General features: G+C 36.1%; 3 protein-coding genes and 1 long non-coding RNA gene across 15 annotated transcripts; 2 read left to right on the top strand and 2 right to left on the bottom strand.

Annotated features, from left to right (window-relative positions):
• Positions 1 to 50637: 50637 nt before the first annotated feature.
• On the bottom strand, positions 50638 to 55847 carry LOC134535925 (uncharacterized). Its single transcript, XR_010075734.1, has 2 exons — positions 55738 to 55847; positions 50638 to 52188 (listed from the first exon to the last, which is right to left on the bottom strand). It is a non-coding gene; the product is annotated as an uncharacterized LOC134535925 (long non-coding RNA).
• A 3139-nt stretch (positions 55848 to 58986) lies between these two features.
• On the top strand, positions 58987 to 101045 carry LOC134535923 (mitochondrial coenzyme A transporter SLC25A42). 8 transcript variants are annotated; one of them, XM_063375308.1, is made up of 10 exons: positions 59014 to 59169; positions 63010 to 63294; positions 64102 to 64221; positions 75022 to 75129; positions 77988 to 78181; positions 80648 to 80780; positions 81134 to 81266; positions 84339 to 84516; positions 86021 to 86173; positions 97416 to 101045. In XM_063375308.1, the coding sequence occupies exons 3-10, from the start codon at positions 64120 to 64122 to the stop codon at positions 97417 to 97419; spliced, it is 1005 nt and encodes a 334-aa protein (XP_063231378.1). In that variant the 5' UTR covers positions 59014 to 59169; positions 63010 to 63294; positions 64102 to 64119; the 3' UTR covers positions 97420 to 101045. The 8 variants fall into 8 exon arrangements, with proteins under 8 accessions (XP_063231380.1, XP_063231381.1, XP_063231378.1 ...); XM_063375315.1 differs by lacking the exon at positions 97416 to 101045 and adding an exon at positions 87926 to 96319; XM_063375310.1 differs by lacking the exon at positions 63010 to 63294 and having other exon boundaries at positions 58987 to 59169.
• A 25427-nt stretch (positions 101046 to 126472) lies between these two features.
• Positions 126473 to 192428, top strand: LOC134535922 (signal transducer and activator of transcription 5B). 3 transcript variants are annotated; one of them, XM_063375305.1, is made up of 17 exons: positions 126473 to 126772; positions 135255 to 135372; positions 139590 to 139746; positions 142417 to 142573; positions 143303 to 143392; positions 144131 to 144308; positions 144555 to 144661; positions 146298 to 146476; positions 148186 to 148341; positions 149403 to 149517; positions 150900 to 151172; positions 152764 to 152999; positions 153602 to 153754; positions 156894 to 157018; positions 157336 to 157491; positions 164180 to 164375; positions 187018 to 192428. In XM_063375305.1, the coding sequence occupies exons 3-17, from the start codon at positions 139619 to 139621 to the stop codon at positions 187160 to 187162; spliced, it is 2394 nt and encodes a 797-aa protein (XP_063231375.1). In that variant the 5' UTR covers positions 126473 to 126772; positions 135255 to 135372; positions 139590 to 139618; the 3' UTR covers positions 187163 to 192428. The 3 variants fall into 3 exon arrangements, with proteins under 3 accessions (XP_063231375.1, XP_063231374.1, XP_063231376.1); XM_063375304.1 differs by lacking the exons at positions 126473 to 126772; positions 135255 to 135372 and adding an exon at positions 126785 to 127298; XM_063375306.1 differs by lacking the exons at positions 126473 to 126772; positions 135255 to 135372; positions 187018 to 192428 and adding exons at positions 126786 to 127298; positions 169199 to 169961.
• Positions 192429 to 199346: 6918 nt separating this feature from the next.
• LOC134535921 (uncharacterized) lies at positions 199347 to 281452 on the bottom strand. 3 transcript variants are annotated; one of them, XM_063375301.1, is made up of 12 exons: positions 281237 to 281452; positions 239221 to 239288; positions 235114 to 235149; positions 229682 to 229836; positions 218312 to 218535; positions 215140 to 215217; positions 214441 to 214548; positions 212186 to 212254; positions 207386 to 207494; positions 206193 to 206218; positions 205972 to 206053; positions 199347 to 205442 (listed from the first exon to the last, which is right to left on the bottom strand). In XM_063375301.1, the coding sequence occupies exons 2-12, from the start codon at positions 239278 to 239280 to the stop codon at positions 205052 to 205054; spliced, it is 1338 nt and encodes a 445-aa protein (XP_063231371.1). In that variant the 5' UTR covers positions 239281 to 239288; positions 281237 to 281452; the 3' UTR covers positions 199347 to 205051. The 3 variants fall into 3 exon arrangements, with proteins under 3 accessions (XP_063231371.1, XP_063231372.1, XP_063231373.1); XM_063375302.1 differs by lacking the exon at positions 212186 to 212254; XM_063375303.1 differs by lacking the exons at positions 229682 to 229836; positions 239221 to 239288; positions 281237 to 281452.
• Positions 281453 to 282010: the final 558 nt, after the last annotated feature.

Genomic DNA, 282010 nt, shown 5'->3' with positions numbered 1-282010 from the left:
AATTAATGGCCTGAAGATGACATCTCCCCCCTGAGCTGAATCCCGAAGGACAGACCTGGTCTTGAAGGCGGGCTGCACCTCGTGGGGGTTCCGCCGGTCGGACCAGAAGAAGAGGATGCGGTCGAACAGGGGCTCGATGTCGGCGATCTTGTCCTCCTTGCCCTCCGGGAATATCCTCAGCAGGCCGCCGTGCTCCCGCGTGCTCCAGCCCACGTTCAGGTAGTAGATGGCGGTGATGCAGCGGCCGTCCTTGTTGGGGTTGTCCACGTGCTTCACGTAGTGGGAGCCGTTGCCCGGGTAGCACGCCACCATCGCCTGCCAGCAAGAACAACCTGCTTTTACACAGCGCATGTTCCAGCATTCACACCCATTATGTAACTCTTAATACATAATATCCATTACATATTTGTGACAAAACAACAAAATCAAGAGCAGGGATGTAACTAGACTAGTTTCCACCCGGGGCAAGAACTCATTTTGGTGCCCCCCTTTTTTTTTTCAAACCAACAAAACCGAAACCTTTCCCACCACCATCTCGTGTCGCAACCACAAATTAATCCCACTATTCCAAATATTTTTGATTCTGCTTAGATGGCAAAAAAATTAATTAATTTGTAGTTATTTCATTTCTAATTCATCACAGGTTTGATGGTATGTGAAAAAAAAATACAGTTTTTACATATTTGACTATATACATGTGTGTATATTTCAATACAAATAATTCAGTTTATCTGCCCTCCAAACATTTTTGTTGTGTTCTAACACTGATATTCAAGTATATATATATATATAGTAATAATCACTGCCAGTTTAGAAACCTCCCAAATGCGACGCCTGGGGCACATGCCCCGTCTGCTCCCCTCTAGTTACGTCCCTGATCAAGAGTTGTAAAGTGTTACATGTACAGGAACAGCCTTTAACTGACATAAGTGATGAGTAAATGAAAAAAAATCCACATGGTGTGTGAAACCCAGACTTAAGGGGAAGAGAAACAAACAAAAATATGCGATTTTATTTCACAGCTCGAAGGTCATAAAAAATTTTGTATCAATATATTTGCAAAATTTGGTTTCATTAAATTTATGCCAAATTTAATGGAATGTTTGGATTTGATAGTAAGTAATAATAGTTATACATTTCAACACTGGTTACAATTATTACTCACTGTTTCAAAATAAGTTTTTTTTAAGGCCTTAATGACTTTAATTCATTTTCATATATTCAGTGATTGTGCTTCACACTAGCCATGTGTTAAAATAATACTGATAGTATACTTATCAATACTTCTATATAGTACAGATGCTAAAAATAATTTATATTATTTATCTTCGTACAATAATTAAAAAAAATAATCCTTGAAATTGCTATTAGAGAAGAGTCTTGATTAACCGAGCTTGGATTAATTGAGGTTCCCTATTTTCCGTACAGACCCAAGCACCATTACAGGCAAAGGCTGTTGAAAAATTTGCTTGAAGGCATAGAAAATGATATAACTGTTGTCCAAAAAAAATTAACCTCAAAGATTTCATGGTGTAATAACGTGAAAGAATATACACCAAAGAAAAGCTGGGAAAACATCACCCCGAAAAATTATATCACTGGGCAAAGTAGTAAGACCAAGGCGGTTTTCTTAGTCCATCGGTGTTATCTCAGATTTTGCTTATCCGACATTGCTGTGGTCCTCATTAGCTCTGTTAACAATTTTTTTTTTATGAAAGTGGCTATTTTTAACGACACAGATTCTAATTCGAACTTAACTAACCATTACATGACGTTATCAAGCACAATTTCCTCAATGTTTTGGGCGGAACAACATGGCGAAGGCGAGGTTAAAAAGTGGCCAACGCCGTCACAGCATGCCCTCTCCTGGCAACACAACTCCACGATAACAACATATTACTAAAACACATTCTATAGTATTCGTGCAATTGTACGAGTGTGCCAGTAACTTTCTGCAACGTCTACACCATCATCGGGCCACTTTCTAACTTCCCTGCCAACGCCTTTGTGTGGGTAGCAGAGAGAAGCGGCCCACGCCAGTTGACCCGAGCGCGCAAAGTTGGACTCAACAATGATCCGGTTCACCCGTCCGTTAATCAAGTGACCAGAAGTCAATCAGATGGCCCGGAAAATCCCACCCGTCTGTCAGTCAAAACCTTAGTAAGCTTTAACTTTCGACGGACGGACGGATGCATTAAACGATACCTATCTATTGCGCAATATTTACTATATTAAATTTTTGGACGTGAATACGTCTTTAAAATTGCGTCTATAGTGGGAGGCAATTCAAAAAACGAATGACAACAAAATCGGGGAATACAGTTTGGTGTTCAGCTACATATCTATCATCTCCATCCAAAACTTACTTACACCACTGGATAGCTCAAGAATCAAATAATTCATTACGCTGAGGACTGTGGCGTATCGTGTGCGGTGGAGGGGGAAGAGCCGCCATTTTGAGGTCATTTTGCTGCGTTACGAGATTTCCATTTAGTATAACTTTTGACTCGGAGAAGCTACGACGTTCGTTTAAGTTTCAATCATCAGCTCTCGTCAAAATCTATAGATTGCATATATAAATCATTAGTGTAAAATAGTTACAGTGAATATATATGGTGTTAAAAAATATATATAATCAAAAATATACGCATATACGCGTCAAAAAGCCGAATCCAAATAGAGATCGTATACGGTTGGAAAGGACTAACCAAAATCAATCGAATGATACCAATAAAACACCAACTGGCCATCACGTACAACACACGGCCGTGCCCATGACACAGCCACACCCCATTTCTTTTTAAGTTTGTTTATTTGTTTACCTGCTGCTATAAAATGTTTTTGACTTGCGTTTGAACGCATTTTTAAATATGATGTTTGATACAAAAATGTTCCGAGACATATAAATGTAATAAATTAGGTATGGTAAAATTGAAAAAAGAAATGTTAATAGATATCAGAGCGAAAAAAAATTTAAAAACTCATAAGTGCTTAACTTTAATTACCGCCAACCTATACAATGTAAATTTTCAGCACTATTTAAGCCTTCCAGTCAGTTGGCAGCGTCACACTGGAATAGTATCTGACGGTGAATCGCTCGGCCTGTTGGACGGACGGACACTGAGAGTCCACGCTGGACAACGTGACTTTCGAGTGGGCGTGCATCTCGGGGGAATACCCGCGCCCGTCAACAAGCCAAGTGAGAGAGAGACAGACAGGAGCACGACCTGGGAGAGGAGATGCTAACTTGAGTTCCAGGGAACGAGGCGGAAAAGCGCCGCTGATCCGACGATTCGCGCGAGTCATCGGCAAGCGCGCACACACACACGCCGCACGTGTTGCGAGCGGAGCGGCTGCGCAGATCCGCGCCCGGAGCCGCTCCAAGGTCGCCGCGCGGGACGGACAACCGCCGCTGCAGACGGACCCACCAACAAGTTACCTCGCCGCACGGCTTCCGACATTTTTTTTTCCGAAGCTAAAACAATGTTCTTAACATATCCTGTTACAAACTTTCTCGGGGAAAACGGAAAAGTCACTGATTACGATTGTACGGGTTTTTTTTCCCCTATATATGTTTTGTTAAACTTGCCACGGAAAGCTCTTTGGACACTCACTACCGATTAGCTACGGGCGTATTCAAGCACACAAAAAGTTTTCTCTGCCTGGCTCGCAGTCATTTTAAGCAACTACATGCACTAGCGCTCCTGTCGGTTGTTTTTTTAAAATAGCTTTTTGACGCTACATTCAAAAAAACTTTGAGAGCTGTTCTTTCACGCGGTACATAATTTGTTACGTTATACTTTTCCATTTCGCTGTACCGATTTTATGAAATGTTTCACCGACTTTATAATTATCCTGTATATCTACTATCACCAAAAGGTTTACAATCGCCAGGTAGGCAAAAATAAGTTTTATCTGCGAGTCTAGGATTTCAATTGTCTTTTATTATTATTATTTTGGCCGTATCTGAATTCCCCGGAAGTGACAATTAGAAGGGGCTGTCCGATTTGTAATCGAAGAATTCGGGTAACGAAAGCAAGCGAATCTGTGTAGGCCTACTTCTCGCGTACTTTCAGGTACACAAAAGTTTCATTGAATAATTTTTTTTTATTGAGACATAAGTAACTAAAATACTTGCAAAATAATTTCACTCGATATTTTACTAGGATAAAAATATTAAATGAACAATTAATATTTAAGTACTTTATAAGAAATTTTCAACAAATCAATGCACATACACCGATCTTAACTTTCGTAACAAAGGTAAAAACCTAGATTTCATAAATTCATGTTGTAATTGCGGTAAAAATATACTATTACCAGAACCATAATGTCAAATAACGTCAGTCTGTTTCCGTAATTCCATTTTGAACTGTATTTGTTTAGATATAAAAAAATGGCTAAAACTCATATTTTCAGAAAAAATTTTATGAATGAAACACCCGGTATAGATTCGTGAAAGTACTCATGCGACTTAAGATTATACCTTTATCTTAATTTCTTCGCCATATAATGTTATTGAAATCGCTCAAATATCGCATTTGCCCCATGCACGACGAGAAGACTGCGCGCCAGTTCAACATCTGGTCGACATGCGCAATGCAAGGCTGCGTGGGATTCCCTCTAAAGATATCCATATGTTGCATGTTATCTATTACGTATTATCATTACGTATAACCATGTGACAGGAGACTGTGCAACGATGTTGGAATTCCCACCGTATCATTCGTCCGTTACAGCGTATCCGTATCAAAAACAAATGTTACGTCCCGCGGATACTCCAGAATAACAATTTAACAGTAGCCATGAACGCAGGTCAACTTGCAGTAACCCACCTTCATTTGTTTACACCTCTCACTTTTAAAAGAAGAAAGAAGGAAAAGTCATCTCGATGGTGGATGTCAAAAGCATTTACAAGTAGGGAGTGTACGGTGGTTCGAGTTTGTTGGCTGATTTGACGTTACAGTGAGTGAGTGGACAGTACAAGAACTTTAAGAGAATGCACCCGACGGAATTCGAATATTTTTCATCTGTTCAATTGAAACGAAAAATGAAAACTGGTTCTTTCGTCGAGCCGTGACTTCCTTTGATGTGAAGGCGAAAGACCGACAGATGACGGATCGAGCCCGTTGCGTATCTTCGTGTTAAGTCTTGAAACGCAACGCTGCAACGAATCCCGTCCACTCGTGCAAATTTTGGTTACGCAACGGGGCTACGTTCGCAAAGCTGGACGCATGGATACCCACCTTTACTCTCAAGCGACATTAAAATCAAGCTTGGGGGGGGAGGGAGGGGGGTGTTACTTGCTTTTAAACCTGTAACTGATGTAATATGATAAAAAAAATGTTGCATTTGGCGTAAAGGTTACCAACATGGCCTTGGGCTAAGCTCTGAAACCTTATTATACGGGAAAATACGTCTGTGCTGCACCATACTTCACACATTGTGATTGGAACGAGCTCCCCCCCCCCCCCCCCCCTTTTTTTTTCTCCATAATTTCAAGCACCCTGTGACCTATTCAAATCTTACTGTAAGGGCACAAATGTAAAAATAACCACCAAAACGTTGTCTTTTTTTCTTTTTTTCAAGTGAAACTTGTTTCTAGTCGGTGGGGTTAAGTCGATATCAGAGCGTGACGAAAAACTAGAAGTTCAACCCTCTGGTGTTGGCGTATAATTGTTGCGGGTGGGGGGAGCTGACAACGAATTAAAGTGTAGAGAGACACGTCCACTCTGCACGGTACAAACATGCAAAGTGATGCGACATTAGATAACCTCGACGTGTTCTTGGCGCAGACCGCGAGTGCTGCACAGTCCGTCTGCCCCACCATTACTCTGTGCGTGCTACCGGCGGTCGTCGTTAACAAGTCGCAAGAGCGCCGCGCACTCTGCAAGGGCAGAGAAGCGCGGACATGCGAGCGGCTCAGCGCGCACGAGGCCGGGGGAGGGGATAGTAACCTGTAATCACGGCCAGCTGAGAGGAGAAAAAACAACGTAAAAAGTGATCACGGTCGGAGGCACACGAAGCCCGAGACTTGGCAGCCAACACAAGCTCTCACGAGCAATTCATTGGTTCGAGAAAAAAAAAATTCGTGTTCGCCAAGGTATAAAAAGTGCACGCCCAAAGCGAACAGTACCTACATCAAATGCACTGCACTATACAGACGAGGTGGTAACGCCAAAATATCGTCCTAACTAGTTTTATCTCTTTGAGGGTTTTTTTATTCCAGCTCTCGACACAATTTAAAACCATTGACATACGTTCTTAGCTATCACTCCCGCTAGTTATCTTTCCAAAACTTTAAATGCCTTGTCAATTAAAGCCTGCGTGCTGATCACGAACACGCATTTTGCGACACAAGACGCGGTAAACATCGAGGATCGTGGAGATTATCGCAGAAAGAAGCTCCGTGATTACACAACATTTTTCGTTTAACTCCGACCATTGAGGCCCGTTCTACAATGGCACGGAAACGGAGACGGAGCACGTAAACGGAGACGGATCTCACGGAACAGAGTTTCTACAATAGCACGCAGACGGAGACGGACACGTATGGATTAGCTCGGCACAACGCTGATCTCTTCCGTTTACGTCGCTCCGTGCGACCAATAGAAGCCGAGTACTTGGCTGACGTGGTAGCCATGTTTGTTTATGTTCTAAATACGTTAAAAAATTGTTTCAAGTACAATAATATCTAGTGTTCTGTTATTACTTTGTCGTTTATTTTTATTATATATGTAAATTCAACCCGTGCTTTAATCTCGAAGCATATTTTTTTTTATTTAATGAAGTTCTTTAGACATACGCCATTGCAGTTTTTTTTCCGTGCTGTCGTCGTTGTTTTGTCCATAATACTTGTTTAGTTTCATTGTTGGCTCCGTTCCAACGTCAGCTGATTCAGTCTTGTTTTCTGTGAATTTTTTTATCTTCGTATCTTATTTTTTTCTTTTTTTTTTCGGAATTTTTCCATGACAAACAGTGCAAAACTGCAATGGCGTATGTCCAAAAAACTTCATTAATCAAAATTCCCCATTGCATGAATGATTTAAAGAACGTATAATTTTTTAAAATTAATTTAATATATCGTAACTTTGAAACGAAATATCATTGGTTGTCATTTGTTATATTACGTTTCCGTGCAATGTGGAAGCAGCAGACACGCGATAGTGAAATGTACCAAGCGATCCGCCTCCGTTTCCGTGCCATTGTAGAACGGGACTAATGACGATCTGACGGTACATACTGTAACATTTGAGTATGAACACACATTTCGGACGGTATATATCACACCGGTGCTACGTGATATATATATCTCGTGTGTTTGCGTTGGTCAGGTTAGCGATGTAATTGAACCATAGTAAGTATTAAATAATGCGAATTTTTATTGGCACGGTAGTAATATTATATATATAAAAAATAATACACGATTACGAAGCTAATGCATGTAGGGGCGCATCAGTGGATGCGGGTGTCCCTTGTGAGAATTCGTAAGCAACGCTAAGATGGCCGGGTCCACTGTGATGCATCCTTACGCTGGTATTCTGATCGGATGCAGCTGTAGTTTTCGCCAAGGTTAAGGTCTGGCTGGCACTCTTGGGAGACAACTGCCCGGCCAGAGGCAGAGACCTTGACCCGGCCGGGAATCGAACCCACGTCGCCTTGGCGGGAGAAGAGTGGCCTGGTCACTCAATCACTTGTGTGTGCTTTATTTTCACGACGTAAACATCCTTGATGTGAACATTTCTTTTACAGCCGGCAGTGTCATTCGAAGCGAACACTTTACTAAGATCGGTAACGAAAAATGCAATGCTAAGGAGTGGGGCGCTAGTTGGCGGAGAGCATGAGTAAGTAAAGTAGAGAGTCAAACGACTTGTTAACTTCCACTGTGTACTATATTGTTTGGTTACATTGATCTAGGTCTCTCTCCTCCATCTGCCACCCTTGTAACAATCAGGAAAAATTGGCAATTTGGTAAATTGCGCAATCTTCCCGTGTCTAACACGATCGGTTTTTTTATTAAGCAACTGTGCCCTAGCAATAGAGTTTTCGCTGACTTGAATGTGCGAGCTAATTTTATAAAAGGAACTGTCAAGAAAGAGTAGCGGTATAATGGCGGCCACAGGATCTATTTACAATAAATATATATCAGCATCACGTAAGCCGTCTGTGCTCAATCCTGAAAAAATATAATTTATATTTTGTAATTTGTATTTCATTATAATTCTTACATTTAAATTTTTATTTTTTGTAAAAACAATTTTTAAGATAATTAATTTTTCGTTTCTTTATCATACGCCGCACCAGTGCAGAATAATGCGACACTAAAGAATAATTATTATTGTTGTTAAAAAAAATTTAAAACATTCGTGCATGTGGGGGTCTGGCCCACGGATAAGTTTCGAAAATGAAATCTGACCCTTGTAAAACAGTGAAATGGGCCATCACTGGTCGAGTGAATTACTGAGGTGTGAAGTTTCCCTTACAACTCGCGCGGGGGCCGAAGTGGAAGTGGTGGTGCCTGGCTGAGTCACGAAGCAGTGACGCGCCGGGTCAGCCTTCCAGCGGCTAACGACGCGAGTTACTGCTCTAATTACGAAGAAGGGAGCGATCAACACTTTTCACGAGGCAGGGCCTTGTGCCAACAGTAAACTGTTCGGGAGGGAGAGAATTCAAGGGGGCGAACCTCCCTCCCCCCCCCCCCCAACCCACCCTTTTCTAAGTAAAGATGTAGGGGAAATAGTATGTCTCTCGCTCCCTCCCTCCCTCGTTCCTCACATTTACATTAAAATAAAAAAGTTAAACCACCCATTCCATTAAAAAAAAATTGCACGAAACTGTTTTACGGTATAAAAACAGTTTTTTATCATGATTATATGGTAATTTGTTTACGTTATTGAATATTCATAACATATAATTCCAAGTCTCACCCAACTGTAAGAGTCATTCAACAAAGATATCAGAATTTATTTTCAACCCCCTCCCCCTCTTCTTTCAAAGAATAGTTTGCACGTCCGCGTCCCTGCGAAATAGGACATCACTGATTGGAGGTCGCCTCCAAAGACTTTGAGGCGATACGCGCCCGCGATTTTTTAATTCTCGCTCTCCGCAAGACACGTGGAGCGGTCAGCACGGCTGCCAATCGCTCTCCGAGACCGTGGCAGTGGTTTCGGCTCGGCTGTTCCTCGCCCTCGTGAGCGTGAGGTGCCGGTGGTTGGGGCAGAGCTGGGGAGCACGGTCGCCGAGGGACCAACAGCCCACAGCTCGGTCTCACGCTGGAGGGGAACAACGCCAAGCGACAGCTAAATATCGCGCTACTGTGATCAATAACGCAAAATAAATGTAAAAGTGGTTTGTCCTTGCGTGCCACTGTAACTCCGCAACAAACCCCGCAGCCCCATGGAGGATTATATATGGTAGGTAGTCCTCCATCCGCACATCCATGAAGAAGGTTTCAGATTGGAACAGCAGGGGTCGGGTTCCAAAATATGGATGCGAAAAGAGGGCATTGCACCAAGGGTCTTCTTTGGGGCAGTCGGCGAAGCCGCTGGGACTCGTGTGCCGGAGTAGCTGAGACTGACTAGAATGTTCCAGAATGTCTGAGAATGTTGTTGAATGATCCAGAATGTTTAAGAATCTTCCAGAAAGTTATTTTTTTTTTAAACTCACATTTGACAGTAGCTGGCTGGCTTTTTCCCGAGCGAAGCGAGGGTATCTCCGGCTAGTATACAAAATGTTTCTGCCATTACGACCACCATCAATGTTTACAGGTATTTTTAATCAACGTGTTTTTATTCAAATTTAATATTCATTCGGAAAGATCACTGTGCGAGAACACATTTGAAAGATTTCACAGATAAATTTACCATTAAAAAAACCTTCAGAATTACATTAATAATTATAGTATTACCAATGCACCATTATCTTTCGAGTGCAAAGTCCTGTCGCTCATTTGAGTAATGTCACGCCCGCGACGCGATAGAAATATAAATATATTATTTTTTTTTTTTATCAGAAAGTCTTGTCGCGTCCGCCAACTTTCGTCGCGCCGGCATCACAAGACATGTCGGACGCGATTGGTTAGAAATTAAAAATATTTCATTCTCGTCACGTGTCCGCCGCATAGCGCCCCGTCGCGCTGTTGTGATTCCAGGGGTGGCCATCCTCGTCGGACGACACCTATCGCGAGTGTCTCCGGACAAACAATCGGCGACGTGTGAACACAGCGAGCACACACACTGCAGTGCCCGCGGCGAGATGTCCCGTTCAGGGTCGCGTTCCCGGGATCTCTCGTGTTACACCCAGGGGCGTAACCAGGGGGGGGGGGGGGGTTAGTTTAGGGGTTCAAACCACCCCCCCCCCCCTTCGCACCAAATCTTTAATTAATTTCTTATTCATCACTCAAACAAATTTCATATTAAAATTAATAAAATTTTTACCATTACAATATTTAAATTTAAGTACCGAAAACTGCTAAAATAGCACCATTTTACACCTTAAAATTTTAATTTTCTCGGGGGAGGACCCCCGGACCCCCCCGCTTTAATACGGGAGGGGGGGGGGCCATGCTTCTTAACACCCATACACAAATCCTGGCTACGCCACTGGTTACACCTGATTAACACTGAACACAAAAAAACAAGGGTTTAAAGCCCGTATTACAAGACATTCGGGTAAGGTAGCTAATACGGACTACCTTGTTGGCATGCAACTTCAACTTAACTCGCAGACCGTATTCCAGAACATATCCAAACCCAATCCCTGTTAGGTGAAGAAAATAATCAACCGTTTTAATAAACTGTGCCCTGCACGAGGCTAGGAACTGATTTCAATGCATTCTAGCGGACGTTTGGCAACCATCGATAGATTTGCCACCAAATATCCTACAGATCGTGCGAATTAACTTGTGTAATTGTAATATTCTCATCTACTTTTAAAGTTGCGATTATTTCTTGTTGTACCCATCAAAATGTATTCCAGATTAGGTTCGCTGTCATAAAGTTTCATTTGTCACGCCAGAACGCTTGGTACGAACCCCGATGATCATAAAAAGGACTATATGCAAGTTAATGGCGCTAGATACAATTCAGACATCAACGAATAAGTTAGCTCTGCTCATGCGCGTAATTTTGGCAACAGAAGGCAACAAATAGGACACCAAAATCGGTTGCCTAAAATTAAAGGACTGGCTGTGTCCTATCGAGCATTAGGAATATAGTTAGGGTACATGTCTAGCATATTCAATACCTAAACCCTTATCTTTGTGACTTGGAATACCGACCTATAAGTGTTTTAATGTGCTACACCTGTACCCTAGCCGTATTCCTAATGCACGTTTTCCACAATTCCAAGCATATTTACGAATCGTAATAGAAGACATCTATAATTATTTTGTAATTTTTAATTTAATGCCGATTCTCAATTACATTGCGGCGAAAAGTTTTATTATCGCTCTCAGGGTCCTAGGTGCTCCACAAGCTCTCCACAGTGTGATACCCGAATCCATGTCCTTGCTAAACGCGTTTCCACGCCACACCAATTCATAACTTCACACAAAGCTAATTCGTAAAAACCGCGCGCATGCGCCTACACTGGTACGATGACGTCACAGACAAAAAAAATAATACTGGCGACAAACACGTACATACATGATCCATCTGTTGTGGGCTCGACCACTGTATGGACGCATTATTAGTCTCATAGTTATTAGCGATTCCAATTTGACTTTCCTGTCACACAAGAAAGTTCAACCGACTAACACTGTAACGAGCGAACATACGTTTTCACGTCGATGATGATGATGATGATGATGATGATGATGATGAAGTTACACACTACGGGCACATACTTAATGACACAGTGGCCCAAACCCAGAAGCCAAGACGTAAATGAGTGACTATGGTCCCGAAAGCCCACTGACGTCACCCGCTCCTTCAGAACACACGCTCGCGTTTTGTCACGCACGAGTCTTCCGGTAGCCTACAACTCACGTAGTTTCGGTTCCCTACCACGTTCGTGCAACTTCGGATTTCTCTCAAAAATTGAAATTAAAAAAATTCGAAGGGTTAGGTTAGGTTAGTCACAACATGCTCGTTTTCATTGGAAACTTCTGATTTAGCGGCTGAAGTGGCGTTAATACCAAAACGCAAAACTTCGGAAATCTTCGGAAATTCTTGCAGGGAACCGAAACTACGTGAGTTGTAGGCTTCCCCGAGTCTTCTCTCGCCGGGAAGTGAAGCGCAGCGGATGTGCGAGATCTGCGGCTGTCCGGGAGGAGCCGTTCGTTTCCGGCGGCGTACGTGACGCAGGGCAGAGACACCGCGCACGCGCATACGCGCCACAGAAGGACCATTGTCACGGTATACTTGTGCGCGATGTTAACATTCACCGTGTGCCGTGACGGTGCGGTCATAGTATGCGAATGTACCTTCATGTGACTGCAATGTAAAATAAAACATTGGCTGTATTAATTGGTATATGGAAGTGGGTGTCTGTTCGAAAGTTTTGTCTGCTAACAAAAAAAAACCGTTGCTGTGTGAAGATTTAGCTTCCTCGCTACGGGACCATCATGTAGCAAGTACTGCTAAACAAAGATGCTAGCACATCAGCGAGGAATCAGCGTTAAAACGTCGTTACAACAACAACAACAACAAAAAGCTATTCAGATGGGATTTTGACTTAAAATTATCAACATGGCAAATATATTGGACACAGCAACCCCCTAAACTTCTCACCTCCGTGAAATAAACATTTAAGAAGATAATTTAATGATGTTTTTAGTAATCCTACTGCCCCGTTTAAATTTATGAGCACGTAAGAGTGTTTTTAAAACTTGCCGTTAGACATAAAGCAGGCAACGCTGATATTTCTTCTCTCGCACCATACGCGTGTTCGTAATAATAATTAGTATGCATACATAGCAGTGTGTGTGAGCGTGCCGTCATTGTGTCACACGGACGGACCTGGCACTGGCCAGACCTCGTCTCCGGAGACGCCATGCATTCCGGGGGTCTCGGCCGTCCCCGTTCCTCATCCCCGACCAGGGGCGTAGCCAGGGGGGAGGGTGGTGGTTAGGGGTTCAACCCCCCCCCCCCCTTAGCACCAAATATTTAATTAATTTCTTATTCATCACTCAAACAAATTTCATATTAAAATTAATAAAATTTTTACCATTACAATATTTAAATTTAAGTACCGAAAACTATTTTACACCTTAAAATCCAAATTTTCCCGGGGGAGGACCCCCCGGACCCCCTGCTTTAATACGGGGAGGGGAGGGGGGACACATGCTTCTTAACACCCCCCATACACAAATCCTGGCTACGCTACTGTCCCCGACCAAGCACTCCCGTCTCACCCGGCTCTACAGACCTCGGCCAACGATTACTGGAGTGTCCCATTTTTTTGTTCGTTTAAAAAAACACACCAACACCTTTTACCAACCTTATTAGAGTTTGAATATAGCATAAATGGTAGAATAGTGGTCGGTAGTTTCCGTATGTGTATTATTAGTACCCAATTATTATTTTTTACACCCTATGGCTGGAATTTCGCAAAACGGTAAAATTGTAGTTGGTAGTTATCGTATGCTTATTGTTGGTGGACAAAAAATTTTACCATGCTTAATAATTTAATTTGGAGATTTGATTACTCATAAAAATATACTTACCATTTTTTTTCATTTATTACGGGTTGAATTTCGCAAGACTTTATGTAAGCTTTTGGACAGACGCCATTGCTAAGCTCGTGTATTTCTGTAGAAGAAAACTACAAAAAAAACCCAAAAGACAAAAACACAAATTAAGCAAAAATAAATTGCTGTTGTCAATAGGATACAAACACCACATAATATTCCATAACAGGAATATAGTCAACAAACAAAGAAAAACAAAGAAAAATGGACTAACAGAACTTTTAGAAATTTTAGTTAGTAGTTCTGTGGTTATTATTGGTACCCAATATCATTTACTACGCTTTATTAAATTTGGAGTTATAATTATTAATCTTAAAAGCATACATCTTTTTCTTCCCTTAAAAATTGAATTTCAGAAAAAAAATAATAAAAATTGTATGTTTTATCTTTATTATTGATACCCAAAACCATTCATTACACTTAATTAAATACGGAATTATAATAATTATTCTTTAATACATACTTACCCCTTTTTCACCCCTTAGGGGTTGAATTTCGCAAAATATAACAATTGTGGTGAATAGTTTTTGAATGTTTATTATTAGTACCCATTATCTTTTCTTCTTGATTAGTTTCAGAGATATAATTTATTACCGTTGAATCATATTTACTCCTTTTCACCCCCTTAGGGGTGGAATTCTAATTTAGACACAGTCTTGTTTCTAAGTTAACCAAAGAGCCTATTAAAATACTTCATCAAAATCCGTCCAGTAGTTTTCGATTGATGCTCGAACAAACAGATAAAATTTTTAAAAGCAATATTTTTGAGTTATTAATAATGTAAATAGCTATTTGAATAGTTGTTATATCATTTCATCCAATATACAGACTTTTTCCTCTAACAGTTTTATTATTTGTATAGATATCTTCCATATCAAAACTATTTTGGTAATTGTACGATTTCGAATCTTAAATACAATTAACTTATTACTTTAGTTTACTATTTTACATTAAAATACAGCTGAATATTTTATATACCTATAACAACAATTGCTCACGGGCACAGTGGTGCTCCAAGTTTTATACTTATTTTCAAAATCATATATAATTTCATAATTATACATCACAAACATATCCAATTCGTTTCTTTATTTTAATGTTGTGATGTCACAGTACTAGAGGAAGGGAGCCAAATATGTAATACCTTTATGATTTTGATTTATAAAAATGTAATTTTTTATATATTTCTTACAAGGTAATGGTTATTTGTTGGACACACATTTTTTTATGACACAATAATATTTAGAACCTTAAAGTCTTATCACATTTAAAATGGTGATTTTTTTAATTTATAGATATACTGTTAGGCCATTGGAAAAAGTGGTACCTAATATGTAATAGTGTTCATTTAGTTTATAAACTGTCATTTTGTGCCACAATTGACTTAAATTACATGTATTTTGAATTTAAGAAACTTTCAGGTAATAGGTACATGTATGTCAATGCAAATCAGTATTTGCAATATTCACACACAAACATGTCGTTTTCTGCACCAGAACAGTCACAGTGGCACCACTGTTCACACTCCAAACACTGAATCCACATTCCACCTTTTCGATCCTGTGAAAACTTGCTATCACAATAAAAGCACGTAGCATCTTCGTCATTAGATCTCATTATTCCAACCTCTTGCAAATCAGGGTCTGAAGCATCACTTATGCTGATTGTGTCTTCATCCGAAACACTGTCATATCTCCTTTTCTTCCGTTCTTGCTTCTTACGTGAAACCAATCCGCTGCATGAAGGCTGTGTATTTTGTATTTAAAGGTTAGCTTCTGGTGTAGACGCCTTCCTAATTTTTTTGGAAGAACATTTAGTGGCCTTTTGGTGATTGGTAGCTACAGTTTTCTGACGAACTTGTTTCAGTGATTCCTCCAAATTGGCTTTATATGGCGACGATGTCAAAAGTGCCGCTTTCCCTGGTGCTCGTCCTATTTGTGGGCCTTTCCTTCTAGCCATTTGAGGGATAGGAACAATTTTATCTGGCCCAACGACGTTGGTTTGTGATCCATCGTTGTGTATTGTTAGTGCAGGTCCAGTAACTGCAGTGGGATTTTCAATATCTTCTTGCTCAGCAGCAAGGAAATCCTTGTCTTCAAATACTCCACGATTCACCGGATAGAGTCCTGATGTTTTAAATCCATTAACAGCAATACAACCAGTCTGGACTTTTAAATAAGCTTTGCCAAACAATTCTGCTATATCATAATGTGTCACTAGTCTTCCAGTTGACCTCATATGCAGGCGCAATTCCTCACTGTAATAGGCTTTTAAAGGGCCCATGAAAGTGTTATCAAGTGGCTGCATGCGATGTGTTGAATGCGGTGGTAAACACAAAATGCTTAAACTTTTCTCACGTGCGAGGCCAATAACCTCGATATTTCGGGCAAGTGTGTAGTGGCCATCTAGTATTAATAATACAGGATCCTCTTTGAACGGTTTTACTTTTGAAATGAAATGACGAAACCACTGTGTGAAAATATTGGACTGTATCCAGCCACTAGGATGACATGTGATAATGATACCAGGCGGGGCACCTTTCTCTAGAAGAGCACTCATATTTTTCCTTGGAAATATAAGCAAGGGGGGAACAAATGTTCTTCCTGCACTCATGCATGGTGACTGCCGTGACAAGTGAACCTCTTTCTGCTTATGTGAGTGACCAGACTTGCTTGCTGCCCTTTGAAGCAAGAACAGACTGTATTTTTGTTTGAACAACAGAGAGACCAGTTTCGTCGACATTAAACATTTTCTTCCACTTCTCACTTCTGTTGTTGCTATCTCCATGTCATCTGCATTACACTTCTTTCGTTGTGGAGTACTGTGCTTATTTTTCCGGCCAGACATAATTCTGTAAATAAAATTAGTAATTGTCAGAACACTTAAATATACTGTATCAAATATGGAATACTATTCCATATTAGGAACACAAAAATATTCCATAATAGGTACATTACCAGATTTTTATATAAGTTGTGAAAGTTCCAACACTACATAAATGAATAGCTTGAACTATAACAAACTATCAAAGTTTAAACCTTCCACTAGCCAACTAGTAATTAAATACTAAGCGTAAAAGGGATTAGATATTTTTAATCTGTATACAGCGCCTACCTTGCACAACTTTTTAGAGGATAAAAATCGAAAAGTCGACCACCTCAGACAAACAACGCATCTATACTGAACTGCTGGCATATACAAAAGATATGGCTATGAATGAGCTCCCACTTGGCTACCTGGTACAGTTCTGCCACGTTTCATTTCCTGGAAATGTAAGTATTCCATATTAGGAACGTATTCCATATTTGGCTCCCTTCCTCTACTGGTTACGCAATAAGGAAACATTACCACATAATGTACCAGTTATAAAATTTAATAGCATTCATTGCAAGCGTTGTAGAGTGTTGGTTAAAGGTCACAATTAAAAAGAAACTCAAAACAGTTTTAGATAAGCACATGCGCGAATACTGTTTTGTTTTTCCTCTCACTTGCAGCGCGAAAGAATTGCTCTTTCCCCAATTAGTAGAGGGTGAACTTTAAACTTTATTTGGCAACAGGATGGAGCCCATCCAAATTGGAAAATCTTTGTACGAGTGTAGTTGAACGTCGAAGTCCCTGACTGTTGGATTGGTCGTAATGGTCGAGACGACAGAGCTCTTTATCGCTGGCCTCCACGTTCACCTGACATAACGCCATGCGATTTTTTTTTCCTTTGGGGCTTTATAAATAAAAGTTCCGCTGCTACCTCATGATTTGCCTGAGTCGATAAACAGAATTGAAAAGGCTATTGCTTCCATTACTGCCGGCTTGCTAACCAAAGTGTGGGAAGAATAAATTGGAATTTGGGTTGGTTGTGTGCCGCATTACTAAAAGTGCACACATTGAACATTTGCAACAACAAAAAAACTATGTTAGTTTACCTTCATTCTGATGTATGATTTGTTGTAAATAGTCTAGATTTAACTGTTATAACATAGCATTGAAACTGGGGCATTATTTTATGGACACCCTGCATTTTAAAAACTGGTAACCAGAGCGTGGGCCCAATACCGCTTCAGAAACCAGGCCTCGAGTATCGGCAATTAAGAGTTTCTGCCGCATGGTATCACGGCGCGTCAACAGCCACGCCGCTGCGGAATACGTGACCGGGACAAGGTAGACCACGTGGGTAAACACGCGTGCGTGGGCGCCCCCCCCCCCCCCCCCTCCCTCAGGGGCGTGGGAGCGACGCCACGCACCGCGCGAGAGGTCGCGGGGACCCAGACTGACGGCGAGCACGAACACACAAGTGGTGATTCATGGCCCTCGGCGTAACCAGACACCAGCATTCCACCACAGCCGAAAGGTCAAACAGCCACCCCCTAACACAAGACTCCACAAGACATCAAAAACGTACACACAGACACACAAGACAAGAGGTGATGGGCAACACCCCGCGGCCTGGGACTCTTTGCGAGCCCCTGGTTCGATGCCACAGACAGGCACAAACAGGCACAGACAGGCACAGACAGGCACAGACAGGCATGCGGACCTGGCAATGACGACAGTGTCAGTTCCGCGAAGCACTGGTCGCTGACTGTGCTGCCCTTTATTGGCAAATGATCTGAGCCAGCCATGTTCCTCGGCGTGCGATCACCGAGAACTAGACACCAACACGTCTGCATTATTCATCTCACAATAATTTATTTTACTTCACTGCAGGGGAGAGATAAACCCGAAAGAAGCTCACTTTTTTTCAAAAAATTGGTTGTCTGTAAAGTCGGTTTACGGACGATAGTTAAACGTGTCAACGTCATAACAAAACATTAATGAAATGATTGCATACTTTTATGAATAAAATTGAATCATTTTTATTGAATTATCACTATTCTGTATGGATACAAAGAAGGAGTGAAATGAAATCTACTATTTAATTGATAAATCTACTTTTATTTGCACTCATTAATTCAAATATGTTTATTACTTTAACGAACAGATTATTTTAACTATAACTTTTCTACATGTTTGCTATTTAACTTCTTCCAATCTGTGTTATTCTGTTAAGGATAGGACGATGATAGGAAAAGTAGGAAACGAATGGGAGTGTTTCAAGTTTAATGTGCCTCGAAAAAGTCAAATCGATGGTTGTTCCAATCGAGTGGAAGAGACATAGATGCGGCGCAAGCGTACAATGAGCGTAACGGGACACAGCGTAACGAGACAATGTGCACAACGGGACACTTTTTCGTGCGTGCACCCGGCTTTCATCGATTTATTAGACATTGTCACGTCAAAATGTAGCCTATGAAAATCTTCTATTGAATAATTTTTAAATTTTGACTTCGTTAAAGCCAACTATGTAATTTAATGGGCTGCCTAAAGTATAATGACTGGCAGCCATAAATGGTTACCCTTCTGAAGTCACTAGTGTTCAGTACTGAATAATTTCTGGTAGTGACTACAAAAGTAATAATTCTATCAATAGACACGATGTTATTGTCTTTGGAAATCATTTTCAATTTCAAACATTAAAAAATTGTTAATGCATAATAACTGCTGAAACCAATACATATTCTCTTTGTTTTACAGTAAAAATTCTCAACATTTTTGACGATAAAATCAGATCACATAAATTTATTGTAGAGAACTAACAAAAAAAACTACAATATCAACACAGAAATAGTTAAGCAATACAATGCGATCTGTGGTGATATTAACACCCGTTGTTTTTTTGTTTTTTTTCGCCTTTGCAATATAAATAAGATTCTTTGAAAACTAACCACGTCATTTCATGGATTTCCACCCGACTGGTAATATGGTTTCTTGTTAACTCATTTCGCAATGTTTCATTAAAACAAAAATATAAGTCTAAAACACTAAGGGCAATATTCCAAGACGTTCGAGTAAGGTAGCGAATAAGCACTGCCTTGTTGGGGCACATCCGTAACCTAACTTGCAGGCTGTATTCCAGAACGTGTACAAACCCAATACCAGTAAGGAATCAAATCGATGACAGTTTCAATAAACGGGACCCTGCACGAGGCTACAAACTGGTTTCAACGCATTCTAGCGGACCTTTCGCAACCATCGATACAATTGTTACGGCAAAAATAATATAGATAGCAGCACCATCGCTCCAAACTAGATCCTCCTTTTTAATTTTCTAAAGTACCTTTTATAAGTTGCGATTATTTCTTTTTATGACCATCAAAGTGTAAAAACTGCCATCCATAATAGTATCGCTACCATACAGTTTCATTTGGCACACCAACATGCTTGCTACGTCCCCCAGTTCTCACAAAAGTGACTATATAAGAGTTAGTGGCGCCAGACGCCGGTCCGCCATTTGGACGGAATCAACGAAAAAGCGAGTTCTGCGCATGCGCGGAATTCGGGCAAGAGATTAGATTACCAAAATCCGTTCCCTGAAAATAAAGGATTGGCCGTGTCCTATCGTGCACTAGGAATACTGTTAGGGTACAGGTGTAGCATATTCAAATCCTTATTAATTTGTGTCTTGGAATACCAGCATAACAGTGCTGATGAGTGTCGTACGTTTGCTATAGCCTAACAACAGCTGATTGCAATCTGCGGCATGCTGATGGTATTGTTACTCTTATCTAGAACAACTTGAAACAGTACGCAGTGCTCCTTAGAGCACTACATCATCCGGTAATACTTATTTTAGCACTGTGGACTCACGGCTGAGTTAAAAGATACTTAAATAAACACTTCGTGAAATAGAGAACATCACTGCAAATAAGTCTTAACAATTCCTGCCTCAGCACACTTACCAACGTCGCGAAACAGTCAAATGTAGGCATGTATCAAATGTTAAAACAGAATTCACATCTTTAAGGCTACGAATAAAGCCGCGAGCATATTGTTAAAAAAATCCAGTACTGATTTACGTTATGAGACGAGGACTTAGTTCTACTATGTCTCGATTGTGCAGTGTATTAAAAAGTACGTTATATATACAAAAAATGTATAATATGAAACTTTCACAAGACCCTTTATCATTTGGCGGTAACATCCCAACAGAAAAAAGGATAAAACATATAATATTTCAATGAAATAATTTCACGACAGCGACAAATTATGGGGTGGCTATAGAAATTTGTTCAATTAAACAAAAGCACTTTAGATCATAAGTCGTAAATTATATTACGTTATTTTTTCGTGATGAAACTGCAGCCGAAATTTGTCGAACGAATTCTGACTTATTCTATATTGTAAAAAGTAATACCAGGATGCGGGAAGAACTGTATTGTAATAAGTACTGTTACGAACGTGAGCAAGGCCGCGGCGCACGCAGGTTCGGAGCTGGCTGGCGGCCCAGCACGGCCACTGATGTCACGTTGCCGCCGCAACGTGAGACGTGCCGCGCGCGCCTGGTGGATTCCAAAAGGTCGCCGCTTCTCCTCCCTCCTGCCCTACGCTCCCCGCGCGGCGCTCTACTCGGCGCCGTTACCTGACACCTGACAGCTGCCGACGCCTTTCTCGATATTTCTGACGCCGGTACGGCGCCGAATGACGCGACTGGACCCAGCCGCGCTCGTGAATTCTAGAAGTGGCGTCTGGTCCTATATAAGCCCAGGACGTCGGCGAGAGAGTTGAGTTCAGAGTTCAGTTCCGGTGCGATTGTGCCGCGGGTGCGGCGGAGAGTTCCGGGGCGAGTGTCTGAGCGATAGTGTCGCGGGTGCGGCGGAGTTCCTGGGCGAGGAGTTACTCGGCGAGAGAGTTTCTCGGCGAGAGAGTTTCTCGGCGATAGTTGGGTGGCGATGGTGCCGCGGGTGCGACGAGAGTCCCGAGCGAGGTTCCGAGCGAAGCGTCGAGCGGATCCTCGGCGAAGGGAAGGGCGACGGCGGCGGCGGAGTACGGCGGCGGAGTACGGCGACGGAGTCCCGCGACGGAAGTACACAAGGGGTGTTGCGTCCAGAGTTGCGGCCCAGCGAGGTGTGCGGTGCGTAAGAACCGAGTGACTAGGGAATAAACATGTTTTAAGTGTAATTGATATTAGGCATTTTAGAAGATCATTTGTTAGTGATGTAAGTACTGACAATCCATAAAACTGTGTAGTAAAATCTTTAATTGGGCTATCCATTTTGGAACCCAGTAGTTTTCCCACGACGATGATTGTTTTAATAATCCGTAACAAAACTACTAAGATGTGGAAAGACACTTGATCTCATTTAAAGTTTGTGAAGTTACGACAAAAAAAAATAAATTTGACAACTTCGTGACCTGCTTGAATTCCAAAATTTAAGTGCGCGGAACACTTGGCTTGGGAACATTTCATATTCTCTGTGTAGTTATTTCAACACTGCATAATGCATACCGTAAAACTTCCTCACAAACCCTTCCCCTCTCATTTCCTTTAGTTTCGAACAATACCTCTCCATATTGAAAGTGTGCCACATTCATTAGTTCCATTATTTTTTCCTCGTAACAAAAGAGTACCGTTATATAAACTGTTAAAAAAAAAAAAAAAAAACCTAGTTAGTGATGAAACCGTTCTGCGATAGCGAATCTTTATCTCGAGATTAGCGATATGTTATCTGGTTGGTACCGCCGCATTTAGTCCCTGCGGTTCCTGTCGCCCTTCTTCGCGGAACATTATACCGCCGAGACTAACAGGCGTCGTACCGGCTGGACACACTCGCTATTGTTGCGTCGCGGTGTGGAAGTAGACACGTCGTGGCTACGGAAACAACTAGGGATGTAAACATTGATTTAAAAACATTTTTTTGATGTTTATTGCAAGACCCCATCGAGCAAAAATAATAATAATAAAATAAATAATTTTTATCGCAAAATAATCAACAAAAGCATTTCCTTCTTTATTAAATAAAGCTCTCAAATGATGAGGTAGTACGACGTCCGGAACTTCTGATTTGCCGACAACGTATCACGGTTTCGGGAATAACACGAAGTTTTAAGTAAGAGATAAATCTAATTCAATACTAAAATGAACCGGGCTTGTGTAAAAGCAATGTACGATTGAAGCTAGTCAGATTGAATTAACGTGAAGTTCACCTTATTATGTATAATAATGTGATGTATGAGTTAGTAGAATGCTAATGTTTGTTTCTGGCCCTTTAGCGGTGTACGCTCATTAATGAAAGCGCATAACTAAGTAAAAATATACGTAGGAACGAGATTTTATGACGAATTGCGATAAAGCTTAAATAACAACGAAATTGTATAAAGACAATATACAACGAGATAAAAGTAATTACACCATTTAACACAAAACAAGTTACCACACCATTAAACGCCAACATACAGGCCAATTCATGAATAAAACAGGATTTGAACAAAAAAATTAACGTTTAAACGCTTAGACTGTAACAATCAAATTTCAACGGATGTTATTGTACTGGTACGTAGTAAGTAACAAAATACAGTATGTCCATAAAATAATTTTCCAGTTATAAATTTTAATAGTATCTAAGCATTGTAGTGTGTTGGTTCAAGAGTAACTTTAACAGTTTTAGATAAACGCATGCGCGAGTTCTTTGTTTTCTCGTTTGCAGCGACAGAATGGCTCTTTCCCCAATTAACAGAGGGTGAACCTGTAAGCTTTATTTGGCAACAGGATGGAGCCCCTCCCCATTGGAATCTCTTTGTACGAGTGTAGTTGAACCTCGAAGTCCCTGACCGTTGGATTGGTCGTAATGGTAGATACGACAGAGCTCTTATTTCGCTGACCTCCACGTTCACATGACATAACGCAATGCGATTTTTTTTTCCTTTGGGGCTTTATAAAATATCGTGTTTACGTTCCGCCGTTACCTAATGATTGTCAGAGTTGGGGCACAATTGAAGAGGTTTCCATTATACAGAACGTGTTAACAAAAGTGTGGGGAGAATTGGACTTAATTTAGATGTGTGTCTTATAACTTAAGGTGCACATATTGCACATTTGTAAAAAAAAAAAAAAAAACTAGGTTAGTTTGCCTTCAATTTGATTTGTTGTAAATAGTCTAAATTAAGCTTTTATAATATATCATTGAGACTGGAACATTCTTTTATAGACATCCTGAATTTCAATAACGGCCAAGAATGAATAAAAAAGAGATAAAATAACAATTGTAAAAAAAATGTTACGCAATACTAGTCAGTTTGCAAAGAACGTAGTACGAACTAAAGCGAAACCAATACGTGTATTGTCTGGTCATAACCCCGCCAAAAAACTACCAGGGTTTGGTACCTTTTTGCGCTTCGCAGCCAGTGACAGCCAGAAATGCTATACGTCCACCGTGATGACTTCCTTGAACCAGGAAAACATACAATGAAAACTAAATAAATTGAAAACGATTACTGCGGAAAATGGTTCAAACTGAGGACACATAATATATTATTTTACAGAATGTGAAATTTTCAGACCTCGCTCAAGCAATGCAAATTATGTAAGGCCTTTTCAGGATTGACCTGAAGTGTATACTTAAACGTACTTGTCCCGGGAAGTGACCTCACAAAGGTCTTTGAACTAGAAGTTGAGTATGCGAGTATGCAAGTAAAAAAAAAAAATTCTATGTACTTCTCACGTATTTCAAGTTTTAAAAAAAAAATCGCTATTTTTTAAAAACGTTGTGCAAGTTATATTAGAAATTAATATTTAAGTAGTTTAAGACTTAAAAATTACCATCGCTTAGTATTTTAATAATTATATATATATATACACACACACACAAACATGTTTATAAGTAAGTTTGAACAAATACGTGCACATACATACCGATCTAACCACCAAACAACGGTCGAAAGAAAGCCAGAATTACGGTAAATTCGTGTGAAACAATATTTTATAAATTACTTCTTTCAGTGAAACACTGTTTTTTTCCTCTACAAAATGTGAACAACCTGCTCGGCCAGACACTGAAACAGCCCGGATTCCTCAGTACCGCACACCACAATCACAAGTGAATTACGCAAGGTCTCACGTAAACAACTGCGGACTTGAATTCGGACTCGGCCTACGTAACAAACTAGTCTGGCGTTCTGGGCTCAGGAATTTAGCATTATCAGATAATTCATACGTGTATTTGTTCAGCATAAACTACAAACAGAATTCCCTGGCTTATCTAGGTCTTATATAATTTTTCGCCGAAAGAAACCTGCAGTATTTCCGTACAAAGAAAATCAATATTAACTTTTGCATAAGTTGAAAATATCTATACATCTCATGGTCTTAAGGGCTTCCGCTTTAAAGTTCAGGCTGAACAACATTTTTATTGTAAATAATTTATAAAGTATTTAAAATAGAACACTGAGCGCCTGAAATATGTTTAGTTGAATAAAGTTATATAACCACCGCGAATTTTGTCGCTGTAGAAAAATTATTTCATTGAAATAATTTGGTGTACCACCTTAGTTTTCCACATATTTTTGTAGCGTGTTCTTACCCCCATTATTTCAATTTTAAAAAATTTGCTGCCGCTACAAAATTCGCGGTGGTTGTAAAATTTTCGTTTAATCAAACATAATTCAGACGCTGAATTTTCTATCTTAAATACTTTCTTTATTATTTACAATAAAAATATTGTTTTCCCTTAATTTCAAAGACGTATACCACCCTCGGGAAGCATCTTAGACCATAAGCCGTTTATAGGTTTACAACTTAATTGGTTGTGATGAACATGCATCCAGAGTTTGTCTGTCGAATTCATCCTGTATAGTGGAATGATGAGGGTCGTTACAACAACGCCGAAATACCATAACGCCGAATGTCAAAATTGATCACAACGCCGACAGCTAGAAAACTGCTGTGTACCACAACGCCGAAATAACAACTGAATGAATTTGTGTGTATTTATTAAATGTACCTTAACGCCGAAATACCACAATCAACCCTAACCTAGCGTAATATAACCTAACTTAACCTAGCCTAACCTAGTCCAACCTAACCTAACCTAGTCCAACCTAACCTAACCTAGTCCAACCTAACCTAACCTAGTCCAACCTAACCTAGTCCAACCTAACCTAGTCCAACCTAACCTAGTCCAACCTAACCTAGTCCAACCTAACCTAGTCTAACCTAACCTAGTCTAACCTAACCTAGTCTAACCTAACCTAACCTAGTCTAACCTAACCTTTGAGGCAGTCCTGCAATGACATTTTTCGGCGTTGTGGTAATTCGGCGTTGTGGTAATTCAGCGTTGTGGTACACAGCAGTTTTCTAGCTGTCGGCGTTGTGGTAATTTGGCATTTCGGCGTTGTGGTATTTCGGCGTTGTGGTGTGTCCCCGAATGATGATAGTTATCTCCGAGTATAGCGGGTTGTCTACACGATAATCTGCACTCGGGTCGCGCAAGCTGGAGGACCCCTGTTCGATGAGTGAGAGAGAGAGAGAAGAGTATCCAGCGACCGAGGCTGTACATGGCAGATACGTGCAGAGGAAATAAATAACGTGTGTATGGAACAGAAACAAGCATGGAATATATAATTTGTTGAGTATAGCTAAAGCAAATCCTTAACCAACAGGTCCGAATTTCGCCAACTACGCGGTCCTGACCTCTCCCAACATCACCCCCCCCCCTCCTTCTCTATCCCTATCTCCTTCTTTCCAGAACTTACTCCGGTGGTGTCAGACATAAGAGTGAAGACCACCATCCCAAAACGGCACCATTACAATCAACCCCCGATTTCAAGTAGCTAGCTCTCTGGATAAATAATCTTAGCTGCCTCTCTTTGCCAGTTTCACGCAGACATCATAAAATTTACAAATTCAAGATTTTTTTATTATCAATTTTAAATCAGCACATTGTGCAACTAAATACTAAAGTTTTTCAAAGACATGGGCTGTTTCTAATTTTTCTTATTTTTAATTTAAACTGTCGTTATAACTACCTTAAAAAACCATGCGTTACAATATATTGCATATTGTTAAACGAGTTTTAAGTAATATTTCTACAGTATTCGTTCAAAAACATTTTTTTTCCCAGTCCCTCAAAATTTTTTGTCGCACCTCAATTCCCCCGCTCCTCAAAACCTGGCGTTCCGGGCAAATTCCCGGTTGGCCCGTTTGTACATCGGGGCGACTTTACAATACAGTACCATTACAGTACCATTATTGTGGCTCTTGTCCCATAATTATGGCATGTTCCGCGTCTAGACAGGGCAGCGCAGCGGGCGGCGCAGAATTGTGAAATTCTCCACGAGCGTGCGCGCCTAATAATAGGAAGCAGCCCTTCCCGCGCTGACAGGTAGATAGGAGCGAGATGCGCAGAAAACTCTGTTTTTATCGGCGCAGATAACGCGCTCGACTAAGCCGCGGCGTCCCCCGACGGCGTGTTCCCGCGAGTATTTACGTAACGCCTGCGTTCCGTTATGAAGCCTTCGCCGTGCGAGCGCACAGCGGGCAGCGGACTCTTGCTCTGGTCGATGGCCGGCTCGGCCAATCACGTCAAAGAACCGCAAAGCCCCCCCCCCCCCTTTTTTTTTTGCGCGAACAGTAATCCTGCTATGCCCCTGATGCCGTAATCACATGAGCGCGACAAACGCGATGCAATGGACGCGACGCGACGACGAAACTTCCCGATTAGCAAGATTTTCTTCTTTTTTTTTTCCGTACCGTCGCGGGCGCGACGTAACTGAAATAAACATCAGAATTTTTGTTTTCCAATGACGGTTAAACTGGTGCCCTGTTATAGTATTAATCGTTTTTTTTTCTAAGGATTTGTTTAATCAATTTGTGAAATCTCTCAAATGTTTCCACGCAGTCTTTTTTCAGAATGAACGTTAAAATCAGAATTATACATCTCAAACACGACGGTTAAAAAAAAAAAAAAAAAGCTGTACCTATGTTTGGCGCATTGGTAACGGCAATAAACATTATATACACACACACACACACACACATATATATATATATATATATATATATATATATATATATATATATATATATAATGGTTTAATTTTTTTGTCAGGCAGTAAAAACAACACGTTCACAAATAACGTGATATTTTACTTTTGCGTAGCGCTATTATGATTCCAGCATAAGGCAACAAGAATTGGCGCGTTTTAAAAATTACGTACAGCTAGAGACTGAAAGAATACCCATTACTTTTTACAAACCAATTCAATAAAAATTCACACGTCAAACAGCACGACCCAAAGCAAAATATTGTTACGGAATAACGGTTGTATAGAACTTAAGAGCAAGAGCCAGATATTATTTTTGAAACTAATCATATGGCCTAACACATATGAACTAATTTTAAATTTCTTACAACAATTTTTTAACATTATATTATTAATTAGAATAACCAATAAATATAATATGTGGCATGTGGTGAAGAATGAAAAGAAAAAATAAATCTCTTAAAAACAGTGATAAGTATTTACAAAAAAATAATAACCATAAATCATAAAACAATATATAAATTACAAAATTATAATATTTTCAAAAAAATATTTATGTGACAATACTATGGCTTGCGAACAGTTTCAAACAATTTATTCTACATATCTGTACCTCGGACACATAAGACAATGAGTCCACTTTTGGGCAAAATACACTTTAAACCATAAACTTGACCACCGCTAGACATTCTATCTATTGGCATACAACACTATCATCTACAATAAAACAAAATACCAGATATTTTTGGTTAAAAATAGTTGAGTAAATACGAGAAGCATTATTTAAAATTATTTAAACTGCTCTCGTAAAAAATTTTGTTTTTGTGACACGTGTCTTACTTATGCCTCCGAAGTACAGATATGTGCAAACAAAGCGGCTAAAGCACGACAGTATACCCGTTTTTTCAGTTTTTTTTTTTAATCCTGCCCGCGAGCCGCCAGAGGATACAGAGGATAAAGGTGGGCGCACGCTTGACGGTGTGCGCACACTGGGCGTCAAAGTACGCACAGCAGTAATCGCACGGGTCGGATTAAACAATCCCCTGCATTGTTATAGCATGTCCATAAAAGAATATCACTGTTATAATATCAACTATCAGCCGATAAGTGTCCTAGATTGTTGGTTCAAGGTCACAATTGAAGAGTAACAAAAGCAGTTTTATATAAGCACATGAGCGTGTACTCCTTTGTTGTTTTCTCGCTTGCACCGCCACCTACGCAAAATGACGACTCCTGAGCGAAAATCTTTCTGTGTTCTGCAGTTTGCTGAGAGTAAATCTGTAATTTCAGTTCAACGTGCGTTTCGTTTAAAGTTTAACTATGATCCGCCGATGGTATAGGCAATTCGAAACGACCGAACGGGACGCCCAAAAGTGTATGTACAGGATGATGACAGTGTAGAGCATCTTACCTGCGTAGTTCTAAGATCTCGGTTCGGAAAGCAGTTGCTAATGACGACAGTGTGGAAGGTTTTACGAACATGTTTACACATACGTCGAAATGGTCGAGACGACAGAGATTTTTTTCGCTGGCTTCCACGTTCACTTGATAATAACGCCATGCGATTTTTTTTTCACTTTGGGGTTTTATAAAAGATCGTGTCTACGTTCCGCCGCTACCTTAATTATTTGCCAGAGTTTAGATACAGAGTTGAAGAGGCTATTGCTTCCATTTCTCCGGACTTGTTAACCAAGTGTGGGAAGAATTGGACTTTAGGTTGGATATGTGCCGTATAACCAAAGGTGCACACGTTGAACATTTGGAAGAAAAAAAACTAGGGTTAGTTTCCCTTAAATTTTATGTATGATTTGTTGTAAATAGTTTAAATTAAACTGTTATAACAATGGAACTGGGACATTATTTTATGTATGCCCTATATGAAATGAGACTGCACACACTTATTCGCAGCTTACGTATCGGACGTCAGCAATGCCGACGGAAACCAGCCAGAGAGCAAGCAGTCCGTATGGTCCGTGGATGCGGATGACTCCAACGGACGCAAGAGATACGGACATCCCTCCCGGACATCCCGATGCGCTGATTGCAGTGCGCGCACTACCTTAAATAAATCAGATTCGAGATACGTGCTTGACGAGCAGTGTGCGCCTACCTTACGGTGCAACAAACATCCTATTATACAGATTGTCCACAAAAGAATGTCCCAAATTCAATGGTATTATACAACGGTTTCATTTAGACCAGGACCCCCACATGGCCGGTGCTACCGTTGCTACGGCAATGGGGCCCTACTCGATTAGGTAACTGCTCCCTGATGATGGCGACTGCAATGTCGACCGTAACGTCGGTGAATTATTCGCCAAGGACACGGCTACAACCCACACAATGGCCGTGGAAGCTTGCGAACATTATTAAAAATTAATATAACTAAAACAATATACATAAAGGCCAATTTTGTTTTATCTTTGTTAGTAACAGACCCGAGGGGGGGGGGGGGAATCACGACTTCTAGCAACGGGGTCCCACAGAATGATGTGGGGGGCCTGATTTAGACTATTTACAACAAATAATAAATCAAAGTGAAGTTAAACTAACCTAGTTTTTCTTACGCACCTTTAGTTATATGGCACACATCATACCTAAAGTCCGATTCTTCCCACACTTTGGTTAACACGTCTGGAGTAATGGCAGCAATAGCCTCTTCAGTTCTGAGTCTCAACTCTGACAAATCATTAAGTAGCGGCGGAACGTAGACACGATCTTTTACAAAGCCCCAAAGGAAAAAAAAAAATCGCGTGGCGTTACGTCAGGTGAACGTGGAGGCCAACTAAAAAAAAAATAGCTCTGTCGTCTCGACCGTAACAACCAATCCAACGGTCAGGGACTTCGACGTTCAACCACTCTCGTACAAAACGAAACGCACTGTTGAACTGAAATTACCGATTTACTCTTAGCAAAGTGCAGAACACAAAACGCTTTACGCTCAGGAGTTGCCATTTGCGTAGGTGGCGCTGCAAGCGTGAAAACAACAAAGAAATACTCGCTCATGCGCTTTTCTAAATCCGTGACCTTGAACCAAAACTCTACAATGCTTACAGTTGATACTGTTAGAATTTACAACTGGAACATTTATTTATGGACATCCCGCATGGTGCCAAATGTTAACCACTGCACTGCCTCGTTCGGTAGTGGCTAAAGAGGAGCCGCTTTATTTTGGCACAAATCTGGCTGATTCTGGAACATCTTCGCAATCACGTTCCTTCACCAACAAGTTTTCACTACTGACATACTACAAACGAGCGCTGGAATTCTTTACTGTGCATAAATGAAGTCAGTGTTTTACAACCCTTAGCTACCATTTTCTGGGTCGCTATCGTGCGTGCTGTTTATTAATGCTCGGTCTCACATCTTCTCGTCATTATTATTATTATTTAAGGGCTGTTTCTGAAATTATAACACGATAACATTCATACATTTGTTCTGTCACTAATAATTTAATTAAATATTAACCAAAATTGAACATAATTCAACGCCATGTCGGTTTTTGACGTGGTTTTGTTAAGAAAACTTTGTTCTAATCGTTTATGGTTGTATTTTTAAGTACGAAGTTATTTTCCATTGAACTGAAAATCATGTGCTCAGTTAAGAGTTTTCATTATTAAAAAAAAAGCAACGCAGTAATACAAACGTGAAATACTTCAAAGTATGCTAGATTTTATTTGTATGTGAAAAATATTTCGTCACAATATCTACAACCGTATTCAAGAGATTACAGAAACCAAACCACAGTGTTTCTTTAACACAAGATGAAACTAAAAGGCATTCTTAAGGGACCCGCCTAGCCAAGGGTGTTTTTGTGTTAGTGAGGCGGAATGATAAGGTCGACGCTTGATGGTGTTTCTAGCGCGGTGTCGCCTTTAAGCTCAAGGCTGTGAACTGACGCGCAGTCATCTCGTCGTGCATAATAGAATAGTTAAATTTTGATATTTGAGTGGTAACCATCACATTACATGGAGTATAAATGAAGAAAAAGGTGTTAGGCCCTTGAACGCCGTCAAGAATCTGTGACGGGTTTTTCAAGCCTAAAAATTATTTTAAAACCACGCATTTTAGCCATTTTCACTCTTCTAAAAAATACAGTTGAAAAACGTAATACCGAAAGAGAACTTCTCATCCGCCGTAAGTGTATTCGTGAATGCTTTTCGTAAGCAGACCCCGCTCGGATATCTTGAGCAATTTTCAAATAGCGTGATTTTTTTTTCTTCTCGTAAAGCTTTGCACATAGTATGTGGGTCCAGGGTAGGCGGGACCCTTAAGGTCACGCTAATATTGGATCGCCTTTTTTATGTTCCGCGGATGAAAGCAGCTCGAATGGCAACAACTGTGTTTGTGGTCGTTACACCTCGTTGCGGCGAACGTCGCAAAAAAAAAAATTCAAGGCCAAACACACAGCGCGGAGCTATTCTTTGTTCAGAGAAGCCACAAGGAAAAAAATATGCGATTGGAAGAGGCATAAAGCTAGACATAAAGTGTCGATGATGTAACGGAACGGACGAGCTGAGGGGAAGAGTTCTCTTTGCGCGAATCGGATGCCGACGTGCGCAGGCATTGTTCATAAAGCCGCGTTCACCTTGAATACAAACTCCCTACTTGCCCGAGACCGCACACATCGGCCTGCGAGCTGTGTTCACGTTTGAAATATCGACCTCGCTCTTGCAACTTCTTCAACTTAAAGGCTATGCCCCACACGGCATGTTGGGTATTCATTTTTATGGCAATTATGCTCCGAGGACTACTTCTGTCAATGTTATCACGCGAGGCCGTAGCCATGTTTTGGTGACGGAGGAAAAAGAAACAATACTTAATAGCAAAGACTATGCATAATGTATAATGTCAATATTTTCTCTAAGTATTTTGTACTCTATGACTTTTTTTAAAAATCATTTCGTAATTATTTATGTTTCGATGTTTTTTTTTATCTCTGGGTATTGATCTTGTGAAAACAGTTTCGACCACCAAAAAAGAGTTTGTATCAAATTTCAAATTTGTTAAATGCTATCAGATACGCGGGTACGAATTTTGTAACGTCGATCACTATTGGTTGTTTAATTTTCACTTCAAAGCAGATCACTTGCGTTTTATTTTGGACAAAAGCACCGCCATTAGTTACGTCAACAGCAAATCATTGTAATTATAAAATTCGTTCAAAACCGTCATAAGTCGGGTTGGTTGGTTTGGGGGGGGGGGGGGAATTTACCATCTGTTTTGAGCAGAATACGCCTTAAAGTTCATTGCTAGACATCTTCGCCTCGCAGACCCTAGAGAACTGACGTCGCGGAGAAAAACTGAGCAATCATTTAGAGAAGGGGATCGGTTTGAATCCCGGGGCGGTCATTCCGACCTCCATACTCCTTCTCATCACTGCCACGGCCGAATACTTCCCCAAACCTCTACCAAGTTGTAATTTGGTGTGCGAACGTCAGTAACAACTCCGTTGCGCGCACATGCGTTGAAGTAAAATTTAAATAAACATGTGCATCAGACTAAAACGAGCGTATGTTACAATTGTGCCAACTTTACCGGAGAGTAAAAAAAAAATTGTGCTTTCAATCAACTTTCATTGTGTACGTGGCCAACAAGAAGGAACTTAGTTTTATTTCAAATGGATTACGTAATCCAACAGCCACACTAGACTTATATTTTTGTCTGCCTCAACGATTTGTATAACGCTTAAGGAAATTTTTGAGCGAATTAAGATGTTATGGATAGATGGAAAACGAATTGTTTAATACATTCGATAGGAAACGAACTTTCAAAACATAAGCTACAATAAAATCGGCAAATTTTGATTAAAAATAGTCTGGCTCTGGGGTGCATAAATGTCAGGAAATGATTCTGATTCCAAGGCTTTTAAGTCCTGTTAAAAATGAACTGTGGGAATATTAGTGCATTGTGTAAGCTCTCCCGCCTCCAAGGTTAGCTATACACCACAAATCAAGGTTCGGCTGCTGGCACGCACGCAGTCGAAGATAGGAATAAAACACACACCGGTGCATGGGCGTCGCAACCGGGGGGAGCGGGGGGGACGGTCCCCCCCAATAATAAAAGTCTTCAATTTCGTCCCCTCCAATAATATATTTAGTTTCGTAGTTATATTAAAAATATGATTTCTGTGATATAACCCATATGTTGCGCATGGTGCATTTAGTCAAATCGTGGTAATGTGAGCACTTTTTAATTCGATCTTCGTGTAACATCAAAATCAGGTCCGATACCGAGGAGAGATACTATAATAATAGTGAATATAATCACTTTATTACTTATGTTTGTGTACATGTGCGAAATATTCTTGATACTGCTGCGGCATTTAAGTGTAACATTCAGGTTTCTCCTGATGTTTAAATTAATGATTTTGTGTGGTTATAGCACCAGCAGATATGTTAACTGTGTTTTTACAAATTTGTTCTCTGAAAATATTTTTTATAAAAAATAAATTGTATATTGCACCCAACTATAATTAGAATATTTAGGAAAGAAAAATGCCTAAAAACCACCTTTTTGCACCTTAAAACCCCAAATTTTCCCGGGGGGTCCCCGCTTTTTTTTCCCCAGGGGATGGATATTCCTCAACAACTAAATCAATTGAAGTCCCCCCCAAAAAATATATCCTTGCGACGCCCATGCACCGGTGGCGTGGCGACGGGAAAAAAAGGCGCGCCCTTCCCTTCAGTTACGTTTTCCTCGCGGCCCGCCTCGTTGTGTAACAGCGCCGCCTGACATCACCGGCGCGAACCAACCTTCGTTTGTCACGTACGCCGCCTCGCGACTTACGTCCGGTGGCCTAGGATTCACGTATCCTCGGTCACGCGTCCGAGGTTGGAAATAAGGGAGATATTGTGTGCAATTTCTGACATGTTTAGGCTAGGTCTCTCACGCCATGTCGATTTTTTTTTTTTTTTTTTTTCGTTTTTTTGTCATATTACTTATATTTACAGGCTATTTCTGAACGTTAAACTAGATATCTCCTTTGCAGTTTTTGCTCTGCCACAAATATTTTCAACAGATATTCACTTAGTGTAATATCACAGATGTAGAAAGGCGCGCCAATTTTTCGTAAATATCTTCACTTGTTCGTCTTTTTACATCCACTCTGTTACATTAAGTGAATATATTTTGAAAATATTTGTGTCAGAACAACAAATACGAGAGAGGTATCGAGTTAAAATTCTAGAAATAGTCCTTAAATAAAAGTAACGACGAAAAAACTTAAAAAAAAAAAAAAAAAAAAAAAAACACATGGCTTGTGATACTGAGCCTTAATATATGAAGTTAAATTCAGACTGAATTTCACAACTTTTTTTGGTTGTATTGAATTTTAACGTTTATTCCATGCAGGTGTGTTTATAATGTTTGCACGATAATACCCCCTTCACGACGGTAATTTTTTCGATTATCACTAGTGAGTTCCTTTCAAGCTATTAAACTTATAGCATATTAGCACTTAAACAGCTAGGTTTTGATTTTCATATCCAATTGCTAACCAGTTTACTTCAGAATTTCACTACATACAAAAGAACCTTCATGGAAAAATTCAATTCTGAAGTAGTTTTTTTTTTTATCTCTCAATCTCTCTCTCTCTCTCTCTCTCTCTCCCCCCCCCCCGGCCCCACCCCTCCCCACCCCAAGGTATGTGTTATAACTACAATTAAATGTTGGCTAGGGTAAGCCAGCCACATCTAAAATAGTCAAACTCGGTACCCATCCCGGAAAGCACAATTCCGGGGTAGCAAGAGCACTAATTATTTGGCGTGTGACAGAGAAGTTACACCTTCCGGGCCGTCCTTGCGTCCATGGACGTAAATAACCTCCGCCCCCACCCCCCTTGCCCGGGAATTCAAAATCCCGTGACTGAGGGGGCCCGCTTCCAAAATCGTAACTGTGAAATGGGAATCCTACAGATTGCAGCCCCTGCCATGGTCGACAATGTTTTCACGTGTGTAAGACTCTTGTTGCTTACCCGAGATTTTTTTAAAAGACTGTTCTAAAGATTTCACACTTAAAAGCATGTTACTCCCTTAGGCCGGGTTTATAAACTACGCAAGTACACAACACGCAATTAACGCAAGAAGCTAACAAGTCGTTTACAAAGCACAAAAAAGTCGCAAGGAATTACTAACCCCACAACTTGAAACGTAACAGAATGAAAAAAGTCTCTTCCACGGCGTCTTGTGATTGTAAATATGTTTCACGAAAACGGGTTATATTAATAGTTTTATTTAAAAAGCGTCGTTTCCTTTCACCGTGTCATCGTTTTATCATGTGATACGTTATAAGATACAAATATAGTCATAGCCTCCTTACATGACATCCGCTTAAACGCAAGCCGAAAAACAATATGGTGAAAGTTTTCCTATTTTTTATTTTTGCGTTGCATTTATGCGTGTAAAGTACCTACAGTACAAACGGGTATTCGAAAACGTTATTATTTAACTTTTACGTCTTGCGTTTCTTGCGTAGTTTATATACCCAAACGAAGCACTAACTTTAGGTTAAAGTTGTAAATTTTTTTTTATGTAACATTTTAGCTGTCGGTATGCGGCATTTGGTAGGAGTAATTTCGTGAATGCGACAAAAGTCAAGGAACGGAAATATGTAACCACCACGGTGCTCCCATCTGTACTGGATGGCGCGAACCAAAGTTCACAAAGACAAAGGAGAATGTTACAGCTTCGACTATTTAATGAATTTTAACAATATGGATATTATTTTTATTGTCAACGAAAATCAGGTCTAAAGCCGAGGTTTAGTATGTTTTCAAGTCTTTTTTTCGTTTTTATCTCTAACGTTTCATTATACAGTTTAAAATTTCGGTCTACTAATAAAATGATTGGATAGTCGACGTAGCTGCTACGTTAACGAATTCTAGCTGCGGGCGCAGGAACTACGCGTTATTAGCGTCAAGAAATGTAGTTCAAAACCAAATTTGCGTATTATTGATCACGCTCGGCACTATTTTAAAGAATCTCGTGTCCATGTTTGGTATTATGAGCAACATGAGAACACGTGGATCTGCTCGTTACCTAAGTTATATGTTATACATCGCTGGCGAGCACTGTAAGAATCGCTTACTTCTTATATATTAGTAACTTTATTAAATATTCTTTGCCGGGTTCGAACCGTGGACTCAGGACTCGATGGTGTAAGTGGGTATTATTTTATTTAAATAATACATGTTTGATTTTCTTACGGTTCTTTTAACAACAAATATATATTATTAGTTTGTATGTAAAATTGTAATCGAGGAGTGATGGAGGCGAAGGTAATCCGAGATGGCTGCCACGACGCTACCAATCCAACCGGCAGACGGAGACGCGGCCTCTGAGAAGGGGAGAAGGGTGTGAGGGTGAGGGTGACCACGTGACGCCGGGCGCCGGATCACAGAGGCGCCTCCCCCCCGCCCCCGCGGCGAGGCGTCTTCGTGCGGCGGAGGATAAACTTGACCTACTTCATCCCGACGCCGCGCGCCAACATCCCACTCCAAGTCGCGTGTCTGGCTGGGACTGTGCGGGGTACCGGGGTACCTGGGTACCAGGGTGCCGGGACATTTACTTCTGCGGGGACCTGACCGGGGCTGTTGCGCGAACAAAGGATGCACTTGCAAAAAAAAAATGCAGTTAATACACTGACTGTTCTCTTACGAAAACCGATGGGTTTCAACTATGCGTGAATTTGTGATTAGAATAACAGGCTGGTTTTTAAGACATTTAAGGAACACGCTAGATAAAAATTAATAATATCCAGTTTGTTTACTAACATTTGGTAAAATTCCGGGGTGCTGGGCCATTTACTTTTTCAGGACCCTAGTACTATGCCGGAAAGGGGGGGGGGGATAGCTAGGGGGTATAGAATATACCCCCTCCCTTACTAAAGAAATTTCATTTATATTCGTATCTAATTTAAATTTCAATATAGTTTTCATGGCTTAATGTAATAAAAATCTTCAAAGATTTCATTGCCTCATTTAATGACCGATTTCACCGGAATTTGCTTGTTAGCATTCAAATTCCGGTGAAATCGGTCATTAAATGAGGCAATGAAATCTTTGACGATTTTTATTACATTAAGCCATGAAAACTATATTGAAATTTAAATTAGATACGAATATAAATTAAATTATTACTTTTCCCATTAATGTCCTTATTTTTCACAGAAAAAATATACAAAAAGGACCATAAAAAATAAAATGGCCAGCACGGGCCCCTGCTAGGCACAGGACATTGGGGGGTTGCCCGGCCCTTTTTTGAAAACACATTTTCAATTCCCTGAGTTTTCCCTGTTTTTCAGATTCTCCCTGTACCTCATACCAACTGACATTCCAGACAGTCTGGGCTCGAACCGCAGTCCGGCCATCCTGATTCCAGATTTTCATTGTTTCCCAAAATCACCCTTAAGCAGGGGAGATTTTTTTTTTAACGTGATACTAGAAGCAGATCACATTTATAGTTATGTCCATGGTAACATTTACATGGGGTTTTCAAAAAAGTACATTAGATATTCAAAATTATTTTCCCTCTGGCCCTAAGTTTCTCACATAAGGTGACTACACCGTAGGGCGCAATGGAACTCTTGCAATAAATTAATCAAAATTTGCTATTGCTTGATGTTAACCACAAAATTCTACATTGACAATACTTAATATGGTAAGAGCGTAACAACTACAACAACAATGATAAAACTTGACAGCAAAAATTGCATTTAGCACATGAACCGCAAACAAAAAAAATTACATAATTATTCAACTGAAAATATGAATGAATAAATGGCATAATTAGCATAGGCGTGCCTACAGGGGGGGCCAGGTGGGTCATGGCCCCCCTAATGTAATCACTCAGATCGGCATTTTCTATAATGCGTTCGTTAATATTTGTATATTCCTGGCACTGTGACACTCAAACTGTTTTTCAGTGTTGCAGCGTGCTAATTAACAATATTTTTAAACATTTTATCGTTCTGGAAATACAGCCGCCTTAGTTTATTTAAAACACAAGGTCATGGCCAACCAAAAAAAAAAATATTTTAAGAGGTTTGTTAAAGTTCTGTTGTCTGAATTGCTGTGTTTGCATTCACTAAAAATAAGTTAATTTCAAGGTAGATCTGGACCAATCTATTGGAAAATTCGAGGGGGGAAAATGTGTAAGTACCGTTTAAACATTGTCTATGGAAAAAAAAAAAATATTCTCAAGATTGTTAAAATTATACGGATATAAATATTAACTACTTAGTAGATAAACATATCTCGTTGATACTGCACAAAAATATAAACACGGCAATGAGTGAATGTATTTGGGCTATTTAACATTCTAAATTCAGCTTCTGATTTAAAAATTTAGCAGGACCCCCCCTAATGGAAATGTCTGGGCACGCCTATGATAATTAGTTAATAGTTTGTGTCTTTCCCACCATATGATATTTTAGTTTTTAACGAACTCCAAATTAAAATAATGGTAGCATAATTACATTTGCTTTACTGCAAATAAATTTTACAGTTTATAAATTATGCAACAATTGAAAGGATTTAAAAGTAACCCCATTCTCTCAAAAAGTCACTGCAATATAAAAGTAACTGGTGCAGAAAAATATGTAGGTAATCATTTAATATTTAGCTGATAAATCAACAGCCAAATGTTTCATTGTTGCTAGCTGCCACTTAAAAAATATGTAATTACTGAATCAATTCTATTAAACAATAAGTTTTAATGTCAGCCCATAATTCCAAATTCACCCAATGTTACGTTTTTGCAGCATGCATTACAAAAGACATGGTGCAACCACAAAAGTGCAATTGGTGCAATAAAAAAATTACCATAAAGTTTTTAGCCATACACAAACAAACAAGAATTTAATAAAATATATTATTTCTTCACAACATAAGGGTCACAACGTAAATGTTTGAATTCTGTTTTGAAAATCTTATTTAGAAGTGAAACAACTCCAAAAAAATTTCTTCTGCAAAGAATAGCTGAGTTTTAGGGCTTTTGCTCTAGATAATATTCTTAATTACAGAGGAAAAAAAATGTATACCCTGCTAATGTAAATTATGTAATTAAGGAAAAAACATTTTTTTTTTTCAATATCTGTACCAATTTCAATTTTTTATTTTATTTTATCTATGCATGCAAAAAAAATTTCATCCACATATAGAATTAACACTAAGTCAGGTGCCTAAGAGGCATTGAAATATTACAAGTGTTTTTTTACATGAAAACTATTATTTAATACATAAATTTGTTTACTTTAATATACTATTTGCACCATAAATGACTTTACCGGGATTTTCTTTCATCTCCATTAATGATAAAAACAAAAAGAATTTACCACTAGTACCAATTTGTTAGTATAAATTTTATAATAATATTATATTATATAATAATTGTTCATTTTTAATGTATTCTTATTACTTTTATGTTTATTTTTTAATTTGGTGTGGAATATAAAAAAAAATTCATTTCTATATACATTAACTAAATGATTTTAAACTATCAGATGGTTCTGAGTGATTTCGGGTTGTAGGAATTTTCATTTCCAGTTTTACACCAATTGGTCATTTTCAAGGATTCCGTCAGAGTTAAATCCCCATTATATGCTTTAATTCTATTAATGTTTATGGATGAGTATATATAATTGTGCATTTTATGATTTATTTACTTATTGTACTATTATTTTTCTGGTTTTTTATACCGCACTAAGCTAATGTGTAATCAATCCACATGAAGTATTGATAAGAGATTCAAAAAAATTGCTGTTAACAATTTGTTATATTTTAATAATTTTCACATTTATATTTTCTCTTATTTAATTTTTTTTTTTACAATTTTTATAAACTTGATAACTTTCCCCACTGACAGATTTTTTTTTTTCCAGAATCATATTGTAAATTGAATCACCCACTTACATTTGTAGTACTCAAAAACATTATATTCTGTATTATTTTCTTAAAATAAGCCAACACATTCAACATGTGCCCGTATTCTTTTTATTTAAATTAAATTTTTTTTAAGAACTGTTTTATTGCAAATTTACTTGCCAGTCTAGTTACCCACATCATTTTATTAGTTACCTCGTGTATAAAAATTGCCTTAACTAACATCAAAACTTCAAAACAAAATTTTCATATTTTTTTTAATTTGATAAATTCCTAAACTAAACAATTAGGATTTAACTTTATTATCTGGCGAAAGGTTAAGATTTTCCATTAGATTCAGGCCACTTCTTTTATAGCAACTCTTTGCTACTCTGCTTCCAAGAGAATGACAGATTAAGAATAAAGGACACGGTCTATTTCCAAAATGTTATCCCGTTTTTCACCATGATAAGCAAATGTTCAAAGTCCTGCCTTTTCATTTTTTCATGAATTATTTTCTTTACCTCTCCTATTGACACTACGATATTGCAAATGGTTAGAAAATGTTGCACCTGTAGCACTATTGTGGCTTCAGCATGATAATAATGATAGAATTTCACTAACCTTAGTCCTACCATTGATAGTAAATTCACCCATCTTCCCATTGTTCACCATTTTATTGGCTCGAATGATCACAGAGTCCACTTTACTTATTAACGTTCCAATGTTTCTACAAGAACTTTCCTTCCCATCGATCCACGTTATCTGGTCACCTCGGATTGTCTTTAAATCATTATTACTCTTCTTGCTCACCAACTGACCATCTTTAAAAACACCCATTTTGTACATGCCAGTGACTTCCTCAAGAACTGCTTTTCCTTTCTCAGGCCCAAGGAAATTATTTACAACACAGAGGCCATAAGCATTCATGTCTCTCACAACTGTCTTGCTTATCTCTTCAAGAATGGCATGTTCTTTGCTATTCCGATTAAGGACAGACTTCACATCACCCCCTACTAAACTAATTTCTGGGAAAGCTTTGATACCATTTGAATTTCTTGGTCCCATTGCGTAGGTAGACTCCTGGGATGGCATTTCCAAATAGGATGGAGATGCCGAATTGTCTCTAAAATCCAAGTTAGGACTTAAGACTTCAGTTCTAGCATTAAGAATTTCACTCTCTGAACTGCCTTCATAAGTAATAGGACTAGTATTCCATCCTGCAGTCAAAAGTCCTGGGTTATCTCGTTTACTGTTGACAGACGTCAGCGTGTTGGTGGTTTTTGTAGAAAACGCACTGACAGAACTTGGTGCACCCGATGACACTCTCACATCATTCTTTCCCGGTTTAATTTTTGAACAAAACAATTTATGATTCTTCCAGTCTTGATGCTGATGTTCTTTCGAACAATAATATACAGTCCTACAACGCGAACAGCGCAAGAGTCCTTCGTGCACACCGCACACGTCGCAACACAGAATTGAATTCATTTTCAGGATTCAGTCGCAAACAAACCTCGCCATGATTTTTCTCGTATTTATGTTTTCCATAGACAGTGTATAGCATAACATGAACAACGCCAACAAAACGAAACAGAGAAAAACCTAAGAGCATAAAGTTAAAGAAAAACGTCATTTTAATGGTCCCGATTCCATTGAGGTGATATTATTTTAAGGTATACATACTACGAGAATATTTAATGTGTAAATGTAGTAAAATAAAAATATATTGTAACTAAAACAAAAATAAGTAAAAGAAGATACTCAATATATTTAATTAATATGTAATAAATAATGAAATTTATTTGGAATTTTGGTTGTTAACTTATATAAAAGTTGTTTTCTCCACCAAATAAAAGGCCTTTGCCACATCGAAAGTACCACTCTATGACCAACAATCTCTTCTAGCTCTGATGTGAGCTAATTCACATTTTCAAAATTTTCCAATTAGCCAATGCCCAATACCATGATGCCACCCGTCGGTGCTCCCTCTGAGAGCAGAGGCCGTAATGTGCCCTCAATACCTGATTAGGACGAATGTAACGAACACGCCCGTGCGTGCCAGGAAAGAGTTAGGGCAGTGCACTGAATGGCGTGACGCTAATCACGGCCGGCTGTGTTGTGCGACGCGTGGCGATGCGTCATCGAAATATAGTGCACATGCAATTGTAATCATGGGAAAAACTAAAACTTTTTATGTCTTTAAAATCTCCAAATAAATAAAACATTTTGATTTAGGTGTTTTTGTGTCACAACGCTGGCCGTCACTATTTTCCCGCGCTCCGTAACTTTCCGCGGGAAATCGAGCCCTCCCTGGCCAGGTTGTCAGGGAGCGCAGGTAGTCACAGTCAGGCACTCATCAGGGCCGGCGGCCCTGTGCACGGGCAGCCAGCCGTTTCGCGCCAAAACCGCGATGTACCAGTTTAGTGTGAATTCATCCGCTCCGAATCGCTGCGTCACAGCAAGAAAGAAACTATGGTAAACATTCTCAGCCCATTCCGAACTATAATTCTTCAGTTTATTCACCCTGTTAATCTCAAGACGCCTTCACGTCGGACTTAAGTGGTGCAATAGTAATTCTAGTATTAGTGTTTGTCATCAGCCACGTGCTTTGTTCGCTTGTTGTGTGTGGAAACGTCCGCCACATGTAATTTTGTGACATCATGATTCTTTAGGGTAGCCTGTCTGTATTCAGCCATTTTTGTATTGTGTGTTCAATTGCTCCACCGTCTGGCACATTCTTAACCGCAGCCTCCCGACGCATCACGCGCCATCATATCTCCTACTGTTAGTCTCAGGATAACCTGCAACCCCCGGTGGGGTAATTCCGGGACGTTCCGCAAGCCGTGAATCAGTGCCGCCATTCGAGGGCTGCATATGCAGAGTTTAGAAGGTAGACGATGATACGGCCAGTTACGTGACGGCGCCATGTACCATGCGATGTACTGTACCAGGTGACGTGTGAATAAAATCAGTTAACATTCAAGTGTTTTCCCTTAATCATTACGGCATCCTGGGTGGCCTAAACAGCCCGGGGAATATTTTTTCGATGCGTCCCTGCCAGTAGCCACGAGGCAAAGAACCCCACCCTCGAGTCAAAATTCCAACCTTTCACAACTTAAATTCACCAATTCTAAAACAGGAAGCGGGAACAGCGTCAACACAAGGAATGGGACCTGACCGGGAAGGGTACACATATGTACCACCAGTGGCACGTGAAGCAGTTTTGCATTTTATTCACGATCACAACCTGGCAAGACACCCAGAGGCGGACCAAACACAACGAACTGGCAGTCAGCATTACCACTGGCCTGGCATTGCCCAGGATGTGCTGTAGTATGTGAGGACATGCAAGACATGCCAGGAGTGGAAGGTGTGGCGGAGCGACATAATGGAGAAGCAGCATGCCTGCCTACCCACTATCATGTTCCAATCCATTGCACTGGATATCACATGGCCGTATGCTCGCATATACCAGGGAAACAGGTTCCTTGTGGTTGTGACCTACCTCTTCACCTGCTGGGTAGAAGCATACTCCACCTGCAACATTAGGGCCAGCACCATTGGGACAATTTTTCAGATGGCATTCTTCTTGCATTGGTACTACACCAAGGTCCTGCTGATGGACAACTCCAGCCAATTTTGTGGGAGGCAGTGAAGGGAGATATGAAACTTGTGGAATGTCAACTACTGGACCATGCCAGAGACATCCCTATGGAGAGGTGAAACCAGGAGTTTAAAGTCCAGGTGTACATAAGGCTGGATAACAACCATACCAAGAGCGACAACCACCTTACAGATACTATATTCTAATCTGCCACAGAATCAATGTGGCCACAGGGATGACCCCGGCAGAAATTGTTCAAGACCACAATTTTCCCATGCAAGGTAAATAAATGAACAGCCCATGGGGTTGCTGATGAAGATCCAGAGAAGTGCCTAAAGTGGCAAGAGATTGAACTGGCAACAGCATGTGAACGACAGAGGGCCTACATCTTATAGATTTAACTGCAGACGACCCAACCACTGCCAAAACTGCAGCCTGGAGAACAAGTGCACATGCATACACAGCCCCTGTATAGCATGCAGAAGAATTAGTGTGCTGGGCTGAGCCCCAATTCTGAAGCTGCTGAGTCGAAGCACCTACTTGTTTCACCTGGGTTAATGGCAGTTGCATAAAGTGTAACGGGACAATATCTTAAGAACAACACTTCCAGGAAGTAAACATGGTCCTTAAAAATGCCACCCCATAAGAAATGGACAAAATGCCTACTGCAGGTGACACAATCACATGTTGAGGCAAGTGGGACATGTTCAATGCAACACTTAGCCCTGGAATGGCGATTCCAGGACCAACGTGAGGCCCTGCCACAACCTGAAGGCAATGCCACCAGGGGCGCACAATGCAGATCCATGCCATCACCTGGATGGTCAAGGCAGGTGCCGAAACGATGGCGGAGCCACCTCTGGTGACAGAGCCAGACGAGGTGGAAGAGCTGAGCTAGCCTCCACCACCGCAGATGAATGGGGACACGGTGCCTCCCTAGCCGATGCAGAATTCCGAGTCAGGGTGGAGGAGCCGGCCAAGACAAACCCGAGGGCAGCTCTGAGCCACACTTCTTAACAGACTATGCCACAGGTTTGGAGCTGGATGAGCTGGTGAATGACGACTTGGTGAATACGGAACGAGAAATGCGATCATAACCCCTACGAACACAGTGGGAGAAGGCGTCCCTGATCCTGCTGCCTTCAGTGAGTACGCAGATAGTCTAGGCCTGGGCTTATTCAGGGGGAGGGGTTCTCTCATCGTATCTCCTTTCCCAGGTCCTAGCCTTGTCCATGGCACACCACAGTCGTGGTTGTCACTTCACTCCGTGCGCAAGGGAATGGCTAATTGGCATCTGAGACTCCATTCCTGCTCGGACCACTGCTGAGACCAGACATGGACAGGAGGTGATCCACTGTCTATTATCTCATTGTTTCTTTCTGTACTCTATCTATTTCGGTAGTGTTATTATTTAAGTTTAAAATTTGTTCGAGAGAAATGTTTCCATACATATATATACATATATATATATCTTTTTTGGCACACCATAACGATTGGTGCATCCACCAATGTTAATGAATTGGGATACATATATGTTTATGCTGCAACACAAGGGCCTGTCATTTTGAAAAATTTGGTTCGGATGTAGCGATAATGGGTTCTCCTGCCTGTGGGCCTCATCGTGGTTATTTAATATATTAATGACAAGCCATATGCAGGAGTTAAACTGCACTTAGTCTCTCAGAACAAACTGTCAATTTCCAAGCTATTGTGCATGATGCGACAATCACTGGCCACATGAATAAACTAGTCAAACAGAACCACCTGCAGGTACAGTAATTAATTTATATAGCCTAGCACAGGGGCATAGCCGGGGGGAGGGGGGGTTAGGGGTTAAACCCCCCCCCCCCCCCATTAGCACCAAATCTTTAATTAATTTCTTATTCATCACTCAAACAAATCATATTAAAATTAATAAAATTGTTACCATTACAATATTTAATTTTAAGAACCAAAAACTGCTAAAATATCACTATTGTACACCTTAAAATCCAAATTTTCCTGGGGGAGGACCCCCGGACCCACTACTTTAATAGGGGGGGGGGGGGGGCACCATGCTTCTTAACACCCCCCATACACAAATCCTGGCTACGCCACTGGCCTAGTATATAGGGATCTTGTAAAGAGAGCACCCACGGATTATTGATAGTGTTTGAGAATGCAATGATACGCCCTGCAGGCAGGTAACCCGACAACATTCGCACATACCACATACTCGCAGTGCGCATTTCAGAATCAAGCCTCTGGTCAGTGTGGGCTAGAGTCATGCTTGCATGTGTTGACTGGAACTCGCTTGGGTAGCTCGCACAGCTTTACATTACTTTCTCAACGAAAATAATTAGTCCACTGTTGATACAACATGACATAACCATTATACCAGGCGGCATGGTTTTTTAAGAGCTTCACTCTCCACCGAGACTTGTAATTTTAAAAAGAGCAACAAAACCCAGTGCTTACACAGCCCATGAGCTACTGAATCCCCACATCTATACTGGCCTACACCATCGAATCCAATGATTCAGAACTGTTTCAGGGTAACTGTAACAAGAGAGTTGTGGAAGCTTTGCTACTGGTCTCACCGCACGACACAGCCTTCGGGGCACATGAGGATTTAGCAGACCACTTCAGAAGAAGTTGTGCCCTCTTTATGGCCTAGCCTTTCTCCCAGTAAAGGAAGGAAGTCAGCGGCTCGTGGTTTTAGGTGCTCTAAACTTTCCACAACAATCTCCCAGAAACCAAAATAAAATCCAGTAATAAACAAAAGTAATATTCTGGTTTACCCAGACACGTGCAGGGTTTGGTGCGGCTAACATGTTACTATGTACCCTCCGCAACAGCTCCGACCCAAGTTAAATAAAATACTCTGACTTTGAAGTCAGTTGACATTTCAGTCAGTAAGGATTTCTGCCCCTGCTCCCACTGGTGTTCCAGACCGAGATGCATGCATCCATGCTGTAAGGTCAGGGCTCAGAGACGTAAATAATTGTGAATACAGAAACTCTTATAAAAAAAACTATGAAATCAAACAAAAATGTTAAAATAATTAAATAAAAATGTTGACACTGGCTCTCCAAACCACTGAACTAACCAACCCAACTGTATTTACAGTGTAAATAGTTTTATTTCTTTTAATACAAGATTCGCAACAAGTTTGAAATAACCTTGCAAGTCGGATAAATTTATTATACCATTCACAACATATTTCCTCTAACTATAACCAAACTAATTAGCTAAGATTCTCTGCCATTCTACTATATTTCCCTTGGCATTCACATTGCATGGCACAATACAAAATACAAGAAATAACTTTCAATTATAAATATTTTCTGTTCAAGTTCTCCTGCTAGCTTCATCTTGAGAGAAATTTAAAATTTTTAAATTGTTGCTTTTGAAAAATTATGCATCAATAAACATAGGAGATTGACAAATTATTTGTCCCTGTGCCCTCAGTTTCTTTCCTTAGCCCTGCCTAACAGCACACATTTCCTGCAACTGCTCACACCTATTACTCAATGAATGTTTGCCTTCACCAGGGGTAAATTCATAACAGCTCTTAAACCCAAGGACCAGAAGGCACTCTCATTGATAATGGGCCTTCCACAGTGACCACATCACAGCCCTCTTAATCAAAGTTGTTTAATTTCATATATTTTTTTCTAACCCTAAATATAAGTGTGTGAACAGAAAAGCTAGTAAAGGTTCAAAATGCACATCACCAACTCCGTACACCTTTAACACATTCAAGTCTATTGCGTGTGACTGGTTTAATTCACACAATACTAGGCTTTTTTAATGTTTTTTTTTTTTTTTAAATACGTTGAATGATACTTAAAATACTTACTATGTGAAAAAAATTTAGAGTTTACACTGTTTAATACTGTTACGAACGTGAGAGACCAGACCGCGATGCCAGGTTCAGAGCTGGCTGGCAGCCCCGAACAGCCACTGGCGTTACAAGCCATCCATTGACCTAAGGCATACCACGCGTGCCTGGCCGGATAACAAGGGTTGTAGCTACCCCCCTACCTCCTCTGCTTCCCGCGCATCGTCCTACCTCGGCATCGTCGAAAGTTGAAAGTTAGACATAATGTATTATTTCTAAAGAATCACTAATAATTTTTTTTTTCAAAATAATACGTTAGAATAGATTAGTGGCCGGTTTCACCAATGTCCCCTAACTTTTAAGAGCTGCTTAAGGCATGTGTAAGGGCTGCCTAGCACATTGAATCGTTTCACCAACAGTTAAGGAACTCTTAAGTAATCTTAAGCATCCCTTAGTTTAAGTGGTGGAAATCGGGCCCCTAACTATTTAAGCGGCACTTACTGTCACAAAACAAGAAAAATAAAATGGATGCCGTGGAGGAATACGAAGAACTAACCGAAGGTGTACATTTTATTTTTGATATAAATGTTATTGCTGAAGTTGTGGAACATTTTTAAGGTGAACTTAATGTGAAATCCTTTATTATAAATACATTCGAGAATGTTCGCATACTCCACTTTTATTTAAGAACTCATTTAATAAGGAAGTAATTAAAGGTTTTTCTTTTGAAAAGTCTTAAAAGAACATTTATTACAAGGAATTTTGTATGTTCTAAAGGAAAAAAACTGATATATTTTTTTTTTAATTTTCATCTGCTATTAAAGCTTAGTTTAAACTTAGACAAAATTACAATAGCGATAAATTCTCCCATGCTGCGTCCTTTTCTTTGCTCGAAACAGCATCCGTCCTCTTATTTTCTATTATATTTTTATGCCTCTCAACTAGGCTCAACTCCTTCATTTTCTCATCAGAAGAAAAGTTTTGCGTTTTCATTCTCTTTATTTCAAACATTTTCACACTACTTTGCAACGACCATATAGCTACTACTTTCCGTGAAAATACACTAACATCGTAACATCCAATTACCGCGAAATTAATAAACATTGAGATATTTGTTTACTGTTTAGTTAAAATATTTGATTGGCTTATGTATGTCACGTGACAAAATGTTCGAAGAACCAACCTGAAAAGTATTAGTACTTATATCTGTACGAACCCTCGCTCTATGGCAAGCCAGTCCCTAACTAAGCAACCTCTACATAAGTGAATGTGACGATGGTGAAAACCAATTTCGTGAGAATTGACTTTAAGGAACGCCTAAACTTAAGCAGTCCTTTGCTGAGGGTGTGTTTAGGAGGCGTTGGTGAAAACGGCCCTAGAACTATTGTTAAGTCTGCTATACTTTTTACATTTATTGTTGCTCATACAACATAAGAAAGTTTCCAACGTATTTTACCATATCATTAATTTTGTTAACCTAATCATTTTTCCTACATTTTTAATTTAGTTAACCTAAATTGATCAAATGTTAACTTGGAATCACCACTTTCCAAGTGTAACTACCCTTACCTAGTCTCTACAGAACAATTAATATTAACTACTTGTTGAAATGCAATGTGCCTTTACAAAATGATAAAAAAAAAATTCAGGTAACTGGTGACTAACTGGTAACTGCTCTTAGTACCGTAATTTTTTGTTGGAATTTTTTTAATAGTGTTAGGGTATTTTTTCAATAAACTGTAAGCGATTTGAGAGTATTATATATATTTTTCGTTCTTTAACTCTGATTTCCACCCCTTTCTAGTAATGATTGGTCGTATTATAATTTATTTTCAACTAATTTTAACATAATATTAAAAAAAGTTTAAAATAAATTAGAATGGATTCTATAATATACATTGTACAGAAGTTATTTTTCTATTCCGACCCGTGTTTTTTTTTTGTCTCAGTAATGGTTCGTCTTATCAAAAATTGTTTCAGAAGACAGTTTTAAGATAATATTTGAAGATTTACAATAAATTTTAACAGTATTAATAGTGAAGAAGTTGTTAATTTATTTGTCCTTTAACCCCTGTTTTTTTTTCCCATCATTTGCAGTTATAATTCTTCGCATTAAAAATATAACATGAAAAATGATTTGGTATTGCTCTTACAAGATGTAACAACTTCATACAGATGCAATAATTGTTTTATTAAATGAGTTACAGCAAAGTTCCTATTTTTCAAAAAAAATCTTCCCTCTGGATGTCTTAATGTGATAACGGCTACAATAGACAGTTTTTTTCTTAGAAATGTACCTTAAACATTGCATTTGAAAAAATTTTTTGTCTCTCACTTAACCCTCGACAATGCACTTATTGGAATGACTCTGGGATAAAATATAAAAAACAAGTGGTTGGGTCAATGGAGGCAATGATTACTGTGAACTTTCAAGTCATTGCACTTTTTTGGGTAGAATAACATTGTTAAGCCTACCCTACAAAATACCAAATTTTCGCCACACTGTGGAGAAAGAAATTGTTATTCCATGTATGCTATACCAAACGTGCATTTGTCGATCAAAGAAAGCATATTGGTGTGAGATAAACATGTTTACTGCTCATTTAATCAAACACTTGAAATGTTATAAAATTTCAACTGTTTATTCTAAAATTATGTAACCTATTAATATATGATATTTTACCTTCTGCACGTCACTTGGAAAAAAATAACCAAATGTCATAGTATATTAAAAAAATTTAAGTGGAATTTTAGACTTAATGTGATTGAATTTGAAACTTGTTATATAAAATTATAAGGATATTAGGGAATTGAGAGTTGCTTTATTGTTGTTTATTTATGATATATTCATAACATTACACAAACAAGACAGCTCATCAACTAATTCACAGTAATAATAATAATACATAATTGTGCCAATTTCATTGTACGAGTTCAAAATGCTACAGATTCATATTTTTAAATATGTTAATTGATTAACAACTTATAATACTACTTTGAAAAATTGTAACTAATAAATATTTTACCAAGCAAGACAAAAAAACAAGCATTGTTTATAAACACGTGTGTCCATAATAAACATAAATCCTAAGTGAATGAAAACCACCTTGCATTTTCATTTAGGCTAACAGGTGTGTTGATTAAGTTCCTATTAAGTGTTCGTTAATCCATAAATAATTTATGACATACATTTTATAATATAATATAGGTTATACATATAGGTTAATATTTCTTGTTTAAGTTACTTGTGATCATATACTTTATTCATAAAATACAAAGACCACAGTATGTACAAAGCCTACCAAGTATGAAATAACCAAACCAATGGACTAGGCTATGTATTTAAAGATATTATAGCAATCAGATGAATCAACATTATTAACACATTTTTCTTAAAGCTATTTGTATTATTCAATAATCTGTAATTAAAACAAAAACATTTTGTCAATGAGGAGATTTGAACCATATCCATACCATTACCAGTAAGTTCGAAACCATTCACTCTAACAATTATATTTTTTTAAATTTGTTTTTATTGACAAATAGTTTCAGGCAGTTGACAAATGGTACAATTGTACAATTACATTGGTGCATTTGGGGGCAGAGGCTCAAATGCTCATACCCAAAAATTTTCACAGGTTACTCTCACAGACCATTAACATTATATTATTGTATTTACAGATCATAAGAAGAGGTAAGGACCAAACTTTGGTTGAAGAGTTTTGTTTTTTACCATAGTCCACCAAACTCTACAGCCGGGTAGATACACAACCCCCGTCGGGCAATTCACTGACTGTCCAATACAACTCTTGTACCGCTAGTACATATTTCTGCAGAAGAATAATCTTGTTTGTCCACAATGCATGATGTAATGCAGCAATGTCTCCATTGTTATTCAGTAATAGTTTAACAATAGTTTTTCTAACAGGGCTTTGGCTTTAAGTTTATGGTCAACCAGCCCTAATCCACCGTGCTCAGGTTTCTGTGTTATCTGGTCTCGACTGACATTACACTACAGTCTCTGATGACGTCATGACAGAGATGATGTATTATTAAGTATGTAATGCCACAGTTTTTTTATTATTTTAATAGATTTTGTGTGTCACAAACAGAATTAATTTTTCTTACGGTGATATATGCATTACCAACAATCATTAAACACACTGTCTTCCATATACATTGTACTCATCCTGCGATGAATATGTAAACCAACAGGTCTGTTTTGCACTTGAAAACCAAACCACTGGTCACAAACAAACACTAAACTCATTTAAAACACACATCAAATTGCTTCAGCACTTAATACAAAATTTATAGTTTAAAAACACGACGTTCACGAGAATCCGCCATTATCTACACTGTGATCAGAAAAAGCAATTGCGAGAAACATCTCTGCAGCGGTCTTGGCAAAGATGGTCTTATTCATGTTCTTAAGCACGGAATACAAGTTCAGGGTTTTACGAACTGCACAGGGGCGAACGCAGAGAGGGGGGATAATCCTCCTCTCCAAAATTCTAAGAAAAATCTAAATAAATCTAATATTCCTACCAACAAAAGTAAACATCAGGCAAAGCATACGCTCCTGCAACTGTATGTTCGACCTGTCAGCACCTGGGTGACTCATGCAGCCATTACCTTCCTGGGCATGGGTACACCCTGTGCGGTCCTGCATATCGTCTGCCAGTGTAAAGGAAGTCTCACACAACTGGACATGTGTGAGACTAAGGTGTCACTGGGTATGAGCTGACAAGCAAGTACTCAATGTTTGCGCCAAACTACCACCCTCAACCACATATGCCACAAACTTTAATCTTAATTTCACTAATCGCAAGTGCAATGTTTTAAAGAACCACAGATTCACAATGTTGTGGAACCGTTGCGGATCATGATTAAACGAAACAAAACTCACACTAATATTACTTATATTGAACTTATATTGACTATAGTGTCTTGTATTTTATCATTCTTAATATTCTTATAATTAATTCTGATACTTTGTTGCAGTTGATTTATTCAGAAAACCTGTTTGTTAGGTTATTATTTGTGTAAATACATTTTTTTCACTATTTTATTCATTATAAAGATGGTTTCTATGCCAACATTTTACATATGGATTTATTTGAAAGATATAAGTATGTTTATAGGACAATGTGTACTGTGTTGGAAGAAAGGACAAGAGACAATTGCATGACAGGCAGCGCTCATGTTTTAGACTTAAAGAATCTGTGATTTTCCAAGTTTTATTTTTTGCAGGAAAAGCCTCATTGCGAGGATTAGGAAATTTGTACACTGTTGTGGTTTTGTACTGTGTTTGGTTGTTGAGGTCACGTGACAGCTTATTCCCTGCATGGTTGCAGGCGGTCACATAGTCTCTTTGTCTTTGGTCGTTCATTTGAATGTTGTCCCGACAGGTTGCACCATCTGGCGGCTCATAAATAACATGTTGATGATAGCCTAGGGCAGATAATTTCACATCTGGGTGTCAGCACCATGGCGCTGCTAAGTGTTATCCTAGTTTTCTTTTGAAGTTTCAGATATTTGAGTTAGACAGACGTATAGGCCCAGGTGGTACGTTGGTCTGCTGGGACATAGTTTCCTGAGTTTCATCGTACCAAGCCAAAGAAGTCGCTAGGGACATTATTTTGTGGAAGCACAGGATTGCGAGTAGTGATCGCAGAAGTTAGTGGGTGTTTTACGTGAAGAACTCTCTTGTAAAGGACCTGTAAGATTATTTTTTCATCGTGATAAGAATACAAGTCCAATAATTTCAACTCTTTTATTTAAAAATTACCAAATACTGTTTTGAGTCGGCTAACAGTCATAGACAGAACTTTACACCAGACTACCTGCAACTTCTGATTCATTTAGAGTCAAGTATTTATGTGCTATTCAGGCCATAGATAACTGGTGAAATCTGAACTGGCACAAGTTTTGGAGTGATAGTAGCGGTCCTGCTACAAGAGGGCGTGGATTAATATGTGAATAAATATGTACACAAAAAGTATAATGAAATTTGTTGGATATGTATACGTAATAGTTTTACAAGAGAAGAGCAATATCATTTTTTTATATTGAAATTAAAATAATGATACTGTGCAGAGAAAGAATGTATGGTTGTGATTGTAGTAGCGAACAGGTAGGGGTTGTTTCTTGTTTCATAATAAAGAATAAATTAAATGGAGGAATGACAAATTTTTGGCGTAAATTTATTACCTACAAAAGATATACTAACAGTAAATGACTATTGTCATAAAACCAAGAAAATAAAAGTATTTTTTTTGTTTATGGATTTTAAATGTTTGTGTTTTGTATTTGTGTTTTTATGTGCTTTTTTTTGTGTATTAGGTAAAGGTGTGGTGTGTATATTTAATTTGCGATGTTAGGTGAAATCATAATATTTATTAGGAAATGTAAAAAAACTAGTTTTTTATAGGTTAGTTTTGCAATTGTTGAAGTGATAAATACAAAGCGAAAGTTTTGGTGAGGGTAGGTCAGCTAATAAAATTAATTAAATAAATTTACATCACTATAAAATGGTAGGAATATTGAAATCGCTAATGAGGTTGTGCTGAAGTAATAAAAATATGTAAGATCTTACGGTATAAGTGCGGGAATGGGCATTTAGGCAAGGAAGAATCACATGCTTGTTTTGTAAAAGATAATATTGTTATTGAGAAAATAACTTAGTGCATAAAATATATTTTTGGTTATCATGTTCTATACTAAAATAGTAGTGCTGAAGTATACTTTATGATACACGAGATGTTTAAATCAATAAACAATTAAAGTTTACAAATGTGGTTCTTTGTGAACTATAGAATACAATACCTGAAAGTTTTTTTTAGTAAAGAAATGCATTTTGTGCAAAACAAACATGTGAATGCTTACAGCCCAAACACCCCCCCCCCCCCCCCAAATACCCACCCTTTTTTCGGTACGAAGTACAGTCAACACTGTCATGGTATCGGAATCCAGACAACTCTAAGAACTTTATTTATAATATACATGCCCGCCAAACATCTTCAGCTTTCTCCTATCCCATATCCAATATTCTCTGAATTTCATCAGCAGACATCCTGTGGAAGGTTCACCTAATCACTCCAAGTCTAACACACACACACACACACACACACTACCTCCCTGACACAGTGATTCAATGCATAGTGAAGGCAAGTCAATACAGAGTGGAGTTAGCCTACTGTTACCATTTACAAAAAATTCTACCTAGGTTAAAACTGCCCACACCCTCTGCATATTATATAAGTTTTTATGAATTGTTAAGTATACTTTATGCCTCATGTCTCATGAACAATAATGATCCCTAAATGATATTTAATATGTATAATGAGAATGGACAATTTTGTTTCTTCGAATTTTTAAATAAGTATTTTTTTGAGAAATCCAAATTTTGATTATACATTTTTTTTTGGTAATTTTTAATATAGCCTACCCCTATTGTCATGTAACTGCTTACGAAAAAATCTTTAAACTGGAACAAATCGAGCTTTCTAACACCAATCGTTAAAAAGTGACATAATTATATTTATGTAAATCAGAAATGTGAGAAATGTTAGGTTACTTGACAAGATTTGTAAATTAATTTTTAAACACTAACTTAATTTTTTTTTTAAGAAAAATCTTTATCTACTAAAAGTATGTACGCTATAAACAAAAAACCATTGAATTCTGAGTACCCCGTAAAATTTTAACTAAAATTGTAGTCATGGAATGGGCCTTCTGAATTCCTCTTCCCATGCAGGTATACCACAGAATGAATTCCCAAATAAAATACTATTATTAGAACATTCACAATTGCTGTTTACAAGTACATAGTAAAACATTTCCTTAGCTTAATTAGGAGTACAGAGCCGAATGACATCTAGAAACAATCAACTGAAAACAAGTACCTGGATCTTAAAAAAATAAGACAGCCATTTTAGTTTATAACCAACTATTATATTAGAGATTAGCGTTTGTTAAAGCTTCACCTTTCAATGGTTTTAATCTTCGGCCACACAGAGCGCTATACTCGCCATGCTATGACGTTTGTAAAGCTTCCGTAGAACAGAAATTATATATATTCAAAATAGTTAAAAACGTATTATTATCCTGGAAAATGAGATAATGGAATAATTCTTCTGAAAATAAATAAAAAACAAAGTAGATAAATACATGCTAGAATTTTCGTAAATGTTTATTTAATTCATAATCTTACATGATTATGTATTCAAACTATTTTAACATATTTAATTTTGTAATTAATAGAGTAATTTTGGGAAAAATATTAATATGAAATAAAAAAAATCGAAATAGGTTGACGCCGACCACCAATGCTCCTCTGTCGCATAGACCGCTATGCCTCATCAACGTCTCGCAAAAGCGTGTGCACCGAACGCGCCCGTGCGCGCAGCAAAGGGTAGTGCGTGCGACGAGGCGAACGCCATGCAACGAGTGCTGCGCCGGCGGAAGGATCCGGCCGGGTGTGGCATATCCTTCCGCCGCACTACAACAAATTATTTTTATTGTATTTTTCCACAGGGTTTTATTAAACATTATTTTTCATTAATTAATAATTCAGTCCTGTCAAAATTATGTCTCACTGTGCGTTTTGTCCCGAACCTGGCCGGTTCAGTTTCCCGCGAAATTCACACGTTTCTGCGGGAGAGCTGGCGGGGGAGGGGGGTCACGCGCGGCGACACCGGGAGTGTCCTTCGAGAGCTCAAACAGGCCGGCAGCCTGCGCGCAACGCGGAACCAGCAACCTTTGCTTTCACCGACATGTAGTTTTCAATAGTGTAATATCTTTTAAAACTTTTACGTACAGTTCCGCGGTCGGCCTCAACCTACCATGAGGTATTTAACTTAATTAAATCAGTGCTCCAAGATGAGTGTTCTACGTCATACGTAAGTACTGTGGGAAGTTTACGTGAATTTACGTCGGCGCATCACGCCCAAACTTAGCCTACAGGCTACTTAGTTTTGGCCCGCACGGGGCAGCCAGCAGGCGACGCGTGCCGTCGAACATAATAACGATTCAGTCCCTGGGACACATCTAGATATCACGTAGAGTCGCCGGAGACACGGGCCTACGTGCCACTAGCCCAGTTTATTAAGTGTTAGGTAATAGTGAAGTGTATTGTTCGTCAAGATATCGTTCGTCATGTCAGAGTGTATTTTTGTAACTATCGCATCACGTGTACAAGTCCGCCCCTCACGCGCATTAAAATCGTGAGCCGCCACTGAGGAAGTGAGCTGCGCATGTGACTAGTCGCGTCGGGCAAACCGTTACGGCCAGAACGGGCAGCACCATGTATTGGGCTGTGCTGTATTAAATTCACCAACTATCTTTCAGAAGCTTTGTGTTATTCTTCAGGCGTCCCGAGTGGCCATGACAGCTCGGGGGGCCCTACTGCATTAACCCCAACCTCTAGCCACAAGGCCGAACCTTCCCTGAGATCACGAACCCGAGCAAAAATCCCGTCTAAATAGTCAGAGGTAGCGGGGACGGCGTCAAGATATCGAAACTTAGCCCGCAGATTATCCACATTTACATTCACATTTACTACTACACTACTATACTATTTTAACTCATGTAGTTCTTTTAAAAATCATTTATAATTTATATAGGTAGTTGTTATTTAATATGGTGTGGTATGTTGTCTTTTTTGTATCATGTTTGTATCGTGGTTATGATTTGTTAATATGTCGTATTTGTTTTTATCAATTTGTAATCTTTGTTATACTTTATATGTGCAATTATTAACGTTCTCTATACCCCAATAGTATTACATACTCGTATAGGGGTCAAGAGAGAGATGTAATTAAATAAATTAACACCAGGTTGTAGACTTATCAATTGAAAAAAAAATCTGTTAAATAGTGGCTTTGACAGATTAAAATTTTAACTGACCATTGCGGCGAAGTTACAAGTTATTGCTATGTATTCAAACCCTACAAAGCTTACAATTAAATTTTAAAAAAAACCAAACTTTAGCCGACATTTAAAACAAAATAGTTTGTCGACGTTAGGGCCGTTCCCGTGGTTCGGAGTCGCTGCCCAGCTGCTCCGGTAGAGAGGGTACGTGCCACGTGGCAAGGGAACTACCCTAACTCGGGTGAAATAAAAGAGTTTATGACGTTAAGTTGGGTTTACTGCACACGTCACACACTGTAAATGGGCTGTCATGGCTCCCATCTGTGACAGTCCATTAGGGCGAGGCCCGGCTCTACGCATTTTGAGCGCGACACGACACTACCAGTGACCTGACTGGCGGTGACACGACAGTGACGCGACTGACAGTGGCGTGAATGACGGTGACGTAACTACCGACGCGAACGACGGTGACATGACTGACGGTGACGTGACTGACAACGCGAATGACGGTGACGTGACTGACAACGCGAATGATGGTGACGTGACAACGGTGACACGACTGACAGTGTCCGTTCGACTCTCACTCACAACTTCGCGACCACACTCTCTCATCCCACTCAGGCGACTAACTCGACCCACGCTCCGCGATGTCTCAGCGGCCTCCCCCCTTGCCGCGCGCACATGAATCCCCCCTCTTCCCTTCATGTGCGAGTGCGTGGAGCCCACATGGTCACAGGCGGGGAGACGCGACACATCTACAGGTACACAACAAGACAAATAGATATTTACACACTCACATAATTACATAAACAAAACCTTTGTTGCACTTTTGCGAACGGGCGCCGGCGCACACGCAAGCCTGAAGCAGCAACGGGCAATAATGGCCTTAGCGAGCCGGAGGAGCACTTGGGACGACGTCAAGTTTTTTAAAACAATAAACATTTTTATGTATTAAACTCCAAAAGTACCTGAAAATTTTTTAATTAAAACATTTATTTCGAATGACAATGCTGCTTTCTTTAGGACTTGGCGTAATAAATGTCTTGATAGTTGCCAAACATCCCCTAGAATGCATTGACATAATTTTCTAGCTACATGCAGTACACAGTTTATTAAAACGGTTGCTTTTTCGTTTACTTAACAGGAACTGTGTAGGGTAACGTTCTGGAAAACGGCATGTGATTTAGGTTACGATTGTATTTCAACAAATTATTTAATATTTGTGACCTTACCCGTATAATTTCCAAGTCACCTATGGTATTTTACCGAATTATCAAAAAAATAAAAATATTGGTTGTTATGGCCGTACTGTAAATATCTGTCACGTAATTCAAACGGCCTTGCTTGAAATGTTTTGATAGTTTAAAGATCAAATAGACAATAACAGATAATGTAATTTTAGATTTTTAGTATAAGGTCGTAATATAGGGTGGTGTTTATTTGTGAATGTCAAGGAAGATAAAAGTGTGAGATTTATAGATTATATACTTTAGTATAAGTTCATAATTGTCATTAATTTACATAGGTAGTTATATTTATTATTTTCTTTTTAAAGTATGTTCTTAACTTACTAAATTTGTATGCTTTATTATGTAACACTTATAATTTAAATTAACATCAGAAATTTTGTTTAAGTTGACGCCGTCCCCGCTACCTCTGAGTATTTAGACGTGATTTTGTTCAGTTCGTGATCTCAGGGAAGGTTCGGCCTTGTGGCTAGAGGTAGGGGTCAACGCAGTAGGGCCCCCCGAGCTGTTGAGGCCGCTCGGGACGCCTGAATAATAACACAAAACTTCTTCAGATAGTTCGTGAATTTAATACAGCACAGCCCAATACATGGTGCTGCCCGTTCTGGCCGTAACGGTTTGCCCGACGCGACTAGTCACACGCGCAGCTCACTTCCTCAGTGGCGGCTCACGATTCTTATGCGCGTGAGGGGCAGACTCGTTTACGTGATGCGAAAGTTACAAAAGACACTCTGACATGGCACACGATATTTTGAAGCACAATACACTACACTAATACCTAGCTCTGGATTAAGTTTGGTGGCGCACTGCCGTACGACGGTGATACATAAGCCCTGACATGACGAATTACACTTAGGCGAACAACTATTCCACTAATACATTACACTTGATAAACTGGGCTAGCAGCACGTAGGCCCGTGTTTCCGGCGACTCTACGTGGTGTCTAGGTGTGACCCAGGGACTGAATCGTTATTAAGTCTGATAGCACGTGTCGCCTGCTGGCTGCCCCGTGCGGGCCAAAACTAAATAGCCTGTAGGCTAGGTTGGGCGTGAAGCGCCGACGTGAAACCACATAATCTCCCCACAGTACTTACGTATGACGTGGAACACTCATCTTGAGCACTGATTGAATTAAGTTAAGTACCTCATGGTAAATTTAGGCCGACCGCGGAACTGTACAAAAAGGTTGAAAAGAAATTACACTATGGAAAACTACATGTCGGCGAATGCAAAGTTTGAAGGTTCCGCGTTGCGCGCAGGCTGCCGGCCTGGTTGAGCTCTCGAAGGACACTAGCGGTGTCGCCGCGCGCGACCCCCCTCCCCCGCCAGCCCTCCCGCGGAAACGTGTGAATTTCGCGGGAAACTGAACCGGCCAGGTTCGGGACAAATCGCACATTGAAACATGATTTTGCAAAGACTTAATTATTAATTAATAAAAAATAATGTTTAATAAAATCCTGTGGAAAAACATAATTATAACAATTTGTTGTAGTGCGGCGGAAGGATATGCCACACCCGGCCGGATCCTTGCGCCGGTGTAGCACTCGTTGTATGGCGTTCGCCTCGTCGCACGAACTGCACTTTGCTGCGCGCACGGGCGCGTTCGGTGCACACGCTTTTGCGAGACGTTGATGAGGCATAGCGGTCTATGCGACAGAGGAGCATTGGCGGTCGGCGTCAAAGTTTTTTAAAATCTTTTTCAGTCATTCATCATTTGATGTTTTATGTTATTGGACGTTTTCCCTTTCATAGTCTCTTTTGAAAACATTAGACTAAAAACAACGTAATTAACGTTTTGGTAAATATTTACTTGGGCGGTATTTCCGAAAAAAATTGTAAAAATCCGAAAATACCTTTATTTTATGCTCTTCAACTTCCTCTTTTCATTAAAAGCGGCGGAGATAAGAAATTCCAAATACTTTAGGAGATATCGAATTTTTTAATTTTGCAATACAAGACCTGTGGAACCATTCGAGCGGCGCCATTTTTGTTATTTTGCCGTGTGTTCGTGAATACGTGAATCGCGAATGCGTAATTAATAAAATGGTTGATTAGGTCAGGTCAGTTACATTATTAATACTTTCAAACTAAGCCGACATTAAAAATTATTTTGTGAATTAATTTTAATGGCTGTTTAGTTTTAAAATATTTATAATGTAACTGACCTTACCTAACAAACCCGTAACAAAGGATGTACAGTAACAACTCACGTAAATTTTTTTGTTACTTATTATTTGCGCAACAATATCAAAATAACAAATCAGACTTTAAAATTAGAAACGTTAAAAACTCACCTAAGTTGGAGGCGGTAATTAAACACAGTTTTAAACAATAATTGAACTAAATAATCACGTATTAATTCATTTGAATTCTGGCCTATCACGAACAATCACGTAACATCATTTTCCAATAAAAATATAGATACTTGTACGTAAACAAGAAACAATGGTGCACGCACGCCACAGGAATGCGCTGGTTTTGTGCTGAAATTTAAAAATTCGATATCTCCTAAAGTATTTGGAATTTCTAATCTCCGCCGCTTTTAATGAAAAGAGGAATTTGAAGAGCATATAATAAAGGTATTTTCGGATTTTTAACATTTTTTTTCGCAAATACTGCTCAACTACATATGAAGAAATTTAAAAATTCGATATCTCCTAAAGTATTTGGAATTTCTAATCTCCGCCGATTTTAATGAAAAGAGGACGTTGAAGAGCATAAATTAAAGGTATTTTCGGATTTTTAACATTTTTTTTCGGAAATACCGCCCAAGTAAATATTTACCTATTTGAAGATGGCAGCTTTTCCATGGAAAAAATTCCAAATATGGTATTTAGGAGTACCGAAAAGTTTATTAGATTACTCTGCAAAGGGCCTTTTTTTGAATTCCCACTGTATTCTGCAGTACTCAGTAGTAGGGAGGGCAACGAAGCTCATTGAAATTACTGAGATGAAGTTAGCTCTAGAGGTGGGTTGCAGAGTATCAATCTGCTACTTTGTTACTGATACACACCTGTATCAAATACTGCAAACGAATAAACTATTCAAGTATCAAGTACGTTAGTATAAGTTTAGAATTCACCTGGAACAACACCACGGCCAATGTGTGCAGAACCCGATCGCAGATGACGGTTACTTGGGCGGAGCTTGTGAAAGGGGAGGGAGCGGCACGACGAATAAGGGATGAAGGGAAAGAATGTAGGGGAGGGGGAAGCCTGAGATGTACATCAAGTTCTGTCCCTGCCCGAACACGCCCGAATATTCACCTTCGGCTCGGGTTTATTTATATATATTTATATTTCTCTGTTTATTTTAATGTAGCTATACTAACCTAACTAAAGCCCGCTGCACATGGTACAATATTCCTTACAATATTGTAACCTAGGAGTCGTACTGGCTCTGCTACTAGTTTCTTCACTGGATTTCAAACTGGATACTAGTAGCTGTACGAGCTGGGCTACTGGTTTTGCGTAATAGACTGTGTCCTATTTTCGTTGCTTGGTGTGTTCCAATATTTAAGGAGTGGCCAATCAGAACTCACGAAAACAGCATGAGGGGTTCTTTACACTTTTAAGTGCGCATGTCGTGATAAACATGGACGGAAAGAAGTGGAATAGTGACCAACTCCTCGTTTTAATAAATGCATACATAGAAGAGCCTTGTTTGTATACAGTAAAAATGTGAATTATCATAATAAAAATATGTTGTGGAGAATATTCTATTAACAAAACTAGTAAGGCAGCTAGAATTGTGTGCAGCAGAAACTTGTAGTGCACCTAGTGTTTCAGCTTGTAGCCTACACAGTACAGAAACCAGTAAGCATTCTAGTAAGCAAACTAGTAGAAAATATTGTACCGTGTGCGGTGGGCTTAACCGTCCATAGTGTTCTAAAGTGTTTTAATGTAGCTAACCTAGCCGACCACTTTTAATATTTGAATTCATTTTTCCTGCGCATAAATTAAACAAATCCCGAGGTTGGCCGAAGGTGAATATTCGGGCGTGTTCGGGCAGGGACAGAGCTTGATGTACATCTTAGGCTTCTCATCAAAGTACGCTCAGTGCGCAGTGCGTGCTCCTTGCAAAGATTGAAGACTCCGATTACGAAGGCGTGGAAAGAGAAAACTGATACCTTTTGACGACTACGAAGAATGTACAATGAGAAAACTGATAGCCTACCTTTTTACGAAGAATGTGGAAAGAGAAAACTGATACCTTTTTACGCTGGTGATGACGGGACAGAGGATGTGTAACCTGTAACGAGAATGCTGATATCTTGTTGATTCCTGGGACCGCTTCTGCTCTAGCTGATACAGAAGTATCTTTCCTGCAGTTTGAAATTGCAAGGTAAAAAGTATTACAAACCATAAAATATCAAATTGAAAATAAAGTTGCCATTAAATCCAAATGGCAGTATTTTCTATATTTTCTATATTTTTTGAAAGTTTATAGGTATATAACATTATTTTGACAAAGGAAGAAACAAAACAATTTAAACAAACTTTTAGTTACTGGCATTAGTATGCAAGATAGAGGTACTAATACACATTAAAAATGCTTATTTTGTACATATTATATGATTGGTTTGTTTCCTGTTATTATTTACTGAGGTTGGCATGTATACAGAGACCTACTACCCTCCCACCACCCCAAAAGAGACTATAAAATAAAGAACTTTCACCAACGTGGAAATTATCTCTCTCTCACTCTCTTTACTTTGTGGTTTAGTGCTAGTGACAAGGATGTATACCTACTGGCATAGTTACGTTCATTGCATCCTGAAGAAGTCTGTAGGTATATGTTTGCATACAGATATCAAACAAGATATATAAATAACTAACTACATCATATATTTTTCTTATCTTCTAATTCATTAATCTTGCTGGCAAGTAATCTTTGATTCAAGAGTGTAGCTGATCAACGATCTCAAGTGTAAAAAAAATAAGAGCAGATGAAGCGCACAATAAAAAAAATTGGGATATTTAGTGATATTGACACACTTTTAATAGGATAGAAAGAATGGGAAATTAAAAAATTGTTTTATTTAATTTAAAAAAGCTCTGTGTTTGAGCAGCACATTTCTTACAAATGTTAAGGCAGTGTGTTTGGCCTGCACGCTGAGGGGTGAGCTGGTATGTTGGTGTTGCGTTGCAGATGTGAAGCGATGCGGCAATGTCCCGCGGCGCTGCTCGGGCTCTGCCGAGTGCAGTCGTGATGTCGGCTTCACCAGCGCCGAGCCCCAACATGCAGGGCGCCGGGAACAGCGAAGCTGAGGTCAGTGTAACTGTGGTTTTGTGCCATTCCTGTCACCGCTCACACGTGATTACTCCCATGGGAATGTATCTCCATCTTCTGCGAACTCCTGGTTGTGAAAGTTAGTACTGTCTCCTCTTCAGGGTTGGCTGATTTAAACCACAATGGTTTAAACTAGGTGGTTTTTAGAAGAAAAAAAAAACCAAAGTTTTTTAAATACTATATTTTAATATATATTTTGTTAATAGTATTTTTAATAGATAGGTATTAAAAAATACTAATGAAATATATACAGACTTATTACACATTTCAATAAATATGAGAACTTATTTAAATCAACTAATGTTAAGAGTCTTCTGTACCACCATGCGAACATACCTTATTATTGTTCTTGAAAAAAGTGTTTTTAAAAACACTGGGGAGAGATAGGAGACTGAGATTTTAAGGGAGTATAGAGGAAGAATGTCCACATGTCCGTATGAAATCAAAAAATAAAAAATGTTCATAAAATTTAACAGAAAAATTAATTAATTTGCCATAATTCACTTCATTACTGCGTTCAGTGCATTGCTCCGAGTAAGGATATATTTACACCAAAACATAGAGTATTTTTTTCTTAATAAAATGGTATATTAAAAACATACTGTGGCCGCTGAAAATCACGCGGGATTCTCTTGCGAAGAAACGCTGTTTTTCGCTTTTCTGGCCCTGCAGAGTGGCCCTCCCTGGCGGGGCTCGGTGCGTGGTCAAGTCGCGCGCAGCTGACCTGCTTCCTGGGCCGGGTGGAGGGGGAACATTCCTGCGGAGGGGTGGCAGCGAAGGCAGGGTCGGGATCTGGGGGTTGGGGGGAGGAAGCGACAGGTAGCGGGATGTGCGAAGGAAGAAGTGGACGGAGCCTATTTCCCTGACCAGCCGAGTTACAATGCTTCAAGTTGATAGTGTTTGGTTTGTGATACAGTAACCCGCACGTGGCGGGAAACGTCTGATATTCGCGTATTTTTTAAAAAAAATTATTTAATCCTCTCCAAGCATGGAAGGCAAACCCTACTGGAGAAGAGGTAAAAAGGCGCGTCTTCGCCTGTGTGCATCTCGGAAAAAAAAAAAGCTCTTTCCTTGGTGCATACAGAAGTGAAAGGTAAACCAAAAGTTTACTGAGATGTAAAACCAATAATTTTTTTAAGTTGGCCATCTGTTATGAGTCTATAAATGTCGAAGTCAGTGTCAAGGTAACAGTATCTTATAACAATTTTTTATGCCATAAATGTTTTCCTAAAGGCTGGGATACCTTTGTAACAGCACACGTACAGCAAACACAAACGGAATTTTAAACAAATAACATCTGTTACATTGGTAAAAACGTGCAAGCACAGAAAAACAGCACGTAAACGGCGCACAGAAAGTTGTAACTTAGGACTGCTAAATTTTCTCCATGTTGTGCACCGAATTTCGGTACGCCATCAATCAGCATACGATACACACATAATCACTAAGTCTAACGACCAACACAAGAGTAGCTAGCGATTTTTTATATTTGCGTTTCAAAGATAACATGTAAAACATAATTTTAATGTATTTATTTGCGAAGCAATCTTTGTAGTTCATTATTCTTAGTCTTTCTAAACTAAATGGCAAAATCAAGTGTTTGAACTTAAGAAATTAACTGCTTTATATAACAAAAGATTTAAAAATTCAAAACATTTGAAATAAAATTAACGAAGAAAAAATATGATAGTTTTCGAACCGCTGTGTTGTGTGCGAATGTAGCTTCTCAATTGTTTTAGACAAAAGTTCTTTATAATACTCACAATGTTTATAACACTGTAAAAAGGGACTTTGTCTTTTGGGTGGACGACCGGATCCTTATTCTTGCCATAACGCATTACCTTGGCAACTGCATCGTTAAATGTAATTTATCCATTCAATAAATTTTATCTATAATGTGCCACACACAACTAAATAATGCTTTTGTGACTCATTTAATATATTCACAGGAAAAGACTGAATCTTCAAGCAACATTGTGCAGAAATAAAGAATCTTGCGAAGAAGAATTTCAGGTTACATCAAAAAAGCCTGAGGAAGAAGAATTTATTAATAGGTCTACTGATTCCCAATCTTCAAACAGAGATGAAATTCATGTCGTAGATCAAGACAAGGACAAAAAAAAGAGTAATCTTTGAAAAAAATTGTAGTAATAGTAATAATAGTTATCAGAAAAATATTAAAACATTTAAGTTATGTGTTCTTAAAATCATAAGTATGTTAAAAAAACAACAGACAAAATCTACAGCCTGTGCTGGTGTTCCCACTACCGTTATTACAAATTTTTTTTAAATTTGTAAATCCTGAATAATGCTTACGTAAATTGTTGTCTAACTGATCCAGCTAAAAAGAAAATGTTACGTTAAGTATTTAAAATTAATACCTATAAAAATAATTTCTGTCTCGCTCACACTTCCCAGTCTCACTCAAACTAGAATTTTAAAGTTTGGGCTTTGAGGAAAGACTTGGGTACACTAGAATAATTTTAAGTAAGTAAGAAAACGTAAAAAAAAAACTGTTTTTCTTTACTAAAAAAAACAGTGTCCAAGAAATACCATGTTATAACCATTATTAAATGCGCCAACTTTTACAGTTAACTGCCAAACTAGCGTAGTACTAATTTTTTCAGTACAATCAGCTGAAATTGGGTGAAGTATTAGTTTTTAATACTTAGTTGGACGAAAAGTGATATTTTCTTTCAAGCTGGAGCCGTTGGCTTTAAATTTTAAGTGAAAATTTACGGAACATTACTCACATGATTTCATCCAGCTTTATTTACTGGACATACATAGTTCTCAAACAGATGCCACCAGATGATCCAACCTATTCGTCTGGGCCTGAGAATAACCAATGCGTGGCCGAATCTTCATTACAACTCAACTGCCTAATGACCAATTCTCCTATTGTTCACAAGCATAAGGTATGTTGCATAGTGAAACAATATAAAAGTGAATAACTTTTTAAAGTCTAGTGCTGATACAGTTGTTTCATTTTTTTTTTCAATTAGTGACGTTTAAAAACATTTCTTGATTCAGTAGAGTATTAATTACGTTCTAAAAAAACATCAACGCGTTATTTGAATGGTTCTTGCAATGGAAAAGATTTATTCAAAATGTTTTTTAGGGTACACATCATTGCTGGTTGCCCTGCGTGCCATAAAAATTCTCAATAAAGGACAAGTCGTTGACAGCCCACTGTGTTCGTTTGCGCTGTGATGTTTTTCTGACTATTCCCTCCACAGAATTCCCTCTGCGGTATTTGCATTTAACCTCTGATATAGGCCGATTTTGGCTTGTTTTCTTTGTGTTGGTTATATTAATCTGTTTTTTCTTCTTCCATTTTTGGGTTCCTTTTGACATACAGTTTAACCAGAAATTGCAAATGTAAAAAAAAAAAAAATTCCTAGACTTTCATGATACGTGCATGACTTAGAAAAACAATTGCTCAAAATATATAAATTTCTAACACAAGAAATAAAAAGTGTGTAATGAATGGTTTTTATATTTCAAAATATATTTTTTACAATTAACGATGTATATTTCTATATGCTTTGTAAATTTTTTGGAACAAAAATTAAAAGTTCTTTGCCCTACATAAAGGTTTACTTAGAACAAAAATTGAAACAATCTTAGATCAAAATATTGATTTATAAAAATGAAATTATAAATAATATTTTCTTGTATTTGCTGAACACACACAGAGAGAAGTATTTTTTGATTCAGTTAATCATAATTCAAAATACTGTCATATTAAAATAATAGCAATATCATGTGATTATTTTACATCACCGTTTACAAAACAGCTAAAATAATTTGAAAAGTAGTATTGTATAAATTTAAAGTAATACTAGATAAAAATTACCCATTTAATTACCTTAAATAAACTTAGATTTTTTTATACCTAACTCTCAAAGAATATGTTTGAATAAAACTAACACAGTATTATTTCCAAAGTAAATCCTTACTTATATTAATTATTAATATTATTAATAATATTATAAATGCGAAAGTATGCCTGTATGTCTGTCTGTCGCGCTTTCACGCCAAAACTACTGAACCGATTTAAATATACGATCCTAAATGCCATCAAGCAAAAGCCACATTAAGCGCCCTAAAATTGTTAGGTTTGGCAAAAAGAATTGATATTTCCAAGCAACTTTTACGAACATTTTCTTCACAAAAAGACATAAAATACATTTAACAAATTTAACTTGTTTCAAAATCATAACATTGTGTTAATTACTAGTTTTTAAGTTCACAAACCTTGAGACACATGCCTTAAGTACACCTACAATTAAAATCAATTAATAAATTAAAAAAAAAAAACAATTTTTTTGTTCTTAAACTACGGAAAAATAATGCTTACTTGTTTTGGATATAACTACTATAGGCATTCGTATTAAATAAATTGAAATTATTGGTTTCAAATTTTTAAAATTATATACTGTTATATCATTAAACTTGAACTCAGTCTCATAAATATAACTATTTGCTTATTAAACATTATGAGGCTACTGTCTTTAAAAATGTATAAATACCATAGTTATTCATGCAATAGATAAATTTTATAGCTTATAGTGACCTGTTAAAAACAGCACACATTTATACTGAATTTAAAATGTCATATATCAGTCTGATTGGTTTAATTACTTAGAAAAAAATGAAAATACATTTGTATTTTAATTTCGCTAAACTATTATCCAAACAAACTTAATAGTACAAACGATTATAAAGTTTTCAATTTATGTGAAATTATTTACAAATGTTTTAGTTTTTGTATTTTCTATTTGCAGTGGCCTTGCATTGGCACTGAAGATTATGAGAGATGTGGCAGTTCGAGTTATTGTGCCGCAGAAGAACATTATAGCAAGACTTCCAGCTCCAAAGAAGACCTAATGGAAACAAGTCACAGTTTTGAGCCTCCACGTGAACAGACACTTGAAGGAGATCGTATTGTAGACATACGTAGGTATATTCTAAGAAAGATGACAAAACTTGGACACACAATCCTGCTTTCGGATGCTCACTTAACAATTTACAGTTCATTAAAGAAATACATCATGGTCTTCAGTCAGTTTTGTTTTTTGAATGCAACATGTGCAACGGAAAATTTTCAATGCCTACCCATGATCCAATAATTGCATCAACACATATGGATATAAATTTCAGAGCTATTGCTGGAATAATGGGTGTGGGAGGAGGATTTTCGCATTTAGGAGAAACATGTGCTAGTATAGGTATTCCGTGTATGTCTTCGAAAACATATTCAAAAATACATAACAAAGTTTGTGATGGATGGGAGAAAGCTGCCATGGATAACATGAAGGATGCAGTGAAGGAAGAATCTGAACTAGCTGTAAAAAGAGGACATGTTGATGAAAATGGTATTCCTCTTTTTACTGTTGTTGCTGATGGCTGTTGGTCAAAACGATCCTACCGAACTCAATATAATGCTCTTTCCGGCGTGGCAGCAATAGTAGGATTCCATACAAGAAAAGTTTTGTTTATGTCCGTAAGAAACAAATTTTGTTTCGTTTGTGCTCGAGTTTCGAATCAAAACGAAATTCATGTGCATACTTGTTACAAAAATTGGACTGGAAGCTCTAGCAGAATGGAGGCTAATATTATTGTTGAAGGTTTTCAACACAGTTAAGCAGTTTACAATGTAAAATATAGCAAAATTATTGCTGATGGTGACAGTAGCTGTTATAAGAAAATTTTGGAAGCACGACCATACAAGGATACAACAGTTGAAAAGATTGAGTGCCGAAATCATCTTTTACTTAACTATTGTACTAAACTAAGAAATCTTTCAGAACAAAGCCGAATAGGGTCTCCAGCTCTAAGGAAACTGCTATCTCAAAAAATATTGAAATTGCGAAGGGCTGTAACAGAGGCTGTCAAACATAGAAAGAAATAAGAAGTACTCATTGCCACAAAAATAGCATCTCTTCATGATGATATTTTGAATGGACTCTGCCATGTATTCGGATAGCACAAAAACATGTTCGGACCTGCAGTATTTTTGTTCCGGTCCTAAGGATGAAGAAAGAAATCTTGTGCCGGAACTTACAAGTTGTGGGTTATACGATCTCATAATGAAAGCTGTTCGATATTTGGCCCAGAATTCACGAAGCTTAATACACGACGTTGGCAGCAATGTTGTTGAACAGTTCTACTCAATCATTGCAAAATTCGTCGGTGGCAAACGGATGAACTATGCTCTAAAGAGATCTTACCAAGCACGATGCTCTGACGCAGTTGTTTCACACAACACCAGGAAATCTCACTCTGTACTCCATAAGACATTGTGTAATGGCTTCAGTCCAAACATATTTGTGAAGAAAATAGAAATTTCTCGGTCAAAAAAAAAAGAAGAGACAAAGCAGCAGCAAAACGAAAGCGCGCCAAGCGAGCTCTTATTTCAAGAAAAAGCATACATCAAAAACATTCCAGTCTAGGAGATACTGACTATGGCCCAAACTGCGAAAAACCTGATATGACTATTGAAGAGTTTCTTTTACAAAAAAAAAATCTGTTTAAGTAATTAGAAAACTCAGATGAGGAGCGCAAAGAAATAGAGAGAGGGACACTTCTTCAGGCCGGCAGCGGCGAATGGCTGGAACGTAGGCGCAAAATGCTCACAGCTTCCAAATTTGGCAGAATATGTCGTCGGCGAGTAGCACAAGCTGCAAAAATTTGGTCAAAAGTATTATATACTCACCCGATATAATCAATATCCCAGCAATTGCATACGGCTGAAGTAATGAATCAGTTGCTATTAAGCAACTCGAAAAACAAGAGAATATTTTCATACAACCCTGTAGTCTCTTCATAGACAAGCATTTACCATATCGTGGAGCAACTCCAGATGGCTGCGTCGGGGAACATGGTCTGGTTGAAATAAAATGTCCTTTATCTGCGGCAGGCATTGAAATTGACAAAGCAGTGTTGGATGGTAAACTTCGTTATCTTGCATGTAACAGCGACAAAAGTAAAATTACTGGCCTGAATAAAAATCATGAATATTATTATCAAATCCTGGGGCAACTACTATAACCAACCGAGAATTTTGTCTACTGGTATCTGGACTTCTAAAGAACACCCCATCAAAGTTATACAAATTCAAAGAGACGACACTTTCTGGAAAGATAAAATGGAGAATAAACTAGTACAGTTTTATAATGACTGCATGGTACCTGAACTTGTTGACCCTCGCTACACCAGAAAAATGGAGATCAGAGATGTAAATTAAGTTAAACGAAGAAGTACCTAATAATCACCAGTGTAAAGATAAATTGTAAGTACTGTAACTTTTTATCATGTTATAACCAATATACGAGTGTACATAATATTAAAACAAATGGATGTTATTTTTATATAGGCTAAATGTTATTTTTACTATTATTCTTGAAAGTGAAGCATATGTAGTAGCAAAAATTGATTACTATATAGATGTATGAGAATCTATTGAACATGCAAGCATATAAAATTGTTTTCCGTAATTAAGTTTTACTTTGAGGTTGTATAAGTGGGTTGTTTAAGACCTAGCTCATAAAGTCGTACCCTATTTTCAAACTTTGTTAACACTTGTCATTAATCTTGCTATTTCATATAGGTCTATTAAGTAGAATTAACGTGTTAGAGATAGTAGGTTGGAAAGGTAATACATTACATGGAGAACAGTTGTCTGCGTAGTGTATTAGATTTTAATTTATCATAATAACATTGCCACATTTGATCCAACATAGTTTTTGTGGCTAATAAATTAGAGTTTTTTTTTTAACGTTGTAGTGGGAAAACACAATTTATATACCTATATTTATAACGTTTGGCATTATCTTAAAGAATTAATTTAAATTTCGTGTCCGAGTTGAGTATTATAAATTAATTTGCACATTACCGAGGTTAGATATTTACACACCTCTGGCGAGTACTGAAATATTCACTTTTATTTTTTTTAAATTTAAAATAGGTATTTTTACATTCATGTAGAGAGCATTTCACAAGTTAATTCTATCATATATTTCCCAAAGTTCTAAATATGTTGTTATAAGTGAATATGAGTATTATATATATTCTTAACTCATACATTAATTTCGTGTGTCTTTGATGGAATTTTATTCCATCATGATATATATATAGAAAATTAGAATGATCATATAGCCTATAAGTATATAATGTATTTGTTTACAGTTGTGTTTAAATATAATTTAACTATTTCTTTATTTTTTTAAAAAAAATAATGCAACACTTTTTGTTCAGCTTGTATAGTATTAATTTAAAAACGCAAATATATACAAAAATGTAAGATTTTCATATAATATTATTGAAGATATCCTTCGCTATTTTTCGTTTTGGTAAATAGAAATATTTAAACAAATTTAAATGTTTTTTTTTTATCTTTGTTTGTGTTAACTACGCCACCTACAAGAAAAAATCCGTAGCTAGTTGGACTCATGCCGACTTCGGGTGCGAGGGTGTAGGTTTCAGAATACTCTGACACCACGCAATCTACGTCTCAAGGGAGGGGGGCAATTAAGATTCAGATCTACAATAAAAACAGATATAAAATGGTTCAAAAATATGTGTAAGTCAATGACCTTGAATTCCGAAGGATTCGAAATCGAATTCCGGTCTCGTAATTCTAATTTAGGTTTTGTTGACGGCCCTAAAAATATGGTTATGGTATATGTTTGTAAAATTTAGCGAGTTTGAATTCTTTCTGAAAAACGTTGTTGAATAAGTCTTTATAAAAACAATAATACAGCTTATAGATAACATTGTATGAAAATAACCATAAATAATTACATTTATGAATATGTTATACTCCCCATTCTTTGCCTAGGAACATATTAAATTGCAGGCATTATACTGGGCTTGATGCCTTCAAAGACATTAACTTCCATATAAGAGTTACATTATCTGCAACCTAAAATTGTATTACACTGTCAGGAATCACAGTAAATTTAAGACTTTTCAACGAAGTATTATTGAGACAGGTAAGAGCCGGCTGCAAGCGAGTGTCGCCGAGGCCTGTGGACGAGCGCTCCCAGCGCAGCGCGCAAGATCATTCCTCCACGGCTAAGGAATGCACAGTGAAGGAAAGGAGGGGTGGAAACCCTGAGACTCTCCCCACCCCGGCAGCCGGCCGCACGTACGTCACGGTCGCGTCTGCCCGTCTGACTCCACCCCCGGCTGTAAACCACGCCTCCCGGAGGGCAGAAACACGTGGCCGGCCCGGCTCATCGCTGTGAGGGCTCCGCTCCATAAGAGTCTTAAGAAACATGTTAAAAGAGTTTTATCTTGTGTACTTTATTTATTTATTTAGTTTAATCATTTAATGTAATCTCTTCATAACTTTTTCTATTTTTATTAGGCCTATATGTTATGGTTTTTAAGTTGTGCTTGTGTTGTCCTGTCTAACATGTGCATCCATTTTGTTTTTAAGCCAGCCCCAAAAGTATTTATACTGTTGGCAGGCATGTAACAAATTTATAAATAAATATCTTAATTTCTTTAAATGATAGGTCTTTTTCCATTCTATTAACAACAGTAGTTTGGTCATTAATGTTTCTTGTGATTTACAGGAACAAAAACTATATACTAATCAAGATCTTATCATTTAAATTAATTGAATAAGTTGTAAATTATACCCAGCTAATTACTCCTCTAATATTAAAAATTTTAAATAGTTCATTCCTATTCTGTGGGAAATCCCCGACTGTGCGACTGTACCGTAAGTCCCCATTTTGTGGGAACACCCATTCCATGTAGAATCTTCCTCCTCCTGTGGGGAAATACCCCTTCTGTTTAAGTCCCTGTCAGATGTGCAGATTTTCTGTACTTAATTTCTTTGATGTAATAACTTTCTGGTTCAACATGAGTGGCAGAAAGCGGAATGTTGTGTGGCTTAAATCTGAACATGCTGAGAACCAAAATAACTAACATAATAAAAAAAAATCTGATTTAAACCTAAAAAATCAGGTTTGAACAAAATCACAGGTTGGTTGGTCATTTTTAAAAAAAAAATTTTTCTCAACTCTGCTTCAGGCTGATAACTGTATGTACATACCCTTAGCTAGACAACACCCTTATGATGGCAGTATCCTAAATTATTTTGCTTCTATAGTTTGTTTTGTATTTTTACTCATGATTTTTAAAGAATTTTTTAATTTAACCATTGATAATTGTTAATATAAAATTTTATGAGTTTTATTTATGAATGTTAATTTATTAGTTTTTAAAACTTAAAACCCAATTTGTATTTTAACTTGAGAATGAACTAGGAGCATGTAATTATGTGTTTTGAATCAACAGTTTGTATATTTACTGTCTTGCAAAACTCTTCATTTTATGACATTCATAAATAAATTTAAAAAAAAAATTGAATTTATAAAAATCATAAAAGGCTGAGTTATTAAGGGTTTTGTAAAAAAAATAATTTTTATATGGATTTATGAATTACATACTATAATAATTTTATGGCAAAAGGCTACACATACATGATGATTTCATGCTCATGATAGGATTGAAATATAAATATTAGTACTTAAGGTGCTTAAATGAATATGTTTTGAAACTATAGAACCAAATATAAATTGATTTAAAATCATGAGAAAACATACAGAATTATAAAAGCAAAGTAACTTACAATACTACATTTCATGTAGCTTGTAGACATGAGGGAAACCTACTTGTACCCGCGATGAGAGATAGTCTCTGTGGACACCTCTCTCGAGGTTTTGCTACCGCAGTTGGCTTGAACGGGACGTGTTGCAGCTGAGCAACACAGAGCGAGTGCTGACCAGCCTGGCCGCTGGCGCTGTCGCGGGGGCTGCTGCCAAAACCACCATCGCCCCTCTCGACCGGGCAAAGATCAATTTTCAGGTATTTTACATTTTATTGTTTTTTATCCACGGAAAGGTCTGGTGCAATAAATAATATCCATGAATTGATGTCCCAGGGGTTTAGGTGGGTTTTAACGAGTGTGTACGTCGTCTGTCCATGAGCACCACCGCGTGGAGCGGAGACTCTGCGTTACAGGACTGTGATGTGACCCATGTGCGTGCAAGACTGCAAGTTACCTCCCTTTCCCCTTTTGACCATCCGCAGGACCTGGTCCCCCTACTCACAGCTAGTGATCGCAATTATGTGGGCACGCCTTAGTCTCGACTGCTTTGAGCACGTGTTCGTTCGAAAAAATGCATAAGGTGATCTGGTAAGACTTCGTTTATTCACGAAGCGCATCTGTACGTTGGTCATTACGTTACCCATGAATCTAAACAGTTTGAAAAAGCATCTCAGCACATAATCGGAAGACTTTGCTGACCAGGTCACCTCGTGTCTGGGACTAAGTCAATTGCTCTTCATTTAAGTTTGAACCGTATAATCCGTAAAGGGATAAACCAAATAATTACGTTAAGCAGTCTGCGGCATGAGGTAGGTGCCAAAGAAAGTTAAAAAAGGTTTTAAACTATGAAAGTAAGCGGCGGATGCAAACTGATTTAGTGAATGCAAAGTTGGAAGGCTTGGGGGTGCAATGAGATGTCCTACCTCGGTGGCGATCTCAGGAGATTGGGAGGTGGTCAGGAATTCGTGGCCGCAGGAAGCGTTTAACCAATGAAATAGAATGACATTCCGATTACCAATGGGACCCTTCAATAAAAATATTAAAAGTAAAACATAAGCCCTTTTACAATAATAGTCTGCAGATTTTGTGTTAATTCAATTAAAAAATATATAAAATATAATTAGGACGGGGCTCCTTCTGCCTACCACTGTTCCATCCTTATTAATATAAAAAACTGGGATGTAAAAAGGAAAATCATACACATTACCCATTTATACCTCTTAGATGAATCTTGCAATTAAGTAAAATAATAATTTTTGGTATAGTATTTTTACCATTTAATTTACATATAACTTAAATAGTTTTGGTGATACAATTGTTTTTAAATAAATGAAAACTTACCCTGTTATCACCCAATTAAAAGACAAATTTTTATAAACTCAAAAATAAGCAATACAATACTTTATATGCAGGTTTTTTTTAGTATTTTATTTAGTATAGTATTTATTCAATTCTTATTGAATTGGATGTATTTCATTTTTTTTGTTTTAAAAATACCCCTACCCCTTTTACCAACCTTAGAGTTTGAATAAAGCAAAATGGTAGAACAGTCAATGGTAGTTTTCATGTGTATATTATTAGTACCCAATTATTTTTTATTGTTTTTGATTAAATTCAAAATTTAAATAATTTATCTTAAACCCATATTCACCCCTTTTTCACACCTAATGGCTGGAATTTTGCAAAATTGTTAATGGTATTTTATGTGTGTTTATTGTTAGTAGACAAAATATTTTATTATGCTTAGTAATAATTTAATTTGGAGGTATGATTATTAATCAAAATATACTTACTATTGTTTCATTTACTACAAATTGAATTTCGCAAAAATAATTTTTTTTTAGTTGTTTTCTTATGTTTATTATGTATATTATGTATTATTATGTATATTTATAGTTACGAGATAAAACAATAATCTCAAAAACATACATCTTTTTCACCCCTTAGGAGTTGATTTTCTTAAAAAAACATAAATTGTTGTAAGTTGTATGTTTATTAATGGTACGCAAAGTCATTCATTACATTTAACTAAATTCTGAGCTATAATTATTAATTTTTAAACATACTTACCCCTTTTTCACCCATTTGTGGTTAAATTTTGCAATATATATAAAAATTTAATGGGAAGTTTTGAATGGTCATTATGGTACACAAAATCATTCCTTATGCTTAATTCAATTTGGAGATATAATTATTAATTTATAATATATACCTACTCCTTTTTCACCCCTTATGGGTTGAAATTCGCAAAATATAAATATTGTGGTGGGTAGTTTTTAATGTTATTTATTGTTACCCATTATGTTTTCTTAAGCTTGATTAGTTTCAGAGATATAATTATGGTTAAACCATATTTACCCCTTTTCACCCCCTTAGGGGTGGAATTCTGTATTTGGACATAGCTTAGTTTCTAAGTTAGCTTAAGAGCTTTCTTTTAAAAAAAAACTTCATCAAAATCAGTCCAGTAGTTTTCGATTGATGCTCGAACAAACAGAGAATCTGAAAAACAGGCAAAAATTTTAAAAATTATATTTTTGAGTTCTCAATAATATAAATAGCCATTTGCAATAGTTTTTTTTTCATAATTTCATTTAGTGTACAGACTTTTTACTTCAAACAGGTTTATTATTAGTATAGATAAGGGAAAGTTGCTTCTCGTATAGCCTGCTAGGAGTGCTGACAGATAGACTAAAACTTTGCACTCGTCATCAAAATCCATCATGTAGTTTAGAAGAAGTAAGCGAACAGATAGTTAGATGCAGGTAGCAGCTTTGTTTTATACTAATTAAATATTTTACACCGTATATTTAAAAAATGATGGTGTTATATAAAAAGTTTTAAGAAAATTTTTATAAAAGGGTTGCATAAGTTATGAAATTTGTTCACCGGTAATGTTACCCATAAAAAACTATCATTTATAAATGGTGTTGCGAGCAGTGCGGGCCTCCCATGTGTGCAGTAACGGATCCAGAGGGGGGGCTAAGGGGCTCAAGCCCCCTCCAAAAGCATCTGGGTCCACTATTGTTTTAGTGTTTGCCTTGATAAAGCCTAGCCTCAGCTGGGTCAAGCCCATCCCAAACCAAAATCATGGATCCGCCACTGCATGTGTGTGCAGGTCTCCTCCATGCCGTACTCGGCGAGGCAGGCCCTCGGGTTCCTGGTGAGGACGTACCGCGCCGAGGGGCTGCTCAGCCTGTGGCGGGGCAACTCCGCCACCATGGCCCGCATCGTGCCGTACGCGGGCATCCAGTTCATGTCCCACGAGCAGTGGAAGAGGGCGCTCGGGGTCGACGTGGGCAAGGACGCCAAGTGAGTCTTTCCTCCCTCGTGTAACACGAAACCTCGTTCAGTGAAGGCACGTTCGGGGCCACGGTCATGCCGGATTAGTAGAGACATGTAAAATTCGCGATCTAAAATCCCTAAAGGATAGACTCCATGATCCTATATGCACTCGTGCAAATTACATCTGCTGATTGGTTACCGACTCGTAACACCTGTTGACTGGAATGATCGTGATTCGCTGATTCTTCTGTTAAAGATTTTTCATTGGCCCAGAGTCCTTCAGATAAACTGTGGCCCAATCACTGAAGCAAAATAATGTCAAAAGTATTTGGACTCTATCCTATCGCGAAATGAACCTGCGAATTTTACAGGTCTCTACGGATTAGCGATGTAGCTGAATTAATGGGAATACTGAAGACGAATTAATACAGTGTTATATCGCATAATCGTCGCACGCACGTAATCGTCGCACACACGTAATCGTTGCAACCATATTTTAGGCTGTCAAAATTGGGATAAAAAAACTTCTCGCGTAAACGTTGCTTGACGTTTTTGGTCCCGCTAGTAGATGCCAAGCGCTTTGTGTAGGTATCTTTTCCGTATAAAACGATGTATTTTAAAGTATAAATCTAATATTTATTCGTTCATTACCACTTACTTAATAAATTAACGGAAAAATACGAAGTTGTTTGACATGTAAATTTTCTTATAAAGACGTTTTTAAACGTTATTTACTTTATCTGATCGTCTGCGTCGCTGTGGTGTAGGTATAATTTAAATTTTAATTTCGGTCATTACCACTTATTTATTTAATTAATGGAAATACAAAGTTGTCAGACGTTTAAATTTTTTTTAAAGACGTTTTTAAACGGTATTTCCTTTATCTGATTGTCTGCGTTACCGCGGCGTACCGCTTATAAAAATGTAGCCAGCGCATCATTCATGTTTGGTTATGTTGCTTCCCGTGTAGAGCGCGCGCATGTAATCGAATATCGATATCTCGCCGATTGGATGCAACATGCGCTCTCTGTCAGGTGCCGAGTTAACTACATTTGATAGCCCGCATTCTTTTGTGGCAAGTGTGTACTACAACACGTTAGTTCACGTCAGATTCAAGTGGCTTGCGTTCGCGTTAGAGTTTTGGTTTTTCTATTTAAAGTTGAAGAAAGGTTTTTGTTTAAGGAATTATTAATATAGATTGTTTGGCGTGCTCGTGTATAGGCCTACTCCACCTTTTTTTAAATAAATGTACTTTCCATGAATGGGTTTTGTTTTTATGAATAACTTTACCTAACAAAAAATTTTTTTTCCCCGCATAATCGTCGCACCCCTACTTTTCAAACTTGATTTTAGAATAAAATGTGCAACGATTATACGAGAAAACACGGTATGCGGGGCAATTGTAAATTTTTAAAACAAGTTGTATGTAGTAAGCTGCTCTATACAAAGAAAAAATACAGATGAACGTTGGTCTTCTTCAAAAAATCATTTTGGAATTGTGCCTGTGAAATGTGAACTTGCAAGCTGCTCGAAAACAGAAAATTAATCTAGCCTTTTTTAACATATGAATTTCACTTATAAGATACAGGGAAAGGTGTTTATCCGGCACATTCGGAACCACAGCCATGCTGTATTCTGTATTAGTGATTTTGCAGGATTGTCAAACATCAATATAGTTTTAACGGGATAACCAAATGTAAAAATTTTACACTGTATTGAAATGAAAACCAACAGTAACAATAAACTGTGAGCAAACTAAAAATGCAGATGACTGAGTAATGTAACCTGGCAGCCAAAGTCAACCTCCAGAATCAACCTGAAAAAAATCTGAACCTGAGCAACTCGATTGGTGCCAGATTACAGAATCAGGGTGTCCACATTGTGGAAAGTCAGGGATGTTCGTATCAGTCAGGGAAAGTCAGGGTAAATGACATAATAGTCAGGGAAAGTCAGGGTAATTGAGGTAAAAGTTAGGGAAGTTGGGATCAGTCAGGGAAAGTCAGGGAATTAATATTAAATTCTGTAAAAGTCATGTAAATTCCCCAGTGGTAGTAATTTGAGGGGAAAATTTGATGCGCTCGTCTGCATTCACCCAAAATATGAAAGCATTCCCCCCCTCCCCCCTTCAAATAGTTGGTTCATAGTCATAAACACTATAAAATGGCATATGCAAAATTTTGTTTGAACTAGACCAACTATGGGAATGTTGGAGGTTGTATTTTTTTTTAATTTCTTTCAGATAAATAATTATTAAAAAAATTTGTCAGGAAATTTTTGTCATATATGTTATGAGAAGTCAGGGAAAAGTCGGCAAAATCTTATTACATTACTTGTGTGGACATCCGGAAAATGTACCAAACCATAGAATGCCAAGTAAAAAAACTTTTCACTGTGGTCGACAATGTGAGGCGTACAGGTTTTTTGGTTGCGCGAGCAGGCGTGGAGCGTGTCAGCTACAGCTCTGAGGAGAATCGTGATCTCGTGGGGTTGCAGAACCGACCCCCGGCTGAGGTTCCTCGCCGGCTCGCTGGCCGGCGTGACTTCGCAGTCCCTCACGTACCCCCTCGACCTCGTCCGAGCCCGCATGGCTATCACGCACAAAGAGCAGTACAGCACGTTGAAACAGGTAACACCTGCACCCAGTTTGCAATAGTTTTAGTTGTTCTGTCACCATCGCTGGCACCTCGGTGCATGTGGAGGAAGTATTGTGATTCCCCCACTCCCCATCCACCTTCCCCTCAAGTGGTTTTCTAAAATTAGCAAATGCTTAGATGGTTACTTACAATAGACTACATCAAATTTTTTTTTTCTCATTCATTCTGTTTGTAATATAAGAAGGTGGACTATCCACATCAAAAAAAAATTCTTAGTGTAGAGAATTATCACTACAGGTAACTTTTAGTATCACCTTCAGTCAACATTAGGAATGATTTCATGCCCTGCATCCACCATGTGTTATTATTTTTATTTTTTTTGCAGGTGTTTGTGAAGACGTGGGTGGAAGAAGGGCCCAGAGGTTTTTACAGAGGCTACATACCTACCGTGTTAGGCATAATCCCTTATGCTGGCTTCAGTTTCTTCACGTACGATACACTCAAGAAACTGCACAGAGGTGAGTGATTGGAGCTGCCACAAAACTGTGACATTTGCAAATAGCACAGCACTTCTGAAAATATGAAAGCAACAGAAACTATTAATGAAATCATAACAAATAGAGTACACAGTGCAACCTTTATAGGTTTTGTTGTGGATAGTTTTTCCAAACCTACAAGTTATTTTACTTGGTCTTTCAAATGTTTTCTGCAATCATCATCCGAAAGCACGGCACCTGAAATACTTTAAGTGGTGATTCTAATATAGGTTAAAGTAGAGAAAATTTCTTGTGAAAAGTGAGTGGATGCTGAAAAACCTGTAGGTTTCTTGCTTGAACCCTGATCTGTGGTTCAGTATTTTTGTTTTGGTTTTCAATTATTAGGTTGTCAATATTTTAATCTAGTGCAGCAGTTTCCAATTTTTTTTTTCGGCCAGGGAACCCTATTATTGACTTTCCTTTTGGCGGATCCCTAACTTCTTCAAAGAAAGTTATTTGACAATATTGTGCCTGCTTTATGTGACATTGTCCTGACTCATGGAACCCCTGTGACCCTGCCACGTAGCCCCAGGGTTCCGCGGAATACCTTTTTGGGAACCGCTGATCAAGTGTACATTGTCCAAGAGACAATAAATGCATTTACAAGGTTGTAAATACCAATTATTCAAAAAAAAAAGTCATGGAATTTGTGTTTAGTAATCCACATATTATTCATGAAAGAATTTTAGTAGTAATCTATAAAATGTAAAATACAAAAAAAAACTTTTTGAATCTAAAGAAACCAAATATTAGGTAATATAATTTCACCTATTAAATGTGAAAGCAGAGGAGCAGTAGCTATATTATATGATCCCTGTAAAAAAAAATGAAATGAAAATCCAGGTATAAAATTAATGAATTTTTTTTATAATAAATAAACTACAACTACATACCTAATTGTTCATAAACAATATTAGCGAAACATAATAAATCAGATGGATCTTATACACACATGTATACATACATAAATACACACACACACACGTGCACACGCACAAACGTAAGCCTTTCCATACCTGATCATGCTCTCTTTCTCTCTTTTTTCTCTTTCTCTATATATTTTTTGCATGACAAAAACTAGCTGTTTTAATATCACTCTAATATAATTTTTTTTTACAAGAAGCTACATATAGTTGGGGTGTACCCATGTAATTCATTCATTTCAAAGTTTTTCTGGTTAGTTAATGATCTAACATTTTAAATACTGTGAAAAAATTATTAACTGGCTCTACTGTTTTTGCAGATAAGGCTTCATCACAATTTGAATGAATATACTTTTGATTCTTGGACACCCGTAGTGTTAAGGTCTAGTCAGAACACTCACATCCCCTCTCGATGATCGAGATTCGATTCCCGGCTGTAATAAACCTTACATTTTTCAAGAAAGTAAGTGGCGGAGTTGCTTTGGGCCAATTGATTTTTCTACTCCCATTTTCCCCAATCATTAATTCTGTCTGTGCTCTATCAGTGCTCCAATTCTCATCTCATCACCCCTAATAATATCTAGTGACCCTAATGCCAACAAGACGTTTAGTCGTAAATCATTCATTAGTGTTTGATCAAATACCATTTTTTAGCATCTGAATCTCTAATTGAAAACTCAAAGAGTACTTTAAATACAACCCTCGAATTCCAATATAGATATAGAGGACTTAAAATGAAATAATGTACAAAAAGTAAAAAAAAAAAGTTATGTATAGCATTACAACATATTACCCTTTAAATATTTAATTCATTAACTTTTTCACTAAACTAATATTCCTGAATTTTTACATATAATTTTACAGTAAAGCCCTGTTAAGAAAATCCCACTTTAAAAAAATTCCTGCTTAATACTGTTACAATTTACCGCGGTTCGTAAAGGATAGCCCAATTAAAGGTTTTATTACACTACACAGTTTTATTGATGGCCACTACTTATATCACAAATAATCTTCTAAAATGGCAAATAATCAATTGCACTTAAAAATGTTGCTTCCCCAGTCACTAAGTATCCACACAACACACACCTCGCTGGGGCGCACCTCTGGCGCAACTCTCGCCGCAGCACCCCTCGTGGATCTCCACTGCGGGACTCCGCCGCTGCCGACGCACTTGCCTTTGCCGAGGATCCGCTCGATGCCTCGCTCGGGACTTTGCCGCACCCGCGACACTATCGCCCGGAACTGAACTCTCTGCCCTGGGACCTTCGTCCAGGCACTTCGCCGCTCTATCACCCGGAAACTCCGCCGCGGGAAAACTCCCAACTCCACTCACTCACTCACTCACTCACTCACTCACTCACTCACTCACTCACTCACTCACTCCCTGCCCTGGAACCTTCGTCCAAGGACTTCGCCACTCTGCCGCACCCGCGGCACTATCGCCCCAGAAACTCCACCGCGGGAAAGCTCCCGCCTGAACTCTGACTGCACTCCACTCCCCTGAGGCCGGCGTCCTCATCTTATATATAAGCCCAGGCGCTTTCCAGAAATCACGAGCGCGGCTGGGGCCAGTCGCTTTCCAGAAATCACGAGCGCGGCTGGGGCCAGTCGCGTCATTCCGCGCCGACCCGACGGCAGAAATCTCTCGAAACACGTGTCGGCGGCTCGCGTAACTCCGCAGCTGTCAAACTAACAGCGCCGCGCGGGGAGCTGAGGGCTGGAGGGAGGGGAAGCGGCGACCCAGGTGCGCGCGGAACGTCTCATGTTGCACGGCCACGTGATGTCAGCCAGCTGTGCACCTACACATGTCACGGTGTTGCAAAACATTCTTATTCATGATCTATAAGTTCATAACATCTTTTCCCCTTTTAGTAAATATATTCTTTAGAAAATTCTAAACAATTTTTTTACTGTATTTACTTTATTACATAGTAAAAAATGTAAAACCACAAATAAGCCTAAGAAAGTTTTGGAATGTACGTTTCCTTTAGTATTTTTCTTGAAATAGTGTGGTTCAAAAATGAAATCTTTCAAAAACTGGAGGTGCAATGGTGATAAGAGGGTTTGATGATTCGACCGGCCGAACCCTGTCATTCATCCGCTCCCAGGAGTTTGCACGTGGTTATTGCAGAGCACATGGGCAAGCCCTCCCCAAACCCGCTGGAGAGCATGTTGTTTGGCGCGACGGCGGGCGTGGTGGGCCAGTCGTCGTCCTACCCTCTGGACATAGTGAGGAGGCGCATGCAGACCTCCTCCCTCACGGGCAACCTGTACACCACCACCGCCGGCACCGTCAGGAAGATATACGTGTGAGCATTCGTCTCGCTCTGCAGTCTCCTTCCTTCCTTCTCTTTCTTTCCTTCCATCCTTCTTTGGTTCTTTATTTCCTCCCTTTTTTCTTTGCTTACTGCCTTTCTTTCATTCTTTCTTCCTTATTTTTTTCTTACCTTCCTTCCACTTTTTTCTTTCCTTACTTTCTCTCCTTTTTCCCTTTATATCCATCTTTCTTTATTTTATCCTTCATTCTCTTTCTTACCTTCTTTCTTTCCTTCCTTCTCTTTCTTTGCTTCTTTTTTATTTCTTTCCATCCTTCTTTTGTTCTTTATTTCCTCCTTTTTTCTTTCTTGTCATTTTTCTTTGCTTACTGCCTTTCTTTCATTCTTTTTTCCTTACCTTCCTTCCTTTCCTTTTTTCCCTTTCTTTCCATCTTTCTTTATTTTTTTCCTTCTTTCCTTTCTTTCCTATGAATCTATTTTTATGTGCTGTATTCTTGTGTGTGTGTACATTTGATATTATTGTGCATGAGTGATTGATGCAGCGTTCCCCATGTCACCTGCATCATTACGTTGCCAATCTGCTCTAATGACAAAATTGTTTAAGGTAGTAAGTCTGTACATTGCATGCATTTACACAAAAGTATATTTAAATGGATGTTTTCATTACTTGGAACTACAATACATATACAATTACCAAATTTTTTTATCTGTTCGTATATTTCTCGTCATGGTTCCGGCCTCACTCAACTACTACTAAATGGATTTATATGAAACTTTTATGTTAGTAAGCTCTTTAGACAATTTAAAAGCTAGGCAGTTTGTCATGATATTCCAACCCAAACGGAGTGAAAATGGGCAAGTGAAGTTCTACATTAAAAAATCATAATTCAAAACTAAATACAGTTAAAATTAAAAATTAAGATATTGAATACTATCTGTAATCAAACATAAATCTTCAACTCCTATTCACCATTTTTCAAAATTCTGCCCCTACAACTTTCATAGTAATATGGAAATATTAAGGTAGTTTCTTTGCCAAAAATAATATTTTCGAAGAAAATCAAGGAGGCAAGGAACTGAGTTCAATTAACATACATAAAGTTTTATGTATTGGGATTTTTTTCATTTTTCAAAATTCAAGTGAAAAGTGGGTGTGACTGGGGTTACTGGTGTATAATGAACAGGAAAACTGGGAATTTGAAGGGATTTTTCTGCCTGGGAAAAACTGTTCATGATTTTATTTGAATATCAAGAATTTTTTGTGTAAATAATATGAAATCAAAGGAGCATACATCAAAACATCAAAGCAGTATGTTAGATGAAAGAACAGTGTTCACAGAAGCCTATAAAATTATGGACTTGGAACTGCTTTGTGAGATGAGACTACTACTCTAATGTAGAACACAAATGTTCACCTCTAGTGGTGTTTGTTATTGGTGCTGACTTCTGAGTCTCTCTCTCTCTCGACTTTGTTCCAATCATTGACTCCAATTTTCCATGTTCTTTTGGTGTCCACGTGTGTCTTGTGTTTCTTCAGGGAGGAAGGAATCCTCAAAGGTCTGTTCAAAGGCCTGAGCATGAATTGGGTCAAAGGACCTGTTGCTGTGGGCATCAGTTTCACGACCTACGACCACACTCGGGACTTCCTGCGGAAGATATTGCCGCGTCTGCACGGGAGCGTCACTCCCTGGTGAGTGGTTCTGTTAGTATTCACACAGTTGACTGGTGTACTGTACCTTCCTATAGTGTGTCACCCTCTTAGGCTGCAGTGCAGATTAAATAATGCTCACTTTTGCCAGATTAATACTACCCAGCTTGTTAACAATAAAAATGTTATTTTGCATACCATCGTTTAATATAATAAGTTTTAATATTATTAAAAAAAAAAAATTGTTTGTTGATTTTTCTAAAACCTTGAAATATTACCTATTTACAGTATATTTACTGCTCAGAAGAAACAGATAATTCAATGCTAAACATCAATTATTATTTTACAAAAGAAACTATTTGTAGCAGTTGGTCACTATCGCATACCTGCTAACTTGGCAAGAACTCCATCAGCAAGATTTGAAGAAATAATAAATTTTTACGTAAATCATACACAATGTTCAATAATGGTTAGTAAAACATGAACCACAAATAAAGTAACCCTAAACACATCAATAGTTTAATGGATGCATACCTGTAAAAAAATCTACTTAATACTTAAAGCACTAATTAAAGTACATATTAAAAAAAAACCAAAGAAAAAAGAGCCTAATTGATTCAAATATAGGTGAACTTACCAACAGATACGATCCATTTCATTAGATTTTAATTAGTATTTTTTTTTTATAAATCACATGCATGTACACAAGTTCAAAATAATGTGGCCTATTTTGTTTAAATCTATGGTAATATTCTTACGTCTCTGCTTTTCCATAAATAAAATAATTTAGAAAATACTTTTTTGAGCACTAAAGATGTTCCTCTGTTTATCCTGAAAACACTGTTTCTAAATTCATACTGGTTTCTCAAAAATAGCAGTTTATAGGTTACAGATGCCATTTCTTTGAATATAGCAGCAGTTTTTGTGCGCCTGCAACTATACTATTTGCTGTCTGAAGTCTGGAACGTTTTCTGGAACAAATTTCCAGTGCGATCTGCTACACTAGACAAACTGTTATGTTCAATTGAAAAACTGGTGAAATAGCATTCCGCTTGAATCACATCCGTGATAAGAAAAAGTACACAACAGTACAGTGGCTTTGCAATGCTGCGCCCACCACGCTCATTTGTTTTCTGGTTGTGCTGATGTCTAAGTTGTAAATATTTGATGTTGCCAAGCATTTGGGGCACCCAGGTGCTGCATTTATGGTAGTCCATCATGGGGGATACTGACGACCAATGTATACAAAATACTTAATTTATCTACGAGCTCATGACGTGCTGTGCACAAACATACGCACATTAGTTTAAATATTGTTCCGGTTTCTTGGGCCCAGTCATTTCTGTACAAGATTTTGTGACAGCAAAATTTTTCGATGTTTTCAAAACCGTGTAATAAAATTCATTTGGAGGTAGATGGAGGATGCAGATGATATAACAATTAGATATTCATTTTTTAGTTGGTATAGTTGGGTTTTATAATTTTTATATTGACCCTTAGCTATAATTTTACCAACATTAATTCTGTTTATTTGTGTGAACTTGCTTCCAATGTTATCAAATTGTATCTCATACATGCATGTGTAATATTTATGGTCGTAAATAGAAAATACATATTTGATTAAAACTTTTATTTATTTTATTTTGATAAAAATTTAATTACAGCTGATTGATTATTTATATTACAGGTATAGTTACACAAGATTTTATGGTGAATAGTGATATAACCAAACACTTAAATTAACATCATTTCGACTTTCATGCATGACTGTATGTACACTTCATATTGTTACAGACACGACATCATACCATCCATCTCTTGCAAGATGTTGCACCAACACTTTGGAATAGCTTGCTGCGTGTTAAGGACGCTTTGAAAGCATTGTTGAAAAAAAATTTCCACACTAACCAAAGTACTTAAATGCAGTTGCCCTCAAAGTAACAAGTGTAACAATGCAATAATGTAGTCAGTTATTGTTTCATTTTGGCTCTCTTGCTGTGTGCTACAGGCCTAATTTTCATTTTGGCCATTGAGGTTGTGTGGAACGTAAATACTCTTACATGGTGGAATATAACTGAAACATATGAATTGAAAATGTGTCGATAAATGTTCTGATGCGCAAGTGCTAACTTTCTCACACACTTACACATGTACACACTTGTTAGACTGAAGATGTTTGGTTTGTTAATGTAACTAAGTGATGAAATTGCGAATGTAGTAAATCATTACAATATTATCCTGAGCCACATATGCTGTTTGAGAAAGGTAAACATGAGAGACCTATTGAGTTTCGTGATGAGCAGTAGTTAAGGCTGTTAGGCCCAAATTTATTTATAGCATATTATTTTGTTTTTATGTTGGCCTTATACATACAAGATTCTGTGCAAAACTGATTTGCGCTATAACTTATAGTTTTCTCATAACTGGCACTCAAAGTTAAAAAAGATGGCATTTCTTGTAGAGATTATTTCAGTAGCCGTTCAATGTAATTTATGAAATTTTGGTAATTTGCGAGTTCATTATGCATACTATTGAGTGATGTATTTAAAATTTTTTTTTAAAAAATAATTTATTCGTGTACTTGAGCCAGAAAATGAGAAAATTTAAGTTGTTTCTAGATCCAAAAATATTTGTTTAAAATATATAAAAATACCATTACGAAATACTAATCTCAATATACTTTCATCTAAAATAACAAAAAATGTGACTTTCACTATATGAAAGCTGTGAGTCTCTACGAAAGAAATGTAACCCCTGGAATTCCAAAATATATTGAATGCAACCCGCAACACTAGTGGTGCCGCGTTGTCTCGCTCGTCTTTTCCCTCTTCTCGGAAAGAGCACGCGGACTTGGCCCGGTGTTGCCAGGTACCTGTCCCATCTCTGAGTATCCTCTCTACCTGCTGCTAGACCGGCTGGCTTTCTTCCTTCCCCACGGCAGTGTTAAACGAGTTTACAGGTGTAGTGGTCAGTGGTTTATAGCTTGCGGTTTAATATGTCAAATGTATTAGTGTAGTTAAAATAATTTTGGGGGATAATTGATTTCATAAATAATTATTTCATACGAAAGTTATAAATAGTAATTAAAAGTTAAACAATAAAAAAGTTATTTAATAGTGTACATAGTACAGATTTTTTAAAAAAAGTATACCCCTGTTTTTGCTACAACCCCTTTTAGCAATATTTGATTTTATCAAAAAATGTTTCAGCCAAATTTTTGGATAATAATTATAATTTTTGCAAACAATTTTATTGGTTTTCATAGCGTATCTACTAATGAAGTTATGAATATTTTTTCCTATAACCCTAATTCTTTTTCACACCTTGCAGTTATGGTTGTATTAGAAATGTATATAGTAAAAAAAATATTTTTGGTATTACTGCTACGTGTTATCATATGTTAAAACAGATGCGTTATTTATTATATTATGGGAGTAACTGCGATTTTTTTTTCAAAAAATATTCCCCATTTCTAACCAGTTAGTCAAATTTTGCCTGTAACTAACTCGACCGAGATTTTCCATTACTATATTTTATATATGTTAGGAAGTAATTTGTGCAAAAATACGGTAGTTATTGTTTGTATATGAGTATATATATATGTGTATATATACATGTATACACATTTTTACTTGATGATGGTTATGTTATTTTTGGGATCATAAAACGATTAAAAAAATTTCCGAAAGCCGCTCCAGGAGAACGGCTGCAATAAGTAGGTAGCTTTTTTTTAAATGTAGGCTATACCCAAAACTGGCAATTATTACAAATGTGTAGGTGTGATAATGTAAAATGTTATAAATAACGATATGGGTTCTTAAAATGATTCTTGTTTAATCAGAATTCCAATGAAAAATAATATCTCCTGAAATTCGTAATGTGTTGAGAGATTTGGCAACAGCGCGCTCCATGTAAGTCGTGTACTGCAATCTAAGAGTGGGACGGAATTAAGTATGTGAGTATACTGAAGCCTTTGCCAGTTTCATTTACTGCATCAGCGTTTTCCATTTTCACACAATAATGTATTTTTCTAGGTTATTGAGTGAAAAAATGTGTTATTAGCTTATAGGTGTTCGGGGTGTGTCCAGATTACTGCGAAACAATAACATATGTAACTTAAATGTAGGCGTGTTTAAGGTGTAACGACCTAAAATAAATTCGCAACATTTTTTTGTCTCCTAATTCATTATAGACGTAGCCTATGCTTTCCATAGGAGTCACACACAATGTTGGTTATTTGTAAATGTTGTGAATCAGTTGCATACTTGTCGGGCATTAACAATTTCCAACCGAAATAACTTAGTATAATTTGAATTTAATTAATGAATTTCTACACAGCATGCCAAATTCATAAAAATCCTTAATTTTCTATTCATGTTTGCTCAATTTACAGCAGCTAAATTTAGAAATATTTTATCGTAGGACTTACTATTATATAAAAAATTACAGTTAGTGTGTCTTTTTTAATTATATAATCGAATAATAGGCTATTGTGTGAATTGTTCCTGTGTTTATGAAATTGTATCTAAAAGGATGAATGTACATAAATATGTGTACATGTGTATACATGTTAAGGCGCACTTAATTACATTTGCCAATTTAGCATTATCAACAATTCTATGATAATAATGTGTTTTAATAATTAGATACATTATATTAAAAAATGTGTTTTTAATATTACATAAAAAGGTATTTTTGCCTCAGCATATTTATATCATTTGTTTGTTTCCATGAGTTTTTTCATTGTAACCATGATTTTTTTTAAATTTAACTGGAAAATAGGCAAAAACCTCGAATGGGATATGCCTCTAAGACACTGCATTGTTTATTAATTCACTTTTTTATTACTTTTAGCATGCCATATGAATTCAGAAGCGAAAGGTAACCTGCGCTAAATTTTAATACAATGAAATAATGCAATAAAACTATTTTTATTTGTTATATTTTATTACTAGTTATGGATTGCAGAGAATAATTAAATCAATTTTGAAGATGTATAATTATTTAATTTAGGTACCAATCGTTTCTCAAGGTGCTAATGCATTTTTGCCATATATATTTATAATCTAAACGCTTCATACAATTTGAAAGTATTCATATAATTTCAGATGAACATTACATTCTGCATTGTTGAAGCGTCAAACAACTACAGCTTGATATTGATTGTTAATGCATGGTAACCTCTTTTATAAAAATCGTTGTACATGGTCGTCAGACTGCTAAATAATTTGCAAAACTTATTTATTATAGTATTGTATTAAAAAACTATTTAACTTTATCTGCTTCCTAATGTATAAAAGATATATTCGTGAAGATCTAAACTTGTATTCTCAATGCTGCAGACATACTGAATAAATCAATTTTATCTGTACAATATTAGTATGATTTTTTTTTTTAGATACAATGATACGGGAAAATTGCAAAAGGTTAATGTTAATACAAAACTTATTTCACGAAGCGATTAAAAGACTTGTTTAAAAACACATTTAAAACTATATATATATTTCCGTGCCATGTTTTACCCTAGAGTCAGTTACGAATACCTGGCATTTTTAATTTCTGACTTCGTTTATTCATAAAGAAAATGGCAGTTATTTACGTAACCATTAAATAACCATACATATGTAGTAGTAAACATTATCTGGGGGATACATTTACATTACATTTTTAGACAATAACCGTAGCTTAGGCTGGTATTTATAGTCGTCCCTTGAGCAATGTCTTGAGACCATCTTGGCAAAGACAGTCTTGTTTCTCAAGATGGTGATTTCCACCTCCGTGTTTCATAGTCCCTGAATAAGATGAGCTTCATGAAGACTGCATGCTCAAGCAAACGCTTGTTTCACATACTTCCTGCTTGACGAAGAAATATCTTAAGACAGCCGAAAACACACGAGCATACACGAATCTTGCCAACTGGACTCGTTTGTCAAAAATTCTGCTACTTATCTCACAGAGAACTGAAATCTTAGAATCCGATGTTTTGAGATAAGATACCGCATATATTAGATTGATAAAATATCAGATTTAAATACACAGTAAAATGAAATATTAAAATTAAGGTAGAAAAATTTTATGCTTAGAAAGTTAACATTAAGTTTGAACGAATCTGATATTGTAAGCTACGTGTACATAGTAAAAAATCTAGAATCTTTTAAAACCCTTTTTATTATTTGAATCTTTAGCAGTAATTGTCCTTAACATTAAAATTGCTTTCAAACAAATATTTAGGACAGTGTTCAGTGTTTTTGCAATAAAATGTAATGTATTTGACTATAATGAGTTAATTTTGTGTTTTTAACACTTATTTCCACCTCTTGCAGTGAAGACTGGACGTATAAAATAAATTATTTTCAACAAAAGTTTAATTTCTTAAACTCTTATTTCCACCTCTTGCAGTGAAGATTGGGCATATATTTTCTGTTCCAGCCCCACTTGGTTATTCTTGCAGTAATGTTTCGTCTTAACAGAAATTATTTCAGAAGAACTTTTTATATATTGTTTGAAGATTTACAATAACTTGACAGAAATTTAATAGTAAATACGTTATGAATTCTTTTGTCTTTTAATAGCTGTTTTCCACCTCTTGCAGTTAATATTAGAAATATAGATTATGAAAATTTATTTGGTATTACTCTTACGAAATCTAACATCACACAAATGCAATACTGGTTTTATTAAGGGAGTTATAGAAAAATCTGAATTTTCAAAAACCTTTCCTCCAATGTATCACCTCTGTAACAGCTAAAATAGACAGTTTTCCCCCCTTATTTAAAATAGGTAATTTATTATCTCCCACTCAACCCTCGACAATGGTTTTCATGCAAATGCACATGCCATTATAAACTTAAATCTAAAGTGGAAGAAAACCATCTCATTTTTTTATTTAGGCAAACAGGCATGTAGTTAGTCCGTATGGAGTGTTCGTTTATTTATCAGTAATATATAACATTCATTTCCTTACATATTATAATTAATTTTTCTAGTTCAAGTTACTTGGCATTGTATAATTTATTCTTGTTATAAGTACAACATTTGTCACAAAGCTAAACATACCATTTTACTGAGCTATTATTTAAATATATTATAATAATTGGATACAAAAAAGAATTTTTTTATCTGTTTCTTAAAACTGTGTATTATTCACTAATATTTATTTTAATTTGTTTTATAGTGTCGAGATTTGAACCATCTCAACCAGCTCAGCAAATAACTGCTCTATCAATCGAGCTACCGATGCTGTCATAAATTTTTGATAGAGATAATAATAATATCAGTATGTGCCATTATATTTTCTTATTGTTTTTAATTGATTTTAGTCGTCATGAATATAGATTACTTATTTCTGACAGTGATTTATACATCAACATCATTAAATGCATCGTCTTCCACATTCATAGTAGGTACTCGTTCTGCTATCAGTATGTAAATAAACAGGTCTGTTTAGAACTAGAATATGTAATCAACATTCACAAACAAACCCTAGAATTATTTAAAACACATATCAAATTAATACGGCACTTCATACAGTATTTATATAAGTTTAAAAATACGAGGTTTACAAGAAGCAGCCATTTTCTTCACTGCACTCTGAACAAGCAATTGCTTGAGATATGTCTGCAGTGGTCTTGGCCAAGACGGTCTTATTTGTGTTCATAAGCAATGTCTCAGTGACTATGAAACATGCTCCTGCGATGGTGTTCTCAAGCAACAACTATGAGACAGGAAAATGCTCTCTCAGAAACAAGAAATATGGGACAACCATAAGATTGTCTTCATCAAGACTGTCTTGTTTTTGATCACTTGAGACAATCTCAAGAAACATCTATAGCACATAAACATTTAAAAACGAATGCATACAAGAATTTCTTGACGAAGGAATTGCTCAAGATATAAATATGAATACCACCCTTACACTCAGTACGTAAGTGGTGGTGAACCACATTAAAAAATTAATAAAAGGATTGGATATCACACATAAAGATCAAGTCATTATAGATTATTTATGGCGTATGTGAAAGCACACTATAACCTCTAGGGCTTTTGATAAAATTACAGCGTATTTTAATAAGCCTCTGAGGCTACCTTGTTTAAGAAATTTATTTTTTTGAAATTCAAACGACAGTTTCTAAACAAATGGAAGATGTTGTCTTTTTCAGGATATTATTTTACCCTCTTTGCGCTCTAAATAACCTATCAGCTATTAAACCTACCTTTTACCCTAAAATTATATTATTCAGTATTCAGATATTCCTAGTAGTCAAATATAAGAACAAACATTCCTCTTTCGAGGCACCTCAAAGAATAAGCATGACTTGTTCTTACAAAAACTACTCATTACAAACTGCAAATGTAGTGAGACGTCATAAGTTTTGGTTTTGCTATTTTTCTTGGTTGTTTTAACAATGGATTTGGCCCGCAGCATTAGTAACATAAATGTGTAGATCGGACAAAACTTTAACTGTCAAAATATTTGAAAATAGTTTGTTTACTAAAAAGTAGGAAAATAGTAGGCCTACACATGTAGAATATCCATAAGTTAGTTTGGGTTCAATAATGCAATGTAGCCTAACAGGAGTAATTTTGTGACCTCAAAATATTTGTGCAGTTTCTCATTCTGTGTATTTTGAGGTGCTTACTTATAAATAAATTTTAAAATTGTGTGTTAAGGCTTAGCTGAACATATTTGAAATCCCTGCTTACTATCTGATCTTGTTTTAAATCATTCTGCTCAACGGCGAAACTTACGTACTGAGACATGTCCATACACTATTGCGGAGAAATGTTAAAATATTGCAAACTTTAAAATGTTTCTGACATATTAATTATTATTACTCTTGTTCACATAGAGCAAATATACAGATTACAGGAGCAAGCAATTTAAATATTATACTTTATATAAGACGATATGACGTTATTGCACTAAACTATACTACTCCGCTCTCATTGCCAACTTGACCGGATGTTTACTAAATAAGTTTACGTTATATGCATTTATGGGCAGGAGTTATTTAAAGGGTGAATTTCAAAAATGTTAATTAATGGTCTGCCATCACAAAAACATTACTTGCCTATAACTGTGTAGCTTAAAATTTATTTTAAACCAATATTTTTAGCATGTGCATATGATTTATCGGTAGGCCTGTAAGTATATTAATCAAATTATGTAACCACTTTCTGCTGTATAATTATTTACAGAAACCTCTAAAATATATTTATTTAAAAAATACTGCTGTGGGTCTTGATTGTAACTCAAACCACTTTCAAGAGCCATGTCACCAAAAATAAATTAAAAACTTATTTGATTGAAATACTAACTAAATGCGTGGCTAAAGTATTTTGTTAGATAACATTCATTCATTATCTTTAAAAATGAGATTTGAATCGTTGGCCAATAAAATATCTTACCGAAGGCCATTTATTAAATTAACGAATCTTGACGATTTGCTCCTAATTTGCGTTCTTTAATTATTCACTTTAGCAAATTATTGCGTTTAACTATACTAAAGAGTAAAACCATTTTCTTATTGCTTAGGTACATGTTTATCACTCTTCCACAAGCTGTTGCGCTTCACACTGAAAGCCACTGTCTGGCTTGTCTAGCAGCAAAAGGAAACGCAGGTAGCTGAAGTCTTCGAACAGAAGGCAGGGATGATTGACCGCACTTCCAAGAATGCCCCTCCTGCTAGGTTTACGTTTGGCAACATGGCATCCCGCCCCTTTCATGCTACGGGACTCCGGAGATTATCTTCCATGGGAATGCCCGAGCCTAATAGAAAGAGAGGTCCCACGCAGGACAGAGACGGAGATAAGACCAACCTTTTCTACCTGAACAATACCACTAGCGCAGACACTCGGAATTCTCCAACAGTGGAGCGGGTCGGGTGCCGTTAAGCCTGCAGGAATCTACACTACCCCTTGATCTTCTGAAAGTGATTTTTTTGCACCAGTGTGTAAATAACATTTAAATAAGTTCAAATATCAGTTGAGGGGTTACCAAGAACAGAGATCACTTCACATTAGAGATGCTTGGAATGGAAATAAAACATCTTTCATCTAATTTTACAGCAATGCTAAGGATATCATACCTCTGACATACCTTCAGAACCAGTAGCTATAAAAATACATACCGATTAAATTGAAGAAGGCAGTATAAATAATGGCACAGTGTGATTGTCTCACTTGAGATTGCTTCAGATTTCAGAAACATCAGGAGCTTGAAATCTGCTGATGAGACAACTGAATAAAGGGCCAAAAGCTGAATGAAGATGTATGCTTTAAACTTTATGGCTAAATATTTTGTCTAGAAATAACTGATAATCATTAAAAACTAAGAGTTTTCTGGGGAAAAAAGCTAAGCTGATTTTTTGAATTGAATTGTCTTTCTGGTTTTAACCTACAATCCATACTTATTAAAGTATATTCATAGCAGTGACACATTATTATTTATTTAATGCCATATCCATTGAAGCTGTCCTAGCTCAGATTACACAACTTTCACCTCTTTTTTTTATTCTTTGTTTTGTATTATATTGTGAAATTATTATTTACTTCAAAGAGCAGAATTTTATATGAAATTATCTTATTTATGTGTATTTCCAACTTGCAGATTTCTCGACTTTTCGTGAAAAGTTATAATCAGTGGTTATTTTGACAATGTTTTATATAGTTAGTATGGCATGTTAGTGATTGTACTTAATTTCTTTAGTCAAAATTTTTGTGGTCCTTGGGTTTTTGTTTGTAGGTATTTGCATTCCATATTTTCAATATCCATAGTTACTTACTTGCATAATCCAGTCATAGCACAGTGTTTGCACCTGTTTTCTTTCTTTGTAGAGTTATCATCCTGGTAAATAGCATTTTGTAAAAAAAAAAAAAATTGGCTCATGAACGTACTGCAATCTTAAAATTACCTTATAATAAAAATGGGATAAAAACTGATAAACTGGTGGCATTTGCAACACTTATGTGTAAATTGTGTCAGCTGGTGTTCCTTGCCTCGCTTGCTTGGTCATGCAGTGTTTCATCTTCATAAAAAGTTACTTGTTTAAAAATAGTTGGCTGCCTACACATTTACTACTTTGTATTATTATTAAACATGAGAGTACACTAAAAAAAAAATGTGTACAACTTTATTACATAATTTGTACACCTTGTTTTGTTTGTAGTTAAAAATATTATCAGGTAAGTATAGGTATTATGTGAGTGTAAGTAGTGTCTCAAATATTGAATGTATTTCTTAATCTTAAATTCTTCAAAAGTGACTGAAATTTTAATATTTTAGTTGACCTCTCTCAATGAAGATAAACTGTTTGTGCTGTGAAGCTGATCAAAGTGAGAAGCCATCATGACAAGCTGACATATGCAAATTACTATGGTGCTAAAAGAGTAATATTATTGACAGTTTTTTTTGTTTAGAAATGTTGTTGACTATTTTTGTAAGCTTAGTTTCTGCTTTTAGTAGTTTGTTATTGTGTAGAGACTATAGTTTTTGTATACATAATTAATTTTTTTTAGTTGTCTTGGGAATTGAATTATGAATTTGTTTAGCAAATGATGTTATTAATGTAAAGGCCAAAGAAACACATTTTTCTGTACATGTTTATTAACAAAATAATTTGTTGTTCAAAATATCAACAATTTATGTATATTTCAAACAATAGTTTAGTTTTAAAATCTAATCCAGATAGGGCTGATCGCAAGGACTACAAAGGCGAGCGAGTACTACCAATTTTAAATATTAGAAGCAGTCTTTCTCTACATACCTGAAAAAACACACATGTTTAACACTTTGATTTACACTCTTTCCTTCTTGCTGATTACTGTCAAAACATACTATTAATACACAACACTGGCATTGGCTGGCCTGACGTCACAGGCGCGTTAAAACAGTGGCAGATGGTACAGTTAGGGCTGGGACCCTGGCTTGATATAAGGGCCAAGGAGGTACGTCATAAACTTATAATTTTTCTGGCTTAAAAATTTTATCAGATGACACAGTTGTTGTTTCCTGTCTGCTATACTGCAGGTAAGGGATGCAGTAAGAGTAAAGTTATGCAATGGGTATGTATCTTAGTAAAGGAAGCATCCAAAGTGTATTGAGTACAATTTTTAGCCATCCCTTTCAAGGTAAACAGACCGTTTGAAGTTGTTCAGGTACCAGTCTGTTATCTAGCTAATGTGTCAATTGAGCTTTAAAACTCTTTAAACCTAAGGAAGTACGGGAAAGGAAAGTATTACACCTTTCGAGGCTCCTGCAAAGTTTTTGCTTAGATTTTCTTTACCTGATAATGCCATCTGGCCTTATTTTTGGTCGAGTTTGAGTACACATCTAATATCTGAAGGCACATTTACAATATAGCAAAGTCCAAAATTGTGTTCAACGAACTCTGAATGACTCTGATGTAATGGATGGTGTGGAGAGTGGTCTGAATCTCTCGAATGTATTGGTCAACTTGAACTTTTTGCCCCAATCACTCAATCAGTGTCCTTTGATAGCATAGAAGAAGAAGAAAACATGATATTTGTGGTTTCTGTTTCCCGTTTAAAAAATGTGCTCTGTAACAGATTCGAATGACAAAATATTGTTGAACGCCCACAACTTTTGCAAATAAAATGAATATTCTAAACTTAGCTGCAACTCATTTACAATGCATGAAAACCACAAACAAAAACAATAGGAAAATACTTGTTTTGGAGCTCTATATATACTGCTCTCTGGTGGCTACTTTAGAAATCAATAGATTCAAACATTGCAATTGTAGACAGGACAGTTATCCCTGCAACTATGTGACATCTTTCAAATTATGATAAGAACACGGATCCCCACATGTTCAGTTTGTAGATGGCCATCAATTCTAATAATTATTATTATGTAACTCATTTTAAAGCATGAAATCAATCTTATTCAAAACAGTGCAATAATTGAGCACAACAAAATAAAACCTGGTATATTTCATTACTGAAGAAACTCTAATCATATTACTGGTGTACTAAGTTTATTAATACTAAAACTAACTCAAGGTATAAAAATTAATTTCATTCTTTAAACAGTAATTGGTGAATGACAGAGGAAAAATATTTTTTTGTAGCAGTTAATGTGAACAAAACAATTAGTTTGTAATTTTTATATAGTACCTTAGATGATGTTTAGTTTAGTAACTTTGTGGTAAGTAATTCATCTGTAAATAATACTTGTGAAAGTTTTTGTAAATAACTCAAATTTGAAATATTAGTTAAATGGACTGGCCAAATTCCTGATGTGATATTACGTAAATCGTTAGTAAACTGTATAATTGACACTTCATGTTAACAATTGAAAATTTATGTTTTATTACCTACCTCTCTCTCAATGCTTTGGTGAAGAATTGATGTCAATTTTTTGGTGTTCAAATACAATTTAGGGTCTGCATACTTTAGAATAAGTTTTCACATGGGTATTACCTAAGTTTAATTTTTGAGTCCAAGATTGTGCCATTCATTGTTTCATTTTGGGTAGAAATTTAATTTATTTTTACTACTAATTTCTGTACAAAGGCTTATTAATTCTTACTTTTTTGTACCAAGGACTGTATTTTGTGGACAAAAGAGGCAATTTACAAAGTTACTACAAATGTAATAAGTTTGATATTCCTCCATTTTGTATCAAACCTGCTACAGAATAACTAGTTTGTCATTATTCCGCTGCAGAGGTTTTATCATTGTAAAGACTCTTCATAGTTCACTTCATATTAAAAGGAAATTTTACAGTTTGTTTGTACCATTTACGTTTCATTTTTCTCTGACTCATGAAACCGCACAATTATTTTCTTATTAATTCTATCTAAGAAAACACTTTTTTCCTTTTTGATATTCCTTTAGAGTTTAGACCAATTTAATCTGTTAATCTTGAAACCCACAATGCAAATTTAAAAAAAAAAAAATATGTTTTTCTTAGTTACCAGGATTTAATATATGTAATGTCAAAAAAAAAAATATTATGTTATTTCAACTACAATAAAAATGAGTTTTTGTATTTTATTATTCACAACTAACTTTTAAATGAGTAGGGAAAAAAACAACAAAATATTTCAATTAAAAATTTTCTTGGCAGAAAAAAATTTAATGTGAAACGGAAATGAATATTCTTGTGTTAAGTGCTGATATTTTCTTGCCTGGTTGTTCAGTAGTTATTTTTTAATTTTTATTTTTTAAATGTAGAATGAAATTTGTGTCAACACTGTGTACAATTTCATTCTTTTCCAATTGTTCGAAGTTCATTGCAAATGCAAAAGAATAATAAATTTAGATTGAACTGAAGTTCATGTTTTTTAGAACAAGGATACAACTAAAGCAATAAAATTTAAAAAGCATTGATTGAAAAAACAGACTGAAAATTCGTATTTTAATGTGATTTTTAGTGTGCCTGAGACTGCAGTTTCATTACTTAGAAATGTATATAGTGTATTTATGAAATGTGTAAATTTGTATCATATTTTGTATGCAATATCATTGAACTTTAAAAACTGGAAAAATCCTGACAATAACGTCATCACTCCCGAAGTGTTTGTAGTAGTAGTAGTTAGCCATTTATGAAGAAAAGAAAAATTGTAAATTAAATATGACCTGAGATTGAGTACAGGATTTGTACTGCTAAGTAAAATATTATGTCTATGTATATATATTTTTAAATATATGCATTGTTTTTTGAGAGATGATTTTCAAGTTCTTAGTGATGAATGATGATCTTGCATGTAACCTAGGATTAATCTCACCGGGGCTTGGCAATATGATGTGATTGGCAAGCATTGACTGACTACTTACTGCTAGAATACTCTAAGGGAAGTCAGTAATCTGTAAAGTTGGGTGACCTTTTGGTACATTAATTTTTTTATAGATATATTAAATTCTCTTAATAAATGTAATTGAAATAAGATTTCTGAGTAAGTTGATTATTCCAGTGCCTAATGAAACTTTATTTAGTTTGTAGGGTTGTTCTTCAATAGTGCAATCAATATAGAAATATTCAGATCATTAATCTTTGATTTCAGTATGAAATTCTTTGAATAAAAGTTAATTCAATGAAAATATTTGAGTTAAATGAATATTTGAGTGCCTATGAAATGTTCATTTGGTTGTATGAGATTTGTGTTCTAGTTTTGAGATTCTTTCCCTTGTAAAAAAAACTGAACATTAAAATATATTAATTTTCAAGTGTAAATAATGCAATCACTCTGTCCTACAGGATCATCTCGAATATAATATGCCATACAGTGTAAAATAAAGCAACCTCAAATTCTAAAACTTACTCGAATAACAAACCAACTTCAAATGCAAGGCAGATCTGACAAAAAGTAGTTCTTGAGTATAAGTCTCAATAAGATGACTTCAAAAGTAAAAGACACTCAGCTGTGAAGCTACTCAAATTGTAAGATAAAAAATTAAAGGATATTTAAAATACAAGGTCACTCATAACTAGGGCCTGGAAAATTTCGGTGTTTTCAGTATGCAAAAAGCGGTACTTTCAAATTAGAAAAGCGGTGGTTTAAAGTCGGTATTTTCGTTATGCAATAGAAATTTTACCGGTATTTTAAATGTTGACTAAATTGTGCAGTTATTGAATATAATAGTTTACATATTTAATAAACAATCCATGTATACTAGGAATAGGCTAATATGCATAATAACAGCCAATTAAATCCAAAACAGACACGTTGCTATAGATGTTTTTTTTTTTTTTCTGCCAATGCCACATGCTTAGCCGACTTTAGGTGTTTGTCAATGAAATCTTTTCTATCCCATGAAACTTTACAGTTGCAAAATTTGCACATCACTGTGCTATTGTCAGTACAATAAAACCCATGTTTCTGATACTGATATGCTCGTATTTAATGGAGTGGAGGAACAAGAGGTTGCCACTTGAACAAACCCCAGCGCACAAATGAGAAGAAACTTAGTGTGAACTATACCCCAGATTAATTTTGAGCATCAAAACCATACACGAACACGGCTTATGTAAAAATAAGGTAATTATGCTGAAACACAAGACTTGGGTTAAAGGATAGTTTAACCTTGTGTGGATCAGGTAGAAAACATTCGGCTATAAACGAAAGAAATAAGAACAATGCTATCCTGAAATGCTGTGACATGTTTTTGGAGTAGATAATCACAGCGACAGACCGACAGGATGCGCTCCTGCCCTTGCCGTCAGCGATGTTTATTTTGACAGCTCAAGCAATTATCTTTTCCACGTCCCTTCGCAGCGTAAAAAAAAAAAAAAGAGAAAAAAAAACACGCTGACAGTTTCTCACGCAGAAGGTTGAAATAAGGGAGGGAATGTGTTGAAATGTTAGTTGGAAAAGGAGGGGGGGGGAATTGTTTTTACATGGTTTGTGGCTCTGGGAGGGATGAGCCTTGAAGAATTAGCAGGGGATGGGAGAGGTAAGCGTCACGTCGCGTCGCGTCACGTCACGTATGACGTCAAGCCGCCGGGCGGGTAAGATAACATGACAGCTGAGACGGCTTTTCGTGCGATAGTGGACACGCCGAGCTCGGCTAGACACTGCCGTGTGGACAGTCTAGAGGGGTGGTATCTATTTTTAGACGTCTTTTGTATGCCTGGCTGCTTACAGTACAGCTCTCGCCTAGATAAGCGTGAACACATAGAGCCCAACAAAGTGTAACAGACTTGTTTTTCACCCGATTTTACTCAAATTTTCGACTTTCTCTGCTCAAATTTTTCATGTTTTCTCAAAAAACGGTCATATAAACGGAATGGACGCATCAGAAGGGGCTCGCATCGGCGGGATTCTACTGTAATGGTACTTTTCGGGGATATATTCGCAGTGTAATATAGAAATGTTGTGGTTTTCGCGAATGTACTTACTTTTCGCGTTTTCATGCGAAATTCGCACGAATTTTCGTAAAATTCGCGATCGCAAAAAATTCCAGGCCCTACTCATAACTCAAAATTAACTGAAATGGTTAGTTTTCATTTTAGTATTGTAAAATGTCATAATTTTTAGATTTTTTAGTTTATACAGTTGTCTTGCAAAACAAAGCTATTTAATTTGCAATTGTATGTACATGTTTAATAAATTGTTTTATTAGTTTACCATTTAGGCAAGTAGCAAACATTGTGTATAAAGTTTAAACTATATTAGCCTACCTAATTTTTTTAAAAACTATAAATGAATAAGAGCGTTATTATAGTTCTAGAAACAACTTTCTTTGCCACGAGAAGTTTAACACAGGATTTTTGTTGAATTTTCTCGAAAGCGCTGTATTTATTTTTGTCAGAGAATATCAATATTGCCAATAATGTACATCTGCGAGGAAATCTGTCACTTTCACCAAGTACAAACTTTGTGGACTGGGACTGATTGAGGTTAGAATCCCCTGGCCATGAATCAGGGTGGCCACAAAATATGATTTAGAAATTCAAGGACATTTACAAACTTTGTTTTCAAGGTTCGGTAAATGAAAGAAAAGTGATGAAAAAAATTTCAAAGCATAAACATTATTTACTAGGAGAGTATTATATGCATGATATCAACATAGCTGATGCACAGTTCTTCACATCATCCTCCACACATAGTGTTTGAGATTATGGTCAATTTTTCCTGAAGATGGTAAACTACACTCAATATCGAGTGGGTTGGATGGGTGGGGGGATGTGGGGCAACGAGGTGCGAGGGGGAAGCCTAGAAGTAGAAGGGAGAACTCGAGGAAAGTTGTTACGGAGAGAATAAGAATGGAAAGGAGGGAAAACTCTATGGTAGTGAGAACAATAGGGGAATGGAATGGCTTCGATGGGGAGTGTGGCTCAGTTCAGGTGCAGAGTGGGAAGAAAGAAGGGTGAATGCTTGCCACTTGTGCCCAATTGCAGCAGTCTTTAAAGCAACAAGAAAGGTAAAAATAACTGGTCAGGAAGTTAACGATTATGTGCTGTTTTATTAGAATTCACAAAAATAATCTAGTAAATATGGGCCTAAATTTTGACATTAACACGATAGATAAAAATATTTACAGCCACTCAATATTTTGAAATAAACATTAAAATAGTTGTGAACACAGCAATATGCACACACAATAATATCTCAATTATTTTTTTATTACAGAGGCAGGGCTAGGACTCAAACCAAGACTTAGCATAACGTTTATTCGCTCTACGTATCAAAATATTTTTGAAACAATAAAATTCAAGGATTCAAGGACATATGGCCAACATGTCAAGTGAACTCTCACTTCTCTAAACCTCGTTTTGTTATATCTCTTCACTCCTTTTTTTCCTCTAGGAACATGCTATGCCTACGCATAATGGCTGAAGCATAGGCTGTGCACATTTAACAACTCGCGTTCACAGGTACTAAGCAAAAATTGTACGAAAGATGTATGTAGGCCATGTCCAAATTTTCCTGAAGAAGGTACGTACTTTTCCCCAAAAGTGACATCAACTGGACTGTCTAACCTGGAAGTGAAGTATGACGGTATGCGAGTAAACATCTTTGTAGTTTTACAATGTTGCAGGTAGAGAAGTTTTTTCATTTAAAAAAGTAAGTTAGACTCGTGAAATCATTTTCACATAATTTATTTGGGATGATATTAAATGAAAAAAAAATTATATTTTAATAGGTTTATATGGAATCAACAAATACATGCTCAGGTACTGATAGAAACTTAAAAAAAAACACAGGGAGAAACTTGGGTGATTGGCATGTGTAATAAATTATACTTTTTTCAGCTAATAATTTTTGCTTGAATTAAATTCATTTATTGAAGAAAAAAAACTAAAACCTACTTAGTTTGCTAAAAGCATTTGTAGAAACCATAAAATATTCATGTCTGAACTGCTCTTGTACACAACAAAGGCAGTATGCGGGGTTGGTAGTACATAAATGTGCACTTGAATTTGAATATGATTCTCGTGTTGAACCGATATACATTGATATGTTTTGGCAGACACATGCGTATTAAATATCATGAGCAACATAAGAATTTCATAAAATTTTCTTTATAAAACTAGTCAAAATATTGTCTGGAAAACTTAGACGGAAAAATAAATTGTGACTTTACATTTGTCTTAAAAAAAATTATAATGTCATGATAGAGTAAAGCCAGTTTTACTGGTTCTTGGTATGTTCATAATTTACAAAAGTTGTTTTTTGTTAGCATTAACAAATTGTATTGTACAGTCAAAATAAAAAAAATGGTAAAAGTGACAATTGCGTTCATCTGTGAATGTTGTAACATCAATAAGGTTTGTGATTTAAATAGAAGCTTGGATATGGAGATATGGAAGATATACTGTATTGGAAAAATCAAAGAAAAATTGAGCCATTAATGGAATTTTAAGTATTAACAGGTTTTCTACAGGTCTTAAAAGTCATGGAAAAGTAACAAGGTCGGGTCACGAAAAAAAAGTTCTGAAACAAACAGTAATGGCGCTAGCAATGGCGGTCGTAGACTTTTCTGGGCCCTGGGCTTTTTACTTATGTGGAGACCCTCCCCTGCCGTTTTACCTTTACGATTTACTTAGGAGTCGAGGTTTGAATTGTCAAAGAAGATTCACTTCAAATCACATGTACTGAGTTATATGTGATCTTTTTTTTAATATATATATAATATAAACACATATATATAAAATATAAAAATATAAACATATATATATATATATAAACTAGTGGCTCGCCCTGGCTTTCCACTTGATGTGATCTACTAATATGGTGTCATTTAGATTCACTAAGTACTTATAAGTATAAAGTTTTCGCAAGTGCCCGGTGTTTTCAAATTTTATATACACACTAACAAGTTCTGCCCATAACTAAATAATTTCTTTGTAAATAATGTTGACAGTTTTTCCCTCATAATACAACACAAACCAGATTTTATTTAGAAGTCACACGTAACCAAGTTGTGAAATATTGATCCATATGCTAAAGATACGAAAAAATAAGGTACTTATTGAATACTATTGCCCTAAAAATTACGGGTTTGATGGATTGCATATGATATGGTGTAAAGGTCAATTTGAATCTGAATTAAATGTTTAAGGTAAATAACATTTAATTGGATAAGGATTAATTCTCTTTTGGTCAAAATATATTCACCAATAACTCATTATTTTTGTACCAATTTTGAAGGATAAAAATGGTTACTGTGAGTCATCCTTAGAAGATAGACATATGCTATCACTGACTTTTCTAGACCTACAATTCTGTAGTGCATTAATATGATGTATCAGTCATGTATAAGTCAGCGTAAGCCATGTAAGTACCCTAAAAGGGTAATTTTATGACTTAATTACAAAACATTGAGATTTCTCTGCTATCTTTAAATTTAATATGAATATATCATACACATAAACCTTCTGGAAGAAATTATTCAAATAATGGTAAAAACTGCATCAAAAACCATTGTGTAGTTAAGAAATAGTTAACAAACAAAGAGATAATAAGTAAGTGAACAAAGAGATGCAGATATCAATTTGTTTTATATGTTCGTCTGTGATGTAAAAAAGTTGGAAGAAATTGTTTCTAAAAGATCCAGTAAAAGTCCTGAAATTGATTCATCAGGTTTTTGTAGACACCCTGATTACTTTATTTCGTTTAAATTCTGTAATGGATTTCTGAATGAAGCGTGTAGTGTTGAAAGTACTTTGTACTAAATATTTTTTTTTAAATGAACACCTTCTTGCAGGGGCTAACAGAAAATTCTATGAATTCAACAAGATTGTTAATGTGTACTGTTTTTCTGTAACAACTTGTATCAAGAGGAATTTCAAGGTAGCTACAAATTGATGTGTTGGCCAGTTAATCAACTAAACCATTATGATAATTGTAATCTGTTTATAATTTGTTTGTATATTTTATTTGTATATGACAAGAGCCAAATACTATTGTGAATAAACAAATTAATGTTAATGCTGTAACCATTCCCTTCTGTTCTCTTTACATCCGAAATCCACATCAACAATATGCCATAGCTGCTACTAGCAAATTGTTCAAACCACTCTTTCTACTAGTGGGTGCTACTGACTTTTTTCTTCTTTTTGGCGAGCCCCCGAATTCTGCTACTACAACGTGAGCCACCTTCACAGTTCTGTGGGCCCTCCGCATAAGTTCAGTGTGTCTCAGGGTAAGTCCTATACGATCTAGGTTGCGGGTGGGTTATAAGGAGTTTGCGTGCATAGCGGCTGTTAGCAAGGCAGCCTGGTGCCATGGCTACAATTGAGACCATGGCCACGCCCCAATATACGAAGAGTCAAGTTGAAGAGCATGAAAAAACCAGTACAGTAGAGTAACGTACTGGGAAAAGCCATGCGACAGCACACAGTGATAAAACTGCCATAACCTGCAATAAATTATATATCAGGGCAGGGTTAAAGTATGAAGTTTTTAGTTTCTTGAGAGAAGCATGTGGGTAGATGAATGAGTAGTGATCCGTGGTCCCATTGGCCGGTAGCCGCAGCCAATGGGGTGATAAGAGTGGTTGCTGTACCAGAGGCGCAAGCACCCTTGCTGCAGCGACGCGAACAAAGTTAATTTATCCAATGGCCAGGCTGCTGCAAATATTCCCGTGCGTCGGTGCAACAATATTCACAGTAGAGGAAGGGGCAGGCAACCGAGCCAGTAGACCGGCCTGTACTGCATATGCACATGTCCAGGCAGCCTGGCATTGCTCCTTCTCCCTTCTTCACAGTTCCTTTGGGGTTACATGGGGTCACAACTGCCTCGTCCAAAATCTTGCATGACTGTTTAAAGCATGCTGTTTGTAGCTACCACTTCCTACTGAAGTGGCCATGACCAATGTCCTCCGCTGCCTTCCATTCAGACTTCCAACGCTGTCAGTTCAGTGCGCACACAGCAACTCCACAGTCTGCAAGCTCTAGCCCGCAGTTTGCTACGCTTCACATCTTTGTACACATTTGAGATCCCACGCGAGCCTTTTCACCGGCTAAATGTTTCCTGCTGCGTGCCGATCTTCATCTAGGCTGCCTTTTCACGCCCAAGGTGTATCCGCACCGCCGGTCGGTCATCACACTTCTGTTCAGTATGTTCACAGCTACGCCAGCAAGCTGGGATCCCATTTCCGCCACCCGTGGGATGCGCTTGGTCTCAGTTGGTCGCTGCTGTGCAGACGCCTCAGTGCTCACATCGCCCAGCAAGACTGCCAGCTTTCGGTATCCTCAGTACGCGGGAACGTCCCGGCTGATAGCCCGCAGGAGCGATGCCCACACCAGGGAGACCAAGTCATAGAGATGCTACTGACAACATTTTACATACATATGCACACATGCACACAAAATACACACACACGCGATACCACTCATTGACTCAGTCATCACGAATCCTCCGCAACTATACAATCTAAACTTGAAATATTGCACGTATATTTTGCTACATAGGAATTTGCTAAGAACGAAATTAAGGAAAATCAGCAAGGTCGTTGAACCATTCCACTAGTATACATAGTCATATCATAAGTGCACAACTAGTTCTTATTCCTAATTTTCAATCACAGACCCACCTTAACATAGATGGTTTTATTCTCTATTTTTCTTTAAGAATCATGGGAAGAACCAGTCAGCTCACTGTGAAAGTGTTGTTGGTGAAAATAATGTTTTCTTGGGGAAGGCAGTTTAACAGTACTAATGGAGTAGGAAATATGGAATTATTAGAATCCTATCAACAAACTATAAGTTACTAAGAATAAATTTGCACTCAGATCCCAATTGTTTTGATTTCTGAGATTGATTATTCCGATGTGCTTCTGTATACTTTTCCCTATTTAACAAATAAAAATTTATTCATTGTAAATTCCTCGTCAAAATGGTTGCACCTTTTGCGGTGAGCATGGGAATTACCTCAAGATATTGATCTTTCTCTGTTCAAACAACTATTTTATTTTAGGTAATGGTCAACTGCTTTCGCCAACAACCAATTACAATTTGTTTATTCGTTTCAGTATCCATCTGAAGAATTTTTTCTAGCGGTACAAATTTTTTACACCCATGCCTTACCATGGACTCAAACCCAGAACCCCTCACACTGTAAGCCAAGAACATCCGACTAGACTGGTTAAACAAGTAGAAAAATAAAATTGTAGCACCTTTTTATGCCAAGGAGAGTAATAATTGCTATCTTCAATATCCTTATTCCATGGTTTCCTAAAATATGTATGAGGGATTGGAAGTGATAATATTAGTGCTAGAGAATGATTTAAAACAGCAAAAATTGAACAAACCCATAAACACTGCTTGACAGAAGGGTATGGCAAAGTGAAAGTTGTCTATACAGATGCCGAAAGTGGAAATGTGAATACAACGGCCTGTGCTTGTGTTCTTGCACATGCTTTAGACTTTAATTTCTGCATGGCTGTACCCACCTGAGAAAACCTATGATGATGAGTCATTTGATAAAGCCACGAGCAGATTAGGATGGGAGGCCCTAGGCCCAAATTGGAGTTTGGGTGGTCCTAGGCCCAAATTGGAGTTTGGGTCCGATTTATGGAATGTATACATTAAGCTCACTGGACAAAAAATTAGTCAACCCTGGAGAAATCATTACAAGCATAATTTAATACTGTGTAACTCCGCCTCTGGACTTGATAACCATTTGGATTTGGTTAGGAAGTGAGTCCACAAGGTTGTACTGGTACGTCGCATCCAGGCTGATTGCAGGGATGGTGATGTCGGCATATTACCTGCTGTTCCAAAATTTCCCACAGATTTTCAATGGGGTTCAAGTCGGTTGACTTTGCAGGCCAATCAAGATGTAATAGGGTGGGAGACTGTTCATAAAACCATTCACACGTGTTCAGCCCGATGAACTCTTGTCATCTTGAAAAATTAAGGTATCAGTTGCATTCTTATCATGCTGTTGTGGAATTGAAAGGCAACACCTGATCATCCAGAATGTTTAAATAACATGCTGGTTCATGTTAGTGAGAAGGCCAAATCCTTGACATGAAAAAATACCTCCGAAACATTACAGACCCACCTCTGGCTTGAACCTGACCTTGCACATATTCAAGATGAAATGCTTCATTTGGCCTTTGGTGCACTCAATGACGTGCATCATTGGAATAAAGACAAAAATTTGATTCGTCAGACCACATTACATTTCTCCAGTCGGCTACTGTCCAAGTTTAATGATTTCTAGCCCATTAAGATGCACATCTTTATGTGCCTGAATCAGCAATGGCCTCTTGCGAGGTGACAGACTCCAAATGTTCATTGCATGCAGTTCCCGTAACAATGTTCTCTCACTTACAGGTTGGTATGGACCTTCATTCAGAGACTGCAGTGAGCAGTACTGTTTGGTTTGGAAGCTATTTTGATTTACAAGCCGTGAAATGCGTCTCTGGTTCCTCTCAGTCAGGACCTTTTTCCAACCACAATTCTGACGTGTTTAGTGGCCACGTGTAGTACACCATTTCTAGTAGACAGGTTGAACAGTCCGCTGTGAAACACCAACAAATACAGCAACTTCACGCACCGTATGATCATGGGCACACGATTGCCATTTTTGCCACACTCACATCCTTGTTGACATACACTGTCTCACTGATCGCTTCTCTACTCACGCAGTTGAACACAGGACTCATTCGATGTGCCATCTGTAGAGGCCTAATGATCCATCTGTGCTTGCACACTAGGGTGACTAATTTTTTTGTCCTGTGAGCTTATGATACATAACGTCTCGCAGACAATGGTGTTTTAGATATGGCTGAAGGGTAGCACAGTGAGGTGAAGCGGCAACGAAATGCTTTGATGGAAAAAACAGGAATACCAAACGTACCAAGAAAACTTCCTAGCCGACGGTAAACTACGCACCTTTCACTACTGCGAAAAAAAAGTTATTTTATTATGCCGAGAGTATCCTAGTTGGGCTAGACCCTTTTCAGGAGCCCGCTTATGGAGATTAAGTTCAGAATACGTATGCATTGAGAAGCGAAACCATCTTGTTTATCGCCAACACCAGCTGCACGTACCAACAATACAGCCGGGCAGGCTAGAAATATGGTGGGTTGCAATTTACCAATCATTACCCAAAGAATAAACAACCAATAAACATCGAGGCACATCAATAGCTATACCTACCACACATTTTCCCTGCTAATATATTTTTAATACTGTTGCTCTTATTCAGCTTCTGGAATAAGAAACTCTCCAAATTATACACATAGCACATTACACTGATTAAAATGTAAAACTTAGTTGACCCTAGCGGCAGTCTTACTAATAAGAGTCGTTGTTTGCGATTGGCGGCGGCCAATCAAGTAAGTACATTTGTTTAACAGCGACTCGAAACAGCACTGCTAGCCGTGAATCTACAGTGGTACAATTAGAAAATGTTTGTAGGGCTGGCAGACAGGCAGACATGCATTTTTAATTAAATAAAAACACTTCCCTGGCGTCAGCCAGTCCCGAACAAAGTTTGACTCGCGACGTAGCCTCATGACAGAGTTAAGTTTAAAATGGACGAGATAGGCCCAGCACCATAAGATGACCCACGGATGCGTGGATTATTAAAAGAAAGGTTTACCAGCATTACGATTCAGTGCTACAAAGTTGAAGACTCCCGACGGAAAGGTACAGCCGCTGGGCCGTGAGCAGATGACTGCTGGAAGGGGGTGGTACAAGGGAGGGAACGTCACTTTACAAAAAAAAAAAAAAACTAAATAAAAATTATGTAGAACTTACATGATAGACTTATTATATGAATTCCTAAGGTGGAATGTGAATGGCTGAAGGCTTGGAATTGCTACTGTTAATTAATACTTTAAGTAATGATGCCGTCCCCACTACCTCCATTGAGTTTTACCTGATTTTTTATATGGTTCGTGATCTCAGGGTAGGTTCGGCCTTGTGGCTACTAGAGGTAGGGGTTAACGCAGTAGGGCCCCCCGAGCTGTTATGGCCACTCGGGACGCCTGAAGAAGAACACAAAATTACTGATTGATGCCTGATGAATTTATCACGACACAGCCCTATACATAGTGCTGCCCGTCCTGGCCGTAACTGTTGTCCCGAATTGAATAGTCACACGTGCAGCCACTTTCTCAGTGGCGGCTCACGATTTTACTACGCGTGAAGGACATACTCTTGCACATGATGCGACGGTTACAGAATAAACCCTAACATGGCATATTATACCCTGACGAATAAAACACTTCACTATTACACATTACGTATTACACTGGGCTAATGACACGTAGGCCCGTAACTCCGGCGACTCTACCTGACTCTTAGACTTGTCCCAGATATTGACTCGTTAGTAAGTTTGGTGGCACGTGTCGCCTACTGGCTGCCCCGTGCGGGCTGAAACTATTTAGCTGGTCGGCTAGGTTGTTGCGTGAAGCACTGACGTAACTCCTTGTAGATTCCCCACAGTACTTACATATAATGCTGAACACTCGTCTTAGAGCACTGAATAATTTAAGTGAAATACCACATGGTAAATTGAGGCCGACCACGGAACTGTACGAAAAAGATTGAGAAATATTACGACTATTGAAACTACATGTCGGTGAAAACAAAAGTTGCTGGTTCCGTGTCGCGCGGAAGCTGCCGGCCTCTCCGAGCTCCAGAAGGATACTACCAGGGTCTCCACAAGGAAAAAATATTTCGTACCAACTTACGCGAGAAAAAAGTACTAGATTAAAAAAAAAGTACTAAATTATAATTTGTTATCGTTTTACCCATTTAGGGAGTTAATATTACATTGCAACGATCTAACAATTAATGAATTGAAAATAAACAGTAACTAAAATAACACATGCAAAAATAAAATAAATAAAATAAAATTTTAAACTCACCATTTTATCACCAGCATGCATTTGGAGTTGCTGTTTCATAGAAACTATGATGTCCTATGTATTAATGTTGCACTTGATATACTACATGTAATTAAATTTAATGTTTAGAATTTGCAAAAAAATAGTTTTGTTTTTGAAATAATTATGCATTAAACTTGCATTTACTAAATATTACATTTACATATTTTCCGAGTTCCCACTCACAAAATAAACCACAGGAAATATTCATTCATTTTTTCTAGCAGAGCTTGCTAACTTGATCAGTTCTTCTGAAACAGTAAAATCTGCAGCTGATGTGTTCTTCAATTTTACTTTTACCAAAAGAAGTGCATTTACCAGTGGTGTTTGTAGTTTGTTTCTAAATTTATTTTTGTTTAATGTTAGGTAATGCTGAAAATATTCTTTCAGTTGCTGCGGATGAATGAGGCAGGCATAGCATGGCTTTAACGAACACTGTTAAAGAAGGGAACATTTGGTCTCCTACAGAATTTTTCATTCCAAAAACTGCATTCCAAAAATCATAAAAATCGTCATATTTCTTCAGTGCTTCTACAGTCTTTAATAAATGCCATTCCCTATCCAGGTTTTCGTTTCGTAATTTTTTTCTTCAATAACATTCGGAAAATGTTTGGCAAGTTGCATTATACTGTGATTGTCGTCTGATTTGCACTTTTCTGGACTCAGCATTGCTAAACTTTTTAGAACAGAGTCGTTAAAATTTATTCGTTTTAAAACTTGGGAGCAAAATTCAATATAGAAGGCCAAACATTTAACTTTCAATTGTGTTACATGACTTGGTGGAACTATGTTCTTGTCTAATCCCATCAAAAGGACTTCCACTCTCGCTCCTAGATAAACTTTGCTTATGTCTAAAAACTGGCCATTGTCAGCTGGATTTATTTTTCCAATTGGATTATTTAAAACATATTGAGGTTTCATGTAATATTTCATTATCATTTTCATTTTTTCTCCCACTGATGAAATCAGAACATGAAGACGATATTCAGTACCTTGATAATCTAAATTTAAACTAATTACTGTCGGCAGAATAAAAGCCAGGAACAAAAAATATGCCTTAATTAATGGGTTTTGTAGCGCTTTCAAAATGGATTTCGCTATTTCAATTCCATCTTGGGCATTTTTACTGAAATACAAAACCAATGCATCCCACTGTTCTACGACTCGCTGCACAACATCATGCATCGATAGCCAACGTGTTTTTCCCAATCTCAGCTAATTGTGTGGTTTCAACTCCAACAGTTCCTGAATTTGCTTGAATTCTGCTAACCTTTGGTTTTTTTTGAATGAAGTTGTAAATATCAGCACATAATTCTTCTAAATTATTTGGCAGTTTCTTACATGCTTCGGTTGCACACAAATTAAAACTGTGGCACATACATCTGGCTACAAATAAATGTTCGTTTAATGATTTAAGGCGTGCTTGAATACCAGAATGATGCCCCATCATAACAGAGGCATTATCAGCAGCAAACCCTAGTAGTTAGCCAGAGGCATCTTTAGCTTGTTTAATAATGCTATGAGTACCTACATCAAACAAAGCTGAACTCGATGCATCAGTAACATCAATGATGTTAAGAAACGAATCTTCGACTCTTTTGGTAGAATTGTCATAGTAACGAACCACCACTGCTAAAGATTTATTTTCAGTTATGTCAGTTGACTCATCAATATTTAAAGAAAAATAATTATTTTGAAGCTTTTTTGAAATTTCATCCAGTGAATCTACAGCCAAAGCATTTTTTTATTAAATATTTACATTTAGAATGACCACACTGTATTTTGTTCACGAGTCTACTGTCAGGGGCAATTGTTTTTATCAGAGCTGGAAGTGTGTCCATAATACTCAAAGGTAAATTATGTCCTGCAACATAAGGACATAATCTCAATTCTGCTTCTTTGACTTCTTTTTCAGTTTGGTATGTGGAGCTAGATTTAAACAATGAGACTATATCTGGTGTCTTTCTTTTTTCATCAACATTCTCCTTGTGTTTTGGAGTGTTTGCATGACATATCATTAAACTTTTGCTACATTTATATTGATTTCACAAAATTTGCAATAAGCAGTGTGTTCTTTACTTTTACATGAACTAATCCAGGGTTTAAGAATGGTATCTGACAACCACACTTCTTTGAATTTTTGCTTGAACACTTTCTTTATCTTTTTAGAAGAACTATGTAACTCAGAATCAGAATCATAACATACATCAATGTCAATGTCTACTGTATCAACATTCAGGGGCGTAGCCAGGGGGGGGTTTTAGGGGTTCAAACCCCCCCCTTAGCACCAAATATTTAATTAATTTCTTATTAATCACTCAAACAAATTTCATATTAAATTTAATAAAAATTTTACCATTACAATATTTAAATTTAAGTACCGAAAACTGCTAAAATAGCACTATTTTACACCTTAAAATCCAAATTTTCCCGGGGAAGGACCCCCGGACCCCCCGCTTTAATACGGGCCGGGGGGGGGGGGGGGGTGTTGCATGCTTCTTAACACCCCCCATACACAAATCCTGGCTACGCCACTGTCAACATTACCTTTAGAAGTGGTTTCTTGTGAGTGGGAAGAACCGGCTTTAGGATCTTCACTTTCGAGACGTTTTTGTGCCTCACTACACTTTTCTCTCTGAGATTCAGAGGCTGATTTATTTTTAGAACATTTTTCTAACCACTTATCCATTTTTAATTTAGTGACACTAACATTGTTTAGTTCAAAATGAGAACACGATTTCATTTAAAAATTCAATCTCGCAAATTTGTACCAGACAATTATTCACTTAAAAAATAAAAATAAAAATAAACAAAAGCGAGCGCAGAACCACAAAGTATTCATACTCAGCCCTGCACTGCAGACCGATCGACTTAAGTTCCTGACCTGACTCGTCGTCGTCAACTGAAAAATTAGAAGTCTGGGAATCCCTTCCACTCCTGTGTGAAGAAGGGGAAGCAGCAGTACATAGACAGGGGATTCACACAATGCTTATCACCATTAGCTTTCCAAAATTGTTAATATAATCTCTATGACATAAGAACTAAATAGTATTTGGTCAACAAGTAAACAGCTTAAATATCACACCACTCACACATGCTTTCCATATATTAAAAAAAAACTTAGTAATAAAACAAATTGGTGTTATTGTAATATTATTATATTGAAGGAAAAAGTACTAGATCTGAGAGTAAATGTACTAGACCACTAAAAAAACTTATAAAAGTACTAGATCTAGTACGAAAGTACTAACTGTGGAAACCCTGGATACTACACGGCTCTCGCTCTCACCGCGGGCGACCCCCCCGAGAGCCCACCCGCGGAAACGTGTGATTTTCGCGGGAAACTGAACCGGCCAGGTTCGGGACAAGGCGCACAGTGAAACATAACTTTTGAGAGGACTGAAATAATAAAGGATGAAAATAATGTCTAATAAAAACCTGTGGAAAATATACATAATTACATTTGTTGTAGTTCGGCGGAGGGATATGCCACACCCGGCTGGAACCTTCCGCCGACGTTGTACTTGTTGCCTGGCGTTCGCCTCGTTGCATGATCTACACTTTGGTGCGCGCACGAGCGAGTTCGGTGCACACACCCTTGCGAGACGTTGATGAGGTATAGCGGTCTATGCGACATAGAGGAGCATTGCCGGTCGGCGTCAGTAATTTGAAAATATGAGTCCAAAACAGAGCCTGTGTTACTAGCCGCAACGACTCCCTTTAAATACAACATTAAAAAAAAACACTCAGTTGCTTTATTAACTAAATTATGCCCAAGGCTGCCAAAAGAATTACAGGCAAACAAATACGGCACAAATAAGTTATTTTCGTTGTTGCACAGTTATGCCTTTGACATGCTGGGTTGTAAAGGGTGCTTTCCATTACTGGGGACTGATATGGACAGGGTGGACCGGGTTACTACAGTCGGTACGATGTCAAATTTGACATTATAACTTAAAGATTAACTACATGACATACAAGTGACTGGCAGTATTCCAAGACGTTTCAGTAAGGTAGCAAATATGCACTGCCTAGTTGGGCAACGCAACTGCCATACCCTAACTCTTGGGTCGTATTCCAAAATGTGTCCTAACTGAACCCCAGTAATGTATCACATCGGCAACCGTTTTAATAACCGAGGACTTGTGCGTGGCTATAAACAGTTGTACTTCGTGGAATCCATCGTAATTTTAGCTTATTTTTTTTTTTTTTAAACTATGGAATTTGACGTGTCCCAGCAACAGCGTCGGGTGATGGAGTAGCGTGAGGGGGGCGACAGGCCCACTGGTAGTCTGTCAGCTGCTCCTTGACTCACAGATCTTGGCACTAACCTGCCATTTTGCTCGGCCAGTGGCAGAGGGGGAGGGTTAGTTGGTGCCTTAGAGCGAAATACCCGAAGGGCCGCTCCAAGGGGGGGGGAAAGGAGTCTAGAGCGTAATCCCGAAGGCCGCTCCAGCAAAGGATTCCAGAGCGTAATCCCGAAGGCCGCTCCAGCAAAGGATTCCAGAGCGTAATCCCGAAGGCCGCTCCGAAGGAAGAGGAGAGAGAGAGAGAGAGAGAGAGAGAGATAGTCATAGAGAGAGAGAAGGGAAAAGAGAGGAGAGCAGGAAGTAAACACTAGAGCTGTAGCAAACCGTATGTATTCGGTACTGAGTAACGGGTGCGGCATCTAGTAACGAGTAACGAAACGTTACACACGAATGCATTTCGTTACTCGCATCTTTCGTATGTTTCACGCATGCGCGCGCGTATTCGTTACAAAGAACGATGTTTGTTTATTAATAAAAGTATAATTTGGAAATTCGTCGTCCAAGTTTTTTACTGTTTATTAAAGGTATTGTGTGTGTAGACAAAGTTTTAGATTCGAATAACACGCCTGAATCAACATTACTTTATTAATTAAAGTTTTAAAAATATAAAAAGTTTTAGTTTTTTCTGACATAAAATTATTTGGGCACTATGTTTTGATAGTGCAACGCCACACCCAGCCGGGCGCATCACACAACACCACAAGCCGGGATTACTTACAGGCGTTTTGCGCCCTGCCCTAACTCACTCTACACGACACGCACGGGTGCGCTCGTTGCACACGTCCTAGTCGGGTGTTGTGGACACACAACGGCCTGTGCGACCAGAGGGAGCACCGATGGGCGGCGTCATACTAGCACTGGGATTTACACTTGACTCGTGTGGGTATGGCTAGCAGTTGCATTCTGCCAGTTGTTGCTACTGGCGGGGTGGTGACCAAGCTTTGCTGCCATAGAAGGTATGAATGAACATGGAAAAATAATTGAAAAAATCTTGCTTGCAAATATGCATTACTGGTTTTCATCCCTTGAGAAAATTAATGTAAAAGAAAATGTCCACAAATTTTTGAAAACTTTGTACTTTTCATTAAAAAATACTGTTTATCAAATCATATTTATTATTATTAAGTTGATGTCTTCTGCCTTCTGCCGAGGTTATGTTGAGGGTGTGGAGTTGCTTTTGGGTGCCAACTAGCAATAATAACTACGTGCTAGTGCGTAGCCGAGACCCTTGACTCGTGGCCGGCAGGCAGTAAGGGTCGTTCCGTCAGAGTTACCCCCGGCTGTTTTAGCCACCAGGGATGCTATGCTACGGGCATTGTAACAAATACGCAGAGACTCAATTTAAAGTGATTTATTGTCAGGCACGCTATACATGCGCTGCATCGTGCATGACCCGCTTACTGGGAGCCGCGCTCTACAGGACACGTTTCTGATGGGCTAAAAACTGACGCAATTCCGGTAGAGAAGGCAAGGGCGGAGGTCGAGAGGCTCCGCGGGCGACTCGCGACTAGTCTCCTTGGAGGGTGGTGATTAACTGGCGATGGCTGTGACGTCCGACGACTCCCCAGCCTCGCTGCCGCGAAAACGTGTTGTGTGCAAAAGTAATCCCGGGCCATGCACGCTGCCTGATCGCGCTAAAGTCCAGAATTACAAATAATATTTAAACATAGCCATTACTAAATTAATATTGTTTTTAAGAGTGCTGAAAGTTAATTTCAAAGTCCAGATAATCAGGTCACCTAACAGTACCCCCGTGGTCGACTTTCGCGCAGGCCACAGTCGATTAGGCGGGGCAGCTTGTGTTTGAGGCGTTGCACCTCCCTGCACCCAGGTGCATTCATGTCGCACACGCTCGGGGAGAGGCGGCGATGCGCCATAGCAATCTGTGCGGATTCGAGGAGCACTAATGGTTTGCGTCAAAGTTTAAATTTTGAATGTTTTATACACAGTTCTTAATTTTTTTATAGTGAGAAATTGGAAAGAGTGGAATGAATAGATATTGTGAAGCCACTCCCGCTGTCTGATTAAGTTTTGAATAATTATTAAACTGAAAATGATCTAACAGGATAAGGGGGGTTTGACCTCGTAGCTGCAGGCAGGAGTGTGTCGTGATTTTAAACCACCTGGGCTGTTCAGGACACCCAGGATGCCTTGAAATAAAAGGGAAACTGATTGAAAATACACTGCACTTTATTAAGACTGATACACTTGCTTGTCCAAGGCCTGGCCGAGTCTATTGTCAGACCGTCGCTTCACGATTGGTTCAACACATCGACGTTGCGCACGAACAGGATAGGCTGCAAACTCGTGTATTATGTTCTATCCTATGACCGTTACTAACCACACAAAGTCTGTGGCAAATTATCGTAGAGCTGATAGATTGGAACTGTTTATATGGTAAATGAAGCTAAACATACGATGACAGCCGTATATTATCAAACGTTCCTAAAGGTGATTGCAATCTAACCCACTGCAATGCGAATGTTCCGAATTGTGCGTAGGCCTGGCTAGATATAAAAACATACGAAAGTTACAACAGCTTATAACAGGTTAAGAGGGGTGAATGGGGTCGGGCGCAGAGCTCATTGAAAAGATTTTGTAAACTTACTACTATTGCGATGAATTGGTCATGGCGCGAAAACTGTAGGCACTGCGTTCGCAGAGCGACCGACCCCTGTGAGCTCCCGACGGAAACTGGTGCTAGAGCGCCGCGCGACCTCGCGCCAAGACACGTGTAGCGCGGGAAAACAGCTCCGACCAGTTTTTGACTTTAATGTTAAATTTGATAATTCATGATTATTTAACAATTGCACATAATTTTCATATTATTTCAGTATCTTTTATTTGTTATGATTTTGGTTTTCTAAAAAGAGAATTACTTCTTTAATTATACATTAGCGCATTGCCACACCCGACCGGGCGCTTGTTGTTTGTCGCGTCGCACTTTCACACACACGGCGGACATCACGCTCGGTCGTGTTCGTTGCACTTACGAGTAAGTGTTGTTGGGACGTAACGGCCTGTGCGATCCAGATGGAGCACCGGCAGTTGGCGTCAATTGTTTAGCGAGGCAAGGACTTTTACAAGGAAATAATGAAAAAGTGCTTAGGGGATTTTCGTGTTGTGGGAGATGATTGGTAGAGTACTTGCCACTGCAGGCAGCAGCCCTGTTGCAAAATGGAAATAAACAGATTTGTCAAAATCCCCCTTCCTCCCCGCTCTTACAGAGGGAATGTGGCACTCATCCCCACACACTAGGACTGCATCTCAATACCATAACTGTTTTTAAAATTTGTAATCAACCATTATGTATGGTTATCTTTACCCATAAGTGTATGAGGAAGTAGACTCATTAATCTTTTCATTTTCTAAAAATATAGCAGAAGCATGATAGTTAAAAATGTGACGCCACTCCCGCTGACTGTCTAAGTTTTTAAATTGATTATTAATGTTGAAAGTGATCTCAGGGGTTTTAACGAGGGTTTGGCCTCGTGGCTGCAGGCAGGAGCGCGTCTCTGTTCGAAACCTACCCGGGCTGTTCAGGCCACCCAGGACGCCTTATAAATAACTGGTAAACGATTTGACACGACACTGCATTTATTCAGAACCGATACACTTGTTGGTCCAGGTACTGACCGCTTCTGTTGTCTGACCGCTGCGATACGCGTATTTCTCTACGTAAACGGTACGCGCGACCAGGATAGGTTGCCAAGTGGTGTACACGGACTTCTACAGTGGTCGATTATAAATGTGAATGGCGCGGCGGATAGCCACAGATCTCCTGTGCTGCAAGAACTTCTACAGGCAGTTACGTTAACATGGAAAATAGCACATACAAACGGACGTTCCAAAGTTATTTGCAATCTAACCTGTGGCAAAATATTAAGGTCCCGAAAAGTACGTAACCCGGTACACTGGAATCATACACTTTACAGTCACTTATTAATCAGAAATTACTCGGTTAGATTGCACGTTACAAGTTACACATTTACAGACGATGAAAGTTAAGAGACGTAAATTAACGAGTAAGAACTCGACACACGTTGCTAAGCAGAGTCTTCGACGATAACAATTAATTGGCTTTGAAGCCGAAAAGCTGCGTACCTCAATTACGCTGTCCTTAAACTGGACATGGAATTACGTAAAATATGTAAAACTCCCTGTTGGGAAAAAATTAATTAGTTACGAGTCGCACGAAATATCGTGCGACTGGGTGGGGTCGGCGCAGAGCTGGTAAAAGGATTTTAAAACTTACACTATTGCTGATATGTGGATGTAGCGCGAAAGTTGGTGGCTCTGCGTTCGCGGAGCATCCGACCCCTGCGAGCTCCCGACGATAACTGAGTTCGAGACCGCCCTGCGGCCTCGCGCCTAAACGCGTGGAGCGCGGGAAAAAAGATCCGGCCAGTTTTTGGGCTTAAATGACATGTTACACAATATATGATTATAAAATAATTAGACACGATTTCCCTTAAATTAATTATGTTTTAAATTGTTATTAAATTGGTTGTTTTTGATTTGAACAGAATAATTACGTATTTAATTCGGCGCATTGCCACACCTGGCCGGGCGCTGTTGTCGCTTTGGTGTTCGTCGCGGCGCACTTTTACACACTCGGCGGAAATCACGCTCAGGCCTGTTCGATGCACTTAAGAGGTGTTGTTGTGACATAACGGCCTGTGCGAACATAGGGAGCACCGGCGGTCGGCGTCAAATGATTGCAAACCAAAATTAATAAATTTCCCCCTCCCCCCAAAAGGTTAAAAACATCTTGACGCCAACCGCCGGTGCTCCCTCTGGTACGCAAAGGTCGTTATGCCACAGCAACACTTGCTTCTAAGTGCATCGAACACGCCCGAGCGTGATGACCGCGGAGTGTGTGATAGTGCGCCGCGACGAACACCAAAGCGACGTCAGCGCCCGGCCGGGTGTGGCAATGCGCCTAATTAATTATATAATTATTTTGTCAAATTAAAACAACTAAATTAATAACAATTTAAAAGAGGATTCATGTAAGGGAAATTATGTCTAATTGTTTTATAAGCATATATTGTGTAACTTGTCTTTAAGTCCAAAACTGGCCGGGTCGGTTTTCCCGCGTTTCACGTGGTTAGGCGCGAGGCCGCAGGGCGGTCTCGAACTCAGTTACCGTCGGGAGCTCGCAGGGGTCGGACGCTCCGCGAACGTCGGGCCATCAACTTTAGCCTCTCTTCAACATTTCAGCAATAGTGTAAGTTTTTGTAAATCTTTTAATCAGCTCGGCGCCGACCCCAACCCAGTCGCACGATATTTCGTGTGACTCTTAACTTATTAAATTCTTCCCATCAGGGAACTTTATTTTCATACGTAATTCCATGTCCAGTTTAAGGACCGTGTAGTAGTGGTACACAATTTTCTGCTCATTAGCTAATTAATCGTCATCGTCGAAGATCCTCCGTAATAAGTGTTGAGAATAATACTGACTAACTTTCGTCTCTTAACTTTCTCCATTTTGATAGTGCAAAGTGTAACGTGTATTTTAAGTGACTAGCTTTTCAATTCAAGAGACTTAGCGTGTACGTCGCCCCCTGGCGTTATTACGTAAATTCAAAGTCATTAATATCCCGTCGCAGGCTAGACTGCATACCACCCTGAACACGGGTTTTTCTCTATATGTTAACGTGTCTGCAAAGGTCGTTGCAACATCAATTCCGTGACTTTCTGTTGAATCTCCCATAGGGATGAGTGTCCACCGGTTCAGCCCGTTGATATTAGTTTGCAACTTATCCTGGTCCCGCGCACCGTTCGCATTCCTAGATACGCGTGTCACAGCGGTCCGACAACGGACGCGGCCAGTACCGGGACCAATTAATGTATCAATGCTGAATAAAGTGCAGTGTTTCGTAATCCGTTTACTAGTCATTTACAAGGCGTCCTGAGTGGCCTGGATAGCCCAGGGAAGTTCCGAATCACGGCGCACTCCTGCCTGCAGCCACGAGGCCGAACCCCGTTAGAACCCCTGAGATCCCTTTTGAACACTAACATTTAAATAAAACTTAACCAGGCAGCGGGAGTGGCGTCAATCTTTTTGCTAAATATCTTAACTTTCTCAACTAAACAGTTCTCTTTGTGCACAGAAGATGAGCTGAGTTCATAGTATAACCATATTAAAATAAATCTTACTATATACATTTGAGAATACAAAATATAACAAAAATATTTTGAAAACCAACTACTCACTATTAAAACTTATGCATATAAGGATTTTAACTTTATCTGAGATACACCGAATTTAATATACATATTACCCATCACTTTACAAATTTGATAAAAAGCATAAAAAAGAATTTTTGTATGACCTACAAACATTATACCTGTAGACTTTTCTTTAACTTCGGTCTTTCTATCAATGGCCATTGATTTACGATCTTTGCAAAAAGTCAGTCTCTTTAAAAGGAATGGGAGGTGAAATGAATGAAAGTTCGCAGCTGTATCATAATTATTTTAAAGCTTGCATGCAATTAGCTGTAAATTGTGAGCACAAAAACAAATTTGTTAAATTCTTCTGCAACAGATAAATGCTGTGGGGCGTATCTGGGCTCGAAGCAGGTAGCCATCAAATAGGTATAGGCAGAGGCGCACCAGGGGGGGGGGGGTTTAGGGGTTAATACCCGCCCCCCCTAGCCCCAAATATTTAATTAATTTCTTATTCATCACTCAAACAAATTTCATATTAAAATTAATAACATTTTTACCATTACAATATTTAAATTTAAGTACCGAAAACTGCTAAAATAGCACTTTTTTACACCTTAAAATCCAAATTTTCCTGAGGGAGGACCCCCGAACCCCCCGCTTAAATACGAGGGGGGGGGGAGGAGGCCATGCTTCTTTACACCTCGCATACACAAATCCTGGTTAGTTCGCCACTGGGTAAAGGATGTTGGCAATGGTATCACTTAGGTACTTTATTATAGCTGCTTGGCGGTTACCTCCTCGTAGTGGGCGTACTGGCAGAAACCATGGCCACGAACCGAGCATTTGTATGCTCGGACCACATGTCGTACCAGGAACTTACAGTCTCAAATTTAATACCTACCGATGTCTAAACGCCCATGCTCTCGTAGGGAAGCGACGATAGGTACAGTTTCTTGCTGAACCCCCGCGAGATGTTAACACTCTCGTTACACGTTAACTTATCTTGTTGCATCATATTTTGATGCTAGGCGAAACAATTTCACATATTTCCAAACTCTATGAAAATGTCAGTTACTTAAACTATCGCACGTCAGGCATGGGAAATCCCGCGAGGGTTACTATCGGTTTGCCTATCAGCTGTTTCGTGGCGGCCTATATCATTTGTCAGTGCGGAATTCACATGTGTCCACCTCGACCGCTCGGCTGTAACTCCTCTTCCCTCGCTGCCGGCCTCTTTTAAATGAGCCTTCATACATCACTGACCACAGCAATCAATTTCAATTCCCATATTTTACTAAGCAAAAGGTTCAAAATTAACTATAATAATTATTATTTTCAAAAATACATGCAGTTTCTAAAAGTTCATAATACTGTAATATAAATTACACTACTTTCCTATAAAGAAGCTACTGGATCATTCCATAAACCATCTTGTTAATAATACGAAATTAAACAAAACCAAGAAAAAGTGCAACTACTTGACATAGAAAAAATTTAAATAAAAAATCTGTACACATATTATGAATATAAAATCACGTGAAACCCAAGGAAATTAAATACAACAAAAGATCATAAAGAATTTTTTTAAAAAATGTATCAAACAGTGAACTAGTGAACACAATGTCACAAAGAGCTTGACGTCGTACCTCTGTGCCTCGGGGTTAAAGCAAGCCCGGATCACAGCCCTGTCCACAGCGCGCTGCGGCTTTGGGAATGACGTCACTTCCACTCCGTGCGCGCGAGAGCAATGCGCCAGCGTCCTGTTCTCCAGTCCCGTGCGAGTCACCTTCGAGGCTAGACGCGGCCGCGAGACGCTCCATAAACTCGCCACTATTATCGCTTTTGTTTTCTGTACTATAGTTTGTTATAATCTCTTTTATCATTTTATTTACCGTGTGCGTGAGTGTTGATTTGTATCAGGCGTGTCCGCGGGCCAAAACACGTGGACTAACACAACTAGCCTGCACCGCACATTTCTCCAGCGCGCGAGACGTCCCTCGGCAGCTACACGGGCCGGACGGTCCACCCCTGCCTCCCCGAAGGAGGCTGCTCTACGCGAGAGAGCTGGCGCCGGGCAATACAAGAAAACGGCCGAGGGACGTCCGCCACGTCTCCATGTATTCTACAGACGGGTACGCGACAAGCTATATAAATTATTAAATACCTTAATATTTATTTAATTAATTTATATTTTTAATTTTTCTATAATCCTTTTAAACTATAGTAGATAACAATCATGTTTATTGATTAATCACATGCGGAAATAATTTTATTTACTTTTTTATGTTATAGGTTATGATGTCTATTATTTTGCTAAATATGTACACACCAAGGTGCTCGCATGTACTTACATACTTAATTAAGGCCCTGTACACATTGGTGTTTAGGATCTGCATAGATCAGATAGTGTAGCGCAGCACAACATAGTTTAGACCTGCTCCATGCATGCCAATTAAAGCACAATATTGACTATCAGTGTAGGCGCAGTAATCATACTCTTATATTTGAATACTAAGTTAAATCATGTTTTGGAAATGCCTACATACTTTAAAGCTACAGTATGAAAATTGCAGAAGAAGAAAGGTATATTTTGATGTATCGAATATATGCTGTGTCTGCTATATTATACAGTATCCTGTATGGCCTCGAAACTACAATAAGTACCTCTGACTCACTGGTTATTATGAATTAATAGTCTAATTCTCAAACCTTACAGCTTTGAATGTACACACTGCAAACTGATAGCCTTCAAATAGCCTACTACGCACAGGAAGTTGCATACAGTGGCTAGGGCATGCCTTGCGCTGTCCACCGAAGTGCGACTTGCAATCTAAACCAGTTATTTTTATTTATTTTCGCTGCTCTACGCTGAAACACTCCAATACGTCCTAATGTGCAGCAAGTATTTGATTTATTCTATGGTGAGGTGGGCGTCAGTGGCAAAATATTTATGCATTAAGAATTTTTTTTTATTTACGTAGTCATATTTTGGTATAGGGAAATGTTATTGTTCCTTCTTAAGAGTCAAGGGAAATAATTTGAGTTAAAAAAATCTATTTCAGTTTTGACATTCGGTGGCCTTTATTAAACGTTTCATTTATTAAACAAGAAAGAGGAACATTAATTTATTTATTATTCAATTTAAAAAAAAAATCATAAGTGCGCATGCGCTGGCCACGTGATTTGCCATCTTCCATATATAGGCAAAGTTCTCGGAACAGGGCTACAGATCATTTATGTCATTATATTCTTGGTACTTGACTTTAAGAAGAAATAACATTAGTCATCTAATCTGAAAAACCGTTGTTAGTGACGACAACACCTACCACAGCTTTTGGTAAGTTGTACAGTAGTGTAGCGGGAGGTCGTGTGTTGAAGTGGTGTGCGTTGTTTTGTTGTGTAAGGTCTCGTGTAAATTTTTCAGTGATTCTTCCCTGCACAGATTATCGTTTTTTATGTGGAGCTCGGTGTAGATACTTTTATACAGGTTAAAAGCCCGGTTGTACACTATGCCACATTTACTTAAAACAGGCCGTCATTTAATTTCGACCTTGTGTTAATGTCTTTGTTGGTGCTGTGGGAGTGGAAGCAATAGATTATAGTTTGACAGACGCGGTGTCTCTGATGTCGCAGCTGTATGGGTGTGTTAGGTTATAAACATCGGCAGATTTCCTAGAAGTGAATTTGAAGTCTGAAATTTCCAGAAGTTGCATGGAAGCGGCATATCTTTAATTGAGAAGTGAAGAATCTTGTGTGTACATTTAAGTAAGGTTATGTGTATATGTTATTCATGATCAAGTCGGAGGAGAATTCAATGTCAGAAGACGACGTTAAAAGGCCTTCATGTCGATATGAATATTCGGGTAAGTAATGGTGGAAGTTACAAACTTTAGTTTATATTGCTTCACAAGGTCATTTTTGAGGCTGTGCATGTAAAATATGGACACAGATAAGTGCTTAGGTATGTTGGTAATTGAAATCTTGTTGTTAGTCTTAATGATAATGAGTGCAAATTAGTTGCCATATGTTAATTATTTCAATGGTGTAGGCTAGCTTGGACAAAAGGGTTTTTGAAATTTTAATATTTAGCCTTAAGTTACTATGATTGTCTTAACCAAATTTCTGTTATGGTTAAGTTTATGTAAACATTTAGTCTTAGATTGTGTTATTTAACTTTTAAGTATGTTTATTTTAGTTTGTAAACATTTAACATTTAACATTAAACATTTGGGTAAATTTTGAAAGTAGCAGCTTCTGGGAAATAAAGTATATAATTACTTAAGTGGAAGATTTTAATTCATAAACAAAGTTTGTAATTTTTTTATAATTTAAATATTTTAACAAAATATAACATGTAACTAGCTGATATTACCTAGCTAACTTTACACTTAATATTAGAAACCACTATTAAAACATTCACCCTGGTTTCAACTCGACCCTTTGTTCAATCAAGGTGATACTAAGAATGTGTTACATGAACAGGCCATTCTGGTGATTTATGTAAGATGTGCTGATTCTTGTTCGACATGTTCAGTTTGAGAATAAATACGATAACTCCATTTTCATTGGTCCGTAATCTCTGTCGAGAATTATTTTGCCACATAATTTCTATAAAGCATCTGTTGGTTGCCTACCATCAGAAATGGTGTTATTTAAAGTTTTATTATTATTTTCTTTAAAATAATCTTTAACTTTGGCATATAAGTAAACACTTGTCAATCAGATTTCTGAAGTAATGGTGCTCTTGGATAAAAAATTTGCTAATACATTTACAGGTGATTAGTAAAACTTCTGTTTTTCTAGATAAAATAATTTTATTTTTCATCCAAGCCATAGAATTATTTAATAATTTTTTTACATATTTTGTTTGGTTAGTTAACAAGTCTTTCTTAGCGCATAAATTCAAAATAACTGTGTAGTTCTTAAGACCACTTTTCAGATATGTTTTTGATGCTGATGCTTTATTTATCTTTCATAATAGTTTGTTTAAAATACTTTTTTTTTGCACGTATAATAACTTATTGGTTTGCAATACAAATATTTAGGAATATGATGCAAATTTTGTTTTATATTTTTTCATGCTAGTGTTTTTAAAATGATTGATAGTCATATCTTCACAAATCCAATTATGGATATATAATGGTACTTCGATGGTGCAACTGGCCATAAAATATTTTGTCATCATCTAGCAGTATCACTCTTTCTAAGGAACATTTGTCATTTGTGTGTTGTTTGCACAAGGACCTGTGAATCTTAGGCCTATTCTATATATGTACATGTTACAGTTGCTTATGATAGTTCTAGAAAATTTTGAACAGCTTTGTTTAGTTTTTTTTTTTTTAATAATACATGGAAGGTAGTTCTGGGGTCTGTTATGTAAATTAACTACTGTAGTAAACAATTAGCTTACAGATGCAATTTTACATCCACAATTGTATTTTTACATTACATTTAAGTAGGTAAGTATTTGTAAAAGTGCCAACTTAAGATTTAGGTTTCGGATCTTATGAAGAATTTCTGAATTTGTGCTCTTCTTATATCAGGACTGCTTGTGAATTCAGCAAAATTATACCTCTAATATAAATACAATTTAGGGCACCAACGATGTTATGCAAGTAGTCGAATTAGAGCCTTTAAATGGGTGATTTTGAGCACATTAACACATTAGTTTTTCACATATACCAATTAATATTTTTTCATTATATAAATCCAATTTTAATGAAAACCAACGTAACGGATGAAACAGATATATTTACTGTCATTAAAACTATAGAATAATCATGTTTTTGGATTTTAAATTTGAGGACCATATACACGTTAATACTTTATGCCTTTTGTAACTTCTTAAACAAAACAAAAAGTATTGATATATGAAATGTATTAATATGATTAGTAATGGATGTGACACACACAACTAAAAGTCATTGAGACTTACACAAACTACTTCAAATTTGTTTGATCTGGTGAAATTTATGTAACAATTATTTTTATGTGTGCTGACAAATTAACAAAGAAGCGTTTGACATTATTGAAACAAACACATCTACACTTGAAATTAGAATTAGAATTTTTAGTTGGGTAACAGATGTACACTAGGCGCAATATAACTCCGAGCTTGAGCTACGTCACACATGAAGAGTAGGGACTGCAACACCTGTGGGTGGGTCGGGTGGATGAGGAGGGGGTATAAGCAGATACGCAGACCTCACAGCAGGTAGAGAAAAGCAGAAAACATTGACCACTTACCACTGACATTCCAAGCACTACCTCAGTTCTTCAATGCCACTGACTGTTCCATCCAAAGAGTCTGATGTGTAAACGTCACTGCTGTCACTGTTTGCATCACCTAACTGAACAATCACTTTATCAATTTCAATGTTAAAACGCACATCCTTATCCCAGTATTCGTTCTCGAGTGTCTTGACGTGATTGCAAATCGGTATCCAATCTTCTGGACCCATTCGGTTAAATATTTCCTCGCAAAGTTTTTTTACATTTGCCAAATTGCAAGTAACATTTCTTGAAGCAACTTCTCCTTTAACTTTAGCCCATATGCTTTCTATCGGATTCAAATCCGGATGATAAGGGGGCAGACGAAGTAATGTGTGGCCACTATTTACCAATAGTCTGTCTGCCGAGTACTGCACTTGCGAATGTTTGTGCTTCTTTATGATGAGGTTATACAAGTTTGGTTTGAGCATGTCACTAGTAAAGGAAATATCTCCTTACTTAACCACTGCTGCATTTCCAATTTTGTTGAGCTGGAGGTAGGCATTTTATTTATTTTTACATTGTGATAGGGCATAGGGAGCATTATCTATCACAACAACACTGTTTGGTGGAAGACTTGGTATTAATTGTTCGGTGAGCCATTTTTCATAATTATCTTTATTCATGTTTTTGTGGTAATCCCCTGTTGCCTGGTGTGACTTCCACATTGCTAGAGCATTTGGGATAAAACCTTTTTCGCCACCTGCGTGAATCATTATTAATCTTTGACCCTTTGTGTCAGGCACTAGTAAACCATTTGAGGACATGTCACTCCACATTTTATTTTTTACATGAGAAGACAATATGTACGACTCATCCATGTATATAATTGTGTGTTCATCGTTTCTATATTGACGCATACTTTTGAGATATTCTATACGTTTTTGCCGAATATCTGATTTTTCTATTAAAAGTAAGTGCTGCAATTTGGTTTTCTGCCACCTGAATCATAGCTTCTTTAAAGTCCTTAAGGTTGTATTGCTACCTTGGTAATGTATGTCATTCTTTAGTTTACGTCGTACAGTTTCGACAGTCAGCACACGTTTTTCAAGTAAGTAAAAATTGTACACAGTACGTCGTACCACAGCTTCATCAAAGGTGTCAAGTTCGTGTTTACATGTTTTCTTTCGCTTCTTGTTGGGCCTCTAAAAAGATGTTCCTTCACCAGCCTCATTCCTCTTAGCCTCCCTTTTAATTGTTTGTATAGTCGTACCAGACACACCCGTCGCCTTAGCTGTTCACAGGTGTGCTTTCTCTAGTGAAATGGACGGTTCCTGCAATCGCGCTTCATTTTCCATAAACTGCAGAACGTTATAGACAATTTCCTGCGCCTGCGAGTGCAGTTTTTTACTCTTAACTTTTGACAACACTGGAGGCATTTTGTGTGTAAAGTTGTACTTTACTGGAGTACGTACTGCACTACATATGTAACACTGGAGTTATGTTGCGTCTACTGTAACGCCCTGAAGTAATGGATGTGACCAATATGAACACTGATTGTTGACAATGTTATTTATTGTGATATTTCTAAGTAATTAAGAAGAATTGTGCAATAAACAGACTTATAATGTACAAAATTAACGCAGACATGAATCCGTAGAAAAAAAATCTTAATTTAAAATAAATACTCATAATTTAGTTATGTTTTATAAATGTTGAAAAATCACTAAATTATAACTGAATCACTGATTTTTTTAAGACATATAATACACTATATCCTCTTAGCTGTTATGATAGGTGCTCTCATTATTTCATAAACATTACTAAAACCTCCCCTTCACAAAGCCCACTGCCACACTTTTTTTCAGTTTCACTTTATAGTTGAGTTAAAATATATAGGCTATATCAGATCACTTTAATGCCACAATTTTGGATGCTTCTTGAAGATGAACTACATTGTTGGATGTCCTCAGAATTATCACTGTCATCATCTGTGCTGCTGCAAAATTTGTACAAATGCTGCTTGCATTCTTCAGAATACCTGTACTTTTTTTTTTTATTAGTTTAAGTGATGAAATGTTACTATTTAGTTCACAAACATGTTCCATGTGACTTGTGAATATCATTTTATGATTTCCCATTTTTTTTGCACTTAATTCTGCACTAAGTTTTGGGTAATTGGTAACAAGTGCATCAAATCATACAGAGTCTCCCTGCAGTTATTGAGTATGCAGTTTTAATTTTCAGTGTTACAAACACACCGAATACAACACTTTTTTTTTTTTAATATTTGATGGAAATTCATTCATTTTTGTGAAGCAAGTGTTTCAACCATAAATGAAAAATTTAGATGATGTCTTCATATCCAAACATTATGTGGAGTCATACTAGCTGAAAGGACTTGAGGTGGTCGAAGCATGAAAAACCTGGTTTGAGACAACTTTATTTCTTTGTATTTTTCAGGAAACTCAGCGTATGCTTCACCAATATTCATAAGCATGTGACGTGTGGGAACTAATTCCCTTTTTCCAGTAACATGTGATTTACTGGACTGTACATCTCTTTGGCCAGGAGCTTGGTGATTTATTTCATCAAAACTGTTAAACTTTTTATATTATCATTCAGGTTCACTGATGCTTTTTTGGTGTTTTGAAAGATCATCCATACTTCCGGGTAAAATGTGCTTGTAGCTAGCTCTTGAACTACTGCCATACATTTTCGTGGTCTTCATGGCAGTACTGAAACAGCCTTCTCACTGCTTTCCAAAGGATTTGGGGTCATTGATAATATACAAACTTGGGAATAGGGGAATCACATTCAGTATCTGCAAATCTTTTTCGTGATCTACTCTTTTGCTGTCGAGCTCTGGCCTTTTTCTTCTTCTTATCTATTTTATTTTTGACAAATGTATGATGTGACAAGTTATCTTTTCTTCTGGTTTCCCCTTTTCCTATCACAATTTTTCTGAAGGTATAAGGGCCACTTTTATGGATCATTTTTCATCTTCCTAGACTCTGCCATCAGTAACCTTTTTTGGTTTTACTATTGCTTAAAATAAGAAAGGGAATAAATAATTAGATGGTACTTGCTGGCTAAATATAAGAATCAAGTAGTGACTCTTGAAAATTTTTGCTAGCCTGTGATTGAGTAACATGCAGCTGAAAAGTATGCCATTTTTGGAACTACATAGTTTGACCCAATTACACCTCAATTGAAGATGATAAGAAAAAAATTACCTACTCAACTTCCCGAAAACTTAGGATCCTTATTCAAGCTCTTGTTAGAAATACAAATTGTAATCTTCAACATTATCATATATATATATTCAAAGAAATCTTTCTTGAACAAAAACAAAGGGGTTAGAACAATAACAAAGGGGTTAGTATTAACTTATAAATGCCTAGACCCTAGAACACGGTACCAGTCCTTACAATTGTTTCAAGAATGTTTTATTTTTAATTGGGTAAGTTTTGGCTTATCACTTTTTAGATCAGTTTTCAAATTAAATGTCACGCCCATTACCAACGTTTATGTTAAAAAAAGTTTTAATTTTTTTTATAAAACTTAACCTATAAGTTTTGGAGATGATTATTTATATATCCAAATTATATTAATAAAAACTTAATAAAGTAGCCAAAATATTAACTTTTATAAGTTTATGGTAATGGATGTGACATGAAATTTGATTACAAATGATGCTCAAAAGTAATACTTAAACATATGGTCTTTTACACGGATTTTGTCTTGCAGAACACTACTTGATTCAAGCTACCTGAAACATTACCCCAATTTTTACGGCTAACCAATGTGTAGACATTACAGCTGTTAAAATATGATAGTAGCAGAGAGGTTTTGTGCAGATGATTCGTTGCCTAATATACTAACCTTAGAAAACCCCGGGGAAAGTTAAAAAAATAGTTTTAAGTTTTATTAACTAAATAGTTTGATATACATCTTGTATAAGTTTATAATGAGTAAAATTATTTTACATTTCATTCTTTAGTTTAACTTTTCGTGAATGGCTCTATACATCTAAACCTTTTCTCTTGTGCAGTAATTTATCATTAGGTAATATTCCTACAGCAAGGCTTTTCTGGAAATGAATGGTAAAATTCCAATAATAGGTACTTATTTCGAAAACTAGATGTTTATGTATTTACTCTGAAAACAGTGCTTTATATTCTGACCTGTTTATGGGAAATCACAATTAGCTTACATTACTTTACCTATGTATTAATGCAGTTGTAATTTTATTTAATGTTGATATATATGGAGCATCACAGGATCGGCAAACCTAACATTCACAACATTCCATTCTGAGGCCGCGTTTGTGCATATTCAGAATAAACATTACAAATTTGTTACATCGTAATAATGGTCGTTTAGATTAGGTTAACTCCATTAAAAATATTATCGATGTTTGGTTAGGTTAGTATAGCTGCATAACAAATTGTGTAAAATATTTTTAATGTTTGCTTAGGAATTGCAACATAGCGTAGGCCAGAACAGTTTCGAAGTTCACCAAAGGTGTCCAAAGTTCGCAGCTCGCACGAGCAACTTTAGTTGTGGATAAAAACACATATAAAAGATGTCCATATAGTCTTTCGTAGACTTAAGTGATGGAGAAATTTGATAATAGTCGAGCTACATTTAAAATACTTACAAAAAAGTATGGACAGTTTATTAGGTTAGTTAGCTCATCAAAAATACTGTGAAATCGTGTGAACGTTTGGTTGGGTCAGGATAGCTGCATCTTAAATTGACAATTCCTAAGCAACCATTAAAAACATTTTACAGTATTTTTAATGTTGGTAGCTGTACTAACCGTCCACAATGTTTTAAGTGTTTTTAAGGTACCTAACTTAACCTAATCAACCATTCTCATGATCTAATTTAAGTGGTTAGTTAGTTACAGCTTAATAAAGGAACATAGAGGAACAAATCAAAATCTACTGTAAATTTAATATAGTTGTTTTTCCATCATGAAAATAAATTATAAAAAAAATTTAAGGTTTCAACTTGTTTGTTACTAATTTGGTGAGAGAACCTGTCACACTTGCGAAAATGCTCCATTCTCTTCTCGTTACTTGTCATCGTCTCTAATGATGTTTACAAGATGCTAAGCCCTAATTTATTAGTTTCTAACACACATTTTTTTGTTATTTTTGTAGGTAATTCATGTGCAAATGTTTTTTCTTAAACTAAAAGGTTATTAATTTACTATATTTCCTTATTTCAACCATACACTATTAATAAAGCTATGGCAAGATCCATAGTCCTAAAAAAAGGGGGATTATTAAATCAGCAGGGGTGAATATTCTGTGCAAGTATTGTAATCAGTGCTTACAGTTTAAAAATGTTTGCTGAACATTCTGAAGTATCTTGTTTCAATGATACACACTTGAATGGTGAGGACATGATCACTTCCGTACCACGTCTGTCCCTTCCATTATGACTGTTTGAGCTCTTTTGTTGGAATTGCTTGACAACATCCCTCTCTCTAACCGCACGTCATCACTATAGCCTGGCTGCTCTGTAGACCGAGCTGTCTACTCGCCCTCTTGCCATGTGTGACACCTCTCTGTAAGCACTTCTCCTCTGGAATACAGGTAGCAGTGAGCTCACCCCCCACTCTCGAGTGCACATGCCAGAGGGAGGGTGGAGTTCCGCTCAGCTGGGCTTCTAGTTACCATCCGCCTGGATCTTGACGACCAAGCTGTACACGCTGTAAGCAGCCTGTTTCTTGCTTGCAGCCAGTATCGGCAGACTGAAAATTTTAGACCACCAAAACATGTGTTACAACCTTGCACTTAGAGGAGAGAAGGAGAAACACATCCTTCCCACTAAGCTTAGTGTGTCGTGGGCTTGACAAGCGTTCTTTTTTATTATTTTTTTAATGTAACGTACAGTGATATCATTAGCAATGTGGTTTCAGCTGGAACAGCGAATAAATTCATTGCGAATTAGGTTTTTAACAAAAACCTTTATTTTCATGCAGTTATAGAAATGGCGCGTGCAACTCAATTCTTGTATGTATATTAGTTTGCTAACATTGTATATGCTAGTACGTAGTAAGTTTGTAATTTTTTTGGTAATTTAAGTAAGGACTGTTTGATTCATTGCTTACACATGCACTCAATCCATGCTTCGCCATTGCACATAGAAAAAACTAATTCTTGGCCATTTTTGAGGTAATATTTTACTCAGCTAACTTTTTTTCATTTAACTTTTTTTTTCCAATAACCTAATCCAACTACACTCTTCTTTGTTCTAGAACACTACTAGAAGGTCCATTAGGGAACATAACCAACTAGTGAAATTATCTTAAAATTATGTGCTATAAATTAACCTTTGGAAATTGAAAGTACATATAAACAGCAGTATTTGGCTCATTATAACACAAACTGATTACTTATTTCACAGGGTTTTTTTTTTTTTGCACTAGGAAAAGATAGTATGTGGCCAAAGATGTTGAATAATAAGTGAGGTTTAAGTCACCTCCACACTATCATCTCATGTACTGGGTTAAAATTTGTTATATAACTCAGTTAAATAAGGATGGAGATATTTAGTTTTTTACAATAAAGTTTGTGAGGTATTCAAATTGTGAAGTGTCAAGGAAAACTTTTGAAAATACGTATATGTTTTGCATATTGAAACCCAGTACAGTAAGTTTGATAAAACTGGGCACTGTAGAGAAGGAAGGTCAATTATTTAAGTTTTCTTATAAAACAACTGGAAAGAGATATTGAATAATGATAGGGCAAGAATTACAATGAGAAATCTCACAGGGTCCCACAGACAAGGAAAATATGGAAAACAAAGAAAACTCAGGGAATTGAAAAGGTGTCTTCACAACTTGGAAAACATTGGGAAATAGCAAATATATAATTAAAAAGACAGTATCAATAATTTTTCATTCTGTGCAGTATCATAATGTCTTAAAACAGCATGTACTTTAATCATTAATTCATGTGCTATTAGTAATCCATATCCAATTTTTACTGACATTGATGAAACATAAGGGCTACAAGCTACTGAGTGTTAATTTGAAGTAGGATCAAATATTTATAGTTCTCTTGAGTGTAATTGATAATTGTGCAAGTGTATTATTTAAAAGTTTGAGGAAAAAGATTGATACCTAGGGATATAAATTAAGGAACTGGAAAGCGTGCAACGTAGAGCGGCTAGATGGGCGATGGGTATGTGGAGGAGGGGGGAAGGGGCGAAGGGTGAGGTACATATGCCATTGGTGATGATGAAGGAGCTGGGGTGGGACACACTACACAGAAGGAGGAAAATAGAGAGATTGGTGAAGTTTTTTAGGGTGACGAGGTGAGGGGGGCTGGGGGACGCTGGGAGACAGGTCGAACAAAGGAGTGTATAGAGGGAGGAGGGGTCATGGGTGGAAGATTCAGAGAGAGTGGAGAAGAACGGAAAGAGGAAGGCAAGTATTTGTGGTGAGGACGGGGAGGGAGTGAAATAGGATTGAGGGAAAGATACTGAATATGAGAAGAGGAAAGGACCTTAGAAAGAGGCTTCAGAACTTGGTGAGTAGGGGGGGGGGACTTCTTGCCACCGGGCGGAAGCCCAATCGCAAGTGTAACAATCAATCAATCCAGATTGGAGTGTTTATGTTGTGTTGAAGGAACTGATAACAGTGCAAACTGTATATTGTGCAGGAAAACATTTTATAGTCAATTCTGCATGATATGCTGAAGTAAGTGTGTGGGAAACCTGTCACATTCTTGTACATTTAAATTCTTATTAACAGAGCAATTGTATAGTACGTCACTTTGGAAAACAGTTCTTACCACATTTAGTAACGAGTACCTAGTTGTCACACCTGCTGCTGTCTGATTTTATTTATGTTGTGCGTTCTCGTGCATTCAGCATCGTATGTTTATTCGATACATGACTATACAATATTTTCTATGTTCATGAAGAAGTCCCAAAATAAACAGTAACGATGCTGGAAGGCATGGAAATTTAGTTTCCATTAGTATTTTTATAACTTGCATTTATTGTTTTGATGTCTCACTTCAGTTCATGGTTACAAATAAATGTTAATAGTTGGAGATTGTTCACTTAAATCATTTGAAAAGTGTACCTGTAAACATTTCAACTTTCTAAAATAAAAAAAATTAACATTTTCCTGTGACTAATAGCTATAGTTAGTTGGGCATGTATGTTTAATTTTGCTTATTATATTTAAAAATGACCCTGTAATGAAATAACGATGTAAGAAAAATTAATTAAAAGGTCCAGGAAAAGACTTGAAAATTGGTTCTCTATGTATTTGTAAACATCCTGTACAAGTAGAAATTTCCGCAGACATGTGAGAGGCCTCGGGTGTTTGCTAAGCGATCAGGTTGCTTTAGTCGCACGCCACACAGCTTCAGCTGTCTCTTGAGTTGTATCATTAGTGATAACTCCTTCCCTGGCAAACCAGCTCCCTTTCGTCATTAACCCCACCACCGATAAGTGGCCCCACTGCATATAGTTTATCTGACCACTCCCAGCCTGGGAAACATGACCTTTGACATTCTCTGGCAGCAAGGCCGCAAATAAAGAACATTTGTTTTCAGCGTGGTCACAAAGTTAGGATGTCTTTCCTCAACCAGTTCTGCACTTACCATGCAAGCGTGTAATGCCGATGGAAAGAGAAAGTTTTGGTTTAGTGATATTTGTGGTGTTGACTACTATTGCGAGGTAAACATAAGATTCTTTGAATGGTAAGCGAGGCTTAGCAGCTGTAGAGTGCGAGACCAGATTTGACGTTTGCTACGTGGCTTATTAGTCATTAGCGGTGAAGAGAGATTTTTTGGTACAGTGATGCAGTGACAAAGATCATCGAGTACTGTAGTCAGACTCCACTGATATATGGTAGCATAGTGAGGTTTATATTCCTATTTGGTGAGACTTCGGGCTGAATTCTTTAATCAAAAATTATTTTTGAAGCTAAGCAAGATAGCAAAGAAGACCTGTGAATATTAATGAATAAGTAGTAGATGTAGATTAAAACCAATTGGGCTATTCTTCAAACCAAATATTCATCACCCGATAATATGTTTATAAAAATAACTTGTCAGCTGCCATGGTGGTTAGTGGTCAGATCGTTTGTCTCCCACCAGGGCGATCTGAGATAGATATTTTGAAAGTTGAGAATGTAGCCAGCAGCCAGTGGCTTATTATTGAGTCTCCCATCAGCCCATTCGCTTCTGCTCCATTCTCATTTCGTCATCTGTTGCTAGGGACAAGATTAGTAGTGAATATTGTGATAGAATACAAATAACACTAAAATGCAAATCAATATACCATAAATAATTGAAATGCACGTTAAATAATACATTCAGCAGAATTTAAAAAAAAACTTTTTCAATTCAATGAAAATTATTTTTAATTTGTCAGGGAGTTTGACCAAAAATTTTTTTATACTTAACCCATCAGAAAAATTACTTTTACTTTTTTTTGATTTTGTACTTCTTTTAACACAGTTTTCCATTATTGATTTTGGTTGTATTTTTCAAACACACAAATGTTTGTTAGTTTATTTTCATTCCAATATAATTTTTTCTTAACATGATTATTACAAATTATTTAATTTTATGACATATATCACAAACATAATGAAATTTTTTTTGGTGAATTATGTACAGAGAAAAATGTCCTATTTGTACAACAATAAGGTAAATGTTTTAATAAATATTTATTTAAATAAAAACCATCCCATTAAAATATTCTGTTTAAAAATAGAAATTGATGTATATTTTATTTTTTTTTACTTTACGCATTGCTGTCTCCAAGGACCTCAATGTGGATGGGATGTCAAACACTAATTCATTCATTCATTCATTCATTTTACATTTACACGTGTGCATTTGCATGCAATGTTGAAAGTATAATTGGCGGAGTGAGCATGAGACGGCTGCCTTGCCTCGCAGGTTGTTTCAAGTCGGAGTGTCAGCAACCCATGTCGCTGTGGACCAAAGCACAGCAGCTCCCACACGAAGCGCTGCAACAGGTGCGTTCCGTCTATGGGGAGCATTTTCCCATAGAGGTGCGTCACTTCTTGGCGCCATGGATCGAGGAGAAGATGTGGTGAGTTGGCCTTGACTCGTGAGCCATGTCTGTTTGCCCAGTCACTTCGGTGATGACCTGGCAGGGTTCCCACGGTCGGGGATAGTCAGGAGTTTAAGAAAAGGCGAGTGGAAGTTGGGAATATGATGAATCTTTGAACTAAAGTCAGGAATTTCAATTGAACATTTGGTTTTATTCAGAGAAAAATATTGTCCTCGCATCATGTGTCAAAAAGAAAGTTTGTACCCCAGAGAATTAAATTATCAAGAAGTATTTTCTGAATTCAAATGTTAGAACCAAAATTGAAAATGAATTTAATACTTCAAGTAAATTAGGATCTAAGTGCCAATTTCATAATTTTTTTGGGGGGATTGAGATTTTAATATTGTCATGGAATAGAGTCAATTTTAGTGGCTGAATTTTTAATTGCAGTGTAAAAATATATGTTTACATATACTTGATAAAGCAAACTATAATTACATTCAGAGACTAGAGTTTTGTAAGATTGAATTTGTAAGATTTGTTTCGTGCTAAGTTCCATCTGAAACATTTAGAATGTTATTAGTGCCACCACTTATTACATAAATAATGAATAAGGACAAGCAATTAATTTATTTATTTATAATAATTTTAAGAGTCTTGAATGAACACTGAGTTTTAACTAAGTAAAAATGACTTAAAGCTCCTTAAAAATACAAAGATAAAAGTTTTTATCAAAAAAATTTGCAATGGAAATGTTAACTTTATCATACCCTTCAGATCATTCTTCGTTTCCTCTTGACAGCTTGACACACAGGCAATCTTGGGAATGGCATTTAGCGACGTTCTCCTGTGTTACTCCCTTGTGGAAAACATACTGTTCAACCCATGGTTCCAAATTAATGAACGTTTTATTGTTTCCCTTTTAATAATATATTAATACATGTCTTTAAGCTCCACCAGAACTTGCACTCGTTTTGAAGACATTGCAAAAGTCACGAGATGGTTCTCCTGTGTACTTGAACAAATTCACCTTCATTATTCAGAACAGTATAAATAGCCACTGACTGACACATACTCTTGAATAACATATTATATTTTCCATGCCTGCATGTGATTATGCATTTCACAGAGATTAACTCAACTGGATAATTTTGCTGTTTCCTGTTTACTGCTTTGTATGGATTGTTAAACAACTGTAACTTCACAGTAGGAGAAAGTTGTTTACATATGACAGCATTTGCGTGCACATTGACTGTAATATACATTTAGACAGCTGGGCACTTATATTGCACACAATGTCTATGATTTGCCTAAAAGGAACATAGTAGGTACTTCATCACTTTATTACTGTTTAGGCTTGTGCACATAGAGCCTTAATCTGGTCATAACTTATTTTCTTAAAAATGACACCTGGATCTTTTCCAGGTCAAGTCTATAATTTGTTTCTCTACATCTGCTTGTGTGAACGTTACCAAGGAAAATTCATATAAGACTATGCAGAAGTAGATATGGTCTTGAAATTACTAAACTAATATTTGGTGAATTTCTCAAACTTCTTTTTTTAATGTCCATTTACATCATTGTTTATTTTATTATTATTTCTGTAGTTCATGTACAGCTTAAAAGAGTCGGGTACTCTTTCTGTATATGTTGAGGAAATGTAAGGAACTCAATTGGTTCCAATTTTAGTGGGAACCCTGTCGTAGCAGGCATAAATCATGTAGTGGTTCTGCTATGTTTTTCATGCTCCAAGCGTCACTTTTTCCATGACAGTGGATGCACTAACATGTTTTCACAACTTTACTTTTTTTTTTTTAAATTGTATATATCCTTTGTTCATCAACATTCTACTTTTTTATTGTTTATTGTGTTATGCACTGTGTTATTTTGTGTGTTTTTTTTTTTTTTTAGTGTTCTAATATTTGTTTGTTTGGTTTTTGTTTTGATCACTGCTGATATGTGGTACTCTTGCCCTCGTGTTTTGGCCAATTTTGGATGTCTTGCCTGCTTTTGGTACAGGCGAGGATATGTGTCCATATCCTTGTATTTAGTCTGTATATGTCGTGCCCACTGAAAAAGTCCCTGACTGTTGGTGAGCATGATGTTACAAATCTAAAATAAAATTAAATAAATATTAACTTAGTCATATCTTTCTTCCAAGCATACAGCAATTTTGCATGTGCCTCAGTTTGCCATAGACACATGTTGCATGTTTGTGTTGAAAATAATTATTGAAATTTTACACATTGTAGATGAATTACAAAGCAAAAAAAAAAAGGTTTCTTGTAAAAAGTAAAAGTTTGTTCATATAAACATAGACCAGTGTTTCATATGCAGTGCTTAGGTATGATACTGGGGCAAAATTGTCAAAAATGGTTTTTGAAAAGCAGTTTGAGGCAGTGTTTCAATGTGAAATATTCACTGAGTGTAATATAATGGTGTAAAAAGTTGCACAAATGATAATAATTACACTTTTTACACCCATTAGATTACATTTGGTTAATATCTGATAAAAAATATTGGTGACAAAACAACATATACAAGAGACATCATGTTAGAATTGCAGAAATAGCCCTTAAACAATAGTAATAATAAAATGAACAAATCAACATGGCGTGAGAGATCAAGCATGGAGGATAATTCAGACAGGTTGGCATGTTTCTGGTGTTTACAGAAGTAATACTGTAGGCTTTGTTCTTGTTTCTGAAGGACGGACGTAGATCCTGATAATCCACAGCATGAGCAATACATATCGAACCTTGTGATGTCGCTCATACAAGAGTTGGAATCCAAAGCTAATGCTATGACTGCTGAAGATCTTTTTCTGACAAAAATTCACTTGGTTGAAGCAGCCAATACTTTTAGGGTAAGTACATCATGTTCACACCAATTATTGGGAGCTCTCAGTGTCTGTGTTGATTAGATAAAAAAAATACTGTTATAAATTAATAAAGGATGTAACAAATTAATTTTAACTATGTACTGATTAAAAAAAATTAAATCTATCATAACAATTTCTTAATGGCAAGAAATTAAAAACTTCTGTCAGTTGGTGATTTGTTTGATATTGTTTGATATTCAGTACTCAAATAATATTGTTACAAGCATTGATGGTGTAAAGGTGTCGTAAGAAGCAGCATCTATGCCAAATGTAGAAGTGAGATGTTGATGTATGTCACAGTTTATATTTAGACTGCAACTTTTGCCATCTGTTTTACTTACTCAAATTACAATTAACATAAAAAAATAAAAATTTTAGTTAAAATTTTTTTAGATGTATACACTGTTTAAAAAATTGGGTTGACATGAGATATTTTTAAAGAGTAATAAGTTTTTTCTGCTACCATTATTTATTGAGAATAAATGTAGTTATGAATGTGTCTGCCTGTTTGCATAGGAGTACATAATTTTATTGTCGTCTTAACAGTGACTTGTACATTAAAAATAGTTTTCTTGTTGAAATGAAATTCTAATCTTTAACATTAGCCTAGGTGAAATTAAGACAAATGAACTTATCTTAACTCTTAAATAATTTTTTTAAAATTATTTTAATACTAAGTTTTGTAGATACTAATTCGACTTGTTCTACTTTCAGCAACGTTACAGTCATAACCCAATAGCACTTTTCCGAATAGTCCGACATTGCCTGAATACAGAAATGAAACTGGTGCAGCAGCTGGAAAGTGTAAGTTATAAGTTAGTCAGCGTTGTTGTCATAACTTAGAAACCCACAAGATAAATTTTTTTTAAAGTTATTTGTGTATAACATATGGTAGTCCTAAGTTCTGTGTTTCCAAGTCATGATTAGTGTTAAGTTTTAGCTTTCTAAGTTGTAATAGTTCCAAGTTGTTATCAGCTGAGTGAAATGAAGTGTCTGTAACAATTAGAGGAATCAGCGTGCATGCATGTTTGTATGTGATTTTATCTGACAACTTTTGAACCATTGATTGGATTTTCATAAAATTTGTTAAGTAGGCAGGTATGACCAGTGGAATTTTTAAGTTGGGCATGAGCAAAAACGGTTGAGGTTTTTTTTTATATGTTTAATAAATACACGTACATGTAGCTTTCAAATTCAGTTGCGTTGCTTAATTTCTTGCTTGGAATCCAAAGAGGATAGTGTCCATAGAGATCATGATACTGCATGCCTCAGAGCGAAGTAAAGAAAATTGCATGCAATGAAGTGTAACTAATTATATCTACTACTTCTGTAAGAATGTATTTGTTTCGTTAACTTTTAATCTTTTGCACTACGATCTACATTTCATATTATTTAGCTGTTAGGTTGTGGATTGTATTGCCAATATTAATCACGGGGTTTAAATGTACAAAGTCGCTAAAACGGAACACCGCAAGCGCATGGTCTCAGTTCGAGGCGGACTACTAGCAGTTCCCAGTTGAATGATTGTTTTGTGTGCTGTAGGGCACTCTAGGCATGTTGCTGCCCGGGCTGTCATTACTGCCGGACTCCAACGCGGAGATCACCCAGCAGATAGAATACCTGCGGCGGCGGACGCAAGAGACGGGGGAAGATCTGCGCAAGATGGAGCAAGAGCAGGAAGCATTTGCTCTTCAGTACCACGAGTGCACAAAATTAAATGGTAATGGATGCATCTGGCTTTCGAAAGGGATCTCGTTCTCGCTTTCGAGGTCTGGCATTTGAAGTTTGTGGTGTTTTTAGCAAAATTAATAACCTAAAGCATCTTTTTTTGAGCAAATGGTGACCTTGAGACAAATTCTTCCGTAATTTAAATTACTGTGCAAAGGAAGTGCTAGGTTGCTCTTTAAAAATTTGTTTTGTGTATGCAAGGGCATTTTGACTAATCAAATGATTTTTTTTTTTGCAGCACATCTTCAGCATTTACAGGCACAACCTCAGTCGCCACAAAGTATTGAAATCGAAACGAAAGTCAGGAGGCAGAAAGAAATGTTGGAAACATTACTAAAACAAAAGGTATGTGTTTTTTTTAACATAAGTATAATTCTCAGCCATTGCAATGAACTGGAGGAAGTTCTAATAGTGAGCTATCATTGGAACGCAAATTAAAGGGTGTATACAATTTTTATATTCCAAATTGTGAAGTACCTAAATATTCAGGATTATTATATATATTTTTAGCTTTTTTTTTATTTCCATTCATAATCATACACATATTTGAGATCACCTGCAGTGGTGGTTCAGGGAACCATGATATAACAGTGGTATGTTATTACATTATGCATCATCAGTACTGTTTTTGAACAAGTCAGTGCTCGCCCATACAGTAGAACCTTTTCTTTCTTTCACATTTCAAGGGGCCAGAACAAAAGTATTTTAAAGGCAGGGAAACATTAAAAGATGCTAAGAAATGCTAAGAAATTTTCTTTGACAGATTTACACTACACAAAAAAAAAAGTCTATATAATATTACATTTTTACACAATAAGTAGAACTTGATTATCTCACACAATAAAAACAACAGATCCATTCTTGCTGTTCTTTGAAATTGTGTTCAAATTTGAACATGAAATTTTCAGTTCTTGAGTAAGATACATTTTAAGTGTCAAAAAATATGCAGTTTTTTTAATAGATGATATTAGTGTATGTGTGTCTTTTTAATAGGCTTGTGATTTGCCTCAGGATATGATACAATAGTTATATGAGTGTAAGACTCCCGAATTGTGTAGGCAGCTACATCTTTTTGACATAGAACTAGCTATGTGTCCATTCTGCCAACTCCACTGTCTGTCATGTATAACTGGTTTTCAGGAGTAGAATGGGCTCTTATCATGTACAGTTTCATTTCCACCAAGCCTTCTAAGTGCTTATTTTTTTTGTACAGTCAGCTTTACAGCATTCACATTACTTGAATCATTTGGTTCTTAGGTAAGCACAAGAAAGGAACCTGCATGTTAAAAAACTCTACCCACAGCTACATTTACGTTAAAAACGTTAAAACTGCTTATCATGTCCGTACGTGGAATATATATTTTCCATAATCGTGGTACATTTGGTAATGCCGAAACAAGAATTTTAGAAATTTCTGTCTTAATTAGTTTCAGCGGCACCTAAAAAACTATCCAGTTGATTTGAGTAAAATTAAGTACGGTAATGTTAGGTGTCACCAAGTAACATTTAGATTGTTCCAGCAGAAATGAATACTTTTGTTTTTGCACGCATCGCTCTGAAACTGTTCCATGTGAGCACAGTGGCGTAGCCATGATTTGTGTTGGGGGGGGGGGGGGGGGGTGTAATATACCTTTTTATAAAGAATCATCGATCCCCCCCTATTGAAGCGGGGGGGGGGGGGTCCTGGGGTCCTCCCCTGGGAAAATTTGTATTTCAAAGTGGTAAATGGTGCTATTTAAGCAGTTTTATCATCTAAAAATTGATTACACAGCACTTTCTTTGCCCCCGTTTGCCTCCACTTCAAGATATTTCAAAGGGGGTGGGGGGGGGGGGCAAAATACCCTTGTCCCCCCCCCCCCCCCCTGTTGTTGCGCCCCTGCATGCGAGCAGTCATGAGCACAGCTGGTAAGAATTATGCACGTGTGTTGATGTTCACGCTTGGGAGAACGGGAAGGATGGGAACGGACGTTGGTTCGGCCAGGTTACGTGCCTGATGGAGCTGCGACTGACGCTGGCGGACAAGCTGAAGGACACCATCGCGCACCTCACCAAGCTCCAGTCGCGGGTCCTGGACGACGAACTGATCCGCTGGAAGCGGGAGCAGCAGCTCCACGGCAACGGGGCCCAGTTCCAGAACAACCTGGACAGCATCCAGGAGTGGTGAGGGCGCCGGGGCATTTCCGCTCGCGCGGCCACGTGTGCCGTCCCCCGTGGCCCCCGGGACCAGCCCTGTTCATTTTTAAATGTGTAACTAGTATAATTTTTTACAAACTAGAAAAAAGATTTTGAATATTTTATAAATAAAGCTTAGTTTGGACTTACAAAATAGTAACCACGATTATACCCTGTATTTTCATGTTAAATGACATTCTAAAAAGAGTGTAGGTGAGAAATAACCATGCAATTATAATGTAGCACGTGACTGTAAAATTGATAGTAACCATGATTATACCCCTGTATTTTCATGTTAAATGACAATTCTAAAAAGAGTGTAGGTAAGAAATAACCATGCAATTATAATGTAGCACGTGACTGAAAAATCGAGGGGGAGGGGGCCTCCGATCCTGGGTCCAGGGCCCGTAATCGAATGTGGGGGCCATGACCGTCGCCGCTGTTTTCATGACCGGGAAAAGCCGGCTTGCATTTCCGGGCTAGGGTCGGACATGAATAATTTTACTGCCAGTTCAGAAACGCCAATGTTCCCGTGAGATGATGAGCATGCTAGGCGTATTCCTTTTTTTCCCTGCGGATGCGTTACCTCCGCTGTATCTCGCCCCTTGTTATTGTTTCCTACTGTAGCTTATGGAATGGAGATGAATACACGTTCTTTGTGAGTGTGTATCTGTGAGAAAGAAGTTGCAATGATTACCGAAAATTTTACAGTTTCAATCATTTATGAGTACTGAAAAAACTAAAAATGTTTGAAGAAGATGAAAAGAAATAAGATATACAGCTGTGGGAAGAAACTACAATGTCGTGGAAAGTGCTATACGTGACGTGATAGTGGTATTGTAGTAAAAATTTTATTTGAAAAATGAGAGTTTGTTGCGTATGTTTTCATAAATTGTTCAATTAATTTAGTTTTTAATCTGAATGGTGCTTCACTGTAGTAAAATAAACGTCTGCAGTCGTAGTCATTTTTACAAACGGGTGTTTTTTTTTTCCTTCCAAGCATTAAAAACACATTATATGCAGTCTATCCACAAATAAAATTATTACTGCCTGATATCTAAGCATTGTGTATTTACAGAAATTACGTTTGTGGAAATATTATTCAATTTAATAGTAGGTACTCTTGTTGCAGGAATAAAGTACTGGAAAAAAAAATAACAGTTGTCAGTACGGGTTCAATGCATAGGATTGGCAAAGGGTGACTGGAAATTCACTGAAGAAAAGGGGGGGGGGGGGGGGGTTTGCGGCCCGATAGTTTTGTGCCTAGGGTGTTAACCGACACAAGTCATCTCTGGATATGGTGCTTATATATAAACACACATAGTTTGAAAATATATGGTACTCTAAAGTTTGAGAATTATTAATTTTTGTGATGTTATGTTTATTATAAACAAATATACTGAAAAAAAATCAAGTTTACAATTAATATTTAATTCTATAGTTCTCCAGTTTTGCAGGTATATGTAATTGCACTTTGAAAGAATAAAAAAGAAGCTTATAAATAATTTTTTACTGATGTTATTTTAGGTTTGAAGTGGAGAGGAACAAGAATACTTGCCAGTTTGGTTGTGTGGATGTTTTTGATTGAAAGCTCTTCACATGTGTACTGTTGTGTGTGGGAAGGTGTGAAATAGGTTTATGATGCCCACTGACTTCTCACGCAGTAAGTGATGTGATGTGTTTTGTTGTTTGCACAGGTGTGAGAGCCTTGCAGAGATAATCTGGCTGAACAGGCAGCAGGTGAAAGAAGCGGAGAGGCTAAAGACGAAGGTTCCGCTCAATTCAGGAGTAGTTGACCTGTTGCCGAACCTCAATAACCAAATAACGCAGCTGCTGTCTGGTTTGGTAACGAGGTCAGTGTCTTTAAGTTTTCAGAATATTTCAAGTTATTTTTGTGGGGTACCCATGTAGCTGCATACTACTGTCCTTGTCATATTTATGTCTTGGCCACCTCGTAAGCCCTGGGCTGTTGGTGGGCATGTAACAAATTTAAAATTAAAATACGTTTTTGGTAGTTTACCTGCTAGTTTAGGTTTTTCAAGTCGAGTTCAAAAAAACCTTTTTTTAAAAATTTAGTGAAACAATTTGAATGTAAGTATAAATATCCAATGTGTAAAAAATATTGTTTGTGATAATTTCATTAAGTTAAGTTTTAAAAAGTGATATACCGCATTTAATCGCATAATGTCCGCACATTTCTTTTTAAATACTTGAAATGGAATTTTTTAAAATCCGCATAAAGTCCGCACCAGTCAAAGCAACCTTGGCCACCCCTGAAAGGCACAGTAACGGGATGGAAAATTACCGACGCTGTCAACAATGCTTCGACCTTGAGTTGTTCATTTCTCCGGAGCGGTCGCTGAGAGGGTCGCCAGTCACCAGCGCTCTGCTAGTAAACTAATTATGAGAGAACAATTTTTTTACTCTACACAAAACGTAAAATTTTGAGGAAAAATTTTTTTTCCTGACTTCATTTCATAATGTCCGCACCCCATTTTTTTTGGTCAAAAATGTAGCCAAATTACTGCGGACATTATGCGAGTAAATACGGTATTTATTTTTAAGCATTTCTGTTGTATCAGTCTACGTTTACTGTTATCACAATCAGTCCAAAATTCCAAATATAACACTTTTTTTTTAGGAAAAGGGTCATAAAGTAAAGATTTGACTGTATTTATTTTAGCTATTCAAACCATTTTGCATAAAATATATATATAGTTAGCTCTTAAGTGATATAATTTATTATTATTTTTTAAAATTCTTGTTGGAATGAAAAATTTTTTTTTAAAGGTAGTTATAGGTTTATTTACTGTCTTAGTAAATAGTACTTAGTACTTAATAAATAGAGATAATACTTGTGTACAAGCTTTGATATGGTTTACCCATGTATTATTTTAAGTATTTTTATTTTCAGTACATTTATTATCGAGAAGCAACCACCGCAAGTTATGAAAACGAACACACGATTTACATCTACTGTACGTCTCTTAGTTGGCGGTAAACTTAATGTCCATATGACTCCACCCCAGGTGAGTTACGCTTTATTCATATGTGTTTTATGTATGTAATTGGCAACTTAACTGTTAAATTAGATGGCATTGGATCTAAAACAATATTTAAGTATGAATTAATAAATCTGTTTAACATGCATGACAGCTGTTGGATTTGTTAGATTCTTTACGCAAGCGTTGTCTACCATGCATAAACCTAATTAATATTTCTTATCCCAAGAGTATCATATACTTTTATAATTTAATTTGTAACTTAAATAATTTAACTTTTTTTCATTACTTTACAGCAATTGCAACATTACGTTTTACTTTGAGGATTCATTTTGTGATATGCTACAATTAAAATAATTATACCTTAGCGCTGCTTCTGCAATTGGTTCACTGTTAATCTGGAGTAATGAGGGCCAATTAGAGACCCTCACTCATAGAAGTGTCGAATCACAGACACTCAGTCGAGACGACTCACGAGTCAGCAGCCAATGAACAGGTGGCATTTGCCAGAGTGTGTAGTGTGTAGTAGAGTCTATCCTGGAGGTCATTGAATCCGCAAATTTTGCGGGTCTCTACTCATTAACATTGATCTGCTGTTTCTTATGTTTGTGTAATTTGTTCCCAGCTGTTCATTTTTGTCTCTTCTTTGTTTGTGTTATTATGGACCTCCGTGGAAAGTATTTTTTTTGTTTTCTGATTTCTGCAGTGAAGGACAATGTGGCTACTATGTAAATTGTCTCTGTTATTTCTCGAATCCCGGGTGTATTCCTGATTCTCTGGGCAGATAAATTAGATTTCTTATATTGCCAATATCGATCTTAGGCTCAGTACCCTTTTTCGTCTAAAGATGAAACCATTTTCAGCTGAAAATAACACCACTTTGTAATGTAAAATAGAAATGGAGACAGAATTTAAGAGCTGCAGTAAAATTAATTACAATGTATGTGTGTATGTACATTATACTCTCGATTAATCAAGTTAATGGACCGCAGGAACCTTGGATAAGCAAAATCTCTGATAATGCAGATAGAATAGAAAAACATTCATGGTTTTCAATTGGCTATATGGTGTCATTTTTTCGGGGATGAGGTTTTTCCAGCTTTTCTTGGGTGTGGTGTTCTTTTATATCACTACATGATTTGCCCAACCAGTAAATAAACATACTTGAGGTAAAAAAATTTTATTTTTAGACTTATGACAAATAGATCATTTTCTAGGCCCTCAATAAAATGTTTCAACAGTGTTTGCCAGTAATGATTTGCTTTAGGTTAGCTCATATAATGTAGAACCTCGGTTAATCGAGACTTCTGTACCTAAAAAAACATCCTTAATTTTTGTACTTACCAACAGCAGTACATACTTGCATAATATGCCCTGTGTCATTGTTTTGCGTTGTTTCCCGGTGGCAGGTGAAAGTGACTATAATCAGCGAGAACCAAGCCAACGCGCTGCTGCAGAACGACAAGATGGCGAAGGGGGAGGCGAGCGGGGAGATCCTCAACAACACCGGCACCATGGAGTACCACCAGGCGACGCGGCAGCTGTCGGTCAGCTTCCGCAACATGCAGCTGAAGAAGATCAAGCGCGCCGAGAAGAAGGGGACGGAGTCCGTCATGGACGAGAAGTTCTCGCTCCTGTTCCAGTCCCAGTTCTCCGTCGGCGGAGGCGAGCTGGTGTTCCAGGTATGTCCCGGGAATGCATGTTTTGTGTGACGAAGTTGTGTTTTGTTATTACTTCATGTGAATTTTAAAATTGAAGTAATTGAAAAATTAAAAAAATAAAAACGTTGCAGATAATGTTTAATCTCAAAAACGTTTTCAAAACATGTGATATGTATTTTAAAACAGACTACCTTATTACAACTCAGATCAGCCTGGCTGAAAGATGACCTGACTTGCAACGTTTCAAAATACTTTAATATAATGTTCACCGAAAATGTTTGTTGATGTTTTAACTTTCAAAGTTTAACACAAAATTTAGTTGGGCAGTCTTTAAGAAAAATAAAAAATATGATTTAGTAGTAGTTTTACGTAGGTTTATTTCGTACATCTTGCACAAAACAAAACATTTTCCGCCATTACATGATGTTAACAAACAGTTCCACACAGTTCTCGCGACAACCCAAATGATTTTTCCCCGCTCGAAAACGTGAATGTTTATTCATTTCGGTGAATCCAAAAAACATTCTTAATATTCACATACACCTTCCATTTCGTAAATACGCCAAGAGCAAAGGTGTTCTTGGGATGGCGGTAGAAAGATATTTTAAACTCCATCGTGGGCTGATTGCCGACGACTGGTCTATGAAAATTCTAATTAAATGTCCAAAACAGGCTAGTTACTGGCGCAGCCCGGACCACGGCTGTTAAATTTATCACTTAATACATTATTTTTAAATTAATTGGCTTGAGCCACTGCAGAACGCAATCTATTCAGTCAACCTCAACCAAAGAACTGGCGGGATGACGCCACTGCCTCCAGCCACATCGGGAGGCGGGAGTCACGTGACCACCATCCAATCATAACCCATCTTTTTTCATACTGAAAAAAAGTCTGAAATACCATGGTACCAAAATATTAAATTCATAACTTTATTTTTCTTGTAAGACTAAGCCTGACTTCTTTTACCTATTAACCGAAAACATGAGTCATCATACGTGGTTGTTTTAGCAAAATGAGATTTGTTATGATGTATTCAAAACATTTTAATGGCAAAATCAGTTCATTTTATGTACTGTAAAAGTGTGCCCTTATAATAATGTGCTGCCATAGGGAAGAAGGGAAAGGAAGAAGGAATGGCAATGCAGAAAAATCTGTGTGCTCTCTCTCTCTCTCCCCCTCTCCCCCTCTCCCTCCCTCCTCACATATTTCCAGAATGTTATTAGCAGTCCCATATTATTAAATATACAGAAAATTTAGTGCAGGCTCTTCCCCCCCCCCCCCCTCTCCCATCATTTACAAGAATTTTTATCTTTTATTTTTTTTTCTCTATGATGCACCATGTTAGAGACATTACTTAAAATTATTATTATTTTTTTAAAGATGAGCCTGTCTTAACTTTAGATTTAAGTGTTTCATCATTAAATGACTTTTACGTTCTTGTTATGAGAACATCTTCTGCTGTTCTCAGTTCTCATAATCGTGAGATTCCACTCTGTGTAGAAAGTCTGCAAAATAAATACTATTTTGAAACTATTCTGGTTGTTGCATTGGACGTGAGTGCAAGCTGCCTTTTTTTTTTTGCTCTCATTAACAATGCTTTGTCTTTTTCAGGTCTGGACCCTCTCACTTCCTGTAGTTGTGATCGTCCATGGTAACCAGGAGCCTCACGCATGGGCAACAGTCACGTGGGATAATGCATTTGCGGAACCTGGCCGTATACCCTTCGCGGTGCCGGACAAAGTTGCATGGCTGCAGGTGGCTGAAGCTCTGAACATGAAGTTCAAAGCTGCTACCGGCAGAGCACTCACCGAAGAGAACCTCAGGTTTCTTGCGGAGAAAGCATTCAGGTGAGCATGTGACAACTTAACTTTCCTATCTGTCTTATTGTAAAGCCCACCGCACACGGTACAATATTTTCTACTAGTTTGCTTACTAGAATGCTTACTGGTTTCTGTTCTGTGTAGGCTACAAGCTGAAACACTAGGTGCGCTGGAAGTTTCTGCTGCACACGATTCTAGCTGCCTTACTAGTTATGTTAAGAGAATATTCTCCACAACAAATTTTTATTATGATAATTCACATTTTTTACTGCATACAAACAAGGCTCTTCTTTCTATGCATTTATTAAAACGAGGAGTTGGTCACTATTCCACTTATTCAGCAGGGCATGTTTTCAGATGTTGGCCGGTGCTGTACCCTTGAGCAGAGTGAGAAAGGGGACAAGGAAATTGATGCTAGATGCAGTGCGATTAAGGCCCTGAAAATTTATTTACAGCAATATCCATGATTTTGTTAGGTATTCCATAGACATGTGCACTGAATTTGAGTTTTTCAACTTGTTAATTTGTATTTTTTTTTTTTTTTTTTTACCAGTGTGAAGTATTAGTAGGGTTTTTTTCTTTCCATTTCATAAATCCTTTTATCATTGTAATGTTATTTTGGCTTGCAGAAACACTCAAGTGAGCGACTATAGTGCCATGCTCCTTACGTGGTCACAGTTCTGCAAGGAGCCATTGCCAGAGAGGAACTTCACTTTCTGGGAGTGGTTCTACGCCGTAATGAAACTCACCCGAGAGCATCTTCGTCAGTCATGGGTTGATGGGTAAGTACGTGCAATGAGCATAAAATAACGTACCATTATTTTGCCAACACTTCCCAATGTAATTTCTCTTTCTTTCATATTTGTGCAGTTTTCTTTAAGTACAGTTAATTTCGCATAATTACACTGCCCAAAAAATGTAGAATGGTTCTTCCACTATTTACTTTTCAAAACACTGGAAAAAAACACCTTTTGGTAATAGTCTGCTATACGACAGAGATTTGTAACACAGCAGACAAACTAAATATTTAAATGTTTCAAATTTACATTTGTTCTGCTACAGCAGCAATCAAAAATATTGCTGTTTGGACACTGTATTGCCATGTCTTTGACTATATAGTAAAATGGTGGATGCCTAACCTCTCAATGGCGGAGCTAATTTATATTGTCAAAAATATATTTCACATGTAGTTTAATGCCATTGTTAAAAGAAAGTTTTAATGTGACATTTGAAGTGCCTACATATTATCATTTTTGAAGTCAGAACATTTGTTTCTAACCAGAAAATGGCAGAAGAAAGGGAAAGTTAATACAGTGAAACCTCTATTTAACAAATCTCAAGGGACCAAAATTTGTAGTGTTTGTTGTAAAGGGGTTTGTTAAATGGAGGTTTCGCACGATATATTTCTAGTCACCATAAAGCTTCACATAAATGGCTAGAACTGTCTTTCTGACTGTTTGATACGATATGAGGAATTAAACATGAAAAAGTACATAGAATACACTTGTTTAATGGCCAACCATTGCTTAGAAATTATCAATTCCCATCCCCAGTGCTTCCTGGCATGCCTTTGTTGATGTTTGATGCCCTAGCCTCCATTAACAAGTCAAAAAGTATCTTGTCCAAATCATCATTTTTACATACTTTCACACGTTTTCGATTTGTCCCTACCAGAGAAGCGTTGTTTTCGATCTGTTCCCGGTTGGATAATATGGTCGAAAGTGTAGACGCCGGGATGTCGAAACGTTTAGCTATATCACTTTTTTTTCCACTTTCATCAACTGCATTTAAAATTTCTAATTTTATTTTAACGTTAATCTGTCGCCGCTTTTTAGGATTAGAATTCATTTTACAGTAGTAACGTGTTGTTTTCCGTAACTACGTGTGGAAATAAATAAACAACAGTGTAAACTGAAAAAACGGAAATTGTACTACACCATAGTTAAAAATATTTGCGTGTGTGCATCTTTAACCATAGAAACGCAAAATACACTAGTTGTTCGTCTTGCCAGAGCGATGGTACGAGAGGTTTCCGCCACTAGCGCTAAATGTACCCGCCATTTTGAACAAAGTGTGGCATGTATACACGACGTGTGTTATCCATGATGCTTTGTTTATTTATTGCCTTCCGCGATGTTGCTTATTATTTTAAGGTTATACGCACGTATTTTTAAGCAGTGAATGCAAAAAAATTAGTGGATGTCTTGTAGGAGATGTTTATTTTTGCGTGGATGTTCAAGGTGCTGAAGGGGGAAGGGGGATGGGGGCAACTGGGAAGCAAAGTACATAGAGGGGAGTACAGAGGACGAAGAGACCACAGATGTAAGCTCCAGAGGGTGTGGAGGCGGACAGAGAGAGGGCAGAACACCTTCCTGGTGAGGACGGGGAGGGAGTGGAATGGGCTGGGGGAGGAAATGGTGGAGGTCAGGGATGGGAGGGAGCTGAGGAGAAAGCTGATGGAGGGGGGGGGGAGAGGGGAGTGAGTGGGAGTTCTTGCCACCGGGTGAAAGCCCAATTGCAGGTTAATAAGTAATAATAAATAATAATAATAGCGGCAGTTCGTTGTAAAGGGAATTTCACTATTTCAGAACAAATAAAATTCGGTATTTAGAGGTTAAAACAGCATTGATCTTATGGCGGTTCGGCGGGACCAAAATTTTATTTCGTTGTATGGGGTTTTTCGTTAAATAGAATATTCGTTAATGGAGGTTTTACTGTATTTCTGTTTAAATTCATTTTTTGTTTCAGTAAGGTTATAGTTAATGTTTATAATTTTTGCTTGTTCATTTAATATATATAAAAAAAGAACTTACGAAGATGATAGTTTTATTTTTGAGAAAAATGTAAGAATATTCTATTGCTATTTTATGTACTTTTAATTTAGCTAACCATTCAAACATTTTTTCAGTATTTTTAATTTAGCTATACTAATCTAACAGATTATTCAAACAGGTTAAAAGTATTTTTAATGTAGCTAACCTAGCCAACCATTCTCACCATTAAATACTGACCAAGGAAATAGTTGTTAATATGTATTAATAGATATTGTTATGCCTCAGGATGTTGGTACTGTGCTGCCCCAGCCATCTAGTGAGTCGTGAAGTGTTGGGACAGTAATTATTCTTATTCCGGCACTACCACTTGTTAACACAACTGTTCGTGGGTTTTGACAGTATTTTAAATGTAGCTCACTTAACCCATTTTGACAATTTCACTCTTTTATAATTTAGCTAACCTAACTGACCACTCGTTAAAACATTAAGCTACTGATAAACTATTATTTTATAATATCATAACACACTCTTACAGAATGACTGGAAAACATTTCAGGCAGTAATCAAATGCATTCTGGAATTTTTTCTTATTGCTCCTGAAGTACCAAAAATTTCATAACAACCTTTAGTGCTTAAGTTGGTGGTTTATCAGCACGTCCTGCATACCACACACTAAATAAGTAATATGTGGGAAACATTAACCAAATGCCTTTGTATAACAAACCAAAAATTGTTTATACAAAGGGAATAGCATGTTGAACACATTACAACATTTCTTATTACTAAGCATCAATTCAAAATTTTTGGGAACATGCTGTTTTACAAATTGGAAAACACTGCATCAGGAATCTTTCTCTATTAAGTACTTATTTAAGTACACAGCATTCAATAAACATGAATACAATAGTCTTAAAAATGTAATATTTTAATACCTTTTGCATGTTTTGTTTAAAGTTATGTACATCCAAGAAGTGTATACATGAAAACTAATTACAAAAGTCTTTGCATTCTTTTAAATTGTTCTTAACAGTAGTTTCCTTGCAGACTACTCCTTTGTTACCTTTGCACCATCCAATTTTCAATTTTCTCTCCTCGTTTCTTCAAATGTTAGTTTAACGTGGTTGTCACGTCTTCCCTTGCATTGCAGGGCCATACTCGGCTTCATTCGCAAGAAGCAAGCTGAGGAAATGCTGTCAACTTGTGCTAATGGAACCTTTTTACTGCGCTTCTCTGACTCCGAGCTGGGTGGGGTGACCATCGCGTGGGTCAGCGGTAAGTCAGCGTTTTGTGTACAAATTTTATGATTTTCTTAAATTTTCTCAGGTTTTTATAACATAATGTTCTGGTGATGCTACTTTAATTTTAGAAATGACAGTCATTACTTTGAATGTCAAATGAAATCTTTGTAAAAACATTTTATGTTATCAGTTTGATGGTTTTTTTTTTCTGTTTATTTTTGTGTATTGCTGTTAACAATTTTTCGTTCAACTTTTTCATCTGGTTATTAAATTTTGCTCTTTTTTGACAGTATTTTGTACTAAAACATAGTATCAGTCAAAATTTATGAAATTATTTTTTTTCTATTGCAGAACAAGCTGAAGTTTTCATGCTACAACCATTTACGAGTAAAGACTTTGCTATCAGGAGCTTGGCCGATCGAATATCTGACCTGCAGCACCTAGTATACTTGTATCCAGACATTCCTAAGGATCAAGCTTTCGGAAAGTATTACACTCCATTCACAGGTAAGGGAGCTCATCACTGCATTTGTAGCTGACACATTGAAAATTTCCTCTTGGTTTTTCTCTCCTTCAGTCCCTATTTTTTTTTAATTTCCTGTGTGTCTTGAGCAGAAAAATGTACTTGTGCACTAGTAGGGACAAGTGATTCAATAAATAAAACACACTTTTCGTGAATTAATTTTTTTTAAATGTGATTTGGGGTGTGCAAATTCTCAAAACATTTTGATTAAATTCAGTTGAATCCCTATCATTTAAAATTCAGTTCCGAATCTTTATTCTAGCTTTCCGGTAGAGATGGAACAAGACTTAAAAATTTGAGGTGAGCTGAGCTAGTGGCTTCTGTCCCACTATGCTTGAAAGTCCTGTTCATTGTACTTGACGAGATGAGTCTGTGCAATATATATATTTTTAAACTATTTAATATTTGACATGTGAAACTAACATAAAAACATACCTCTATTTTGCAAACTCTTTACATTCTTACTATTAACATTTTCCTGCATTCTACGCATTTATTTTAAGTCCTATTTATTTTAAATAATTACACTTTTTGGAAAATTTACATTCCACTATTTATGTCATTTTTGAAGCTGTGAAAATTGTTGCCAACCTAAAAATAGCAACTAAAATAAAGAATATTAAAAATTAATCTTTTTTATTTTCAGTATTTTTATTTTCAATAAAAAATATAGTTTGTGCACAGTTTTTAATACTTTCATTTAAGTGGGGTTAACAAAAGTCCAGTCGCTAATAGGTAGGGGCAAGATTGTATGGTGAAATGTAGGGATGGGTCGAATACCAAAAAATGCCGGTTCTGCTTTCGGTGCCGGTTCCAAACTTTAAACTTCGGTTCCAGTACTCGGTTCCATACTTGGTTCCAGTACTCGGTTTTAGGATTTTGTTTCAACTATTGAAGTACTTTTGTGTAACAGCTAAATTAAAACAGCATGGTAGGTAATCTTAAATAATAATTTTACTAATGCTCCTTAAAAACAAAAAAAGGTGAGCAAATATGTGTAAGTATTGTTAAAACAGTTTAAACAAGTAATGCTAAATATAACATTTTAGTATTTCACACTAAATTCATTTTAGATTTTTATTCAAAAAAATTAGCATCTTCACTCTCTCCGGATCTAAACGATTCCTTTTGGAGTCGCAAATAAATCCTGCAGTGCTGAAGAGTCTCTCACTGCAAACTGTTGCAGGTGGCACAAACAAGTACTTTTTTGAAAGTGTCTGTAGTGGTTTGCACTGATCCCTTTTCTTCCAATATTCTGTGACAGAGCAGTTAGGTGGCATGTTATCCTCATTGAAGTACTGTTGAAGCTGTTCTGCCATGGAACCACAACCAGAATCCCGACTACTATTAACTTGATGGGTAAATAGTGTGGAATACTGTGACCAAATCAAATTACTCGAATCTGACTGCAACTGTACTGTAGCACTTTTTGTTCCAGATACCTGAAAAAATAAAAAAATTTACTCACTAAGAACTTAATGGGGAAAAAATTTTTTTTTTTGTGAGCATGAATTATATTAGTTCTCTTTTTATAGGCTAATTATAATTTGAGAAAAGAAATCTTACCAAATTCTCAGGAATTTGTAGACCTAATGCTTCCTCCAACAGTCTTTTTTTAGCAGCTTCACATTTTGCTTCATCTTTGAAAGGTGCTGCTTTGAAGCGTGGATCCAACAATGTTGCAGACGTCAGAATTTGAATGTTTTCAAGATCCTTGAACCTTATTTTAATGGAGGATAACAAGTCGTTTTTGAGTCCTTGCAATCCAGAACCAGCTGGAGCAGGCTTTTGTAACTCGTTTTCAATGAGATTGGTAAGGGGAATGACCTGAAATATAAATTAAACCAGTCACTCACTGAATGATACTAGAAGAAAATTACAAGACAATGTTAAATATAGGTTACACATAAGTACTCACCTCTGCAACAGTCACATGATCTGAGCTGATGTGGGTTGTTACAGAATCAAACACCTCGAGGATAGGTATGACATTTTCCATCAAGGTCCACAGAGAGTTAGACAGTTCTGGGATATTGAGCTCTGCGGAAGCCAATACTATTGCCTTCTTCTGCTCATGCAGTCTCTTGAACATGTGCAGTGTCGTATTCCACCTTGTGGGCTCGTCCTGAATAAGTCGATGCTGCACCACACCTGCAGTGATTTGGCAAGTCTTCAGCACCTTGGTGGCACGTGCAGAGTGCTTGAAGTGGCCTACTATTTTCTTGCTTGAAGAAACCAAGTTATTGATAATTTAATTGTTCAAGAAACCTTCCTTGAGCACCAGTTGCAGGGTATGTGCTAGGCATGAGGTGTGCTGGAAAGGCGACAGTTCTAACCCAGCAACAAGGTTACGGGCATTGTCTCGCACAATGGCCACCACTTTTTGCAGTAGTCCCCATTTTTCTAACAAAGAAGTGATGAATTTGGAAATATTTTCTGCAGTGTGGCTTACTTCGGGGAAAGGTATAACTTCCAAACACAGATGGTGCTATACAAATTCCTTTGTTACATAATGGGCAGTTACACTAAGAAAATCAGTGTTTGCCACTGATGTCCACAGGTCTGTAGTTACTGCAACAAACTCTGCATCTTGTAACTGGACTTCAACACTTTTAACTGTACTTTCGTACATGGCTGGAACAATAACATTGCTTAGTGTTTTTCGGGTTGGCATTGTAAACCGAGGCTCAATTAGTTCCTTAAATCCTCTGTTCTCAACTAGGTTCAGGGGTTGGCCATCCACGCACACCATTTTTGCAACAAGATGTGTGATTTTTGTCTGCCTTTTATCATCAATTTTAAATTTAGTAGCTTTATCATATACCTGTGTCAAGGTCTGCTGCTTCGGAGATATCCGATACTGAGGTCCTTTTTTCCGTTTGCACATTTCTGAGCTAGTAGACATGGACGTGCTTTCCGTTGCCACATTTGCCAAACTTGTCAAGCCTTCACTTGGTGCAAATTCTGTAACAGATGCTTGTGAACCAGATTTTGAAAAACAAGGACCAGCTTGCACAGATTCTACTCTCAGTCTTTTGGGATGTTGCTTTTTTAAATGTTTATGAAGATTTGAAGTTGACCTAGAAGAACCTCGGGATATGCGACTTTTGCAGTAGTTGCATAATGCATATTCACTGTCCATGGAGTCAATGGAAAAATGTTCCCAAACGACAGACATTTTAACGGAAATACAATGTTTTGAATGTTACCACTTCTTTTTCATTTCGTGTCACGTTGACACACACAAAAAAAATGTACTGCGCCTTAATGAAAAAATAGCTATTTCCAAATAATAAAGTTAGTTGTGCCTTCTGCACAGATAAATTAATTGCAAATTGTCACAATTCGAACAGTAGATAGCTTTTGAGTTTCGATTTTAAACTGTGGATAAAATATATAGGTCATTTCTGCTATTTATATTTACGTTTTTTTTTTTCATAACCTCAAATAACAACAAAACACGGTAACGTTCGCCGCCATGGAAAAACTCCAAAACACGGCAATCTCACTACTGACTTGCCGATGTTTCGTTAATTTTCCGCTGCAAGCGCTTCATTTTTACAATAACTACATAAAATCATAGGTGAGGTTTTTGTTTGTGATGCACACAACTGTATAGATATCTATGGACATATTTCTCTTGTTTACATCACGATCGTGCACATAAATACGTTTGATGTTTATTGTTGTCTGAAAACTGAAAAGTTTATCAAAAATACTGTTGCGTTTTTTTTTAGATTTCAAGATGTTAATTAAAAATTATGTCGATGGGCAGATAATTCATTTTGCGCAACAAATAATGCGGTAATTTGTAACCTGCACGTGTGTTCATGACCATGTGAATGACCGGACAAGTAAGTTACAACAACGCCGGTTCCGGTTTCGGGTCATTAACTCCGAGAACCGCTAAAAACGAGAACCGAGAACCGGGACCGACCCATCCCTAGACTGAAATGTGATAAAATCGAAAGTAACACCGAAAATCATGTAAATTCACCATATAACACCGAAATTCTAGTTAATACACCACAAAGCACTGAAATGCAATTAAACTCATGAAAAGAATCGGCATTTTCAACCAAAACTTACTTCTACTGACAAATATTAAGTATGCAATCTATTAAATATTAAATTCAATAAAAGTAATTTATTTAGCAAGCAGTTTGTACCACATTTTATGCAAAAAAAAATTTTAAAAGGTTTATTTCTTTTCAATCTTGCAACTTTTATTAGTTACCCATTGTTACATTACCATTACGGAATTAGTACGTTTTTGAAACAAAAATTCTAACATTAATTTTATTTGTTCCGAAAAGTTAGATTTGCTTATTTGCTTATTAACAAATCATTATATTGTAAAAGTGCATCATGTATCAATCAAAATCTGTTTTAGAGAAATTAGTATTGTGGAAAGTTTAAGTGTCATATTTGTTTTAGTAAACAGATTTCATAAAAGGTAAAACCAATAACACCAAAATCTCCTGTGTTATAAACCAAATTGGTCTGAAAATAAAACCATAAAATCTTGTCTCTACTAATAGGTTATTTAAATAGTGAATACTGTCTTGTGACACTCCTTCGATCTATGCCTTAGGGGTAGTGCCTTCGGCACTTCATAGTGTCTGCAAACTATACCTTATTTGGGGCAGGTTCCTGGAAGCTGTTGGGGGAATAACTTGATCAGTTTTGGGAGGTATTCCAAGGGAGGAATGCCTTGCAGGTGGTGGTCCGGGTAGCTTGTTGGGTTCCGAGCTGTTGACTGTCTCGGGGTTCTGACATGTTCCCCCTGAGGTGGTCCTGAGAATGTTGTTTGTAGAATTTCAGAGTTGAAGTGTCATTGGGGCAGCTAGGAGTGGCCATGCTTCTCCACTCTGTTGCTACTCGATCTCAGGCCTTGGTGTATACCCAAGGGGCCTCTCTTGCGAAATTCTCCTCTGGAGGGATTACTCTGTAGGCTAGCCGTGAGGAGGAATCGATGGAGTCTTGGTGGCTGAATTTAGAGTGGATACTCACTCAGGGACACGCCTATCTCTGGATGTGATCTGTGGAAGAATGGTCTTGCCTCATGGGGTTTGTATTCTGACTTGTTGGTCGCGTGGCACGCGAGGGTGGCCAGACGTACTCCAGCGATACGGCTAACCTCGACAGCTGGTGGAGGTTCAGCACGGTGAGCAATCACGGCTGCTGTTTGGAGTTCCCTCCGGGCGCCTCCAGGCATTAACTGCCCCTTTGCTGGGGTAGGTCGCTCTTTTACATCTTCCCTTTGCTTGGCAGGAAAGGGGTTGAAGGGTTTCGCTGAAGCTCTGGCTGTTTCCCGGAATCCTGTACACAGGCGGGTGGGAGAGGGGGTTGTGTTCACGCCTGGTCAGGTGGGGTTGGGCCTCTGCCGATTCCTCGTCCGCCTTGTTTTGAGAAAAGAGTGGCTGACTGCTAAATGAAAGTGCACAACACGTAGCACGTCAATACATGCATTATAAATTTGTAAATATCAAAGGGTCTGTTAACTCACAGGATTGTACGTACTAATAAATTATTTCCTAAACCATTTCTAAACATTAGTTAGTAATGGTCAAACGAGACCAAATATAAATCCCTGATTAAGAGCTATTAAAATTTTTCACACTAAGTACTATCACTTTTGGTGCAACTGTAGACTATGTTTTGATGTGACTAACTAGCATTTAGTTTTATTCAAAAAATGACTTGGCAACATTAAAACTTTATGTACCCATTATGATTAGTGATGTATTATATTAGTTTCTTTGGTCACATGTGCCAATTTTATCTATTTAAGAAAAGTATTTATACGTTACACATTTATTAATAGTAATATACATTAATTTAAATAAATATATTATTTTAAATGTATGTGTGTATATATATCGGCTTAAGGTATGCAAATATATTGAATTACATACAAGTCAACATGAGGAGTTAAGAGTGTGGCAATCTCATTATTCAAAAATCTGCTGTTGCAGTCTGTGGCTCCTAATACTGTCACTTGACATTTCTTTAATTTCCTGGTGGATAGGGGTCATCTTTCAAGAATGGTCCAGGTGGATTAGGGATGACTGTTGGCCCTGTGTGTGTTTACAAAAAAACAGCAGAGCAGAAAATTATTTTACATTGTTGTGTGTACCTTGGTATAGTAACATGTTAACATATTGCAGTTGAAATGAAACAATCATTAATCCAAGTCTGTGATGACCAGCTGGCGGCCCAGGGTTTAGGCTTGCGACATATAGTTTCATTTGGCCCGCTTAAATAACCTTTCAACTAGGTGTTACTCTTGTGTTTTAGCCATCTTTGTTTGCCTATATGTATTTTAAGTTGTTAGACACTTAAGAAACCATAGTACATAGTCAAACAGAAACATTAAAAAACTTTTTATAAATATTTTTATATTTTACACATTTTTCATGGTAATTCTTAAATGAAATAGTTTTCCTTTAGTTATTTAATACTATGTTTAAAATTACAATTTTTTTTTTCATGACATGCTACATATTGTATATATTGCTTACTCTACAAAATAATGTTGTTAGAAATATAATATTTATTCATGGGTGAATGACCCTCCGATTAGTTAGAGAAATTATATCTATCCCCACAAAAATAGAGAAGTTGGCCAATACTGGTATGTGTAGCTTAATTATTTAATTTGATCACCAGAGAACCAGCCGACGTCAAACAATGGGTACGTGAAGCCACTGTTGGTCACCCATGTGCCGGGCTGGGGTGGAACGAACACTGGTATTGTGAGCTATCCTGGAACGCCCCAGAACATGTTCCAACCTCAGTCCCCGGACCCTAGCTTGTCGCGGGACACACCTTCTGTCACTAGTGCCGTCAGCGACTCCGTCAATAGGTAAGTGTTGTCTCGCCCGTGGACCAATGGGGTAGCTGTAGCAGTTTTTTTCTTCTTTTTTTCCTTCCATATGTTGTAATAATTATGATAAACTTAATGCATATTATTAGCATTAATACCTCTTTGTCTGGTGTGATAATGGTGGTGGTGGTTTCGATGTTCTTTCGGTCCTGTCTTGATTTCCCTATATTTTATAATATACACACACATACACATAACACATATGTATAGGTATGTATATGTATTTGAGTGAAAACTTTACAAATTCCTCGAACAAGACTTCTTACAACAAAATCATTTGTTTAAATAACGTACTAGTCATGTGTCGGTTCTACTTTCTCCTGGTTCTTGGCTTACTTCTGAATCTTAAAAATTGGTTCTTGATTTTAGGTTAACCTCCACACAATTTCCAGTCACACCAAAGATACGGTGTGTCCTATTAAATGATGTGTTTGTTTTTTTAAAATGACTTAACAGCTCTCCACTTTACTATAATCAGACCACAAACAAGTTCACTTAGCCCCTAGGTAGCACAGTTGCTTCATATCTCGCTCAATAGCTGGGGTAGCACTATCTATTTGTATATACGAACAACTTTTTTTGTTGGGTTAGTATTTAATTCACACACTCCAATTAAAAAATTGCTTGAGAAATATTAAAAAAATGTTTACAAAAGATTAATTAAATTATAAAAAATAAATAATAAATATTAATACAGTAGTGGCAACATACCAAAGTAATTGCAACATATATATGTTTTATAATGGGCAAGAGGCAAGTTAACAGAGGTTTGTTGAGAGTTGGTAGCTGTCCAAATATGAATTTTTAAAATTTGAATCCAGTATGAATACCACATTATTCGCAGATATGAATATTGAATTTGAAGAGTAAGAGTGAGAATTGAAACAGTACAAAAATTGTTTTTTCTCACATAACACGTACTTGGAGAAAGCAAAACGTAAATATGGAGTGTAGTGCCTTCTGGGAAATTAAAAATTAAAACTGAATTGAAAGATGGGTTGGATTAACTCAGCTGCAAATATTATATATAAAATTTTAGTTAAAATAATTAACTTTTTGAAAAAAAAAAAATATGCAGCTAATCTAACCTTATTAACTTCAGATTTTATTTGCCTTATTTCCTACAGCTAAATATCTATCCAAAAACTTTTTCAAATTGAAGAATCTTCGTAATCACACAAAAAAGTTATTTATTTAAATTATGCATGTCTAAATAGTGATTAAATGAGCTCATATGTATGTACATATTCAAACCCTAGTTATTCTCGCACTTTCGTTGTTAACAGCAGCCAGTTAAACTATATTAATTCAAGAATATTACAAACACTTTATGCTAATTCTCTTTGAAATTATTTATTTTTGCTTATTTAATTGTTGAGTCGCAACATCTGTTTTGTTATAGATACATACAGCAAGTAAGTTGCCACTGTGGTGAATGTTGGTAGAGTGATTGTGTCTATCGATTTATACGCTGTTGCAATTATTGTCTTTACTTCTAATGGCCATTGCAAAGGAGTGTTCATGTTTTGTGTTGTGGTCCAAAGTTTTTGAAAATTTTTATTTTTTTCCAATACAAGTACGTGTGACAAAATTATTACAAATAATGGTTTATTTCAATTTTTAAATTCCCCAAGTAGTCTGTATTTTGAATCATCTTGTGATTTATTCTGCTACTGTTTTACGAGACTGCATTGAAATAAACAACTTTTGCTCTTTAAAACCTAGAATACTGTTCATGTTTTTGACTATACTGTACCTTTAAAACTTCTCAACTGGGTATTTATGTTATACAAATAACTTAACCTCAACAATGAACATTGGTAAATGACAAATGCATGAGGTATGCTTATGCTATGTCTAATATTCCGTATCAGTTGAATATTCATTATGTCAGTGTGTTAGTATTTGAAGTCAAATCGAATACGAATAATAAAATATTTGAATCGTATTTGAAAAATCAAATAGTTGCACAGGCGTAGTTATAAGTTAAGTAGAGCCAAATAATAGTAAATACCTACAATTAATGAGTACTAGACAATTTTAAATCATGGTAGTTTATTTTAAAAATAAGTTTTAAAAGTATATTGAGCCTGTTATTTTTCCGTAGGTATGCTTTTAGTTGAAATGATCATCCCTGTCTCCTAGTTAAAAGAGGGACAAAAAAGGGTGGGGATTCCGGCACAAAAAAAAACCTTTTGTTTACACTCACTGTTCGTACACTTTCTGCAAGCGTAATCTTTCCATATGGGCAGGCTAGCACAAGGGGCCCCAGCAATTTTCAAAGATTTACGAACCTTTACTTTCACATGTCACACAGGGTGCTGATAGGATAGGATCTATTTATTCATTTGATTAATGTGAAGTTAAAAAGTCTGTGTGTCACCAGTAAAGGATTAACTGTTAATATTTCAATGTTATCGTGAATTATGTTATGGTTCTCGGTGCCAATTAATTAGCTGGGAACCAGCAGGACAGACATATTTTGCGAATTTCGGATTCAACATAGGTGACAGTTCAGTCATTTAAGAGAATGTTTGCCCAATCTTTTTCTTTGGAGAACATTGATGCAGATTTTTTGACTGCAATAATCATGTTACAGTACGAGAAATTTGGGCTTCAACGCGTACCATGAAGTAGGGTCCATCATGCAACCCAAATTTTCAAATTAAATTGAGAGTTTGGTGGAACCTGTATGTTGTGATGAAAGAACTTATTCACCATAAAACCTTATCATTTACTTTAAAAAAAAAAAAAATTAAATAAATTAAAGGGCTCTTTAAATTGTAATTAATATTTTGTTTGTTTTATCATCTCTCAAATAATTTGTAGTTCAACAGTTGTATGTTAAATAAAAAAATAATTTTTAGTACTACAGTAATACCCTGTACTTAAGTGAACCCAAGTCGAGATACAATTTTGCATTTAAATAAATACGTAAAAATTGTTTAGTTGTGACCAGAAACTAAAGAAAACAATGATTTAGAAGAAAAAGTGTAATAAAATCTTAGATAATACAACAAATTATATTATGAATTGCAAAAACGTAAACTGATGTCATTTTGACATAGAAAGTGTAATAAAATCTAACATTCGTCTGACGAATTAAAGATTTTTTCTTCTCGCGCAAAATTTTCTCGCAGCATGTTAATAATTTTTTGTTCTTTGTTGGAGTCTATGTTTTCAGAAATTTGTGATCCTTTTCAATTGAACTGAGTCTAAAGAATTAGGTTCTTTAATATCTTGCTCTTGCTTTTGCATTTCTATAAGCTCATCGCTTGTCAGCCCTGATTGTGTGAATTCAGCAGGGAAAATCATCGCTATCCACTTCTAAATTTGTTTGTCTCGCAAGATTGACAACTTCTTCAATCAAATTACCAATTTCATCAGGCATTGGTGCTGATTCCGCCTGGATTTCAGTGGTGGAAAAAAAAAATGGACACAGTTTTTTCCAGACAACATTTAAAGTTTTTTTTGTGAAATTTCACTGCTAGAATGTCCAATGATTCTCACAGCATCTAAAACATTGAATTGTTTCCAAAAGTCTTTAACAGAGAGCTCATGGTTTTTTCTCATAGCATCATGCATATGTGCAAATGAATGTCTTATAATAAGCTTTGAATGTTTTGATGAGTCCCTGGTCCATCGGTTGAAGCAAGCCGGTTGTATTTGGTGGAAAAAATACAACTTTTGCATGTGGGTCAAAATTAGTTTAAGTAGGAGGATGGCCTGGTGCATTGTCGATTAATAGCATCACTTCAAATGAGATTTGTTTAGATTTACAATAATGTTTGACTTAAGTTATGAAGTAATGACCAAACCAGTCCTCGAAAAAGGTAGCTGTCACCTTATCTGTATGAGTTGACTACCAAATCACGGGCAAGCCAGCTTTAGATTTATTTTTTAAATGCCCTTGGATTTTCTGAGTGATGAACTAAGAGCCGTTTTAACATACAATCATCAGCTGCATTTGCGCCAACCATCACTCAATCTTTGGCGGTCTTAAAACCTGGGAAGGTTTTCTCTTCACGCGCGATGAAAGTTCTTCTAGGCATCTTCTTCCAGAACAGGCCAGTCTCATCCACGCTGAATATGGTTTGGCTGGTATAGCACCTTGTTCTATCATAGCTTTGAATGTGTCTGGAAAGAGAAACGCAGCCTCTTTATCAGCACTTGCCGCCTCTCCACTTTCTGCAGTGCTATGCCAATTACAGCGACTTTTTAATCGGCTGAACCAACAGTTGGTAGCTTTAAACATTTCATCTTTAGCCACCTCCCCAGCTTGTTTTAATGTCTCAAACATCAGTTTAGCTAAGGAGCAAACTGTGTTTTGATCAACAGGACAATTTTTCACACTTAATTGATTATCACACCATAATTTTAACATTGTTTCCATCCCTGCGATAATACCGTGATGTTTACGAATAAGCTTAAATTCAAAGATTGAGCATTTATCACAGCTAACACAAAAGAATAGTAATGCGTTGACTCCGTGTTAAACATGCACGAACATGTCGTAAAATTAACAATAGTGTGGATGGAGTGGAGAATCTAGAGTCGCAAGATGTTAAAACAAATACGAATGAATCAAGGAAATATAAAAAATTTGTAGCTCCTTATTTGCGCAAGACGGGGTAGCTCAAGTGGAGGTATTACTGTACTTTATTAGTAACTTTATTTTGATACTTATTTATTGTAGAAGAAAGTGTTGTTGAAACTTATTGTAGCATTTTTAAGTTACTGGAATACACATATTTATGTTTTTATATTTTTGTATTTGTTTGTTTTGTTTGGTTTGGGTGCAGTTTATCAAGTGTGATGGATTTGTAAACATTGCTGCCATCGTTTAAGCGTTGAGAAATGTGCCTTTAGCAAGTCGATAAGGCCCAGGATGTGTGTGGCCAGAAGTGAGAAAGCAATTCGTGCCCTCGCTGCAAGACTTCAGTTTCAGATGGAAACTGAATCCTGAACATCTCCCCTGAAGGAGCATACAAGATGTTGGCCCATGTTGTGATGAGTGGATGACAGTGGGTTGAGATTTTAATTGGCGGGCTACGTGCTCACTTTGGCTGTAATTGGCATCACCAATTTTTTCCTGCTCAGTGATACTGAATCCATAAAATTATCTATCTTGTGGGTGATTTTTTTTAAACCACATTTTCATGTCACCTTCACATTCAAAGTTTGGTTTTGACTCAATAAATTTAAGTACTGCATTGTTTGACAATGTAGGCACACATTTTTTTTTTGCATCAGCCTCCTAGTTGTTAACATTATTTCCAATGGAATATCATTGTAATTGCAGTAATATTTAACATGTGTGATTAAGTACGTGTAGTTTAAAAAAATCAAGACTTACTGTGACTAAGATGTATTAAATTTGTGATCTCAATTTATCTAGCAACAAATTGTTTTATTAATCCGTGAACATTTTGATCACAGCATTTATATTTCCTCAAGTTTGATTAGTCTTATAAATGAAAGAGCTGTTTTTAGCATATCGTACCCAGAGTACATGTTCAATTTGACGTTTCTTCTTCGTTGTGGCTACACTGATATTTTGTCACTTCTTTGTAATTGATTTTGATGTGCTGTAAAAATATTGTAGATTCATCGTTTTATCAGTTCTTCATAGCTCTAATTGCAGCACATCAAATTGCAGTAAATAAATATAACACAAAGACAAGTAAACTCTCTTTATCACCAAAGTTTTATAACATGTGTTCATTACTATGATACGACTGTAACTTAATTATAATGTTTTTTGGTAATATTTTTGTAGCTAATACCAATACTAGCTGTAAGAATGCATAGAACCAAAGCTGAAACTTTTGTGTCGTATGCACCCCTGTAAGATGTAAGTACTACTTGTGTAATTTATTTCAACACACTGCATATTACGTACTTGAGTAGTGTGTGGTGTGTGAAGAATCGTTTCTGTGCTCATTTGACGTCTTGGACTTCTCTCGCACCACTTCCTGCTGTCACTTTCTTGCTATGCACTGTACATAATACGTACATAATATTATTTGTGTCGTGTAACATGCTCAATGTGCTGAAATTTGCATAGAGCTAAAGGGAGGGTCGTGGGAATGTGTGCTCAAAACAGCTGCAGTAAGACCATAGTATAAATGCAGGAAATTTTTTTGTTAAAGGTTTGCTGTCTCCTGCCTGATAGTTTTCAATCCAAGTAGAAATTGATGAGGGTCTAGTGTTGGGAATATGTCTAGTTTTTTGTGGCTAAGATTTTTTTTTGTATGATCATTAAATTTAATTTCTATATATGACATAAATTCATATTTTATTTGAAATATTTGCCGTTACAGCATGTAGCAATGTTAAATTTGTGGTTTTCTGAGCCAGTGTGATTTTTTTTTAAATTTGACATGCCTGATATATGTGATGTGTGCCTACAGTGTTGGATAACATGGGTATTTTACCCAATTGTTAACATTCATGGACATTTCCATAAATAGTTAGGTAGTACATATGTGTGTTTAAAGATGTGTAGTATTTGTACAGTTGAAAATGTGGTCATAGATTAATGTGGGAATCTGTCACATTTTAAGAGAGAACCTATTATAGTTATATACATAAATTGTTTGTTTGGATATAAAATTTTAGTAACATTTTGTACATTCTAGAGATAAGACATTGATCACCCTCCCATAATCTTAAGTATCAGTGATATATTTGAAAATAACTTATTTTATTTTACTTATAAACCCCTATTACAATTATTATAATAATTTTCTTTAGTTTGACAGTTCTTACCTAAACTTTAATTGGGCACTTCAATTTGAAAATAAATATGTAATAATTAAATATTGTAGTATAATTTAACCATTACATTTGTTATGGTATGGCGTAATTTATTGAGGGTACTCAGTAGTGTTATCACACCAAAAAAAGTTGTTGCCATACAATTTATTTTAAGCTATTAAAATCGGCCCAGTTGCATGATTAAATTGTTCAGCAGATGTTTTCCTATTTGTTTCCAGCATGAGCTTGCATTTTAAAGCATATGAAAATTACTTTCTAAGGGTTATTTTGAAATTAAAAAATGGTTTTATGCTTTTACGTATTATGACATATATTTTTTGCATTTCTTTACATACCTTATTGAACTAAATGAGTATTATTATTTTAATTTTTAATATTATTTTAATTGGTTGTTTGAGAAGATATTACTGTAGAGAAGGGAGGAGAGAGTTCTTCACAAAGTTTGGGTTAGTGTTAGTTTAATTTACATTATCCTGAAGCCTGTGATACTTTTAGCCATGACGAAAAAGTCTTAGTGGACTGGGAGGTAATGAGAAAGAATGGGATGGGGATAAATAGCATCATTCTGCTCTTAGCCTGAGTTTTAGTAGTCAGGTACCACCCTTGCATCGGACACCAACCATAACTGCTCAGCCCAAGATTCAGAGTGAGGTGGAATTACAAAGGAAAATAATGGTCAACATAAGGATCCTTTGGGAGACCAGTTTTGCTGGCTGTATCCGACCTCAGATGATGGTAGGAAACAGTATTGATAAACTCTACAGCTTTGCTAAAATCCTTTTAAGTTTTGAAGGAGTTTATTTGCTTTCGTAGATCTCTCTTGCAAATTTACAGATAGCCTCCCAATACTTCTGCAAAATCATCTGTATAACATAATGGAACTGCAGTGACTATACCATATTACTAGTATATCTTAGTAGTTAAAAACATTATGTATTTTAACATATATTAATGTTACAATGGTATGGTAGATTTCATTTGTGAATTTTTAAGTTGTGGGAGGATTCTTAATCCTAAAAACTGGCCAAAATATTATTCTGCTAGTTTATGTTGTGAATCATTTCCTGCAAGAATTACTAAGCAGTTTGGTTTTAGTATTTGATTTGATTGAAAAAAAATTATTTGCAGGGAAAATACTGCAGTTATAATAATTTTTTTTTATTAATATAGGATTTATGACAGAGTATTATTGTTTCTGAACGTGAAATAAAAAAAAAATACTGAAAGGGATATTATCCATTTTGAGGGAACATACTGTGTAATGGTTGATAATTCTGCAAATCTCTAGGTTTTATAATTATATGTTACCTGCCTTATCTTAGTAGCTATTTACTGGCATTCAAATTTATTTCAAGGATATTTTTAATCTGTTCGAAACACTGTTTCCTCTTTTCTCTACTCGAAAATCCTAATCCTGGTTTGAACCTGTCTTCATTTGTAGATTACTCAGCAATATATTATATATAGGCTCTGGATCTATGTATAAATTTTAAAATCACTTTATATTTAGGACACAATAATTTTTAGCTTTTTAATATATATTTTTTTAGTTTTCATGTTTTAAATAAGATTTTTTTTCTGGTCATTTAAAATGCTTATTGTTGCTATTTTATTTTTTGAGGTTGGTATACTTAAGTTTGTGAGTTTAAAATTAATGATAATACATACATACGCTTTTATTGCCGATATTGCCACCAGGCCAAAAGTGTTAAATAAAATATTGGTTCCAATGTTTGTGTTTGAAAGATGTCCATTGGTATACAAAATTGAGTTTTTTTAATTTTATCAAGGAGTTAGGCTGATGTGTAAATTCAGAATACTGTTTAAGCATAAATTACTCGGCCAGAACATTATTTCTTTTTATTTTGCACTTTGCATTAACTTTTTGCAAGATGTCAATTATACACAAATGTTATACAGGGTAAAATTACACTTTATAATAGTATCACTGTACTTAATGTTTCATAATTCGGCGATGTGCAATTTGTATATCAGCTTTTAAGAATTTTTTTATATGTTTTTTACAGTGAAAGTATTGTTCATAAACGAATGAGTGTATTGTATAGAATAGTGTTGAATAAGAGTAAGTTTTTTTTTTTTTATGTTTTTCTTTGTTGATATTTACTAGATTTTTATATGTGTAGTTGCTATTAAATTAAACAGTTAAGAAAGTAGGGTTTTGTATCCACTGTTTTTGTCAGTAAATCCATTCTTGTATTTATTTCTTTATGCTGAACATTGCTTCTTTGTATTTCGAATGAAGATTCAGTAAAGTTGCAAGTGTGCATGTTCCAATGCTGTCAGGGCATGTTGATGTTTGCATTTTCATAGTAACTGTGTACATGGTTTGCACACAAAATTTTAGTAACGTAGATTTCAGAATTAGTATTTAGAATGTAAATATATGTAGTAAATACTTTGTGGAATATTTAGTGCAATGATTTCAGAAAACAGCTTTGTTCATGTTTGGCTGTCTAATTTATAATTTGAATTTTTTTTTAAAGAATCTCTATTTTTATGCTTCAAAAGTTTGTAATATGCAATGAAAGTGGGAGAGGGAAGATGCAGTTAATAAAATCGTAAACTTTTTGCATATTTTTATTTTTACTTTTTAATATTTTCAAATAAAGTTTTACTAATAGTAATGGTTTTTTGTATTTTAATTAGAATTTGTTTGGTAACATGGCCACTGACGTTATATGGCACCTATCAGCTCTTTACTTAATTTTTACTTGAAACATTGATATACTTGTAAACTTTTTAAATAATAATGTTGTATCCAAGAATATAAAAAAAAATTGCATAATGAGCTGAAGATAATGTGGTTTGGTTACTTTGTGACACGTAATTATATTTTATCTCAGGTAATTTAATTTTTTTGACATGTCATAATTTTAAAACAAATTGACAATTTTGACTTTAGAATAAGTGACACAAAATTAACTATAGAAATTTAGTTTGTCATAGTTTTCAGCAGCATTGACTTGCAACCTGGAAAGTTTCAATCCTGTAATCCATTTACTTCTCATTATAAAACTACAATTTAAAAGTCTCCTAGTAGAACAATGTTTCACTTAAATATTAAATAATGACTGACTAGGGCACCCATACCTCAGTCCCGCAGACATTCCACAAGCCTAATGTTCAAAATGTTACAAGTCTTAAGGAGTTACAACAATTAATTTGCAGTTTCAGTCTAAGTTTTAATTGGGTCTATTAGGCAATTGTAGCAAATGCCTGAAGGGCTGAAAAATATTATTTTTTAATTTTGCGATATTGTTAGTAATTTTGGTAGGTAAACATTTAAAAACATCTTTTCCACAATTTGCAAATACATAGAAATAAATGTAAGATATTGGAGTTGTTGACTAGTAAACAGTACATTTGATGATGAGCACCATATTTTTAACTGCAATTGCAAACAGTTCTGAAATCCATAAGTTAAGATATCAGTGATGTGAGCTTAAGATATCATTGATAGTATTGGATGATGATTGAGTGAGCATAAAAAATTTTTTACGGACTTTGGTTGTTTAGGTTTAACCAATAAAAATTTTACTCTCTGAAAAAGTCACTTGTGAACTAAAATTTTCATGGTGCACAATGTGCAGTTATTATTGGTTTTGTTTTTATTTTTTTGTCAAGAAATGAATTTTATTTTCTACTTATGGTGAATTTTAAGTATTTTTTTATTTATATTTTATACAAAATTTTGTAGATTACAGATTTTACTTTGACAGATTTTTTCCTCCGGGTTATGAAGCTTATCACATATCTAATAAAAATAAATTTGTGGCTGTGTTCTTATTCCTTTTCAATTTTATAATATTATGAACTAACAAATTATTCATGTACCCTACAGCTATTAAAAACTTAAACACACTAGTTTTTGTATATGCATCGCAGTGTTTCATTAAAAAGTCTATAATATTTAACTGTTGCCTTTTTATAATTTAAAAAATCCTACCTGTACTTATTTTCCGGCTACTCTGAATAGGCTTGCTGCTTGTAGTAGACACAGCAGTGGAAACCTGAATTCATCAGAGAGATTTAGAACTGAACACTTTAGGGAGATCAATATGTGAGTTCATGCTGTTGGCACTGTTGAAATATCAAGTAATACTTCATACTAGGTACCTGGATTTTGTGAAACACCTTTTAAATATACTTAGTCGGACCTCACCGGTAGATATTAAATTATTTTGTGGTCCAGTCTATCAACTTTTTCAATAATATCTATATAACACTTTTGCTATCAACAGTCAATCTTTCCTCGTGCACCCGTTCTTTCACCCTCCCCCCATTTTTTTCTGTCTTTAGTAATAATAACAGCTTAATTCAACAACAGCATGTAAACCACCAAGTGTTTTGAGTTTCTTTGTTTCACCATTGTACACAAAGATGCCATTGGATAGCAAACAAGCAAAACTAGATTTTTAATGTGCCATAAAACATAAAAAATAAATTTGTGTAATACTGAGAATTAAATAAATGCAAATACTGATGGGGAAAAAATTACAAGTGATTTGCTTGTTCATCATACTTTTGTGTTACCTACCACACATACCAAAATACGTGGCAAAGTACAAATTACCACTACCATACAAGGTTACATTTAAGAAAGGTAAAGGTCTGCCAACATCATTACTAAACATTATGATGTTGTGTTAGAACACTTTCAGTATTATTTCCTTTCCAAAAAATTTCAATTCTTTCATTGATGCATAACTATGGTACTACCAGTTACAAGAATAATACTTAAATGGCAAATGCAGATTATTTAAGTAGTAACAGCAAAACAATAAAACTCACATGTTTGTGCCTTTGGTGAAATCTGAGTGGGGGATAACCATGGACTAGTCACAATAAAAAATCATAATTTAATAATTACATATGTAAATTGAAATTGCCAAAATAAACTAAAATAATTAATTTTTGAGAGATAGAGGTAGCCCATAAAATAATTTGCTGCAGGCCTTTTGAATTTTTGCATCGCAATTCACAATGATAAAATTTCAATCTCTCTTGTGGATGTATTCTCCGTAAAATTAGATATTGCCAATGTATTAAAAGAAACATTTTTACAGTTGAAACATTAATCATTGCTGCCCATTGAGGTCATAACTCAGGTGCAACAAAGATGCAGTGCTAAATATTATTGGCCATAGTGTTAATGTCACATTTCACGAACTGCTGACAGTGAACACTCCATTATAATGGCTGTTGTCTACCATTTGAAATATCCTTGTGTTGCGCACAGCAATTTTATGCACAGAGGGTTTCTGTGTTCACATTAGAGAGATGTTTTGTTGTGAAGAAGTACTAGCAGTAACTCATAATTACCACATTGGTTTTCAGCTTTAAAAGAATCATACAAAACACTAGTACCATATAGCTCAAAAAACAACTGAAATAAAAATTTAGGTATTCAAACTTACAAATACTAAATTAGCACTTGCCAATAAAGTATTCAAGAAAACGTGTTGTGCTTAATTGCAATGCATAGTCTTAAAGGGGTGGTTTGGATTTTCTTAGTATCCATTATGGAGAACTACAATACTACCTTTACCTGCATTTTTGCACAGAAAAATGCTTACGTCTGGCCTGTATTAGTACCTATTTTTTTTCTTTCAAAAATTTTCCTTCCTAGCAATGAACTCAGTAATGTAACAAGCCAAACTAGATGGCAGCAGGTTTGACTTAATGTCTGTTGATACGTTTTACAATGCCTCTGTCTGGATTGGAGTGCATATTGTTGGTGTTTTACTGTTTTGTAAAAAGAGCCTTATTAACATTGTTTTGTAATATTGCCCTTTTTACAAAACACCATCGATACACGTATTTAAAAAAACGTATTTGGAAAATATGGCCAGTTGTCAGTTTGGTGGTTCCTATTCACTAAGGTTTATTCTGGATTTTTAATTGGGAAAAAAAAAATTCCCCTCTTGATTGGCTTATCCCTTCTGGGTAAAGGTTTTATTTTTCCAGTTTTTTATTTTAAACTTTTGTGAAAATGTTAACTTAAAAATGATACAAGTCTAATTCTCTTAAATTTTAAATAATGAGCTTAAGTGCCAAAAACTCTTAAAAGCATGGTACGCAATAGTGTTAGATGGGATTACTCGTCTGTGAAAGCTTTTTATTTTGTATATTATACTGTATCAAGATGCAGTAGGGTTGAGGAAAATATTTTCCTGGAAATCAAAGTGGCCAGCAGCAATGATGCTTCAAATTTCAGGGAGGGAGGTACACCAGATCGTTGATGGGGTAGATTTGTGCTGTACAAAAATTTAAGTAGTTATGACATCCAGATAAACTGAAGTTACATGGGAATAACATTGTGAAAAGCATTTTAATTTAGTGTGAAATTAAATTTCAGTCTCACTTGATTTGAGAAAATTAATTTTGATATGCAGTGTGCCACTCCTGAATACAAACATATTAATATGTAATGATTTTAGAAATACATGAATAAAAAGGGATTTGCTATTTTCTGCAGTAGCATCAGTGCATGATTACTGTGGCTGGCACACAAAAATGTTGTGAACAGGAAGGAGGGGGGGGGGGGGGGGTCACTTGAAATGAACTCTTCAGTTCACCACAACATCTGCCACATTTCGCCCACTTTTGAAACATTAACGAGTTTGATCTCGCCTGAAATTGAACATGTATATCATCGAGAGGCAAGTTGGTGTCATATCACCCCCATAGCTGCTGATGAAGCCTTAAAAATTTTCTTTCATCCAACCAAACAAAATTGAAATCAAAATTAAATTAGTTGAAATCACAATTGTTCATTAGAAATTAATTCATTTTGTTAATTTTGGCATGGTAATTTTAATTCTTTGGATTGATGGATCATTCTGTTGAAGACTACAGGTTTTGTTGGACTTATACTTAATTATTTTAATCTTGGTGTTCTATATAGTTTGAGCTGGCATGTTAGCGTTAGTGGAAGAGTCTTAAAGTCTATATTATAACTGGAAGTTGTTGCTCGTAACTGTGATGTCCAATTCCATCCAGCATGCAAGCATGCATGTGTCTGTTATCCAAGTTTTCCTACGTTGAACTGGCCTTAAAGGAGAGTACATTCATATATAGATGTGTACTTATACGTACTGTAGTTCATTCTATGATTGTAGAGTTTTGTGGCCCGTGGAACTAACGTTTGTTAACATTTTATTTTATGCCGTTCCATGGGCTTTTTTTTTTTACAAATGAAGTTCAAATTGGCATTTTAAATATTGTTGTAATAATTGTGAATGATCATTGACGTATTCAACTAATGGAACTTTTTACTGTATAAATAAAATAATATTGCTGTTAGTAGACATTTGTTTCTATATAGTGTTATACATTAACATTTGATCAGAAGACAGTATAGTAATTCAGTTTGTATTACTTCAATAAAATCCAAAATATGTTGCATATTAAAATAAAGATTGTTTCCGTTATTATCATTTTTTGGATATACAAAGTGTTGTGAGTTTAAAACATGTTGTAGTTAAAAATATTTTGCTTTGGTTTTTTGTTAGTAAACCTTTTTTCTTTGCCAAATTGAATGATGTAGAACAGTGTAGTTTATAATAAACTAGTTAGATATTTTCTTGTAGAACTGTTGGTTTAAATTTGATTACCTTTGATAATTTATGTATTTTGTGCAGGGTTTTTTTAGCTGTAAATAATGGTTAAGAATAAGATTACTGGAAATACCTCTTATGTGCAGTAGAAAACTTTTAAAGTGTATATTTGGGCTATATTTTATTCAAATGTTGAAAATGTTATTTGTTAACATATAAACAATTTTTGAAATAGGTGGAACTTCTGTGACCAATTGATACCTGAAAAGAGACATAAGAACATTGACCTGTTGATCTTTAGACAGCCATGTGTAGAATCACACTGTACAGGTTCTTTTTTGTCTATAGCATCTGTGACTATGGTGTCAGTGTTGCTGGTGTGTCCTGTGTTTTCCGTGTTATAGTTTTTCCTAGGGTGTTAGTGTCTACTGTTGTTACCAATGCCAATTTGGTCATAGTTTCGTGTTTCAATAAGATGAGAAACATTAAGTCAAAGTTTTGGAGAGAGATACCCAGTATTTTTATGGTTTGTATGGTCAGTTTCTTAATTTTTTTAATTGCAAAAGTTGGAGTGAATAGTTGGCCATTATTTTGGAGCCATTTGTATAGCCAGTGTTATCAGATGTTTTTCAATCGTAACAAATGTTCTCTGAATAGATGTTATTGGCCAAATATTTTAGCCTCAGCTGTGTAGACATTTTTTCCAAGTTACCAATTTTTTGTAGCCTGAAGTATATGTCAGTACATTGATTTTTCAGATTGTAGTATAGGTGAATGTTTTCTGAACTGGCCGTATTCATCAACGTATCTTGAATTAGAATTTATGGGTTAGTGTCAGTAAAGAGTGAATATTTTAAAGGTGTGCGGTATATTGGGTGTATTAATGCAATGAATCATGGGAAGTATCAGCTGATTTCATGCACATGTGACCAAAAATGTGATTGTATGAAAAGTCTATTTTATGTTAATACCACATACATAAAAATAATCATGATAAATTATGCTTATGACAATAATTATTTATTGCAAGTCAGCATCATCATACTTTGCTGCTCAAACTAAAATATACATTGAATTTGTACTCCATCAGTACTGGCTTTCTTTAAATTATTGTGTTTGCCTACACTTTGGTTGTTACTTAAAACGTTTTGATAACAAATCGGTAGACATAAAGAAATTTACTCAATTTGTTCACTCAGTTTATTTTTATGATATTATTCCAACTGCTGACAGAGACTGTTGGTAATTTATATTTTAAACAGGTTACGTTCTGAAACCTTATGATAATATTTCAGTATTGTCTTTTTTTAATCATGATCTCTCATCAAAATTGATGTCCTAGATTAATATAATCTCATTTAACGGGCTTTATGGCTTAGTTTTTTTAAGTTAAACAGTAGTAGTACATATTCTGGTGCTCATATCTTTGCTTTGTTGTGAAGTACAGAAAGCATCATGCTAAAAGAACTCCAATGTTTGGAGACTTACGGCTGTGCAACTTTGACATGTGTGAAATCAGCCAATCCTAATTGTTGTTCCCAGAATTCACTCTGCTCCGACATTACAGCCAGTGTTCTCTCTCTTTTGGCTGGTGCAGTCTCAATTGGTAGTAAGTGTAATGATTTTTGAGTGGCTAGTTAAGCCAATGTTTTGAAGTCATTTGTCATTTTTATCTTGGCTGTATGCTATTGGAAGGGTTATTTAAATCTCTGTTGTGAGGAGTGTATTTTGAGTCCTTAGTGGGTGTGAGACTAAAAGTAGTTAAGTCACATTAAATTCATGGGAAGAAGGGGATTAACTATACAAATTTGGATCATGTACTATGTGATATTAATAATGGAATTGAAACAATTCTCATAAATCGCCACTTATTTTTTTTTAATATATTTATTATTAAATTGTACAATGATTGAGCCCTTTTATTCAGTAAAGATGTCAAAATTATACCTCTTAATCAAGTATTGGTACTGTAAAGGTTATTTTTTGTTCTCCTGTAAACATTGAATGTTTTACAACTGTTTTGTAGCTGTTATGTAAGGTGTATGAAAACCCCCCCCCCCCCCCTTTTTTTTATTACAATTTTGATAAATGTTAAGTTTTTGAGATGTATGTTACCAGTTGCCAATATTAGAACTGTGGATAAAAATAGTTCTTTAAATTATTATTTACAAATTGCCGTTATACATACGCTGTTCTTACATACGTGTATCAAATTAAAATATCCTTATTCTTGTCGATATTTCCAATAATTTGTCAATTTGTTTCATTGTCGGTGTAAACATCAACTTTTTCATGTGCATTACGTAAAGTGTAATTTTGTTAGTGCCAATTATTTTGTAGTCCATTGGCATACTACGTGGCTGTAGTTGACATTAAATGTAAATCATTGCGATGAACAGTTTTATTATTTTAAATTATAAAACTTTAATAACTTGCACAATGTTTTGTAGCAAATAGGGAATTTTTTTGTTAAACATTAATTTTATTGTATTTATTGTTTTTGTGTGCTGACAGCACAAATATCTCTTGCAGGCCGCCTATTGGCCAGCTCTGCTATACACAAAAACTATGATTTAGCTGATTTATCACTTGGTTGCTTGTTCTCAAGTTCTGTCACATACCAAAATGATACAATATTGTGGGAAAGAGAGGGATTGGTTAGATGATTTTTGTTGTTGATACTAAAGAGACATTAAAGATACATGTTTGGCTTCTCTCTTTCTCTTTTTAATTTTTGTAACTCACCATTATTTTAAGGCTGCCCACCCCTACATGCTGTGCTGGGGATCTTTAAGGTTTCACAATGTTATTAGAAATGAACAGAAACAAGATATAATTCCGTCTGAATATAATTACGTCAAATTTATTTAAGGAAAATTTATAACAGATATTATTATAAAAAATATTAACATACAATATCAATTACATACTTAAACAGATCTCAGGTATATTCAGAAAGAAAAAAAATATGGGTCGACCCGAACTTCAATTATAAAAAGGTTTTATTTAAAAAAATACATAAATCAATAAAAAATACAAATATGTTTAAACCATCCCAGTATTCTGAAAGTCCAGAAATTATGTTTATATGATGAACTGCGTCTGACGGCGTAATTTAGGAAAGTTCAAAAAAAGGTTGAATGATACAGTAGCACTGGAGGTCGGGGCTTCGTTTTCCGGAGATCACTCGGGAACATGATGCCAGGGCGCCTGTGTATTGTAGAGGAAGTGTGATGAAAATGTCAATTCGGCGTTCGGCTCTCGGACCCTGTCTGCGAACAGTCCGAATCAAAACTGATCAGAACTAGAACACAGACAGTATAAACTGGGCAGAGAATGCCCGCAAAGTTAAGGGGAGGTTGGGGAAAGTCGCAGATCATCACTCACCAGACAGGGAAATCTGTTTCTATTTTCCAATGCGTCGCCAGCCAGGAACTGGAATCGGCGAATACGTGGATGGCGCGGACGTTTCTACCATTTCACAAAAAAAAAATGATTTAAAAGAAAATAACTATTATGTTTCTTACTGTGCAGACAGACTAAACTACATAAAGAAGATTACAGGGATAGCATCCCTTATTTAAGCGACTACATCGTCGGTTGCGGCTGGATGGAAGTCTTGCAGTGTCTCGTCGACTCGCCGATAATCGCAAACGGTCCGTCTGCAGTCGCGACGCGAAGTGTCTCGCGAAGAACCGCGTCTCGTAATTAAAAGTAAATGTTCAACCAAAAGTGGGGGTAGGAACTGGGACGTCCGGACCGAAAAGTTCCAAAGTTCCCCGAGTGAGCATCATAAAAAACTCTGACTTTGATGTCTCGAAGTTGGTAGCACTGGCCGACTTTAGCGCTACCTGTTGAGGGGTGTCTGAAATAAAAAAGAATCGACTCGCTCAAGACGTCTGCTCTAACCTGGGGATAAGGGCGAAGTCTAGTGCTGCACTCTGGCGGCCTACAGGGGTCAAGAGGGAGTTAGCAAGCTCGCCCACAGGTGTCGCGGGCGTGAGCTCCACGGGCTCGCCAAAAGAGAATAAGTTACTAAGTCCGCCGCTAGATGTTGTGTGTTGTCCATCTTGGCACACACATTTTTTATGCAAGTCGTCCTCGGAAGTTGGTCGCTGCCTGGCGAGGTGTATGACCGGTCAATGATCTTAGATAAATTCTTAGAACAGAAGGGGGGGGGGGAGTAAGGCGGGGGGGGAGTAAGGCGGGGGGGGAGAAATCGCAACCGGGCTGGGAACGGGCGTCCATGACGTGACTTTTGAGGAGTGAACCTAAGACGTATTCGTGACGGTAAAGGCTATGGTCAGCTCGTCTCTGAGAAATGGTAACAGCTCGTCCAGAGCTGCTGTATGCAGTTTTAGTCATGAAGTGAAGTAATATTACAAGCCTGGGACGTGCCTGCAAGCGAGGTAAATGTTAAACGGGCCGCCAACGAAGTCTTAGATTTGCAAAAGCTCAGATAGGTCTCTGGGAAAGGGTGCCTCGGTCTAACTGGCACAAAGTTTAACTAAGGAGATTACACCAGCCTAACAAAGAGTAAATCACCCAAAGTAACCAAATTATAAAGTGATAAAATTTCCAAAAATAATTTAAAATTATATGAACAATAATAAAAAAAGTGCCGAAATACCAAATTTCTGGCACAACGCTTTCAGGTCATAACTAGTTTAGGCATCATTAAGTTTTTTTAAGCTGTACATACCGAAAAGGTAGGCACAAGGCTCTTCATACTATTAATTTTTTCATCAATTTTCTTTAAATTTTATTTCAAGACAATTTAATGCCAAGTGGTATCGCAGAATCACTATCACTTCTGTGATAAGAGTTTAAAATAAACAATTTTGATCAAATGATTTAAATTAGAGCACACACTAAATATTATTTGATGTTAGATGAAATTCTTTTTCGTCAGTAGCTTTTATGTTATATTTCTTTTGTGCTGAGATGCTTCGTTTGTAATGCATATTTTTTAATACTGTAAAACCAACATATTATTGACTACTAATACATTAGTATTAACTAAATGTGCAGGTTTAGTTACAGATAAAACCAATTTTTTATTGGAAACCGTTTTTGTTTTTTAAGTTAACCATTTTTTAAAAAAATATTATAATTGTCATTGAAAAATATCATTAAATTTTTTGTATCATGTTTATAATTTTTGTGCTTTTATTTGGCATGGATTATTTGGTCACATCAAACATAAAAACAGTAAATTAGTTTTTAAAAATTGTAATTACAATATATGCCAGGTTGTGTTAGTTGGGGCCAAGGAGACCACACATACTAAATTCATATAAAAAATGTGACTAAGCAAACTAATGACTTACTCCTGTATATTGCTACTGGTTCTAACAAAAATTTAAACTCTCTTCTCAACCAAATCAACATTTTGTCTTAGTATGTTGGAATGACTCCATAAATCACGTATGATCAGGTGAAATTGTATAGCTTTGTAAATGAATATGTAATAATCACTAATTATGAGAAAGAAAATCCAATAGATCTGAAAGAAAAAAAAAATGGTTTGTTTAATCTCATCCGACATGAAAACCTTTGGTTGATTTTCTTTTTAACCACTCAAAGTTTTAAATTATTTGAATTTAAATGCCTTAAATGTTTTGAGATGTGATAGATTCACCTTACTGCCTGCCAGATTTACACATTTCTGTGTATGTATTTCTATTGTTCTGTTTGGCGTCCCACACAGTTTGTATTACTCATCCACGGTGCCTGGGTAGCGTCGCTGCAGTTTCACCTTGTTAAAGTATGAGTTCTTTTTTGTCTAGCCTCCACAATGCACAAAATTCACCTCACAGTGCCACAAACAGTAAACCTTTAATAATGAAGGAAACCAATCTCACTGAAACATATATTTTCACTAGTTAATTAAACCAGCATCGTAGGCAATTTGTGTCACTTCAGGACTTAACACGGACCGAGGTGGCACAGTGGTTGAGTTCTCCATCCGGGTTCGAATAACTTTTCCATCCATCCTGATTTCAGTTTCCACAGTTTCCTGAGATGACTTCGGCAAATGCAGGGCTAGTAGCCCCTGACATGTTCGCTCCCCAACTCCCCTGACTTTTATTTTTTGACCATCTCTGGCGACCGCATTGTCTACAATACAGAAAACCAAAAATTTAAAATTTAAAATTTAAAAAAAAAAATTGGGTGAGAAGGGAAAATGAAAAATACATTATCTTTTGAAAGATTTGTGCAATGGGAGTGCATGATTTGATGTAGGCTTTTGGACATACGCCATTGCTTAGCACAAGTATGTCTGTAGAAGAAAACTACAAAAAAAAAAACACAAATGACAAAAAACACAAATTAAGCAAAAAATTGCTGTTGTCAGGATTTAACGCCACATAATACTCCACAACAGGAATATGGTCAACAAACAAAGAAAAACAAAGAAAAATGTACTAACAGAACGAAAAAAAACCCACAAATGATGATAGCACAAAAATACCGAACCCAAAAAATTTAGCACAACAGTTGAAACGAGACAAAAACACAGCAAAACGAAAAGACGAAACAAACACAATAGTTTTCCAAAAACAAAAACACAAAAGAGAAACGAAAAAAAATCCCACAAATGATGACAGCACAAAAATATTGAACCCAAAAAAATTCAGCACAACAGTCAAAACGAGACAAAAACACGACCAAACGAAAAGACGAAACAATCACAACCATTTTCTAAAACAGAAACAAGCAACGTTTTGGGAACTGCTATCTGCTCCCGTCCTCAGGCAGGATAAATACATTTTCATCTGGTAATTAAGATATATCCCTACTCTGGATTAGGAAATACTTTATTGTTTATATGAACTGAGATTTAATATAATTTTTCAGGTATAAATCAAAGCATTTAATGATTCATATTTTAGGTGAGTTCTGCCTCTATTATTACTATATTGTTAAGACTAGCCCGATCCCAAAGGAACTATATTGTTAGCTCATGATTGCTGTATTACTGTTTGTTATTTTATTCTTAAGTTTTGAAGTAAATGTTTGTGTAAGAAAATATTTGATTTTTTTATATTGATAACAAATAATTTTTTTAGTGCTGTAAAATGTTTATTTAAGAACATACTAATGTTTTGTTTTCTCTTATTTTTTACATTTTGAGCTTAAAATATGTCCCACCACAAAGCTGTTAAAAATATTTGTTCACCTTCGTTTTAACGTAAACATTTATTTTGTGGTAACTATACTAGCTAAAATGATTATTTTTTAAGCTCCTTAGGTTTTTTATGCTTACATTACTTTTATTTGTTTTTTGCAATTGCTTGTTGCTAAAAAAGAAGAGAAGCCGAGTAGCTAGATGAAAACTTCGTAAATATCCTGCAGTGCATGTACCTGATTTGATTCTGTGATCTTAACGCACATGACTGTTGTCTACTGCTTGGTATTTCTTCCAGGCATTTTTCCAGGAGGGCTTCGCACTCTAGGGCTATAACCTTCCCTCTCCTAAAGAGGATTTGTTTAAGTTGAATAGTTTTAGTTAGTTGGCTGGTATGAATCTAAAAAACATAAGTTTTTTTATGTATCATATTAGCATACTAAAAACATAGTAACTGAATGATAATTGTACTTGTTTTAAGGTTACTGTTGATGACATTCATGGAGCAAGTAGTTCACCCCGCAATGTTAATTTGCCTCCTGTCCAGTGTGGTTGTTTGAAGGTGTGTCATCAATGCAGTTCCTTGCAGTTAACATTTTGAAGGTGCTGTGGTATGCTGCGTGGTGTGTTTGGTGTAGGGGAGTAGTGTTGTTAATGTTTCACAAGCGATGCACGAGGATAGAGAGATTGACACGATGGATTGTCACTACCACCTTTCAGTCAACAGAGGAGTAATGATTGGCTCAAATCATACAGCCTGTATTTTTTTATTATTATTCACAAATGTATTATATTTACTGAAGCAGTAAGACTAAAGTCAGTTAACTTATTCCAAATTTTGTGTACGAGTGACATGGTGTGAGCTTTCTATCCTTGGCTGACCATATGCAATGGCTCCTTCATGCCCTCTCGTTGACCGAAGGTTTGCGGAGACTGCGACGCTGCTTGCTTTTTGCGCCTTAGCCAATCGGGGAAGTCATTACAAGTGATTGCTGCGTGATAGCATTGTGTTTGCAAGCGTGAGTTATGTTTAGTTGGAGTCTTTTAACTCCTGTGATGAGCAAGCAGCGTGTTCCCAGCAGCCATTGTCTGCCGGGTAGTGACAATTACCATTGTGTCTGTCTTTCAGCTTCCGGAGTGTCCCTCCCCTTGTCATGGACATGGAGTATGACTTCATGGGTAGCGAATTGCATTCGTCCATCGATGATACTGCCATCGACTTCAACGTTCTCGGTTTCGGGGATTTCACGCAGTCCTACAACAGACCCCAGTGAAGCGAGCGAGGAAACTTTGACGACCAAGTCGAGAGTCTCTTAGAAATTGATGGTTTGGCTTTAAAGTGAATTGTTTTAGACAGTGGTTTAATGCATTGCAGTTGCATCTGCAGGATCAAAAAAATATTTTTAATGTTATTATTTTTTTAAATTCAAGGTTGCTAAAGAGTTTATGTACATAGATGTTTATGTAATTTTTATTGCTGTTTTTAGTTGTCTCTGTGAAGCTTCATGAGCAAAGCAGTGACTTCTTAATCTTGTCTTTGTTACAAACATTAATAATTTTTAGATTATGATATAAAGAAAAAAATAGGATAAAGCTGTATTAAGTTTTATAAGTAATATTGTTTGTTTTCTCTTGCTTTTTCCATTGTTTTTAAATGTGTTTTTGTAGATAATATTTGTGATTTTGGAGCTGCCACCAAGAAGTGCAGTTTTGTCTGTGATCATATTGTCTTTTTTGGAAAAAGTGGAAAATAATATTTCAGACTTTCTTAGACCTATGTAGTAAGCAGTGCTATCCTGGCGAAAGAAGGTTGTGTTTCTAGGCATTGATACATTACTATCTTGGTTTTTCCTTAGTGATTTCTCTTATCTATATTAAATATTTTTTAAAATTGGATTTTCTCGAAATGAGCACAATTAACGTGTTGTGCTTGTTTGTTTGTAGTATACCGGTAATTCCATTGACATTGACTGGACTTTTTCATGAAGGTTTAAATTACATAGGATAATTCGTGGTGGGTAGTATGGACCCTTGTATCGAGGTAAATATTGAGCCCCTTGAAAAATTTAATAGGTAGCAGGTGATGGTTATAACTTGGATCGCCTGTTGAAAACTACTGGTTTTTTTAGTAATGTAAGCATTTCTTTCATTTATCTTGTCTGCAAACATAAAAGCAGTGCAGTAAATGTCAGGTGCATGCTTTGTAGTGTCTGAGCACAAACAGCAAGTGCTCTTATACCAGGCAAGAGAGGTGCAGTTGGCAGTCACTTTCACATTCTTGAGATACGTTAAAAAAATGTGCTTGGTCGCCATAGTTAGGCTCAATGAAGCCAACTCATGAAAGCAAAGTTCTTCTTACATCAAAAGTGTATGACTCGTAAAGTTAGAATTTGTTAGATGTACTGATTACATCATAAAACAATGAAGCATTAACTGAGAAAACTTTAGTTGGTGTGCAAAGTTAATACAAAATCTTTGGTGAATATTGACAGATTTTTGAGCAAAGAACTGTTACAACATTTAGAGTTGTCATAAAAAAAATTAATGCTGTACATGTGAGCATTAGAGAATTGAATGCCAATATCGTGTAAAAAGTAGGCCTGTGATATTTCAAATTTAAAATAATTCTACATCCTTTTGAAATAATGAATATTGAATTTTATTTGAAGTGTAGTGAAATTGTTGTCACCTTGTATGAGTATCAATATTTAGGTAAAGAATTATATTTGTACAAAAATAAATTATATATACACCCATTTTCATTATGTTAATGGGCCAATTTAATTAGCATTAGTTCATTTAAACATGTGCAAGTGAACATCTGCTATGTAAAATTTTTTCATAATTTCTGTGTTTTGTTGTTTGTGTGTGTATAACCAATATATGTGATATATCCATTACTGTTGCACGAAAGCACACTTATTTGTAAATTATATAACTGATATACATATATATATATATTTCCGTACAACATTTTTCCCACTCTTGCTTGTCAATTTTAATATTTGTATTCAAACTTAAAAAAAAACTTATATGTATTCACACAGGCCTATTAAAATGCACTTGTCTTTAAGAAACAACACTGCCAAATGCACTGTCGAGAGCCAAGATGTTCATCATCAAATTGGTGATTGAGCCAGTAGTTGTACTGGTTTTAAGGGGTTAGTTTGTGCAAAGAACGTGTGTTTGCTTATTGTTAATTGGCTGTGTGTACGAGATACCAAGATCATATGGTTTAAAGGTTTCAGGTCGCTTTGTTTGCGATTCTTAACGTGTTTCTGTGATGGCTGTGCCTGTTGCACCCATTTACAGTGGGCTCCTGTAGTGCAGAGGACAATGTGCTTGCCCTGTTACAAGCAGGCTATCATGGATTTAATTTGTGCTAGGATGCAAATAGTTCTGTGTAAGCATATGTTGCTGTGGAAATCCGTCTTCAAAATAGCCTGAAAGCATTATTATTGGAAATGTTTTAATCAGCAGAGTGAAGTGCAGAAAATAATTGGTAAATATTTATGGGAATTGGGAAGTTAATTCAGACAAGATGGTGCAAAAAAGTAAATGCTCTCAGGAACAATTTATATCTGCTGGTACAGATTAATATTGGCTGCTTAACATGTTTAAATACCTGTTGTATATTAAGCTGTTTTGACAATTCATATATTTTGTCGTTGCAGTTGCATTAGAATATGGCACATGTTGCTGCATGCTTAGTGTCTTAATCCCCAAAAAATTGACATCAGTAAAATCAATATGTATTTTGGTAATTTCTTCAAAAATTAATTTTGTTGTAGGGAAATGTGCACATTCTACACAGACATTCCCAAAGAACAAATGTTTTCTTTCATTTAACTACATGCATCTTTGACTTAGAAGTTTTTGTATGTTGACAGTATAATTGCAATTTTTATTGCAGTTTTAATTAAAAATGTCAATGTAGTGAGTGTAATTTCATGGTTATGAAATGGGTATACTAAGTTCAGCTGACGTCTGTAAAGGTGATTGATAGTGATGGTGAAAGAATTAAAAATTAAGTATTATAGAAGTAAACTAAATTGTATGCTTAAAAAAAATTGTGTTTTCCAACCTCTTGCAAGAAAACCATTTTTATAACTGCCAAAAAGTTGGTCTTTAACCAGTTAAACCCCTGTAAAAGTATAAATTATAATAATATATCATTGTGAACATTAAACTGATTAAATCACATTTGTTTAAAGTGTGATAAAATCATAGTGGGATAAAACACAATTTTTTTCTTATGGTTGTATATAATGCATACATTACTACATTAAATAACATTTATATCTATCTGAAGCTCTGCCACGAAAAATTGTCTTTACGTCAAGTTAGTTTATAGACTTGGGGTAATAGCCACTGTGTATAAAGCTATTTATGCAGTTACTAATGTATCACTGTGAAGTACGTGAAAACTATTACTGGTTATGTTGCACATTTTCAGTGAGTTAGTGTCAAAGTGTTGTAATACAGTAGAATCTGTTTACAAAGTTTCACAGTGAACATTCAACACACCTATTAGGAAAAGTTATTATGTAAGTTCTGTGGGCTGAAAAATCATATCTGAATGGGAAATTTAACTGCAAAGGCAATATTGAGGTAAATAGGTACCGTACTTTGTGATTGGGTTCAGCTGTATAAATTTGCACATTGATTTGGACTGCAAAATACTGGAATAACTTGCATACTACTGTTAAGTTGTATTAGTAATTGTATAGTTATTTAATAAAAAATTATTGTGTATTCATACAGAAGTTTAAGGAAGATGCTAAACACTATCTTTGTGTTTGATCTTTCTGGTGCTAGAATTTTCGTAAACTAAATGATACTAGTTAATATTTTTCACATTGTAGTAAAGTACAACTATATTATTAAAATAGTATATTTTTTCCAGTTGCACTTGAGCTAGAATTAGTAGTTACTCTTAGACAATCACATTGATAATTATATGTAGTATACTTGCACCAGGTCTGATATGAATTAATAAAAGAAAAGTAAGGGTGTAGGTATGTAGTTTTTTTTAATAGTGTTATTGAATTATTGGTAACATATTAAATTAAAAATTGATATTGATATGACTTTGTAAATTTTTATTCAAATATTTATATTTAAAAAATAATAGTACTTTGGTCTTTAATAGTCTGTTTTTTAACTAAAAAAAATTGTATTAATTTTATTCTTTGTGATATAATGATTTTTTTATAACTTTTTAGAAACAGAAGGTCTGAAGTTCTGCAGACCTGAAAATTTGGTGCTCATATAATTTTACATAGAAATGTAGGGATTTCGTTATTAGAAAGTTATCATGTTTAAGTTTTTATTCTAAAAAATTAAAGCAAGGGCTTCCATTTTACATTATTTTATTTTGTTACATAGTTGAATTGGAAGTTAAGTACGTACAGTGTATTTATGAACTTAAATATGGAAGGACATATAAATTATTTTCATTTACACACAATGAAAGGTGCTAAATTTGGCAAGAGATTTTTTGTAGGTTTTCCTGTAAATGCTTGTTGCTGGACTTCTTTATGCCTGTAATTCCTTAATTTTTTTTAAAAGAACAGGCCATTCTTTTAAGGCTATTATAGTTACTGTATTTATACGAGATGAGGTCAGTGCAGAGAATAGCTCTGCAAAGTAAACAAATCAAAAATTAACGAGTCATTTAAATTATAAAATAGAATTATTTTTATTTAGTTTTTGTGTAGCATTTTAAAAATTAATTTTAAAGTTATTTTTAAGCATTAAAGCAAGATTTATGAAAAAACTGTAATAGTATGCTGTATAATTGAAGAATTACTGTATTTTTCAAACAGGTTGCAGTTTTTTATGCAGGTTTTTCTTTATTCTCCTGTTACTCTAGTAGTTTTGTAGTAAACTAAATGCTTGTTAGTTTTGCAGTTGTTTGTCTAGAGTTGAGTACGAATTGCTGAGGTAGAGTGGACTGTTATTTGTGCAGCTACATATGTGGCTTTCAAATCTGCGTAGATATTGTGCCAAATTATGTGGTTTAGCAACTATGCAGCTGTCACAAGTTATGTAATTAGTTTCTGAACAGATGGTTGCACAGTTTTCAACTTGGAAATAGTGCCTTCTGTTTGAAATCCAATAGTGCTTTTAGCACATCAATAATTTTAAAAAAAATGTTTTGTTTATGTTTTAATTTTAAATTGATTTTATGATTAGCAGTTAGTTATTTTTGCACAAAAATAAAGAGCTGTATGAAGTTTAAGCCTATACTTTTATTATAATTTATTTAACGGCTCTTTGAACTAGTTAAAAACATTTTGGTTGACTTTTAAGTACAAAATATTGTCTGTGTTAATTAACAGTTTGTAATTAAAACTCATTAAAAAATTTATACAAAAAAAAGTTTTGGTGGTTTAAGGCTCACACACCATTTCAATAAATTTCTGTTAATTCATTTCTATATACTTAGTACATGCTTTAAATAAGACAATTCTTCTCCAATGAGATTCGTACTAAACAAAATATTATATAATTTATTTGAGCAGGTTACTCTTTGCAACTGTCAAAAATTTTATTATATATATATATATATATATATATATATATATATATATATATATATATATATATTCTATATAATGCTGATTGTTTCATGTTTCAAAATAAGAGTTGACTTTCAAATTTTCTACGGCTGAATATGTGTGCAAGTTCTGTTTTCGGTATATTAAATATTTCTATACTAGCTTTTACCCGCGGCTTTGCTCGCGTTATGTCCTTAAGTATCAAAGATCATTGCAAAGAAAAGAAAATAATATGGTAATTGTTTTTTTTATTGCGTGACTGAAATCATCAGTATTTAAAAATTCTAACATCCGATTTAGCTTAAAAAGCTGAAAACATGTTTTATTGAAATATGTTTCACTATTACAAAAAAAAAATTTAAAAAGTTCAAAGTATTAATGTAGAATAAAAAATAAATTAATTAATATTCTGCCCCAATTGTGTGATACGAAGCCTCGTTTCATTACATAGTCGAGGAGCATCTAGATTTCGTATAAGCGTAACTTATAGGCCTACATTTAGTTTCATTTGAAGTTTATGTGAGGTACACCCGAAAGTTCAAGTGAATTTAAAAACTCCAAAGGATATGAAGTGCTTTGTTCTGTATCCATGATTGTATCTATTGACAAATACTCCATTTCCCCTTGCACCTCTTTTAAAATATAAGTGTAGATTTTATTAACAATATAAATTTTTTGGCTCCAATATTGCTCTTGCGTACAACCACGATCACTATTCAAATTTTGCTGCAAGTCCGGGAAACTTGAGTGATTAGATCCACATCATTTTCACTAAATTACAAAATTCTCTTGAAAGTGAAATATAACTTTCAGCATAAATGTCCAAACAACAATCACTGAAGTAAATAGGCACCTAACCTCAAAAATTTAAAAAGTTATGTATTGCTTGGCGGTGACAGAAAAATAAAATTGAATAGTAAATTGACCGCCGGTATTATATTATTAAATTAGCGAATTCTTTAATTTACTTATTGAAACATCAGATGGCGTTAAATGCCATTCAAATTACTTAAACTCGCAGTCAGACGATCATACATACAAATATAAATTTTTTTGCCCTTCGGAAAAAAAAAATATATATTTTTTTCAATAAAAAGTATCCTATGTTACTTCTAATACCTCCAAGAAAATGTGTACAAAGTTTCATGATGATCGGTTAAGTAGTTTTCGCGTGAAAGCGTAACAAACAAACTTACATTCACATTTATAATATTAGTAGGGATTAAAATATCTTGGACTAACATAGAAGTTAAAACTTTTCAAGACAATCAAGATCAAGCCTAAAGTAAGGTAACTTGCGAAAAATCTCATTTACATATTTTAAACAAAAATGTGAAGTAATTACTTTTTAACTGTCATTTGTTTCTATAAAGCACACTTTCTAGTCTTTTTTATTATGTAAATAAAAAAAATTTCCTATGATTTTTGTTAAGAAAATTCATTTAAGTTGTGGAATAAAGCAGGTTTAACCAGGAGAGTAGCAACTATGAATGACTTACAAAACCGTGATTTGTTTTGAAAGATATAAAACAGTAGCTTAGTTATTGATGATTAGGTAAAATAAGTAACTACAGTAAGTAAGTGTACATATTTTCTTAATGTAATACTACAAATTTTCATAAAAACTTTTAATGCTTGTGTTTGGTGGTATTGTTTATAACTAAATAAAATGCAAGATTATGCCTATGAAAGAATTCATGAGCATTGCATTTTCTGTAGTGTATATAACACACTTTATTTTCTTGGTATCATTCTATTATTTTCATGGTTACATTGTTTTGGGAGCTATTGTTTCCTCAGAATACAGCAGTGCAATGTACCAGTAGCTCTTAAGCTTTGCATAGTCCATAGTGTTTATTTGTGAGACTGCTCAATGTAAACTGTACTTCTTAATATATTAACAATATGCATTTCAAACCTGATTCATGTCGGCTACTTGTAAGTTTACGAACCAGTTAAGTAAGTTATTTTAACAAATTTTTGGTTTTTAGATACAGGCATTTTTTTTTATAAAGATGTTTTAAATTGTGCATTGAACTATTACAATCTATGGCTCTTGCTATTTATTGTCATTCCTGATAGTAAAACTAGTATGTCAAAAGAAAGTTCTGAAAATATTTTGTGTACTATGGTATCATACATCATGCAGTCCAGTCATGCTTTTTACTTTATTTTAATGAAAACTTAAAAAATACACCTGTAGCTAGTTTCAGTGCACATTATTTTCTAAATGGCATCATGATGTCAACCTGAATATTAAGTAAATTAACTTAGCTCAACTTATCATGATCAAAACTCAGAACTTTTATGTCTAGGTTCAACTTGCTACCATGTCCATAACAAATGCTGATATGATTTCTTTGTGTTGCTTCGTTGCTTCAGTGTGAAGTATGTAGATTTCACAGTTAAGAGAGATTTCACTGGAAAGAACACTCATTAAAATATATTACTGTTTATAAACATATTATATACCACCTATATTAAGTTGAAAATAGTAGACTTTTGACCACACACGTTACATTGTATTAATTAAAATCCTTCACTGTAAGCAGGAAAACATTATGAGCGTTCTCAATGTTGAAAGTTTAGTTCTCTGGAATAATGTGTATATTTTGAGAATGTAAATTGGTCTCAGATATTATATGAAAACCTTTTTTAAGTACTAAAACAATTTTTTTTTTATCTCTTGCCAACCTGCTAAATTTAAGGTGGTTGTAATTTTTATGTTCCCAACTAACATTTCTTATAGAAGTTTTATTAATTATGCAGTTAGTAATTTGATTTTTTTGTTTACTTTCTAAGATGCTCATGTTAATTACAAGTGTGTGTTAATTTTTATAAAGCAGTTTCTGAAAATTGTTTTTGCTGAAGATCTTAATTACTTCAAAATTTGTAGAGCCATGAAGATCATAGCAACTCTGTGCTTTGAAGCATGTTAAAAAATATTTTGAATCACAACTCGCATATAAGTGCTTATGATAATGTTTTTAGTCTGACTGGTATAAATTCTGGGTAATTTCAATGTGACACATCTCTATTCTCTAGTTATTATATAACGTATATATCTAGTTGAAACTAAATGTTTCTCCTTGTACTTTATGCTGATTTGCACTAGATGGTTCTGAAAGCTAGTGCATTCAGAAACCTTTATTTTATTGACCTTAGATTAATTTAACCCCCAGTCACTTAAAGAGTAACTAATTTATAAAAAATGGTAGTAGTTTTCTTTTGGTGTAAGAAAAGTGGTTGGAGGTTTTTTCCCCCCATATATTTGTCAACCTATATTTGAGAAATGTATATTCTTGTTGAGATTGTATATGCTGACATGATGTGCACTGTAGTACAAATAGTGAAAGTGGTAATAGATAACGTTATTGTGTGGAATAAAGTTTTTGGTGCACTGTGATGAGGACATTGAAGTGAAGATATGATGCATGCGTTTGAATAATGTTAGAGTTCACTTTGGAACATCAACATGCATCACTTACTAATTGGCTCATATTGTTAGGAAACTAATTGGGTGAATTTGAGTGCTAAGGATTTTTCAGTTTGGTTTTTTAGGTATTGAAAGAAAATTGTGGAGGAACTTTGTGTAAGCTTTGTACAAATTTTTGACAACGAATAGTATTCAGACATCCCTTCATAACGGTTGCATCAAAGTTGATTCAGACTAATAGATTTTGCTATCTTGTGTTATGTGTATTTTTGTTTTGCTCTGTTTTGAATGAAGGCAATTGTTGTTGAACTTTTTTATATATTATATATATTGAATAGGTTTATGGTTGGTGTAAACTTTGTAGCAAGATGTGTTGTGACAGTAGCGTGAATTCTAGATGATGGCGTATTGTTACCAAGGAATGTAATGTTTTGTACAACCATCTGAGAGGTTGCTTTGTTTGCTTGTGATTTTGTAGCTATCTAACGATAGAGTAAACATTTTCATTCAAGTTTAATTCTTCATATGTAAAATGTCTTAGTCTGCTTAGCGTTTCTTTTCTTCTGAGATTTTTCTGTAACAAATATTAAACGTACATCAAGATCAGATTTGTACTTAAGTGACAAGTGCTAATGTCTGGTTGTAAAAATAATAAATGTTCTCTTTCTTACATGATATAGTTTTATTAAGTTTTGTATAACAAGTTTTCCTATTTTTCACACCACATGGGGTCTATTCCACAAATCTAAAAGTACTTATCCTCATCATTAAATAATTAGCCACAGTCAAGCTTGCTACACCTACAAAGCTATTTGGCTACTGGTGAGGCCATGCCCTTGTAAGTGTTGGTGTGCCAGACGTTTCTGCATGCCTATAGGGGCTGTGATTGGTCCCCGAGATCAGCCCTGATTGGAGAATGGTGTGGCCAATGAGGAAAAATGTGCTTTGTGGGTATAGCAAGCTTGACTGTGGCTAATTCTTTAATGATATCAGAAATTCCAAAACTTTGTATTCTCCCACAAAAGTTAAAGGTTTTTGTTCTTTAATTTAACTTTGTTTGAGTCTTTGCACATCCTTAGAACGTCATTGCATTTGAGGTCTGGGCTAGAGGGCTTGATTTACCTTGATACAAGAACTACTGTATATGCGTCACCGTATGAAGTGCACACAGACCCAACAGAGACTCCTCTCGGGGCGTGAAATTGCCCGTGTGGGAGCGAGATTCAGACCCTCTAAATTTTGCACGCCAATTGCCTAGACCTGTCCTGCTTTCAGCGTCGGGCACGCCACCATGCAGTAGATGTTATACACATGGGCAAAAAAAGAGGAATGCCATTAAATCACGTCTAGGTTTATTAAGAAGTTACATGCTCCCGTACACATTGACCTTCAAACAGTTAAAAAGCCAGAGGCACGAATCGGTTAAGGTTGTGGTGTGGTACATACACGTGGCTACACAAGAATAACGTAAGGGTGATTAAATACTCGCGGAGAGCAATAATAATAATAATAAGCAACCTGCCGGCCAAGAGTAGTCCCGAGGAGAAGCGTAAAAATATTTGAAGACTTAAAAAAAAGAATGGAAAATATCAGTGAATACCAGCGGTGAGGTCCCCGGGGTGCTGGTGTGTCGCTCTCGGCATGTCATGACGATGGATTGGGGCGAGTGAACAGGGGCGTAGCCAGGGGGCGGTTTTAAGGGTTCAAACCCCCCCACCCCCCCCAAGCACCAAATCTTTAATTAATTTCTTATTCATCCTCAAACAAATTTCATATCAAAATTAATAAAATTTTTACCATTACAATATTTAAATTGAAGTACCGAAAACTGCTAAAATAGCACTATTTTACACCTTAAAATCCAAATTTTCCCGGGGGAGGACCCCCGTTATAATACGGGGGGGGGGGGGGGGGGGGGCATGCTTCTTAACACCCCCCATACACAAATCCTGGCTACGCCACTGCGAGTGAATGCTCCGCATGGGCCACATGGTGTCTCTCATGCCGAACCAAACTACCATTACTTTTTTATGATTGCGTGCCAAGATGCTAGAATGATTAAAATATAGTTATTTAAAAATTAATAATCAAACAAAGTCTAGCTTTGGCCAGACTAAGTGTATGCCTCAGGACAGTTTGGTGCCATCGTTATTTTATGCAAAATTAAATACAAGATTCATTAAACAAAACCTTCCCAGCTGATCTGCCATGTAACACAATGCTTAGGATAAAAAATAAAGGTTTACAATTTAATTTATAATTACAGCAAAACCCCTTATTTGCACTTTTCATGAGGACAACGTAAAAAAGCGGGAAAGTGTAAATAAAGGGAAAAGTAAGAAATACGTTAAAGTTGATTAAAATACAATCGCATCCTGCAGCGTTCATAACAAATACGGGCTACATTACACATACGCATTGCACCACAGTAAAAAAACTTTAAAAAAGGGCCGCAAATTGGAAATTTACCGTAATAGCGCGCCGTGCGCCAAGAAAGGTCATTGTACTCGATCAGCTGTTGTTACGGCGCGGCGTCTGTTCTCTGAGCTGCGCATGCGCAGTATAACTCACTCAACGCTCCGCCCAGACTCGTGACGTTCCATCAGCAGCCAGCCAATAGATGCGAGCTTAGCGGAAAAAAATATAAGCTTTACCTCCCGTGTACCAGTTTATTGGTATACGCACCAGTTTTCTCGCTGCCGTGACATGTTCAAGTTTACGTTCATCTTGATGTCTTGATACCAAAAATTAATTATTTACGATCCTCAGAAATAAATGGTTAGTTAAAAAAATATGCGTCAACTGTACATTATTTCCGAAATTATAAAATACGTTTAAAACATTTACCAAGACTCCGCTCATTTTATCTAGTGAAGTTATGTCTCGTACCAGTATTTCGGCTAAGTTGTGACATAAATATAGTATCAGAACGTTTATACATTCGTGAGTTTACGTTTTTCCCGATTGCATTTTAGATTGTCTCCTGCTATAATTACTTGGACTTTTACACGCCTAGGCTTAAATTATTATGTGTTTAGAAATAAAAGCAACTTTTCATGTTATAAAATATGTTTATTTTGCGGTTTAAAATGTTCACTGCCGACTATAAAAGTTACGTTTTTCACAATGTTTTTAGGCCTACTATGGTTGTTACGTGACGTAAATAGCGGGATGGATTCGATTTTTAAGACGTAATTCGCGTGAAAGTATTGTATTGGATTAAATGGGAACCAAACGGGACCTGAAGAATATAGTGTAAATAACGGGAAAACGTAAATAACGGTAACGTAAATAAGGGGTTTCACTGTATGTAATTTATAATTGTGCTACATGTCGGCAGTGCAAATGCCAGGAAGGAGTGGTTAGGGATGCCATGGGACCGCAAAGGAGCGGAGTCTGTCCAGGCTAAAAGGGGCAAAGCCCTGGTCGATGTTACATTTGTGGTGGGAAAAGAAATAATTTATTAAAAAAAATTATGTCAGTTTATTAAAAGTATAAAATCTTTAACAACCTTAAGCTGTCAATACTTACAATTTCATATTTTATAAAATCCAATACATGAAACACATTTAGTTCATTCTATCAAACAATTCTTTAAAAATAAAGGGGGGGGGGGGGGGGGGGGCAAGAAAGATATCAATGACAAACTATTACTGGGGTTAGGAGAGTGCAAATTCTAATTAAAGTAATTCCAAAACCAAAACCATTACAATTTTAACTTTTGTATATTTGTATCTAATTTTTCAGGCATGAGGAGAAACTGTAATGAATGCCAGCCAACCTCCACACATATAATTCATGAAAACTTACGTATAAAACTGGTTGTCATAACCTAATCCTAATATGTTTGAGTTTTCCTTGATTGACTAAGCAACAAATGTCATTCATAATTTTTGCTACAGTGCTAAATCCTCAAAAAAAATCTATATATATATATATTATTAGCTTGTTCAAATGCAGAAATCAGTATGGTGGCTGTTGTGTACAAGTCATAGGTAGGGACCAACTTTTTTGGTGAATAGTGATAAAACTGAACACCGAAATGTGCATCAATACATCATGTAATATCAAACTAAATCATGAAAGAAAATAGAATTTAAACAAAACTCAATTAAAATTTACCTAAATTAACTGACATCCAAAATTATATGAATGCCATTTTTATTACAAATTTTTAAAACAATATTTGGACCAAGGGAGTTGTGAAACTTAACAATGTTCTTAGATTGATATAACATATAAATTACCTACAAATTCTTTTGAATACAGTATTTAAATGTCTGCAGAGCAATTTTGCCCTAGAAATTAATATAACTGATTATTTATTTTAAAAACTGAGTTTATCATTAGAAAACAAAAATGAAATTTTTAGTCAAAATAGAATTAACAATTTTAACTGTCATACTATCTTCATAAATAAACAGCATGTAGTATGAATAAAACAAATAGAACCAATAACACAGAAATCTCTAATTTTAAAAATGAATTTGAGCTAATAATAAAACCATGTCATCTTGTATCTAATGCTAGTGTTTGATGGCAGTCTATGTACATAACTAGTTTCTGCCTTCATGTTCGAAGATGGAATACAATTAATTAAAAGTAATATCTGTAATTGCTTTTGATTTAGTGAAACTTTCAACATTTTAAAGCAAAGTTTTTCAACAATTTTATCAAGAACATTTTTCATTAGGTGTTGTGGACCACAATTTCTTTTTTCATTAAATTTTCAAATAAAACTATAAATAAAAGCTCTAAGAGCAAGGAACAAAATACACATTTATTAAATAAATACATGTCAAAATAAACTCAATATCCATTATAATACTTCAAATAAATTTTAATAAAATATTGTAACAAAAATCCAACAGGCTATAAAATTGCTTAGTTAATTGCCAATTTAAATTAATCATTTTAACTGTCTTACACATTGTTACACCAACACAAATATAATTTTATTCTGATAGAGACAAAGGAACATGTTTTCAAGTGGTGTGTGGTGATCATACAATTTCAAGATTCTAATGTGTACCATCTAGTCATTATCAACCTTAAATTACATTCCACTGATCATTATATATTACTGCTCACAATTAATTATACTTAGCTTCCTTTAAGATGTAGAAACAAATTTTTCAACACTTAGAATAGGCCTTTGCGAATATCAGTTTTTCAGTTTGAATACGAATACAAATATCAAATTATTCTCGAATACAACTATAGAATTTCAATAGTAAGAATTGGAATCCCACTAAAAATTTTTTTTTCAAAATGAATACATATTCAAAGAAAAAGTACGTGTGTAGTGTAGTGGCTTCTGGAAAATTAGATAAATAATACTAAAGTGAAAGGTTGGTTAGGTTAAGTCAACTACAATTGCTATTGGTAAAATTTTGTTGAAATATGTAAATTTTGAAAGGAAAATATAAATAATTATTTTTCATAATAATCAAAATAGGATCTGCAAAAAAATTTAAGAAACAGTGCAAAGCGAATATGTAAGGCAATTGCAGTATGTGTGAAGAGGGTGGGTTTAAAAAGAATGTACTGTGAGTAGTTTTAATCTATAGTTAATTATGACATAGGCCTAAAAAAATTTAAAACTAAGTGAAAATAAATTTACATATATCAACATTTATGGATTACATTTTTTTGGCTTGTTTTAACTGAAGTTTAGGAACATAGTATACGACCACATCTTTTCCACAAGAGATTTTTTTCTATTCGTCACCCCATTCTGAACTAAACTAATCACAGAGCTGGCATGCCATGTTTCTACCCTCTGATCTGAAAACTGTCAACTTTTTATGGACATGTATTTATCTTTATCAGTATGCTGTCAGTTCTAACATATTTTTTACAACCTTCCCCTTCTGGACACACTTCTCCATAATATACTTTAGCTGATAATGTGATTGTAAGTAATGGTTCCGAATTACTGTTTTAAATCCGGCTTTATTATATTAGTCTTCTCAAAATTTACATGGCTATATGTAGCAATAAATTCCACATGAATAACCTTAAAACATTACGAATATCCTATGGGAATTCTGTCCCCGCCCGACAGGAAAATCTCCTGTGACCCAAAATTTTTCCAGTCTTTCGAGATCCCACACACCTGTCTTCGTAAACGACTTTTTTTTTTTTATTCAAAATCGAATCAAATAATCAACTATTTGTTTTGACATTCAAAAATTTGAATATTCGCTCAGGCCTACTTTAGAATTAACTATCATGATAAACAATCTACAAGAAAAGTGTTAAGATGTGTAAAAAACAAAAATCTTAAATTAGAATCAACTGACATGCTACACAATGCACAATCTACAATAATAGTTTCTTGTAGAGCTTTAACAGGGTGTCTACCAAAATAGAGTTGCAAAATTCCAGGTTTTCTAGGGCAATTAATTTTAGTTTTCCTGATTTTTTGTAAGACAGTTAATGGAGCTTTTCGCATGCAGACCTGCCGCTTCTTCTCTCTCTTCTTCCCGATTATTGCATACATGCGGTTGTGCACAATGAATTTTCTGTTGGCCTGGTGGCGTGGAGTGACAAACAAAATTAAGATGCTAGAAATCTTGCCAGCATGAAGAGAAAAGCATTAAATGTTGCCGGAATTATATTAAAATTTCCAATTTTTTTCCCCGGTTAATTCCCAATCATGTTAAATCCCAGCCATTCCCCTGGATTTCATTGTTTTCACGGTTGGTAGACACCCTGTTCACTGTTTAATACATATCTAAACCAAACTTATGCTATAACTTACCCTATTTTTTATTACTAAAAATTTTCTAGTAATTCTGCTTACACAAAAAAAAAATGGCAATGGAGTAAATCACGAAATGGCAGCTGCAACCTGCACTCATACTGCTATGGAATGTAACTTAGTAAAAACTCCAAACTACCTTGTAGTAATGTACAAAGAAACGGAAGAAATGTGTATTAAGAAAATATAAATAACAAACTTGTAAAGTGCAATATATAACTTTCATAGAAGTTTTTTTTAGTAATAGTCTAGAATCCTAATTCAAAAATTAAAAATGGTGTTTTTTTTTTAGTTCTAATTACTGTGATTATTCTATTCAAAGTATTTTATTACATATAACTAAAATACTTTATTGGTTACTTAGGCTAGGTACTATAAAAAAACTGTGAAATGGTTTGAACTGTTGGTTGGATTATAAAAAAAAAAGTACACTCCTATTTTACTAATGGTTAATGAGTACATTTATCATTATCAGGAAATTAAACTTACAAAAATCCTCTGCTTCACCACTGACAAAATAAATGCATTTTAGGATTTAAATCATCATTTTGGACACACGCCATTGTTATTTTGCACTGTAAGTCATAAAGAAAACCCAAATAATGAGCAAACATGGATGGATTCACAATTGCATATAAAACAAGCCAAATTCAACTGACATAAACTGTTTATGTATAGACAACATAGATAATTCTGTGGGAGGAATTGGGCTTGTTAAATTGTGATTTTCTGGAACTGAGACTTGGTACTGTGTTTGTGCTGTTGACGTTGTGGTGTCAGAATACCTGTTTAATTTCATCATTGGCTTTGCATCTTTAATTGACTGTACATTGTCCAGATTATCTGATTAGTATCATCTTTGGGTTCCTGTTTGTCACTTTTTGTCCAAGGTTGATGTTTGTATTTACTGTTTTTGTTGCAAATGTCTCATCGTTGTTAGAGCAATGTTCGCCTGTGTTGTAATATTGTTCTAATTCCTTCCACAGAATTCTCTGTGCTTTCTATACATGTAACATTTGTCATCAGGTGATTTTGGTTTGTTTTCTGTGTGTTTGTGTATTCATCTATCTTTGTTCTTCGGGTTTTCTCTATGACATACGGTGCAAACTAACAATTGCATAAACCCAAAATATTAAATAAATCTTTCCCATTGCGCAAATTGCTCAAAGAGACTGTTTTAGGAGCTAACAGCATTGTAAACACACAGGAGTGCATGTGTGGAACATTGCTTACTGCCAGAGTCCAAAACAAAATAATAAAAATTCCACACAGTATTATGTGTATTTATGCATCTAGAATATAAAATTTATGAAGGAGTAGATCTTGATCTATAGTCATTTAAAGGGCCTTACGCATTTAAAATACAATTGAGGACTTTTTAAGAAAATTAAGGAGGCGTATTAATCCTATAGATAGACGTACACCATGTTACTCCGCACTATCAATGCAGTTTTATAAAAAAAAAATTTGGGTACAATTCTGGTTATGGAACGTGGGACTAGTATGTAGACAATATCAAAGTGACAAAGTACTGTTTCGCATGTGAATGCATGGACTCCAAACTTGAGCTTGTTTCTGTGCCAGCAAGAGAGAAAAGGAACTTGACAGACTTTCATCATCAGTCTGCAAAGGTAAACAAACTGTTTAGCGACTCCCACCTTGGGATTACTTCATGCCTGAAAAGTTAACTGGTCACGTAGTGTACAGATATTAAATTTAAACAGAAAATAATTAAGTCTAAATAATCTAAACTAAAGATAAATAATATCTAGATATTGGAAATTACTTGCAAGCTGAAACTAGCTAACATGATTGAAATAGATAACCAATTATATATAATATGGATTAATTTGTTGCAGTCTCATGATTTACAGGCAAGTACCAATATTTTTTGTTTAACACTTTAAGGGGAACGATTTTAAAAGGTTTTTATGGTATTGAATTTTTAGCACATTTATGATTTGTTGTCTGGTTGGTGAACAAGTACTTCATAAAAAATTCTTTGATTATAAATTAATATAGATAACTTTAAGTAGATATAAAGATTTATACTTTAAAAGACATTGAGCTCTAAAGGTAAACGCAAAACAAAAACCAATAGCTAAACTAACAAAACCAAACAATGTTCCGAGAATATTGTCCAACCTGTAAATGAGAGAGGGTACTTTGGAAGTGACATTTTCACTCCACAGAAAGGATGCAACTCAAACATCAAAATGGCAAATGGATGAGTTTTATTCTGAAAACATCCTTGATGGTAAACGAGTCGAAACCACCTCTCTCATTCACCAGCTTATTCCCCGCCAAGTGACACAGAACACTGAAACCTAATGGCACTAGAGTGTCTCTAATCAGCTACTGAACCTAAAGAAACACCGGGAAGGACGGCCCAGCGCGGCTACACCCCCCGCCGGAGGTTGGAGTCGCTGGAGGCCGACGGGAGTCTGCTGGGCTGCGAGCCCAGGACAGTGAGGTCCTCGCACAGGCTGCTGCAGCTGTTCTGGTCGAGGGGCAGGGGCGGGGGCACGGGGACCCGGGAGGTGTCGCCGCAGGACTGGGCGTCGTCCGGGCGGGTGCGCTTCCTGGCCGGCTCGTCCAGGTCACCACACCTCCCGAACAGCGCAAACGGGCGGTCCAGGCTCGCGGAGGAGGCCCCCAGGGCCTCAGGGCGGTCGTCCTCGCTCGTGGCGGGCTGGACCGACGGCACCTCCTGGTCCACCGCGGCGCTAGGGTCTGCTTCGGGCGCCGCAGCACTTTCACCCTCCCGACTGTGTCTTGGTCGCTGGTCACTGCGAAGTAATACAACCCGCACTGGATTCCAGTTGGGATATTTCGACGGTGACTTTCAAACAGTATATTCACACTATATAGGTAGTTTGTACAAACTGCTGCTAAGCCAGTATTTTTCAAAATTATCTCTCAACTGCTGATTAGCTAAAACTAAGTCACCAACATGAACCTCTTCCGGGAGGGAAATCATGAAACGCTATTACTGAATGTATTTTTTTTTTTTACATGAATAAGATAAATATTTATTAAAAAAACCTTACTTAACAAAAAAAAACACTAATGAATCCTTGGTAAACTTAAGAAATGCAATCTCAAATCAGTATCGCTTCCTTAACCCTCCTTTAAAAAAAAAAAAAAAAACTGCAATCTTGGACCAAATTAAAAGCTAAAAGGTTTAGAAATCAGAATGTAGTTCCCAAGCCACATCAATGCTTCATGAATCAACTTTTGACTGAAGCATCACTCGTAGGCAGAAGAATTTTTAGTCAGTTCAAGTATGTAGAGTAATAATAATTGACCATTACTTACGTTGTTGGTACCCAGGGGCTAGGGGTTGTCTCTTCATCATTAATTGCTGGAAGGTGATAGTCATCAGCTGGAGTTTCATCACCTAACACAAAAAACATAATAAAATATCCCAAAAAAGTATTATTAGTGCCAAACAGTAGTGATAAAACACTTCCAAATAGAATGTCTTCACTAAAGAAAAAAAAAAAAAAAAAAGAAAAAAAAAAGGTACACTTGCTTACCTTCTATACTGTCAGAACCGCATAACCTGAAACCACAATCAAAAATTATTTTAAGTATTAAACAGCTATATTACTGCTACTCAGACCTAACATTGTAAATGCAGTTAACTGAGCACAATAGCACCAGTATCTTATCTTGAGAATTCAGGAAGTGTAACGAAAGTATGACAGGTATATACAGCATTAATAAAAACAATACCAAGTGTACTGGCTGAAGGCTAGCAAATCATTGATGAAAAATTCCCTAACGTTTCCAGGTTAGGGGAAAAAAAAATTCCCTAACACTGATATTATTTAGTCGCCAATAACTTAAAAAAATAAAATTCCAAATCGCGACTTGTATGCATTACCACACTTCACTTTTGCAGCAGGCAATTATAAATTATTTTATGGCTCTGCTGTCAATAGCACTGAAGTAAAAACACGTAGTTGAAGTGCTGATATAGATACTTGTTAGTAAAAAGGAATGGGACGAAACTTTGAGTAACATTTAGATACAGAATGTTTATATGGAACCAGTAAAAATGAAAATAATTCTCTGCTAAAATGTTGATTTCCCATTAATCTCGTATAAAAAATTGTCATTAAAAATATTATCTACCTAAGATAATATCTGTTTTCCTTAGATGCTACGCTCAAGTTACCTGTGGAAACTCCATTATTAGTTTTGAATATTAGAACAATGAAACAGACAAAGGTTTTGAAAAAAATAGTCTTATTATTGTATTTTGTTATACTCCCTACATCACCCACACAACGTTTTTGCCAAATATTTTCAATGTACAGACACAACGGTTCTACAGTTTTATTATAGTATTGGCATTAATTATATTGTACAAATATTCTTTTTAGGTCACTCAATGTGGCAAAATACATTTAATATACAATTTATTTTACATAAAAGTTACTTGCAAATTAATTTCCCAAACTAAAAATATAATAATTTTTAGTTGTAAAATTTGAAAATTAATAGCTGCCATTTTTAAGTTGCAGCATTTAATAAGACGAATATAAACAACACAAATTAGGAAATTAATAAGTACACTTCTTTCACTGCAAACCAACAGGAATGAGATAATTCGAATGTGTTGGTATTTAGTGCTACGTACATAAATGTTATTTTTACTCTGGATGATGTGATTTTGAACTGTCTGTGAGTAGAGGGAAGGGATGGACGAGAGAGGGGCGTTCACCTGGAGTAGGTGGGATCCCTCCAGGGGACAGCGTTCAGGAGCTCGCTGTCCTGCTTCTGCTCCGGGACTCGCAGCACGACGGTCCGCTCCTCCGAAACCGTCACCGTTGCTGGCGGAGGAACGGCAAGAGTCACACACCGCACACTCTCGTCTGTCGGCAGCCTTCACATCAGAATACTGTCATGCATGAAGACGATTGATGGGATGACGAAGACACACACACTTTATGCTCGATGGTGACCCCTTGTCGCAGTGCAATGGTGGGAGGCGCACATACCAGAGACCACTACCAGACAGCTGTATCTCATCGACACCAGTAAGGGTGGGGAAAATAACTTAGCGGCAGAAGGTGTAGCTACTGTAACATATTAATAGACAAATTGTTAAATTATGTATTATGAAATTTTAACCACTGAAGGGCTATTTTTACTATAAATATGTATAATGATAAAAGTTATTTCCATCGTCTTATTGTTGGCATCGTAAATTTAAAATTACAATGTTGATACTGGATGCGTCTTCTGCCGTACAGTGGATTGGCGTGACGTACGTCAGGTTGCAGCACAGTGAGTCTGCTGAGGTTCGCTACTGCCTTCTGTCATGTGGAAGTGAAGGATAACACAACACCCAATCCTGAATGCAGGAAAAAAAAAACATCTTACATCCCACAAGCGATAATCCTCGACCCAGTCAAGAATAAATCCAGGCTATTTTGGCCCCTGTAACGGAAGACCCGATTGCTACACAAATGGGCAGGCACTTTTAAATTTATTGTGATGTAGTTTACTAAACAAAAGCTGAAGCATCCAAAGATTTAGGTTAACGGACACTTTCTTACAACTGATAGGAATTTCAGGTACTTCACCAACATTCATGAAATTTGGTTCCTCACCTCCTGAAACTTCCTGTGTAAACTGTTTTGCTATTTAATTATTTTCCTCATAAACAATGGTTTCAGTTCTATTTACAAGAAAATGTCACAGATAAAATTTTGCAGTAGCTTCTCCGGACTACCTTACTGCACCGTACAGCAACAGAATAAACCTTGAAACATCCTTTAGTCTTAACAGCATTGTAGTTTATTTTTCTTTGGTATATTTTGCTTACTGCACACATTAGTAAGGAAAAAATTGTTCAGCCAAACAATTAAAATATTGTGAATGATTCCGACTACAAATACCAATGAGTGCTGAAGCTCTTATTTCACTATCAGATTTTCAGTACCTTTGTTTCTTTCCTGCCTTTTATTTGTTATAACAAATGTATTTAAGGTATCAGTGAATTCATCATGTTTTAATTTAAGATTTAATGTTAAATATTTGGTCATTCAAGCTATGCACTGCAGCTTGGGCGAACTGAGCACTTCTAAAGAGGCATCCATCGTAAAGGGATATCCTGTTGGGCTGCTCGCAACGTCTAGGTCCAGCCACGCGCCAGGGTGACTAACCCGTCCTTTCTTTCCTCCTCGCCAATGGGGAAGCTGTATTTCCAGCCTAGTGGAATATTAAATTTAAAACAATTTTTTCAAAATATCATACAAATAACAATTCTAATGTAAGAAATGTATGCACCAGTATATAAATGAAACAAATAGATCACAATAACACTCCGCCTGCAAACATGAAATTTGGTTGTAGGGGTAAGGCTTAGGTTTCTCAACGAGTGCTGGTTGGTGGACCGGGAGAGCTACTGGGTCACTGAACAGAGCCCCCTCAAGGGCCAATGTGCGGAGAGTTGAAGGTGAGCCAATTATTAAGGTAAAACAGTCGTAAATAGAACCTCCAGCAGCCAAGGTTTATGAGTGGCCATTTTAGATAGATTTCAAAGAAATACTACGTATTGCAGCCATTACCATGGTGCGAATTTCAGAAAATTCTTAGATAGTTTTTCATTTCACTGTCCATAGACCCCCAAAACCATCGTCAACTCAAAAGTTTATACATATAAATTTTGTGGATACGATAACTGTTGCAATTTTTCTCAAATCACTTCTAAACTGATACATAAAATATATTAGTGGAAAATCTCACTAGTGTTCCTTAATGGGCAATATTCGACCAAAGGGGTAGAAATGGAGGTTTTTTTTTGAAAAACAGGTAAATCGCTGTAACTCCCATAATATGGAAAATATCATATCCGTTTGAACATATTATAACATGTAGGAATAATACCAAAATCTTTTGTCTCAATAAGTTTTTGATACATCCAACCATCCAACCAAGTTGAAAAAACAACGGTTGGAGGACAAAAAAATCAAAATTTCCTTCGTAGATACAACATCAAATTCGTACAAATTTTGTATTAATCTTATAATTTTTATCCAAAACTTTCATCTGAAACAATTATTGATAAGATGAACCATTGTTGCCGGGGGTTAAAAAATAAAGGTTAGAATTGTACATTAAATTTAATCGATAGAAAACTGGAGGAAAAAATTATTTAAGACTAGCCTCATAAGCAATGTCTCAATAAGTTTTATGTATTTTAAATTCATATTCACTCTAAGTCTAAGCCTAAAACCTTCAGCAAAATAACAACACCACCATCTTGATGATGCGAATACGCAAGGATAATAAAGGTATTCATTTGTATGGTGATCAGCCGTCAATTTTCAATATGGCCCTGGTTGTTAAAATTAATCAAAGATGACGAAACCACTATAAAGCAGAACCACCACCAATTATCAAACTGTAAAAACTGTTACTGGTTTTTTGTTGTATTGAAATGAAATTCTAATCTGTTCTACCAAAAATCCGGGTTTGACATAACCTGTAAAACTAGCAGACATATTGTCTCTGAGAGTGATGTATAAAATTCCTGGCGACAGCAAGTAATTCAATCATAATTCCAGGTTTCTTCCAGACAATGAAAATTCATGCACATTTCCCGTTTTTTTCAGAAATTTAACGCTGGTGGCCACCCAGTTAGCGCATGCATATAGTGTGTCATCATCGTCTGTAAAAGGCTGTGTTAGAAACTGTTCGGCCTCCATTTGGATTCCGATTCATAGACTAAATCTAGTCTTGTGTGGGGCACAAGCACAAGTTGAGATAAGTCATGGCAATGCCTTAATTCAAACTTAGTTTGCAGTCTTGCATGTGGTAGACATGCCCATAACATATATGTTAATGTCCTTGTGTCTTGTCTAAATCTTATTTCGTTTCCACATTCCAAATTTCAGTTTGGCTTAGTCTTATTTGTGCCCGCATGGCCGTTAGTGTAACTTCCTTATGTTTTTTCTCTGCCATGGCAAGCCTGGCCGCGCCTCTCGGAGTTGCCCTTACATATTTTGAACTGCGGCTTAAGATCACTTAGTTCGCTTAAATGCTTAGCGGAGTTAACTACTGATCATGGTTTGTTGATCCCCTCTGTGATAGCTTTCTTTGTAGAGTATCGTTTGTAACACTAATTTTCTCCCTGGATGATGTGTGCACGCACATAGTATAATCACTAGTACACGTTTTAAATTGCGTACCAATTTGTTATATTATTTGTATAATTTTATTAAGGGGCAAACCCCTATATAACAAACATTTTTGTGTGCTTTTAACTATGTACTCAAATTCTATTTACCTTTAGGTTATATGTGTGATGCATAACTATCATTGTCATTGTTTTGTTATACTTATAAAGCATGTGTCACGTTTCTACGTAATAAATTTTTTTAACCACTGCCCTGGTTTTGATTAAATAAATCTTGTATACCTGTGCACTGAAACTTAAAATACTGGTCATTATCTCATTATCAAGTACATATTTACATATTAAAACACCACTCTTCGTTCCACATCAGAATGTGGTTTAACTCCTGCGCCGATTAATCGTTTATTGTGTTTTACCTTGTGTTTTTAATCTACTAGGTTCAGAGTAACCCAGTACATTGCAAATTGACGAATATATATGATATATTTGAAATAAATATAGAAACTGCTAATGTATTTTAAAAAATATGAGGTCAAAGACAAAAATTCATGACCCAATTATTACCCTTAGCTATAAATATTTTAATTATTGATAAGTAATAGAATTTTTTTATATGGAAGATTAATAAAGTTAAATAATAGCCCATAAGCTGCAACATAAGCTTACAGAGAAAATCAGATCACATAACAATTCAAAATGAAAATTTAAATTGTTTAGCAACTCTGAATCATTTAGCAATTTGATTATAATATAAAAAGTAATAATTTACAAAAAATAATTATATTAAATTTGTGTTGCAAGTACTTATTGCGACATTTGAAATAGTGACTTCAACTATACTACTAATATATTATATTCCTTCTTTCTTATTCCTCCCCATTTTCCAATGGACTAGTAGTCCACTGTTGTGAGAAACTTCTTTTTAATTCTTGTCAACAATGAATTCATTACAGATGGAAATACACAAAAAAATTGGGGAGGAAATGGCTAAGGCACATGAAGGTACCAACCCAACATTCACCTGTAGTAATTATAGAAACAATTATAAACCAAAATCAGGATACCCAAACCAGAATTAAAATCAGCATTGTTCCAATTGCATGTCCAGTGTTTTACCACTGCACGACAATTCATCTCAGCAGAGAAACTCTTTGTGAATATTTTATATTTTTCAAACACATTACCAAAGCATATAAACTTAACATGTACACACCAAACAGTAACAACATTTGTGTGGAATCCTAATAAATTTCACAAGACTGCAAATATGTGGTCTAAAAATGCTTTCATAGTTGTATTTTTTTTTTTTCATTCTCTTACAAGGCCACTTAAGTTAATATATTTTAAAGGAACAACTTATATTGCTTCATGGCTTACTTTCACCAGCATCGTCAATGTACGGCGGTGGATGCTCGCTCATAGTGGACGAACTGTCATTCAAATTTCCTGCAAAACAAAACAAGTGTGACAGAAATTTTACAGCCGGAATAGGTACCGTATTTACTCGCATATAGGTCGCCATCGCAGATAGGTCGCACCCATAATTTGAGGTCTTGAATTTGGTATTTAAGATTCCCCTCATATAGGTCGCACCGGTAATTCATTACCTCGCCGTGCGCGGAGAAAGGTCATTGTACTCGATCAGCTGCTATTACGGCGCGCCAGCTGGCTCTCTTTGTTCACTGAGCTGCGCATGCGCAGTATAACTCACTCAACGCTCCGCCCAGACTCGTGACCTTGCATCAGCAGCCAGCCAATAGATGCGAGCTTAGCGGAAAAAAATATAAGCTCCACCTCCCGTGTACCAGTTTTGTCCAGTTCTAATACCAGTTTGTTGGTATACGCACCAGTTTTCTCGCTGCCGTGACATGTTTACGTCCATCTTGATGTCTTGACACCAATAATTAATTAATTACGATCCCCAGAAATAAATTGTTAGTTTAAAAAAATATGTGTCAACTGTACAATACTTCCGAAATTATAAAATACGTATAAAACAGTTACCAAGACTCCGCTCATTTTATCTTGTGAAGTTTGTCTCGTACCAGTATTTCGGCTAAGTTGTGACATAAATACAGTATCAGAAATTAACAATCAGCCACGTTCATACATTCGTGAGTTTACGTTTTTCCCTCGTGCATTTTAGATTGTCTCCTGCTATAATTACTTGGACTTTTACACGCCTAGGCTTAAATTATTATATGTTTAGAAATAAAAGCAACTTTTCATGTTATAAAATATGTATATTTTGCGATTTAAAATGTTCATTGCCGACTATAAACGTTACGTTTTTCACGATGTTTTTAGGCCTACTAGCTAATCTTATCTACTCTTAAAGTACCCACGGTATTTTCTGGTTGTTTATGGTTGTTACGTGACGTAAATAGCGTGATGGATTTGATTTTAAGTCGTAATTTGCGTGAAAGTATTGTGTTGGACTAAATGGGAACTAAACGGGACCTGAAGAATATAGTGCAAATAACGGTAACGTAAATAAGGGGTTTCGCTGTATGTGTACATTGTAAATAAATTTGCCTATACCTATATAAACTTCTTTTTCGCATTTTAAAGCAAAATATTGCAAAAAAATTCCTCAAAAATTAAAAAAAAATATTTCTTCACATATAGGTCGCACTTCATTTTTTCCCCATCAAATCTGGTAAAATTGCCGCGACCTATATGTGAGTAAATACGGTAATTTGTTCTAAAATTATGTGCCATGACTAAAAGGAGAGAAGATTCATTCTAGAATAATGTAAATTAAGTGATAAAAAATAACTGTGTGTATGTGTTAAGTTTTATAGACATTGTACTTACTGAAGTTCAAAGTGTTGAACACTTAGCAATACATTTATCACAAGAAAGTATATAAAAAAAATAATATTATCATCTATCTATAAACATACATGCTGGAAGTATCTTCCACTTTGATTAATGCAAAACTATGCCTTATGCTACTATGTGCAGTGAAAGGTCTTTCATACAGAATTCTATGGTTCGGCACATTCTGCAGTCCGGCACCAATTCAGCCGCTTGTGCTCAAATTTTTTTCGCTGTAGTAGTTGGCTACCAGGTCACATCATTACGCTGCCGGCTCAGAGTTCAGTGTTACCACTGGTTTCCAGTTTTCTAGCGGATTACATTTCGTATTTCACAGACACTTTTCCATAATGATTTTTTGGAAGAGAACCTATGATCATTTCGTACTGTCAATGTAATACGACCACATGTCAAAAGTAGAAAATTTTAACACAATTAAACAAGAGGCTATATTATTGCAATAACATGGTTAAATTTCAGACTTGCGTCCATCACAACATTGTGTTTTGACCGTTATTTTTCAAAATTCAGGTATGGCCTTATTACATTGGTAAGATTGGCAGATGTTGTTTCCATTGGCAATCTTAACTCAATTTCACATTTTTTGAGATATGGCTCTATTACTTTGACGGTGCGATTTGTATTTTCTCTTTCTATAGAGTAGCTTAGTACAATGTTTCCCCCCCCCCCCCCCCCCCCTTCCATCAATAACTGGGAAAAATCGCTTATCGGGTAAAGCAGTGGTCCAGGAAGAGTCGAATAAAAGACCTTTCACTGTAGAAGTAAGGTAGTTTGAAATAACGTCCACTAACCAACTCCCAGAGGCAAGAGCGGGAAAGATGAAGCTTCTGGGTGTGAGGTACGCGATCCTTCCACGTCCTGACGGACAGCACGGCCAAAGTTCGGTTTCCTTCTCTTGTCTGTAAGGACATTGGTTTAAAAAAAAAAAATAGCACCTGCCTTAATGAGAAAGTACCAGAAAAAAATATATACATATACATATACATACACACACTAAACCATTAATACACAATAATGAAGTACACACATTACGTAACTAAATCTTGAACATAAACCAAGTCATTAACTGTGATCATCGACCAAAAGTGAGAAACACAATGCTTATTTCTGGCTTTACTACAGTATCTACAGCAAGTATCTGAAGCAAGGACACGTTTTACAAGCAAACCAGTGTGAAACAAGTAGACTGTACTTTTCTCAAATTATAAACTTCATACTTTTAAGATAGGCACCGAAATTTTAACGTGTATTTTTGTTTCTACTATACAGTACCACAAGTTCTGTTTCTCTTGAAACTGGTTTCATCATTCATTCTGAAACTTTGGTAACAATTTTTCAAATCAGAATTTCATTGTTATTCAAAATGGAAAAAAAATATAAGCATTATTTATTGGGGAAAAAATCTAATCCCTTATAAAAATTACTAAATATTTTCAATGGAAAAGTATAGACACTGTGATTTCAAGAGAAATCAAAACTAATAGACTTACAATTGAAGATGCGAACACCTATGATGCTGAAGACGACGACCGATATCACAGATATTACAGCACATGCTGTTATCATCTCTGAAAAAGGATAAAATACAATTCTTATAAGCATATCCAGGAAAAAATATTAAATACCCATGTGTATAATTAAGCTATCAACACTGATAAACACACTAAAGCACAAAAAATGAATTCTGATTTAAGAGGCCACTCCAGTGTTTCAGTGGCACTACGCAACCAGCGTTAACCTCATAAGATTCAATGCTATTTTCATTTTGCTTATAACTAATTAACTAATATAGATTTTGAAATGATGCTTGCTTGATATGTAAGACAACGATGCTCTTATCAAAGCCCCTTTCTTCAAAACCGTGCATAAATTATGGTTTTATACTAGTCTTTATTAATATGCATAAGTGTATTGTCTGGGTTTGAACCATAATTTATGCACGTTTTTGAATAAATGGGCTTTGATAAGAGCATCGTTGTCTTACATATCAAGCAAGCATCATTTCGAAATCTATATTAGTTAATTAGTTATAAGCAAAATGAAAATAGCATTGAATCTTATGAGGTTAACACGGGTTGCGTAGTGCCCCTAAAACACTGGAGTGGCCTCTTAAGTTCTAATTTACAAAATTGTCTAGAAGAGCTTTTAGTCCTGCAATACGTAAACTAAATTGTGTTTCAAAGCTGTTAAGCTTGAAGAACAAATTTTTAGAAACACAACGTAATATTTAGCATTTCCTTGCATTTAATTTTGAACATCGGAATAAAAAAATAAACATCTCTTTTTAATTAAACAATATAAAGTCAGTAAATAAATAAATCATAGTTCATCATAATGCATTGACGTGGACCTACTTTGTCAACATTCTGCCCGCCACCCTTCTGCTCCTGTGATGTCAACATCACAGTGTACTGTTGTATTAGTTTAGGAATTATTTAATTTACTAAATAGAATACGAGTAGGAGTGCTTCCAGTTTTTTTTTTCTTTTCAGAATAAATAATAACAGTTCAGTGTATTGTTGTATAATCTACCTAGTCTAAGTATTCATGATAGTACGTATTCATAAGTTAAGTTACTGTAATCTAACTGACAGCCATATTGGCCCATGGACGGTTGTTACAAAATTAATTAACAATAACTGAAAATCTTTAATAAACATTTTAGAATAAGTTAAGATATGATACAATTGGACCTAAATTGAAATATTATGTTAGCATTTAAAGGGTAAAATGTTTGTTGTTGTATGTTGAACTTGAAATAAAATTTAACTGTGTGAGTAGGTACCCTCTGCATCAAGAGGTTGAGATTAAGAATGGCAGAGACAGTTAGTCGGAGGTGAGCAACTCGGGGCGGTGGACATTTTAAGTGGGATGTTGAGACATTCATATTTTCAGTAACTTTTGGTGGCTGCAATAAACTTTAAATATGTTTAAACCTTTTGTCCGTCTCAAGGATGTACAACACATTTAGTTTTCTCATCGTAGATAAATCAGTTGCCACCTACTGTGAGTGTTATTCCACAAAGTAGCTTTTATTCCCGTTTAATTAAGACATGGGTAAAACAGTAAGATCACCTTTCGTGCCTGAGTTCTTGAGAGTATAAATGAGCAATTGCAAGAGGACGACAATAGACAGAGCACTTGAAGATACAACAAGGCCCGACTGAACTTTCCTTCCACAAACCCCTGAGATAAGTTTCTCACAACACACTGCTCTACCGGCAGTTGGTGCCAGAGGTAATGTTCCTGTCTACCAACACAGCAGACAGCAGCCTTGTTATGTCAGCATGTTTTCTTCGCTAATAAACTTTTTGTTGAAATATTTCTGTTTTGTTTGAACTTTGCCTCATGTGTTTGTCTGGCCGGTGAGAAACAGTAAAGAGGGAACCGCTGCAACCAACCACCCTGGCACGCTCTAGTCTCTACCACATCCCCCTGTCCCAAGAGAAATTTGTACTGCTTCAAACACACTTTGCTATAAATCCCCCCAACACCACAGACCCTGTCATGCGAATTCTGGACATATACATTCAGAGCAACAATTAAACATTCATCTAAACTATTACATCAGTTTCATTGTGAGCAGTGTTACTAGAGGCGATTATTCATTCAAGTCCCCTAACTGATAAGGATCACTAAAGTGTCAATATGGTTGACATCCTTCATTGTTTACTTCTGTATTCTAAATCCAACACCAAATTGAACTCAAGGTCACAACCATACCATCTGCATAAAAGATGCTAAAATGGTGTCTAAAAGCAGAACATGAAACTATAACTACAGCAGGGTCTCGATTAACAAAGTTAATGAGGACCACAGCTACCTCATATAAGCCAAATCTAGGATAATACGGATATAGTAAGAAAATTATCTTGGCTTTCAGTTGGTGCAGTGGTATTTTTTCAGAGTAACGTATTCCGGGTTTTCTGTATATATTCTTTCACGTCACGCCATGATTTGCCCAACCAGTAAGCCTGTGCGAAGCTTCGACTAAGCGCATCAATCGAAGCTCTTTTTATTTTTAACTTGGCTTTGCCAGGAATTATGTTATTCGTTTTATTTTAAGCTTCAGTTGCGATGCAAAGCTTCACATCTGATATCTGATGTAAAGCTTTACATTAAAAGATTATAAACATTGAAAGCTTAAGATTATCACATGAAAATATTTAGGTTTTTTTTTTAGTTGTATATGTTTTGCTAGAATAAAGTTGGTTACTTAAAAAAATAAAAAGATGGTGTCTGTCTGCTTTTGTGAATGCTCAATACTAATATTATGCTAAGTGATTTATATATATAAGGCCCAATTAATTGGTTAATCATCTAATCAGTTCAAACATTACAAATATTTTTTTTTACTTCAATCCTGTATTTTATAAAATAAGTGTAATGCAGCTTTGCCGAGAACAATATTCGCAATGTGATTCGACTTCGCGAATATAAACTAGCATTTACACTGGCCAATCAACCGGGAAATGGCATCTCTGAGGTTAATTTTTTTTAGGATTTTGACAACAGTCATATGATTATCCAGTTCTTCAAGAAAATGATTCAGCAGCGTTTGCTGGTAATGGCTCGGATAATCCGGAACCTTTGTTGACAGAGACACACTAATGTACTATGAATGTACGAAGCTATATTACAGCTCAGTTTTCACCGACTCACCTCTTGGAATCACAGACGCAGAGCTGACTACCCTCCTGGTGGTGGAGGTGGTGTTGGTGCTGGCTTCGGCTCGAGTTGAGGCAGTGGTTTCAGGGGCGGGGGTGGTGGTGGTGGTAGTAGTAGTGGAAGTGGTGGTAGTGGTAGGGGTAGTGGAGGGTGGTAAGACGCCACTCAGTACACACATGTCCCTCTTCAGCTTCTGAGCAAGGTATTCTTCTCTGTAACTAATGGCACAGTCATACCGAGTTTTAATTTTACATTACTGCACAGCAATATATGGACCCAACATACTATTTGCAGAAACACAACTGTTGTAAAGGGGGGGTTAAGGGATCTGGACCCTTCCCTTCCAGGATTTAGAAGAAAAATAAAACAAACAAGCAAAGACTGAGTAAGAAAATTATAACAACACAGCTTAACATTAAAAATACATTATTTTAGAAGGATTATTGTAATCCTTAGTGGGCAACAATAGTGTATTTCCTCCCCATTATAGCTTGACATACCTCATACACAGAAGCGGCAGAAATTGTTTTTTCAAGTAGTGCTACCGTAAGCACGTCTTTCATAAAAACTTGACATGTATGTTTGATTTGTATTTAATAATATTAACACACGTGTGTTTATGACTTGTTTTAACAAAAACATCAAACAATTGGCTTGAGAAAACAAAGTATTAAAAACAAATAAAAAATAAAACCTAAAAGGTTTTGTTTTCTTTCCTCAAGCAAAACATTACTTAATTTATATGAGTGAAAGTTGAAGATCTAAATGTCTACTATTCCTGAGATTACAGTGTGACAGTAAATTTTCTGTTAAAATTAAATTATAAAGAAAACTTAATTTAAAATGTTTTATGTACATAAGCCTGGCCTCAATAACAGACAAAAAAGATAAATATACAAATACACAGAAAAAACAAAACAAAATCAATCAAGGTCCAAATTTAAAATCATTGTGATATCAACTGATTTTGACTTGTTTTCTGCATATTTGTACATTCTCAATTTTTTTTCCATAATTGAGGTTTCTAATGACATACAGTGTAACTAGTAATGGCATATGTAAAGAAAAAACACTTTAAATCAATATTCCCTATTGCATGAACCATCCAAAGAACATAAACACAACATACTCATAAAAAACTATATAACGTTTATACTGGACCACCTCCCTTCACAAAATCTTGGCTACGGCCCTGCCTTGTGACACCCTTAAATTATTTGTAGAGAATTTTTAAACACACATCTGAATGTTAAAAACATTTTGAAAATTATATTTAACCTTTCAAAGAATTGATCTTCTACCTTGTTCAACTCAAAATAAAAATGCAAGCAAAGCTATTGCTTACAGTATGAGGCTGACCACCTTTAATGTAGCAGTTGCCTTCCACCAAGGCGATCAGGGTTTGATTCCCAGCAATCCAACACTGATCATGAAGTGCTGCTTAAAATTTGGATACTAAAATAACCTAACAATAATTATAACACTAGACATTGCAAGACTGATATAATTCAGGCATCACAGCAACATCATTAGAAGATCAGCCAGACCGATGGGCCTGCCTCCTGCAGACTAGACAAGCGCTGCCCCCTCCTGCTTGGCCAGTGGCCGCCGGCAGAAGGGAGGATAGTGTTTTTGGAATGACCTGCATTCACCATAATTTAAACGATCCGTACTCGCAGCAAAAGTTACCAACACAGCACTTGCTAGCTAGAGAGCTAGTGACAGCATGCATGTGTGCATAGACTGCTGCATCAGTCACACAGCGAACAAGTGAGAAGCTGTGACTGTGAGATAAAGTAGTGGTGGAATTATGATGCTGAGACACTACCGAATATTCAAGTTGTAGAGTATTTACAATTATATATTTTATTACGTAATCTTATTTAATTCATATATATTTAACTTTCTTTAAACTGAGCATTAATAGGTGAAGTTTTGTACACCATCTGCTAGTGTTATGGAGTAACAAGTTAAACGATAGTTCTATTATTTTATGCATGCATATTTATTAGTTGATTTATATATATATATAATTATTAATTTAGTAGTCTTTTTAATTAGTACTACTATATAGAAAAAAACTGCGGAGTTACATGGCATTAAATGATGCTTGTAATTATTTCTCCAGGGGTGACTAATTTTTTGTCCGGTGAGCTTACATAGTGAACAGAGTTCTAAAAAATATAATAGTCTAGCTAAGAATTTGGGGAATGTTACGAAAAAGTAATCTAATGTATACCAGAGGTGTACAAATGTTTACATTAAAACAATTTACCGGGTTTCAAAAACAAAGTATTTTCAACAGCTAAGTTGAATTTTTGGCTGAGGGCTTTCATGAATTTTGAGTAGCAGAATACTCAAATTGGTTTTCCAAATTCATTTTTTTTTGTGGGAAATAAATAAATTTCTCTAACTATAACACTAATATTTTCAAAAACAAAAGTTATGGGATAACTTATTTGCATATAATTTTTTACAATTATAAAACTTTTATGCCTAAACAGTATTAGTTTAAGATGAACACAGGTTAGAAATTCATAAATAAAAATTATAACAATTACTGAACATATTAAAAATTATTATTAAAGAATCCTTTTTTACAAAATAATACTAACTATTTCTATCAAAATTTGTGATGAACACATACAAACTAAATGACAATATATTAAATTTTTAAGTAACCAAAAATATTCATAAAGCCAAAAATATACTTACCTGCCGATAAATATTTGTTGTTCAGAGCGTAAATTGTGATGCACATTTGATATGATGCAATATATTTTCACACATCTTGCACTACGTAAAGTCATAATTTAAAAACAAAAAAATAACAAATAATTAATTATCAAACACGGCAGACAAGATAGAGCATGGTGGATTTGCTAACAACCAGTACAGCTTGGTGAATGAAAAACATGAAAACCTATTTTATGTACATATTCATAACATTTCTTGTCGGTACTTAAATCATCTGCAGAGCAGGCTGACTCACTGGGTCTCACACGTCATTACGTAAAACTTCAGTGGAATCAATAAGCCATCTCAGCTGTTTATTCATCAAACACTTTTAATTACAATCTTGATGCACCTAAAATTTGATCATCATTGAGTAGAAAAGCATTCCAACAGTTAAAAACATACATTTACGTTTCTAATTTATGCTGAATCAGATTCGTCAAGGCATCTGGCATTTTCATTCATTCTGTGACAATGAATCATAAAGTTCATACATGAAAACTCTAGCAATCAATTTCTTGTCATCTCTACTTTCATTATACGAACATAAATTTTTACAAGAAACAACCACAATTTTTGGTTATGTCTAAAAAAATTTTTATTATCTTCTGATGTTGAACGGGCACAGATCTAAGCTCCCTTAAGCCTAATGAGGCATTTCTTGTATTTGTATCATGCTGTCGATTAGTGGCTGTTCGATCAGCTACTCTCACCCGAGAAGATGAATAGTGTTAACATGTGCAGTGTCATTTTAATTATAAATCAAGAATGATTTTTGTTATGTATAAAATGGACTGTGTGTGAATTTTCAAAGAACTACTACTACTTGGACATAAATTATTCTTATTATGGCTCTACCATTTGTTTTGTTTCTGGTAGCCAGGTTGGTGGGGACATGCTTATGTTTTGTTGTATGTAGGAAAGGGAGTGTTCTAATGGCAGCTTAAATAATTTTTAACGTGATTATTTGAGTTTGTTTAATTACATGTTTTAACCTGTGATAATGTACTCTCTGCGGTAACATTAGTCACGTAAAAACTACCGTCTTCTAATAAAGACTAACAAACTAAACAGCAATCATCAAAATGATCTTTAAGGGGCTCTTCCCTTAATACACAGGGGTGTATTTGTGTCAGCGAGGCGGGATGATAAACGCGACGCTCGCTGGTGCTTCCAGAGCGGTATCTCCTCTAAGTACAAGGCTTTGAACTGGCTTTGCATCATGCATGGTGCAACTATGAGATTTAAGTGTAACCGTAACAATATATGCCAGAGAATTGAAGATAAAGGTGAAATCCAAGTCCCTTGAGTGCTTTCAAGAATCTGTAGCAAGTGTTTCATGACTAAAAATTATTCTGGAAAAAAAAAAATGTATTTTTAGCCATTTTCAATCTTCAAAATATACATTTTAAAAACAAAATACGGAAACGTAACTACTTATCCACCCTCAGTGTATTCTTGAATGCTTTTCGTAAACAAACACCATTCTGTTATCATGAAGAATTTTCAAATTGCATGGTTTCTTCAGAAGCTCTTCATACTGTATGTAGGGTCGTTACCACAACGCAGAAATACCATAACACCGAATGTCAAAATTGACCACAACGCCAACAGCTAGAAAACTACTGTGTACCACAACGCCAAAATAACAACTGAATGAATTTGTGTGTGTTTCTTAAATGTACCTTAATGCAGAAATACCACAATCAAACCTAACCTAACCTAGTGTAGCATAATATAGCCTAACCTAGCCTATCCTAACCTAGCCTAACCTAACCTAACCTAGTCTAACCTAACCTAGACTAGACTAACCTAACCTAGACTAACCTAACCTAGACTAACCTAACCTAGACTAACCTAACCTAGACTAACCTAACCTAGACTAACCTAACCTAGACTAACCTAACCTAGACTAACCTAACCTAGACTAACCTAACCTAGACTAACCTAACCTAGACTAACCTAACCTAGACTAACCTAACCTTTGTGGCAGTCCTGCAATTACATTTTTCGGCGTTAGTGTATTTCGGCATTGTGGTAATTCGGCGTTATGGTACACAGCAGTTTTCTAGCTGTCGGCGTTGTGGTCAATTTGGCATTTCGGCGTTGTGGTATTTCGGCGTTGTGGTGCGTCCCCCTGTATGTGCACCTAAGTAGGAGGGCCCTTAATTTCCCTTAAAGAGTATTTTGCGAAAAATTTAACTGCTTTGCTAATACTAGTTTGATTATTTTCTTTTCACCAAATAAATTTTTTTTTGGTTATTCCAGTTTTACTGTAACTAGTTGAAGTTTTATGTTACCTGCTTGGTCTGCTACAGCCATCAAGTTAACCTAGCACCCACGCACCTCAGGGAACTTCAGCCTTTGTAAACAACAGACATGTTATTCAAGTTACTTAATTTGTGCTTAAATGTTTTTTTGTTCGTCCCCTTGGCCTACCTCATTCAGCCTTGACTTGCTGGCACACTGTTGTACTTAAATTTTCCACACCGCTAGTCTGTTTTTGTCACCCAATGTGAATAGCTTACAACCAGGAAACATGTTGCGTTTCAGGTCTCCAAGTCAATAAACAAGATGTCCCACTTTTATACAGCTTAATTATTCATGGCGGGGTGTCTACATTACACAAATAAATGTGTTAAATGACAACTACTTACTGCAGGCGACAGAACTAGCATGCCACACCCAGCCATGCGGGAGGCTTGTTGTGTGTAAACACTTTGCTAGAGTGTTTGGCATTCCTAAAACTAGGAAAAAAAGCATGGGTGGATATAGTCAGAATTTCATTTGACAGGAAGTTATTTCCTAAGAAGCCACTTAAGTGAAATGTCACGCTCTGAGAAATACATAATATCTTCATGTCCATTATGAAATGAAGTGGTGCCCAAACACCTCAGCTGCCAAAGTGTAGCTCTTTTTTTTAGACCCAAGTCGCATCATTTGCACATCAAGTTTCAATAGTGTGATATTTGTAACTCGTCATGGACAGTTGCAAGTTCTATAAAAACTCAAATGTTTATAGCTATGCAAATTTATTTGGAATATTGATTTTGTATATATATTCTTTATAGATTAGAAACAGCAAAAAATCAACTTGTTGACTCATTATCAAGCTCACTATCTTGTAAATGAAAGGACTAAGCACAATTAGTTAACAGATGAAGTTCTTTAAAGAAAAAAGTTCCCCCATAACTGAAAAACTAAAAACAAATTTCATTAAAATAAAAGTGTGTTGTTGAATATGCACGCACAAAAAAAAATTCTGAATAAAATCTGAGAAGATGAAACACTATCATATTTCAAAAACCAGGTGACTAGACAAGACCTGTAATTTGGAAAGCAATAAATTTTTTGGGAGTATCACGTTTTATATTTAAAAGGTTATTTAAAAAACAAAAATTTACATTTTAAATTGATGATTAGTTACCACGTCCCTGATACTTCAAAATAATTTAAGGTAGACTTTATCTCAACAGACAGAAGAGCATGTGTACTTCCCAAATCAAACCACAAAAGACAGGATAACTGATTTGCACATTAAATTAAAATGCAGCCTTATGTATTTTTGAAACCCCCATCAAAGGAATGTGCTCTCAAAAGGTTGAAAAACACAAGTTATTGTAGAAACAATTTTATTAATTAAAATTAAAACATGGGTTCTGAAATATGCCATGTTTAATTCGCAACCCACCAGCTGGCCAGCTCAGCCGCTGGACGATCCATGTTATCAATTGTTGGCAGGATAAAGTAGCTGTTAAAAAATCCCATTAGATGTTAAAATGCTCTTCATTTCTACTTTGAGGTAAAATTTTTATCAGGTCAAATAACTGAAGGTGGTAAAACCAGCCCTTAAGTGTTTTACCCCTGTAAGAAATGCAGTCGCCAAATAACGGTGTTGGAAAGTAAATCTTTGGCAGCACACAACTCATTTGACGTGTGAGCCTTAAAAACAAAATACAACTTTACAAAGGAAGCAAGGTGGAAGGAAAATTAGTTTATTGTGTAGTTATTTTTAACTTCAAAATTATTTTAATTCAAAAAATACACTAATACGGTCATAGGTAAAATTTAGACAACAAATGTGCGTATCATTATGCATATATTTATAAACTCTTTGGAGCTTGTGCAAATGCTGTTAACAATTTGCTGGAACACATTAAGCCTAGGGCTCAATGTCTTCATTAAAACTTTTGCAATTTCTTTTCACGCTTTACCTATCGCTGCAAACTGTATTACTCTTAATTATAAATATTTACATGTCTAATAAGAAAAGTATTACAAGCAAACTTTTCTAAAGATCATCACACATTATACAAATATAAGGTTTAATGCAAACAGCAATTCTTATAATTAATTACACATCTAAAAACTATTATACAGTATGTTTAGATAAACAATTAATACAATATAGATAATTATCTACGTATAACAATCATGCATAGAGTCTGTGTCATGTAATGAAATTATATTAAACTTTACCAGTTCAAAAAAGTAGTAACAATAATCTACGGTTGTTCTGTCAACAATGTTTGTAAACAAGTTCATGCAGTTGTCAGCATTTGTAAACAAACAACATTTGCTACTTTGCAAGTGATATTTTGGAGATGGTACAGTTTGTACTACTTTTGAGAGCTGTCGAATTTAAGAGATGTCACATGACACAGACTTTACAAACACTTCTGTAGGTACAAATTGTTACAAATTAAATTAATTCAGCTTCAGAGGATCCTTGGCTTCTCTCCCTTATTGATCATAATCTTGTTTTAAAAACCTCTGTAAGTAGGACTAGAGATCTGTTGCTTGTGTCATGCTTATCACGCAAAGACTGATAATCATTTTGGAAAAGATTTTCACAAAGATGTCCTTCCATATAAAAATATATTTACTAAGTATTCCTTAAACATGAGGCATGTGTGTATCTTAGTCATTACTTGATTTGAGTATTTATTTTTAATATAGTAAATTTTTTCTAGGTACGTAATTTTATGAATACCAATTCTTCTGGATTTACACTTGCTATGGTGCATGGTACGTGTTGCATCACGCAAGTAAAAACTTACGGAACAGTGTCGCGTAGGTAAACTCTAAGCCTCTGTGCTGCTACTTTGATCAATGCTGTTGTGGCCGTTCCATTGCTTTAGGCTCCAACCACGTGCTTCATGCATGGACAGAACACATTCAGTGTTCCAGCACAAGAAAAGCTGCCTTGAACATTGGAGCAGCGTTATGAGGGTTGTGTGCTTGTTTGCAGCACACACACAGAAGTTTTAGTGAATTTAAAATTTAAACAATAAACAAGCCTAAGTAGCCGCACTGGCCACACTTTTTACATCTTCTGCATCCAGTAGTTAGCCTACTGTCACAGATACCCTATGGTTGGGGACAGGGCAGTAGTTATCAGTCGCCAGGCACAGTAAAGATCCCCGCCTGACAGGTGGTCAAAATAAGTGCACGCAACCTCCAAGACCACCAGTAAAGTCCGAATTCGCTTCCTGGCTGCAGGCGTGTTGGGCATCGTGGAGCATCGAGACTGAACCTTCCTGACGCCCTGGTAAGGAATGAGACACCACGGACAAGCCGCACACTGAGACGACCCTTTCCACAAGCGCCTTTTTTGTGTGTGCGTGTTGACTGTAATGTTTCCTTCCACCATACATGAGTGTGTTCATGCTCGGGCAGGATTGTTGTTACAACTTTTTTGTTTTTAAATTACTTATCACATTTTCAGTACACACACAACCCTTTCGCATCATCTTCAGCTGAAGAGGTCAGAGACTCCTGTTTCTGCACTATCGCTAGAGGTTAGTCAAAAGCCACTCACTCTTAACTTGTACTTGTTGTCACCTGTTTCCTCCCTCGGGGCGAGCGGTGAACTATACCAATTAATGATGATCAAATGCCAAGTGCTTCAAGAAGGACAAGTAGGCTAGCTACATGGCCTTTGTTTCGGGGCAACCCAATGCAAGGCCATCGCCTTCTGTGTTTGATTGCAGCTTAATTTTGTTCAGTCAAAGAGTATCGCAAAATCGTTTATAACTACATTTTCCAGGGCTATGAACTTTCTTTGTCTCTCCAACCAATGTATATTTTCTACTGCATCATCAATGCTCACCAGAATTGAACTACATGAGGATAGTCAGTTGCATGCAAGTTTCTTAACCAACCGCTTGTGGCTGTGCCATGACTTCTGGTAAGTATTTCTGCATTGGTCCTGGAGTTAAAGTATTCTAAATAACAAAACTTGCGTACAATAAACACGTGCAGGCCCGAATCTGCGTTGTCATCACTGCAGCTTTCCTGGCAGACATCCCTGGCAGTCTTAACTTCCAATAGTAAAACTTACGGAATTAGCACTGGAAGCCACACAGTGAGGCTTATGCCCTTCCCCAGCCACAACCCTCTCCTAGATCCTCTACTCTACTGTGTGTCCAAATATGACATGTACCACTGTTAGCTGCGTGTCCTTCCAGCATCATGGCAGACAGCAACAACTCTCGGTATTTAGTCTTGGTTGAGCCCTCTGCGACAGCATCCTTTCTCCAAGATTCATACTACACACACTCTCTCTCTCTCTCTCTCTGCCAGTCCGTTTGTTTTAGTGGGATAAAGAGAGGGCTTCATCATTTGAATCAGACTTGGAATGACTTAACTCCTCTAAACTGACATGACCTGAGAAGTGTGTATGTTGAGTATCAACGAGGATGTCCTTGTTTGTAGTTTTTTACCCTTCAATACTGAAGCTGAGGATCCTTGACACTCCAGAAATCCTACGTTCAGCTATATGAATATTATTATTGTTTTCAGCTATGACTGCTTTCATAGTAAGGGCATGCTTCCCATTTAGTGTTATATTGTTCACAACCCTGTATGCACTTTATCAAGAAAAACATCATTAAAACACACGCTAAAGTTTTAATTCTGACAATGTGTGGGTGTTCCTATCACAGGCTGTCCAACACTGAAGTACTTATGTCACCACATAAATACCTCAATTCGCTATTAAAAAAAATTTAATAAGCATTTCTTACATAATGCTGCCAACCCTATTGCTTTTTCCAGACTTTCAACAGAATTTGATCCCTCTTGTTTTATTGCCAGTTTAATTTCTAGTTTAAAAAAAATTTTTACTAAATTTACTCTTGAAAACTTTTATTTAAAAATAAATAAAAACATTTTGCAACTCATGACAGGCTGCATGAGCTATTGAAGAGGCCAACTTAACAATTTGAACAGTCATTAACTCTTCTGAGAACAGAACTTCTCCTGAGGTAGCAGTCGCTGGTTCAAGGTGGGAGTCGATCTTCGCAGACATGAACTTTTAAAGACTCAAGTTTTTCCGAGGTAAATGCTTTTTGTTTCCCTCTTATTAAATTGATTCCAAAGTCAATTTCGTGTTTTTTTTTTCCCCTTTAATCTTCCCCTTTCCCCTCTTCAAATTAGTTTGAATACTCTTGCTAAAAAAGGCAGACATTAAATTTTCTTTATATCTTCCAATTTTACTATGTACAGGTAGTCAATAAATAAAATGCACTAACTTTGAACACATGTATGTGTTTTCTTCCAATAATCCACGAGTCACAAACTGTTAGCAGTTCTTAAATAGGTAGCCGAACAAATGCATCTAAGACCACTGCAAAGAAGAATTCATGGATAAAAAGAAAAATTCACAGTGTTAACTAAGCAGAAATAAGTTTGGAACTGATTTTTTTACGTCAAGTTATCACTATAAACCTTCCTTAACTAGATTGAAGTGATATATGTTTTTTTTTTATTTCTCTTGCTTTAAAACTCATATGCTGCATGATCAATTTTTTCCACAAAAGGTTCATAGTCACTGATGAAGAGATCATATTTCTGGAGGGTGTACATTTGCTCACCACCCAAGTGGCATATTATCTTTTCCTTGACATTTCATTCTATGCTCTAGATTTGTGTATGTGCTGCCCCTAAAAACATACTTGATGCACTTGCCATTTATTGATTCATTTAATCGGCAGGTAATGCTGACTGAGGTCTGGCTCACAAAGAGTTATGTTTTTTTTTTTCAATCCAGTCCAATAAATCTGTTTACTCTGGATTCTGTCAGTGAGAAACCATAGACTTGATGATCCCATAAAAAAAAACATCAAAAAATCCAAACTCACATGTTTTGCAACATTTCTTAGTGTTAATTTGTTCTGCATTACCAATTAACTAGTCTTTATTTAAGTTTAAGTGTTTGTGTAGAATATCTTCCAGATTTTTATTTATTCAATTATTTTTTTTTTAATGAACTCAGTGGAACAAGCATGTTCTTCAAAATATACTTCAAATCTTCTGTCACAAGACTTAAAACATCAATGAAAATTAGAAGTTATTTTTCTTAACTGCTGTTCACAATGAGAAATCATAGCTAACTCTTGAATTACGAATTACAATCTTCTTTCTCTTCCTCCGATTTTCCCAAATTACCAAATAGCCCCGTGGCTTTATACTTTTACAACTGATACTGATTGCTAATACAACACCATACTTATCCTAATTCCGTACTCATGGCCAATAATTATTTAAAACTCAACATCTTATTAAGTAATTTTCTTCTGTACAACTTGCGCACACTGCATTTCCCTGACGCGCAGTAATACTCACCCAGGCAGGCACTCCCCACACTCTTGCGACGTCTCGTGGCATTGCAGCGACACTGACGACACGCGGTTGAACGAACTGCAGTTTAGGCACTGTATGCATATGCCTGTGGGCTTGTAGCAGAAGTAATCCAGCGGGCAAACGAAGCCCACGTTGCACTGCAGAAAGAACATGCCTGTGTTATCTGTCGTACAAAGCACAGTCATGGTGAATAGAAATAAACCTTATAAAACTTTTGCCTGTGATGTTTTCGATCAAATCTGCTTTTCTTTCAATGCACCACATGGCTAACAGTTTTAATTAAATAAATGGCGCATAACATGCTCTCAAAAGCATTTCTACCTTTTGTGTGTATCCAGTGTTGTAAGTACGATTGTATCGAAGCTAAAACGGAGTATTTTTTCCCTTTAGAAAGATTTACGGAACTAGCATATCGGTGAAAACTATCTCCTGAATCCTGATGAATACCTTTACTCATTGATAAATTAAAGTTTTTGAACAATTATTACACATTATTTGAACACCTGAACTTATGTTTTGCGAAAAGCCTGTATGAATTTTAAAATTTCATCCAACAGCTCATTTTCACCAAATCTGCTTCGTAAGAAAACATGTCCATTTTCTCCAGCAAGTCTAACACTTCTTCTAATGTAAACACACCACTGATGCTGACAATGTCTCGATGTTTGATGCACATTTTTGGTAATAACTGCCAATTACAAGAAATTTAACTTTTTTTTTTTTTTTACATTTTTTTTTTTACAATTTAACAGTTCCATGTGACCGGAGCAGGTGAAATTAATTGTGCCCCCTAGCAATATTAGTTTTGACTTGATGCAAAGGGCGCACAACATCTTCGGCACTGTTCAAAATAAAAAGCTTTTATTAAGTGTGTACCAACAACACACAAAGACTATATTGAAATTAAATCAAACAATCCTGAAGAAACACACTACAACATAATAAAAATTAATTTTTTTTAAAAATGTTGGCGAGTCTTTCAGCACTCGCCAGTGATGTGTAAACATCTAGCCTCAATAATGAGCAAATTCATGTGTTCTCATGTTGTTCATGTTACAAATTAACTTAAATACAAAACTCTCTGACCCAAAATTTAACGTACAACTCTTTAAAATAACGCTGAACATGATAAATAAACTGATAAATAAAATATTCTCTTTTCAAATTGCTGTGCCCGCTGCTAGAATTCGCTGCCTGAATGGTAAACGTTGCTTTGCCGCCATCAAACACATATAGTAAGTAGGGATGAGCAAAATGGTTATTTTCCAAAACCAGTTATGGCAGTTTTGATTCTGATTGAAAACTGGTTATTTATATGGTTAGCATTATCAGTTATTGGGCATGAAGGTTTGTTTTCAATCATTCACTATTCCAATTGCAAAGAGCGACTAAAAAATTATCACAGCAATCAAAATTATGGTGTGATTTTAATACTGGCATTATAATTTTTTTTGTTCAAAAGAAAATAATATTTTGCCCCAGTTCCAGCACCTTGTTTTTTGCATGGTTACGAAGAAATTTCTATTTACTGAATGCTAAACGAGTATTTCGTTAATAAAATGCACATATCACGATACCTAGCAGCAGTTGAAATAACAATATTTTATTTTCTCGCTAGATCGGGTGATGTGCACTACCCCACAGTTGAGAATCAGATTCTCTTTCTTCGATAACCGGTTATCAGAGACCCAGCAATGTAACAAAACGGTTGTTTCACAACAGTTGTATATATTGGTTATCATTAATATCGCTCATTTCTAACACCAGTACGAAAAAACCAGATACTTACTATTAGAAACTGCTCCGATAAAACCACGGCTTTGGACCCGATTTTCCACATGGAAATGTAATTAAATTACTACCCATATTGTTAAAATTCACTAAACAGTTAATACTATAAAGTTTCTGCATGCTTTAGAAGTTACTTCTATGGCATTACTAAAATATATATTAACCTGAAACATTTTAAAACACATATTAAAACACTTAAGTATGTGTTTGTAAACACGCTTTCACTTAAACGAATGAAATCAGATAGCGCTCTACCACTGTGCTATATGCCAGTTTTCTTAGGGATTTTAAAACTTGAGATTACTTTTTACTGTGACTATTTTAATTCACCAAATATATTCCAGGGTAGTTTCACCATCAAAAAGTTTCACTTGACACACCAATCCGTTTGGTATGTACCATAATGTTTATGAAATTGACTATATACAGGTTTATGTATTGTAGCTACATGTGCGTCTGCCATCTTTGTGTCACTAACTTCCGTTCCATTTTCATTAAATTACTCCTACCAATTGCAGTATACCAAAGCTAATATGTTTACACATGAAAAAGCATTTTATATATATGTTTACACATGAAAAAGCATATTATATACATATATGTTTACACATGAAAAAAACACACACACAGATATATATAGACAGAGAGCGAGAACATATAGAAAATTGGTGGCTAAAGTGTCATCGCATGACAAAAAAAGCCAAATACTAAGAAGCATATAGCAACACCCTATTAATTTAAAGACTGTTATAGCTTAAAACCTGCATTACAGTAAAACTTTCTGTGCACAACACCATATTTCTTAAATTATATTAACATTAGAGATAGCCATGTAATAACATGCAATATGAAGTTATTTAGTTATATTTAATATGTGCATGATTACAAAACCTGGCTGAAGAATCTGTCTAAATATTCCATTTTTATACTGACAAAATTTTTTTACATACAAATTTATCAATCTTAATTAAAGTTGTGTTACCACAGAATTAGAATTGCTAGCAGTTAAAATACATTTAAAAAATTGTTTCTTCTATTTTTCAAGAGGCACAATGACACTTCTACTACTGTAGCAATGCTGGTTACTCGTGAGCAGAATGGTGGAAATATTCCCCACAGGAACAGCAGGATGACAACCACGGTACAGGATGTTTTTCTTGTAGATGAAGGTATTTTTCCAGAAGTTCTCAAATATACTGAAATCCAAACAGCTGGGCTCCCAGGAATCACCCTCGTCAGCTTTAATCATGACGTCGACATCTGTACATCACTGTGCCATCATAGTAATTTAACTTAATTTCTCAACACAAGGCTGAATTTTCTGAAAGTTAGCACGCCTCTCATAAACACCTAGTTCATATTTAATATTTGTAACTCCCAAGCTCTTAAGTTTGTAGCTGAAAAGGAAAAGAACATTAAATGGTTGACTTGCTGACTATATTAAAGCTATGTCTCTGACCATGTTTGCCCATAAGCAATGAATAACTAACTGCATTAGTATTAGCAGCTTCAGTTGTCTAAGTCAGTGAGCTAAACGCAAAGCATAGGTTTTATAACTTGCGAAAATCCTCATGATGAAAGAATATTTTTGTTCCCATCATCATGTTGAATGGCAAAGATACATTTTCCAGGAGACCTGTCTGAACTCCTTACCTGAATACTTATCTGCTTCTACAGTTATCACTGCAGCTGCCAAGGTATCCTTGGTAATTTGTGAAAAGGATGTAAAAGTGAACTTTCCTTTTTCACCTTTCACTTATCATCAATGTGGTCACTGATTAATCTCTCGTATTTTAGATGTCTCAACCTTTACTGACAAAAATGTATGGTATATAGTTCTCACCAAGTTGTTTTAAAAAGGCATTTTGAGGCTCCTCAAACATTTTAGCCTTACGGTATGCACTACCAACGAAAGTGATATCTTGACTTACCTGACGTCTAAACTTGGCAACTTCTCTTTTCCTTGCAAACTGCAAAAATGCTAAAACATAGGTCGCAGCAGTGTAGCATTTTTTTAAATAAAAAAAAAACACACATTTGGGAAACTTGACACATGTTTTTGTTACAAGTCCGTTATTCTTTGAATGATTCTTGTGATGGGGAAGAATAATTAAAATCATTATTTTAGACATATACTATTGTTAGTTTGCACTGCATGTCATGGAGAAAACTGTTGCAACAGTCTCCTCATCAACCCACTGTGTCCGTCTGTGCTGTGATGTATTTTGTATTTTCTCCATGCCATACAGTGCAAACTATCATTCCCACAATAATGATTTAAATCAAGTCTTTTACATACAGAATTTTTCAATTTCTATTGTCTGTCAAGGCTCAAAATGAGTCTATTTGTAAACCAGACTTACTTCCATACATGTGTGCAGCTTTAGCCATCATGCTGAAGAACAGTTCACAGAAGTACATATAACAATGGAGCTCACATCATTTCCAGTAAACTGTCAAGCTGTAGCAAAATATCAGGTGAGTCTGAGTAATATACATTGTACATGGTATCACTTGCTTTCACAATAACTACTAATGTTGTAATACATCAGTTTTTATGAATTCCATTGTTGTTCAAAGCTGATTTTTGAAACTATAACATTCAATGCAAATGCAGATAGGTATTTTGTCTAATGACATGTACATACTGTCACTTTAAATATCCAATTTTTGTATTTATAGTTTTTTATACATAAAGTATTTGAGCTGACTAGGCTACATACATTTATTCTTTTTTTTTTTTTTTTTAATTTTACAAAATTAGTATGCCTAATTTACACTCAGCATCAACATAAATTTTTCAAAAAGGAAATTTTTTTTCACCACCTCAGGCACAATATTGAATCACTGAACTTTAATCAGTCCAAAATCTTCAACAAAACATTTTTCAAAAGACAAAGATATTCAAACCATTAATTAAATTTTCAGCATTTAGGTAAAACTTTCCACTCATGACTGTGTACAGCATTGAAAGTTATCACTGTCTGCATCTAGCTCTCACTGACCAGATTCCTACTGGGGTTTCTAACATGCCTGGAGTTTCAGCTACCTCCAGAGCATGTGCCTCTCTGCCGCTATAAAACACAGTCACTTGTTCTGTACGTTCAGGTACCTCCCGTTTTCCTCAGCTAGGTGACTTCCTGTCCATTCCTGCGCAAGACCTTCAGACTGATGGTAATTTCGTAGTTGAAGCTTGGGACTACGTTCCCAATGTGTGCATTCACGGGCTTGGTGACCTTGGAAAGTGGCCGACACGTAACACCTTAACACCTCCACTTTCGTAGGGCTACTTTACCATAGAGGTACCGAGAGACTTATGACCTTGTGCTGGGGAACATCAAGTTCCCCGATATCAACTCGAAACAAGCTGATCTGTCGCCTGTTTAGGATTGGAAATACATCCATTCAGTGCATGCTTTAGTTTTCACATACTGGAATTACAGATTACTGTGTTTTTACCTAGAATAAGCCACTGTTTTATCATTAGGTTTCCAGCTAGAAAAATAATTATTTTGCAATCATTTGAATGCTTCTTGCTGCGAAATGCCATTTTTAGGGTTCTAAAATATGAGGTCTAAACATCAAACACAAAAAAATAAATATAATTTGTGAGCAGAACTTACCTCAGCAGCATGAGCAGGCATAATGGCTACAGATAACTGAAAAAAAAAAAAAAAATTAAAATTAATACTCTTTAAAAGTAATTTTAAAATGCAATATTTGAATAAATAAAACGCTGCCATATCAAAGTTATTTGAAGCAAATTTTGATACTTCTTGGTTCAGTACTGTCACTAAGGTCTCACCATCATGAGACAAAAACTGTTTACAGCAGATATTTGAGTGATTGGCCTCTTGTCATTTAGGTAAATGTTTCTAAATACACTTAATGCAATCAGCAATCAACACAAACAAATGCTACCCTGGGTAGAACACGTAATAAATCATAAACAATACATGTAACAACACTATTATAAAATTTGGAAATAAAACTGGATTTGAGTTTACACTATCACAGAAGCAACAGCTGAAAAAATTTACAGAAGCACCTAACATCCTTTATTGAAAAATGTTTTTAAAAAAAAAGTTGCAATAAAACTGAAATATGGTTGGCAAGTGTAAACCTCACCACTCTGATCATACTAAAGACTTAAGACAAAAGCTGTGACAAGAATGGATGTTAAGTGTTACCACTGTGGTTTGGTTGGTCACAGTATTTGTTCTCAATGCAATAAAGTGGGCATACCTATGAAAGAGTATGCCGAAGTGAAGGAAAACTAAAGAATGATATTCCAAGGTGTTTTGTAACTACATCGATGCATCAAACTTGAGGAGATGAGCCATATAATGTAACAGATATTGACAAAGAAAAAAATGCTAATAAATTTTTGCATCACATAAAAGAATGGATTGAAAATGGTATGGTTAAATTGGATGACTCCAAACTACTACCAGAATTGGAACATTTGAAGTCTCAGTTTCATGAACTATCATTATCCAGAGGGTGTATTCTGTTGTCAAACAAAGTAGTGATTCCAGAATCATTCAGACTGTCTATACTTGAAGACTTACAGTTTCATCACCCTGGAATGACGGAACTTGCTAGATGCTATTTTTGGTGGCCACAATTATATACTGACATTGAATAGTTTGTGGGTTCATGACAACGGAGTACATAGACATGGCATGATCACCCATGCCATGCACTAGGAATTTGATTTGGTCCAAACCAGAAAGTAAATGGCAGAGACTGCATAGTGATTTTCTAAAACTGCTTTATGGAGGAAATAAATGTTATTGTTGTGGACACATTTTCCAATTGGTTATAAATCATTCCAACCCCTTCCATGACAACTTCAGTTGTAATAAATATTCTTCTAAATCTGTTTGCTGTTCATGGACTGCCTGAGAGTATTATGTCAGATAATAGTACTACTTCACTTCAGAGGAGTTTCGTAGGTTTGTGACAAACAATAGCATTTAATATGTTCTAAACACTACCGTATCATCTACCCAGCCTTGGCATGGCAGAAATAATGTACTAAAAAAGAATGGATAGTCTGAGACTTAATTTGGAGTTACAGAGGTACCTGTTGATTTACAAAAGTACTCCAAAACCGACCACAGGAAAATCACTGGTGGATTCATTGTTCAACAGGCAATTGAGAACAGTGTCTGATCATTTACATCCGAACATAAAGTTTGAAAACCTAAAAAAATGGGAAATTATAGGATTTTCAATCCAGATCAATTTGTGTGGGAAAAGAAGCACAAAAATGAGTTGTAAACTGGCATGTATTTGTGCATTCTAATTTTTGAGTTAGACTTGGTCTAAGAATGTCACCAAAACTGTGTCCGAAATGCAAAATCAATGGTTATATGTCATTTGAGTTTTATATACAACCACAATACATAATGAGTCATAATCTGCAGACTATAATGTATAAATATCAACTTGACAGAATTAGTAGATACCTGTAAGTTCAATCTAAAGGTTCTAAAACATTAGGGAAAGATGATTCATTGTATTATCAAATGAACGAATGTCACATTAACATTACCTTAAAAATGGCACTTAACAATCCTAAATTATTACCCTGTTAGAAGAACCATTTCTTCGTAGACTGACAAAGTAGGTTTAGTGTTTGAGTAGAGTGATATTTGTTTTGTGACAGGTACTGTATTACCTTTACCTGCATAAACATTTTTCTCCCAATTTGAGATTGAACCTCGAACAATAATGATATTTCAAGGTCTCTGGGTAAAATGTATTAAAAATATTTGTACCCATTGTCATAACTGTAGCAAGATGCATGCAAATACAATGCTATCATGAACTTGAGTAATTTAACATGCTATTTGTGAAAACTTTCACCAAAGTTGTATGAACATGAGATATAAACACTAACTTCAATTAAGAATAAAAAATATATATATATATGGTTTTCCCATAGGCCATTTACAGTTTAAAAAAAGTTATTAACTGTAATTACATTACTGTAACTCATATATTTGTGAAACAGCCTACCAAGTAGTTCCAATAATAACTAACTTGTTAAAGGAAATTAATATAATGCAAAAAAAAAAGGTTATTTTTTTTTGTTTAACAGGTAGAGACAGACAATACTTTAAAATTTACTGTGCACTGGAAAATGTGGGGCCTTTTGTGGATAAGCTCAACTCGTGAGAACACAGATAAACTAATCAAATACATAAATAAATATACAGGTATAGGGGCTATTAAATTTAAATATTCTTGTACTTCAACTTTAAGGGCACAAAGGATGGTAGATCACGAAGGGAACAAGAGAGAAACTAAGGGCCCGGGGACAAATAATTTGGTCGGAACCCCTCTCCAATCTATACTAATATTATAAAGCTGAAGAGTTTGTTTGTTTGTTTGTTTGTTTGAACGCGCTAATCTCAGGAACCACTGGTCCGATTTGAAAAATTCTTTCAGTGTTGGATAGTACATTTATCGAGGAAGGCAATAGGCTATATTATATTATCAATAACATTAGGGATCCTTACTAAAAGTCCAATTTAGAATCAAATAAGTTGGAGGGGGTTAGATACAACATGCAGTACACGTACGAAGTGTGTGTTGACAATGCCATAGGCGCTAGAAGTTTATTTCCTATTGCCTATTAACATTGTTGCCACGCACTAGATGCCTTATCATTCTTAATTTTCCCATACAAGTAAAAAACACCTGTGTGATATTAACAACGAAGCAATCAGTACCCTTATAAGAGTTCAATTAGTATTTAAATACTTTTTATCACTTTAAATCGCAAACCTAAACTATTGTTTTTTTTTCTCTCTCTGTGTTTAATTTGTTTTTTTATTGCCCTTTTTTTCAAGTATATATATTTTACAGACTTGAAACTTCACAGTAATGTTCCTTTTGTTACGCAGGATGACATTTTCCGAAAATTAGATCCCATGGGTGGTTAAAACCAGGCAACAGTGGGTACTTTGTCTGCATGAGAACAGGATTTTGCATTGTTCATGCCTTCTGCGTCTCCATGGCAACGGGCATCGCGCGGCAGTGGCGTACCCACAAGGAGGGGCATGTATAATGAGCGGCGCAAGAGTGATCTGCCTGTAGACTACCGTAGCAAAGTACGGGTACATCAGTTGTACATTGCGTGCACGAGTCGGGAAACCATCGGTGCTATTCATTTTCTCTCTGGTACATTATGCAGCATTGTAATAAATTTTCACTGAATTTTTTTTTATTTACCATTACTGTAAATAGGAGATGTGGCTTAATTTTTTTCCATAAGTATAGCCGTGCGAAGCCGGGTCGGGCAGCTAGTACTTAATACACAATTTTTCAAATACCACAATTTAAAATAAAAAATCATATTTTTATCCTGTAAATGTACTGTGTGGTCTTAACTATATACAGGTACATAACCTGTAGGTATTGCAAAGATTGTAATGTTTACAATGAATTCTATTAACACTAGACTTGTAATTTTGTCCAACTATCTGGTAAACTCATGCATGCATTAAAAGCAATCCTGAAACACAACTGAGGCCGTCTAGTGCCTGGTCCCCAGGGATTTTGCCCCCTCCTGACAGCCCAGGGAACAAGTTGATGTGATCAAAGGAACGTAGCACTGAATATGAACACAACTATTGTCATGATCATATCAGACCTCCAGTTAAAACAAGCGCACCCCCAATCCTGACAAAACTAAAAAATAATAAATGTTTACTTACGAGTACCACTGTAGCCGAGCTCGCAAGGTTGCAAGCAGAAGGCCGGCTTCCAGGTTCCATTTCTGATTCTGTAACAAACAAATTTGCCAGTTATGAATAAAAAAAAAATACTTCACTTACCACTGTTGTCTTTAGAGCTGCAAAACAAATAAAACTATAACACCACATATTTTCAACAATGTTAAGTTTCGTTATAGCAAAGTATTTCTCCCAGGAACTAATGCTAGTAGGAACTATATCAGTGTCATGGGTACTTTGGTGATGGAAAACACTCTTACCTCACTGCGACCCTTCCAAATCAACAGTAACACAATGACTTTTTGGTGAGGGATGCACCTGCTCTAGACCACGATTCGTTAGTGCCAGGGGGCCTGCCTACTTGCATGTTTTTAAATGTTTTGTAACCCGTAAGTCAAAATTCCCAGTACAATCCAAACACAGATACCTTTGCACTAACTTCAAAACTGTTATTCTTAGCACCACAGTTATTATCATAACTCTTAATTAATTTTTTTTATGTTTTTTGTTTATGTACAGAGAAAGGTCTTTAATCAGGCACTATCAGAGACGTAACTAGACTAGTTTCAACCCGGGGGAAAAACTCATCTTGGAACGCCTCTTTCTTTTTTCAAACCAACCAAACCAAAACCTTTCCCAACAACAACTCATATCGCCACCACATGTTGATTTCACTATTCCAAATATTTTTGATTCCACTTAGATAATAAATATTTTATTTGTATTAATTTCATTTTAAATAGTACATGGAAAGTTGTATAGTACGCAAAAAATTTTTTTTTTTAAATATTTGACTATATACATGTATGTATGTTTTAAAACAAATAATTCAGTTCAACTGCCCTCCAAAACTACAATATTTAAGTAAACATCTATATTAAAAATGACTGCCAGTTTACCGCCCTCCCAAATGCGGCACCCGGGCACAATCCCTGTCTGCTCCCCTCTAGTTACGTCCCTGGGCTTTATAAGGATCACGACTATTCCAGACTCTCTGTTTTACCAGTTTATCGAATGTCAATGTAGTTTTAACGAGTATACAAAGTGTAAAAATATAAAGTGTTAAATGAAACCCACTAGAAGATAGCAAACACTGTACTGAAACGAAAACCAACAGTAATGATAAAATATAAGCAAACTAAAAAAGCAGACTGCAAAGTAATGCAACCTGAAAGCCAAAAAGTCAACAGACACAAACCATCCCGAAAAATCTGAACGTGATATGAAGAGTTATACTTACACCGTAATATAAAAGAGTATATCTGGAACTAAATTATTAATATTGCTCTGTCCATGTGGGGCAAACAAAATCATTATACTGTTGGTGAACAGGATTAGCAAGTAGTAAGAACGTGTGGAGACTTGAGTTATGGCGGAAGAAAATTTTCAACGTATTTCTTAAGAGCTAATAAGGACAGTTCAAGGCCCACGTCAGAGAGAGATCCATCGAAGACCGTAGAAGGAAACAAAATGGAAAAAGATAACAATAGGGAGTTACAGAAGTGAGGTGAAGGTAAATGTAGGCCAAGATCCTACAACGACATGACATAGTTGAAACGGTCACACAATATAAGGAAATCAGTACAAATTATTGTCCGGTGAGTATACCTCTACGAGTGCTGATACTTTAGATGTTCATCCATACACACTAAACATCATATACAGTTAGTTTCCCTCGCAGTGAGCGACTCAATTAGCGCCGGATTACAAAATGAGCCAAAATATAGAATGCCACATTAAATATCTTTCATTGTGTATGGTTTATCCAAGCAAAAGCCATACATAAAGTTTTGTGAACACTGAATGAGTTACCAACTACTTGCCCACAAATTAATCATTAAAAACATCTGATATGCTGGCCATGTATTATGAAAATATCATCAGCTAGGTCCAGCTGACTCACTTCTGAGGTCGAAGCGTCCAGTTCCCCCCCCCCCCCCCCCCCCCTTTTTTTTTCTGTCGCTTTCCTCTCAGAAATTAATTGATACCTATTTTTTGTTCACCAGCAGATGCACCAAAGCAATGGCCAGCCTCCCTCATTCCTTCAAAATATAATTTTGAAAGACAGTGTTGTACATGGATCCTGAGCAATGGCTGATGACTAAACTATATAGAGTTTTAAAAATTAATTTATAAGCAACCATTAATTACAAGGTGTCAGAACTCATTTCAAAAGGAGACAGTCAATGAACCAAAAACTAACAAAATTATTTTATATAAATTTTTGTAAGTTACTTCCATTTTTTATTATTATTAACCAACTAGTCTTGTTTTTTTTTGTTTTGTAATTTTTTTTCTTTTCTTGATTGATATATTATTATTATGCATTTTATATTGTGATGAAGTATTAAGTATTTATTGATATTTGTACCTAATTATGTATAATGTCTGTTCTTGTCTTTGTGTTTGTTTTGTGTGTGTTGTAGTCCCTGCAGGTATGGATTACCTGCTAGTGTCAGTTGGCTATCTGCAGGTAGTGCCCACCTGTTTCGAGTTTTCTTCTTGCACTAATTGCCTACATGGGATTGGTACTTGCATGCTTGTAGAACCTAGACTGTCCTGTGGTGACCGGCAGTGACAACGAACCTCGCAGACCCAAAGACCGCAGTAGAAGGGTGTGTTCCATCGGAGCGCCAATGGGCATACTGGTATGGTGGGGCTGAACTGGTTAGAACAGTGCCTGGGCGTGGTTTAGTCATGTGCCGGAGCATAGCAACGGCACTGCAAAGTACAAATAGCTTTGCGTCAAATGGACGTGCTCATGGCCACACGAAATGACGTACAGATATCTGAGTGATTCTGCATAGAAATGAGGGCTCATTCAACCAAGCAATAGTGAGGAACCTAGTCTAAAGTGCATAGGTAATAAAACGGCCAGGGCATAGGGCATAGCCCATCAAATTGGGGGACCCTAAGCAGTTGTCCGACTTGCCCAGACCTGGAGCTGTCCCTGCCAACCAATATGTTGAGTTACAAGAAGCATGTTCCCAAAGGATCTATGTAATTTTGCAGTGAATAGGCTTGTGATACCCTAATAAGTAGGGTGTGGACCAATTGGGCTATTACAACAGAATAAGTACCATACTCAAAATTTGGAGAAAAAAAATATTTTTATAAAACTTGCAATTGCATATAAACTTTTCCTCTATAAAAAATTTTTACATTATTTTTTAGGATCTGCACAAGGCATGATACTAATTTATATAGGGCTATTGCAGTGAAAAGCATTCTATGGTTCGGCACATTCGGAAATTTGGCACCAATCAAGCCACTTGCACTCAGATTATTTGGGGTGGATTCCGGCTGTTGACACTGGCCCCCAAGTTGCATCACTTCCCTGCAATGTTACTTCGCTCATTGTGAGGGCCATATAATTTTTTTGTGAACAAATTTCAGACCATCTTAATTTTTTTGTGAACAAATTTCAGACCATCTGTGTGTTAAAACTCTTTAGTGTTGTCTGTGTTTCATGATTGGCTGGGTTTCTTTCAAGTACGTGTCTACTGTCAGCATGTCAATCATAGCCATCCAGTGTGGAAGCAAACACATACTGAATGGCCAGGCAGAATAGGGCAATGACTTCTCTTTTAGGCTGCAATAGCTAGCGCAGGAAAATCTTATTGCAGTCTAATGACCAATCAGACATTTTTTTTGTGAAAAATACTTACATCGTAGCTGACAGTTTTCATATCAAATTTTATATTTTAATTAAAACAACACTGGCATTTGATAATTTGGCAAAAAAAAAAAAACTCAACAGACATGGCCATGGTCCCGAAAATGCCGGATTAAAGACCATTCACTGAATTAAATTAACCCTATGCTAATGCACACACACACATCTTAATGGGTATTGGAGTGTTACAAAGTTTGTGAAGAATTAGCAGAAAATCAGGCTGATAAAAAGACTTTCTGCATCCAGGATGTTTCCAAGCAACACAAACAACTCCTGGCAGGTGATTCCTTAGAAAATAAAACAAAAACATACAACTTCTACCTAAAGTGATCATTTTGGACTTATCTAACACAGAAAATTACAATGTTCATAACACTTTTTTTAAAATAAATATTGAAAACTACTTGCAGCTAAGCGAAATAAATCTGTGAATAATGATTCGTGTAACAGAGTTCTTCCACCTGTGAAGCAGGAAAAAAAAAGTCAATCATAGCATTACTCTTCCTAATAAAATTGGAGTTGCTTAGTGCTACAAAAATACATGCAAAAAGAGATTGGCACCTTCAATTTGTTAACTATACTAGAATAAACAGTAGTCAAAATCTAAATATTACTTGCAGCACCTGATAAATCACCTCTACTGGTATCTTCTAAGCCACTTTTGGAGTAAAAAAAATTTATTTTAATAGGATATACAAAAAATTGCACAACAGAAGCCCTCAAATGATCTAGTGCAATATGCATCAACCTATGCTCTATATAAATATTTTAGAATGTATAATTGCCAGTATTAAGTATAATTGCCAGTAGTGTTGAGAAAACAAAATGATCTGGCCAACCAAGAACAATGGAGGAAGAAATGAACACGTTAAGACAATCCTGCCAAAAGAAACCAATTGTCTGTAGAGGAAATTTAAAAATTCTAAATATAAGTACATATAAACAACTGAAGCTGCACTTTCAAAAAATGCAACTGTTGCACAAAATTACAATGGAACACAAAATAAAATGTGAGTATTGCATTTCTGATTTTATTTTGAATTGTTATCAAGTGGGGTAATTTATGACTGTCCTGGCGTTATGTTTTGGGTCACCCTGTATAAGTTGCCGCCAATGATCCGTGTTTGAGAGATTTTTAACTGACACTTCAGTCCAGATAGTTAATTGTTTCATAAATAGTTGCCGTTCGTGCTTGCAGCTAGGCTCCGTGGTGACTGCACCGTGGCGATTTCTTATTGGTCGAGTTCTCCCTCCCGATCAGTCGAGTAACGTGTTGCGTCTCATCCCACCGAGGCGAGAAAATGCGACGTTGGGTGACTGACAGCAGCAAACCGGAATAAAATTTAGACTTCTTGCAAACAATTCCTGCCGCTTCTGTGTATGACGCATATTGAGCTAGATGTAGGCGGAAATGCATTTATTGTAGCCAACTATAAGGATTACAATAATCTTTCCAAATAAAACTCTCTGTAACCTTAGGTAGCTAAATGGCTAAAATTTCCTTATTCTGTCTTCGATGGTTTTTCTTTTTAAATTTAGATCTTTGAATGGAGGGGTCCGGACCCACGGACCCCCACCCTCTAGGTAATTCCGTGATTATGTGTATTTGCAAAATGAGCACACATAAATTTGCTAGTTACCAAGGTTAGATGTTACACATCACTGGCGAATACTGAAAGCCACGCTCGAATTTTTTTTAGTATTGGGTTAGGCCCCAACGTCTCATTAACGGCACAGTCTTTACACTCGGAAACACGCCACTCAAACAAAAGAAGTTTGAGAATAATCGGCCGTAACCTTTAGCACTATTCCCGCAGATAAGAAGTATTCAGAAAACTGAAGTGAAAAAAAAGTCTTTAAAACCTGGTAAACACAGGGAAATTGACAAAAATCTGAGTTAGGATCACAAGCTTTGGCGGCAATTGTCTGGAGTTGCTTGGCTTTGGGGTTCTAGCCGCGTCGAAGGCGAAGATTTCACCAACCTTTAGGCAGTTACTTCGGCTACGCGACTACAATATCTGAGTGCATTATATTATCAGTCCATTTCATATTTCACATTATCTAGAATGTCTTAAAACCAGTTTGTACATTAATCATAAATTAATGTGATGTTAATCATCTGTAACAGTTTTACTATCGTTAATTAAATGTACGGATACAAACAAATGTGTATTAATTTGAAGCAAAATCAAATATCAATGGTCTTTCGCATGGTCAAAATTAATTTTGTTATAAAAATTATTCGTTTAATTATTATTATTCTTATTATTAGTCAGAACAGCGGCGTTGGTTACTTAATAATTAATTAAAATCATATTTAAATGTATACTGTACAAAAAAAAATTATAGTCAATTCTCCATATGATGTATGTTTGTTGAAATGTGTTTTGGTAATAATTTGTATTCAAATACCTATATACGTTATCTTGCCAGACAGACCTATGAGACACGGAGAAAAAAAGTTAAATGGAAAACAGGGGAAAACAAGGAAATTAACTCTACTGCTGAAGTTGTTATTGAATCATTTCAACATTTGCCTGGAGTGATCGTGGGATACCAAGGAAAACTGATATCAGGATGACTGGACCGAAGTTCGATCCTCAGTCCTCCGAAATGCGCCATCTCGCTCCATCCTAAAGCTCGTTAAAATCATGCCAACATTTCAGGGAGTTTTGATGACACTGGCCGTTAGAAATAATTTTAAAACAATCACTTTTTTTTATGCTGCTCAGTGACAACACACACGCGTAAGAGACTACTGTTGTTGCATCATTCTGATGAAAAATATGTTCAATTAAATCCGTCGATTATAAAGTGCTTAATGATATCTACATGTAACACTACTAATTCGATACTATAACACAAAAGTTTATTTGGACTTGCATACGTAAGGATGCGGGTTCGAAACTCGGTCTTTCATTTTAATTTCAGTTTTTCATGGTTTCCCGAAATCACGCCAAAGGGATAGTTCCTTACGAAATGCCTTTGCTGATTCATTCTACCAATTTCCTTGACTTGTGTAGGCAAATTCACAGATTTCACTAGCTATTGGTTTCCCTAAAGTCAGTTATTTGTTCTGATAATGATCGTACACCGATTTTTACTAGTCAGTACTCTGGTTACTGATTTTTTTTTCTCACTGAACCTGCAGGCCATCAAGTGAGAACCTTGTCACGTGACCATATTTTCTAACTCCTGTGCGAGGCTAAGCCTAAGCTCTTAGGACAAGTGATATCAGTAATCTTAGTAGAGCAGACATGAATTTCTGAAAATGAATGAAATAGTACGGTAACGTTTCTTTAAAAAGCCTCAGCACCCACAGTGCTGACCAATAGAATCCGAAATAGGCCCAATGCCGAGTAGCACCCCGTGCGAGGCTAGATGGATCACTGACTGTGATCACCGAGAGCACTAGAATTGTTGAGGCTGTATTGCATAGGGAGAAATCAGATTTTGACTCGCAATTAAATATTTGTGTTAAGTACCTATCTAAAACATGTTTAGTTCGTGGAGTATGTATGCATTATAAATATGAAGTATTTCACATCGTATTTCAGCATGATGCAACATACAAATACGACAGTTTTTTTATAAACAATTTTTCTTAAATAATATTAAAATAACTTTATCATAAACGTTTTAAATTCATGATAAAATTAAAATAAAACCAGAATAATATAAATTCGAAATTCCGTTGTGCCGTCCGAAACGATTGCTATAAAAGACAGTTGTTCTTATAGTTCAGTTATTGAAGAAGATTCATGAGCATTCATCAGTGATTTCAGTGCTCGTCAGAGATAACGGAACTCACCGAGGCTATGTTTGTACGTCTTCCAATGACGCAAAACTAAAATAAATATTACAGTAACTTCTCGGTGAAAATTCTTCTATAATTGATGATTTGGTGCAAATTAAGCATACATTTAAGTGATATGTTAATTATTATTATATATATCTTAATTGATGTGAATCCAAGACTTTTTATAATGTCTATTAGTAAGGCTTTAACACTTATTTATTTGGTGTCCTTGAACCTACGATCTAGCGATAAAAAAAACTATATGTCAATTCCATCGCTGTGCATGCCCGCAGTAAAAATGTAGTAGTGTGATTAATTGTATGTGCTACATTTGTGCCTCATTATTTTACTGACGATTCTAAGATGAACTTATGATCTGCAGTAAATTCGCCTAAGAAACACCCATTTTGTTGCGCAATAACCAAGCCGTCTCCCGACACACCGGGACCCTGCGCTCTGCATGCACAGCACGTGTGTTCGATCCCCAATACGTCACTGTAAAATCATAACATCCTGTAACTTATTATAGGTGGATCTAATAATTGTTTTGGAAGCCATCTCTTCAGCAACCCTACAGAAAAATTCGGAGGATAGGTTACTATTATAAGTATCTAGTTATTTAATTATTCTAGCGTTGTGTAGAGCTCTATTGTATACAAATAAAAATTATGGAAATACATTTCTCCCAAATAAGCATTTATAAAAATCTGTTAGCACGCCGGGCCTCGAGAGACATGATATATAAAAATAAAATAAAAATGAGAAAGATAGACAGGGAAAGAGAGAAAAAGAACTGCACACCCCTACCAGGGATGACTCATCCTCGGTTTCCCCTCTTCCAGTGTTAATAAACAATAGATTTCAGAGAATACACTGTCAACTTAGACAAGTTCGTTCAATGATAGAGGAACGTCCTGTTAAATAATTTTATGTTTGTAAACTAACGTCCTACACCTATAACCGTTTATCATTATTTAATACTGAATAAATCAAATTCATGGTTTGTTTTCCCAAATATTATGAGAGCTTTGGGGTATGTTCTATTTCCAGCAACACATGCAAAATTCGCATTTCTGTTGTAATCAAATGTATTACCTGCACAAGTTATTTATAATAGCAAATAATAATGCCTATATTTGTCACAATATTTTCCAAATTAGTTTATGGATTGATATTTATGAAAGAAATAATTTCAAAAGTGTCTGACGGATAACATTATATATACACACTTAGCACCGTGGTCAAGTAAATGCGCTGGACAGCAACAGCAAAACATGGCGCCATACATTATGGGAGGGAATTCTACTATACACGCTGAAAACATAACATTTTTAACATAATTTAACGAAGATACAAGCATATAAAAGACACAAAAATGTATGAAATATACAACATAACAACATAAATGTACCATAATATAAAAAAATAAAACTTTTAAACAATAAAAAATTAAATTGTTGAAATATAGAGATAAACACAGCCCATATTTTTTACAAATTTCTTTATATATAAACGTCTCCAGGACTCATACCATGTATTGGCCGAACATCAGCCATGTACCTAATGAAAGCTGTCACCTTACTTAACAAAATATACTGTTCAGAATTATTGTCTGGGCCGACACTTTTAATGCCGACGGACAGCAACAAGATCGTGCGCCCAGTTTTCCTTGCAGGCAATAGCTTCACCCGCCCATTACAGGCCCTGAAAAAACCATTTTACTGCTCCGTTAAAATGTGAAATATGAAAATCCAACAACGAGGTCCTAAACACAAGATATGAGGCTTTTTATTCAACCCAAAAAATTATTATTTTTAATAACATTTTTTAAAATCATTTAAGGTCAAACAAAGTACATATTTCAAAAACTGGCATTATATTAAAACGACTCCAGGAGTCATACCAAGTATTGGCCGAACATCAGCCACATACTAAATGAAAGCTGTCACCTTACTTAACAAAATATACTGTTCAGAATTATTGTCTGGGCCGACACTTTTAATGCCGACGGACAGCAACAAGATCGTGCGCCCAGTTTTCCTTGCAGGCAATAGCTTCACCCGCCCATTACAGGCCCTGAAAAAACCATTTTACTGCTCCGTTAAAATGTGAAATATGAAAATCCAACAACGAGGTCCTAAACACAAGATATGAGGCTTTTTATTCAACCCAAAAAATTATTATTTTTAATAACATTTTTTAAAATCATTTAAGGTCAAACAAAGTACATATTTCAAAAACTGGCATTATATTAAAACGACTCCAGGAGTCATACCAAGTATTGGCCGAACATCAGCCACATACTAAATGAAAGCTGTCACCTTACTTAACAAAATATACTGTTCAGAATTTTTGTCTGGGCCGACACTTTTAATGCCGACGGACAGCAACAAGATCGTGCGCCCAGTTTTCCTTGCAGGCAATAGCTTCACCCGCCCATTACAGGCCCTGAAAAAACCATTTTACTTCTCCGTTAAAATGTGAAATATGAAAATCCAACAACGAGGTCCTAAACACAAGATATGAGACTTTTTATTTAACCTAAAAAATTATTATTTTTAATAACATTTTTTAAAATCATTTAAGGTCAAACAAAGTACATATTTCAAAAACTGGCATTATATTAAAACGACTCCAGGACTCATACCAAGTATTGGCCGAACATTAGCCATGTACCAAATGAAAGCTGTAACATTTCTTAACAAAATATACTTTTCAGAATTTTTGTCTGGGCCGACACTTTTAATGCCGACGGACAGCAACAAGATCGCGCGCCCTGTTTTCCTTGCAGGCAATAGCTTCACTCGCCCATTACAGGACCTGAAAAAACCATTTTATTTCTCCGTTTAAAACTGAAATATAAAAATCCAACTACAAGGTCCTAAACGCAAGATTTTACGCTTAGTATTACACTAAAAAAGAATGGTATTTATTAATAGTATTCTTTAAATTATAAAAGGTCAAAAAAGGTACATATTTAAAAAACTTGCATTTTATAAAAACGACTCCAGGACTCATACCAAGTATTGGCCGGATATCAGCCATGTACCAAATGAAAGCTGTAACATTTCTTAACAAAATATACTTTTCAGAATTTTTGTCTGGGCCGACACTTTTAATGCCGACGGACAGCAACAAGATCGTGCGGCCAGTTTTCCTTGCAGGCAATAGCTTCACCCGCCCATTACAGGCCCTGAAAAAACCATTTTACTTCTCCGTTAAAATGTGAAATATGAAAATCCAACAACGAGGTCCTAAACACAAGGTATGAGGCTTTTTATTTAACCTAAAAAATTATTATTTTTAATAAAATTTTTTAAAATTATTTGAGGTCAAACAAAGTACATATTTCAAAAACTGGCATTATATTAAAACGACTCCAGGACTCATACCAAGTATTGGCCGAACATCAGCCACATACTAAATGAAAGCTGTCACCTTACTTAACAAAATATACTGTTCAGAATTTTTGTCTGGGCCGACACTTTTAATGCCGACGGACAGCAACAAGATCGTGCGCCCAGTTTTCCTTGCAGGCAATAGCTTCACCCGCCCATTACAGGCCCTGTAAAAACCATTTTACTTCTCCGTTAAAATGTGAAATATGAAAATCCAACAACGAGGTCCGAAACACAAGATATGAGGTTTTTTATTTAACCTAAAAAATTATTATTTTTAATAACATTTTTTAAAATTATTTAAGGTCAAACAAAGTACATATTTCAAAAACTGGCATTATATTTAAACGACTCCAGGACTCATACCAAGTATTGGCCGAACATTAGCCATGTACCAAATGAAAGCTGTAACATTTCTTAACAAAATATACTTTTCAGAATTTTTGTCTGGGCCGACACTTTTAATGCCGACGGACAGCAACAAGATCGCGCGCCCTGTTTTCCTTGCAGGCAATAGCTTCACTCGCCCATTACAGGACCTGAAAAAACCATTTTATTTCTCCGTTTAAAACTGAAATATAAAAATCCAACTACAAGGTCCTAAACGCAAGATTTTACGCTTAGTATTACACTAAAAAAGAATGGTATTTATTAATAGTATTCTTTAAATTATAAAAGGTCAAAAAAGGTACATATTTAAAAAACTTGCATTTTATAAAAACGACTCCAGGACTCATACCAAGTATTGGCCGGATATCAGCCATGTACCAAATGAAAGCTGTAACATTTCTTAACAAAATATACTTTTCAGAATTTTTGTCTGGGCCGACACTTTTAATGCCGACGGACAGCAACAAGATCGTGCGGCCAGTTTTCCTTGCAGGCAATAGCTTCACCCGCCCATTACAGGCCCTGAAAAAACCATTTTACTTCTCCGTTAAAATGTGAAATATGAAAATCCAACAACGAGGTCCTAAACACAAGGTATGAGGCTTTTTATTTAACCTAAAAAATTATTATTTTTAATAAAATTTTTTAAAATTATTTGAGGTCAAACAAAGTACATATTTCAAAAACTGGCATTATATTAAAACGACTCCAGGACTCATACCAAGTATTGGCCGAACATCAGCCACATACTAAATGAAAGCTGTCACCTTACTTAACAAAATATACTGTTCAGAATTTTTGTCTGGGCCGACACTTTTAATGCCGACGGACAGCAACAAGATCGTGCGCCCAGTTTTCCTTGCAGGCAATAGCTTCACCCGCCCATTACAGGCCCTGTAAAAACCATTTTACTTCTCCGTTAAAATGTGAAATATGAAAATCCAACAACGAGGTCCGAAACACAAGATATGAGGTTTTTTATTTAACCTAAAAAATTATTATTTTTAATAACATTTTTTAAAATTATTTAAGGTCAAACAAAGTACATATTTCAAAAACTGGCATTATATTTAAACGACTCCAGGACTCATACCAAGTATTGGCCGAACATTAGCCATGTACCAAATGAAAGCTGTAACATTTCTTAACAAAATATACTTTTCAGAATTTTTGTCTGGGCCGACACTTTTAATGCCGACGGACAGCAACAAGATCGTGCGCCCAGTTTTCCTTGCAGGCAATAGCTTCACCCGCCCATTACAGGCCCTGAAAAAACCATTTTACTGCTCCGTTAAAATGTGAAATATGAAAATCCAACAACGAGGTCCTAAACACAAGATATGAGGCTTTTTATTCAACCCAAAAAATTATTATTTTTAATAACATTTTTTAAAATCATTTAAGGTCAAACAAAGTACATATTTCAAAAACTGGCATTATATTAAAACGACTCCAGGAGTCATACCAAGTATTGGCCGAACATCAGCCACATACTAAATGAAAGCTGTCACCTTACTTAACAAAATATACTGTTCAGAATTTTTGTCTGGGCCGACACTTTTAATGCCGACGGACAGCAACAAGATCGTGCGCCCAGTTTTCCTTGCAGGCAATAGCTTCACCCGCCCATTACAGGCCCTGAAAAAACCATTTTACTTCTCCGTTAAAATGTGAAATATGAAAATCCAACAACGAGGTCCTAAACACAAGATATGAGGCTTTTTATTTAACCTAAAAAATTATTATTTTTAATAACATTTTTTAAAATCATTTAAGGTCAAACAAAGTACATATTTCAAAAACTGGCATTATATTAAAACGACTCCAGGACTCATACCAAGTATTGGCCGAACATTAGCCATGTACCAAATGAAAGCTGTAACATTTCTTAACAAAATATACTTTTCAGAATTTTTGTCTGGGCCGACACTTTTAATGCCGACGGACAGCAACAAGATCGCGCGCCCTGTTTTCCTTGCAGGCAATAGCTTCACTCGCCCATTACAGGACCTGAAAAAACCATTTTATTTCTCCGTTTAAAACTGAAATATAAAAATCCAACTACAAGGTCCTAAACGCAAGATTTTACGCTTAGTATTACACTAAAAAAGAATGGTATTTATTAATAGTATTCTTTAAATTATAAAAGGTCAAAAAAGGTACATATTTAAAAAACTTGCATTTTATAAAAACGACTCCAGGACTCATACCAAGTATTGGCCGGATATCAGCCATGTACCAAATGAAAGCTGTAACATTTCTTAACAAAATATACTTTTCAGAATTTTTGTCTGGGCCGACACTTTTAATGCCGACGGACAGCAACAAGATCGTGCGGCCAGTTTTCCTTGCAGGCAATAGCTTCACCCGCCCATTACAGGCCCTGAAAAAACCATTTTACTTCTCCGTTAAAATGTGAAATATGAAAATCCAACAACGAGGTCCTAAACACAAGGTATGAGGCTTTTTATTTAACCTAAAAAATTATTATTTTTAATAAAATTTTTTAAAATTATTTGAGGTCAAACAAAGTACATATTTCAAAAACTGGCATTATATTAAAACGACTCCAGGACTCATACCAAGTATTGGCCGAACATCAGCCACATACTAAATGAAAGCTGTCACCTTACTTAACAAAATATACTGTTCAGAATTTTTGTCTGGGCCGACACTTTTAATGCCGACGGACAGCAACAAGATCGTGCGCCCAGTTTTCCTTGCAGGCAATAGCTTCACCCGCCCATTACAGGCCCTGTAAAAACCATTTTACTTCTCCGTTAAAATGTGAAATATGAAAATCCAACAACGAGGTCCGAAACACAAGATATGAGGTTTTTTATTTAACCTAAAAAATTATTATTTTTAATAACATTTTTTAAAATTATTTAAGGTCAAACAAAGTACATATTTCAAAAACTGGCATTATATTTAAACGACTCCAGGACTCATACCAAGTATTGGCCGAACATTAGCCATGTACCAAATGAAAGCTGTAACATTTCTTAACAAAATATACTTTTCAGAATTTTTGTCTGGGCCGACACTTTTAATGCCGACGGACAGCAACAAGATCGCGCGCCCTGTTTTCCTTGCAGGCAATAGCTTCACTCGCCCATTACAGGACCTGAAAAAACCATTTTATTTCTCCGTTTAAAACTGAAATATAAAAATCCAACTACAAGGTCCTAAACGCAAGATTTTACGCTTAGTATTACACTAAAAAAGAATGGTATTTATTAATAGTATTCTTTAAATTATAAAAGGTCAAAAAAGGTACATATTTAAAAAACTTGCATTTTATAAAAACGACTCCAGGACTCATACCAAGTATTGGCCGGATATCAGACATGTACCAAATGAAAGCTGTAACATTTCTTAACAAAATATACTTTTCAGAATTTTTGTCTGGGCCGACACTTTTAATGCCGACGGACAGCAACAAGATCGCGCGCCCTGTTTTCCTTGCAGGCAATAGCTTCACTCGCCCATTACAGGACCTGAAAAAACCATTTTATTTCTCCGTTTAAAACTGAAATATAAAAATCCAACTACAAGGTCCTAAACGCAAGATTTTACGCTTAGTATTACACTAAAAAAGAATGGTATTTATTAATAGTATTCTTTAAATTATAAAAGGTCAAAAAAGGTACATATTTAAAAAACTTGCATTTTATAAAAACGACTCCAGGACTCATACCAAGTATTGGCCGGATATCAGCCATGTACCAAATGAAAGCTGTAACATTTCTTAACAAAATATACTTTTCAGAATTTTTGTCTGGGCCGACACTTTTAATGCCGACGGACAGCAACAAGATCGTGCGGCCAGTTTTCCTTGCAGGCAATAGCTTCACCCGCCCATTACAGGCCCTGAAAAAACCATTTTACTTCTCCGTTAAAATGTGAAATATGAAAATCCAACAACGAGGTCCTAAACACAAGGTATGAGGCTTTTTATTTAACCTAAAAAATTATTATTTTTAATAAAATTTTTTAAAATTATTTGAGGTCAAACAAAGTACATATTTCAAAAACTGGCATTATATTAAAACGACTCCAGGACTCATACCAAGTATTGGCCGAACATCAGCCACATACTAAATGAAAGCTGTCACCTTACTTAACAAAATATACTGTTCAGAATTTTTGTCTGGGCCGACACTTTTAATGCCGACGGACAGCAACAAGATCGTGCGCCCAGTTTTCCTTGCAGGCAATAGCTTCACCCGCCCATTACAGGCCCTGTAAAAACCATTTTACTTCTCCGTTAAAATGTGAAATATGAAAATCCAACAACGAGGTCCGAAACACAAGATATGAGGTTTTTTATTTAACCTAAAAAATTATTATTTTTAATAACATTTTTTAAAATTATTTAAGGTCAAACAAAGTACATATTTCAAAAACTGGCATTATATTTAAACGACTCCAGGACTCATACCAAGTATTGGCCGAACATTAGCCATGTACCAAATGAAAGCTGTAACATTTCTTAACAAAATATACTTTTCAGAATTTTTGTCTGGGCCGACACTTTTAATGCCGACGGACAGCAACAAGATCGTGCGCCCAGTTTTCCTTGCAGGCAATAGCTTCACCCGCCCATTACAGGCCCTGAAAAAACCATTTTACTGCTCCGTTAAAATGTGAAATATGAAAATCCAACAACGAGGTCCTAAACACAAGATATGAGGCTTTTTATTCAACCCAAAAAATTATTATTTTTAATAACATTTTTTAAAATCATTTAAGGTCAAACAAAGTACATATTTCAAAAACTGGCATTATATTAAAACGACTCCAGGAGTCATACCAAGTATTGGCCGAACATCAGCCACATACTAAATGAAAGCTGTCACCTTACTTAACAAAATATACTGTTCAGAATTTTTGTCTGGGCCGACACTTTTAATGCCGACGGACAGCAACAAGATCGTGCGCCCAGTTTTCCTTGCAGGCAATAGCTTCACCCGCCCATTACAGGCCCTGAAAAAACCATTTTACTTCTCCGTTAAAATGTGAAATATGAAAATCCAACAACGAGGTCCTAAACACAAGATATGAGGCTTTTTATTTAACCTAAAAAATTATTATTTTTAATAACATTTTTTAAAATCATTTAAGGTCAAACAAAGTACATATTTCAAAAACTGGCATTATATTAAAACGACTCCAGGACTCATACCAAGTATTGGCCGAACATTAGCCATGTACCAAATGAAAGCTGTAACATTTCTTAACAAAATATACTTTTCAGAATTTTTGTCTGGGCCGACACTTTTAATGCCGACGGACAGCAACAAGATCGCGCGCCCTGTTTTCCTTGCAGGCAATAGCTTCACTCGCCCATTACAGGACCTGAAAAAACCATTTTATTTCTCCGTTTAAAACTGAAATATAAAAATCCAACTACAAGGTCCTAAACGCAAGATTTTACGCTTAGTATTACACTAAAAAAGAATGGTATTTATTAATAGTATTCTTTAAATTATAAAAGGTCAAAAAAGGTACATATTTAAAAAACTTGCATTTTATAAAAACGACTCCAGGACTCATACCAAGTATTGGCCGGATATCAGCCATGTACCAAATGAAAGCTGTAACATTTCTTAACAAAATATACTTTTCAGAATTTTTGTCTGGGCCGACACTTTTAATGCCGACGGACAGCAACAAGATCGTGCGGCCAGTTTTCCTTGCAGGCAATAGCTTCACCCGCCCATTACAGGCCCTGAAAAAACCATTTTACTTCTCCGTTAAAATGTGAAATATGAAAATCCAACAACGAGGTCCTAAACACAAGGTATGAGGCTTTTTATTTAACCTAAAAAATTATTATTTTTAATAAAATTTTTTAAAATTATTTGAGGTCAAACAAAGTACATATTTCAAAAACTGGCATTATATTAAAACGACTCCAGGACTCATACCAAGTATTGGCCGAACATCAGCCACATACTAAATGAAAGCTGTCACCTTACTTAACAAAATATACTGTTCAGAATTTTTGTCTGGGCCGACACTTTTAATGCCGACGGACAGCAACAAGATCGTGCGCCCAGTTTTCCTTGCAGGCAATAGCTTCACCCGCCCATTACAGGCCCTGTAAAAACCATTTTACTTCTCCGTTAAAATGTGAAATATGAAAATCCAACAACGAGGTCCGAAACACAAGATATGAGGTTTTTTATTTAACCTAAAAAATTATTATTTTTAATAACATTTTTTAAAATTATTTAAGGTCAAACAAAGTACATATTTCAAAAACTGGCATTATATTTAAACGACTCCAGGACTCATACCAAGTATTGGCCGAACATTAGCCATGTACCAAATGAAAGCTGTAACATTTCTTAACAAAATATACTTTTCAGAATTTTTGTCTGGGCCGACACTTTTAATGCCGACGGACAGCAACAAGATCGCGCGCCCTGTTTTCCTTGCAGGCAATAGCTTCACTCGCCCATTACAGGACCTGAAAAAACCATTTTATTTCTCCGTTTAAAACTGAAATATAAAAATCCAACTACAAGGTCCTAAACGCAAGATTTTACGCTTAGTATTACACTAAAAAAGAATGGTATTTATTAATAGTATTCTTTAAATTATAAAAGGTCAAAAAAGGTACATATTTAAAAAACTTGCATTTTATAAAAACGACTCCAGGACTCATACCAAGTATTGGCCGGATATCAGCCATGTACCAAATGAAAGCTGTAACATTTCTTAACAAAATATACTTTTCAGAATTTTTGTCTGGGCCGACACTTTTAATGCCGACGGACAGCAACAAGATCGTGCGGCCAGTTTTCCTTGCAGGCAATAGCTTCACCCGCCCATTACAGGCCCTGAAAAAACCATTTTACTTCTCCGTTAAAATGTGAAATATGAAAATCCAACAACGAGGTCCTAAACACAAGGTATGAGGCTTTTTATTTAACCTAAAAAATTATTATTTTTAATAAAATTTTTTAAAATTATTTGAGGTCAAACAAAGTACATATTTCAAAAACTGGCATTATATTAAAACGACTCCAGGACTCATACCAAGTATTGGCCGAACATCAGCCACATACTAAATGAAAGCTGTCACCTTACTTAACAAAATATACTGTTCAGAATTTTTGTCTGGGCCGACACTTTTAATGCCGACGGACAGCAACAAGATCGTGCGCCCAGTTTTCCTTGCAGGCAATAGCTTCACCCGCCCATTACAGGCCCTGTAAAAACCATTTTACTTCTCCGTTAAAATGTGAAATATGAAAATCCAACAACGAGGTCCGAAACACAAGATATGAGGTTTTTTATTTAACCTAAAAAATTATTATTTTTAATAACATTTTTTAAAATTATTTAAGGTCAAACAAAGTACATATTTCAAAAACTGGCATTATATTTAAACGACTCCAGGACTCATACCAAGTATTGGCCGAACATTAGCCATGTACCAAATGAAAGCTGTAACATTTCTTAACAAAATATACTTTTCAGAATTTTTGTCTGGGCCGACACTTTTAATGCCGACGGACAGCAACAAGATCGCGCGCCCTGTTTTCCTTGCAGGCAATAGCTTCACTCGCCCATTACAGGACCTGAAAAAACCATTTTATTTCTCCGTTTAAAACTGAAATATAAAAATCCAACTACAAGGTCCTAAACGCAAGATTTTACGCTTAGTATTACACTAAAAAAGAATGGTATTTATTAATAGTATTCTTTAAATTATAAAAGGTCAAAAAAGGTACATATTTAAAAAACTTGCATTTTATAAAAACGACTCCAGGACTCATACCAAGTATTGGCCGGATATCAGCCATGTACCAAATGAAAGCTGTAACATTTCTTAACAAAATATACTTTTCAGAATTTTTGTCTGGGCCGACACTTTTAATGCCGACGGACAGAAACAAGTTTGCGCGCCCAGTTTTCCTTGCAGGCAATAGATTTACCCGCCCATAACAGGCCACGAAAAAACCATTTTATTTCTCCGTTTAAAACTAAAATATAAAATTCCAACTACAAGGTCCTAAACGCAAGATATGGTGCATTGTATTTACTAAAAAAATTGTATTTATTAATAGTATTCTTTAAATTATTTAAGGTCAAAAATGTACATATTTCAAAAACTTGCATTATATTAAAACGACTCCAGGACTCATACCAAGTATTGGCCGAACATCAGCCATGTACCAAATGAAAGCTGTAACATTTCTTACCAAAATATACATTTCAGAATTTTTGTCTGGGCCGACACTTTTAATGCCGACGGACAGCAACAAGATCGCGCGCCGTGTTTTCCTTGCAGGCAATAGCTTCACTCGCCCATTACCGGACCTGAAAAAACCATTTTATTTCTCCGTTTAAAACTGAAATATAAAAATCCAACCACAAGGTCCTAAACGCAAGATATGACGCTTTGTATTTAACTAAAAAAAATAGTATTTATTAATAGTATTCTTTAAATCATATAAGGTCAAAGAAGGTACATATTTCAAAAACTTGCATTATATTAAAACGACTCCAGTACTCATACCAAGTATTGGCCGAACATCAGCCATATACCAAATGAAAGCTGTCACCTTACTTAACAAAATATACTGTTCAGAATTTTTGTCTGGGCCGACACTTTTAATGCCGACGGACAGCAACAAGATCGCGCGCCCAGTTTTACTTGCAGGCAATAGCTTCACCCGCCCATTACAGGACCTGAAAAAACCATTTTTTTCTCCGTTCAGAAACTGAAATAAAAAATTCCAACTACGGGATCCTAAACTAAATGTGTAAGGCTTGTTATTTAACTAATTAAATTAGTATTCTTAACAGTATTTTTTTATATATTTAAGGTCTAACAAGGTACATATTTCAAAAACTGGCATTATATGATAACGAGTCTAGGACTGATAGCAAGTATTGGTCGAACATCAGCCATGTAGGGTAAAGTAAGGTAATTTCGTGATAAAATTAATTTTTCGCTAATAAATATTGTTTTATTCAACCATTACTGTCGTATTTGGCCAAAATTGTTTAACTTCTGTGTAATACTAACATTATAAGTAATAAACTTGCAATTATATACATATTTTCAACACAAAATTTAATTTCAAATTTTAAATGGTTTGACAGGTAATTTCGTGATATGGGTATCTAATTTCGTGATAGGGGTTAGGCAATTTCGTGATACAATAACAATACAAATATTTTCAAACAAATACCAACTATAATAACAAATAATATAATTTTAACTTGTAACATGCATTCTAATTGCTGTTTTCTTCATTTCTTCAAAAAAATGTTCAAATAACCTTCGAAAAATTAGGTTTAGTCTAGTTTTTTTTTAGATGCTTACCTCGCTCAACTCACTTTCAGCATTAGCACAATTATCACACATGAAAACTAGTTCCTCAGAATCAGCAGGTTGGCACTCTTCATGATAAGGCATCAAGCAATAACAGCATTGCACCCATTAAGCGCCATTTCTTATTTGAACGTCTCTGAAATAACTGTTCCCGCACATACCACAGATCCAATCTTCATAAAGAATTTGGACTTCCTTTGATTTTGTCTTGCATTCGCGAAGTTCTGGACCAGATATTAACGGTTCTAATGTTGGTGTCGAAGCTTTTGAAGTTGATGGGACAGCCTTGGAAGTTGATGGGACAGCCTTGGAAGTTGATGGGACAGCCTTGGAAGTTGATGGGACAATCTTGGAAGTTGATGGGACAGCCTTGGAAGTTGATGGGACAGCCTTGGAAGTTGATGGGGTAGCCTTAGTAGTTGATGGGACAGCCTTGGAAGTTGATGGGACAATCTTGGAAGTTGATGGGACAGCCTTGGAAGTTGATGGGGTAACCTTAGTAGTTGATGGGACAGCCTTGGAAGTTGATGGGGTAGCCTTAGTAGTTGATGGGACAGTCTTGGAAGTTGATGGGACAGTCTTGGAAGTTGATGGGGTAGCCTTGGAAATTGATGGGACAATCTTGGAAGTTGATGGGGTAGCCTTAGTAGTTGATGGGACAGCCTTGGATGTTGATGGGGTAGCCTTGGATGTTGATGGGGTAGCCTTGGATGTTGATAAGATATCCTTCGATGATGACATTACAGGATTCGATGTTGGTAGGGCAGCATTTAAAGTTGAAGTGGCAGGTCTCAATGATGCGTATTTTATTGACCCCAAGGTGGTAATTTCTCCTACTGGAGTAAGGCATCTTGCACTTGAGTCTCGCTTTCTCTTTCCTTTGTTAATGAGGGTGTCTCTTGACATTGATTGCAGGACCAAGATCTTGTCAGCTACCAATATCTGATCCTTTTCCGGCTGTTCTTGAGGTAGAGGCTTGTTTGTTAGTTTGGAGGGTTCAAAAGCTTCCTTAGGAATAGCACACTTGTTGAATGGATGAATTCCCGTTTTCTTGAAAGAATTTGTAATGTTCTTAGTGCAGAAGCTCTCAATAAAGGCAGTATTCATAATAGTATGAAAATTTGTTCTATTTGGTTTTTCCATTGGATTTCCCTTCATGTAGGAGTTAAATGTTGACCCCAATGTGATTTTAGGGATTTGTAAACTCCTACAACTAACGGTTGCAACAAATGAGTTGTATGGGCTGGGAAAGTAAATAAGAAAATATGATTTTCTTTCGCAAACGAAATAACTTCAGGGTTAATATGCGATGCGTGTGAATCCATGAAGAGGATGGCTGGTCGAGCAGGAGGAATGGAGGCTACAAAGAACTGGAACCATTCAAAGTACAGATCACTGTTAATCCACCCTTTTGGAGACAACTTCCCTATTGCATTAGGCAAACAATCTCTCTTTAGGTTATCGTTCCACCTGACACCTTTGAAAATAATCATAGGCGGAATACATGTCCCATTTGTGCACGCACATCCCAAAAGTGTATGTTATTCTCCCCTGTCTGCATAAACTCTCTTATAAACATATCGCTTTCCCACTGCTGTTACAACTTTGTTTGCTTTCACGACATACGAAAGACCTGTTTCGTCACAGTTCCATAGCCTATCAGGTGCTTCTTTGATATCCAATCTGTCCAGTAATTCCTCTAATTTAATATAAAAATCCCCAATGATTTCTTCATTTGCCATAGAAGCCCTGTATGCTGCAAGGTTTTTCTGGAGATCTTAATGAGTGATTGTACCTACTCTTGAAATATGTCCACCACCATTTGCTTGCACTTTCACTGTCGGAATTTAATAAATTTTCACGGCCGGCATTTTTTGCGAGTTCATGTGCTAATTTCCTTACTGTAGAAACAGTTAAACCAAATCCTAACTCTTGCATCTCTATGATGTAATTATACAGACTAATTTATAGGTTTGAAGTGAGAGCGAATGGTCTTCCTAGTTTTGGCAGAGGTTCATTTCTGTTTTCACAGGTGCTATTTTTTAGACAGTCTCTTAGTGTACTCCATGGCACACCCATTTCCTTGGAGGCTTTATAAAGTGAACAATTTTGTTGTTTAACGAATTCAGCAGCTGCAATTAACTGTCTTGAGTCATATTTTCTGTATTTACTTCTTGTTTTATTCATCATTCAACTGAAAAATAAAATAAGAGCCAATATATTTTTGTGGTAGCCAATAAGTAATTTCGTGATATAGGTAATTTCGTGATATAGGTAATTTCGTGACACACTATAATTAGCTTTCTAAGTGAAACTAAGTTATTGTAAACTTAATTTACAACACAAACTCTCATAGTAATTTTGTTCTAACAAGCTTAGAAAACTTACAAGATCAATTCATATTAAAGGCTTTGAAAATGTATCTTTAACAAGGACAAAAATGCTAAGAAACGCCATGAACAACATAAGCAATAACAACTGTATACAGACGTGGAAAATCATAAAATTATTCACACTGTAAGAGGTTTAGATTCTCTACAAAACTGTGTATTAAATGCTAACATACCATGTACATGGATCCTTTTATGAATATTCGAAGTTAAACCTGCAAAAGAGTACTCAAATTTAACGACACTTTGCTCACTTTTACGAAAACTTTTGTTTTGTGACGTTGACGCATTCCAAGACACGAACGATACATACCACATTATCTAATGGAGAACGCTGAAACTACCAGACCAAAATGCAGCTCCAAAAAACCACTGGTATTTTCGTTACAAACGTCATAAAAAATGTCACGAAATTACCTGTGTCACGAAATTACCTTACTTTACCCTATCAAATGAATGCTGAAATCTTTCTTAACAAAATATTCCTATCATAATTTTTTACTGGGCCGACACTTTTAATGCCGACGGTTCTCAACAAGTTCTTACGCCCTGTTTTCCTTGCAGGCAATAGCTTCACCCGACAAATATGTTGATATTTTTATTTATTTCATTATATTTGAACCACTATTATAGATTTTATTATTTATTGCATACTTAATTATTGTATATAAGTTTTTGATATGTCTTACTAATACTGCAAGGGGTGGAAAATTTTCAATCTGCGCTGCCATCGGAAGAGGACGTGTTGTGGAGCTGCTCCAAGGGTTTATGACGAGCGCAACGACCCGACCTTTCAAATTATAATGAAAGGTTTCCTTTCTGCTAAGACGCTCAGGCTATAAAAGTGTCAACTCATCTATAAACTTATAGTCACCCGACTTGGCTACACCCGGGAAGCTAACATCCCTATAGCCTTCTTGTCGTCGGGCGTACATTCGCTAGCTTCGCTCGCGCGTTTTGTCGGCCGGGAGTGCCCTGCGTCCTTTGGGAATCACCTAAGGCGTGCAGTTCACCGAAGGGGAGTTGATGCGGGAACCGTAGCGTTTACTCACGGCATGCGCGGGGTGTGTCGCCCTGCCCAGGCCCTTGTCTAGGAAATACAAAAAGAATCACAAATCTGTGAAAAATTTGTCCATAGCTGAATTTCTGCCAATTGTTAGAGTTGACTATGCTTAATAACATACCTGAAGTTTACCGTTGTAGACCTTATGCGTATCACCGAAAACGTGCAGTTAAGTCCTAGAAGTTAGAGTCTTACAGCAGTCCATTAAAATGATTCCCGTTTACGCAGTTAATAACGTAGACTCTCTGTAAGTGCATAAAAATAATCCAGAAACACTATTCAACACGATCACGTTAAAAAAATTCAATGTTGAATAAAAAGTTGAAACAAAGTCGATAACGTTATTGATTATGTTTTTTTTTTAAACATTCATTGAAATAAAAGTATGATTTACATACAAAACAAGGGTCGGCGTGTGTGCCGTCCTGCGGCGGTGCTTTGGTCGCAGCAAGCCGGCGCGACGAGCGTTGCACGCGACCTTCATGGCCAAGTTTCAAAGTTCCGAAGATTTAGTTTAGGGATTGCTGCAGATATGTTACGTTTATTCGATTTAACAAAAAATCAGTTAAATTATCGCAAATAAGATAATAATCTAATATTTTTTCTTAAGTTATGATGGCTCCATTAAGTTGCAATAAACAATTTTGTTAGAACTTGTCAACAGGAACACCCAAAAATACCAAGTTTAACAATTATGTATACAAATATCTAAAAAAAATTGGGAAAGCTTTCCTTCTCATAAAGAACGATTTAAGCTTTTATTTTTTATTTGACTAAATCTGTTTGAAATGGGAAAATCGAAACACTAATGAACTTTAAAGTAATAACTCTAGGCATCGGACGCATGACGTCACATTTGAGATGAGGCACAATATCAATATTTGAGAGCATGTTTTCAGTTCGTAAACTTAAAAAAAAAATGCTTTAGTAAAGACTGAAAAACCAGATTAGAAAAACTAAGTAAAGAATTTAAAATTAATACCAATACTAATCAACAAATAAATATATGATAGTTATTGTCTTATTCTATTACTTCAGTAACGTAATCTATTTTTTATCCAGGCTTCATGGTCTATTAGAAACAAAACATTTACAGTTTTCATAGCGCCCATAAAGGTTTGTGGTTTTTATCTTAGGTAAATATTTTCATTCTGATGTATTGTAATAAAATCAAATAAACTTTTGCATCTACTTACATTAGTTAATTGGAGGAATTTACTAGCGATTTTTATCTTTATTTTTAATATCTTTGTTGCCTGTGACTAAAACACTCCAACACAAACGACTTTAGCATGAAGCCTAGAGCAGTACACATTGCGACGCTCTAACGGCTCTAGCGACCCAATAGGTTATTGTAGACAACTAAATATATACCATTTAAAAACTAATAAATATCAAGAAACTTAATTTAAAAGACTTTCAAGTTCCTGTAGTTTATATATATATATATTAATTCCTGCGATTTTGTAAAAAAAAAAACATTTCGCAAAATTTTGTTGATACAACTTTCTTATTTTGCATTATATATATATATATATTAATTCCTGCGATTTTGTAAAAAATATAATGCAAAATAAGAAAGTTGTATCAACAAAATTTTGCGAAATGTTTTTTTTTACAAAATCGCAGGAATTAATATATATATATATATATATATATATATATATATATATACACTTCTAAACTTTCAAAAGTATAAAAGATTTTGAAAACTAATTTTATTTGATAACTGAGAAGATACAATAATAAAAACGTTTGTAGAATTCATATTTGTAGAGCGCAACAAGGAGCTAAGATTTAGGACATAACCGCTAGTTTTCTGAGTGATGCACAAGGTATGGGGCGATAAACTGTTGATATGTTACTACAGAACGTTGATTCTAACTCTACTAAATAAATTCAGCGTTTATGATGTTTTTTTATATTAAAAGTGTTAGTTTCCTAAGAGCTAAATTCACCGCAGCCCAAGTGACTTCAGCACCTCCCGCAGTAGAATAGGCCTACACATTACGCCGCTCGGAACGCTTCAGCGCCAGCGGGCAGATCAATGGAGTCACACTCTTAAGCAATATACCATTTGTTAAAGCTTAAAAAATATGCAACTTCGTTGGTTTAAATGAATTTTACGTGGGGCCTTTCATGTTTATGTAATTGTATTTTTATTTTCTTAAATTAAAAAAAAAAAATTGGTTGTCTGTAAAGTCGGTTTATGGACGATAGTTTAACGTGACGTCATAACAAAATATTGATGAAATGATTGCATACTTTTATGAATAAAATTGAATCAATTTTATTGAATTATCACTATTTTGTATTGATACAAAGAAGGAGTGAAATGAAATCTACTACCTATTTAATGAAAATATATTTAATCTTTATAAATGTGTTTGTTTTTAACAATTGAAGTTAAGTTCCTAGAACATTTTGGGCTTCATTATGAGATTATACTATAGAAATTGCATTTACAAAATTTATTTTTGTGGGTCAATGCAAGAAATTGTAACTTAGGCCTTAACTGCACGATTTTGGTACAACGCACAGGGTTTGCAGCGGTAAACTTTTGATATGTTACTAAGAAATATTGATACTGCTGCTGTACAAAATTTCAGGTTTTATGTAATTTTCCATATGTTAAAAAACTTTGTTTCCTAAGACCAAAATTTGTTCCGACCCGAGCGACTTAAGTACCCACACGGTAGGATACACACTACGACGCTCTGAACCTTTCAGAGGCCCGGTCAGTTGAGTCAGAGAATTAACCAATATACCATTTTAAAGCTTTAAAAATATGCAACAACGTTTGTAAAAGTGATTATTACGGCGGACCATATATCTTTATGTTAATCGTGTTTTTAATTCTTTCGTTGTGAATAAAAGACACTTCTTATTACTTCATCGATTAATATCGTACCTTTAGTATTAACATTTTGAAAATGTTTTAACATAAATGTGTAAAATGGTGTTTCTAGATTATTTGGATGCATTTACGGAGAGTCTACGTTAATAACTGCGTATACGCGAATCATTTTAATGAACTGCTGTAAGTCGCTGCCATCTAGGACTTAACTGCACGTTTTCGGTGATACGTACAAGGTCTACAGCAGTAAACTTTCGGTATGTTATTAAGCATAGTAGGCTCTACCACTGTGCAAAAATTCAGCTTTGGGCAAATTTTTCACAGATTGAAAGCTTTGTTTCGTGGACGACTCGGGGTGCTCGCCTCGCAACAAGAACCGGGGGCGACAGCTGCAGGCACTCTGGAGCCGGGGCGCCCTCCCGGGCTGTGTGCCTGCGGGGAGGGCGTAGAGGCAGTCAGTCACGCCCTGGAGGTTTCCAATACAGGAGCTCTTTGTTGGGAATATAGTGAATACCAACTCGCGGACAATTCGGCGGAAGTCGCTGTTGTATCGTCGGCCCTGAGAAGATCAGTGGAAGCCGATTTTTCAAGTCGATAATGGGAAAGGAACGAGAATATTATAATAATACAAATTTGACAAAAAGTTGCGTGTAAAACGTTACACTACCAAAGCGTTGTGCTCTTATTTATGACAACTTGGTATTGTTCCACGTGGTGAGAACAAAACATGCAACACGCTTTGTTGCTGGTAAGACGAGAGTCGAGCGCCAAGGTGCCATCCTTAAGGACGCGGTTCAGGTGTATAATACATTTTCTGCCATTGCGATAGTTCACTGTTATTCTATTTGAAAACGGGAAAACTTCTATTGCTGCCTATTCGAAGACTTAACTTTGCTATTGCAATTAAAGCTAACGATAATTAGATAAAATAACTTTTAACTCTAAAAATAGGAGCTAGAGTATGAGTCAAAATGCTGTCAATCAGTGTTGTTATGTAACAGATACCTAACATTTTATTCATACATGATAATCAAAATATGTAGTTTCATTGTTTTTCTAAAGTATTATCCCTAAAGTCTCCTACAGATACAATTGGATCATAGTGCTCCATTAATGAGGAAATAATTATTTTCTTTATTTTGGTGAATACATGTGATGACAAAATTAAAATTTTTAAGTGAAATAAGTATAAATACTGCTAAGAGTAAAAGAAGTTTTATGGATTACTTAGATGCTTTGTGCATTTCCTTTTTTTTCTTAACCTAACTAAAACCAAATGTATTTGGGAGGGGTCTGGGTTAGGGAGAGACCTAGGTCCGTCTCAGGCCGAAGCCTATACGCTCTAATCATGCAGGGGTTAGCCATGCAGGAGAGGTCGCATGCATCATGTGCTAGGAGGGAATTGGTCAGCCATGGCCACCATTAGTGCCATGACAAACTCCCCCCACTGACTACTCTAGACTAACACTAGATAAGGTGGGCCCAGGTGAAGCCTCTATTGACAGAGGGAAAACCCTGGGTTCATTCATGCTGGATGCAAAATTAATGTATTAATTAACAAGCAGGTTGGTTACGGGAACAGAAGGGTTGTTCTGGAAGAAGAGTTGGACAGAGTAAAAAAGCACTACTAAGCGAAGGTGGTGAGCTTGGACTGTTTGGTCCGTGTTCCCGCCATGATGCCAGCCAGCACACATTCTTAAACTAGAAATATCAGTATGAATGTGTACATGTGTATGGGATTATTCTTGGGCGCTTCGCCATTCAAGGTCACAGGAGACCAAAAAAGTGGAAAATCAGACGATAATTCGAGCCCTGCTGGGCCGAAACACGACAGTATTTTTCGCCTACACGGAAGGACCTACAGGGAGGGCTGCGTCGGTGTTGGGCGTTGTATGTCAATTAGAACCATATTATACTTAATAATACTTAATACTATGAGCTGCCAGCTTAGGATTGCAAGAACTGTGCTTTTTCGCTCCGCGCGCATTGGCCGGCAGTCTGCGCGGCCAATCACGCGCGACTATGGCGGCCGGTGGGCAAGGAGCGATTTCGGCCGCTTATATTTTTGTCTTACGTCCGGATCAAAATTTCCGAGCGATAAAACATGTGGGTTTTAACTATTTACACATTTATCGTAAAATGTTTCTGGGGTTCGAATGTAAAAGTCTTGCAAAGTTTCCGTGTCCGTTTCACAATGCAAGGCTTCTGTAGGGTAATACATTGGAGCGTCTGTAGCTATTCGAATACATTTATTCTGAATTCGCTGCAGCTTTAATAAATGTGTTTTCGCAGTGGTTGCCCAGACTGGGGCTGCGTACGTAATAATAGGGTGAATCAGTGTTTTGTAGAGCACAGTAAACCGTTCGTTACTGTGCCTCCACATCGCCTGCTCATTACTGGATATAGTGAGCTTAGTCTAACCTCAGTTTGAATTCTCTAGGCATCTATTATCTATATGATGGTGCCAGAGAAGCTTCCTGTCCATGTGGACGCCTAGATATTTTACGACGTCCTTGTGTGGGATTTGTTCGCCAAACAAACGTATTTATGGCCTGTGTTCTACAGGTGGAAGATTTCCGCGAGTAAACACAATAGCTTCGGACATCGTTGTGTTCACTTTGCTAAGCCAGGTCGTACACCATTGCTAGCACACAGCTAATGCATCCGTTTTTTTTCCTAGCCTAATTTAATCTAAGCTAATGCAGTCTGGTAGTGGCTAGGTGAAGTGTGTATGATCTGCTATACAGAAACGTGTCGTTTGCATAGCACATGGCAGCCTAACTTCACTAGGCGGTGTTCGGGGCGTGGCAAATCTCTAGAAGGCTATATATGTTAAATAGAACAGGGCCTAGAATACTGCCCTGTGGTACGCCTGCTCTTATTTGTTTGATGTCAGACATAGTTCTTTAAGTTGATACTGTAAACGTTCTGTCTTCTAGGTAGGACGCGACTAGCTTGGTATAGCAGACCAGGAAATTAGTTTGATATAGTTTGTATAGATTAGCCCCGCGTGATAAACTCTGTCGAAGGCTTTTTCTACGTCTAAAAACGTCGCAACTACATAATCTTTTACGTTGAAGGCGCTTGTTATCTCTTCAGTGAGGCGTATGAGTTGGTGCACTGTCAAGTGATTACTGCGAAAAATCGAATGGCCTAAGTGTACAGGCCTGCCCGATCCGCGGACGAATATTTTCACGTTCTGCGCGCATACTTTTCGTTGGTGATACTGCCGACGAGCGCGGGTTTGAATGGTAGTTTGATGATATGAATTGACAAACTGCTAGACTGTGTGTAATATAGTTACCCAAATAACACTAAAACAACAAAAATGAATTAAATAATAAATAACCATCTCTTTTAAAACTATAACGTGTCAGAACTGAGTGTTATTGTGCAAACAAAGACTAATTTTAGCAAAGATTATTGCACGAAGTAAGGGAGGTAGGGTTATATGAATGGTCAAAATAAGTTTTTATAGCAACTGATCTTGAGAAAATGATTTTTTTGTTTGTGTAGGCCTCAACTTTGACAGCTGAGTAAAGTTTATTTAAACAAAGGCACAGCATTTCAATAAGTGTTTTATTTTTTAATGAATTTCTGAATTATAACCTTGTCACAAATTTTTATGTAGGATACATACAGATGCAAGTTTATTATAAACTGAACTATTAGTATTAATGTTTATACGTTTCATTTAGAAAATAAATTTAGCTCATATTGTTACATGAATTAATATATCTGATACGCTTACTTGCGTTATTAAAATAACTTGCATTAACTTCGGAACAATTGAAACGTGTCCCAAATTTTCGGTTGTAAACGCAAACCAAATATTTTCATTTAATTATATTATTAATTGATGTCATGTTATGTTGATAGAACTAACAAAAAACGGCGAAATATAAATTCAAATTTTTGATATTCGTGCTTTATTGTTTGGCTATTTATTTTGGCAATTTTTCATAGTTTAAGCACTTATGAAAATATTTACATAAAATTCTTATAAATGTTTTTTGAGATTCTTTAATTATGTGTGATGATTCTGCTAATAGTTGTTGAGATAATTGAGGTAGATTACCGGTATTTTACCATTGGTTTTGTATTTTGTATTACGTTAGCTACTTTTAAAATACTTTTAAGTCATTTGGATGGTTGGTTAAGTTTTGTTAGCTTAATTTAAAACATTGTTTAATCGTGTGAATGGCTGGAGGGATAAGGTAATTTAATTTCGAACACTGTTCAATTATTTGAATGATTGGTTGTATACAATATTCATTTAAAATACTGTATATTGGTGTAAATGTTTGGGTAAGTTACGTTAGCCACATTAAAAATACTTAACGGCGTTCTTCGGGATAGGTGTTATTCAAAAAACCATTAAATGTTCTTAATGGAGAACCTTCTCTAGAAAATTAGCATTACTTGAAATAGGGATAACAATTTGCAGGTAGAGAAGTAAAGATTGTGTTAGGTAAGTTCCGGGAAGAGGAGTGGCAGATTTTGCATTTAAAACTGCAGAATAAAAAGTACGAATTTTTGAAAAATTTAAATATTTAAGCTTTGTGAAACGATTAATAACCATGCAACATTTTTAAATAATCAATATTAATATTACAAGAGTGACATATTTTTAATTATATAATCTTGATTTTTGAAATAAATGCTTTTTTTTTCGGATGAGGTTGTACTAACCAGCGAAATGATTTTTTTTCCGTATCTAAACTACCGCGTTATTATTTTCCTGCCTAGTATTTTGTTAGTACAATATATAGTACACAATATATAGTGCACAAAATAATTTATTACGGTTGTGGCAAACAACAGTTAACTGGTGTCACTGCTACAAAAGTTTAACATTATTTAGCCAAACTTGTGTTGTGAATGTATTACACTGAAATAAATAATAAAATCACTTCAGGCTATATAAAAAAAGATTGTCAAAATTAAATGATATCGTAGCTTTCGTCCATTCGAAACCTAAATTGGGCGGAGACAAAACAAAATACAGAAAAAAACTTATTTTGTAATAAATGAGGCAATAAAATTAGTTATAGGTATCTAATTTCTTAATTTATTTACTTGAATGGAAATAAATTTGCCATTAGAATCATCATTTGTTGATAACCGCCGTTCTAACAAAATGTAAAACTCAGATTAACGTATATTTCCGTATACATAGCCTACTTTAGCAAAATATCTCCAGAGTGACGTCACAAATTGCTAGCCAGTGAAAGAGAAAGGTGCGCAAAAGGATACATATATAACTTCACGATGATTCACCCGTTATGTTCACAGTTGACAGAACAGAAGAACGAATGAATATCAAGCAATGATTTGTGTAACATTTTCTTAAGTGTTATGAGTACGTAATAAATATTCTCGCAGAAACTGTATGGTGTTATGTAGGCTGAAGTATCTATTTATTCGAATTTTTATTTATTAGAAAACAATTTGATCCGATTTCCGCATAGGTAGTTGAGAAGTGTAATTAGGATAAGAAATTTTAAGTTCAATATTGTGCTAAAACAGATTAAGATAAATTGTAATTGGAACCGAATTAGGGGTTCATATGTAAAAATACAAATGTTTGTTAAGTGACACAATATTTCTGTAAACCTTTGTGTTCTGTACCATTACAAGAAGGAACAACCATATTTCTATACATTTGAGAATAATAACAGTAGTATTACAGAATTATTTTTATTTGGTTTCATATAGAACTTCTATAAGCACTCGAACTATGGTCAATGGACTGGGAATGTTGCGTTTAATGCCGATTATAATTTGTTGTGTTTGTTGCCAGCCAAACTTGTTTAACTATATGATAGAACCTTACACTTAGTACGTGTGGTTTCCAAGTGATGTTATGTTCTCTGGATTATGTAATTACAGTTTCCCTTATACGAATGTACCGAACAAATATAAAGTGTTGTGGTGTATACCACCATTGAAATATAAGAAACCTCTTAGTTAACACTAGGAAAATAACAAATGCAAGTGACAAGTAGCTCATTTGACATTGAACAAGAGGATCGTTCCAAAGAGAGGTTGCACCCTCCTTCCTGAGCGAGCCTTTTGTGACGTTGCAAGTTGTTTCTTGTTTCATTACAAAGAAAAATTGAAAAAGTAAGCCATAAATTGCACCATTTTAAAACATATTTGCAACATTGCAAATAATTGCTTGAATATCTTTCACACTTGGGGTTGGCTAATGACTAAATTTCGAATAAAATTTTCTATTTACTCATTGATATAACGTTACGTTAACCATGCAAGCACATTTGTTGAAATGCAGCATGTACTTTGTATGGTGTACAATTAACAGCATCTTTCATGTACTTTATTTTAATAATTCTTGGGAATTTTTTTTCCAGAACTAATTGATATGTTCTCGCCCCTTAAATACAGGTAACGAGATGCTGGCCCGTTACCATCACATGCAAGGTCTCAATAGTATATAAACAACATTATTCTAATGTATTGTTATTGTGGTGACTAGCGAATGAATGCAGCAGATTCCAACTCTTCAGAATTGTTTCCAGTAGACGCAGCGTCGCACTGCGTGGCTGCGACTGGTTGATAATCGCTGGCTCCTCTGTGACATTGTGGGCATTGGTGAATCAAGCTTGTCGTGAATGTCAGTGCGCTTGCAAACTGACTCCCCTGCTGCAGCTCATACACCGGTCGTCACTGGATTCTGATGTACTTTGTAATAATTAAGATAGTTTCTGAACCAGAACAGTTGATAAGCTACGGTCCTGAATCAAAAAAGGTAAATTTAAAATGTGTCGTAACTTTATCTTTGAGCCTCATTTAGAAAATGTTAACATACTCACCTTTCATTGTTAGGTACATATTTTTTTACACAATCCCGCATAACCCTGCAAGTTATAAAAATTCTTCCAATGTATGAATTTCCCAATTACATACATATTGATAATGCCGAATGTGGACTTTATATATATACACATGCATACTTACACATATATGTATAATAATTAAAAGAAAATGTTTGCTTCAATGTCTCCCCTATAAATAATAAATGAATTACCTATATGATTAAATATCCGTGTTCTTAGTGGATATAACTAGGAAAATCTGCATAATTTGTATGTATTTTGGTAGTTATTAAAAAAGTACAATTAAACTTACAATATTATGAATTGTCATACCTCTAATGTTAAATTTTACTCTTGTACAGATAGCACACTGTATCTAAGTAACATAATTAAGATGTCACAGATATAATAATTAATACTTACTAATTTTATTCGACAATGTGTTTCCGATTCATTTGACTTCTTGCAAATGGGTTATAAATTAAGTATAACTCCAGAGACGTACCAAATTAGGTTACATTGAGAAACTCATGACGTCAGCGTGTATGGTTTATGTGTTAGGGAAAATTTATTCAAATACTGTGTATTAAAAAAGTGCATGACATGGTATATTATTGTTTTATTTTGAAACAATTAACCCCAATTATTGCGAACACCATGGTAATATGCTTAAAAAATGTGTGAACTCTGGAGTGTATGAGAAGTTATTTCCAGGCCGGCCGTCGAATCGTCCGGTTTTAGGATCGAGTATAAATGACAGAACTTCGACTATCATCCCTTTTCTACGTGTGTCTAAAGCCAGTCAGGAGCGTGGAGAAACCCCCCTGAAAGGCCTGACTCGAATGACAATTAAAATGTTATCCTAACTTAAATTAAACTAAGCTAAAGTGTGTGGGACAGGGGCCAATTTAAGGTAGGACCTAGGCGTGTCTCAGGGCAAACCCTATACACTAGAATAAATACCAATTATTTAAGTTAAATACAAAGCGCCATATCTTGCGTTTAGGACCTTGTAGTTGGATTTTTATATTTCAGTTTTAAACGGAGAAATAAAATGGTTTTTTCAGGGCCTGTAATGGGCGGGTAAATTTATTGCCTGCAAGGATAACTGGGCGCGCGAACTTGTTGCTGTCCGTCGGCATTAAAAGTGTCGGCCCAGAATAAAATTCTGAAAAGTATAATTTGTTAAGAAATGTAACAGCTTTCATTTGGTACATGGCTAATGTTCGGCCAATACTTGGTATGAGTCCTGGAGTCGTTTTTATAAAATGCCAGTTTTTGAAATATGTACCTTCTTTGACCTTATATGATTTAAAGAATACTATTAATAAGTACCATTTTTTTAGTGTAATACTAAGCGTAAAATCTTGCGTTTAGGACCTTGTAGTTGGATTTTTATATTTCAGTTTTAAACGGAGAAAAAAAATGGTTTTTTCAGGTCCTGTAATGGGCGGGTGAAGCTATTGCCTGCAAGGAAAACAGGGCGCGCGATCTTGTTGCTGTCCGTCGGCATTAAAAGTGTCGGCCCAGAATAAAATTCTGAAAAGTATAATTTGTTAAGAAATGTTACAGCTTTCATTTGGTACATGCCTGATGTTCGGCCAATACTTGGTATGAGTCCTGGAGTCGTTTTTATAAAATGCAAGTTTTTTAAATATGTACCTTCTTTGACCTTATATGATTTAAAGAATACTATTAATAAATACTATTTTTTTTAGTTAAATACAAAGCGTAATATCTTGCGTTTAGGACCTTGTAGTTGGATTTTTATATTTCAGTTTTAAACGGAGAAATAAAATGGTTTTTTCAGGTCCTGTAATGGGCGAGTGAAGCTATTGCCTGCAAGGAAAACAGGGCGCGCGATCTTGTTGCTGTCCGTCGGCATTAAAAGTGTCGGCCCAGACAAAAATTCTGAATGTATATTTTGTTAAGAAATGTAACAGCTTTCATTTGGTACATGGCTAATGTTCGGCCAATACTTGGTATGAGTCCTGGAGTCGTTTTTATAAAATGCCAGTTTTTGAAATATGTACCTTCTTTGACCTTATATGATTTAAAGAATACTATTAATAAATACTATTTTTTTTAGTTAAATACAAAGCGTAATATCTTGCGTTTAGGACCTTGTAGTTGGATTTTTATATTTCAGTTTTAAACGGAGAAATAAAATGGTTTTTTCAGGTCCTGTAATGGGCGAGTGAAGCTATTGCCTGCAAGGAAAACAGGGCGCGCGATCTTGTTGCTGTCCGTCGGCATTAAAAGTGTCGGCCCAGACAAAAATTCTGAAAAGTGTATTTTGTTAAGAAGTGTTACAGCTTTCATTTGGTTACTGGCTGCTGTTCGGCCAATACTTGGTATGAGTCCTGGAGTCGTTTTAATATAATGCAAGTTTTTGAAATATGTACCTTCTTTGACCTTATATGATTTAAAGAATACTATTAATAAATACTATTTTTTTTAGTTAAATACAGAGCGTCATATCTTGCGTTTGGGACCTTGTAGTGGGATTTTTATATTTCAGTTTTAAACGGAGAAATAAAATGGTTTTTTCAGGTCCTATAATGGGAAGAGTGAAGCTATTGCCTGCAAGGAAAACAGGGCGCGCGATCTTGTTGCTGTCCGTCGGCATTAAAAGTGTCGGCCCAGACAAAAATTCTGAAAAGTGTATTTTGTTAAGAAGTGTTACAGCTTTCATTTGGTTACTGGCTGCTGTTCGGCCAATACTTGGTATGAGTCCTGGAGTCGTTTTTATAAAATGCAAGTTTTTGAAATATGTACCTTCTTTGACCTTATATGATTTAAAGAATACTATTAATAAATACTATTTTTTTTAGTTAAATACAGAGCGTCATATCTTGCGTTTGGGACCTTGTAGTGGGATTTTTATATTTCAGTTTTAAACGGAGAAATAAAATGGTTTTTTCAGGTCCTATAATGGGAAGAGTGAAGCTATTGCCTGCAAGGAAAACAGGGCGCGCGATCTTGTTGCTGTCCGTCGGCATTAAAAGTGTCGGCCCAGACAGAAATTCTGAAAAGTATATTTTGTTAAGAAATGTTACAGCTTTCATTTGGTACATGGCTGATGTTCGGCCAATACTTGGTATGAGTCCTGGAGTCGTTTAATATAATCCAAGTTTTTGAAATATGTACCTTCTTTGACCTTATATGATTTAAAGAATACTATTAATAAATACTATTTTTTTTAGTTAAATACAAAGCGTCATATCTTGCGTTTAGGACCTTGTGGTTGGATTTTTATATTTCAGTTTTAAACGGAGAAATAAAATGGTTTTTTCAGGTCCTGTAATGGGCGAGTGAAGCTATTGCCTGCAAGGAAAACAGGGCGCACTATCTTGTTGCTGTCCGTCGGCATTAAAAGTGTCGGCCCACACAGAAATTCTGAAAAGTATATTTTGTTAAGAAATGTTACAGGTTTCATTTGGTACATGGCTGATGTTCGGCCAATACTTGGTATGAGTCCTGGAGTCGTTTTAATATAATCCAAGTTTTTGAAATATGTACCTTCTTTGACCTTATATGATTTAAAGAATACTATTAATAAATACTATTTTTTTTAGTTAAATACTAAGCGTCATATCTTGCGTTTAGGACCTTGTAGTTGGATTTTTATATTTCAGTTTTAAACGGAGAAATAAAACGGTTTTATCAGGTCCTGTAATGGGCGAGTGAAGCGATTGCCTGCAAGGAAAACTGGGCGCGCGATCTTGTTGCTGTCCGTCGGCATTAAAAGTGTCGGCCCAGACAAAAATTCTGAAAAGAATATTTTGTTAAGAAATGTTACAGCTTTCATTTGGTACATGGCTAATGTTCGGCCAATACTTGGTATGAGTCCTGGAGTCGTTTTTATAAAATGCAAGTTTTTGAAATATGTACCTTCTTTGACCTTATATGATTTAAAGAATACTATTAATAAAAACTATTTTTTTTAGTTAAATACAAAGCGTAATAATTTGCGTTTAGGACCTTGTAGTTGGATTTTTATATTTCAGTTTTAAACGGAGAAATAAAATGGTTTTTTCAGGTCCTGTAATGGGCGAGTGAAGCTATTGCTTGCAAGGTAAACAGGGCGCGCGATCTTGTTGCTGTCCGTCGGCATTAAAAGTGTCGGCCCAGACAAAAATTCTGAAAAGTATATTTTGTTAAGAAATGTTACAGCTTTCATTTGGTACATGGCTGATGTTCGGCCAATACTTAGTATGAGTCCTGGAGTCGTTTTTATAAAATGCAAGTTTTTGAAATATGTACCTTCTTTGACCTTATATGATTTAAAGAATACTATTAATAAAAACTATTTTTTTTAGTTAAATACAAAGCGTAATAATTTGCGTTTAGGACCTTGTAGTTGGATTTTTATATTTCAGTTTTAAACGGAGAAATAAAATGGTTTTTTCAGGTCCTGTAATGGGTGAGTGAAGCTATTGCCTGCAAGGAAAACGGGGCGCGCGATCTTGTTGCTGTCCGTCGGCATTAAAAGTGTCGGCCCACACAGAAATTCTGAAAAGTATATTTTGTTAAGAAATGTTACAGGTTTCATTTGGTACATGGCTGATGTTCGGCCAATACTTGGTATGAGTCCTGGAATCGTTTTAATATAATCCAAGTTTTTGAAATATGTACCTTCTTTGACCTTATATGATTTAAAGAATACTATTAATAAATACTATTTTTTTTAGTTAAATACTAAGCGTCATATCTTGCGTTTAGGACCTTGTGGTTGGATTTTTATATTTCAGTTTTAAACGGAGAAATAAAATGGTTTTTTCAGGTCCTGTAATGGGCGAGTGAAGCTATTGCCTGCAAGGAAAACAGGGCGCGCGATCTTGTTGCTGTCCGTCAGCATTAAAAGTGTCGGCCCAGACAAAAATTCTGAAAAGTATATTTTGTTAAGAAATGTTACAGCTTTCATTTGGTACATGGCTAATGTTCGGCCAATACTTGGTATGAGTCCTGGAGTCGTTTTTATAAAATGCAAGTTTTTGAAATATGTACCTTCTTTGACCTTATATGATTTAAAGAATACTATTAATAAAAACTATTTTTTTTAGTTAAATACAAAGCGTAATAATTTGCGTTTAGGACCTTGTAGTTGGATTTTTATATTTCAGTTTTAAACGGAGAAATAAAATGGTTTTTTCAGGTCCTGTAATGGGCGAGTGAAGCTATTGCTTGCAAGGTAAACAGGGCGCGCGATCTTGTTGCTGTCCGTCGGCATTAAAAGTGTCGGCCCAGACAAAAATTCTGAAAAGTATATTTTGTTAAGAAATGTTACAGATTTCATTTGGTTACTGGCTGATGTTCGGCCAATACTTGGTATGAGTCCTCGAGTCGTTTTAATATAATACAAGTTTTTGAAATATGTACCTTCTTTGACCTTATATGATTTAAAGAATACTATTAATAAATACTATTTTTTTAGTTAAATACAAAGCGTCATATCTTGCGTTTAGGACCTTGTGGTTGGATTTTTATATTTCAGTTTTAAACGGAGAAATAAAATGGTTTTTTCAGGTCCTGTAATGGGCGAGTGAAGCTATTGCCTGCAAGGAAAACAGGGCTCGCGATCTTGTTGCTGTCCGTCGGCATTAAAAGTGTCGGCCCAAACAAAAATTCTGAAAAGTATATTTTGTTAAGAAATGTTACAGCTTTCATTTGGTACATGGCTGATGTTCGGCCAATACTTGGTATGAGTCCTGGAGTCGTTTTAATATAATCCAAGTTTTTGAAATATGTACCTTCTTTGACCTTATATGATTTAAAGAATACTATTAATAAATACTATTTTTTTTAGTTAAATACAAAGCGTCATATCTTGCGTTTAGGACCTTTTAGTTTAATTTTTATATTTCAGTTTTAAACGGAGAAATAAAATGGTTTTTTCAGGTCCTGTAATGGGCGAGTGAAGCTATTGCCTGCAAGGAAAACAGGGCGCGCGATCTTGTTGCTGTCCGTCAGCATTAAAAGTGTCGGCCCAGACAAAAATTCTGAAAAGTATATTTTGTTAAGAAATGTTACAGCTTTCATTTGGTACATGGCTAATGTTCGGCCAATACTTGGTATGAGTCCTGGAGTCGTTTTTATAAAATGCAAGTTTTTGAAATATGTACCTTCTTTGACCTTATATGATTTAAAGAATACTATTAATAAAAACTATTTTTTTTAGTTAAATACAAAGCGTAATAATTTGCGTTTAGGACCTTGTAGTTGGATTTTTATATTTCAGTTTTAAACGGAGAAATAAAATGGTTTTTTCAGGTCCTGTAATGGGCGAGTGAAGCTATTGCTTGCAAGGTAAACAGGGCGCGCGATCTTGTTGCTGTCCGTCGGCATTAAAAGTGTCGGCCCAGACAAAAATTCTGAAAAGTATATTTTGTTAAGAAATGTTACAGCTTTCATTTGGTTACTGGCTGATGTTCGGCCAATACTTGGTATGAGTCCTCGAGTCGTTTTAATATAATCCAAGTTTTTGAAATATGTACCTTCTTTGACCTTATATGATTTAAAGAATACTATTAATAAATACTATTTTTTTAGTTAAATACAAAGCGTCATATCTTGCGTTTAGGACCTTGTGGTTGGATTTTTATATTTCAGTTTTAAACGGAGAAATAAAATGGTTTTTTCAGGTCCTGTAATGGGCGAGTGAAGCTATTGCCTGCAAGGAAAACAGGGCTCGCGATCTTGTTGCTGTCCGTCGGCATTAAAAGTGTCGGCCCAAACAAAAATTCTGAAAAGTATATTTTGTTAAGAAATGTTACAGCTTTCATTTGGTACATGGCTGATGTTCGGCCAATACTTGGTATGAGTCCTGGAGTCGTTTTAATATAATCCAAGTTTTTGAAATATGTACCTTCTTTGACCTTATATGATTTAAAGAATACTATTAATAAATACTATTTTTTTTAGTTAAATACAAAGCGTCATATCTTGCGTTTAGGACCTTTTAGTTTAATTTTTATATTTCAGTTTTAAACGGAGAAATAAAATGATTTTTTCAGGTCCTGTAATGGGCGAGTGAAGCTATTGCCTGCAAGGAAAACAGGGCGCACTATCTTGTTGCTGTCCGTCGGCATTAAAAGTGTCGGCCCAGACAAAAATTATGAAAAGTATATTTTGTTAAGAAATGTTACAGCTTTTATTTGGTACATGGCTGATGTTCGGCCAATACTTGGTATAAGACCTGGAGTCGTTTTAATATAATCCAAGTTTTTGAAATATGTACCTTCTTTGACCTTATATGATTTAAAGAATACTATTAATAAATACTATTTTTTTTAGTTAAATACAAAGCGTCATATCTTGCGTTTAGGACCTTGTGGTTGGATTTTTATATTTCAGTTTTAAACGGAGAAATAAAATGGTTTTTTCAGGTCCTGTAATGGGCGAGTGAAGCTATTGCCTGCAAGGAAAACAGGGCGCGCGATCTTGTTGCTGTCCGTCGGCATTAAAAGTGTCGGCCCAGACAAAAATTCTGAAAGGTATATTTTGTTAAGAAATGTTACAACTTTTATTTGGTACATGGCTGATGTTCGGCCAATACTTGGTATGAGTCCTGGAGTCGTTTTAATATAATCCAAGTTTTTGAAATATGTACCTTCTTTGACCTTATATGATTTAAAGAATACTATTAATAAATACTATTTTTTTTAGTTAAATACAAACCGCCATATCTTGCGTTTAGGACCTTGTGGTTGGATTTTTATATTTCAGTTTTAAACGGAGAAATAAAATGGTTTTTTTCAGGTCATGTAATGGGCGAGTGAAGCTATTGCCTGCAAGGAAAACAGGGCGCGCGATCTTGTTGCTGTCCGTCGGCATTAAAAGTGTCGGCCCAGACAAAAATTCTGAAAAGTATATTTTGTTAAGAAATGTTACAGCTTTCATTTGGTACATGGCTGATGTTCGGCCAATACTTGGTATGAGTCCTGGAGTTGTTATAATATGTCAGTTTTTGAAATATATATCATATTTGACTTTTAAATAATTTTAACATTACGTATAAAAATGCACTTTTTTTTAATATTATTAATTAGCTTTACGTTTTGCCTTTATGACTTCGTAGTTGTATTTTGGTTTACATTTTGTCTATTTTATGTTTGGGTAAATGTTTTTGAAACGCGAAAACTGTCATGGCCACAATGTATGTGTGCGTCTTTTGCTGTTGCTGTCCAAATGCATAATTTTGACTCCGGTACACTTAGCTTACGCACCTTCTATAGAGAGACAAGTTTCCGTGTAAGAATGTCCGTTTCCAGGAACCAGCACCTCACAGACGTACTAAACACACCGCACTGACAATCACTTGTGACTCACTGCACAAAGCAAAGAAGACTGACACTTCTCTCGCTCTTTGAAGGAGCGGGACTGAGATACACTTGTTCCTCCCCTCGTTTTCTGCCGGCTTGTTCAGACCTGCTCGGATATCCCCCTCCCCCTTCTTCATTCACTTAACCACGTGGTGGACCGGGTCCGCATACCACAAGTCATCTGGAAGACGTCAAAAAGCTTCAATGGAAGATACTCCACTTCACAGAGTACTATTTTGTTTTTTGTCCTTTGGGCTTACATCATAATTATATGAAAGCGTGTACACGCTACGTCGTCTTATTTTAATGTCTTTCTCACTACTTTTTTTTGTGTATTTTGAAATTTAACCAAGCTCTATAATCAAAAATTATATATTTTCTTGTACGATGCTCAACGTCAAGTGTTATCTGTATACTAACCAACGAGCATACAATCATACTAACTAACACCCACACCTAAGTTTATTTTCACGATGGTACCTCAGTGTTGCCAGACGTACGAGAATTCTCGTATTTGTACGAGAATTTAGAACCTGTGTACGTTGTACGAGGTAAAATTGGATCTCGTACGCTTTTGTACGAGAATTTGAAGATCACTATCACTGTTGGTTTTTTTTTACCCGGGTTCTAGTAAAGCCTAGTTGACACGATGATAGTCGCTGTCACGACAGCAGCTGT

This window comes from Bacillus rossius, chromosome 10 (assembly GCF_032445375.1).
Source record: "Bacillus rossius redtenbacheri isolate Brsri chromosome 10, Brsri_v3, whole genome shotgun sequence".
Taxonomy (NCBI): Eukaryota; Metazoa; Arthropoda; class Insecta; order Phasmatodea; family Bacillidae; genus Bacillus; species Bacillus rossius.
This window is presented reverse-complemented; position numbering and strand designations above follow the sequence as displayed.

Excerpts from the sequence above, each read along its gene's own strand:
- LOC134535921 (XM_063375301.1), bottom strand. The coding sequence starts at position 239,280 with ATGGAACCTGGAAGCCGGCCTTCTGCTTGCAACCTTGCGAGCTCGGCT. Across the intron at positions 235,150-239,220 it reads GCTCGGCTACAGTGGTACTC|TTATCTGTAGCCATTATGCC; the intron begins GTAAGTAAACAT and ends TTTTTTTTTCAG. Across the intron at positions 205,443-205,971 it reads AGCCCCTGGGTACCAACAAC|TGACCAGCGACCAAGACACA; the intron begins GTAAGTAATGGT and ends ATTACTTCGCAG.
- LOC134535923 (XM_063375310.1), top strand. The coding sequence starts at position 64,120 with ATGTCCCGCGGCGCTGCTCGGGCTCTGCCGAGTGCAGTCGTGATGTCG. Across the intron at positions 78,182-80,647 it reads GACGTGGGCAAGGACGCCAA|AACCGACCCCCGGCTGAGGT; the intron begins GTGAGTCTTTCC and ends GTGGGGTTGCAG. Across the intron at positions 84,517-86,020 it reads ACCGTCAGGAAGATATACGT|GGAGGAAGGAATCCTCAAAG; the intron begins GTGAGCATTCGT and ends GTGTTTCTTCAG.
- LOC134535922 (XM_063375304.1), top strand. The coding sequence starts at position 127,217 with ATGTTATTCATGATCAAGTCGGAGGAGAATTCAATGTCAGAAGACGAC. Across the intron at positions 144,309-144,554 it reads CGAGTGCACAAAATTAAATG|CACATCTTCAGCATTTACAG; the intron begins GTAATGGATGCA and ends TTTTTTTTGCAG. Across the intron at positions 148,342-149,402 it reads CTGTCTGGTTTGGTAACGAG|TACATTTATTATCGAGAAGC; the intron begins GTCAGTGTCTTT and ends TTTTATTTTCAG.